We start from the raw sequence: 260,881 nt of genomic DNA, 5'->3' as shown, positions 1-260,881 counted from the left end.
TCCCGCGATCCGACCGCCCGTTTGGGCATCGTTAGGATCCGATCGTTGGGCCCTAGGGCCCACGATCGGATCAGCCCGATATTGCCCACCTCAAGGTGGGCATATCGGAGGGAGATCCGCTCGTTTGGCGACATCGCCAAACGAGCGGATCTCTCCATGTATGGCCACCTTTAGATTCACCCAAATCGTCCAAATACAACTAACAAAGGCCCAATCCCATAGCAAATTCTGGTGCATCTCTATTAAATTTGCACAAGTTGGAAGTCCCAACATGGTGATAACTGATATAGCACTAGCAGGAAAAGTCAGTTTTAGGGACAGGTAACAAGCTTCTAAGGAAATAAAAATATATTATATAAAATGCATATATATAATGCATTATATAAATATTATTTTAATTGTTCAATTATGCCCTTTGTTATACCAAGTGCTTAAAAATAGAATAGTCAGGTATGTTATTTAGTGCATTTTTAGAAACTAGAACCCACCATTCTCCAGTATATTATCAGGGGTTAAAGCGTGATGGGAGCTGTAGTCCAACAACCACAGTGGTTAAGCAAAACTGCAGAATTAAGTCTTTCAAAGTCCTCCAGGGCCAGCAGATCAATGGATGCAAGCAGATCCTCCAAGGAGATACATTAGTCAATACATTTGTTAACATTAATTCAGATAAGGTGCTAATCTATGTAGCCTAAATACTTTTTCAGATTCTGTAGCTTTCTCAGCAGCAATGTCAGCGCCTAATATACAAGCTCCCCAAATGTTACTGATGTCTGAAACAGAGCAATGATTACAATCTGATGCTTCTGGCTATTCTGTGACGCTAAACTAACCTATCAAATTTGAACAGTTTAGAAAGTTGTATACCACTATTACTGAGCTTTTGTTTTATTTTTAAAATATGCATTTATATGCATCTGTTAAAAAATATTTGGTTTAGTGAGGGTGAACTACCCATAAATTAAATTATAAAATGATAATATAATCATAGTAGTTTTAAATGTGTAATGTACAGTACATACTTTTAAAAATGTTTATCATTTTAAAAGTTGGAAAAGGTTAAGGTCCAGGGTGGCATGTTTCAAATGGTACAGTATATTGAAATCCCTATATTTGAATTACTATGGTTGGATTTGTTGTCTTAAAGGGGTGTTTCACCTTCAAACAACTAGTTGGTTTCAGATAGATCACCAGAAATAACGACTTTTTCCAATGACTTTCTATTTTCTATGTGTGACGGTTTTTCTAATATTGAAGTGTAAAGTGCAATATCTCTCCTTCTGAAGCAGCCCTGGGAGGGGGGGGGGCGTCGATCCTGTAAACTGCTCTAAATTGATACATTTAGTTGATACATTTGTTATCTTTGTCCCTGCAGAATCTCTGGGTTTCATTACAGGCAGTTGTTAGAATTGATACAATAGTTGCTAATACTCCAGAGATGCTGCTGAGAAATGTATCAAATAAATGTTGCAAAATTGTAACAGTTCAGAATCTGCACCTGAATTACTGAGCTGCCAGACTCAAACACCAGGGACAAGGGACATTAAACTTTAAACTTAGATTTTGGAAACATTTTTAAAAATAAATAATGGAAAGTCATTGAAAAAAGTCTTTATTTCTGGGGAACAATCTAAAAACAACTGAATTGAAAAAAATGTTTGGAAGGTGAACAACCCCTTTAACTGTTCTACTCCACATTGTGTGACCAACTACATCAATGCATCTAAAGTAGGATATGTTTATATTTTATAGCCAGACTGGAGATGTGAAATGACCATGGGAAATAAACTTAGGGCAAGTTAATATGACCCAAGAGTTTAAAATTAGTGGCAATAGTCTACTTTTGTCAATAGTGATTACACTATTATTTGAACACATGTTCAAAAATCATAATGTAATTAAAAAGGAACTTTGTCATATAAAATCCATAATGTGTTCAGAAGACTCTGAAATGGATATGTGAACTTGCAAAACACTTCTAAAGTAAGATTCTGGCTTAGAGAACCTGAAAATCATATGGTCATCTTTTCATCTTATTAATTGTAGGGGTCAGTGATAAGACCAGTGAAATCTAAATCTTAATCAGCTTCTATGATGTAATGAAGCTGTGTAAACCTTCCCACACATGCTGTTGTAGGTGTTTGTGTTGTAAAGACATCAAATTCATATATATTGCTTGCATGTACAAAGCAAAAAACAGAGAAATAAAGGGGGATGTTCGGACACTCAAGTTATTCTCAATAACAAAGTTATTAATTATTAATTAATGCAAAAATATCCCTGCTATATTAACTCAAATCTCTATTATTAAATAGCTCTATTATTAAAAACATCAAAACAAAAGACAATAAGGGGCAGATGTAAGAAGGGTCGAATATCGAGGGTTAATTAACCCTCGATATTCGACTAGGAACTAAAATCGTTCGACTTCGAATATCGAAGTCGAACGATTTAGCGCAAATCCTGCGATCGAACGATCGAAGGATTATTCGTTCGATCGAACGATTAAATCCTTCGAATCGAACGATTCGAAGGATTTTAATACAACGATCGAAGGAATATCCTTCGATCAAAAAATCACAGGCAAGCCTATGGGGACCTTCCCCATAGGCTAACATTGACTTCGGTAGCTTTTAGCTGCCGAAGTAGGGGGTCGAAGTTTTTCTTAAAGAGACAGTACTTCGACTATCGAATGGTCGAATAGTCGAACGATTTTTAGTTCGAATCGTTCGATTCGAAGTCGAAGTAGTAGTCGAAGGTCGAAGTAGCCCATTCGATGGTCGAAGTAGCCCAAAAAACACTTCGAAATTCGAAGTTTTTTTAATTCGAATCCTTCACTCGAGCTTTGTAAATGTGCCCCTAAGCATCTTATTCTTGTTAAATCCAGTGATATCCAACATTTCCTGAGAGCTGATGCTTTCATCATAATCACGTGCTTGTAGGGTTGCCACCTTTTCCTTTCAGGGGTTGGTGACGTCAGGGGCGGGACTGATGACGTGTCATTAAATTCAGTGTACTGTCTGGATTTTCTAATTTGGAAATCCGGACTGGCACTTTTCAAACGGACAGCCCTTCCAAAAACCGGGTTGCCTGGGAGAAATCCCGACAGGTGGCAACCCTACGTACTTGATATCTACAGGCCCCACTCAATGCATAGATACACAGAGAAATTCCACTAGGCTTGAACAATAGGTCTGGTAAACAAGCTTAGCTGGTTTGGTCATCAGTGTTACACAAAATTACGTGAGCTGCCAATTACCTCTTATGTCTCCCATAGACTCAATTTTATCCAAAAGATCCAGATTTTTAAAAATGATTTTTTTGCTCTGTAATATAAAAACAGTACCTTGTATTTGGTACCTTGTATAAAATAATATATATAATATATATAATTACATGTTTTTCTAGTAGGCTTAAGGTATGAAGATCTAATTTATGGAAAGATCCGTTATCCGAAAAATCCCAGGTCCCGAGCATTTTGGATAACAGGTCCCATAACTATAGTATGAACGTGAACACGTGTAAACAGAAAGAAGCCTTAAATAACACTGCATCCACAAACACTAATATATCACATAGAATATGATACTTCTGTAAATAAATAAAGCCTACAAGCCTACTGTATGTTGTAACAATACATAACTGTGTAGTAATAATGTATGTCAAGTATATTAGAATGCTGTATGTAATATATAGAAGTTAGTATAAAGGATTGATTATACATTTAAATAGAAAGAATTTAAGTTAGGTAACAGTGTTTCACTTTGTAATTTTCTTCACGTAATGGGAAAATGGGAAAATTATAGTAATTAAAACAAGATGGCCTAAACTTTAATTTAAATATCAGCCTTTCACTAGTAATTAAATTATTTGTATGAAAGTGTACCATCATATCCTGAGTTATGTAAATGCTAACAATGATTGTATATTATTTATGCCTGTCTTTGTTTGTTTTTGCTGTAAATGCATTTGGTGTAGACTAATTTGAGCTGGAGATGTAGGAATTGGTTATTTTTTCCCTTCAAGCTTCAGCATGCTATGTGGCCTACTTGTAAACAATACTTTTCAATATCTGGTCAAACCCTCCTATGTCCCTTATTTATGTTTTCTAAAAAATCAATTTTAAAGAAAATATTTAATTTTGTTTTTGTTTCAACCATTTTAATTAATATTTAATTAACATTAATAATAGCTTTTTACCAGACTTTTAGACCAAACATTTGGGGGGTTATTTGATAATAAATTGTCAGAAAAAAAATATGTTTATTTTCATCTCGGTAATTTCGGGATTTATAAATGTTTTCTACACCCTACGATAATTTCAGATTATTTTGGGAATTTAGTTTTGACAAAATGAGTGACAGTCATAGAAACGATGATTTCACAACGCAGAGAGTGCTAGTTTTATAATTTATAACAACCTTAAGTCACTTTAATTAATCACTGATGAAATTCAAATGATCAGATTCCTTGGCTATAGCATTAGTTTATATAAAAATCAGGCTGAAACAACCAATTCACAGTATTAGTTCCGCACCAGCCTTGTAACCCTTAGGTTAATAACAGATGGAGTTCAGCAGCAGTGGTTTAGAGCAACACATAGTAGTCAGCAGTAAGTTGTACTGGGGAGTTACTTTGACTCTCTAGAAACAGCAGTAACTTCCGGAGTACTGGGAATTTACCATAGGTTAAAAAGACAATTACTCCTTGGTATTGACTTGACACTGGGACCTTAGTAAAATGTCTTATCATCTAAGATATAATTAATACTTATTAGAAGCAAAACCAGACTGTTGGGTTTATTTGGGGGCAGATTTATCAAAGGCTGAATTTCGAATTTATGTGAATGAACTCTAATGGGAGGTTATTTATGAAAAACATGAACGTCTAATATTCATTTGAATATGGACAATCTGAAAATCTAATTTGAATCGAGTTTTCGATCATCAGGAAGGCAATTAATATCTTCAAATGGTTCAACGGACCTCTGCCATTGATTTGTACATGAACTCAACAGGTTTTAGGTGGCGAATACTCGAATTAGAACGCAGGGTCGAGGTGTGATAAATCTCAAATTCAAATTCATATTCGAGTTTGGTGGTTTAAAATTCCAATTTGTGAGTTTTGACCCAAAAAATTTTTAGAAAATTCGAATTTACCAGTCAAGTGTTAATAAATCTAACCCATAATGTTTACATAATTTTATAGTAGTCTTAAAGTATGAAGACTCAAATTACAGAAAGATCCATTATCTGAAAACCCCCAGGTCCTGAGCATTCTGAATAACAGGTACCATACCTGTATTTGTTTGAGTATGCTTGTAGTTGTGATCCAAAGATATTTGTTTATCAACAGGTATTTCTAAAAGTGTAAAATGCGACACAGCAATGCACCCTTATGTGCCACTACTTATTGTATTAAAAAGGTATTACAAGACATTAAGGGGGTTATTAATCAAGGTCCGAATTAGTCTCAATATGAAAAAACTCCAAGAAAATCTGCATTGTTTTTTTCATCTTATTTATTAATACATTTTGCTGAAAATTTTGTTTGTGGGAAAAAATCTGAAACAATCGTGAAAAATACGAATTTACATTTTTTTCCCATAATTTCCACCCGAAAACTCTGGGTTTTGTTTTTTTTTTCAATTTTACATACCCTTATAGGGTAGGGTTTCCCTTATTTTACTTTTTTTTTGTGAGGCTCTGCTTAATACATTTCTCTGATTTTGCAATTTTTTTTGGTCCCCTGAAAAATTTAAAATGGGGATTATACTGTATTCCCTTTGCATATAAGGTTTACTTCTCCACTGAGACATTAGCACTGAACCATAAATAACAAGCCATAAACATTATTGATTTATCAATTCCTCCTGAAAATGCAAAGAGAATGATATTTTCCTACATAACGTTATTGTGTATACAAAATATTTAAATAATTAATAATATAGGCTACAGCTGCTTGGTGCAGAGCTCACTCAGCATAAAATTGCTAACATGAATTAAAATGCACTGTATAGAGCCATTAACTGCTTGAGTTTGTGTTTATAATTGCTCCTTAGTCTAAAGTTGGTTCCCAATGCAGTTAGTGAGAATTGTATATAAAGTAGAATTCTTAATAAGGCTTTGTAACAAAGCTTGTAATGGGAATAACATGAGTATAATGACAGTTACTTTTTAAAACAAATGAGAATTTAAAATGTTTCCATCATTTTTAATTTTGCAACAAGGTATAGTATTCTCTGTCACCCATGCAATCACAAATGGCACAGCAAGAGTCTTCAGAGAAGCAGTTTATTTCTATTCTTCTCACATCTTGTAAAGTTTTACTATAGGTCTTTTCAGAATGAAAGGGGTCTATGTCTTAAACCAATGTTGCAGAATTTATCAGCTGTTATGTACTGGGCAGGTAAGGGGGCTGCATCATAAGACTCCTTTTGTTATAAATGAATGTAAAGCATTGTGCAGCTGCTATATAAATAAATTATGATCCCCTAAAATTGCCCCTGCCTAAATGATCCCTTTTGTTTGCACAGTACTCAGGAGTGGCTACTCATAAGACCTACACATTATACTATAGATAATGTGTGTCCACATGATCAGTCCCACATCTGTGGCTAAACCTATTGTGTAGTAGTTGAACTACAACATCTGCTGCTAAACCTTTTGTGTAGTAGTTGAACTACAACTAACTACTACTGATAAGACCCACTCATCATACTATAAGGAATGTGTGCACATGATGAGTCCTGCGTCTCTGGCTAAACATATTATGTAGTAGTTGAACTATAGCTAAGTAGATTATTAGGAGAGTGCTAAAAGCTAACTGGTGCAAGATCACAGCTAGGAAGAGACATTTCTGGTACATTTATTATAACATGTCAGGTAGATGTGGCCTGTCCCATAATTGCTCTCAGCTTTGACAGGAAGAGGGAAACAGGAACAGGAATATAAATCATAAGACAATGGCAAAACAGCAGGAATGCCCTTAACCAAAATGTCCACACAAGCAGGTTACTACAATAAGAATAGCCATATCACCTAAAAGTATCATATTTATGTTTTGCATACTTTTCTTTCTCTAGAAACATTTCTCATTTGTAAGCAGAGACGTAACTAGAGGGGGGCGGGCCCTGGCGCGGAACATGCAGCCGACCCCACCCCCCTCTGTTCGGTCACAAATACGTATATACCTTGAAAGACATTCATTCTGTGTGCTAGGGATAATTTTGTATGCAGAATGTATTTGGGACAAACGGCACCCCATAGTTCTGAGGAATTCAGAGATCTTTTCTTCAACAACATCAACAGTGCTGAGAATAACCCCTACCTGACTTTTGTTGTTTTTAACATTTTTGCAATTTCTGCTTGCCAGTATTACATTGTAACCAAACTTCAACAATTTCAGCAAGTATTGTATGACAAAAAGAATACAAAGTTTATTATAAAAAGAAGTGGCAAGATTCTGATTGGTAGTCTTGGAAAAAGTTTATCAAGCAGTGTTGCTTTAAGAATCCATCTCTATAGTAAACAGACAATAGCTCCCATCATGTAGCTACTAATATGCTGAATAATGTGGGAGATGTAGTACAGCCCATGTCATGTATATAGACAGAAGTGAAAGTTATATATAGGATTAAAATAGAAAATGGAGGATGGTGTCCAAATGACATCACAAACTCATTCCATTAAATTTTACTACAACAGATTTATATTTGCAGGGTTTTATATGAATGCTCAACAAGTTAAAAAAAGCAAACTGAGTGAAAGCCCCAAAAGTTTTGAATGCCTTTAACATAGCATTTGCCAAGCTCACTGAAGTAAATGAGTTATTTCTCTCATCTGGCAGTTAATTAAGCCATTAATGCCTACTCAAGGTATTACTGTTCTTAAGTACATCCGTGCCAAGTATTTTCCATGTCTAGCTTCCAAAAAGCTAATTTTTATCTGGCAAGTTCCCAATAATTTGTTGCTGAAGTACCTTCATGGCAACTTATGGTGTTAATTAAAAGATGTCCTTTCCATTACACTAGTAAGTCCCAAAGCTTTTTATAATCATAGTAGATTAGTGATGGGTGAATTTCACTTCACTAAAAAAATGTGTGAATTGCAAAATTCTAAACTGACGCACGTATATATTTTTACGCCGGCGTTAAAGTCAATGGGCGTCCGAATAGTGTTGACAATTTTAAAGCGATGGACTTTTCGGGTGCACGTCCAAAATTTTTTGACGCCGGCGAATTTTTGCTGGAGTTTTTTGTGAATCTATTTGCTGGCATCGAAACACAGAAATTCGCTGTGAATTCGCACCAGTTGAATTTATTTACCCATCACAATAGGATACACAAAGGTTCATAATAATCCCATTGTGCTTTTATATGCAGCCAGTCAACACCAGGGCTGCATTCTTAGGGCTCGTACATGAAAGCAGCTTTCCTTGCGCTCCGAGGCGTTCAGTTTTAAAGTGTTTAGTCGCAGGGGAGTGCAGGAAGGAACACATCTAATCCATTTTAAAGGGCCTGTACTGACATAGGTGCATGTTAACGCTGAATGCAGGTGAACCGCAGCAGAGCTGCAGCTGAACACTCTATAGAGAGCGAGGGAGTGCGAGCAATATTATCTCCCCCCCACAACTTTTCCCAAACTCCACAGTGTCTGAATTCAAGAGGATCCACCAATGATATTGCTTTCTCTGTGTCCACATGACTCCTTAGTCATTCTTCCTGTGATTGGAGCTGAACGCATTAAATATATTTTTGACAGCGCTATATAAATAAATGATGATGATGAATGATGATGATTTTTTCTAGCACCTAAAAAGCACCCAGGACTTCTGATATTTGATAACATCACATGACACCCATTAATAAACAGACGTCCCGAAAGATGTTTGGGGATAAAGGATACAGTTCCTTCCAGTGATCAACTCATGTAACTTAGCAAGAATACAGTACATGCCCCCAGTTTGGTAAAAATTACTCAACAAAAATGTCATGGCCCTTTAATGGCCTAGTCAAAATTCTGATCTCAATCTAACAATAAACCTATGGCTCCTCTGCACTCTGTAGGTGATTTTATTTTGGAATAATCCAATGGCAAATATTTTTTTTATAAAATATTTGTTTAATATAGAGAATTTATTTATATGAAAATGTGTTTTTAATATAGCCTCCTCAGAAGTATATATTAATATTCCCTAAAAACACTGAGTTAATAGGGCCCTAGTGCTTTATGCATATTGTGTTAAAATAATAATTTAATTGCATCAGCATATAATTAAATATTATAAAGTACAGGTATGACATCCATTATCTGGAAACCCATTATCCAGAAAGTTCAGAATTAAATGAAGGTCATTCCCCATGCACTACATTTTAAGCAAATAATTCAAACTTTTAAAACATATTTCCTTTTCCTTTATAATAACAAAACAGTCCTATTAGTTTTTATTAATGTTCGAATGATGTTTTTAGTAGACAAAGTAGGGAGACCCACATTACGAAAAGACCCCTTATCTGGAAAACCTTAGGAGGATTCTGGATAGCAGTCCCATTCCTGTAACAAGCTTTTACTAACATCATAGTATGTCAGTGTAAATCTAATATTGATGGCTAGTTTACTTTTCACTGATATACAGTAGATGGAGTCATATTCCATATTAGCAATTACATTTATTTTTTGTAATTATATTGCATTGTGCAAAGCTGCAAATATTATTAGCCATGGCTGTAAGTTGGATATCAGCAATATGACTGATGTAGTGTTAGTGCACAGAATTCCCATTGAATAATCTGTGAAAAAGTCTGGGTTCATGGGTTCTGGAGTTAGTGGATGCTGTTGGGGGGGGGTTTATATCACCTTTAGGGCTAATGTCACACATGAGAAAGTTCCAATCAGCTGTCAATCTCCCCATGTTCCAACAGCACTGACAGACATGCCGCCTTTCAGTGAGCACACAGGGCAGATTTAGACTAAAAATGCAAAGCACATGTGTCCCTTGTGAGCACTAATAGGTAGATGCCATGCCTGTCATGTGTGACATAATAATAAATTCTAAAATCATTGTATTCTTATCTGTTATTTGCTATGCAGTTATGGTCCCTACTGTATACAAATATTCAAATGAATGGGAGCCAAAGAAGGCAGATTTATGGTGCTGAAATGCATTGGACTGAGATGTGGCACTTGTGCCATTGGCAGACTTTATACAAAATGGCTGCATTGCAGTCAGTTTATTTATGTAAAATAAATTGAAGCTTCTAAATAGTGATGAGCGAATTTTTTTGTCAGGCATGGATTCATTGCAAATTTGCTGCGAAAGTCGTCAAGACAAAAAGTCGCCACATGAAAACATACCCATTGACTTTAATGTATTTTGAGTAAGCAATAACTTGAGAAAAAATGCTCATTGACTTTAATGTATTTTGAAAAAAAAGTTGCCAAGACAAAAAAGTCCCCGAAACAAATAAGTTGCCAAGACAAAGTCACTGCAAGAAAAAAGCACCCACTGACTTTATTGCATTTGTGTGAGAAAAAAAAGTCCCATTCCAAAATTTGTCACCTGTTGACTTTAATGTGTTTCGCAAAAGTTTCTCTGTTTTGCATATTATTCACCAAAGCAATATGGGATAGATTTGCTCATCACTACTGAAGCAAATGTACAATTTTTATCACTGCAAGATACAAAGTTGTTAAATTTGTTGTTGTTGTAATTCATACTTTAAAGGGACACTATTATCAAATAAAATGCATTTGCTTTGCTAACAAGAATAAGTTTTAGTGAAGTTAAGTAGCATTTAAGTGCATTTAATTCGCAAGGATAGACTGGATAACTAGCCCTTTTAAATGGGACCTATTATCCAGAATGCTCAGAACCTGGGGTTTTCCGGATAACGGATTTTTCTGTAATTTCTGCATTTCTGATTTAGCTTAAAGGGGCCTTTAAAACTGTTGCACTGCATTGCTCAACCACTTTTAGATGACAAATTGCATAATATATTAACATATCATTATGGATAAGACAATGTTATCATTTTATCACAAATCCCACTTAATCTCCATGTTCTTTGTTACTGCAATGTGAAACTGAAGCATGGAATATATTTTTACTAGCACTGTACAAGTATGTGCTTTATCCCAGAGTTTGATTGCAGCAAAATATAATAAAGCAAAAATGACATAATCACAATATGTACTATAACAGCAAGATGCCTGACAGCCGTTGAATTCCTTTGCATCTATAATTAACTTTTTGGTCAATAGAATTCTCCTGGTGAACTTTTTTGTCAACGTCTATAGACAATTAGGGGAAACAGAAGTGATTTATGGTTTTAATTCTAGCTTTTTACTTGCATATTTTCCTTCAGTCACATGATTCTAGCTTTCTGTCACTCAAAACGGTAAAAATAAAGTAATAATAAATTTATGATCTGAAAACCGGATCACTGGACTAACAGTAATCTTAATCACAATTTAACTGTGTAGGCAATATCATGATTTGAACATTTTACTGCATGCCATAATGTTATCTTTTAAACTTTTCTTATCTTATAAGCTTCAGAACTGTAAAGCAATAAGTGATATTGTTAATGGAACCATAGTCCATGGGAATTTTAGTACAAGTATATCAAGAACAAGGAACTGTTTTGTTATTACAGAAAAAAATGAAATAATTTTGAAAGATTTGGATTATTTGGATAAAATGGAGTCTATGGGAGATGGTCTTTCTATAATTCAGAGCTTTATGGATAACGGGTTTTTGGATAATGGATTCCATACCTGTAATGTGTTGGGGGCTTCCTTAATTTGAAAGAATTTGGGGATTTTTGTGGATAACAAACTTTGTAACTCTAGTGACTACTAGAAAAAATAAATTGTCTTGCATAAAAAATGCCATTAACTCAAGGAATGACAGCATCATTTTTGGTTTTTTATAGGTCCCTGGTAAGGTTTCACCTTGAGTATACAGTGTAGTTTTGGACTCCAGTCCTTAAGAGGGATTCTGCTGAGCTAGAGAGAGTGCACAGACTTGCAATTGGTAAAAGCGATGGATTAATAGACTATGAAAGACTGTCAAGGGTGGTATTGTTTCTTTAGAAGAGTCAAAATTGAGGGGATATGTATTCTCTTTACAAGTACAGTATATTAGACAACAATATAGACAGATGTTGGTGGATCTTTGTTTCTCATAAAAAAGATCAAAGAACCAGAGGCCACCCCTTTAGACTAGAGGAACAGAACTTTTATTTAAAGCTACAATAGTGGTTCTTCACAGTGCGAGCAGTGCAGTTGTTGAATACCCTGCGGGGTAATAAAGCACACTGTGTGTGCTTTGGCGTAGAACAATTTTTAATCATTTAAACTATCTCCAACAGTACTGAGAACTTTCTAGAGAGCTGAGGTATTACTTAACATAGTAAGCATGCTCTCTAAAGCATTAATTAGGAGTCTGTAGATTTCTAGTGAGTGTGCTAAGGTAAAACTGTAGTAGGCATGTTCTTTAAGGAACAAATTATGATTCCCTGAGGATCTTTATAGTAAGTGCTCTATGGCCCATATTTTCTGTGGTAGCAGGCACACTTCCCAAGGGCATCTTTAGGTTAACTGGCAGTTCAGATCGCGACTGTAGATTTGATGCCATTAGTTGAATGGTGCATGGTTGTAGGGCACTAATGTGATCAGGGGGAATATATTCCCTCAAGGTAGTTGATGATGAATAAATTACTAAATAGCAACATAACCATACATCGAACATTGAATGCACTAAGGACTTTTTTTTAATAAAACATTAGGAGGCCTAATTAGAATTTGAGAGGTTCAGAGTTTTTTTCTATGTCGAATAAACTCACAATTTAAAAGAACTTGAATGTTTGCTTATCTTTGAAAAAATCCAACTGTAAAAAACTAGATTAAATACAATCTTGAAAAAAAGTTGAATACCTCAATTTTAAAAATGGCTTGAATTTTGCCTAGGACAACTCCCACTGAATTTTACATTAGTAGCTTTTAGATGACGTTTTTTTACATTTGAGTTTTCAAGTTATTTTTTGCTTAATAAATAACATATATTTTAATAATAATAATAATAATAATATTAATAATAAAAATATTACATTTTGTGAGTTTTTAACTCAAAAGCCTAAGTCAAAGCACAGTCTCCATTTCACATCCAAAGAGCTCTTATACACACATAGGTACAAACTACCCCAAAGTGCACTTGTTTATGGCAAATGAGCTACTCCCATATAGCAGAAACTAGCTCTTGAGCCCAAGGCATAGTCAAAGCCATTGTTCAGTCAAATACCACACAGTGGTGACTTACTAACCAAGCATGCCCAGGGACCATCTTGCTGAAGATACTGACACTTAATAACCGTGTCTATAAACTCCTGGTCACCTTGCAGCTTTACAGGATATTCGTCTCTCCCATGGTGTGGAGTATGAGCACCTGACATAGCTCTGCAGGGCTTCCTTTTCCCTGCATTCTTGGAGGGCTTCTGTTCCTAGATGTTACTGGGGACAGGGCCAATATCATACCTAGATCACTCTGAATGTTTTAGGACTTCCCATTCTCATGCCAATTAATATGATTTTCTGAACGTATTTAAACCCATTAATAATGTTCCATTTTGCTTAAGACAAAAAATGTCTTAATGTCCTATGTATACTGATAATGGGTGAGTGCAGAGTACCTTTTGTCTTTGGTTGCAAATCAGTGCAGACCTACACATCCCTAATTTCCTGCTTACAAGATGGTTGTCTATGTAGGATTTACCTTGAAATTGGTTATAGGTTAGTCCTGTATGGCTGAGTGGTAAACTAATGACAAAGCTGGTTCAGCATAAACCTGAAGAGTGTTCAGTTTTTACATTGTTATAAGTGATTGCAGCACTTGCATGTGATTTATTTTAATTGGTTGATTAACGTGCAAGAAATACTTATATTCATGAGCTGCATGTTCATTATGGTAATGGACTCCCTCTTAGAACAGTGTACACATGTTGCATAGGCTAGTAACAAAGGCTGCTCTGCTTTTGTCTGCTGTTTTCCTGCTTCTCATAAATAATCAATATATTAAATTTAGCTTCAGCCTGATTTGATTAAAAAAGCACATTAAACTGAGCTAAAATCAACCACAGCTCAATGAAACTACTACTCAATACAAAGAGAAAAGGGATTAATACAAGGGTCTGATTGACAGATATATAGTGGTCACTATTCATCAGTTGTTGTTTAAACTCTAGCTTTGGCCTTTGTTTTATTGGAGCAAGCAAAGGCTTGGAATACCCGTGGAAATGCTTTCCCCATCCTATAATTTAAGACAATCCTATAATGCAAGCAAGTGGTCATATACTGTAGTTAGCGCCAGTACAAAATGCCACACGGACTAATTCTATGCAGGCTGAGATGTACTCTCTTGTGTATATATACGTGAAGAGAGACATACACTGTGGAATTCCCTTACTTGTTTAAGAGGTTCCAGTATGCCACTTATGCCATGTGGGAGGGTAGCTCAGGGATCTAGTAACTCTTTCCTACTCTTAGTCTGTATAAGGGGAGGGGGCACATGGTTCTTTCTCTGTCTCTTCCTGGACTCCATCCTAGCAGAAGGTCCTGGAGTAACCCAAAATTACAGAAATCAGGGAACAAGGCCCTAGTGAATGAGACATAGAAATTGTATAGTAGAACTGTTTAGCACACTCTTGGAGTTGTGAGCTAGGTCAGCTAGCAAGAGCAGAATCAACATCACAATGATTGATAGGTGGTGACAGTTCTGCAAGTATTTCAAATTACGCTCATCACAATATTATGCCTAAAGTATGTGGACAATCAGCTGAAAAGGGACTCATGCTAGTATCTACACCCTGAGGCTCTACTGTAGAGAATCTGGACCACTAATGGGTATCTCTCTACTGAAGAATTTACCAAGTCTCATCTCCTTTCAGTTACTAGTTTATGCTCCTTTGTTACAGTTATCATACCTGTGTGTGTGTGTTATATTTTCCTCTCCATACTCCATCTTCTCCATCCTCTATCCATCATGGTGATGATGATCATTTATTTACAGTGCTAACAAGTTATGTAGCACTTTCCATTGATTTATAACTAAGATTGGTCTTATAATAATTTAACAAACAAGGATTACAGAATAGAAATAGGATCAGAGGGTCCTATTTGCGAGAGCATACAATGTATCTAGGGAATACCTGCTGCTACAGTTAATGAATAATACACTGTCTCTACTAGTCAGTAGCTTGGGTGATACAAGGATTTTATTTCCACCCCAACTTCTACTGTATTCAAGGCTTTACCTTGAATACAGTGTGGCATTAGTTCCTTGGATATCATGACGTAATAAATCTAATTTATTTACCAAGCCATTAGGTACATTTTAAAAGATCAGTAAAAGTTTCATTTTACTGCCACAAATTTCTAAATAAAGTGCTTCTGCATCAAAAAAGCCCAATGTGCGCTGCAACACACTTTAAATAATCTGCTCCGGACCTTAGCCATGGGTATCAGGATTTTACAAGCAGGAGTGCTTTGTTTTAAATGAGCAGACATTCATCCCTGACATATGATGTGGCACAAATGATGATCATAATTCAAAGCATTTTCATTGCCTTGGATTACCTAATAAACAGTAAACAAAATGTTTGATGTCCCATAGCGGTAGCACAGTCAGCCCAGTTTTCCATATTTGTCAAATATATGCAAAGATAAATATACACTTCGGTTGGAGCCTGCCTGAATTGTATAGCAGATTTGTGGGTTCAAGGTATACCATTGGGGTCTCTGGATCCTCTGCAAAAAAATATATTTGAGCCCACCCCATGAGGAAATCATAACACAGACAAAACTGTGGCTCACCTGCATATTGTGTGCGACCCATGATGCATTTTTTGCCTGGCCCGAGCATCAGGGGGTGCTCAGAATGCATTTAATGATATTAGCTGTCTTTGCCTCAAAAAACTTTTAAAAGTGCTTCTGTTTTATGCTAAGTTATAATGTTCCCTATATGTCCCCAGGGGTGCTTCGCCAATGAGGCAAGTTGAGGCTGTCGCCTCAGGCGGCAGCGCCCCACTAGGTACCAGGGGCAGCAAAAATGCTGCTCCTGGTACTTTAAGAGCGAATTTCCCGGGGAAGGGGGGTCAGCAGCAACTGCTGTTGCCTCAGGCGGCGGAGGGGCCAGGATCGCCCCTGTATGTCCCTATATGTCCCCTTTGATGGATGCTAGACTGCAGGTAAACATGATAAATACCTCTGCAAACCATAAATACCTTTCTGTCAACATTTCAATGTTCAATGTACTTTTTCAGCAGGGGAAGATGAAGATGTAATAGTCATCAACACATTTAACATTTATTTGTTAGGGATGACATGCAGTGTTGTGCACCCAAACCCTTGTAAAATGAATTAGCAGTATTTTATAAGCCTTGTGTAAATCCTCTAAAATGCTTCTGTGTTTGCATGAATAGAACATTAAGACTATAAACTATAATTATAAACTATCACTATGGTGATTTCCCAGCTTTGGCCATACATGTTTGGATAATCACACCGAAAAATAAGTGGACAACAGACTTCACTTCTATTTCTATATATATACTATTTCTGCTGAAGGTTGGTGTCATTGTTGTTCTCCAGTGCAGTCAAGTTATCTGCTCTTGTTCATGTAAAAAAAAACGTTTGCTTGTCTGCAGAACGGGTTACGAGGGAAGGTCGTTGTGAAAAATGAAAAGATAATGTAGTCTGTACTTTAATTGCTTAAGGCACATTTGGCATCTGGCATCATATCATTCTGATGAAAATATTTTTTTGTAAAGAAACAACTAAGATATTGAAACAAGCTGATTCCAGACTGAGCAAGAGATTTGGAATGCAAAGCTGCCAAATGCTCAGTAAAATATATGAGGGAAAAATGTTAAGGTCTGTATCACTTCAAAGAACAATTTAATCTCAAAGACTAGTAAAATGATAAAAATGATTTCTGAGCCCCCACTTTGGGTGGATTTGTACACTATGCCAGTACCCAATTAACTCTCCGGTATTGTTCTCTATCACTTCATGTCAGTCTGACTTTCCACTGAGAATCTGTCTCCCTGGTGTTTGTTTTATTTAGGAGGGATTTACGAGGGGATATAAAACCTTCATAAAACACCCCTTTAGCATTTCTCACATCTCCATTGCCTTTAGACATAGATGGAACATACATGGGAAGGAACCAATGCAGAAATGTGTTGGGTTCCCCCAAATGAAAAATACTTTCTACTGTGGTTGATTGTACCTTAGAAGAGGCTATGCCCCAGCACAAATGCATCATTCTTACCAATGGTACAATTGTACAGAAGTGAGACCCAAACCATTATGCTGTACATCTCATTTCTCTTGGCTTCCAGTACTACAAATAATGAGACACGTGCAGGGACATTTGTAGCAGGCTACTGTCCTCTTCGTGGCTGCTCCTGCCATGAGACAAGGTGAGAACCTTGCCTCAGACGGCATGGAGTGGCCAGTTACCAGTGGCGGCAAACAGCCGCTTCTGGTAACTTCAAGAGCTGAATTTCCATTTTTTAATATAAATTTGGCTCTGTTAGGGCAGCACTAGAGATGCGGCCCCCCTGGACCCACTCCAACGCTAAAAGTTGAAAGTGGGGAGCGGGAGGGGGGTTGCCACCTGCTGCCTTAGATAGCATTAACTCCTGAAACGTTGCAGGTCCTCTTTAATATCATACCATCGAATTATCTATATTAAACTAACATGTTTCTAAAGGACTCTGTGTGCTTTGTTTGTGTCAAACACCTGAAGAAGATACTCCAGCATCCAGAAAGCAAACAATCTAATAACATTTAGCAATATAAATGATACTAAAAACTTCCTCCCTTTCATTCCATTTTGCAGCCAGTAGTGGAGCCATTAAAATGAATGCAGCCCACAAGTGGGAATTGACTACATGTAATATGGGTAAATGGTCCAATACTGGTCTTTGCTCACACTCAGTCTTGTGTTCAGCTTCTTTTCTATATCATTAAATGTATCACCACAAGACCATTTAAAGGAGAACTAAACCTTACAAGTGAATATGGCTAGAAATGCTATATTGTATCTGTTGAGCTAATTCAACCAGCCCAAAGTTTCAGCACCTCTATAGAAGTAATGATTCACTCCTTGAAAATTGTCACAGGAGTTTTCTATCTAGGATTTAGTTACGAGTGTCTGCAATAAACACATGCTCAGTGTGCTTTGAGCAGCTGTTGAGAAGCTTAGCTTAGGGGTCATTGCAAATCATCAACCAGAAAGCTAGGTTTGTCTGTCATATAGGCTGATGCTACAGGACTTTTTATTACATTCTAATACTAATTGTTCAGGTTGTCCAGAGTTTCCATTTACCAATAATTATCATCATATATTGTGATTCTTATGTTATATATTCATTATTTTATTATTAAGTGACAGCAACACAGAGCATTTGCAGTGAATCAGCAGAACAAAGGCATATTTGGATGCACAGATCTTCCCTGCTAAAGGGCTGTAGTTGCCTTGTGCAGTTATAGAAACCCAAAACATACCGTACAATGCCAGAATTGCCCTTACAATTTATTAAATACCCCCCTCTGTTTAACAGAGCTGAGTAGCTGTCTATGCATTTATGTTTACTTATAAGGATGCAGCTTCATACAGTAATTGTTTTCAGAGTTATATGGGTGAGCAGGGATAGCCAAACACACATACATTTAGAGAAAGGTTTTTAAAATATCTCAGTTGTAAATAACTAGGCATTTAAGAAATATGCAGAAGTGAAATGAGACTGACTAATAAGGCAGCTATACCTATTTCCCTTGTCTTGCATTATGTTAGTGGGTTTGTTTATAATTATGTGATTATATAAATCTATATATAAGTTCCAGTAATTAGGACCTTCTGTTGCATTTGTGCATCATTATTTGTACTTTTGCCATCTATTTTACAATTCTACTACAGATACTGCTTGATGCTTTATAAATGAATAACAATCTTGATAATAATAATTGTGATATATATATATATATATATATATATATATATATATATATATATAAAAGCATAAAGAAAAACCGCACCAACAGGTCTTTATACAAAAATAAAAAAAACTTTTATTGATCAACAGCAGTCGAGCCGAAACGTTGATCAATAAAAGTTTTTCTTATTTTTGTATAAAGACCTGTTGGTGCGGTTTTTCTTTATGCTTATTGCTATTGATATTTATAACCAGCACACAGGCATTGCTTTTTGATTATCCGTGTGCACTATGCCTAAATTTATTATTTATCTTTTTTAACCATCTAAAAAACGTTCCTGGTGTGCACCTCACTTTTTTGTTTTTTGTATACTGCTAATGAGAGTAGCACCTGGGTCATTATTTTTGTGAAGGTGTGCTGAACATTCATGGACTATGTGTGGATAAGCGTCTTTTGCAAGACTACTAGTTCAAGCACCCTCTTTTTTGTTACCTATTTTCGGCAATTGTTTTTGGCTTTTTCGCTATAGACTGAACATTCTACTGACTCTACAAGCTCCACAATGGATGAATATATTGATCGAGCATTCCTGTCCAATGATTATGCAGAAACATGGCACATTTCCGAGGCCGATGCAGACAGAGTTCTATGGCAACAATCGCATACTGAACTACCCTGTAAATCTAGCGAGGCTGATATAGCGGCAGAGTGGGAACGATTAAAATGCAGAGAAGTGGATTTGGATCTCCACGGCATGTTCCTGTCGGATTATTATAGACTTAAAAGGATACCGAGAGGCTTTAGGATCCGGAATATACCCGCTATCGGCAGATCTAATCCCGAGTTCTGCAAAAAGTGGATCGGGGTATTGAACAAGTGTTCCTTGGATCTAATGATCCTTGTGATCGAGGAAGTGTCAAGTGACATTATTAAAGTCAGGAAATCGCTGACTACTTACGAGACGGAACATCAAATAGTGTGGTCAGGGGAAGCATCTAACGCTGCACCATCCAAGGCGCGCGCCTCTTTGGAGCAGTACAAGCAGGATTTGGTGCGCTTCAAAAAGGAGAAACTACGCCGCGTGAATGAGGATTATACCAATTGCCGTGTGTATAGGTGGCTCAGTGGCAGACGTGATCCGGATCAGCAGACTGGCCGCTTCCGGCGGGCTCCTAGATACAAACTGAAGAAACCGCTTAATACAGTTGATATTAGTTCAGGCGACTCAGACGGCGATGATCTGTCCGCGGAAAGACCCCGTGGACAGGAGGGAAACGCTGCAGTATCGACTAATGTGGAATCGCCTCCTGCTTCAATCCCCTCAACTCCCTCATCTCCTTTTTTAGGGGAGCGCCCTCCAGGGAAGGACAAACCACCGATAGGACGTACAAGAAGTACCCAACGCGGAGGGGGCAGAGGAGGAAGGGGACACAGACATTAGAGGTACCGATTTTCAATTTATCACAGCATACACTGTCTGCCTCTGAGTTAAGACTTTTACAAAAGGGTCTGTCATTCGTGCCGACTTGTAATATGGATTCTTTGGACTGGGACATTGATTTTTTCAAACTCTGCAGGGGTCTCTGTTTGAGGGATCACTTCAGAGATAGTCCTGGCATGATTGGGGAACCTAACAAATTGAAATTAAAAAGTCTCTTCACCCCCCCGTGTGTACATCCAACTATCAAACTGTTTAAACATGCTGTAGAACAGGGTATGGAAGCTAATACCGAAATCCCACGGGTTAGACAGAATATTACTAAGGGTGAACGGGCTGCTATTAAAACTCTTCAAGAGGATACAAACTTAATAATACGTCCAGCTGACAAAGGCGGGGGCATTGTGCTCTTGAACTACTCAGAGTACAGAGATGAAATATTAGATCAATTGGGCACTAAAGAGGTGTACAAACAACTGTTGGGTGATCCAATAAAATCCTTTAAGTCCCAAGTGGATGGGGTACTTGACCAGGCTTTTGAGGATAACATTATTGATTTAACCTTAAAGGAATACCTGAAACAGGAATTCCCCATTTGTCCTATATTGTATACCTTACCAAAGGTTCACAAAAGCCTGATTAAACCCCCTGGCCGCCCTATTGTCTCAAGTAGGGGGTCCCTATTACACCCAATAGGTATATATGTGGATGTTATATTACAGCCTGTGGTACAGAATACCCCTACATACTTGAGAGACACTCCTCATTTACTGGAATGTCTGAGATCTTTGGTGATTCCTGTTGGAAAAAAGTGTTGGCTGACCAGTTTAGACGTAGTTAGCCTTTATACCTGTATCCCACATGGGGCTGGGATTGAAGCGGTGAGGCGCTCATTGGAGGAACATGAGAATTATATAGGCCCTCCTATCCCGTTTATACTTGAGCTGCTAAGACTAGCATTGACCATGAATTACTTTCGGTTCCAGTCTGACTACTTTTTACAAGTGTCTGGCACGGCGATGGGGGCGGCCATGGCGCCCTCATATGCCAATTTGTTCATGCATCAATTCGAGCAACACTACATTGTGCCCAAGTATGGGGACCGGATTCTCTTCTTCCGTCGCTACATAGATGATGTCATTATTGTCTGGAGTGGCACGGAGGAAGAGTTTCAGTTGATGGTCTGTGAATTGAATGCTTTAGACAGCCCTGTAAAATTCACACACGAGATACACTCTGAGACAATACATTTTTTAGACATTGAAATTTCGAAGCATGAAGATCATATTGAATATACGCTATTTCGTAAGTCCACTGATAAAAATGTCCTACTCCACTTTAATAGTTGTCACCCAGGCCATATGAAAAAGTCATTGCCTATTTCACAATTCTGTAGGGTGCTTCGAAACAACTCAAATCCAGAAGTGGCTGAGCAGCAACTAAGCGGCATGAGGTCTCGGTTTCTTGACCGTGGCTATCCAGCGTCTGTCTTGGAGCAGGCACTGACATTAGCCAGACAGCGGGTAAGCATACCACGAGCACAGATAAATACCCCTCCTAAATTTATCTATAGTACTAAGTACACTACCGGGTCTCACAAAACCAAGAATTTGGTAAGTAAACACTGGAGTATTATCCAGGCAGATGCGGGTTTGAAAAGTGTAGTTCCAAAGGACCTGATGACCTGTTATCGACGAGGCACTAACCTTAAAGATCTTTTGGTTAAAACAGATCCTGTAGGTTGTTACCAGAAGGGACAAAATACTTGGCTACGCAATGATTTACCGGGGTGCTTTAGATGCCCGAACTGTACCTCTTGCAGATTTATGACCCCGGGTAACAGTTTTCTGCATCCACAAACAGGTAAACGGTTCTTGATTAAACACCATATAACTTGTACAACCACTCATATAATATACCTAATAACATGTCCATGCGGACTATCTTATGTCGGGAAAACCGACAAGACATTACGTCTACGCATGGATGGACATCGCTCAGCCATTAGAACGGCGTTTCGTGATGGCTACACTAATAAACCGGTGGCGAATCACTTCCTGGCAGTCGGACATAGGTTGCCTACATTTCGATATATAGCCATCGACCATATCCCCCCTCCTAGGAGAGGGGGTGATAGGTCGAAAATTCTACTACAGAGGGAAGTGTTCTGGATAAGAAAGTTGAATACCCTGGCACCGGCGGGGTTAAACGAGCACTGTTCCCTCCTATGTTTCTTGGAACAACGCTGAAGTGAGTCGGGTAGGATGTTTAATATATATAGGAGTGTTTATTGTATCTATTTACATTTTGTCACAGTGTTGATACTTGAAACATTACCTGGGAATTTGTTACAATGATTAATTCAGGAATAGGTTATTTAATGGCTTTTGCAATAAGGAATGTTTAGGTCTCAATTTAGTCCATTGATGGAGTTCATGTGTGTTTTACAACCCCCCCGAGGGAGGGGAGGGTTTTTTTTTAATCACATGGGGTATGTGGCAGCACGGGGTTGGGTGAGTGTAAATGTTTTTAGCTATTTATTCATTGAGCTGTTTTAATGTTGCATGTATGGTCCTGAGAAAGGTCTTAGACACAGACCGAAACGTTGACCTTTTTAAATGCATTAAATAAATAAAATTTAACTTTTTTAACCATCTAAAAAACGTTCCTGGTGTGCACCTCACTTTTTTTGTTTTTGTATACTGCTAATGAGAGTAGCACCTGGGTCATTATTTTTGTCAAGGTGTGCTGAACATTCATGGACTATGTATATATATATATATATATATATATATATATATATACTATATATATATATATATATATATATATATATATATATATATATATATACTGTACTAACATGTGACTGTAGGGTCCTCTACGGGTTAATCTGCCCTGCAGCTTTAAAGGAATTGTTCAGTGTAAAAATAAAAATTGGGTAAATAGACAGGCTGTGCAAAATATACACTTGCCTCGTGTATAGTAATAAACCTTGTTCCTGTTTTATTAAGAACCTCCTGGCGCCCAAGTCTTTTGTTATTGCACAGTAGCCTGTGGGAGTTGTAGTTACACTACACCACACCTTTAATCTTCCATATAGCGAAGGCCCTAGCCTGAAGTGTTAGAGTCACGTGTAACCCATGCTCTATTGCACTAGCTGGTGAATTAACCCCGTATGGCCCAAATAGCTGTTACATGACCATGATTCGTGTGTATTCTACTGACATGAAATGACTCAGATATATCCATTAATGTCTATTATAACACAATACATGTTGGGTTTGGGATCAAGACTCACACAAAGATAAAAGCAAGTCTTCCATAAAACTCAGTATTTACTTCAAAGCTATTTGTCCACAGCTGAATTACAGATATAAAAGTATTCCCCACAGGTGCCACCCACGTTTGTCATGATAGAAACTGCAAACTACCAGGCAACTTAAGTTTCCACAGAGTAACTTGGAAATATAGAACCTGCAATTCTGGTATGATAGTATGGGTCAGCACAGTCAATTCTACAATTACAGCATGTAAAGGGTTAATCTTGCAAAATTGTTTTCTATGTATTATAATAACTTACACCAGCTTTAAGCATGTAACCATTTTATTAAATGAAAACCCTAATGGAAAATCAGAAGCTTCAGTAATTTGGAAGAAAGCTTCCATTTACAAAAAAACTAAAAATGAGGGTATGCTTAAAAAAATCAAAACATTAAAGAAACCTTATAGAGTTGTTTTGTCTTTAATATTGATATATGCAGACAGTAAAAGTTTTATTATTACAAAGAAAAGGTAATCATTTTTAAAAAGTGAATTCTCTTATGGAGATGGCTTTCCAGTGATTCAGAATATTGGATTACTGAATAGAGATCTCATACCTGGGAAATGCAATTGACTAGGTACAGGGAATCAGATCCAGAGGGGGTTCTTTAATGTCTTGTATTAGTACTGTACCTGTTTTTCATTAGTACAGATGAAAGAGTATGTACAGAGACGGAAAAGAGCACTGGAAAGGAATAATTTAATAAGACAATGTCTGGTTGCAATAATTTCATAGCAGCTTGACAATGCCCTGAACATGTGACGGCACATTCTAGTACAACTGCAGCTCACTAAGAAAAAATAATGTGACCTCTCTGCATTAAAGGGGTCAGAGAGACTTGTTCTTCACTTCCTTCAGCACGTGATAGCTGAAACCTAGAAGAATGCAGTCAGGAAGATGGTATCATTTATGCTTCTTTATTAAATCTTTCTTAAACCCTGTGATGATATTTTAACTCTTTGCACCATGGAATCCAGTGAATTCTGTTCAAGGAAAATAACCTTTCCATTACATTTGTGCCTTACGGTACGATATTCATATTATTTAAAGATACGGGTTTGGGACCTATTATCCAGAATGCTTGGGACCTGGGGTATTCTGGATAAGGAGTCTTTCCATAATTTGGAAAATATAAAACGTTTTAAAATTTAGAATTATTTGATTAAAATGGAGTCTATGGACCTTCCCATAATTTAGAGGTTTTTGAATATATGTTTTTTAGATGGGTTTACCAAAACTGCACTGTCAGCACCAATGACAAAAATATATGTAAAGACTATATGGAACCTACACATAAAGTTCCTTGAGCAGCAGAACCCCCATTTTACATTGTTTCACAGGACCAGAATTTTTTTTTTTCAATCTGGGAAAATCATGTACAAGTATGGGACATGTTACCCAGAATGTTCAGGACCTGGGGTTTTACGGATAACGGATCTTTCCATAATTTGGATCTTCATACCTTAAGTCTACTAGAAAATCATGTAAACTTTAAATAAACCGAATAGGCTGGTTTTGCTTCCTATAGGGATTAATTCTATCTTTTTTTTTTTTAACAATTATTTTTATTGAATTTTCCAATTGCATATACATCTGTGTTCATGCTCAATAAACTGTGACATAATCAAATATCAGTGTCCAACAATCATTGACATTTATTTTACACATTGCAGAGTTTGAGCTGGGTATACAATGAAGATAATAACTCAGGTATTACATGTCATTACATCAGATGTCATTTTAAGTCATGAACTTACATACATTTTTGTATTCACCAGTATATGCACTCAATATATTTTTCCCAACCTAACCCGAACTGGCTGCCAACCATAACCAAACCAAGAGGTGTATTACCTGATTAATTCTATCTTAGTTGGGATCAAGTACAAGGTACTGTTTTATAATTACAGAGAAATCAATAAATCTGACCGCATTTAGCTGGATTTAAGCAGACAGTATGTCTCTGAACACCTTAGAATTCATTCGGCTGCTTCTGTCCTGTGTCACTTCATCAATAAACACTAGTGTCCCAGTGCCACTGGCAGCCATGCACCTCCAAGCCATCAGACTGCCTCTGCCATGTTTTATAGATGATGTGGTACGCCATGCAAGTCTATGGGTGTCATTTCCACGATGAAACAAGGCGAAAAAATTCAGCCATCCCTACTTTCATGCAGTCTTCTCTTTATGGTGGATTTGACTTGGATATTGATACACCTACCTCCTGGAGAGTGTTGTTCACTTGTTTGGCTGTTGTGAAGCGATTTCTCTTCACCATGGAAATGATTATGCATCCACCACTCTTGTCTTCCGTGAACATCCAGGTCTTTTTGCATTGCTGAGTTCACCAGTCCACCAAACTGTAGATTTTGCCACTCCTAATACTGTAGCAATTTCTCGGATGGGTTATTTTTATGTTTTTGCAGCTTAAGGATGGCTTGTTTCACCTGCATGGAGAGCTCCTTTGACCGCATGTTGTCTGTTCACAGCAAAATTTTCCACAAACAAACCCCCCCCCCCTCAAATCAACTCCAGGGCTTTTATCTGCTTCATTGATAATGAAATAACGAAGGAATTGCCCACACCTGCCAATGAAATAGCCTTTGAGTCAATTGTGCAATTACTTTTGAGCCCCTGAAATGATGTCATTATATTAAAAAAAAGACTACAGTTTCTCACATTTTTATGCAAACTTTTTGTTCAACCCACTGAATTAAAGCTGAAAGTCAGCATTTCAACTGCATCTGAGCTGTCTTATTTAAAATTCATTGTGGTAATTTACAGAACCAAAATTAGAAAAAAGTTGTCTCTGCCCAAATATTTATGGACCTAACTGTATATATATATATATATATATATAAAACGTACATACAGCTAGGGTTGCCACCTTTTCTGGAAAAAAATACCGGCCTTCCTATATATTTGGTGATGCCCCTGAGGAAGTATCATATGATATGAAACGCGTTGGGCCTTTTTTTATTTATTTAATAAAAATTTGAAAAGATTAGCCCCCCCCCCTGCCTGGCTTTTGACTATTCTGACCTCTGGATCCTGACCCGTGCCTGTATACCGACTACCTCTTCTGCTAAATCCCCTCTGATTGACTTCCTGGTTTGACCCTTGCCTGCCTGACTACGTTTATTCTCTGCCTGCCCCGACCGGCCTGATCTGACTACTCTATTGCCTAACGCCTTGTACTACGACCTTCTGCCCAAAGACTTTGCATACCGTTGTGCCCCTTTTGCCTGGTCAGAACCTTTCGCCTTGCACCTCTCCTTATAAGACCTGGCGGCATCTGAGTAGCTGAGGGCTCCTCCGAGGCCAAAGGCAGCTGCTACAGGCGGAAGCACGAGCAAAGACCAGGGTGCTTGGCATCTGTTCTGACTTTAGGGTGCCAACCGTTCAGTAAGTCTCTAATCCACAGTGACGTAACTACAGAGGAAACAGAACCCCCAGTCGCAGGGGGGTCCGGAGAATAGGTGGGCCTGGACTGCAGGGTCTGCTTCCTGTATAGCTAACAAGAACACCCCCTTTCCTCAGCCACTCTCTTACCTGCGGTTGGGGTATTGGAGCAGAAGTGTGCACAGAGCAGGGGAAGTGGGCAGAGTCTGGGCGGGAAGTGAGAAGAGCTTGGGTGGGGAGTGGGCGGAGGCAGGAGGTGGGCGGAAGGATAGAGATCTAAGTGCACTGGGCCCCTCTGAAAATTGTTTTGCAGGGGGGCCTGGCGCACTTAGACCCAGATTTGTGGCGAGGCTTGGGCAGCAAAATTTTAGTGGCGGCATGGCACCCAGCCGCATCCTAAAGTGCATGGGGAACGCATAGTTCCCCAGAGCTATGTTGCATGTGTGCGGGTGCTAGGACTCTGAGGCCTCGGGGGACCATACAGTGAAATCCGGCCCTGGGCGCAGTCTGGTTATGCCACTGCTAATCCACTAACTTGGAAGTGTTTAGACTGATGGTAGGGGCAACCCCCTAGTAATTTACCACAGAGGTACCCTATAAATGTTGTTCTAGGAGGCTGATAGGGAGTTACTGTGGGAAATGTGTTATAATATTTCTATGGCACATACAACTGCCACGTCTCTTAAACCAACAGTTCTTATAAGAGATCTAAACCCCAAACAATTTACATTTTTTACAAATTCTATTTTTTTTAATGTTTTATGTTTATAGGGGTTTAGACACTTTAAGACTGCTAATATCAAGCTTTTGGCATAGCCACTCTAATAGCTTTGAGTGTAAGCGACCCTGTCTGTGCACTTTCTACTCAATTCCTGTGCAGCCAGTTATTCCTAGGTTGCTCACTTTTAGTCCAGCCAAAAGCCTAGTATTGGAAGTCTAAAACTGCCAACTGTCAAACTGTCAATATCTCAGAAACTGCTTAAAAGGAAAATTAATGGAGATTTGTGCTAAGTAAGTTTACATCATTTTATATATATATTTATATAGAAGTAGAAGTTACAGACTGACGTTTTGGCCTGGTCCCAGGCCTTTCTCAAAGTGAGGCCGAAACGTCAGTCAATAACTTCTACAATAAATAATTTTTTCCTTTTAAGAAGTCCTGAGAGTGCGGACCTTATTGCATTTTGGTTTGGATAAATACGTGGGACACTGCACCCAAGCATGTAAACCTTTTTGTAGAGAGTGCTGGCAACATGGAGGATATATATATATATATATATATATATATATATATACACTCAAATATGCTGACGCACACCAGGATTTTTCTTCAAGTGATTTATTTTATTTTATCGACGTTTCGATCCCCAGAGGGATCTTTATCAAGATAACAACACACTCAAATGTGAGAGATTATAAAGACTCACCAACAGTGACCCAACACCAAAACACCTCCCACATATTCAATTAAGCTGGTTAACCCTTCGTGAACCTTTTGAGGTAAATGGTCAGTTGTATAGGACAATCTGGAAAAGAAAGTGCATGGTGCCATAAATACATGTTGATTAATTCATAAAACGTGTAAAAGATAGTTTAAAATGTATTACAATTAGCTTTAAAACACCTCTTAAAAACATAATGTCAGATCACCATTTAAAAACATTGTAATAACAAAATTTCTGTTTGCATATAAACATCTTCCACTACTTTCATTCAATTCTCTTAATGAAGTAACAGTAAACCAATACCTTTCCATATCTAGCACTTTATAGGAAAAGATTGTATGAACAATATTCGTTCAAACCATTGGGAGCAACCGTATTTAGTGTCTTAATCCAAAAAATCTCCCTCTGTGACAACAGGCGGTTCCAATTCCCTCCCCTGTTAGGTTCAGGGACCATATCTATGCCCATGAATCTAAGTGTGGGTAATCTATGTCCCATTTTTAGGTAATGTTGTGGTAAAGGTAAGTCTGATACACCAGTCTCAAATGCCCGTTTTATAGAAGACCTATGGTTACCCATACGTTCACGAAGCGTATTCTGTGTTTTTCCCACGTATGATAGACCGCAGGGACACGTTATCATATAGATAACGTGTGTTGAGGTACAAGAAATGCGGTGCTTGATTTGTATTTCTTTTCCCGTATGGGGATGTCTAAAAGACATACCTGTTGTCATAGATCTACAGGTAGTACACCCTGCACATCTGTAGCAACCTTTTTTCAAACTGCTAATAACATTACCACTGCCTGAATAACATCTAATGGGGTCAGACTGCATCAAGAGGTCTCTCAGATTTTTCCTCTTTTATAACCCCATAGGGGTTTCTTTGTTACACTATGTGCAAGTTTTTTGTCACTTTGTAGAATCGGCCAACTGTTTTCTACAATTGATCTAATGGCATTGGAGCCCGAGGTGTAATTACTGGTTATAATAAATCGATCTTGGCTCTTTGACGCCCCATCTTGTTGTGGTATTTGTTTTTGTGTTACATGTTCTCGGGCTTTGTCGAGAGACGCAGTTAATACATTCTGACTGTATCCCCTCTGTTTAAAACGTTGAAAAGTGTCCACTATCTGTTCCTCCCCTATGGCACAATCTGAGTTATTTCTCATGGTTCTTAAAAATTGTGAGAATGGAACTGCTTTTTTAGAACTAGGGGGGTGGTAACTTGTTGCATACAACAGTGTGTTTCGATCAGTGGGTTTACGGTATAACTTATATCCCAGGCCATTATTATGCCTAAAAAGTTCAATGTCCAAAAATTGAATGCACTGTGTATTGTGTGTAACAGTAAATTTCACCGGTGTATCCAATGCATTAAGTGTCTCCACCATTTCTAAAAGGTTGCTTTCCTGACCTCGCCAAATTATAAGAACATCGTCTATATAACGTAAATACAGTAGTAACGAGTCTCCAGATTTGGGTATAATATTGCGTTGTTCAAAGGCTGACATGTAGCAGTTAGCATACGCGGGAGCCATTGCAGCGCCCATCGACGTGCCTTCCTTCTGCAGATAAAAACTTCTTTCAAATCTAAAGTAATTAAGCTTCAGAGCTAATTCTAAAAGTTGGCACATAAAGTTAATGGGTGGGCCTTTATATGTCTGAGAATTTTGTATTGCCCAATGTACCGCTTCTATTCCCTGTTGATGGGGTATAATTGTATAAAGACTGCAAACATCAAGGCTAGCTAGAACGATGGGTTCATCTGGTAATATAATCTGTGATACGATACTCAAAAGTTGTCGTGTGTCTTTAAGGTAATATGGCAAAGCTTGTACCGTGTCCTGCAAATAATAGTCCAAAAACAGTCCAATTGGATGTAGCAAACTCTCTCTTGAGGAAACAATAGGCCTGCCTGGAGGGTTACTTAGACTTTTATGGATTTTAGGCAGACAATACAGGACCGGACATATTGGATAATCCTGTAAGAGAAACTGTTTTTCCACTTCTGTGATCCAACCTTGATCCAAAGCATATTTTAACACCTGTGCAATATCCTTCTTAAAATTCATTACAGGGTTAATACTCAATTTCTCATATACTTTCTCATCATTCAATTGTCTGAGAACTTCACTTTGATAATCAATATAATTCATGATCACAATGCCTCCCCCCTTATCGGCAGGTTTAATGATAATAGAATTATCAGCCTTCAATGACCTCAAGGCCTTTCTTTCCTGTACTGTACGGTTAGGGTGTGTTTTAAATGTTTCTGCCGGTAATGAGTTAACCTGATTGTTCACAGTCTGTAAAAATACATTGATATTAGCATTAGTTGAGGTGGGATCGTATATACTTTTTTTCTTCCACTTAGCAGCTATTGTTGGATGTCCCTGCTCTCCGAATTGATCTAGCAGCTTCAGTTTCCTGCCCATTTTGTAACAGTCTATTTCCCACTTAAATTTATCAAATGGAACCGTGGGAATGAAAGAAATGCCTTTACTTAAAAGAGAAATCTCACCAGGGGTTAAGCTGTGATGCGAAAGATTGTAGATGGGGTTTATCTCGGGAACCTGGGTGGACGGCCCCTGCCGCTTCTTCCCCCTCCGAATCCGCCTCGCTCGCCTCTGTTTGCGCTCCGAGTGCTCATAGGGCTTGGGTACACGTTTTATGAATTAATCAACATGTATTTATGGCACCATGCACTTTCTTTTCCAGATTGTCCTATACAACTGACCATTTACCTCAAAAGGTTCACGAAGGGTTAATTGAATATGTGGGAGGTGTTTTGGTGTTGGGTCACTGTTGGTGAGTCTTTATAATCTCTCACATTTGAGTGTGTTGTTATCTTGATAAAGATCCCTCTGGGGATCGAAACGTCGATAAAATAAAATAAATCACTTGAAGAAAAATCCTGGTGTGCGTCAGCATATTTGAGTGGATATACAATTTCTCTGTTCAGCACCCAGGTATTCGTACTTGCAGTGTGTGCCCGAGCCTTCGCATGTGTATATACTGTATATACTTTTGCTGGGAGCACCACAAAGAAGTAACTATTCCTAAAGTGGAACTCACCCATCGATGATGGAGGACTTTATGGAGAAAAGTGGACAAAATCTTCTGTTTGCAGAAACATGGCACATCACGGAATCTGAAATAGAGAAAGTGTTATGGCATAACACACATACAGATGAGCCGTCCGTTGATTGTCCAAAAGATATCTACAACAAGTTAATACACCTTAAGAAACGTGAAGTAGACCTAGACCTACATGGGCTATTTCTCTCGGACTATTTTAGATCAAAACGAATACCGAGAGGGTTTCGGATCAAAAATACACCAACTATTGGAAGACAAAACCCAGATTTCTGTAGAAAATGGATTGGTGTACTTAACCGGTGTTCGCTAGACCTTATGGTTTTAGTCATTGAAGAAGTCGGCACTGAATTGGTTAAAGTACGCAAAAAACTTGCTGAACTAGAAACCACACACAACACACTATGTAGTGGCAGTACGTTTGCTGAGTTGGGGCATAAACTGAAAATTAATGTGGAGACTTTCAGGCAGGACTTACTTCGCTTCAAAAAGGAAAAGCTTCGTAAGGTCGAAGATGACTATCAACAGCATCGAGTGTACCGGTGGTTAGGCGGAGGTAGAGAAACCAATAGTTGGCGTGGGGGAGCTCAAAGATGGCGGAGACACCGAGGACGGGCGCTTAGCACGGTGGACAGCTCCGGTGATTCTGCAGACGAGGAGGAGCTGACGTCATCAGGACGCGACAATGCTTCAGCGCAGCCGAATGTCCAGGATATACCCGTGGAAAGTCAGCGCTCGGTCCATTTTCACAGGGAGACCCTACCAACCGATCGCGGTCCAGCCGAGGACCCAAGCCCTATGAGCACTCGGAGCGCAAACAGAGGCGAGCGAGGCGGATTCGGAGGGGGAAGAAGCGGCAGGGGCCGTCCACCCAGGTTCCCGAGATAAACCCCATCTACAATCTTTCGCATCACAGCTTAACCCCTGGTGAGATTTCTCTTTTAAGTAAAGGCATTTCTTTCATTCCCACGGTTCCATTTGATAAATTTAAGTGGGAAATAGACTGTTACAAAATGGGCAGGAAACTGAAGCTGCTAGATCAATTCGGAGAGCAGGGACATCCAACAATAGCTGCTAAGTGGAAGAAACAAAGTATATACGATCCCACCTCAACTAATGCTAATATCAATGTATTTTTACAGACTGTGAACAATCAGGTTAACTCATTACCGGCAGAAACATTTAAAACACACCCTAACCTTACAGTACAGGAAAGAAAGGCCTTGAGGTCATTGAAGGCTGATAATTCTATTATCATTAAACCTGCCGATAAGGGGGGAGGCATTGTGATCATGAATTATATTGATTATCAAAGTGAAGTTCTCAGACAATTGAATGATGAGAAAGTATATGAGAAATTGAGTATTAACCCTGTAATGAATTTTAAGAAGGATATTGCACAGGTGTTAAAATATGCTTTGGATCAAGGTTGGATCACAGAAGTGGAAAAACAGTTTCTCTTACAGGATTATCCAATATGTCCGGTCCTGTATTGTCTGCCTAAAATCCATAAAAGTCTAAGTAACCCTCCAGGCAGGCCTATTGTTTCCTCAAGAGAGAGTTTGCTACATCCAATTGGACTGTTTTTGGACTATTATTTGCAGGACACGGTACAAGCTTTGCCATATTACCTTAAAGACACACGACAACTTTTGAGTATCGTATCACAGATTATATTACCAGATGAACCCATCGTTCTAGCTAGCCTTGATGTTTGCAGTCTTTATACAATTATACCCCATCAACAGGGAATAGAAGCGGTACATTGGGCAATACAAAATTCTCAGACATATAAAGGCCCACCCATTAACTTTATGTGCCAACTTTTAGAATTAGCTCTGAAGCTTAATTACTTTAGATTTGAAAGAAGTTTTTATCTGCAGAAGGAAGGCACGTCGATGGGCGCTGCAATGGCTCCCGCGTATGCTAACTGCTACATGTCAGCCTTTGAACAACGCAATATTATACCCAAATTTGGAGACTCGTTACTACTGTATTTACGTTATATAGACGATATTCTTATAATTTGGCGAGGTCAGGAAAGCAACCTTTTAGAAATGGTGGAGACACTTAATGCATTGGATACACCGGTGAAATTTACTGTTACACACAATACACAGTGCATTCAATTTTTGGACATTGAACTTTTTAGGCATAATAATGGCCTGGGATATAAGTTATACCGTAAACCCACTGATCGAAACACACTGTTGTATGCAACAAGTTACCACCCCCCTAGTTCTAAAAAAGCAGTTCCATTCTCACAATTTTTAAGAACCATGAGAAATAACTCAGATTGTGCCATAGGGGAGGAACAGATAGTGGACACTTTTCAACGTTTTAAACAGAGGGGATACAGTCAGAATGTATTAACTGCGTCTCTCGACAAAGCCCGAGAACATGTAACACAAAAACAAATACCACAACAAGATGGGGCGTCAAAGAGCCAAGATCGATTTATTATAACCAGTAATTACACCTCGGGCTCCAATGCCATTAGATCAATTGTAGAAAACAGTTGGCCGATTCTACAAAGTGACAAAAAACTTGCACATAGTGTAACAAAGAAACCCCTATGGGGTTATAAAAGAGGAAAAAATCTGAGAGACCTCTTGATGCAGTCTGACCCCATTAGATGTTATTCAGGCAGTGGTAATGTTATTAGCAGTTTGAAAAAAGGTTGCTACAGATGTGCAGGGTGTACTACCTGTAGATCTATGACAACAGGTATGTCTTTTAGACATCCCCATACGGGAAAAGAAATACAAATCAAGCACCGCATTTCTTGTACCTCAACACACGTTATCTATATGATAACGTGTCCCTGCGGTCTATCATACGTGGGAAAAACACAGAATACGCTTCGTGAACGTATGGGTAACCATAGGTCTTCTATAAAACGGGCATTTGAGACTGGTGTATCAGACTTACCTTTACCACAACATTACCTAAAAATGGGACATAGATTACCCACACTTAGATTCATGGGCATAGATATGGTCCCTGAACCTAACAGGGTAAGGAATTGGAACCGCCTGTTGTCACAGAGGGAGATTTTTTGGATTAAGACACTAAATACGGTTGCTCCCAATGGTTTGAACGAATATTGTTCATACAATCTTTTCCTATAAAGTGCTAGATATGGAAAGGTATTGGTTTACTGTTACTTCATTAAGAGAATTGAATGAAAGTAGTGGAAGATGTTTATATGCAAACAGAAATTTTGTTATTACAATGTTTTTAAATGGTGATCTGACATTATGTTTTTAAGAGGTGTTTTAAAGCTAATTGTAATACATTTTAAACTATCTTTTACACGTTTTATGAATTAATCAACATGTATTTATGGCACCATGCACTTTCTTTTCCAGATTGTCCTATACAACTGACCATTTACCTCAAAAGGTTCACGAAGGGTTAACCAGCTTAATTGAATATGTGGGAGGTGTTTTGGTGTTGGGTCACTGTTGGTGAGTCTTTATAATCTCTCACATTTGAGTGTGTTGTTATCTTGATAAAGATCCCTCTGGGGATCGAAACGTCGATAAAATAAAATAAATCACTTGAAGAAAAATCCTGGTGTGCGTCAGCATATTTGAGTGGATATACAATTTCTCTGTTCAGCACCCAGGTATTCGTACTTGCAGTGTGTGCCCCGAGCCTTCGCATGTGTATATATATATATATATATATATATATATATATATATAAAGTAGTCCAAAAGCCGGCACAACACGTCAAACGGTCATAGTTGCCTGGGTGCAAAAGGCCCAAAAATTAAATAGATGTATGAAGAAGCTCGCACTCTCAGGACTTATCACATCAAAAAAGTGTTTATTCAAAAAACAAAACGACTAACGTTTCGGCTCGCACTCAAGCCTTTCTCAAAGTGAAACTGCACACAATCACCAACCTTTTTAAACCCAAAATGGCGGGAAGCTGGGGGTAGTGACGTCAAAGTGACGTTTGTGAGGGAGTGTATTGGACAACAGGGTAAATAAGTAAATAACAAGAACTGGAAATCAATAAAACTCAAAGGGTATGGGGTCATAGTATCAATATAAAATAACAGACAGAGCTAAACTTATATACTTTGTTACAGTAGCGTTTTTCTATTTACCGCATGTTAGCAACAATGTACATTAATTAGCATAAAGAAAGTCTTTAAACATAAAAGAGTCTTTAAACATAACTTGTTGCAGGCCTCGGTCATCCATGATATGCGCTAGGCATTAGAGTCTATTAGCCGCATAAACTGTCACGAAAGGGGAAAGGTTACTAGCCTGCTGCTGGCCATCCACGGATCAGTCTGATGGCGGCTCCGTGTTCCTCCGTGTATTCCGTCGATCGCCCTCAATACACATGTCCTGCGGCTCTCAGTAGTAGTGTTCGCTGTGGGTAATGCGTGCTGTGTCATGCGTACAAGCTAGAAACCACCGGAAAGGCAGGGTAGTTCGGGACCCGTCTCCTAGCAACCGTCACGGCACTTGACGCTGTTTCTCGGGGGTATAGCATGAGTCTGCCGCCTAGGTACAGCATATTGCAGGACGTCCACATCTAACGTGGTTGTTGTGTAAAGCGGTAAGGTGACTGTAGGAGGCGCTGTGTATAGCGTTGGGTATAAGATGGCGTTACCATGATGTCCATGCGTAGCAACCCACCTCGCCTGGTACTCTGTGGATAAAGGCACAAAAAATGAATAAAACAGAGTGGAACCCAATGTCTCCATACAACTTGGATTGTGGGGTAGAAGGATCTTGGCCATTATTAATGCCCATGATACTCTCAGGCTCAGAGTGTCCGAGTAGGCATATACCTACAGTAGGTTGCGTCTGTTTGATACATATAGAATCAATATACTGGAAGTTAGGGCAGGGTACTGTGCCTTGTAGCCACGAACAGTGAGTACACACTGGAGTAGTGGGCAAGGTCGGCCACCCTGTTGTGATCAAGTGGGGGCTCTCGACACTCGGCCTTTCCAAATTTGTTTGTGTATATTACTACGGGGGTCTGTCAGGTCAGTACAATGTGCCCAATACGAGTCTAGCTAGGCAATAAACATGGTATATCTTCCTGTGGGGTGTTGGAGCCTATTGCGTCCGGGGATGGAGAGAATAGTATAGGGCCCATACTTAAGGTCATTCAACTAAGGTGCCATCAATCAGGGGTATTGTATAATAGTTGTGGTGTCAATATCAATACTTAAGGACAAAGAAGCATATTCCCTATAGTCTTAGTATCAATACTTCAACATACAGAGTACACAACTTATAGAGCCCACAACTTTTAGAAAAAAGGAGCATAGGAGATAAGTTCATTGAGTCCACGGGGGCTCAGTGTGTCTAGACGGTGGATCCATTTGAGTTCAGCTTGCAGCAAAAGTCGTTCCCGATCACCACCTCTCGGGGGAGTGGGGACACAGGGGTGTCTCCACTTCCTTTGCTGATCACTGCCCTTATAGAAGATCTGTGATTTGCCATTCTATCCCTGAAGTTAGTGATTGTTGATCACTTTGAGAAAGGCTTGAGTGCGAGCCAAAACGCTAGTCGTTTTGTTTTTTGAATAAACACTTTTTTGATGTGATAAGTCCTGAGAGTGCGAGCTTCTTCATTCATCTATATATATATATATATATATATATATATATATATATATATATATATATATATATATATATATATATATATATATATATATATATATATATATATAAGCAAAGTATGGAGCGCACAACCAAAAGAATAGCGAGGTATGGGTGCCAGAGCAAAATTGAAAATAATTGTACAATAGCGCTGGTGTCGGCACTCCCAAAACATCAAAATCAAAGAAGCAAAAGTGCTGGTTAGAGCAGGTTTATTTTATCCAACGTTTCGGTTCTATATTAGAACCTTCCTCAGGGAACAGAAACCAAACAGTGCACAAACATGGCGCTCATTATATACACAAATTGGCGCCAAACATGGTTGCTAGGCATGCCTAGCAACCAACAAACATTGAGAAGTGTATAGAATAAAACACCCAAGTGTATAGGGAGATGTTTTCTGCTGTGACTAATATCTCAAACTAGTTGAGATTTGCCATAACCCCCACTTCGTCCAAATCTAATCAATACCCCTCAACCCTCTTGACCACTCCTGTAAATCTCTTCTCAGAAAGGGCAGGTGGGAAAACTCTCTTTCCCCTGCTATCAAATGGTGGTACTCTATTACATTGGCACTAAAATGGCCACCAGTTCCCACCCTTAGGCTTAACCACCTCCTTTCCCCTAACCCCTCCAATAGGGTCCTGCCTGTGTTAGGCCCGGGTCATGATGCCACTCCTCCTATCCTTGTTGCTATCCGTGGAATTACTTGACCCAGGCATTCACCACTGCATACAATCCCTATATCTAACAATAACCACTGAGTGACACTTCTTTATTAGAATGTTCCTGGCCACAGCTTTATTAACGTTACCACAGAATCCTCCAAACATTAACATCATGTGTATGTAATACTGTATATAACATAACATATTTTATTATACATTCATAACATCAGAATTTAACACTGACATTGTGTAAACCAATATTCCCCTGAGCCTATGTCAGTCTGCCTTTTCCTTGATCCAAGCAATATCCTCTAGCTGCAACATCCTGGCTCAGAGGATACGCTGACAGCTTCGAATCCTTTAGAGCCTCCCCTAACTGGAGCCCGCCATTAATGCTGAATATATTGCCTGCCTCTGATTTCCCCCGATGATCACTCACCTTAGGGGTTAAACCATCATGTCATGAGTATGCCTCTCCTAGCAGCACAGTTTTAGTACCCAGCAGACTGACAAGGGCCCGCCACAGCATGCAAAGCTGGACGCCTTCTACTCTACATGCGCCTCCAAGCCATCAAAATCAATTGCATCCTGATTAATCATGTTAAACCAATCATAACTTACTTCCATCAAGTGAACTCCGTCTGGGCCAAAATATATCTTTCACGGATCCTCGTGTCTTACTGCCACTCCCCCATTGACCTGGAAGAATTTGGACGCTGCCTTATTGATTTTTATCCTGGCCCTGATTATGGCCGGCCACTGAATGTGCACCCCTCCACTGTAACCTGGGTATAATCACAGACCAAATAATAACTAAGCCTGGAAAAACTGCCCAAGCCTCATAAAATCCAGTCTAATGTTCTTGATTAACTGTTTCATGGAACAATGACCCAAATCTTCCCTTCACAATGAACAAGCAGAATGTGTGGAGGGCCTGCCCAATTTGGAAAACCTTTGGCACTAACTCATCCCAAAGCAATCCCCCTGATCCCATCCAAGACAATTTCACCTGAGATCTGTGAAAGCCTAACTGATTCCCATCATGCCAAATCATTGCCCGTTTTTCAGCCCCGACGATGTATGAATGCCCAACCAGCCAGACGGCACAGGGGTTATGTTGACCTGGAAGAACATACATGCAATTAATTACCAACACCTAAAAAGCCTGTCCCTCCCCCGATTGGACCACCATAGCCTCACTCCGACTGCTTCTACCTCTCCCAACCAATTCGACCCATGCTGTCCTAACATAAGACTTGAACCGTCTGACCCCCATCTCCTTACTTCACTTGGCTCCAGGCCCCGATGAACAGCTTTGGTGGCCGCACCGATCCTGAATTAATGACTCCCATATTCCATGACTGATAGACCCAGCCCTAGCAGTGGTCTCTTAAGTAGCGATATGAACTGAAACCGGGATAGCCTAGTACCATTAGGGTGTGTCGGGTATCCCCTTATCCCGTAGGGTCTAATTGCCTTGTGATCCTGGTTGCACTTGACTAGGCAAGTGAGGCATCCTGGTGCTCTAAATAGGGGAATGTTAACCCTCTACCCTCTTTGTCCGTCTTAGAACCCCGAATCAATATCGTCAACCTTTCCGGCACTTCCCACACATCTCCGGCTTGGACACCCCATTGCCCTGTTTATTCTCATTGACCAACTCTGAAATTCGAAATGTCCCATAAAATGCCCAAGAAAATGCCAACTGAAAGAGAACCACCTCTTAAGTGTCTTGAGCTAAACCCTGAATTTGATCAAAAAGGCCCTCAGTGTTAAGGGGTCACTTTTCCCCTCTTAAACCCATTTATGGCCTGCCTTATGGCGAACTCCTTGGTGAAGTCCCTCCAGCCCCTAAGTTTAAAAAGGAAAGCCCAAGCTGCCAACTTTCTATCAAGGCAGCTGGCCAAAACACCCTTTTAAAAATCCCGGAAAGTTGTCGTGCCAACAGCTCTAGCTTTGCCCCGTCACCTCCATTATCCTCTATTTCTGACTCCAACTCAAACCATTCTACCCATATTCTCCTGTAACTGGCCCATGTCGTAGGTGCTACCGACCATTTACCCAGTCCAGCATACCTGCTAAATGAGGTTCCACACTCTGTTGGGGCATTTCTCTCCTTGCATTGCTGCTCCTTACACCAGAAGCCTGAACCTGCTCCACTGAAAATGAGAGAGTGTCAGCAATGTCATTAGTATAACCTGATACATGCTTTGCTCTAAAATGTACATTCAGCTGTAAGCAGCGCAAGACAAGGTGTTTCAGTAAACACAAAAGTGGGAGTGATGACGACATGAGTTTATTCAATTACTACTGCCATGTTGTCGATGTGAAAAAGAACAGGCCGGTTGGCTACTTGGGAACCCCAAAACTCCATCGCCACAATGATGGGAAATAGCACTAGGGAAGTTAGGTTGCGTGTAATCCTAGTCTCCCCCCATTCCTTTGGCCACTGGGTTGCACACCACCTGACTTCATAGTTTGCACCAAAATCCACGGACCCGGCAGCATCCGTGTATAGATGCAATTCATAATTTGTGCGTGTATCCACCACCCAGTATAGTCTGCCATTAAAGTCCTGGAGAATAGACTTCCAGATTGCTAAGTCTTCATTATGTCGTTTGTTTAACCGAATAAAGTGGTGGGGTTAGCGAACTCCTGTGTAGCTAATGCCAAGTTCCTTGAGAACACCCTGCCCATAGGTATGATTCTACATGCAAAGTTCAGTTTGCCTAATAAGGCCTATAACTGCTTCAGTGTCACTTTTTCTGCCGCGATGGCCTGCCCCACCTCCACCTTCAAAAGTTGTACCTTATCCCGTGGAAGCCAACACTCTCGAGTCCTAGTGTCAATTTCAATGCGCATGTTGACTGCGCACAAACTTGACCCCCCTGGGCCCACACAAAAAAAGTCATCCAGTTAATGTATTACTGCATTAACCCCCGCTCTCCTCCTAACCACCCATTCCAGCAAGGAACTCGAAGGCCTCGAAGTAGGCGCATGAAATGGTAAACAGCGGTCTGCATAGAAACCCCTATTGAAGTAACAGCCCAGGAGGTGCAGCGAGTCCCGATGTATTGGTAACAACCGGAATGCTGCCTCAACATCCAACTTTGTGCTTTGACCTGCATCCTTCACCAGGCGGACTGCTTCATCAAAAGAAGTGTAACTCACTTTGACCAACTCTCTATCAATCACATCATTCACCGACCCCCTTTTGGGTGTGATCTGGTATTTTCCCGCCTCCTTCTTAGGCACTAGTCCTAGCGGTGAAACCTGAAAGCCAGGGAGCTGTGGCTTTTCAAATGTGCCTGCTATCCATTCCAAAGTCACTTCCTTATTTAGCTTCTCCTGTACCAAGCCTGGATTGTCTTTCACTGATCTAAGGTTTTTTTAATGACAAAGCACCCCCTTCTCCCAGGGATGGGATTCTAAAGCCATATTGAAACCCCACGCCAAACAAAGTAGCCTTTTCCCTGTCTGGGTATTCACTTAGACAGGGACGCATTGCTTCTACCTTCACTGGCGTCTCCATTATACAGTATACAAAAAGCCTGCATCCAATTCCCAAATGTCCGAGGTATGGGCCTGAACCGCCTTCTGTCCTCATCTTCCTCTTTTCGGTGTTCCTTCCCTTCGTATTTATCTATGTTAAACCTCTCTAGCGGAAGGAGTGTAAAGATATCAACGTATTCCATCTTCCAGATTTTTCCCCTCATCTCTGGCCCCAGCGGCCCCTCAAAGCATAAATATGCATGCCCCTTGGCCGTATTGGACATGGGTATCATGTCCTTGTTTGTTTTTGTGGCAGTCCCCGCTATTGTGCCTTCTAGGGCAGCCTGCCCTTGTTTCCCTTTTTTCTGTTGTGATCCTGCTGTGTTATTTGACCCTGTGGTTGTATCTCCCCCGTTCCCGTGTCGGGGCTAGAATTGGGGGCCTGTTTGTCCAAATGCCCTAATAACTGCCTCATTCCTGTCATGATGAAAGCCTCCCAAGCCCCCGCTGGGTGTCCTAAACCCACTGCGGGGATCAGTGCCATTAGTTGAAAACCTGGCTTTGGTGCCGTGTTTGTGTTAATGTAAGTAGTAGCCATACCTGTACTGTTTATGCTCTGTCCTTCATTGCTGGCATTGCCTTGGCTGGATTCCGCTTCGTCCCTCTGTCTGCTCCCGGTTGCCTGTGGAGGAAGAGATGGCAGGGGGTACATACCTGGCTGCAGCGTGCTCAGCCGCCATTGGCCCCCTCACCGAGCCTGAGGACTGGGGGTCTGTTCCCCTGCCCCCCCCCTTGCCCACTGGCACCTAGCCCCTCTTCTGCAGGCTGCTGATAGTTACCCCCGTTCCTTTTGGCCTCCCCGCTCCAAAAGGATTCTTCCTCCGGTGGAAAGCCTGCTCTCTCTGCTCTGTGCCCCCCCCCCCAATGGCTGTTCCCTTGGTTGTTCCAGTCACTGTGGCCGCCTCCCCCTGGCCTGTCTCTCTGCTGCTGTTATCACTCCCGATCCGGCTCATACTTGCCTCAGCTCGTGCTGCTCCTGTTCCTTCATGCTGCTGCAGCTCCTGCCGTTTCTCTCCTCTGTCTGTGGGACCTGGCACCTGTTCTCTTCACAGCTGCAGCATGGCTGGTGCTCGGCTCCTCACCCTGTGATCCCCTCAGAGACCTCCGGTTCCCTCTGCCTCCAACTGGTGCGGGTCCCTCCCTTGTACTGCTGTCTCTCATCACTCCTGGGCTCGCTGTCGCTGTTCTCCTACACCTGGATGGAGGTGAGGGGTTCAGTCTGCTGGGGGGTCTCGATCTTCGCTGCCTGGTGAAGGCTGCTGGTGCAGGCTGTTCTGTGGGGTCTGGCACCAGTCGCCTGAACCAATCTTCACCCCTTTTCCCTGCTTCAGCCCTGGGACAGGCCAGTAATTCTTCCACTCCTGCCATGGCAAACCTGTGATTGAGCTCTGGGGAGGATTGTGCGTGTTAATAAGGAGCTGCTGAGCTATGGCACACACATCACATGCCTAGCCATTCAGTACAACGCAAGGGTTCTCCTATGGGGGCTGTCTGGCTCTTCCCCTTTTCTGCGCAAGTGATTGGCCATGCCTTGGCACCCAGGTGACTTTCAGTAGCCAGGCACTGGAATGACCCCGCTTCTACATCCATCCCCACCATCTAGAGTACCACCCAGCCGGCGAGCCAGGGAGCAGCGCTGCAGTGCGAACACAGACACATACAGAGCAGTTGGATCTCCAGGCTCTGCACTCGTTCAAGATCTGCCAGTAGCGGAAGCCGAGGGAGTAGGAGAGCGTGGAGTATCTTCATCCAGCTGCAGCCTGAAACCCAACACCGCTTGCTGATTGCCTGATCTACCAACTCAAGCTGGCACACAGGTACCATCTTGCCTTTCCCCTTCTTTTGGCATCTGCATGGAGTGGGAGGGAGGAGGTCAGTGACGGTGGCTGGCAGGGCCACTTTTTTCCACTGGGAGAAGGATCTGAGTCCTTGGGAGGGTGCAGCAGTGCCATGCTGTATTATAAGGGCAAGTGAAGGGAGCAGACCCGTGCCCTAGCCTGGCAGTGGCACTAGCTGAGACCTCAAGCTCAGTGTCATCCCATTATAACAGTCTGCTCCTGCTCTTTTTACAAATACAGTAAATGACAATGACAATTACAAGTAAATCAATCACATTTAAATGTCCTCACAGTGGCTGCAGGGAATTGGAGGCTCCCCATAGTCTTGCTGAGAAACTGCAGACCTCGCAGCAGCCAAGGATGTTATACATACTGTTCATCAGGGTTTTGAGTAAAAGAAAGTGCTGTTATATTGTTATCCTGCAACACTTGCATTGTAGAAAATTATATTTTATAAAGCTCAACTAAATTACAAAAATGTTTTATGAAAGTGCTAAGTCAAGAATGAAAAAGGGGGTAATATTGATCTATTTGGGCACAGCCTGTTACTACTGAAATTGCAGTAAATCTAAATATCTATCATCACCTGAGCACATGTCCTCAGAAAAAAAATGTCTGTCTCTCTGGATAGAGGTGGTGTCCTGGAAACCTCCTCACCCCAAACATTGTGAATTGGAAATACATTTGTACAGAAGTTGTAAAGTACTGTACTGTATTTGTTTATTACAGTACATTATAGCCATAGGTATAAATGCAGCAGCTTCCAACACCTGAGCCTCTAAGCTGCTGGGAAATGAGTCTGATATGTCACAGCATTCTCCCATATCCTCTCATTTATGTACTCTGATACTATCATTACTATTTAGGTTTAATACAATCATTACTAAAGAGGTCTAATATTCCGTGAATATATTTGGATGTACAGATATGGGGCATCTTTCCATCATGCAGAGTATCATGCTCGAAAATAAAAAATAAGAATTGATTTATCATTGGCACGGATATACGATGGCATTGTTAACATCAAGTACAGGATACTGTCTTAGTATTACAGAGTAAAAGCAAATGGAGAATGGTTCAGTAGAATGCTTTTGCTTATTCTGAACCTTAGGGATAATAGGTTGCCAGATAATAAATCCTATAACTGTGTTTTAGTAACGAGCAGTTATTTTCCTCTCCTGAATTTACATTTCCAGGTGTATCTGGCGGCGAGTGGCATATATTATATCCAAATGGTGTTTGAAGCATTTATTCAGAATGACTTTGAGCACACCAGGCATTTTGTTTACTGCTTTTTGGTACATGAAGATGTCTTCTGAATGTAGTTCAGTTATTCAAGTTTACAAGTCCCTTTGTGCTCTGTTACATTATACACACATATTTGCCAGATAAAGAATTGCTTTGACTCCTTGAGTAGAATGTAGTGAATGGCACTTGCTGATCTGGCACCCACCTTAAAGGGGTGGTTCACCTTTAAGTTAACTTTTAGTATGTTATAAAATGGCTTATTCTAATCAACTTCTAAATTGGTTGTCATTGTTTATTTTTTTATAGTTTTTAAATTATTTGCAATCTTCTTAAAACAATTTCAAACTTTCAAATGGAGGTCACTGACCCCATCTAAAAAACAAATGCTCTGTAAGGCTACAAATTCATTGTTATTGCTACTTTTTATTACTCATCTTTCTATTCAGGCCTCTCCTATTCATATTCCAGTCTCTTATTCAAATCAGTGCATGGTTGCTAGAGTAATTTTGACCCTAGAAACCAGATTGCTGTAACTGCAAATTGGAGAGCTGCAGAATAGTGATGTGCCGGCATCCGACTCCCGGGTTCCTGTTTTATACTCTCCCGTCTGCTCGATCCGCCCCTTCTGTGACGTCATCGGCGGGGCGGCACGGGTCTATAAAAGAATCCCCGAAAGCGGGTGCGGGCGGGTGTGGGTCGGTGCAGAATAAAAAGCTAAATAACTCAAAAACCACAAATAATAAAAAATGTAAACCAAGTGCAAATTGTCTCAGAATTTAAAGGTGAACAACCCCTTTAATGTCGGACACAGGTAATTCTTTGTATCCCTTCTGAGCCCACACTCCAAACTACAGGTGATGGGGAAGGGGGCAGGAGAAATATGATCTGGTGTATCATAACAAGACACTACATTTATCCCAAATCTATTAGGGACTGTAGGTCAGAACTATCCAAAAGTGTGGCCAATGTCACAGGTTAATATCCCTGAGGCTATAAGGGACAGCTATGAATAAAATTGGCAACTTTATTATTTACTGATGGATCAAAGAATGAGAAGGTTGGTGGCAGGCTCTTGTCTTTCACATGGGTCCTACACTGTTTTGTTTCCACCACAGAGTCTGTCAACACAGAAAACAGTATTTAGGGAGCTATCATTTTCTGGGAATTGAGAAAAAAAGAAGAGTGCAATTCCCTTCTGAATCAGTAACAAGGACTTGCTGTCTTATTACAATTGTAAATTGGCAAAAGGGTAATTAAGACTAATGATGTGTTCATTAAGATGTTGGTTCCTGAGTCTGTCCTTAGGCCAGTACAGCAGTGAATGTTTTCATAATATCACTCCACAACAGGCTGTTTATTATGTGGATGAATACATTTGACTAATTCACTTATGCTAATAACCAGTTAACCTTCTTACTCAGAAGTATAGGGTGATTCCTGTACATGGGATTGTATTAACTTCAGATGTTTACATGATGAAAGTTATAGTTATAAATCTGAGGGTGTTAACCCCAATTTTAGCTGCTATAGATAGTGTCTTGGTGAAACTTGGTGTCCATATACAAAAGATCTCTCTCGTGATTAAAGAGGTATATGTTCCTTTCCTTCTGTACTAGCCTTTGATCTTTGTTTATTGAGTTTACTAACATAACCTGCAATGTTTTTCCACATTCCCTATTGAGATTAAATTGTTGGCTAAGAGAACAAACAACCAGATCATCCCAATATGGCCTATCACCTCGGAGACCAAACAAAGATCCACTTACTGGCATTCATGTGTATGGCCAGCTTTGGAATTTTTGAATTTGAAGTAGTAGTAGTCAGCACGGCCTCTACTAGATCCTTTCCGGTGTATGTTCTTTTCTGGCCACCTCTCAGCAGAACTCCACACTAGAACAGAACAATTTTCACAAATTGCTGCTATTCTAGTGTGAAGTAAAGCTATGTCATTTGCTGATGATAACTTCATAGAATAAAAATGGCAGTTGCAATAGAAGTTTATAGGTAAGATATGTCTCTAGCTAAAATAAGGTTGCAGTGAACGCAACATGGTATGCAGTATTTGATTGAAACCTACCAATGTCTCTTTTGTATCAAACAAAATCCTGGCACACCATGACAATTGCAAGCTTGCAAAAGCCTGTCCTTGTTTATTTTAAGAAAAAAATATATTTTCTGCAAATAAATACAAAGGGGCTTATGCCTTGCTTGTAGGCATAACACCATTTTTTGGCGTGATGCAGTTCAAGTACTGCCTGGAGCTCCCTTCCTTCCTTTTCATGCTAGCTTCACTGGTATTATTTATGATATAATATTGCTGACCATGTGTCATATTCATATTGTGGATATAGTGGGGCATACATGGGTAGTTATTATCTTCTCAAAAGTCAAGACAGATCTAATTTTTTACATATTTTTTAAAGCTAGTTCCCAGTTGACTCTTCACCTATATCTAGCATTTAAAAATATTGATACAACAAATCAGCAGATCTGTACTTGACACTGCAGACTCCAAAAATGATTGTATAATTAACATAGCTGCGAAACATTTACCACAAGTGCTATATAACAAGTGATAACTGACACTGTTGCAATTTCCATGGCTTGTTCAAAGACGTCATTGTTTCACAGACCTAATCAAATCTTATATATTCCTCTTTTATCTAGTGTATGTGATTTACAAGGTGTACAAAATCATTAAAATACACAAATGAGACAATTTTACATTTAAACTTACTGAAATGTGTAGTGTAAATATACTGATTAAATTCAGTTTTTGAATAAAAGAACTCTTTGCAATTATGATTTTTCTTTCAGTTTACTAAGTAAGTTATCGACTTTTACTTAGGGTTTTTTTCTCCTGCTCTGTGGTGAGCTGATCCATAATGGTTCTGTAAGAGGGCACCAAAGCAAATTCATATTAAGGGACAGTGCAATGAATAAGGCTTGTGCTGAACATACCTTTTGCCTATTATTTTGATTATAAAAAAGCTATGATACTTGTTATTTCTTGAGTTGAACCTATTCCATGTTTGATTTTTGCAAGGTAGATAATTCGATTCCCATTGCTTAAATAATCTCCCTGCATAATGGACCGCTAACAAAAGAATGGGGTCATTTATTGGTAATCGAATATTTCCTATGCAGAGTAGCTCCCTGTTTGCTTAGCGTTCGCTGTCTACCATTGTTGTACTTGTGGGTTTTCACTCAGAAGCACTGACATCATTTCAAGTGACAGTTGTCTGACACAATTCCAAGAGTTTTGTTGGATAGCCAATAAGCTATTAAAGGAAAATATACCCCTGAACAATGTAGGTTTCTATAAAAATATAATACATGAAACAGCTCATATGTAAAACCCTTCTTCATGTAAATTAACCATTTTCATAATAATATACTTTTTTTGTAGTATGTGCCATTGGGTAATCATAAATAGAATATTGTCATTTTAAAAAATAAGGGCTGCCCCCTGGGATCCTAGGATCCACGGTGCACATAAACAAAACATACATGTTAGGTTACATGAGCCAGTTAACAGATAGAGTTCTGTCTTGTTCTGGTCAGGTGATTGAGGCAGCACAGAGACCATCACAAAATGGTGGCTCAAGGCAAGAGATGTAAAAGGGCAATATTTACTTAAATATGTACCAGTTTGGTAAGATTCTTTAATATGCCATTAAATTTGATACAAACTATCTGTTGCTTAAAGGAATAGTTCGGTGTGAAAATAAAAACTGGGTAAATAAATAGGCTGTGCAAAATAAAAAATGTTTCTAATATAGTTAGTTAGGAAAAAATGTAATGTATAAAGGCTGGAGTGAACAGATGTCTAATAAAACAGCCAGAATCCAACTTCCTGCTTTTCAGCTCTATAACTCTGAGTTAGTCAGCTTTCTGTTCAGTGAGTTTGTAATTGATTCTCAGCATTCAGCTCAGATTCAAAAGCGACAGAAATGACCCATGTGGCCCCCCCTCAAGTCTCTGATTGGTTACTGTCTAGTAACCAGGGTAACCAGTCTGTGTAATCTAAGAGAGCTGAAAAGCAGGAAGTAGTGCTCTGACTGACTTGTTATACATAAAATCACGACAGCCTTTATACATTACATTTTTGGCTAACTAAGTATATTCAAAACATTTTTTATTTTGCACAGCCAATCTATTTACCCAGTTTTTATTTTCACACTGAACAATTCCTTTAAGTATTCATTTTGGGGGTATAGGTTTCCTTTAAGCACACCCTTACAACTAGGGTTGCCACATTTTTAAAAATGTTTTACCGGCTGCTGGGGGTGGGGACACAAAGGGGTGGGCCGTGATGTCAAAAGGGGCGGCTGTGACATCAAAAGGGTTGGGGCCACGCCACGGACGCTAGAAGAAGTAAAAGAAAAGGTAAGTTCCAGGGCATTGGGGGCAGGCCGAGGGCTCCTTTTAATCGTATTACAAATTTACCGGCAGCTACATTGCCGGTAAATTTGTAATACCGGCCCAGGCCTTGGCAGGTATTTTACCGGCTACCCTACTTACAACAGGGGTCCGCAAACTTTTTTTTACCCATAAGGAACATTCAGAAGTAAAAAGAGTTGGGAAGCAACACAAGCAGGAAAAATGTTCCTGGGGGGTGCAAAATAAGTGCTGTGATTGGCCATTTGGTAGCCCCTATTTGGACTGGCAGCCTACAGGAGGCTCTGTTTGGCAGTACATATTATTTTTATGCAACAAAAACTTGCCTCCAAACCAGGAATTCAAAACTACGCACCTACTTTGTGGACTCTGGGAGCAACATCCAAGGGGTTGGTGAGCAACATATTGCTCACAAGTCACTGGTTGGGGATCACTACCTTACAGCTTAAAGCTTTGCTGATTGCTGAGAAATGCTTTATTCTGTTGCATATTCTGGCCAAGACCAAGAGTTCTGCAATCGACTCTTGAAAAGTTCAAGTGATTTCATTAATTTTAGTCACCTACAAATCACCACATAAAAAATGGTTCAGTACAAAGCTACATAAATCTATAACTTGTTTTTATCAAAGGACAAATATGTAGTGTGTAATATTTCTCATAATATATTAAATACTGTATATTCTTTTCACATTAGTCTCCCTTTAAGGTTTCCTAGTTGTGTGCCATCTAGCACAGACACTTTGTTGCCAACTTTCTGAACAATGCGTTTCATTGTAGAAGGTCTTGATGGTGGTCATTTACCCTTAGCTACTATATAGGTATTCACTCATCAGGTACTTTGTTGAGCAAAGTACTGGATTGAGTTTTCAGCATATATACTTTAAGATAAGTGAAAGGTATTCATGGGCAATAAATTAGGAATTTACAGATAAATAGAGATCAATTGTACAAATAATAAAATTAATTAGGGTGGGTTGTAAAAAATCCAGGGGTCTGGATTCAGTCAGGTCACAGTGTGACATGAAACCTGACCCTAAATTAAGGCCCTGTCTTAATGTGTTAAATAACTCCATACATTTAGGGGCAGATTTATCATGGGTCAAAGTGAAAAATCGAATTTTCGAGTTTTTTATGGCCAAAACTGTCAAATTCGACTAGGGAATTGTTAAAATTCGATTCAAGTTATTTAAAAATTTGAATTTGATTTTTGAAATTTATCATCACCTTTAAGAACACAAATTTGACTATTCAAGACCTTAAACCTGCCGGATTGCTGTTTTAGTTTTTGGATTAATAATTTGGAGCTGTTTGCTGCCTTTCTGAAAATCTAGTTTTTGTTGTAGAAAAAACTTTCGGGTTGATTCCATTCACCCAAATACAAAAAATTTGATTTTTTAATAAATTGCAGTTGGTCAAATTTCGAGTTCCTGGAAATTTTAAACAACTCCCATGAACTCGAAATTCGACCCTTTATAAATCTGCCCCTAAAATTCATAGATCTTCCTTTCTTGTTCAGTTTTAAAATTCCCTTTTAAAATTAAGACATTCATGACCTTTTAATTGTAGAAGTGTTGCCCCACTGGTGTATCACATGAATTGGTGTTGATTTTATGTCTGTGATGGTTCATTTGTCCTGTTTCGCCAATATGTGCTAGTGATCTGCGGGTCTGGATTTCCCCAACCCGCCCTCCCTTAGCCAGCTCCCACCAGCATCTGCGCTTCCAGGTTGCTTTTATAGACCCGACCCGCCGATGACATCACAAAAGGGGCAGGGCAAGTAGGCGCAGCTTCTATAAAAGACAAACCCGGAAGTCGGAAGCCGGCATTTGATGGTGGCAGGCAGGGAGAGCAGGAGAAGAGTGCAACCTGCACCCGCCATCCACTAAGAAGCGTGCGAGGTCGGCCGATTTTCTGTCTTTTCTTTGTATTCCAAGAGCAAAAAGATTCCTAGCTATCTGTCTATAATACCCTGTATGTTTATTCATAGATACTTTTTAAATTACTACTGCTTGGGATATTTGTTTATATGCCCAACAGCCAAGCACAATAATTTGTGCAGGAGAGTGGCCATTCATGAGGAACAGATCAATATACCAGTATAGTAGATTTAATTCAAACTCCCAGTTTTTGAGGTGAATTCTAGAGGTTATAGTAATTGTGCCTGTATTTCAATATCCAATTGGTTCCTTTTTTACGTTACCTGAATGTCTTTTTATAGATTTTAGTTCTAGTTGCAGTTTTTTAAAGTTCTTTCCTGTCTGTGTTAAGCCACATGGATTTACATTACCCCAGATCTGTCACTCAAAATTATGAGGCACTATCTCAGATAACACATATTACTTTTACTTATATGGGACAGTTAACTGTTGGTACAGTACAAGAAACTGAGAAGGGATAAAGAAAAGATGGTAGAGGGGAAATGGTTAGAGAAAGAGGTAAAAGGGGGGGAGGTGATTTTCTAAAGAGACTTATCAGCATTTAGTTGCCAGGCAATTTTCATTCAGATTTTTGTATTTTATTCTTAAATAAAGTATTTTATTTGTAAATATACAAGTTAAAAAAATACATTGAGTATATTTGCAATCACATTTTCTCACTAAGTAGCATCAAGTTTTTTTCTTAGTTTGTTTTGCATCTATTCCTTTGTGGTGGTTTTGAAGCCTTGCAAAGCAGAGGTATTAATACTTTTGTGGCCATTTAGGAGGTTCTACGGGTATGGGACCTATCCAGAATGCTGAGACCTGGGGTTTTCCGGATAACCTATCTTTCCATAATTTGGATCTTCATTCCAGAAAATCATGTAAACATTAAATAACCCAAAATAGGCTGGTTCTGATTCCAATAAGGATTAATTATATTTCATTGTGGATCAAGTACAAGGTACTGTTTTATTACTACAGAGAAAAAGGAAATCATTTTTAAAAATTTGAATTATTTGATTATAATGCAGTCTATGGGAGGCAGCCTTTCCGTAAATTCTGAACTTTCTGCATAAGGGTTTTCCGCATAACAGATCACATACCTTTATTGTAACTAACAATGTAGAGGGAAGTTTACCCATGAAGGAAAGTGGCACGTGTTTGGTCAGTCTAGGATGTTTTGTCAGGATTATTTTAGATAACCTGAATTGGTTTAATTGGCTTTTAGTTTGGGTCAGTCCCAGAAAAAATGCTATCTTAAACATCTATGCCAGAGCGATGTATTGATCTACATATAGGGGCAGATTTATTAAGGGTCTAATTGAAAATTAGATTTGTCAAAACTGTCAAATTCGACTAAGGAATCATCCAAACTCGATTTGAGTTTTTTAAAAAATTCTAATTAGCTTTTTTGAGATTTATCATACTGTGCCCCTTTAAGAATTCAAATTTGGCTATTCGATACCTAAAACCTGCCAAATTGCTGTATAAGCCAATGGGAGCGGTCCAGTGAGCAATTCGGAGATGTTTGCAGTCTTCCTGACATTCAAATTTTATTCAGAGTAAAAACTCGAATTAAGTTTTTTCTAATGGATTTAAAATTGTTCGAGTTTTTACAATTCAATTTTATTAATAAATTTCCCTAAGTCGAATTTTGAATTCAATTGAATTTAAGGGATTTTTAAAAAACTCATGTGAATTCAAAATTCGACCCTTAATAAATGTGCCTCATAGTGTGCGCTGCCACCGTGTTAGGACCAGTAAAATATCCCAATTACGTTCAGCTGCATTGTAGTATAAGTGTATTGCAGGGTTAGCACAGTATATTTTCCCCTTTGGTGAAATATAATTTATCAGAAGTGGAAAAAAACATGGTGTATCAAAGCAAATTTTCACTTTGTAGATAGGCTCTACATTATGGTGCAATTCATGAGGTTTCACATTTTTTAACATTAGTAATAAGTTCTATTCAGTTGTGATTGTTTGAAATCCTTAAAAGGTTGATGATTAGGACTTAGCTCATCTCTGTAGTCTTTTTTTTTCCATACGATTTGTTTGCTGGGCAACCTGAAGTAAAGCTGGGGCAATAAAACAACCAATACCCCATTAGATCTGTTTAAAGCATATTACATATCGTTGAAACCCACTGCTGTAGATTACCCTTGTACTACATTACACAGAATTAACATGGCTTTCCTCGCTCTGCAATGAAGTAAAGATTTTCTATTGTTCACTCTGCAACTGATCAGCATTGCAGCATTCCTGTCACTTGTTTAGTATTTTCTCTTCAAGAGATGCCATTTGCAGATCCATATAACTTCTCTAAGTCATCCCAGCAGGGCCTTGTAGTGAGGGAACAGGGGAACCGAACGTAGTCTTGTAGAATGGGAACAGTGGCGTAACTACTCGCAGGTGGGCCCTGGCACCGATGGCCCCCCTATCGAGCCCTCCCCCCTATGAATTGGGTGCAGGATGGGCACCGGGCCCCCCTATCGAGCCCTCCACCCTATGAATTGGAGCTGTAGTATTGCTGGCATGCATGCTGTAAAATCTCCCCCTGCCCAGCCGCTCACGATAACCATTATTGTGGCTCCAGGGGCCCCAAGGGATTGCGTTCGCACCCGCCCAACCACTGGTAGTTACGCCACTGAATGGGAAACAAGGAACGTAATCAAAAGCCAGGCCGGGTCGGAAACAGATCAATATGGTACAGATGCAGGAGACGTAGGGATTGTCAGGGTCACAGGCCAGGTCAAACACACAGAATCGCAGTACAAAACAGCAGAAACAGCCAAAGTCGCAAACCCGGAAGAGATTCGCATTCAGTGCAATGGAGCCAAACTAGACAGATGCGGCGGGCATCCCCGCAGAGGGTGCATCGAGTGTCTCTGCTGCACCCCCACTAGACCACCAGGCCAGTTTCTCACACTCCCCTAAGCCAGACATTGTAATGACACAGTACAGCTTAACCCTGCCACAGCTCATATAAATTATCAACACAAATTTCTCATGAATGCCCTTTTATAGATTGGAGCAGTAATGTCCTTTAACAGATGATTCTGTAATTGATCATGTATCTGAACCCCTCCATTTGTTTATCTTATAGCATATCTCCCATATCTCCCCTGTGTGACTGATTAGCATTGCAGCTTTGTGCCAACACCAGCTATAATGCTGATATCCCCTATACATGATTAAGCATCAGCCGCTTGGATTGCATGGATACCACTACCAACCACAAGGTTATTAAAGGGCACCTGTTGCCAAAATATATTATACCCAACCAAAGGTGCGGGCTAACAGAGCCCGAACTCCAGTTGTAACGATAACGGTAGTTTTTTGTTTTTTTTTTAAATTCCCCCTGCAGCCATGTTGGGCACACGCATGTGCATAATGAGCGAATGCTGCATCTTGCTCATTACGTCTGTAGCGCTATAGTAAATTGTGTGTTATTTACACCACTATTGAGCTCCACTCCCACTAAATGTGCTCCGGCTGAGACCTGTAATCTTAGGGAGTGAGCCCTCACAACTGTGTGGAGGCAGGGTGTAGTGCAACTGTAACTGGATTCAGGGTATAATAATTGGGCACCAGTGGTTCTTATAACTTAAACACAAACTGATTTATTGAACAAACACAATCTTCAGTGGAGTATACAATAGAGCATGACAGGATTTAGCATCACATTGAGTAGGCAATACTCACAGCACCATATGGTCAGTATTAGTCCCCATAGGCAAGAGGACAAGCTCAGCAGCAATAAAGGTACACTCAGCTTTCAGCCTTTTCCCTAAGTGGAACCGGAGGGGAATCTATCTACCCTGTTCCTATACACTTATTCCCTACTTCTGGGCTATTAGTACCCGGGATCTTAATCCCTCTGACTCTCCTCGTCGGAGCCTTGAGCTGCTCAGCTAAATAACCTGTCTCTCTGTTACTCCTAGAGCAACCTATAATGGTGAGTAGCCTATTCTTACTAGACCTGACCTGTCTAGTTTCCACAGGGCTCTACTTGCCTGTTCAGGTCAGAGCCAGCACAAAATGGACACTAAAAGCATGGTTTCAGAGCCTTTTATATCCTAGCACAATGCCATCTGCTGGTCACTGTGAGAAGTAGCAGGGGGCCTAGCTTAGAGCAGAAAGAGCAAACAGTACCCCTCCCAACTGTATTTTAGGACCCAAATAGGTGTCCATAACATTGAGGAACTGCCTGCACATAATATTAGGGGTGGCTATTTTACACATCCCTACATTCTCCCCCTGGTGAATTCCTTACGTCCCGGCAAGGAACATATTCAAATAACAAGCACACAAATACATTGCAACATTGCAACATTACACATGTATTATATCCATTATAGGGTTAAACATCCCCTCTGGTAGCCTCTCCATCCTGGAACCTTCTCTGCACCAGGGCTCTCTTTGGGTTTCGGAATATTAGCCACCAAGTCTTTTTCTCCAAATAAAGAGATCTTTCCCCATGTACGGTGGTATAACTCTGACACATGAGTGCTTTCCCCTGGCTCACTAGGGGTTAAGTGCACTTCCACTTTGGGGTGCACAGACCTCACTGGTTCACTCACCGCTGTCCTCCGACCGAATCTGCTCGGCAGTCTTGGACACTGACTTCCAATCTTCCTCATCACTCATGAGAGGGGTCAGCTCCTTTTCTATCAGGTCCTCAGTGAGTGGTGGATCTCTGAAGGTTGGAGTCACCGGCACAACAGGTCCTAATCGACCAAATGAAAGCTTGCCCCATTCATGGGGAGTCTTTCATGGGGACTGAAGAAGGCTCAGGAAGAACAGTATAAATGGTCACTGTTAAATCTCCAGATGCGCTAACCTCATTAACCAACACTTTGCGGGGTGTTGGATCGGCTTTGTAACTGTCTGTTTTTACAGCATTCAAATCTGTGGCTACTATCTCTTTCACCGAAGCAGACAAAGGGTCACTTACCCCCACAGGGATGGCTGCCTCCTCTGAGACTACAACTCGCGTGGGTGCCCGACATTTCTCACCAGCACCGAAAGTTCCGTGAGCTGCTGACACTTTCTTGGGCAACAGGTTTTCCTCATCCGAGGTAACTGGAGCTGAATCATCATGGGGAATCGCCTCTGCATTCACCCCAAACTCCTGCAGCACTCTGTCCATAGACTCCCCTTTGCTTAGTAATGGGAGTATTTGACACGTAGGGGCAACAACAGCTTGTTGGGCTCCACCGTCTCCGTCCGGAGGAATCGGTACAGCCACCATCATATGGTTTTCTTGGGAATGCACTAACCCCTTCTCTCCGATTTCAACTAGGGAAATGGCATCCGACAACGACAAGGAAACATCACAACATTCCATTGCCAACTTTGGCGGTAGCAGGTTCATCACTGCAACTGCGGGAGATAATCTATCACCCTCGGGTGTAATATCAATAGGCAGGGGAACCTCTTTGATTTCTGGCGGGCCAATCGGGACACTCTCGGGTGCGGGGGTCGCAGTCGCTGACACCCCCGGGGTACTCGCTATCTCATGGTACACTAGTGCCCGGGTTCCACTCACCAAGCCTTCCACGGTTTCTCGCTCCAAGGGAAGCTGGTCGGCATGGTGGAAAGGCCCCATCCACAGTTGCATCTACATTGCGAACATTCTTGCTCGGGGTTCTCCAAAGCGTCCGGTGTCTCCATATCACACCGCCCGCAAAACGGAATCATCGGACCCCGCGTACTGGAAACAAAAGTCCTTTGCCAGACATAATGCTTCTCTGGCTCGGCAAGAACAGGCAAACCAATGGCATCCATCATCGCCTTTAACACGGCAGGCTCTGCAGCCAACTCCGCCATCTTCTCCGGAGACACGTCCATCTTCAACGTAGTCACCACTACCCTCAAAATGGCGGATGTGATCTCACTCAGGTCAGGGCGTTCCTTCACGGCTCTCGCGGTATCTTTGAGTGCAGGTTTCGCGCCAACAGCCACTTCTCTGGACACTCCCCCTGGTGGAACACTTTTAGCGGGGAATTGTTCATGCAATGTATTAACACAGATAGCCTCCATCCCAGAGCAATTTAGCACATTCAGTGTACACAACTCAGTCTCTGTTGGAGGTGGATTCTCCACACAACCCTCACCTCTCTTGTCAGCTAAGGAGGGGGAAATCACAGTAACCGGAATGCTCTCCTCTTGTAATGATGCTACCGGGCCTTCTGGCTCACATGGTAGCTCCGCAACAGGGACCCCAGATACTTTCAGGCAGTCCTTGCAGTTTAGGTAATCTGTTAACCCTGTACTGGCCAATGCTGGAGTACAGGCAATCGCCACTTCAGCGCTCTCTTCCTTCACAGGGGGCTGAACTGGCAGTTTAGCATAAACACATGCACACCCCTCTATCATCCCCACAGGGTAAATCCTAGGTGGTCCCTCATCATCATCGGGGAGGTCATTAGCCACCTGCCATAGTAACTGGACACAGTCTCGAACTTCAGACTGAGCTTGGGCTATGAATCTGTATCCATCAAAACTTGGAAACAGACTTAAGGGGCAAGCGGCCAAATATCTTGGGGCGCTTGGGTGAACCTCATATAGGACCACGGCTCGCTTAGGATCAACACCCTCCATCACGGCCCATTTATACACTTCCTCAGAAGTTATCACACCGGGGAGGGTTGAAAAAGGTTGGCTGACGACTTCACTATCAGCGACCTGACATTTGTCCGCTACGGTTGAAAACATTCCCTGCTTAGGATAGATGAGAGGGCAATCCTCGGGTGGCAGACCCCAGGGATGAATTCTGCATGGTCTGGGGCGGTCACTGAACTCACAGGACACCCAATAAAGCATACTAGAATATCCTTTCTTGCAACTTGTAGAAGATCATCTCCTAGGCCAAATGCTAACCATCGTAGGTTAACATACATTGCGTTGTGCCCTTATGGCCCATTCCAAAACCTCCTCAGGGGTCATCGTAAGATGCAACAACGCAGGATCAACTCTGGGCGCTCCTTCCCATACTTTGCCAGATTGTCGGGTTGGTCCCCATTCGACCATTGGGTTACCAAAAACAATAGAACATCCCTGTCGTCGAACTCTTACTGGGCAAACAACAGCAGTGCCCGTGAATTCTGGTATCTCTATGGAGGACTTATAGTATAGTACAGAGTAACCGGGAATTTCGGAGGGTTCTAAATCAAACAATCTACACCCCATTAACTCAGAGTAGCGGTGCAACTCTTCAGTCACCCCATGGTGATCATAGACTTCAGGCACAATATCCACTGCTAATGCTCGCTTTGGATCAATGCCTTGGGCAGTAGCCCAGACTGCCACATGCTGATACTGTATTATAGTCATTTTTAATATCACTGCTCAAATACTCTTTGTGCCAGAATACTTTAGGCGGGAGGAAAGAACCACAGAATTCTCCCGCTGCTAGTCTGGCCTTTTTCCGCACCTGCAGCGCCTGTCACACTAGGCTGCAGTGCGGTATTACAGTTTAACCCCTCGAGCCCCACGTACTGGGCGCCAAAATGTAGCGCTATAGTAAATTGTGTGTTATTTACACCACTATTGAGCTCCACTCCCACTAAATGTGCTCCGGCTGAGACCTGTAATCTTAGGGAGTGAGCCCTCGCAACGGTGTGGAGGCAGGGTGTAGTGCAACTGTAACTGGATTCAGGGTATAATAATTGGGCGCCAGTGGTTCTTATAACTTAAACACGAACTGATTTATTGAACATACACAATCTTCAGTGGAGTATACAATAGAGCATGACAGGATTTAGCATCACATTGAATAGGCAATACTCACAGCACCATATGGTCAGTATTAGTCCCCACAGGCAAGAGTACAAGCTCAGCAGCAATAAAGGTACACCCAGCTTTCAGCCTTTTCACTAAGTGGAACCTGAGGGGAATCTATCTACCCTGTTCCTATACACTTAGTCCCTATTTCTGGGCTATTAGTACCCGGGATCTTAATCCCTCTGACTCTCCTCGTCGGAGCCTTGAGCTGCTCAGCTAAATAACCTGTCTATCTGTTACTCCTAGAGCAACCTATAATGGTGAGTAGCCTATTCTTACTAGACCTGACCTGTCTAGGTTCCACAGGGCTCTACCTGCCTGTTTAGGTCAGAGCCAGCACAAAATGGACACTGAAAGCATGGCATCAGAGCCTTTTATATCCTAGCACAATGCCATCTGCTGGTCACTGTGAGAAGTAGCAGTGGGCCTAGCTTAGAGCAGAAAGAGCAAACAGTACCCCTTCCAACTGTATTTTAGGACCCAAATAGGTGTCCATAACATTGAGGAACTGCCTGCACATAATATTAGGGGTGGCTATTTTACACATCCCTACACGTGCATGCGCTTGACATCAGAAGTGTGCTATGTGCATGCACTCCTACACGGTGCAAGGTGCAATTTAAAAAAACAAAAAAACTGTTACCCCCAACGGAGTACGGGCTCTATTAGACTGCACCTTTGTTTGGGAATAATTTATTTTGGCAACAGGTGCCCTTTAGGTAAATTATCTCTTTGCATCCATAGTTAAGGTCTACAAATGTCCTTAAGCCTATAGCAGCACAGCAACCAACAATTTATTGAACATGGGTTTAACAAAATGCACTAGGCAGATATAACATTGGAAAAATACCTGCCGGACTGAGGCCTTGATGATAGACCTGCCTGCTTAGTATACAATGATCCTCAAGCTATATTTCCAGTTATCATACTCTATTGTCATAGTAATTTTATAGGGTAAATAAAATGTTCTCCCTATGAAGCAAAGAAAGTGAGCCTGTTAGTGTAGGCGTTTACTTTTGCCTTGATCCGCTCACACTCTTGCCTTCTGAGAGACTCTGAGAGATTCTGCCAGTACAAGGTTGCATCATATGGATTATATTGGTTATTGTTACTAAGTGCTTAGTTTCGTGGATACTTTGAGGATGTCAGAATACCATTAGTGATATTCCTGGGGCTGTCTGGCAGACACCCTCAGGATGGCAACAATGCTGAAAACACAGGAACCATTTTCTCATAACAAACAAATGTGTGATGAGGGTTCATACTTTGCATAGAACAACCACAAAAAATTACGAGTTTTCCTCCAAAAAATAAAGCAAAAGGTAGTAAGAATTACAGGTACATTTATTAGGACATTACAAGTGGAGGCCTAACAAATTGCCATTAAATTTTTCCAACAAGATGCATCCTTTTGAAATATAATAACTATTATATATATATATAGTCCCAAATCTAAGGTGCGCACCGTTGACTAGGTTATTGCCTGGGTGCCAGCATAAAGGATTTATAGAACATAAAGCAGGATGCAGCACTCACTGGGACTTGATGCAAAAACAAAAAATCTTTATTGGACTCAAAGTTTAGATGCCCCACAGGGATCTTCGTTAGGAGAGAGACAAAGATGTTTTTTGCAGTTGTTCTTTATACATGCACCTATAGACTGGGATGAAGTGCGAGTATATCCCCCCCTTCATGATTTTTGTTTTTTTCTATTGGACTTACTACACTTTGGTAGTGTTTAAATTGGCTTTCAGCACTATTCATCATTAATTCTCAAACCTGGCATCTAAAATCCTACAAAATACATTCCTTTCATATAAATAATCAATATATTCTAAAATGGAATCAATAATGGCCAACTTGACAGATACTTGGGGAAATATCTGAAATTATATGTTTAGCAGATGCTGAAAATATAATTCAAGTTTTTCAAATTATTAGCTTTTTCTCTGTAAAAGCAAAATAGCACATTGTGCTTGATGTTAACTAAGCAGCATAAATCCATGTTAGTAGCAAAACAAAACTACTAAGTTTATTTAATGCTAAAATCTTTTTCAAAGTACAGAAAAAAACCTTACCTGGAAAACTCCAGTTTCCAAGGACATAAAACAAGTAATATCACTTATGGCAACCATTTTCTAAAATAGTAAAGTTGTAAGATGCAAATACAGGTATTGGACCTATTATCCGGAATCATCGGGACCTGGGGCTTTCCGGATAATGGGTCTTTCTGTAATTAGGATCTTCACACCTTAAGACTACTAGTAAATCGTGTAAACATTAAATAAACCCAATAGGCTGGTTTTACTTCCAATAAGGATTAATTATATCTTAGTTGGGATCAAGTACAAGCAACTGTTTTCTTACTACAGAGAAAAAGGAAATCATTTTTAAAATTTTGGATTATTTGATTATAATGAAGTCTATGGGAGACAGCCTTTCCGTAATTCGGAACTTTCTGGATAACGGGTTTCTGGATAACAGATCCCATACCTGAATTTGTACTGAATCTTATGCTATTGCTTTACAAGACATTATAATGATCCCTCTCCATATCATGGAAGCCCATGAAAGTAACTTACCAGCAAATATCATTTTATTAAATAATCTTTTTCTGTAATAATACCTTATACTTGATCATAGCTAACCAGGATGAATCTGCATGGCTGACAAAACAATCCTATTGGGATTATTTCATGATTAAATGTTCTTAGCAGACTACTGCTTAGTAGAAGGTGGTTCATCTTTAAATTAAATTTGTGTGTAAGATTAAAACTCACCATGTGATAACTACGCCCCTTAGTATAATGAAGATAGTAATATTTTGAGTCGATTCGTAATTGGTCATTATTTTTTATTATTTAGGTTTTTGTCCGACTGCCATCTGGTAGTCAGGGTCTTATTTATCCTAGCAATATGGTTGCCACCTTTGCCGGCAGCTAAAACCAAACAAAGGGGGCAGGGCAGATCACATTGGTGGTGGGGCAGTGATGTTGGGGTGGGCATGAGGACATCAGAGGCATGCACAATAACGTTGTTGGAGTAATGATGCTGTGACGGGAATTGCATCCCTGAAATGCATCTGGCTGGATTTTTGTCCAGTTTTTGAATGGACAGTCCTTTGAAAATTCAAAAACACACAGGTAGCAACCCAATCTCTATTTATATTATGCCTGATAAGTAAGCCCACTCCTTTAATTACATGTATAGGATCTATTATACAGAAATCAGTTATCCAGAAAGCTATGGAATACAGCAATGCATGATTAATTAGCTTTTTTTGTTTCTGTAATAATGAGACATTAACTGTACTTGATAATAACTAAGCCATGTTAAGATGAGTATCTTAGTATTCAGATGTTTATCCTTTATTGGTCAGATTATTGTTCAGGTTTTATAAGACTGAAAACCAAACAGAAAGTTCAGACCTGAACAAGTCTTAGAAAAACCAAAGAGTTTGGGTCAAAACCGAACAGGTGCCAACCCTACCTAGCAACCAGGTCGTTATCTGAATGAGAGACTGGAAAAAGAATATGCAAAAGACTGAATGGTAAAATATAACAATACAATTTGTAGCCAGGGTCAGTGACCCTCATCTGAAAGTTAGAAAGAGGCAAAAAAGGAACGCAAATAATTAAAAGCTATAAAAATTAAATAATGTAGACCAACTGCTAAGTTGCTATGAAAGTGACATTCTATACCATACTAAAAAAAGGTATGGTGATCCTTTCTCTCATCTCCAAATCCCCAGGTCCCAAGCATTTTAGATAACAGATCCTATATCTGTAGTAAAAATAAAAATAGTTGTGATTGTTTAGATTTCCAGTGCTGTTCCTCATCTGTATTGCTGAAATAGAGAATTTTACTTACCTACTTGACGTAAATTCCTTTTCTTCTAGTCCCGACATGTCAGTAGACATGGGGCATTGCCCCTCCCAGACCTGGAGGTAGGACCTATAACATAGCCAATCAAAATGAATCATGACCTATAAGACCACATGACTTCCTCCTCACCCCAGTTATACTTTTGCCATAGCAGTACAGAAACCAAAATAAATAATTGGGATGGGAAACCCTGTACTGACATGTCGGGACTAGAAGAAAAGGAATTTACGTCAAGTAGGTAAGTAAAATTCTCTATTTCTTCTACGTCCCTCCATGTCAGTACACATGGGATCTACCAAGCCATGCACCGAAAGGGGTGGGAATAACCAACATAATGCAAAAAAACAAACTGATGCGAAGGAGGCCCTGAGAAAAGGCCAGCATCACATCCATCCAACAGGGGAGCTGATAAAATGTATATCACCTGAAAAGGGTAGATAAAAGGCACAAGAACAACATGTCCTAGGACATGGTAAACGATTAACAAGAGCTACAAAATCAACCACAAAATTACAGAGACCGGTACTTGAGGATCAAGCATTGCAGATTAAGAATAAACATATTCTGTTTAAAAAGGTTCCCTCAGTGACTAGAGGGATACCTGCAATATGGTTATCTGACAAAACCCCACCTGGGGAAGAACAAAAATCCTGCAACTGTTAAAACAAAAAAGGTGCCTTAGGACAAAACCAGAATGATGGCAATAGCCATCTCAGAACTAAAACACCCTAGAAACCACCAGGAAATCAATCAGATCAGAAACTAAACACAACTTGAATGCATCTATCACTAGTGCTGGAGAAATACACGATCCTCAGCAATAGCAAGTGGCCCTAAAAAGACTTGGCCCACATTAGCCTGGTCCTGCATCTTAATGGAAGCAGCTCAAACCAGTGCTGACCGGAGTCACCTCTACACCAGAGATCAGTCCAAGATCCACTAACTCCATGCTAATAATACCTAATGAAGATTTAACTAAATGAACAACTCTGGGTTATCATAAATCAGCATATCATTGTAACCAATGTAGAGCCATGCTGGTACAGCCCAGTAGCTCCATCAACCACCAAATCTAAACTGGGTATACAACAGCACAAGGATAAGCTGCTGAACCAACCAATGTAACTTAAAGCCATCTACCAGTAAGCTATGCTGTTGCCCCAGCCAACTGCTACACAAGCAAGCAATGGGACCTAAGCCAGTTACAGTTCTAGAAAACACCCACAAAAGCCGAGGCCACTACAGCTCAAGCTGCACAATGCTACAGTTTATGCAAAAACTGAACCAAACCTGTGACCATACATAGAAGCTACTGAACCAGCCAACAGCTGGGATCACAATCCAAAATCAGGCATGCCAGAAGCTTATAGCCTACAAAAACTGGTACCAACCAGCAATGATGCACAATCCACTGGCAGAGAGCCAGCCACCATACATGCAACCAGTGGTGGACCAGCCAGCTATTATGTATTCCAACAGATGTGAAAGGCCATTGTCACACTAGCAGGCCAAGATGCCTGTCAGCTGAAGTGTTTGCAAAAAACCAAAGTGGAATTCGAATACACAAGCAATAGTAAATAAGCCAGCTATTGTGAATGCCTCCCTTAGGGACAAGGTAACCAACTGCACTGGCACCTGACACAAAATTTCCATACATGCAACAATGGAGCACGTCAGTTGTTGAACTTGCAAAACCCTGGTCCACAAGCCAGCCTTATTGATAATAAGCAGTGGCATACAAGACCAAAAACAATGCATCTAAGGCAGAAGAAAAGGTTAGCTGTAAGCCAACATATGACCAACATCAGCTGCTGAATACCAATCAGCAACAAAATTAGCTATGGGCTGTGAAACTCAGAGCAAACACCAGCTGATGGTACAACCCATGCTAGATCCAACCAAATAGTCAATCATTCCTACTGCTGGTGTAACCAGAACCATACCTGCAAGGATTGCAGACAAGACAAAACCAATGGCTGTTGTCCTGCCAAGGATTGCCGCAAGGCAAACAGACATGCCCACCAAGAGCCACAGCAAGAATAATAACCATGCCTATCAGCCGCCACAGCCTGGCTGGTGACCTATGCACCATAGGTCACAGCCAAGACTGGCAGCCACAAGCCCACAAGGACTATAATAAAAACTAGCGGCCTCCTTAGCCAGGGGCCACAGAAAAGGCCAACAGCCCAAGAACCCTGGTAAAAGGCACGCAAGCACCTAAGTTAAGGGCCATGAAAACAGGCCCGCAGCCATAATAACCCAGGTAAAAGGACAACCAAACAAATGTGCCAAGGGTAAAAGACCACCTGAGCCAAAGGCTCATGCAACAGGCCAGCAGACCCAGGAGCCGAGGACCATGGTAAAAAGCCATGGACCAAAACAAGGGCTCTAACCCAAGCCAAGGGCCATAATGAAAGCCAGAGGCCACACAAATCCGGCTCCCTGGCGAGATGCCCGAGGCCACACAAAGGGCCATAGACTACAAGCTGGCTTCAAGCATGTTAAGGTGCCAATAGACATAACAGTAAGTGCCCTTTAATCTACCAACAATTAAAGAAGGGAAACCTACAGTCACAAAAACTCAGTAGATGTAGTATAACTACAACTGAGCTCCCAACAAAAGCCACCAGATGGGAATAGAATATCTAAGAGAAGGCCTACATCACACAAAAAGACACCATATAACTCGGAACACTGCCTGTGTGGAAACATCATAGGAAAAAATGGGGTACAATGCTGCTACAGCAGAACAAACCCCTAGCCGGTCCTGGAAATACCAGGTGTAATAAGAGCACACTTGCCTACTGTGTCTGCGCAGAGAACTCGGGCTCACAAACCTAAGACCTCAGATGACAACTATACAAGAAGTCAGAGGAAAACAGGCACCTAACCAGATAATATGCGCTAGACAGTAGGAATAATCCAGTCAGATCCTTGGTGGCAGACTGCTTCTAAGGAGCAGACTCAGGGGCGTAACTAAAGAGGAAGCAGACCCTGCGGCTGCAGGTGGGCCCAAAAGGTATAGGGACCCATGAGGCCCAAATAAAGAGCAATTTCAATACGTATTGGTAAAAAAGCACAACCTCCGGATATGTTAGGGGCCCTAAAATGAATTTGCTGTGGGGCCCAATGACATCAGGTTACAGCACTGAGCAGACTCAATGTAAGGAAGGAAGGTGCTACCATACTGCTTCAGCAGTGCAAGCCTCCAGCCAACCCTGCAAGCACCCAGTGTAATAAAAGGCAAATATATCCTCTGTGTCTGCACAGAGGACAATAGAAACAACAGTAGCAAACTGAGGAGTATCTGCACATTACCTGATAGCAATGAAAAGTCCGCAGGTTGGAAGCTTCAGCTAGAACTCGGATAGGTTTCAGCGGAGGGACATAATTAGCTTATTAACATGCAGATTTAGTACCTTGTGAAACTGCATTTTGCACAGAGGACTCCAGCTCGCAACATACGACTTCATATAATATGGAACACAGGCAGCTTACCAGATAGCTCAGACTTGCCAGCAGGAATATCCAGTCCAGTGGAACACTGCTTGTTAAGAGCAGACTCATAAGAAAGGAAGGAGGTGCCATACTGCTTGAGCACATGAGCCAATATAACCACTGTGTTAGCCAAGAGGATGCAGGTTCACCCATACAAAACTTAAAATATTAAACAGCAATAGCAAAGGGGCCAAAGGAACACCTGCACCTTACCATATAGTGACTAGTTAACTTGATGGAAACTCCAGCCAAAGCCCCGATAGCTTTCAGCTGAGGGACATATTAAGCATATTAACATGCAGACTTCCCAGTGAAATTAATGTTTCAAATACACAATGGATACTGAGAAATCAAAATCTCTGGATTCAGGTACCACACTGCTTAGGCAGAGATTCACCAGCCAGTACTTAAAGTGTAGCAAGAGCCAATACTGTATTTTGCACAGAGGATGCCAGCTCACAACATAAGACTTTAGATAATACAAGAAGTCAGGGGAACACAGGCACCTTACCAGATAGCTCAGGCTTGTCAGCAGGAATATCCAGGTGGAACACTGCTTGTTAAGAGCAGACTCATAAGAAGGAAGGAGGTGCCATATTGCTTGATCAGTGCAACCTCTAACCCTTCCTGGAGGTGCCTTAGTAACATGAGCCAATATAACTTCTGTGTCTGCACAGAGGATGCAGGTTCACTCACACAAGGCTTAAAATATTAAATAGCAATAGCAACGGGGCGAAGGCACACCTGCACCTTATCAGAGTGGCTAATTAGCTGGATGGAAACTCCAGCCAAAGCCCCAATAACATAATTAGCCAATTAGCATGCAGACTTCCCAGTGCACTACACACAGTAGATAATGAAGAATCATACTCACCAGCTTCAGGCAGTTATAACTAGCCCATATGCATACCCACGGCCCTTTTGCAGAAGTTCTGTAGAGTTCTTTAAAGTCTCACATAACTCAAAAGAAAAGGGGAGTCCAAAAAGCTCACAGGTAACAATGTGGGAAGCCCACACCTGTGTCTGTTCCCAAAAAAGCACTAGATTGAATCTTGTGCCTCGCTGGGCATATAGCAGGGGGGCTGTTTTAGCACAGGGCTAGGACCATGGGTATGCCCACACCTGCACTTCTTCCCAATAGGCGATAATTTACAGATTATGCGTCTTGAGGCATCAGGTAAATTCTTCTCCATTACCTGGGAATCATCCCTCTGTGTCCACACAGAGGTAAAAAATAAGCAAAAATAAATAAATAAATAAAAATACAGAAGAAAAAACAAAAGGTTCACAGGCAATAATGTGGGAAGCCCACAACTGTGTCTCTTCCCAAAAAGCACTAGATTGAATCTTGTGCCTCGCTGGGCATATAGCAGGGGGGCTATTTTAGCACAGGGCTAGGACCATGGATATGCCCACACCTGCATTTCTTCCCAATAAGCGATAATTTACAGATTATGCGTCTTGAGGCATCAGGTAAAATCTTCTCCATTACCTGGGAATCATCCCTCTGTGTCTACACAGAGGTAAAAAATAAATAAATAAATAAACAAAAAGAAAATACAAAAGAAAAACAAAAAACAAAAACTGTGTTTGATTTATCTCAAAATTCAACAAAAAATAAAAAGTGAGGAGGGAGATCCTACCTCCCTGTCCAGTAGGACAAAAAATAACTGTGGTGAGGAGGAAGTCATGTGGTCTTATAGGTCATGATTCATTTTGATTGGCTATGTTATAGGTCCTACCTCCAGGTCTGGGAGGGGCAATGCCCCATGTGTACTGACATGGAGGGACGTAGAAGAAAGGTACATTTCCATGAGTTGTGCTTTGAATAAAATACAGGTACAACTCTTTGAAAGAAGTACTTTTAAACCAACTATAGGCATTCTTTTGAAATTAGATCAAGAAACTTTATGCTTTAAGCACTGTCAACAGAACATTTTTACCACCTTTCTTAAACAGAACAATATATTTTTGCTTTCCTGTCATTTTCCTGGTTTACTACACCAACTATCCCCAGTTATTGTTCTGTAAACTGTACAATGACTTTCGCAGACTTCCACAGAGTGGAAGCATTCATCTTTTAATAGGGATATAACTGGTGGCTGTGGCATGTTATCATTTTATCCTTTCTGCAGAATTATCTGAAAAGGAAATTAATGTAAAATTTTCTGGATGGCAGTGATATTTGTTGTGAGGTTTTAGAAAGGCGCAGCAGCATATGCATTCTTTTATATAAAATCAGCCCGTTCCCAGTGCTAATTGACCCCTCCAGTGCCTTTCAGTTCCCTCACAACAAAGAGAAGTAATTGATGAGCATTTTCACCTGCTGAAACATGATTGAACCGCTTTTATAGTTTTTTCCCCCAAAAAAAAACAATTTTCTGGATGGCAGTGATATTTGTTGTGAGTTTTTAGAAAGGCGCAGCAGCATATGCATTCTTTTATATAAAATCAGCCCGTTCCCAGTGCTAATTGACCCCTCCAGTGCCTTTCAGTTCCCTCACAACAAAGAGAAGTAATTGATGAGCATTTTCACCTGCTGAAACATGATTGAACCGCTTTTATAGTTTTTTCCCCCAAAAGTCAAAGTAACAGTTGGTAGGTGCTGTGTGGAATAAGCCAGTTAATTGTGCTGTTTTTTTAAGTGGACAGAAAAGTTGTAAGCATTTTGAGGCAACTGGTATATACAGTAGCAGTTTATTAATGTGTAAGCTGTAGGGATGTAGCGAACGTCGGAAAAAAAGTTCGCGAACATATTCGCGAACTTGCGTCAAAAATGCGAACGGTTCGCGAACCCCATAGACTTCAATGGGAAGGCGAATTTTAAAAGCTAAAAAAGACATTTCTGGCCAGAAAAATGATTTTAAAGTTGTTTAAAGGGTGCAACGACCTGGACAGTGGCATGCCAGAAGGGGATCAAGGGCAAAAATGTATCTGAAAAATACATTGTTGACACAGCGCTGCGTTTTGTGCTGTAAAGGGCAGAAATCACACTACATTTCTAAACCTGTGTAATAAACTGCTTTAAAACGTCCGGCGTCTACATGCCAATCAAGTCGTGTAAAGGTTACAGCCTGTTCACACGCAAAGACGAAACGCGGCGCTTACTGCAACGCAAAAAAACGCAAAGAGCTTTAATGAATGATACCGTCAAGTGAGCAAATAATAGTTGTTAATTACTAGTTGAGCTTGTCACCTCCAGGATGTTCGTCCTGTTGGTGGCAATATTTCTGTAGTGGTGTGTTTAGCAGTCACCGTGCTTGTGCGCACGTGCACGGTCAGGCAGAGGTAATTCAATGTACAGTGAAGTGAACCAAAAAACACTGATTCTGCAGTGTGGGCCCAGTTTTGGTCTACTTTATTGATCACCTGCGGTGACCATAAAAGATGTGATTTTGCCACTGTTGCAGAACCCTGAAAAATTAGGCATGTGTACTTTCCTGAAAAATTATGTTTTTTTTGTCGCAGCCACTGAAGCACAGAGGCCAGAAAAAATATGCCATATGAATGCTAAAAATATAAAAAAAATTTGTCGCAGCCACTGAAGCACAGAGGCCAGAAAAAATATGCCATATGAATGCTAAAAATATAATTTTTTTTTGTCGCAGCCACTGAAGCACAGAGGCCAGAAAAAATATGCCATATAAATGCTGAAAATATGAATTTTTTTTGGTCGCAGCCACTGAAGCACAGAGGCCAGAAAAAATATGCCATATAAATGCTGAAAATATTCTTTTTTTTTTGTCGCAGCCACTGCAGCACAGAGGCCAGAAAAAATATGCCATATAAATGCTGAAAATATAAAAAAAATTTGTCGCAGCCACTGAAGCACAGAGGCCAGAAAAAATATGCCATATAAATGCTGAAAATATTCATTTTTTTTTGTCGCAGCCACTGAAGCACAGAGGCCAGAAAAAATATGCCATATAAATGCTGAAAATATGAATTTTTTTGGTTGCAGCCACTGAAGCACAGAGGCCAGAAAAACTCAGGATTTACCTGGATTCAAATGAAACCAGTAGGGTTTGCACCCTAGTTTGTAACGGTGGCGGAGGGAGGAGGACGCTAAAGGACAGCTGTGTGTGGAGTCATGAGGCGTGCAGAGAAGGACAGCTGCATGGGGAGTCAGAACAAGTCTTCCGGCGTGCAGTAACCCTCCGCGATCCACGCCTCGTTCATTTTAATAAAGGTCAGGTAATCCACACTTTTGTGACCTAGGCGAGTTCTCTTCTCAGTTACAATCCCTCCTGCTGCACTGAAGGTTCTTTCTGAGAGGACACTTGAGGCGGGGCAAGACAAGAGGTTCATGGCAAATTGTGACAGCTCTGGCCACAGATCAAGCCTGCGCACCCAGTAGTCCAAGGGTTCATCGCTCCTCAGAGTGTCGATATCTGCATTTAATGCCAGGTAGTCCGCTACCTGCCGGTCGAGGCGTTCTTTGAGGGTGGATCCCGAAGGGTTATGGCGCTGCCTTGGACTGAAAAACATTTGCATGTCTGACGTTACAGAGTGGCCAAAGTGCTTTGTCCTTGCAGGTGCGCTCGTGGCAGGATTACTGGCACCTCTGCCCCTGGAATGTTGATGAGTTCCTGAAGTGACATCACCCTTAAAAGCATTGTACAACATGTTTTGCAGGCTGGTTTGTAAATGCAGCATCCTTTCGGACTTGTGGTACGTTGGTAACATTTCTGCCACTTTATGCTTGTACCGAGGGTCTAGTAGCGTTGCGACCCAGTACAGGTCCTTCTCCTTAAGCCTCTTGATACGGGGGTCCTTCAACAGGCATGACAGCATGAAAGACCCCATTCTCACAAGGTTGGATGCAGAGGTATCCATCTCCGCTTCCTCGTTATCAAGGACTACATCATCCACGGTCTCCTCCCCCCAGCCATGTACAAGACCAGGGGTCCCCAAAAGGTCACCACAAGCCCCCTGGGAAGCCTGCTCCTGTTGGTCCTCCTCCTCCACAAAGCCACCTTCCTCCTCTGACTCCACTTCTGACACCTCTCCCTGCGTTGCAGCAGGTGCCTGGGCTCGTTCTGGTGATTCCGACCAGAAATAGTGTGCTTCCTGCTCCTCGTCACGCTGGTCTACAGCCTCATCTGTCACTCGTCGCACGGCATGCTCCAGGAAGAAAGCAAAGGGTATTAGGTCGCTGATGGTGCCTTCGGTGCGACTGACCATGTTTGTAACCTCTTCAAAAGGGCGCATGAGCCTGCAGGCATCGCGCATAAGCACCCAGTAACGTGGGAAAAAAATCCCCAGCTCTGCAGATCCAGTCCTACCACCCAGTTCAAACAGGTATTCATTGACGGCTCTTTGTTGTTGCAGCAGACGTTCCAACATGAGGAGCGTTGAATTCCAGCGAGTCTGGCTGTCGCAAATTAAACGCCTGACTGGCATGTTGTACCGCTGCTGAATGTCAGCAAGGCGTGCCATGGCTGTGTAGGAACGTCTGAAATGGGCCGACACCTTCCTGGACTGCCTGAGAACGTCCTGGAATCCTGGGTACTTCGAGACAAAACGTTGGACTATTAAATTCAGAACATGTGCCATGCAGGGCACATGTGTTAAATTGCCCAGTCTCAGTGCTGCCAACAGATTGCTTCCGTTGTCACACACCACTTTTCCGATCTTCAGTTGGTGTGGGGTCAGCCCACCGATCGGCCTGTGACTGCAGAGATGACAGGAGTACAGATCCGGTATGGTTTCTGCTTTCCAGGCACGTCATCCCCAAGACAGCATGACAACGGCGTACCTGGCACGTCGAATAGCCTAGGGGGAGCTGGGGGTGCACAGGTGTGGAGGAGGAGGACCCAGCAGCAGAGGAGGAAGAAGAGGAAGAAGACAAGGTAGAGAGCGAAGGAGGAGTAGAGGTGGTGGCAGAACTGCGTGCAATCCGTGGCGGTGACACCAACTCCACTGTTGTTGTTGAGCCACACATTCCCTGCTTCCCAGCCATTACCAAGTTCACCCAGTGGGCAGTGTAGGTGACATACCTGCCCTGACCATGCTTGGAGGACCATGCGTCAGTAGTCATATGGACCTTTGGCCCAACACTAAGTGACAGAGATGCGGTGACTTGGCTCTGCACATGGTGGTACAGGTGTGGTATTCCCTTTTTTGAAAAAAAATTGCGGCTGGGTACCTTCCACTGCGGTGTCCCAATTGCTACAAATTTGCGGAAGGCCTCAGAGTCCACCAGCTGGTATGGTAAAAGCTGGCGGGCTAAGAGTGCAGACAAGCCAGCTGTCAGACGCCGGGCAAGGGGGTGACTCGCAGACATTGGCTTCTTACGCTCAAACATGGCCCTCATAGAAACTTGGCTGGGGGCAGATGACTGGGAATGGGAACTGGTGGTCAAGGTGGAAGGCGGAGTGGAGGGTGGTTCAGACGGGTCAAGGACAGCAGAGGTAGAGCAGTAAGATGCTGGACCAGAAGGAGGGTGGCTTTTAGTTTGTCTGTTGCCTTTGAGGTGTTGCTCCCAAAGTGCTTTGTGCTTGCCGTTCATGTGCCTTCGCATAGAAGTTGTACCTATGTGGCTGTTGGGCTTCCCAAGACTCAGTTTCTGACTGCACTCATTGCAAATTACAACGCTTTTGTCAGAGGCACACACATTAAAAAAATCCCACACTGCTGACCTTTTTGAAGCTGGCAATCTGGCGGTAACAGTAGAAGTTGGCGGCGTTGGCGGCAATGGCGGGTGCGTTGGCTGGCTGACCACAGGTGCCGATACATGTTGTTGCCCTACTGTTCCCTGCGAGCTGTCCTCCCTGCTTCTTCTAAGTCTTATTCTACTCCTGCCTCTCTGACTCTCCGTCTCTCCATCTGAACTATCCTCCTCTTGCTCTCTTCTACTGGGCACCCACAAAACATCAATCTCCTCATCATCATTCTCCTCAGATGCATCAATTTCTTCTAACAGCTCACAGAAGGAAGCAGCAGCGGGGACCTCCTCATCACTCATTATGTCCATCTCTGTTGTGTTCTCTGCCAGAATTAAATCTGGTGTAACGTCCTCATCTCCTTCATCTTCTTCTGCCAATAATGGTTGCGCATCACTCAGTTCAAGAAACTCATGTGAAAATAACTCCTCTGACTCCAGTGAAGAAGGGGCGCCGGTGGTGGAGGAAGTGTTACGTGGGGTGCCCATAGCTGTGGAGGATGAGGATGTTGTGGTAAAGTTAGAAACGGTAGAGGATGGGGTGTGCTGTGTAAGCCAGTCAACTACCTCTTCAGCATTTTGGGAGTTCAGGGTCATTGCCTTTTTAAAACTGGGCAATTTCCTAGGGCCACAGGATAGCATAGCAGCTCGGCCCCTAGTGCCTCTGCATGGCGGCCTGCCTTTGCCTGGCATTATTTTTAAAACAACAACAACAACTGTTGGTGTTTCTGGAGACGGTATTATTATTGATATTTAGACAGATTGTGAAAAAGCTCACACAGCTAGATGGCAGTTGTTTGAAAATGAAGAACACACTGGGCAAACAAATTGAAACAATGCCTGCAAGGTCAACGTATACACTACAGCAGTGGATACGGAATATATTATTGCTGCTTGAAAAACGTCACTCGGGTGGTGTTTCTGGAGACGGTATTATTATTGATATTTAGACAGAATGTGAAAAAGCTCACACAGCTAGATGGCAGTGGTTTGAAGAACACACTGGGCAAACAATGCCTACAAGGTCAACGTATACACTACTACAGCAGTGGATACGGAATATATTATTGCTGCTTGAAAAACGTCACTTGGGTGGTGGTTCTGGAGACGGTATTATTATTGATATTTAGACAGAATGTGAAAAAGCTCACACAGCTAGATGGCAGTTGTTTGAAAATGAAGAACACACTGGGCAAACAAATTGAAACAATGCCTGCAAGGTCAACGTATACACTACAGCAGTGGATACGGAATATATTATTGCTGCTTGAAAAACGTCACTCAGGTGGTGTTTCTGGAGACGGTATTATTATTGATATTTCGACAGAATGTGAAAAAGCTCACACAGCTAGATGGCAGTGGTTTGAAGAACACACTGGGCAAACAATGCCTACAAGGTCAACGTATACACTACTACAGCAGTGGATACGGAATATATTATTGCTGCTTGAAAAACGTCACTCGGGTGGTGGTTCTGGAGACGGTATTATTATTGATATTTAGACAGAATGTGAAAAAGCTCACACAGCTCGGTGGCAGTTGTTTGAAAATGAAGAACACACTGGGCAAACAAATTGAAACAATGCCTGCAAGGTCAACGTATACACTACAGCAGTGGATACGGAATATATTATTGCTGCTTGAAAAACGTCACTCGGGTGGTGTTTCTGGAGACGGTATTATTATTGATATTTAGACAGAATGTGAAAAAGCTCACACAGCTAGATGGCAGTGGTTTGAAGAACACACTGGGCAAACAATGCCTACAAGGTCAACGTATACACTACTACAGCAGTGGATACGGAATATATTATTGCTGCTTGAAAAACGTCACTCGGGTGGTGGTTCTGGAGACGGTATTATTATTGATATTTAGACAGAATGTGAAAAAGCTCACACAGCTAGATGGCAGTTGTTTGAAAATGAAGAACACACTGGGCAAACAAATTGAAACAATGCCTGCAAGGTCAACGTATACACTACAGCAGTGGATACGGAATATATTATTGCAGCTTGAAAAACGTCACTCGGGTGGTGTTTCTGGAGACGGTATTATTATTGATATTTAGACAGAATGTGAAAAAGCTCACACAGCTAGATGGCAGTGGTTTGAAGAACACACTGGGCAAACAATGCCTACAAGGTCAACGTATACACTACTACAGCAGTGGATACGGAATATATTATTGCTGCTTGAAAAACGTCACTCGGGTGGTGGTTCTGGAGACAGTATTATTATTGATATTTAGACAGAATGTGAAAAAGCTCACACAGCTCGGTGGCAGTTGTTTGAAAATGAAGAACACACTGGGCAAACAAATTGAAACAATGCCTGCAAGGTCAACGTATACACTACAGCAGTGGATACGGAATATATTATTGCTGCTTGAAAAACGTCACTCGGGTGGTGTTTCTGGAGACGGTATTATTATTGATATTTCGACAGAATGTGAAAAAGCTCACACAGCTAGATGGCAGTGGTTTGAAGAACACACTGGGCAAACAATGCCTACAAGGTCAACGTATACACTACTACAGCAGTGGATACGGAATATATTATTGCTGCTTGAAAAACGTCACTCGGGTGGTGGTTCTGGAGACGGTATTATTATTGATATTTAGACAGAATGTGAAAAAGCTCACACAGCTAGATGGCAGTTGTTTGAAAATGAAGAACACACTGGGCAAACAAATTGAAACAATGCCTGCAAGGTCAACGTATACACTACAGCAGTGGATACGGAATATATTATTGCTGCTTGAAAAACGTCACTCAGGTGGTGTTTCTGGAGACGGTATTATTATTGATATTTAGACAGAATGTGAAAAAGCTCACACAGCTAGATGGCAGTGGTTTGAAGAACACACTGGGCAAACAATGCCTACAAGGTCAACGTATACACTACTACAGCAGTGGATACGGAATATATTATTGCTGCTTGAAAACGTCACGCGGGTGGTGGTTCTGGAGACGGTATTATTATTGATATTTAGACAGAATGTGAAAAAGCTCACACAGCTAGATGGCAGTGGTTTGAAGAACACACTGGGCAAACAATGCCTACAAGGTCAACGTATACACTACTACAGCAGTGGATACGGAATATATTATTGCTGCTTGAAAAACGTCACTCGGGTGGTGTTTCTGGAGACGCTATTATTATTGATATTTAGACAGAATGTGAAAAAGCTCACACAGCTAGATGGCAGTTGTTTGAAGAACACACTGGGCAAATAATGCCTGCAAGTGCACTACTATTGGTGCACTACTATGAAGAAGAGCAAACAGCACTGGACACGTTAAAGAACAGTAAGATAAGTAAAATAAAAAAAAAAAAATATGTATATTAAAAAAAAAAAATTACTCGGGTTGGTGCTGCTGAACTACTAGGAGCAGCACAGTAGCACACCAGTCCCACTCCCCAACACAGCTAGACTAATAGCACTGGGCTCTTATAGTAGCAAAGTAAAAAAACAAAAAAGAAAATAAAAGCAGTCCTTACAAGGACTATTGGGTTATTACAGCAGTCAGCAGATGAGATCAGAAGAGATCAGTGCCCAGCCACAGCAGCTACATACAGAGCACTGCAGTAGAAGGTAGATTACTAGCCAGCAAAGCTACCTAACCTAAAATGTCCCTCAAATCCCTGCAGAGTTCTGTCCCTCCAATACAGAGCAGTATCAAGTAGATTACTAGCCAGCAAACTTACTATCAACTGTCCCTCAAATCACTAACAGCTCTCTCCCTACACTAGCTCTTCCAAGCACACACAGGCAGAATGAAAAAACGCTGCAGGGCTTCAGTTTATATATGGAAGGGGAGTGGTCCAGGGGGTGTGGGGGTGGTCCAGGAGGGAGAGCTTCCTGATTGGCTGCCATGTATCTGCTGGTCTGGGGTGAGAGGTCAAAAAAAAAGCGCCAGCTAAGGCGAACCCAAAATGGCGAACGTCGCGCGACGTCGATGTTCGCGCGAACAAGTTCGCCGGCGAACAGTCCGCGACATCCCTAGTAAGCTGCTATAATGCAAATGAAATGATCATCCAGCAAAGGTGAAATGTGCATAATGTACACTTGTACCGGCTGCCTATCCTACAAGCTTGTCACGACATGAAAGCAACGCAAGGGTAGCAGTTTAAAGGGGCAGTTTCAAAGGTTCAAGATTTGTGCCAGACATACTTTTTACTTAAACCATATATTTCTTGTTATTTTCTTGAGCTAAACAGGACAAACAAGGAGAAAATCTGACCATGCCTCAAATATGTTCCAGAAAAGGAAATGTACTATATATAAAATGATGACTTCCCCTATCCATACCATATTGACATCGTCAGATAATACACTAACCATCATCTTGGCATTTTCAATCTATGATAGAATGGGCTTGTTAGATTCCATTAACTGTCACACAATCTGCTTCTAGATAAACTCTAGAAAAAACAACATGAAGGAAATATTATTATAGTTTGGCATATATTATGTATTTGTTTTGCCCTCATAGAATGCAATTTTATATCTTGCAATTTCAGTATGCACGGAGTATGACATCTTTCAAATGGACTATTTATCTTAGTGTGGTATTTATTATACAGTATAGCAGCATTTAATACATATAATATATGTACAGTACTTTCCCTTTTCCTTGTCATCAGGCATATTAAAGCACTGTTTCATAATTGTGGTATTAGTGAATGTGTTCTGTATAGATTGGTTAAAATAGCTCTATGATTATCTACTAATCATTTCAGATCTGTGTTTACATAGTAACATAGTAAGTTATGTTAAAGTCCATCAAGTTCAACCTTTTAACTTTTTTTTTTTTTAACCTGCCTAACTGCCAGTTGATCCAGAGGAAGGCAAAAAAAAAACCCATCTGAGGCCGCTCCAATTTGCCTCAGAGGGGGAAAAAATTCCCTCCTGACAATCGGACTAGTCCGTGGATCAACTTGTACTATGAGCTATATTACATAACCCTGTATTCCCTCCCTTGCTACAAAGCCATACAACCTCTTCTTAAAGCTATCTAATGTATCAGCCTGTACCACTGATTCAGGAAGAGAATTCCACATCTTCACAGCTCTCACTGTAAAAAACCCCTTCCGAATATTTAGGCGGAAACTCTTTTCTTCTAATCGGAATGGGTGACCTTATGTCAGCTGGAAATAACTACTAGTAAATAAAGCATTAGAGAGAATATTATATGATACCCTTATATATTTATACATAGTTATCAGATATCACCCCTTAAACGCCTCTTCTCCAGCGTGAACATCCCCAATTTGGCCAGTCTTTCTTCATAGCTAAGATTGTCCATACCTTTTACCAGCTTAGTTGCCCTTCTCTGGACCTTCTCTAATACAATAATGTACAGCATATTACCAGTGCTCTATAAAGTCGAAGAATGACCGCTTCCTGCCGTGAATCAATGCCCCTTTTAATAAAGCTCAATACCTTATTTGATGCTTGATGCTGCTGACTGACATTGCTTGCTTCAGCCAAGTTTTTCATCTACAAGGACTCCAAGGTCCTTTTCCATAATGGATTTGCCTAGTGCAGTCCCATTAAGGGTATAAGTGGCTTGGATATTTTTACATCCCAGGTGCATGACTTAAAATTTATCAACACTGAATCTCATTTGCCACTTAGCTGCCCAGATTGCCAGTTTGTCAAGATCCTGTTGTAAGGATGCCACATCCTGGATGGAATTAATTGGGCTGTATAGTTTTGTGTCGTGCAAACACTGATACATTACTTACTCCCCTAAGTCATTAATAAACAAGCTAAATAAAAGTGGACCCAATACTGAGCCCTGAGGGACCCCACTAAGAACCTTACTCCAAGTAGAGAATGTACCATTAACAACCACCCTCTGTACCCGATCCTGTAGCCAGTTTCCTATCCATGTGCAAACGACTTCATAAAGGCCAACCGACCTTAGTTTAAAAAACAGTCGTTTGTGGGGCACGGTATCAAATGCTTTGGCAAAATCCAAATTGATCACATCTACTGCCCCCCACTGTCCAGCATCTTACTTACCTCATCATAAAAAGCAAACAAATTAGTCTGACATGAATTATCTCTCATAAAGCCATGCTGATTGCTGCTCATTTGCGTATGATGTTTGTGTATGATGTATATACTGCACTTTTGTTACACTTTGTTCTGCAGTAACTCAGCTGTTTTCTAGTTTATTCTGAACTGGAAAGATTGAGGTTCTCTCTATCACATCTGGCTAAACTGATATATTGTATTTGACATTGTGCTCTGGAGCTCAGTGCGCCAGGTTATTAAGCTGTTGTTCTGTATGCTGCATCGGTGACCAATAAAAAGAAAGGTCAGTTAATCAAAGGTCATTTTGTAGATGATTGATGTCCAATATGTCTCTAAATTAGTAAAGATATTTCAACATGCGTCTGGCACACAATGGTTAGTACAGAAGACAGGTAACCTTTATTATACAATGTATTTAAAAAGTCAATGAAAACCATGATACGTGTTCCAATAATACACTGTAGATAGCAGTAAGGTGCTAACTGTACAATTCTGTTTTATCTAGTTAAAGAAGCAAAATTCCTGAAACCATAGTTCCCAAAATGCATTGGGGCTTGTAATGCAAAGTAAATTTGCCACCCACCATAGGAGATACACAGAAAAAAATGAAACTTAAATTTAAAAAAAAATGTTTCATATCTAAAAACAGTTGAAATGAGAAATTATTTGGGAACTATTTAATTCAGTTAAAATGAGCAAACACACAAAGAAAATTAAATGAGGGTAGGAAACAATACTATACTTTGTGGAAGATGGAGACAGAACATAACTGCAAGTAGGATCAGCATTCTATTAATTTCCTTTTACTGAGGATGGTGGTGGAGAGGATGTGCTACAGATCTATTTTGATTTTTAGGGGAGAATAGTTGAATGCTCAGAAAAAAAATAGGATATCTATACTATACTAACCCCAGTATATATATATTCTCCTAACCCCATTCTGAATTGTGATAGGAAAGTTTTGATTAATTGCAAAAAATCCTAATAGATTCTGGTTTCCCTGGTTCATAAAAATGTTTATCTCTATGCACCTACATCATAAAAGTAATTTTGATATTAGAGTCAATGTATATACAGCTTAATTGTCAGAATGTGTTTACAGTTATGGGTGCACCAAATCCACAATGTTTGAATTTGGGCAAAATACTTAAACCACTAGCCTTTAAAGAAACAACCACTGGGACTTATCTAACCTCACAAACTCACTGGACTGCTTATATATTCCAATTTATCTGTACCCACTGCACTTTACTTTACATTACTATACTGCATACTGACTCACTCACTGCAGCTGTTATTGTACTCTGTCATTCTATACTATATTGTAAAGGAAAAAAATCCAGATGTGTCTTACTGCCCTATGCTACACAAGAAATTCCTATGTACTTTTAGTACAAATGGCAATTCAATTGCGATTTTTCTACAAATCTCAAAAAATTGTGGTTTTACTATGTTTCCAAAAAACTCTAATAATTATTGATTTATTAAGTGTTAAAACCATGAAAACCTCTAAGGCAAAACTTTGCCAAGTAAAAATTGCTGAAGCGCTATAGAAGTTTATGGAGGCTGCGCTGATCGGATCTTTTAGGGGCATTTTAATTATGCTGTGTATAATGAAATTCAAGTATAAAACAGTATAAAAAGCTGTGTAAAATAAATGGCGAAGTTATCATGGTGTGTGTAATTATATGCCAGATTTGACGCTGTTATTTTGCATTGCTTACAGTGGAAGTCACATTAGAAAAAAACGCATAAAAATGTTAAGCCGTTTTTAGACAGCAAAGCACGGTAATAAGTGGTGTATTTATTTTTACATAGCATAATAAATATTCACCTTATGTTTTTTTGGGTTTTTTCTCTCATTATCAACTAAATACAGAGTTGCTTTAGAACGTGAAAAATTAAACTTTACACTTCAATTTTAGAAAAACAGTCACAAATAGAAAATAGAAAGTAATTGGAAAAGTCTTTATTTTTTGGTGAACTACTGTTTCTAAAACCAACTGAACTGAAAAAAGGTTAAACAAAACTACATCTATCTTTAAAATTTGATGGAAACATTTTCTTTACTTTATAAATAGGTCATTCCAAAACCAACTGAAAAATTGCTGCTTGGACATGGTATAAATGGGACCCTTTATAAAACACTGCAATTCGATACTGTCTTGTACTTCTGTGTAGTATCGATCCTTCCTTTTATCTCTTACATATGCTTTCTCGGTAAAGGTCTCTTTGCCTGTTTGTGAAATTCTTTATATATCCTTCATTGAGAGTCAGTCATATCCTTAGGTTTTTCTTCAAGCTGAAAGTCTTTACTTGAAAAGTATTTAGGACATGATCAGTAGTTGATTCAGTTTTCAACACAAGTGAAAATGAGCAAGAAAGGGTTTTATCTCAAGGTTATTAGAACAAGCATTCCACTTCCTTAAAAGCTGCTGTTTCAATATAACACATTATTTTAAGCCACACTTATCACTTGGTGCTAATACAACATTAATCCTATCACTATCTCATAATGAGATGAATGAAAAGGTAGGAAATGTGTGGAGTTATAGCATGATTGTAGGTAGGATTATTGGTGAGAAGGACTTGTTATTTATCTAGTAATTTTCATTTTGTATAAATTCCAAAGTACCCAAACTTTCAGAAAAGTATTCTTCAACTATTCTACAGAGTTATACTCCAGTAGTGTCACATTATTTATGTTTTGTCTTCTTAGATTCTGTAATTTTTCAACTTTTCCAACCTGTTTAGGTCAGCCCATTCTGTTTATAAACCTCTTCCTGTCTTCTTTCCAGCACTCCTGGGCCAGGGTCCTATGGGTCAATGGGACCCTAGCTTTATAAAGTAGCTGGTCTATATATACAGATGCGAAAGGACTCACCAATCAGAACCAGGCACCATCTAATCATATAATAAAGAAGAATATACTGTAAATTGCCGTGTTCTAGAAAAATAATGCTTAATGCTTCCATATCTAATAGCAGAACCATAGAGACAGATTTACCCATATTAGATGGGGATCAGTTCTGTATTTAAGTCCAATGATTATGTTGGCCCCCAGCTTGTAAAATGGATGTCACATGTACAGCTGTGAGTGACGTCACTTCCGGATACGTGCACCCGCACTTCTTTCCATGCTGCGCTACAATACGATACATGCACTACATGCATCGCAGGGACTGGGAAGATTTTTAATTTTTCTTATGAAAAGTTTAATCTAGTCACCTGATGGCCACCCCTAAAGTTGCTGCCCTAGGCACAGGCCCTTTGGTGCCTATTTATATAAATACAGCACTGGTTAGGACCACTTGAAGATTCTCTTGCATTCATTGGACATATTATTCAGGAGAGCTAGAGAAATGATTTGTTGTCTTTAAAACATTGCATGTGTTAATGGAGATTTAATCCCAGTCATAATGTATAACTGTGCCCCATAATTCTCTATGGAAGCTGTAGAAAGACTCAAGAAAATGCAAGCAATGACAATTCTACCAACCAAAACGTATATATGCAAGAAAATTCAACAGTTAGTATTCTGTTTATCAGCACTACTGTATGTCAGGCATCTTGTTGTTATCTTACATAGAGTGATTATTATGGCATTTTACTTCACTGTATTGCTATGTAAACATGGAGATGAAGGACATACATTGTTTAGTGCTAGTAAAGATGTGCTGAATATTTTCAATTGTGCGCTTGCTTTTGGCAGCACATATAGTAACATTGGAACAATACAGAGAAGATTAGCATGGCCCCCTGAGCAAGGATGACACAAAAATTCTTACAACTCAAGTTACAGGAACAAAGAACTTATATGTTAATGTTTTGCACAAATTAACTTCAAAACTCTCTTTATTACATATCTATTAAAATCTACACTGTCCCCATGCAATTAATCAAATGCATTTCAAGCTTACTAAACCCTTAGTGATTTCATTTTCCATTTCTGCCACTATTTGAACAAAGATATTCATCTTTTGGTCTTCTCCTTCTGGTTTGTTTTCAAATGGAAATGGAAATACAGAGAACACCGAGCCATGTGTATACAGATTAGGTGGGATTCTTATTGGAATTTTGGTTTGCATTTCATGCTGGAGTATACAAGGATTTGTGATCCAGCAAAATTTGATTAAAGTACAGTTTGTTGGAGCAACCATGCTTACTTCCCCTTTTAGGGGGGGTTCAGTATAAAAATAGAAACTGGGTAAATAGATAGGCTGTGCAAAATAAAACATGTTTCTAATATAGTTAGTTAGCCAAAAATGAATGTATAAAGACTGGAGTGAGTGGATGTGTAACATAACCGAATAAAACATGTTTCTAATATAGTTAGTTAGCCAAAAATGAATGTATAAAGACTGGAGTGAGTGTATGTGTAACATAACCGAACAGGAAACGAAGAATTGAGGAAACGGCACACAGAATAGAATGCAAAAGGGGATATACCCCTATGGATTTATTGTGTCAAACAGCACAACGTTTCGGGGGCAGGCCCCTTCGTCAGGTGATATGGCAAGCTAATTACAAACAGCCCTTAAATAGCCTAACAGCCCTCCCACCACCAGAAAAAAAGGGTCAAAAAACTTTACTCAAAAAAAACATTATTTTGTTCTTACGAAAAAGAAAAATTATGGCTCCAAAAAACATTATTTGAAACAATTGTCCATTGAGAGAAATGTCCAATCACAATGATAATCCAAAATTGGTAAATTAATAAGAAGAAAAAACGAAATACAAAAAAATGAAACGAACAAATCAAGGAATGAGGCACATAAGGAGATTATACTTTCCCTACTGGGGTATTACCTTTCCCTTGGAGAATAATCATGCACAGTAGTTTATCTGAAAGGTAACCTATAACTTTGACAACCACTTTCGCTACTTTTTAAATCTGTAAATTGCCACTGTGTTTAGAATCATCCAGTTTTCACCACCTAAAACTTATGTAACTATCTGCTATGGTGGTTAGAATTGTTTCAGTTTGCAGGAGATTGATAACTTACTTTGTATCTTTTTACCTTTCAGATAAACTACTGTGCATGATTATTCTCCAAGGGAAAGGTAATACCCCAGTAGGGAAAGTATAATCTCCTTATGTGCCTCATTCCTTGATTTGTTCGTTTCATTTTTTTGTATTTCGTTTTTTCTTATTATTAATTTACCAATTTTGGATTATCATTGTGATTGGACATTTCTCTCAATGGACAATTGTTTCAAATAATGTTTTTTGGAGCCATAATTTTTCTTTTTCGTAAGAACAAAATAATGTTTTTTTTGAGTAAAGTTTTTTGACCCTTTTTTTCTGGTGGTGGGAGGGCCGTTAGGCTATTTAAGGGCTGTTTGTAATTAGCTTGCCATATCACCTGACGAAGGGGCCTGCCCCCGAAACGTTGTGCTGTTTGACACAATAAATCCATAGGGGTATATCCCCTTTTGCATTCTATTCTGTGTGCCGTTTCCTCAATTCCTCGTTTCCTGTGAACCCAGGGGAGTGCCGTCTCCCTAGAGGACTGAGCACCAGATTATTGAATACGAGAAGGCCTGGGAGTGCATACAATTTCTACTTTGACATAACCGAACAGAACACTACTTCCTGCTTTGCAGCTCTCTTGGTTTCCACTGATTGGTTACCAGGTAGTAACCAATCAGAGACTTGAGGGGAGGGCACATGGGTCATAACTATTTGCTTTTGAATCTGAGCTGGATGCTGAGGATCAATTAAAAACTCACTGAACAGTTATGTCCCCTGTGGCCCCCTTAAAGTCGCTGACTAACTCAGTGTTATATATATATGCAAAGCAGGAAGTATTGTTCTTTTCTGTTATGTTAGACATTCAGTCACTCCAGCCTTTATACATTACATTTTTGACTAACTAATTATATTTGAAACATTTTTTATTTTGCACAGGCTATCTCATTACCTAGTTTTTATTTTCACACTGAGCTGTTCCTTTAATGTATGTATATTTTTTTTGTATGTATGTATATTTTTATTTGTAAAGCGCTCCTTGAGGGCAAAGCACTGTACAACAAAACAATAAATTAGTAGTAACAAACAAGGGGTCATTGGAATAAAAAGTAACAAAGTGCATTATTAGAATACAATTTACAAAAATATAAAATATAATTACAATGCAGATTTAGTGTTCAGTGTCAAGGAAACAAAAGGCTAGAGGACCCTACCCCGTGGGGCTTACAGTCTAAATGGGAGGGTAACATACAGACACAATTCAGAGGGGTATTAAGGTGCTGTGGGTTACAGTTTGTTACACTGTTATAGAATTGCCAGTTCAGGTGTTATCCAGGTGCTCCCAGAGATAGTCTTTGAGTTTTGTTTTAAAAACATTGAGGGAGGATTCTCTCCTGAGAGATTCAGGAATGGCATTCCAAATATAAGGAGTCGCAAGAGAGAAGGGTTTGATACGGGAAACAGCAGTAGTAGTGGGGGGTACAACCAAGCGGTTGCTCTGAGAGGAGCGGAGGTTTCGGGCAGGAACATATAGAGAGACAAGAGATGAGATGTAGTTAGGTGCAGAGGAATGAAGGGCTTTGAATCTATTTAATAATAGATTCAAATTCCAAATGACAGTGCTATGTGAGCCATCCTGCTGGTATCTAATGTATTAAATTATAAATTTTTGTAAGCTCTTGTGAGCAAGGTCCTTAAATACCTACACTGTGTCATGATGAGGCTCATGTTTGTTAATTTTCTATAAGTCTCCTGTTTGTAAAATATTAATGTAATACATTGTTCATGGTTTTGGTTTGCCAACATTAATCTGTAATAAAACAGAAGGAGGGGTCCTAGGCTCAGTACTGACAGCCGCACAGAACATGAGCAGTGAATCAGCTTGTTCAACATTCATTGAATAAGTATTTGCCTATTGTTTTAATCATGTAACATCTATTGTTCTTTTTGTTACAGTATTTCTAAAACTAAACAGGGAAACTGAAGCTAATCCATGTTAGTTATTGCAAGGTACATAATTCACTTACTAGTATACAACCCCTCCCTACTCCTTCTGTTGTGACTGTTTTGCAAATATGCAGGGGGATTGTTTGCACACTGGTAATCTAAATGGAAACATTTTAGCTTCTCTGCTATTTGACTGCATTACATTACAGGTAAGGCATTATACAATAGTCTAAATAACTAAAATATGGCTTGGCATTGCACTGTCATGCTGGAATTTCACTGAAGGATCCTCTTTTATCTTTATTGATGTTAAAGGACATGGCAAGTCTATTAAAGAAAATTAACTCATTGATCTGCATAACCATTTTGTTGATTAAACGTTTAGAAAAAACGCAGAGCAAGTCTAAAAAAAACCCATAGGTCACCTCTCCCTCACCAAGACCATAGCTTGCACAGTAGCACCTATTAGAAAGCTGCACATGTGAAATTGCTGCGTTCATAAGCAAGCATTTCCTTAAACGAACGGAACAGCAGGGAAGCACAGCTTGACTCTTGAGAGGGCAGAGAAAATTTTATGCATGACCAATAGGTTGTTGGCGGCATCTTAGTATCGTCAGGAAAGAAATGATGGGAACTCCGTTGGAGTGCTATATTGTCAAGTCAACAGATGTGAACACAGACTAAATATCTAATTTTTCCCTAAATAAATGTAGCAATTTGGTATTTTATTATATGCTGAAAACTAGTGTTGATGGTTTTCCTTGTCCTTTAATGGACACTGGACGTTGAAAGGTAGAGAATGCAGTGTGAGAGATTTAAGATAGTTCTTACTAAGCTTTACTCTGTCTTTATTTGTGGTCTCTGTCATTCATTTAGTCTGAGTTGTTTTAGAAGCTTAGCCATATTTACAGAGCTATTTCATGCTTTATTGAGAGCCTATTTTCTCATTTATATGGCTATTTGTCTTATGAAGGCATTTTTAGATCTTTTTTACGTAACTAGAATGGCCTATGATTGCTTTACAGCCTGAACAGCAGGCTGTTATATCTGAGTCATTTATAGTGCAATTGGTTTGTTCCATAAATGCTAAAGCATTACTTGAGAGATCTGCTCTACTGTACCCAATGTGAAATATAAAACACATTCTGTTTCTATGACTTCCCATGAAGCCAGCATTTTCCCTATAAAGATAATACAATCACACTGTGACTCTAACAGTGCAGACATTTTTGCCAATTATAAAAGCTCACATTAATTATCTAGTTAGCTTCTTAAAGAATGTACTTATTAGTATAAGACTAATAGTGAAAATCTGTTGAACTGTGATTGATTTTAACTGCTTTGGATGTAGGATAAAGCAAAATATGGGAAGGAAACTGGATCTTTCTGGCCTGACAGAGGATGAAGCTGAACATGTCCTTCAAGTAGTCCAGCGAGACTTCAGTCTGCGGAAAAAAGAAGAGGAGAGGTTGAGGTAAGGCAGTGACTTTTTATTTTCCTGAGAATTGTACTCATAACTGTTTATTTATGAAAAGGTTAAATAGTAATTTGCATGAAAGGCCATTTTTCTTTATTGTAAAATCGAAACACACGGTAGACTGAAATAGCGCACGTTTCTATACAAAATCCATACAATATAGGTGGATATCAAGAGGGCTACTGTAGAATTCTCCTATTCTCCTTATATAACAATTATCAGTAGGATATGAAAATAAATTAGTCCATAGATAAAGCAGAGTCATTTTACAGCACATATTTACCCACTAATTGCTGGAATTATGATATGACTACTGCAGTACATTCTGTACAGTAGGCAATCATACACCATAATATAAAGCTAACCTGCAGAGGGCTCTGCTAGTCTGGGGGCTTTGCTTAATGAGACATTACCATTGCTTCTCCTCACAGCTTAACTCATGAAATGTCACAATGTTTGGTATTGTTTGTTATTACCTCTCCAGATTTTAACAATGACAAATATAAGAATAACATAGAATAAACAAACTCCAAACAAACATTTCTAGCAGTGGCGTAACTAGATGTTACTGGACCCCACAGCAAGTTATTTTTCAGGCCCCCAAAATGTCTAGAAGTTGACCAATATGTATTGAAATTGTAGATGAATTTAGGACCTCCTGGGGCCCCCTGAAGCCATAGGGTCTGCTTCCTCTCTGATTTCTAATATATATATATATATATATATATATATATATATATCATAGAATTCTTAATGAATCAAATGAAAATTGAGCATAGGACTGGCCAGATATGGGATGACTCTGACGTAGTTGACCAGCTTAAATATATTGCAATATATGGACAAACAATCCCTGTTTTGTTTAAAGGGTAAGGCATTTTTCAGTAGCAGTATACACAAAATGTCTCTGTCTTAAATATATTGATAATGGGTTGAGTGCAGAGGAATCTTGTATTTGTCTATATATATATATATATATATATATATATATTTTTTTTTTTTTTTTTTAATTATTTTTTTTTTTTTTTCAAATATGTAACAAATTTGACTAGAAGGAGAAAACGGCCTTTCATTGCAGAAACACCAAGTTATATCTTTAGTAATAAGTCAAATCTGCTGGACTTGCAGTATTTATTTTTTCTCTCTTGAAGATGTTTTGCTAGTAATCTGACTGGCTTCCTCAATTCAGAATGAATTATTATTGACTTACTATTATTACTATAGATATACCATGACCTGGATGAATGAGAACCTTCACAGTCCCCAAGTAGTGATGGGCGAATTTGGTGAAACGTTGCCTCGTTTTTGGTGCAGGCGGCGGGTTTTTTTAGACGCCGGTGCAAATTTTTTTTGACGCCAGCAAAATTTCGCGGGCGTTTCGCGAATTTATTCGCTGGCAGCGAATTGTGCAAATTCGCCGCAAATTCGCACCTGGCAAATAAATTCGCCCATCACTACCCCCAAGTTCACCTAACAAAACAGCCTATCAATATAGTCAAAGATAAGCTGCCACAGACTTGGTTAGGCATATGAAGCCCACCACCATCCCGCTAGCTTAGGATGTAGGGCGTAAGTGTCTGTTTAGAATTAAAAAATCACATTTTTTTCTCATTATTTTATTAAAACATCTTTAACTAAACTTCCATCCACAATTTTACCTTATTTATCAATAAATTAATTAACTCGAAAGTATCTGGTGTGGTAAAAGACTCAATAAAATCGTGAAAAAAAACTAATCGTGCAATTTTTTGGGGATTTGAAGCCTAAAAACTAAAAAAAATTCGGATTATCGTCTGAAAAATTTTTTGTATTATTGTACAAAACCCAGTGAAGATCATGATTTCTTCCAGTTGTAAAAGGGACATCTGGTATTGTCTTCTCGGCAGGTTTGAGATGGAATATTTGTTTTATTCTGACTTTTAGCAGCCATGAAAAAATGGAAAAAAATTAGGACTTAAGTAAATAAACCCCACAGTGTCCAACTGGGGTGTATGGGGTCCACCTGAGCTGAAACCTCAGGGCTCCCCATCCTATTCAGAGGGGGGCAGGGTTATCTCCTGGTGTTCTGCCAGCTCAGTCTGGCCCATGTGGAACTCAAAATGCAGTAAAATTTAGACAGCACACTGGTTTACAGCCTTCTGGAAAAAAGATTAGAGAATGTTTTACTCCTCTATAAACGTGCCTACTTGTAACTATTTCCATATTATACTTGGCAACTCAGACTGCTTTGAATGCAGTATTGTACAGGACACAAAAACTGGATATAGTATACAAAGCAATGGACCCAATACTGTATATAATACTTAATTCTAGGCACAGCCTTACATAGTTACATAGTTAAGTTGGATTGAAAAAAGGCCATTCCAACTGATCCCCAGTGCACATACATAAATACACTGTTAAAACGCAATTTTTTTGGAAAAAAATATGATGAACTTGTATTGGAAAGGTAACTAAAAGGTATTATTATGTAACAGAATGGCCATTTCTAAGCAACTTTTAAATTGGTTTTCATTATTTATTTTTTATAGTTAAAGTTATTTGCCTTTTTCTTCGGATTCTTTGCAGCTTTCAAAGGTGAACAACCCTTTTAACTAGAGATTGTAAACTCAGGCACAGTAGCAATAACACAGACAATTTCCCCTAATTGCAGAGATAATATCCATCATTATGTTGTAAATAAAGAATAGCTAAAGATCATATCTGTATTTAATATCGTAGCCAGTCTTACTATTGCATTTTGGAAGAAAGATGGTATTTATGTTACTTTATTATTTTGTAAACCTACAGTCAGATAGAAGCCAGAATCCTTGGCATTATAGAGTGGAAGATTGCAGTATCCTCAATAAGTCTTCACCAAAACCTCAAACAGTCAACCAATAAGACAAAATCTAGGAGGAAGCACAAATCTTGTGAAGATTTGAGATAAGAATCATTTAAAGAAAAAAAATTCAAGGGGAACTCAAGAACCTATTTTCTGTACCCTTTTATGTTAGCAATAACATAAGGGTCATACATAAAAATGAATGAATGAATGAATGAATCATTTTAGAGGCATTGACTATGGCAAAAGATGGAGCTAGTTTGGCTTCAATACAAGCTGACAGAGTCAGTGATGCAAACACAGTATAACATTGTCTGTGCTATTTACACACATTTAAAACAGTTTAGCTCAAAAACTGCTCAATAGTGTTATTTTCACTAAAGGAATAATTTGTCCTTGGGAGGCATGGGATTGTAAAAAGTAAAGTAATGCTACGTCTAGTTTTTATACACATATATGTAATTGTACCAACATTCCCCTTCTTTTGAGAACATCTTTCTTGCTAACACTAATGTCCTGACTCCTTCCCAACACTACTTACCAAAGTAGTAATGACCCATAACTCTTGCTGGGCTACTGTGAAGGTTTAAATCTATAAAGCAGGCTGTAGTGTCTCATTTGCTCTGTACAAATGCTCTGGTGGAAGAATACTTGTTTTTTTATATATCTGGCAGCTTAAATTGATTAGTGTGCACTGCTGGTGGGGGATGCAGAAAAAAATATGACAGCCTCATATGTCTATGAGTCAGAAACTGAAAAGGAGACCAAGAAAACAGCTTTTGTTTTCGTAACCTTCTACCTAAATAGATAATTAGTCTACCATTTTCCAGCAATTGACAAATGCCACCCATCTTACAAATGTCAGGCTGATTGAAGTCTCATTTTGGAAATCACAGTGTTTTTGATTTTTCAGCTGTTAGAAACAATGTCTTCATTTGAAACTCTAAATGCATGACTCATGTTCTTAAGTGTAAGGGAGATGTTGTACTACTGTATCTTAGTACTTTATAATATAAAAGTGTAATATTAAAGTGTTTCTTTGCACTCACTGTAATATAAGGACTACCTTTTTTTGTTACCTGCTGACAGTCAGTCCAGCTGGGGATACCCTGCTTTGATATTGGGTAAAGTATTTTGGTATGCAATATAGTGTAGTGAATGTAATGGAATTCTGTAACAATGTTAATGGAATAGTAACACCAAAAATGAAGGTATTTAAAAAGGGATGACAATATCATGTACTGTTGCCCTCCACTGCTAAAATTGGCATGTTTGTTTCAGAAACTCAAGCTGCTGTTTAGCCAAGGGGCAGCCATTCAAGCACAGGATACACCATAGATAACAGAAAAGGTCTGAAGAATCCCACTGTATACTAATCAGAGCTTTTCTGTAATCTGCTATGTATCCTGTGTTACATAGTTACATAGTTACATAGTTACATAGTTAAATTGGGTTGAAAAAAGACAAAGTCCATCAAGTTCAACCCCTCCAAATGAAAACCCAGCATCCATACACACACCCCTCCCTACTTTTAATTAAAATTCTATATACCCATACCTATATTAACTATAGAGTTTAGTATCACAATAGCCTTTAATATTATGTCTGTCCAAAAAATCATCCAAGCCATTCTTAAAGGCATTAACTGAATCAGCCATCACAACATCACCCGGCAATGCATTCCACAACCTCACTGTCCTGACTGTGAAGAACCCTCTACGTTGCTTCAAATGAAAGTTCTTTTCTTCTAGTCTAAAGGGGTGGCCTCTGGTACGGTGATCCACTTTATGGGTAAAAAGGTCCCCTGCCATTTGTCTATAATGTCCTCTAATGTACTTGTAAAGTGTAATCATGTCCCCTCGCAAGCGCCTTTTTTCCAGAGAAAACAACCCCAACCTTGACAGTCTACCCTCATAATTTAAGTCTTCCGTCCCTCTAACCAATTTAGTTGCACGTCTCTGCACTCTCTCCAGCTCATTTATATCCCTCTTAAGGACTGGAGTCCAAAACTGAACTGCATACTCCAGATGAGGCCTTACCAGGGACCTATAAAGAGGCATAATTATGTTTTCATCCCTTGAGTTAATGCCCTTTTTTATGCAAGACGGAACTTTATTTGCTTTAGTAGCCACAGAATGACACTGCCCAGAATTGGACAACGTGTTATCTACAAATACCCCTAGATCCTTTTCATTTAAGGAAACTCCCAACACATTGCCATTTAGTGTATAACTTGCATTTATATTATTTTTGCCAAAGTGCATAACCTTGCATTTATCAACATTGAACCTCATTTTCCAGTTTGCTGCCCAGTTTTCCAGTTTAGACAGATCACTTTGCAAAGTGGCAGCATCCTGCATGGAACCTATAGTTCTGCACAATTTAGTATCATCTGCAAAAATAGAAACAGTACTTTCAATGCCCACCTCAGGTCATTAATAAACAAGTTGAAAAGCAAGGGACCTAGTACAGAGCCCTGCGGTACTCCACTAACAACACTGGTCCAATTAGAAAATGTTCCATTTACCACCACTCTTTGTAGTCTATCTTTTAGCCAGTTCTCTATCCAGGTACAAATACTATGTTCCAGGCCAACATTCCTTAATTTAACCAGTAACCTTTTGTGTGGCACTGTATCAAATGCTTTAGCAAAGTCTAAGTAAATCACATCCACTGCCATCAAAGAATCTAGGTCTCTACTTACATTCTCGTAAAAAGAAATTAAGGTAGTCTGGCAAGATCTATTACGCATAAAACCATGCTGGCACAAACTCATAGTATTATGATTTGCTATGAAGTCCAGTATCTTATCCTTTATTAACCCTTCGAAAAGCTTTCCTAATACTGACGTCAGACTAACTGGCCTATAGTTTTGAGGCTGAGAACGGGATCCTTTTTTGAATAGAGGCACCACATTAGCAATTCGCCAGTCTCTCGGCACAATGCCAGATCTCAATGAATCCTGAAAAATTAAGTAAAGAGGTTTGGCAATCACAGAGCTAAACTCGCTAATTACCCTGGGATGAATACCATCTGGCCCTGGACCTTTGTTAATCTTAACATGTTCAAGTCTCTTTTGAATTTCTTCATGTGTGAACCATGCATCATTAGTTGTATTACTAGAATTGGGAGTGTTAAGAAGGAAACCTTCACTTACTGGTTCTTCATTTATGTAGACAGATGAAAAATACGAGTTCAGAATCTGCGCTTTTATTTTGTTTTCATCAACCAGCTGACCCCCCTCTGATAGTAAGGGTCCCACCCCTTCCTGCTTCATTTTTTTACTATTGACATATTTAAAAAATAATTTTGGATTTTTTTACTGCTTGCTGCAATATCCTTTTCTATAGCAATTTTAGCTTGCCTTATAGCTTCTTTGCATGATTTATTGGCCTCCTTGTACCTTATAAATGTTTCGGCTGTACCAGCTAACTTGAAAGCCTTAAAAGCACGTCTTTTCTTACCCACCTCAACACCAACGCTTCTATTGAACCAAAAAGGTTTTGCTTTTGAACGACGTTCCTTGCTTACAAGTGGAATATACTGACAAGTATATTTATTAAGCAGCATTTTAAAGACTTCCCATTTTTGTTCAGTGTTTAACCCTGTGAAAAGCATTTCCCACTTAATATGTTGCAGAGATGCCCTTATACTGTCAAAGTTTGCACGTCTGAAATTTAGTGTTTTAGTTACTCCCTTATAGAATTGCTTCTGCAACAGAATCTCAAAGGAGACCATGTTATGATCACTATTCCCTAAATGCTCACCCACACAAATGTTAGAGATGAGTTCAGTATTGTTAGTTATTACAAGGTCCAAAAGAGAGTTATTCCTAGTAGGTTCTTGAACGAGCTGGAATAAAAAGTTGTCATTCAGCATATTTACAAACCTACTAGCTTTTTCTGTCTTAGCAACCCCATTACCCCAGTCAATGTCTGGATAATTGAAGTCACCCATAGCAACAACTTGACCCAGCTGTGAAGCCGCTTGTATCTGCAAGAGTAGCTGGGCTTCATACTCGACACTTATACGAGGTGGTTTATAGCATACACCAATGATAATTCTTTTTGATACCTTTTGCCCAGTCGAAATCTCTACCCAGAGTGATTCTACACCCTCACCAGTGCCAGCTATTTTTATTTCTTTAGCGCATGGCTTTAATTCAGGCTTTACATACAAACCCACTCCTCCACCCTTTTTAATCCCTCTGTCCCTCCTAAAAAGGGTGTAACCATTTAAATTCACAATCCAGTCACATGTTTCATCCCACCAGGTCTCAGTGATACCAATTATATCATAATTTTTAGAGCATGCAATTAATTCTAGGTCTCCCATTTTACCTGACAAACTCCGTGCATTTGCCAGCATACAGCGGAGGTTACTACTTTTACTTTTGAAATGTGCATTACTTAGTGAAGAATTATACGTTAAGTTAGTATTATTCTGTTTTCCTTGTAACAGAGGGACCTCCTTAGCTGGTAAACTGTATGCCCCCCTCACTCCACCCCCATGACCCCTTACTAACCCCACTGCCCCGTCTACACTAGCTTCCCCATAATCCTTTATCTCACCCACCCCCCCCTTGCCTAGTTTAAACACTCCTCCAACCTCTTAGCCATTCTTTCCCCTAGCACCGCGGACCCCCTTCCATTGAGGTGCAAACCGTCACGGCTGTATAGGCTATTGTTTCTCATTTTCAGCTTTTAATGGCTGCCCCCATGGATACACAGCAGCTTTTATATGTAAACTATAGTAGTGTTTCTGAAGCAAATACACAAGTTGTACCACTACAGAGAAACACTACATTATATTGTCATTCAAAAAAAAAAAAAACATTATTTTTTTTGTTGTTACTGTTCCTTTAATTTTGTTTGAAAAAGTCCATAAAGTTTAACCCCTCCAAATGACCCCCAATGTACAGTGTCGGACTGGCCCACTGGGATACTAGGAAAACTCCAGACAGGCCCAGGCTTCAGTGGGCCCTCTTGATTCTAATCATTTGGCCAATTTCATGGTCATTCCCTATTTCTTTATGAGAAAAAAGAGACTTAATATTGGAGGAACAGAGTATAGTAAGTAGAAATAAAAGACGTGGGGAATAAAGAGGTTGATTGAGGTGAGGAGGAATAATATTTTGTAAAGTGGGCCCACGGTCTAAGGTTCCCTGGCATTCCAGTCCGACACTGCCAATGTGTGTGTGTGTGTATATATATACTTGTATATATACAGTATATATATATATATATATATATATATATATATATATATATATATATATATATATATATATATATATATATATATATTCAAAATGGACCAGCACACCGTTTATCTTCAATCAAAAAAAGTGTTTATTCTTCATACACTGTGCATCCAACGTTTCGGCCTGCATTCAGGCCTTTATCAAGGATCCTTGATAAAGGCCTGAATGCAGGCCGAAACGTTGGATGCACAGTGTATGAAGAATAAACACTTTTTTTAAACGGTGTGCTGGTCCATTTTGAAAATATACAATACACATTGACTAAGCACCCGGCTTAAGACTTTGAGATTGGAGTGCAAGTGTCCATATTGGTATATATATATATATATATATATATATATATATATATATATATATATATATATATATATATATATATATATATATATATATATATATATATATATATAAAACAAGGGAAAGTTGTGCTCACCACTATTTTTTAAAACCATTAAGCGGGGGTGCAATGAGGGTGTGACCACAAAATACATATAGTCAACTACAAGAGGTCCTCTGCACTCAACCCATTATCAATATATTTAAGACAGAGACATTTTGTGCATACTGCTACTAAAAATACCTTACCCTTTAAACAACACAGGGATTGTTTGTCCATATATTGCAATATATTTAAACTGGCCAACCACGTCAAAGTCATCCCATATCTGGCCAGTCCTACGCTTAATTTTCATCTGATTCATTAAGAATTCAATTGCTTAATTATACATTTTACAAAGGGACTAAGTTTTACCTGCAACTTACTAGCTGCTTTCAAAGTAAAACTCCCAAACTTGCCTGCCCTTTTATTAGACACCAGTGGGATCACCTGACTATAGCTGGGAAGGGTGGGAGCTACAACATGGAGCTGGTCACTGCTCCTGTATAACTATAACAAACAAGGGAAAGTTGTGCTCACCACTATTTTTTAAAACCATTAAGCGGGGGTGCAATGAGGGTGACCACAAAATACATATAGTCAACTACAAGAGGTCCTCTGCACTCAACCCATTATCAATATATTTAAGACAGAGACATTTTGTGCATACTGCTACTAAAAAATGCCTTACCCTTTAAACAACACAGGGATTGTTTGTCCATATATATATATATATATATATATATATATATTCCATAACCTTGCATTTCTGAACATTTAACCATTATTTGCCAAATTGCTGCCCAGTTCCCTAATTTAGGTCAGAGATAGACCTTACAATACCCATCTCAAGGCCATAAAATAAACAAAGGCAGTAAACATTTAACCATTATTTGCCAAATTGCTGCCTAGTTCCCTAATTTAGGTCAGATATAGACCTTACAATACCCATCTCAAGGCCATAAAATAAACAAAGGCAGTAAACAATTGTTGTGCAACAGTTCTGCTATCTGATAAATCTTTAACATCATCTCTGTTTACGTCTTGTAAATAAGAGTCCTAATACGATATAATATACAGTATATACAAATGCAGTTTTAAACTTTAGACACAAGTCTGGATATCTAAATGAATAAGTAGTGGAACCCCAAATGCAGTAATTACTAATTATGTTTTTTTGTTAGGTTGAAGTTAACTTTTATTATGTTATTGGGTAGAAAAGAAAGTAGTATGAGCAGAGTAATGTATTGCAACACCAGATTGATGCACCCCAGGTGTTTTAAGCAAAAGGTCTCACCAACTCCCTGTGGGAGTAAAAGAGAATAAATCCTGTGAGGCAGAGCAGGTGCAGGGAAGCAGTCCAGCAGCTTTAAGCCACACTGTGCTTGGAATGAGTAGAGAAAGACTTCCTCAAATCTTGAGAAGATCCACTGCAGGCTGATGGGAAATCCACAACGTACATCCACTGTACATGATGGCAACTCACTACAGAGTCCTATCTATCCTACAGAGATCACTTCCCTAGCAATTACTCAGGCCTGTTGCATTAGTCACATTCACTGTGATGGCTCAATGGAAAGGACTAACTCAATCCCTGTGCTATGATTGTGGAGTTCCCGACATGGGTAAATATATTCTACAGGTGAAATCCCTAGCTCCCTATTCAAACAGATCAGCAGGAACACTGACAGTAGAGAAGGAGTAATCCCATGATGGTTCTTAGTATCACTGTGTGGAGTCCATGCTTCCCTTCTTCCCTTTGTTCTGAAAAATATCTGCCTCACTTTCATATCTGTTTGGTTCCTTCAGAGAGGACTCAATGTCAGAAGCAAATCCCTCTTACTGATTGGACAGGCTTTGACTGGTTGCTCCACTGATTACTTCACTCCAGTAAAAGCAGCCATGTTTTTGATTGTCTTCTTAAAGTATTCATTTTCTTAAACAGAAAGCCACAAGTATGGGGTTTAACGCTTAAACAAAATTTGGCATGTGTCATTAACCATTGTGACAGTCCAGAAACATAAATATGGGTCAGATGAAGGAATAGACAAAACTGATCATTTCTGCTCAGTGTAGCAGTATATGGACCATAATATTCTAAACAATGGCCCCATCCTTGTCCAATATGGAGCTCAGTAAGAAGTCATAAATAAAAACCACAGGCAGATTCAAAGCTTATTCCTAATGCACCACTAGTATATCTGCATTGTATGTTGTACATACCCCTCAGTTTTTCATGGGAGTTATATTCTTCTGTACTAATATCCTACAAGCAGAAACAGATAACATCCAGAAATATATAGACACACACTAACTAAATACTAGCATGCAGACCCAAATCAGTAACTGCCTCCAAACAGCCTCTGCCTGGATGAACAACGCCACCTCAAACTAAACTTAGCTATAACTGAGCTATTAGTATTTTCATCAAACCTGGCTCTTCTTCCCCTTTTACCATTACCAGAGATATCATAACCATTAACCCTGCTGGTTTGGCTTTCTGCCTAAGGGTAATCCTTGACTATTCCCTATCCTTCGTTAAACATATTAATGCCACTGCCAAAACCTGTCACTTTTCTCTCCATAACATTGCCTTTATGGGTGAGAATGCATAAAAAAGCAGGAATAAAATGTTTTTTTGTGAAATGACTAGCCAAAATAGGTTGTTTTTGAAAGAAATAGCAGTAGCACAGTAGACAGTTCTCTAGGTAGTCTCGTACTCTGCTCTGGGATGCTATAACTTTACTATATATTTCCTGTATTAAGCACAATGCAGCAGGAACTGCAATTCTTAGCTGATGAGAATCCAATTTTTGAAGGGAGACAATTTCCATATGGAATCAGAATCCAGCTAGTTGGAAGGAAATCAACACTCATCTAGTTTCCAAGGTTACAACAAAGAAATTCAATTCCTGGTTGTATAGGGCCAAAGTTGCAGATTGTAGGATTGGCATGTACATGAGCCCCATTGAAAAGCTCTAGGACTAATAAGACTTACTACTCACGTTGTGATCGACACGGTATACATGAGGTCTAAAATTTCACATATGTACGCACTCTATTTATGGCTTTCTCTGCTATATATATTTATATGTATACTTATACATGACAGGTGGCTACGGGTTACATGCATTTCAGGGAACAATCCGGAATAATTACTACTTGGGGAAATAATCCACTTGTCCAGTATGTACCAAGAATGCTTTCCCGAAACCAATTTAACCACCTTTGCAAGCGGTGCTCTAAGAACCCTCGCAGACCCTGATAAAAGACGATGAGTAGAAGGCTTTGCAGGATAAACATAAAGAACACAGTTTCTAAAGAAAGTGACATTCTTTGCTACTTCATTTTGCATATGTAAGCCTAGATAGAAGCAAGGGTGCTTAGCTAAATACTAAAAATGGTAAAAAGCAATTTAATACATTGTGGGTTGCTTAACATTAGCATTGGCTCCCTGGGGTTTTACCCTGTCCTTGTCCATTAAGTTAGATTGTACACTCTATTATTCCTTATGTATGAACTACCCAAATGGAACTTACTAGTTATTGGCAACATCTAATGCTTTTAGAGAATAATAGACATGTATTGCTACAGTTAGATTTCTTTTTTTCAGAACACAGGCAACTGGAAGGCCACTGAAGTGAACTATTCAGTCTTCAGTAATATTGCTACTGTAGGAACTTTGAAGCTTATTCTGTTTGCATTTTTTATTTTGTGCAGTATGTAGGCTGCTTTACACTCTGGGAGACTGGCAATGTTCCTTAGACAAAAAGGGGAAGTCAGACACCCTGCTGATTCACAGCTTGTTCCAAAGCATTTTACTTCAAAGGAAAAAACAACTTCCTTTTCATTAACTTCATCAATCTTCAGATGATAAGGTTTAGATTTATGTAGTGAGAACTTTTCTTATTCCTGCTATAGCGTTTCTCTGGAACCTAGTTTTACAGATACACTGACGATTTTGTCTATGATTTTCTTGTTCCTTTGTTTAACACAGTGATCCCCAACCAGTATGTCACGGTCGGCACCCAACACCAGAACAAACACCAGGCACCCTGGTCTCGGCTTGTGCTTCACCAGTAGTCTTTGGGCCTCGGGAGGAGCCCTCGGCTTACTTGGCTACCACCTGGACTTAAACGAGAGGTGCAAGATGAGGGTTCTGGATAGGCAGAGGGGCACGACTGTAGAGCAAAGTCTTTGGACAGAAGGTCGTAGTACAAGGCGTTAGGCAAAACAGTAGTCAGATCAGGCCGGGTCGAGGCAGGCAGAGAATAAACGTAGTCAGGCAAGCAAGGGTCAAACCAGGAGGATTAAGCAGAAGAGGTAGTCGGTATTCACGCAAGGGTCAGGATCCAGAAGTCAGAATAGTCAAAAGCCAGGCAGGGGTCACAACAGGAATCAAACAGGTTCAAAACAGGATTTAGCAAAAGCTCAGGAAGCACCAGGAACAAACTCCTATCACGGGCAAGGTCCTGTAGCTGTAATGAGCCTTAAATGCTTTCAAATTTGGCGCCATTGCACGCTGGTGCCCTAAGGATCCAAGATGACGCTGGACAAGGAGCGGCGTGGCGGGCGTCCCCGCCGCACCACTGGACCACCAGGGCAAGTTTTATTTTTCATTACACAGTAGCTCATGAACAACGTGTTGCTCTTCGACCCCTTGGATGTTGCTCCCATTGGCCTCTAAGCAGGTGCTTCTATTTGAACTCCTGGCTTGTGGGCAAGCTTTCGTTGCATAAACAACATGTATAATGCCAAATAGAGCCTCCTGTTGGCTAGACGTCTACATGTCTATGATATATATATATATATATCACTGTACAGGTGGCACTAAGTTGCTCCTATGTGCAGTAAATGTTCCTGTTCATGAGAATAAACAATTTCCCCAGTCCTCTCCATGTCAATCACTCTCGGGATAGGCCCCTCCCTCTCCTAATTACAGAACCCACCCATAATTAATTAATAAATACTCACCCTCAGGCGCTCCCCCTGCGTCTTTTTTTGGGTTCTCTCTTTCTCCTAGCTCCTTGCAGGAGCTTGTTGTTATTTTTACCAGTGGTGTAGCAGGGGCTGCCGACAGCGTCCCAGAGACTGAGTTTTTTGGTCCAGGTAGACCTTTTTCTCCCGGTGCAGAAAACCTCATGTTGCGGTTCATTCAGTTTCTGCGTCTCCCTGCCTTTCTGCCTCATCCGGCCCACGTGAGCGTCCGGCGGCTTGGGTTCCCCCGCGCCCAATCTAGTTTTTGGAAGAGCAGGGGGGATGGCGGCAGGCAGGATCATTACTGAGCGCAAACGAGCATGCGGTTTGGTGGAGAGACGGGCTGGAGAGGAGCCGCCAAACGCTTCCAGCGGCGGAAGTAGCAGTGGCCGCATTGACACTCAGCCTCGCGAGACTTCAGCCTCGCGAGACTTTTTACACCAGGAAGTCGACCGGCCGTCCTCAGGTTAGGACAGGCCCGCACCGGCAGCAGTTGGAGGCGCCTTAGGGGGCGGGGCTTCCTAGGCTTATAAGGAAGCAGGAAGCAGTGGGCTGCTTCTGCTTAGGGAACTGTATTGCAACGCTGCTCTTGCTCAGTGCTGAACTTCACCTTGGTAAGTAGGGGAACATTTTCCAGGGGACTGGGTTTTTGAAACTGCCTTTGCATATATTGTGCATGCCAATTTACTGGTTATCTTTTTGGGCAGAATTTCTTCCAGTTCCTGGGCTGTTCCAGCCGCCATCCCCAAAAAGACTACACCCTGGTTGAGGTAAATAAATAAATAAAAAAAAAAAAAAAAGTATTGTCTACCAGGATTTAAGCAGGGGCTTTGCAAATCACATGTCCGTTAAGGGATGCTTAGCAGTTCCCAGGACTTCTAATTTATACTCTCTTTCCCTGGCAGTGCAATGAGACCGTCCAGATCAAGAGAAAGATCCAAAGAACAGTCCCTTCCCAGAGAAGATGATGTTCAGACACAGGCTCAATGCCTTGGTTGCTCCGAAGCACCTCTTCCGGACAAGAAGTTATGCCAAGCATGCCTAAATGCTGCGGCAGGACAGTCTTCTTCTACCAACTCAGAGATTTTGAATTGGATCAAGGAGACAGTAGCCAAGGAGGTGCAAGCAGCATCTAGAGAAATGGGGGGACCTTCGAGGAACCTCATTGTCGCAGAGGAAGAGGAGGTGCGTACTGGTTCGGTGCTGGATTCAGAGACGGAGGAAGAGGATGAACAACAGTCTTCCTTCGATTTTGCCCTAGTACAACCTCTCATAAAGGCAGTAAGGGTATCCTTATCCCTACAACAAGAGGAACAAGCATCTTCATCCTCCTTTCTTCCTAGAGCAAAGGGCTTAGCTCAAGTATTTCCACTACACCAAGAAGTACTGGAGTTGGTGAAGTCTGAATGGGAATCGGTGTCTAAACGCAGCTCGACTCAGGCTCGATTTGGTAAATTATATCCTTTCAAGGAGGAAGATATGAAGGATATTTCTACTCTCCCCAAGGTGGATGCTCCAGTCCTTAATCTATCAAAGAATACAGTTTTACCCATTGAGGATCAAGCAACCTTGAGAGATACAATGGACAGACGTTTGGAAACAGACCTAAAGAGGGCTTTCTTAGTAGCAGGGGAATCCCTTAAACCAGCAATGGCAGGTTTATCAGTAGTTAAGGCTTTGGAAGTCTGGGTATCCAATATTGAATCAGCATTGAGAGAGGGTCGTGAAAGGATGGAAATCATAGAAGGATTGAAAGAACTCAAACTAGGGTCATCGTTCCTAATGAATGCCTTTGTGGATCAGATACGGCTTTCCTCCAGAGCTCTATCCCTCTCGGTTTCGGCTAGAAGAGCCTTGTGGCTCAGATCCTGGGAGGCGGATACTTCTTCCAAGTTGGCTTTATGCTCCTTACCTTTTCAGGGGCAATCGCTTTTCGGGAAAAAGCTGGAGGACCTTATTTCTAAGGCATCAGGTGGCAAGAGTCAACGCTTACCACAGAAGGCAAAGAGGAAATATCCTATTAAGCAATCAACCAGAGGCAGAGGCTCATTTAGATCCAGATCTCCTTCATATGATCAGCGGTCATTTCGTTACAGAGGAGATATGTCAAGATCAGGTAACTGGAGAGGGGGGTCAATCAGGCTTCTTTAGAGTGGCCAGAGGAAGGTCCTCCAACATTCCTAAGAAACAATTCTGAAGGTGGTGCTCCCTTGGGGCAAGCAGTAGGAGCAAGATTGATGCTGTTTCGAGACGCCTGGGAAAAATCTATAGAAGACAAATGGATACTGAGTATTATTCGAGAGGGATATCGGTTGGAATTCAACTACGTCCCTCATGCATTCTTTCAAACTTCACCTCTTCCACCATGTCCAATAAAAAGAGAAGTTCTTCGGTCATGTCTGTCGACTTTGATAACTCAAAAAGTAGTCTCCCCAGTCCAAGAGGAGGAAAGGGGACTAGGAAACTATTCAATTTTCTTCATAGTTCAGAAACACACGGGCGAAGGGCGTCCTATCCTAGACCTAAACAGGGTCAATCGGGCACTAAGAGTTCAGCGATTCAGAATGGAATCTCTAGATTCAGTCAGAGGGGCCATGACACCAGGAGATTGGATGTGTTCTCTGGACATCAGAGATGCATACCACCACATTCCAGTTCGCAAGGAAGATCAACGGTTTCTGCGATTCAAAATAGACAAGGATCACTACCAATTTCGCTGTTTACCTTTCGGACTATCCACAGCTCCGAGAGTATTCTCGAAGGTTATGGTAACCTTGGTAGCCCAGCTGAGATGGCAGGGCATAAGAATTTTTCATTACTTGGACGATCTCATAATCCTGGCTTCCTCCCAGGCTCAATCAATCGGTCACAGGGACCAAACTGTGAATTTCCTGAAATCTCACGGCTGGACCCTGAATTTACGGAAGAGTCAACTGCTTCCGTCTCAGAGGTTACAATATTTGGGAGCGATTCTAGACTCCAGGAAAGGAATAATTGCCTTATCCAGAGAAAGACAAGAATCTCTCAGGACAGCAGTCCACTCCATTCTGAGTTACAATCGGGTTTCGGCAAGGAGTTGCCTAAGAACCTTGGGGATAATGTCATCAACCATAGGTCTGGTGCCTTGGTCTCATTGGAGGATGAGACAGCTACAGTATGTGTTCATCCAGCAATGGGATGGACAGAACAAAGATCAGCTTATAGAGATTTTCTCTTCGCTAATTCCAGACTTGAAGTGGTGGTTAATTCCCCAGCACCTATCTCAGGGAGCAGAACTGTTTCCAAGACCCTGGGTAATTTTATCCACAGACGCCTCAGGAAGAGGATGGGGGGCGCAGCTAGGTGCTCAAGTAGCTCAAGGATTATGGCCAGCTCCTTGCTCAGAAGAGCCATCAAATGTCTTGGAACTAAGGGCAATTTTTCAGGCTTGTCTATATTTCCAGGATCAACTCAAGGGAACAAGACTAAAAGTAAGATGCGACAACATCACAGCAGTATCTTACATCAGAAGACAAGGAGGAACAAGAAGTTCTTTACTACTGGCAGAGGTGGAACCAATCTTCCAATGGGCAGAAGCAAGGCTAGTGGATCTCACGGCAGTATATCTCCCCGGAAAGCTAAATACAGCGGCAGATTTCCTCAGCAGATATGCAGTAGGAAGACACGATTGGAGTCTAAACCAAAGAATCTTCAGGACTCTAGTTCGGATTTGGGGACAGCCGGTTATAGATCTCATGGCCTCATCCAACAATGCCAAATGTCCCCTTTTCTTCTCGAGGGAGCAGGATCCGAGGGCTATAGCTGTGGATGCACTGACTCAGAAGTGGAATCACCAATTAGGTTACATCTTTCCTCCTCTACCTCTGATTCAGATAGTGCTTCAGAAAATCAAGCAGGACCAAGCGGAAGTAATATGCATCGCTCCTGCTTGGCCACGGAGACCATGGTTCACAGACCTATTACTGCTTTCAAAGGATCAACCATGGAAACTTCCAGTCTCAGGGGATTTATTAATCCAGGGTCCATTCAGCCACCCAGATCCGGGCTCGCTGGCTCTAACAGCATGGCGCTTGAGTGGCAGAATTTAGAGTCTCAAGGCCTTTCACAGAGTGTAATACAAACATTACTAAAATCTAGAAAAACTTCCACTAATGCGAGATACTCCAGGATATGGGACACATTCTCCAGCAAACAGAATACTCCAAGAACCTCACCAGTTTCGGTTACGGAGGTATTGGATTTCTTGCAGTCAGGAATGGAGAAGGAATTGTCTATAAGCACACTTAGAACACAAGTTTCAGCCATTTCAGCAATTTCAGGGATCAGATGGTCACAACATCCCTTGGTTTCAAGATTTTTCAAAGCAGCAATTAGGATTTTACCAGCAAGAAGACCAAGGTGCCCGCCTTGGGATCTTCCCAGGGTCCTCAAAATGTTGTCTTCTCCTCCATTTGACGCTACGGAATCACTTTCATTATGGCTTCTTACTGTCAAGGTGGTCTTTCTAGTTGCTATCACATCAGCAAAAAGAGTGGGAGAACTGCAAGCACTCACTTATTCCCAGAACAGTCCAACCTTTTTTCCGGATAAAGTGGTCTTGAGTTTTAATTCAACTTTCAAGCCGAAGGTAGTGTCACCGTTTCATCTCAGAGATGAGTTGGTTTTACCAGCTTTTCCAGAGGAATCTGAATCTCCAGACCTAAAAGCTTTAGATGTGGCAAAGAATATCAGAATCTACTGCAGAGAAACCGAGTCTATCCGAAAATCGGATAGGCTCTTTATTATGCCATTTGGCTCAAGAAAGGGGCATCAGGCATCATCCAGGTCCATATCCCGATGGATCAAATGGGTAATCAAAAGAGCTTACTCATCATCAGATCTTCCGGAGCCATCTAAGGTCATTGCTCACTCAACCAGGGGTCAAGCAGCATCTTGGGTGGCCGAAGCTGGAGTTCCATTGGAGGTGATTTGCAGAGCAGCCTCTTGGTCCACGCCAAGCACCTTCATTTCTCATTACAAACTGGACTTATCGTCCTCTGATTACTCTCTCTTTGGCTCTAGAATTCTTAAATCTGCTTCTTCTATGAATTAAATTTATATTTTGCATCAGAACTGCGTAAAGGAGTATCATTTTCCCACCCAGGGACATCGAGCTTGCTACGTCCCGAGAGTGATTGACATGGAGAGGACTGGGGAAAAGGGAAAATTGTATCATACTTACCGTAATTTTCCTTTCCTGGTCCTCTCCATGTCAAGATCTCCCTACCCATGGTGTCTTAATGAGGATTCGAACTTATTACTAGACGCAGGGGGAGCGCCTGAGGGTGAGTATTTATTAATTAATTATGGGTGGGTTCTGTAATTAGGAGAGGGAGGGGCCTATCCCGAGAGTGATTGACATGGAGAGGACCAGGAAAGGAAAATTACGGTAAGTATGATACAATTTTCCCTTTTCTCTTCTACTCACAAGAATTCCTAATAAATACAATAAAAAAGAATGATTCTGAGTATTTTGTTGGTGTGACTTTACTCTAGATATGTCACAATTGTACATCTCTAGTGTGCCAGAATCCCCTCTATAAGTAGCATGAAGTTCCATATATAACTGAACTGGTGAAGTGTGTGGGAGACTTACTTGCAAACTCGATACTGTTCATCTACCCATGGTGGGTGGATACTGCTGTAACTTTTATACATTTTCATTTACTGGAATTTATACTCAATTACACCTGAACATCTAAAAACAATACAGCTAATCTCCTATGGCTCATTTTCATGACAAGTTTCCTATGTTTATTGAGCATGCATTATCCTTAGCTACACTGAAGATTCCAATTTTCTTGTCAGTTTCTGTCATTATGCGTCTTATACTTCACAGTACAGTTTTCAGAAGTTACTTGGTGGCAATATACACAATATTTACGGTTACAGAGTTGTTGAATCAATTCCCTAAGGTATTTATATACACTTGTAAAAAAGACTGGCTCTTCATTGGGGATGTATTATGGAACATTCAATCTATATTGAATCTATACTGACAGGGACATGTTCTGTAGATGCCTAAAGCTGTACTATTGGGCAACACCACACATCTTGGTGGAAGCATGCGATCACATTTCACATGTTCTGCATATGATTGCTTCATAAATTTTAAATTGGGCAGTGTGATTAACACGTGATAAGTTTTAAATCCTGTTGTTGTGTTACACTTTATATTTCAGCTTTTAGCTCTAGATTCAAATACTATTATTTCCAGCTCATATAGCCATGTTCATTATGGTAGGATTAGGGGGTGCGGCAACCAATCCCACGTGCATGTGCATAAAGAATGAGCTGGGCCACAAGCTGTTATATGCATACATTTGCACCAATATGGCCACCCTCACCAGGCCATCCTTTGGGACAGGATGCAGAACACTTGGGAGGGGGTGTTTTCTTGAAGATACACTATTGAATACTACTGTATATTCTAGCCACGTCATTGATGTGATAGGTACGCTTTAAAATAAAAATCACTGTGACAGAATATGAAAATATAAGCATGCTTTCATCAGAGAGTCATGGCATGTTTTCTGCATCTTAATGTTTTCCCTTTATAATACAGTTGTAATTAGGAATGCACTGAATCCAGGATTCAATTGGAGATTCAGTTTGTATTCAGCCTTTTTCAGCAGGATTCGGGTTTGGCTAAATCTAAGTGCATGGCCAAACCTAGGGGTATATTTATCAAAAAGTAAATTTAGAGATCACCACAGTCATATACGTAGAGTGAAATTCTACCACTCTCCATTCATTTCTAGGGGATTTGGAAAGGCGTATTTATCAAAGGATGAACTTTCAAAAACTCTTAAAAACTTTTAAAAATCCCATAGAAATGAATGGAGAGTGGTGGAATTTCACTCTAGAGGACTGTGGGGATCTCTAACTTCACTTTTTGATTAATATACCCCCTAATCTCTTCTTTGCCCTGACAGCAACGTTGTCTACTTTCTGGGCACAGAGTGCAGTAACAGCTTAATGTACTAGACGAAAAAACCTTGGGTAGCACTAGAGACCACAATTGTATGGCACTTGCCACTCCTGCAGTTGCAATAGCCCTTAGTAAATATTTCTTATAATATTTTAAACATTAGTAAAGGAGAACTATCGCTAAAATGACTTTTTAATATAATCTTATTCTCATAGAAGTAAGGAATTTTCTTAATATAATCATTAAACATTCTGTACTATATTTGTTATATATGTTGTGCATTAAAGGACAACTAAAGCTTAACTAAAGAAGTAGGCTAGAAATGGTGTACATTATGTTTTGGGTTTCTGTACCAGCCCAAGGCAACCACAGCCCTTTAGCAGTAAAAATCTGTGCCTCCAAAGATGCCCCAGTAGCTCCCCTTCTTTTTATCTGCTGATTTACTGCAAATGCTGTGTGCTGCTGTCACTTACTGAATTTAGGGACAAATAAATGTCACAGTATAGGGCTGATTAGTAATTAATACAGATAATTACTACATGTCAGCATAGAAACCAGGGCAACTAGCATCAGAATTTAATAATTGCCTTGTAGCATCAGCTTATATTACAGACCAACCTCATTTTCTGCTTGATTATTAGTGATGACCCCTAAGCTTAGCTTCTCAGCAGAAGCTCAGAGCCCATTGAGAATGTGAGTTTCTCAGACATTTTCCAAGATGGTGACCCCCTGTGACAAGTTTGAAGCCCTGGATCATTGCTGCTATTAAGAAGCGGAAATTTTATTTTGGTGAAATAAATTCAGTATATAAAATATTACATTTTTAGCCACATTAATTTTTAGAGTTTAATTCTCCTTTAAACTGCTAAAAAATGCTTTCTCCTTGAAACAAACAGGCATTGTCCATATATTGCAATGTATTCAAGCTGACCGACTATATCAAAGTCATCCCTGTGTTGGACCAGTCTTACACTCGCTTTCATCTAATTCATTAAAAATTTTACTATTTCTTTAGGCAATATCTCTAGGGACTACATTTAACCTGCAATTTGCTTTCTATGGTTAAAACTCCCATGTAATTGTCCTTTATATAGCACACCATAGTTATCACTTGACTGAGGTTTGAATGATGGGAGCTACAACATGGAACATCTGGGATGCAATAACTCTATGGGGGTTATTTATCAAGCGCCGAATATCCGAACCTCAAATATTTTGTCATTTTCGGAGCAAAAAAAAACGCAAAATCTGAAACCCAGGCATTTAAAAGCTCTTGAGGTCCTGTATAAGTCAATGGGGAAGGTCCCAGTGTCTGTGCTGATGTCCGTACCGATTTCCGATGATTACAGGATTTGACGCAAAAAACTACGAAAACTCAGAAAAAAACGTAGTTTTTGCGGAAAACTTTGAACAATCCAGAATTTTCTGGGAAAGCTACGAAGTTTTCGGAGTTTTGCCCGACCCTACTTTTTCAGGCTTCTTTCTTCATAAATAAGGTCCATTTGTGAATTCGGACTTGGTTGGAGTTGGATATTAGAAATACTGAGATAAATTCGGACCTTGATGAATAACACCCATAAAGTTATACTTGCTACATAAAGAGATAACACAGCACAGATTCTATTCTTTAAAGCCGACAACTTAGGAACCAAATTCTTTTCAAATGATTAGCATAAAATCACACTATGCTGAAATTCATATCTGGTAAAAACTGTCAATATGTGTTTTATTGGCTGACACAAAAAAAGCAGAGTCGTACTTTTTACATAAAGCAAATACTGTAGACAGCCAAGAAATGTTTATGCCAAATGATTTTGTTTGGTTTAGTTGGTTCTGTATGGTGGGATTTTACTATCAAATGCATTAATTAGTTGTAAGTCTGACCAAAAGAGCCATTACCCCAAACAAATTTTATACTGACACCATCCTGTTGAAAATTGTATGGTAGCTATTGATTGGTGAATGAATATAAAGTTAAACTCAATATAAAGTTACTAGAAAAGAACTTGGCAAACAACTGATAAACATCCATTAATTTGTTCAAGTAGTCTTGGGAAATTTTCAGATACTGTTAGGCGCTCTTTATGGTGACGATGCAAATAAGAATAACATAGTTATTGTGTTTTTAAGTAACTTGACTTCTGCCTACACAAACCCACGTTTTCCTGAGAAGAAAAAAAATATTATTTAATTAGAATAATGTACTTTCTTTCGCGTATTCTTTTTGGATATGTTACATGAAGGCTAAAATTGACATTGCCTTATTGATAATCCCCATATGCAGTCCAAGCTGCTACAGTGCATGTTTCTTTCTAATTCACATTGACTTCTTTTTTACATTAGTATTAAAGCAGAATGCCTTCATGTGGCAAAGTGACTATTGACTGTGCTGTGTATTGAAGACTCAATCAATTTAGCTATCTAGTAATGAATAATTCTACAGACCAAGAAATGGTGTGAAACCAAAAACCAGTATTTGTTATGCTAATTAAGTCAAATTGTGTTTTCATTTATGTAATTATTGATTTCATCATTTCACATACATCAGCTTGATCAGTTTATTGCAGTATAGTCATATGATAGTGAAGCTGTAAAACAATTAGAGCATTCATTGGCTTCTTGCTCATGGTTTAATTGTAAGGTTCTAAGACTGCAGAGTTTTCTTGATTGGGTGTGTGAATTTCGTGAAGCTAAAATTTTCAATGTTATAATAAAAAGCAAAAATGTGCCGTCACATGCAAGTGTGTACTTATGGCATAATGCTTTCTGTCAAGTGATGTAAATCGTTCATAAAACTGGGTGGCTAACTAAAGCAATACACATTCAGTAGCTGAGTCACTTTTTATCCCGTGATAAATACATTCCATATAGTAGTGCTGTGGCAACCTGCTGTTTGGGAGCTTTTAATACCCACAGGATTCCAGTTTCAATGCAATTCAAATTTGTTATTAACTAGGCTTCCTGCTGACTTTCTCTTATTCCATCTGCTAAGCCGTCTTATGAGACTGTAAGATATTTGTGGCAGCCTGTATATGAATAAGAATAAATGTTAGGGGAGGTATGGGATCTTTTATCCAGCAGCCAACTGTATCTAAAAACTCAAATGAGAGGAAAGCCGTGTCAGGGCCTAGCAGCTCTTGTGTAGGAGTCAGGACCTAAGAGGAAGCTGTAGCACAGACTGACAGGAAAAGTCCAATACATGGTACATAAAGGGTTAAGATGCTCTAAGTCAAAGTCCAGACAAGAGGGTAAGGGCAGGTAGCATATCTGCGTAGTCAGAATGAAGCAGAAGGGTCAGGAACGAAGAATCAAGTCAGGAGAATAATTATAACACACCCAGGAGCTCACTGAAGTAGGACCTACATTCATGCATTGAACCCTCTGTGTCTAATTATCTTGAATTTTCATTGCCAAAGCACAATGTCATTATGTCATGCAGTAGCGCATCACTAAGTGATGCTCTCCTGACAGGCCATTACTTACAGTTCATTCTAAAGAAAAACAATATATAGTATATTAATACAGTATATTATAGGTCCTGTAATGTATAGATTTCTTGTCAGCCAAAGTAAGTTTGTACAGGTCATATGCTCATAGACAGCTAAGCATGAAAGGACATGCTCCTACTGACCTTTGTTTCTTTTGCTTATGAGGTAAAATGCATGTTGAGTCAGATTTGCTGTAGACTGAATGCCAAATGCAACAATTGGAAAACTCTTAATATGCTTAATTGAGACCAAACAATAATTGTCTTCCTGTTGCTGCTGTAGCAAAGATTATTTTCATCCATACTGAAGAAGCCATCATCAAGTATATTCTCTGACAGTTTACTGTATTCTTCAATAAAGGCATCTTCCATTACTATTTATAACATGAGGGCTAATGAGAGTGATTTGCAGTCCTGCGGGAGTTTGATTCCATTAGTTGCTAACCTGGATTATATTATGTTAAAGGAAATTTTAGCTCAGCACATTTTGAAGAAGACGTTCCTTCTGTGGAATTCTCTGTGGTACTGCATTTCATGTTTCACACAATCACAGCTTTCTGGCTTGCATTATAGATATGTGTGTTGTTGTCTGAAGCAGCAGTTTTTTCATCATAAATAAAAAAGTACATATAATAAACAACAAAACACCTTATAGTGCATCTGTATGAGAGAAACTTTATAGTAAATAGTACATAGCACATAAATGCAGGGGACCTTCGTCAATTACTTTGGTTTATAAGTATCTGCTGCAGCAGTCAAGCATATCTGCATGGCTGGTAACACAGGGTTTAAAAGCCTTCCTGCAAAGCCTGCTTCTCCTGCCTGCTAACCTGGTCACTGAACTCATTTGTGAGAAGAAGAAGCAGCTTCCACAATTTTGCACAGATCTATTTAATTGTCAGCCAAGTTCAGTATTTTCTGATTATAGCGGTCATTCGCACTCTATCTGTCAGGGAGCCGGGAGCTCCCCCCAGGGAGATAGTCAGGATCTAGGAGGAAGCCCTCTTGAGGGATCAAAGTCGCGGTGTCCAAAGGGTAAATCAAACTGATAATCGGAGTTCAGGCAAGAGTTCAAGGGCAGGCAGATTAGAAGCAAGATCCAAAGTCCAGTCAAAAGGTCAGGATAACAAACAGGAACAAGATTCAGTATAATAAACTGCTCACAGGGAACCCAGAATAAACACATGAAATGTATCCCATTCTTGGGCACCAATCTGGCCTCCTGGGCGCCTTTAAATAGGGGAATATTGTCGCCACAATGAGATCATGACGCTGGCCAGCATCAATGCTCTGGCGTCAATGCGCAAGCGTTCCTGAGCCGACGCAGAGGTGACGGCGTCCCAGCGCCCACGTGGGCTGACTGGGTGCCACGCTGCTACGCTCTCCCAGCGGACCTGACACTATCGCCAGGTGACTTTTCGCTCTGGCAAATGGACATTACTCCTTAAATTCACTATAATGCGGATTTTACTGAACGCTAGCTCTTTCGCCAGAGTTGCCATCCCAACCTCAGACCAGGCGAAGTGTTATAAAGCAGCTAGATCTACCCCAATCTTCTGTCACATACATCATATCCTGTGTGCTGAAAATGCATTAGAGTTCAAAAAACTCTAGTGACTTTTCCTTTTTTTAAGAGGGATTTGCTGCTTACTTTTTTGGGTAAGCGGTTTTCTCCACACATTTTATTACATATGGAACATTAATTTTACAGTGGGCTCATGTGTAGGGCATTATATTAACTCTCTTGTGTTTATTAAGGTTCCCTGGATATGTGTATTATAAACCAGTAACTTAAACCATTTGCAGCAACATTTATAATAAAGACGTCCATACAACTTTATATTTCCCACCTTATGCAAATTGACCTAAGCCCAAGATCACTAGCGAAGTTTCGCTAGGCACAAATGAATACTAGCGCATCTTCGCTATGCATTTTAGTGAATTAGCGTATTCGTTGAGTATTTGTGCCTGGCGAGGTGGTGTGGTGGGTGCAAAGCTGACGTTGGCGAAAATTCTCTCAATAGTGAATCTGCCCCAAAGTCATGCAGAATGCTTATTTAAAGGAACATGTTAGAAATTCTGTTTTATATGAAGAAGGTAGCAGATAATATATGACGATGATCCTTATCTAAGCAGGAGTCAGATGATAAATGATGGTTAGGTCAAAACTCAGCTACAATATCCAGAATATTAAAGGCAAAATTTTGGGAAGGTTGTTTAGAATCAGCAAATTGTTGAGACCTGACAAGTCAATAGGATAGTAGTAGGTACATGTGTATGTTACAAAGCGTCTCAGTATCTCGTGTTCTGTCCTAATCAGCCATTACTTCCATCATGTACCCAGTGTAAACAATCTATTAATATATTGATTTTTAATTGATTGTTTTTTCCTTTGTAATAATAAGGCAGTAGCTGATATTTGTATGTTTACATGTGTGAATATATATATATATATATATATATATATATATATACCCCTACATTTAGCAACATACAGCAACACTATTTCCCATATTGTGCTATTTAAACAAACAGTTCTATTTGCTTTTTTTTCTATAATAATACAGACAACATGGTACTTCAGTTAGCTATGCTCGCAAAAAATCATTTTGATATTTGATTTTAGAAAACCCCATGTCCCAGGCAAACTGGATGATAGGTCCATATGCTGTAAACTAGAAAAGAGATGCAAGGAAGTTTCAGTCAATATTTAAATCCTTATAATGCCAGTATTATCAGGGTGCAGCGCTTGGCTTTGTTTTCATGGACTGTGATAAGGTACTACAGAAAGAAACACATCGTGTAATGTTGTTTTTCTTGCTAATATACCGGCTGTATCTCTGCAAAATGTATTCTGTCCCAACTTGGCTTAATCCATTCATTTCAGCAGGCACAGATCTGCATATATGATTTGAAGCATATGCATTGTGAAACATTTAACAGATGGGGATTATTTTGTACTTTAGTCTTTTTGCTATAGGATTTTCTCCATGTTAAAGGTGAAGTTCATCTTAGAGCTGGCTTTAAGTATCTTGTAAGCATTAATATTCCAAATCAGTTTTCAGCTGGTTATCTGATTTAAAATGCAACCTAGTTGCTGTCGGTGAGCAGTGAGGAACAACCAGATAGCAGAACAATTCTAGCGCTGGGTTTATTTGGTTATTTATGTATTAGTACTGGAGCATGGGCACTGGAAGCCGATCTGGTTCTTACATCAGCACCAGACATCCAGGGACCAGAAGTGAAGCGGTGAAACAAGTCTTTCAATTGGGAAGCAGGGCCATTTTCATTTGTCTGGTTATTGCTCCTTAATTGCCTTTACTTTTTCTCCATTGTAAACAATCACAGCTTGACCACTCTTCTGGATTCCAATTCTGTACTGTGTAACAGACTGGTTTTGACCCTGGCCTGTTCCATGACTACGCTCCAGGTTCCTTATCCTATATCAGGCAGCAATATAGCAAGGTCAAAAACAGGCAAAGGTCAGGAACAGAAAATCAGACAAGAATCACACCCAGGAACTATGAAACATAACCCAACATTGGGCAATGAGTCAGTGCAGAGCAGGGGGTTTATATTCATCTTAATGGCTTACACAGATCACCGTTGGCTAGATTGACAACAAGTAAAACAAGCCGAGCCTACTTGCAATTACATGGAAAGCAATTAGAGTGAACCAGGACCTTAAGGGACGAGCTCCACGGGCAATTTCGGCGCGATCGGACACGATGCGCAAAAACGCAGGCATCAAGTTGGATGTGACGGAAAGAAGGTAAGCAACAGGAATGTCGGATAGTGTTGTAGCGTTCGTCTGACACGACACAACTGTCGGATGCACATGCTGCACGCTGCAACTGCATCTGACGGTCGTGTCACATCGGATTAAGGCTGCAACTTCATCCGACATTGCCATCTCTTACCTTATTTCCGTCGCATCCGACTTGACACCTGTGTTTTTGCGCAGCGAGTTGGATCACACCGAAATCGCCCTTGGAGTTCCTCCCTAACTGTCTGCTCACATAGCACAGTGGAAATGCAGACAGCCAAGAAACACCAGGTCCCTGATTAATCTTCAAGCAGGATATCACAACAATACTGTACATATCTTATCTTCAGATGTAGATTATTAAGAGTTTTACAATGCATATTTTGAATGAAATGGCAAAAGTAGGACATGCATGTCATTGAATTGTTTCAACGTAATACTATATTTTTGGAATGTTTTGCCCCATATGTTCATTTGCTGCCACTTAATTCAGAAGGAGAGATCCTAAAGTTGGCAAAACAATGTAGTATTCAGGCAGTGTTGGACAGATTTCAGATGAAATCTGCATATGTGAAAGTAATTTTTCATTTTACACAGTACCTGCATGGAAATACAGAACTCTGGCATTCTATTCCACATTTTATTCAGATTTTCTCCCATTCTTGCAACCTTTAAATTAAATCTTAAAACACATTTCTTTAGAAAACCTTTTGCTCAATTAGCCCAACATTATTTTATAGTCGCTGATGCCTAAAGGACATGATTTCTTGCCCTTTGGCAGACACAGGCCTGCGGTAAGGACAGGTCTGCCTTGTGCCACTGACATGCTCTATGCACCATATGCCGGATATTTTATCCACAGAGGGGTGCAGAGCACAGCCAGACCCTGAACAGAAGGGGAATCCCAATAGGTATCTCTTAGCACTAAAGAATATACCAGCATTTATTATTGATAATGGTCCAGCAATATGAAGGCTTCTTAAAGGAACATTAACATCAAAAAAGAAAGTGTTTTAAAGTAATGAAAATATAATGTACTGTTGTGTTGCAGTGGTAAAACCAGTGTTGGTAGACATGAAACGTGTCAGGCCTGTTTTCTTAATTATGGAAATAAAATGTAAGCTTTTTTAACTCTTTTACAACTTGACTCAGATTCTACTACTTCGTGGGTCCAGGCTTGTGCCAGTCTTTTGAAGTTTCTCTTATACTGTATAAGATTGTGCACAACTTTTACCAGTTGTAGCCCAGATGGAGGGCTTTTAAATCAAATTTACTTTTGGGGAGTAAAGACTGAGGAATTTGGGAACTATTTGCATGGCCAGGTCTCTGTGTTAACCAACAAAGGATTTGAAGCATCGGTCGCAACATATATACAAGTGGATTGAAAGTGTAGCTTCTTAACTGAAATTAGAGACACATAAAAAAATTAATTGGTGCAGAGAAAATTAAATTAGCCTATGTATTTGAGACTAATGCGGAACTCCCCTGAGTTGTTTTTAATTGTTCAATTGATAAATTGATTGTAAATATATTTATGAAATGGTTTCTAATATGGAGAATGAATTTATGATATGTGGGGAATGAATGGTGAATTAGTGAAATTGTGAAATGTATTTTGTCATTTGAGCTGGGTGTGGACAGCAGGTGATTGGCCGAGGTGGCAATTAATATTAAGTGTGGTAGTTAAGAGGCACTGTTGAGACAACTTTCTATACTATACGAATAGTCTCAGCACCCCTCCAATAGGTGCGTATACACAAGTTAAAATGTATAATTTTAGCGGTCTCAAAAAAAATTAATTCATATTATACATACTATACCTGAGCTGTAGGTAGACAGGGTGATTGATTTATTGGGGGTTTTTAAGGGGTTTGTACAGTTAATGCTGGTTACTATCACTTATACATTTCTTCAATTGCTTAATAAGCACCTTTATGCCTATCGTGCAGCCCCCCACTACTCTCCACAAAGCATTACTATTGGACTCGGCATTCTACCTGCTCCTTCGGCATGAACCCTGCACAACTAAGTTTTAATTGTGGCTTCTGCATCTTACCTACTTGTTCTCCAGAACTACCACTGCATCACAAATTCCTACCATATCCTGCAAACCTCACTGACACAGGCTTGGCTGTCCTAGTTTGACTCCATAATCCCTTTCTTGGCAGCTTTTCAGCACTCTTAGTATATTCTCAGTTTATTCTTGCTGCCCAATTCTAATACCTAGCATTGCACTCCATGGCAATTTTTAACATTTTGATTGTTGGCCTGTATGGAAGGTGGTGTGCTCCCCCTGAAGCACATGCATTATGATCGGTTATTTAGACCTAGACAGAAAATGTATATACTGTATGCGTGCTAATCATCTCATCAGATATGAAGCTGGCAGTGAACATTTATTTGCCTTATGATAACACACAGGGTTAACTTGCTGCATTAATCTTTTGTTCTTTACATAAGCTGAAAAGTAGGCTGTATAGACTAGATGTGTGGCCATGGCAAATTGAAGTTGTTAGTAAGATGGCAATCTGTGTTCTTTGGAGACACAGTAACAGGTTTGCCAAAACACATTTATTGTCATTTAGAGAAGAACTAGGAAATACTGTACATATGCTGAGTAACCCAACACATATTACACTTTAGAGCAAAAGCATTTTCATATTTCAAATATACAGTAGGTCACCTTGAGCTCTTGAGCCACACTTTAGTTCTTGAGACACTCCAGTGCTTCTTTAGCTTGTTTGGGATTACTATCCTGCTGCAAGATCAACTTTCTCTGGGAAACAGGCAATGCTTTTCTACAATGTAAAAGCTTGGCTCATACCGTAATAATATGCAACATGTGGTTCCTGGCCTTTTTTAAAGACTTTCAGTTCTTTTTAATGTTAACATGATGTCCAGTCGCTGATGATTGACAGCAGCCCCACATCATGTGTCTACCACCACCAAACTTCTCTGTTGTATGGGCCAAGCATAAAAAAACTTGGCATTAAAGCAGCTTGTATGAGATTGTATTTCAAAAGAAGCCATTACTCTAAATAAACCAGAAAGCATGACAGTGACCCAAATGACTGGCACCATGAATACGTATTCATGGAGTAACCTGGAGCAGTTAAAATTTATTGCATAATCCAAAAAAGCTCTTTAAATTGCTTGGCAAGCCTATTTATTGTTCACACCTTGAAGGTGCACAAATTAGCCTATGTTTTAATGAACAATAGGGTTTGTAGTGGTTCCCTGGATGCTCCGTCACTGACATCCTACTTGTAATATTATGTATAGCCTATTTATTGTTACATGAAATCAGTCACTTTAACTGGTTATTTGCAAATTTTCTCATCCCTCATTACAAAAGTGAACAGGCTTTCAGCAAGGATATAAGAAGTGTGCAGAAAAAGTGCTCCATAATCTGGTACAAATACAATTATTTTTTTTGTATTTTAGTTTAAAACATGTCTTTTTTAGGACTATATCTCCTTTTCATTATAAGGAAACAATGTAATTCCTGTTATTCTGATAAGTGGTTTTATATTTAAATGAAAGGATTTAACCAGGATTAGAATTTACTTGAATACAATCCTATTTTCTGTGCAAGTAAATAATGCCACAGCTGTCTTTTTATTTTGAATAAATGTTCCCATTATTTTTGAAAGGCAAATAGCTGGAAACCTAGGACCTCCAATTGTTTACAATTACATCCATCCCTGCCTTGAACACATAAATATAGATCACACAAGCAGATAAACAACAGAATAGACTGGATTGCTATTTGATAATATTCTTGCATCTACAATTAAGCAGTAAGCCACTGGTTCTTGGTATGCTGGTGTCTAATAAAAGTTTGGGAGTTTTACTTTGAAAGCAGCTAGTAAGTTGCAGGTAAAACTTAGTCCCTTTGTAAAATGTATAATTAACCCTTTAAGTGCCACCCCACGTAGAATCTACGTTCTGTGGGGATGGCACTTGAAATGCCACAGAACGTAGATTCTACGTTCTGCAGCATTTCAGGGTTAGGGAACGGAGGAGCGGCTTTTCAAGCCGCTTGCTCCGTTCCTCTTCGTTCCCCAGCCCCCAGGCAACGAGCAGGGGCCGGGAACGAGTGGCCCCTGAGGCGCGATCGCCCAGGGGCCCTAAATGCAGCAGCAGACACGTGCACACTGCGTGTCCTGCTGCTGCTTTCACTTCCTGAGCCGAAGCTCCGCCCCCTCTCAACGGATCTTCCTGGGTGATGCAGCATTTTCTTCCTCCAGCCCTGCACAACGATCTGGACCTGCTTCCCCCAGGTTAGTGCCCATCCACACACAGAAACACACACAAACACACAAACACACACTTATTTTCCCATTACACACTTACATTCACACTTACACACAATCACATACATTTTTGGGGGATCAGGGGGGTCACACACATTCACAGCACCCCCACACGCTTGCACACACACACAACATGCAATTGGTCAGTTGTACACACACACATACACACTTGCACTGTTGTGTATTTTTTTTTTTTTTTCTTATCGCATCGTCTGTTTTTTTTGCTGAAAAAACTGTTTTATTGCCATTGCGAATAGCGTATTCGCTAATTGCACTGCGCAATACCTTTTGTATGTTATTTTGGTGATTATACTGCAATTTGGGTGATTTTGGTGCATTTTTAGACATTTTATTGCATGTTTTGCCATTTTATTACATTTTCAGCTTTGCAAAGGTGTTGTTCCCCTTTTTCTGTCTGTAAAACCTATTTGGCCATGCTAAAATTATCAAAAATTGATTCTGACTGCTGATTACAGTAGGCGAAAAAAAAAAAAGCATTGATTTTTGCGGTTTTGTTGGATTTTAGGGATTTTTGTTACTTCATTTTGACCTTGGAAATTTTGTCTGCTATATAACCATTTGGAGGTCTCTGTGTACAAAGTAGTTTGGTAAATCTTTTCATATCAGGCATCAAACTGTTCAGTACACTCCTTGCTTTCATATTTAGGATGACTTTTGCTGGTACGTTACAAAATGTGGGGTATATAATGGGGTAAAATGCAAGCTTTGTGACTATTTTCAGAATTTCCATAAAAAGCGTTATGTTTAGCATTGCTTTGCGGTTTTGTAGTTTGCAGTAGAAAATTGTAATTACCTGCTTTAGATTCATCTGAATGTGTACTTTCAGAAAATATATGGGTTTCTAGGGTCTCCATACTGTTAGGGGGTCTTATGGTGCATAATGCACATACCAGGTGTTGTATTGTAGCAGTCAGAGTGTCATATGTGAAAATTCATATGTACTATTTTCATTTGGGCGTCTCTGTATGCCACCTAGTTTGGTAAATCTTTTCATATCAGGCATCACACTGTTCAGTACACTCCTGGCTTTCATATTGAGGATGACTTTTGCTGGTACGTTACAAAATGTGGGGTATATAATGGGGTAAAATGCAAGCTTTGTGACTATTTTCAGAAATTCCATAAAAAGCGTTATGTTTAGCATTGCTTTGTGGTTTTGTAGTTTGCAGTAGAAAGATGTAATTACTTGCTTTAGATTCGTCTGAATGTGTGCTTTCAGAAAATATATGGTTTTCTAGGGTCTCTATACTGTTAGGGGGTCTTATGGTGCATAATGCACATACCAGGTGCTTGTATTGTAGCAGTCAGAGTGTCATATGTGAAAATTCATATGTACTATTTTCATTTGGGCGTCTCTGTATGCCACCTAGTTTGGTAAATCTTTTCATATCAGGCATCACACTGTTCAGTACACTCCTGGCTTTCATATTGAGGATGACTTTTGCTGGTACGTTACAAAATGTGGGGTATATAATGGGGTAAAATGCAAGCTTTGTGACTATTTTCAGAAATTCCATAAAAAGCGTTATGTTTAGCATTGCTTTGTGGTTTTGTAGTTTGCAGTAGAAAGATGTAATTACTTGCTTTAGATTCGTCTGAATGTGTGCTTTCAGAAAATATATGGTTTTCTAGGGTCTCTATACTGTTAGGGGGTCTTATGGTGCATAATGCACATACCAGGTGCTTGTATTGTAGCAGTCAGAGTGTCATATGTGAAAATTCATATGTACTATTTTCATTTGGGAGATTTTTGTGGGGTAAAAACACAGAAATATATATTTACCCCCCAAAACCATATATTTTTTGGAAAGTACACATTCTACCGAATCTAAAATGAGTACCCATGCCTTTCTGCTCCAAACTACTGAGTCGCAAGGCCTTCCCAAAATTGTCGGTTTTGGTGAAATATCTGAAAATTGCCTCAAAGCTTCAACTTCCTAGCACCATATCACCCATGTATCATTACGTACCAAGAAAAAGCACCCTAAATATGATTGCCAGGGTTCCTCCAAACAGTTTGGTGGCCATTGTTCATAGGTTTACCAAAGTATCTTGCATTTAGAGGCCCCAAAATGAAGTTAGCGCATATAAATAGTCCTGTAGGTAACTTCAGCTAAATCAACACATTGACTGCATTTTTTGTGGGGTAAAAACACAGAAATATATGTTTACCCCCCAAAACCATATATTTTTGGAAAGTACACATTCTACCGAATCTAAAATGGGTACCCATGCCTTTCTGCTCCAAACTACTGAGTCGCAAGGCCTTCCCAAAATTGTCGGTTTTGGTGAAATATCTAAAAATTGCCTCAAAGCTTCAAATTCCCAGCACCATATCACCCATGTATCATTACGTACCAAGAAAAAGCACCCTAAATATGATTGCCAGGGTTCCTCCAAACAGTTTGGTGGCCATTGTTCATAGGTTTACCAAAGTATCTTGCATTTAGAGGCCCCAAAATGAAGTTAGCGCATATAAATAGTCCTGTAGGTAACTTCAGCTAATGAAAAATCAACACATTGACTGCATTTTTTGTGGGGTAAAAACACAGAAATATATGTTTACCCCCCAAAACCATATATTTTTGGAAAGTACACATCCTACCGAATCTAAAATGGGTACCCATGCCTTTCTGCTCCAAACTACTGAGTCGCAAGGCCTTCCCAAAATTGTCGGTTTTGGTGAAATATCTAAAAATTGCCTCAAAGCTTCAAATTCCCAGCACCATATCACCCATGTATCATTACGTACCAAGAAAAAGCACCCTAAATATGATTGCCAGGGTTCCTCCAAACAGTTTGGTGGCCATTGTTCATAGGTTTACCAAAGAATCTGGCATTTAGAGGCCCCAAAATGAAGTTAGTGCATATAAATAGTCCTGTGGGTAACTTCAGCTAATAACTTCATTTCGGGGACTCTAAATGCCAGATTCTTTGGTAAACCTATGAACAATGGCCACCAAACTGTTTGGAGGAACCCTGGCAATCATATTTAGGGTGCTTTTTCTTGGTACGTAATGATACATGGGTGATATGGTGCTGGGAAGTTGAAGCTTTGAGACAATTTTCAGATATTTCACCAAAACCGTCGATTTTGGGAAGGCCTTGCGACTCAGTAGTTTGGAGCAGAAAGGCATGGGTACTCATTTTAGATTCGGTAGAATGTGTACTTTCCAAAAATATATGGTTTTGGGGGGTAAACATATATTTCTGTGTTTTTACCCCACAAAAAAATGCAGTCAATGTGTTGATTTTTCATTAGCTGAAGTTACATACAGGACTATTTATATGCGCTAACTTCATTTTGGGGCCTCTAAATGCAAGATACTTTGGTGAACCTATGAACAATGGCCACCAAACTGTTTGGAGGAACCCTGGCAATCATATTTAGGGTGCTTTTTCTTGGTACGTAATGATACATGGGTGATATGGTGCTGGGAAGTTGAAGCTTTGAGACAATTTTCAGATATTTCACCAAAACCGTCGATTTTGGGAAGGCCTTGCGACTCAGTAGTTTGGAGCAGAAAGGCATGGGTACTCATTTTAGATTCGGTAGAATGTGTACTTTCCAAAAATATATGGTTTTGGGGGGTAAACATATATTTCTGTGTTTTTACCCCACAAAAAATGCAGTCAATGTGTTGATTTTTCATTAGCTGAAGTTACATACAGGACTATTTATATGTGCTAACTTCATTTTGGGGCCTCTAAATGCCAGATACTTTGGTAAACCTATGAACAATGGCCACCAAACTGTTTGGAGGAACCCTGGCAATCATATTTAGGGTGTTTTTTCTTGGTACGTAATGATACATGGGTGATATGGTGCTGGGAAGTTGAAGCTTTGAGGCAATTTTCAGATATTTCACCAAAACCATCGATTTTGGGAAGGCCTTGCGACTCAGTAGTTTGGAGCAGAAAGGCATGGGTACTCATTTTAGATTCGGTAGAATGTGTACTTTCCAAAAATATATGGTTTTGGGGGGTAAACATATATTTCTGTGTTTTTACCCCACAAAAATGTGGTCAATGTGTTGATTTTTCATTAGCTGAAGTTACCTACAGGACTATTTGTATGCACTAACTTGATTTTGGGGCCTCTAAATGCCAGATACTTTGGTAAACCTATGAACAATGGACACCAAACTGTTTGGAGGAACCCTGACAATCATATTTAGGGTGCTTTTTCTTGATACGTAATGATACATGGGTGATATGGTGCTAGGAAGTTGAAGCTTTGAGGCAATTTTCAGATATTTCACCAAAACCGACAATTTTGGGAAGGTCTTGCGACTCAGTAGTTTGGAGCAGAAAGGCATGGGTACCCATTTTAGATTCGGTAGAATGTGTCCTTTCCAAAAATATATGGTTTTGGGGGGTAAACATATATTTCAGTGTTTTTACCCCACAAAAAATGCAGTCAATGTGTTGAATTTTCATTAGCTGAAGTTACCCACAGGACTATTTGTATGCACTAACTTCATTTGGGGGCCTCTAAATGCCAGATACTTTGGTAAACCTATGAACAATGGCCACCAAACTGTTTGGAGGAACCCTGACAATCATATTTAGGGTGCTTTTTCTTGATACGTAATGATACATGGGTGATATGGTGCTAGGAAGTTGAAGCTTTGATGCAATTTTCAGATATTTCACCAAAACCGACAATTTTGGGAAGGCCTTGCGACTCAGTAGTTTGGAGCAGAAAGGCATGGGTACTCATTTTAGATTCGGTAGAATGTGTCCTTTCCAAAAATATATGGTTTTGGGGTGTAAACGTATATTTCTGTGTTTTTACCCCACAAAAAATGCAGTCAATGTGTTTATTTTTTATTAGCTGAAGTTACCCACAGGACTATTTGTATGCGCTAACTTCATTTTGGGGCCTCTAAATGCCAGATACTTTGGTAAACCTATGAACAATGGCCACCAAACTGTTTGGAGGAACCCTGGCAATCATATTTAGGGTGCTTTTTCTTGGTACGTAATGATACATGGGTGATATGGTGCTGGGAAGTTGAAGCTTTTAGGAAATTTTCAGATATTTCACCAAAACTGACAATTTTGGGAAAGCCTTGCGACTCAGTAGTTTGGAGCAGAAAGGCATGGGTACCCATTTTAGATTCGGTAGAATGTTTACTTTCTAAAAATATATGGTTTTGGGGGGTAAACGTATATTTCTGTGTTTTTACCCCACAAAAAATGCAGTCAATGTGTTGATTTTTCATTAGCTCAAGTTACTCACAGGACTATTTGTATGTGCTAACTTCATTTTGGGGCCTCTAAATGCCAGATACTTTGGTAAACCTATGAACAATGGCTACCAAACTGTTTGGAGGAACCCTGGCAATCATATTTAGGGTGCTTTTTCTTGGTATGTAATGATACATGGGTGATATGGTGCTGGGAAGTTGAAGCTTTTAGGAAATTTTCAGATATTTCACCAAAACTGACAATTTTGGGAAAGCCTTGCGACTCAGTAGTTTGGAGCAGAAAGGCATGGGTACTCATTTTAGATTCGGTAGAATGTGTACTTTCCAAAAATATATGGTTTTGGGGGGTAAACGTATATTTCGGTGTTTTTACCCCACAAAAAATGCAGTCAGTGTGTTGATTTTTCAGTAGCTGAAGTAAAGTCCTGGACAATTTGGATGTGCTAACTTCATATTGGGGTCTCTAAATGCCAGGTACTTTGGTAATCCTATGCACAATGGGGATCAAACTGTTCAGTGGACCCCTGGCAATCATATTCAGGGTGTTTTTTCTTGGTATCTAATATAGTGTGTGATATGCGGAGCAGCAAAATAAAACCTTTGAAGTGATTTTTCAAAATTTTGATACATTTTGATAAAAAACGCTACGTTCAGACAAGCTTTGATGTTTGGTAGTTAGGAGTAGAGAGACACAGTTACCCATTTTGGAATCGGCAGAATGTGTACTTTCCAAAAATATATGGTCTTCTGGGGTAAACATACTGTTTCAGGATTTTGTGGCCTTGGAATCAAAAGTATGCCGTTTTCTGCCTTCTGCTTTCAAAATTCGGTAATATACTGCCGGTAGTTTTTGCTGTACAGATGTCCTAAATCTTCCTAAAACTATACATATTTGGTATTGGCATGTTCAAGAGACATGAGGCTTTCCAAATCAGTTGGATTTTCATGCGTAAAATGAAATATTTTTCAGGTATAAGTTCATATATTGTGAAAAATAGGAATTTTTCATTTTTTTTTTGTATTTAGCACTATAAATCTTTTTGCAGAGGTGGAAATACAAGAAAACTCAGGCAGATTTAGAAAGCTCAGTTTCTCCCGAAAAAAACAATGTATAGTTTTCCTAGCTGAACTATAGGTTTCCCCTCAGAAAATGCCCCTAAAGTGAGAGAGCACAGAATGTTTCAAAAACGTCTGGCATTTCGCGTAACCAAATTGGTCAATTCTGCTGGCACTTAAAGGGTTAAGCAATTGAATTCTTAATGAATCAGATGAAAATTGAGCATAGGACTGGCCAGATATGGGATGACTCTGACGTAGTTGGCCAGCTTAAATATATTGCAATATATGGACTAACAATCCCTGTTTTGTTTAAAGGGTAAGGCATTTTTCAGTAGCAGTATGCACAAAATGTCTATGTCTTAAATATATTGATAATGGGTTGAGTGCAGAGGACCTCTTGTATTTGTCTTGGTATTCTGGGACATTTTTACAGAACACTTCTATGGCATTTAATCATTTGCAATTAATGTAACAGTGATGATGACTCTAGCCCTCTGTAGCAATATGCATAATTGGTAAAATATATATGTCCACTGTTTAAGTAGCTCTAATTGATTACTTTCTATATGAGTCTTTACAGAATGAAAACAGTGTATCATTGGGGTGTCAGTGTTTAGATAGCACAAAAATAATTCAGTCAGTAGAACACATACTACTGTACTAATGCATGAGCTTTTACTGTATATCATGTAATAAAAATATTTGTTCTGTATATCAACTAACTTGTAATTTCAGCAAGTTGATTACATACTTATCCCCCCATCCTCTGTTATTTTGGGTTTCTAGCAGAATCCACACTTTAAAGAGATATTGACACCAGAAAATATTTTTTTATATCTATTATAACATTATCTTTGAATGCTATTTATAATTTTGCCATAAAAGTATTTGCCTGATGCTTTTACATTACCTTTCTTACCCCCATGTTCCTCTATGAGTGGGCTACCATATTTGTGCAGCAGGAGTCCATTAGCATTAGAAACTCTAACTGACAGACTGAGATGGGACAGTCAGGTTGGTAAAACAGTCAGGTTTATGAACTTCAAGTAATAATTACTTACAAAAGCAGAACGATCAGCAAAAAACGATCAACATGACCTATATGTAACTTTTAGGGGGTTACTTATCAAATCCGCTAAGGTATTTTACTCTTATTTACTATTACATTTTCCCAAAAATTTGCTTTTCGTGAATTTCCGTTTTTTTCATCCGATTTTCACGATTTTTCAGATTTTGCACCCGAAAACTTTGAGGTATTGCACGAAACCCAGCACACATCAAAAAATCATTGCGACTTCTCCTATTGGCTTATATGCAACCTCGACAGGTCTGAGATGCCAGATTTTCTGATTCCACTTTTCCATCCTCGGGGTTTGATAAATTCCAAAAGATTCATGATTTTTAAAGAAAATCACAAATTTTTAGTGATTATTGCATTCGGAGTTTAGTAAATAACCTCTTAATGTAGATTAATATTTTGAAAAGAAACTTTTTGGTGTCAGTATCACTTTAAGTTGTTTTCTACCTGCAGGACTAGTGAAGAAAATAATGATCTGGTCAGGGCACAACTTCATCCTCTCACATGTTTCATAAAATCTAATCCTGACATGGTCAAATGTTTGTATCAATATATTTACAATGCCCATATAACATTGTATGCAAAAGGGAGTCTTGAACAATCATATACACAAAAGTCACAAAAATCCTCACAAGCATCTTGAAAGTACCATGAAGGGCTTTAATAGTGAACAGACTAAGGGATATTATGATAACTACCAATACTCTGTAGGACTCTCAAATACAGGCCCAATGTTATAGCTCCTTCTAGTAGAGATAACCTTCTAGTGTTGAGATTGATCTGGAGGTTAATAGGAGGGGGAATAACTTTGGGCCTCTTGGTTTGGATAAGGCTACATGTACACCTTTCCATCCATCCATCTTGTTTCTCACAGGCCAATAATACATTTCAGACTTTAAAGAAAATTCCTGCTGCTCTACAATGTCAGTACAAGTATGAATGATGCAGATCAGTTCTGTCAAGTGTCATTTATCTGGAGCCCATTCATATATTCCAGTGAGCATTATAAAAAACAAATAAAAAATAACAGCAAAAGATTCTGTCAAATAATTTATTTGTGGAATATACTAAGCATGGTTCCACAGGTTTTATACATAGTCTGATTAAAGGAGAACTAAACCCTAAAAATGAATATGGCAAAAAATGACATATTTTATATACTGAACTTATTAAATCATCCTAAAGTTTCAGCTTTTCAATAGCAGCAATGATCTAGGCCATCAAACTTGTCACAGGGGGTCACCATCTTGGAAAGTGTCTGCAACACTCTCATGCTCAGTGGGCTCTGAGCAGCTGCTGAGAAGCTAAGCTTAAGGGTTGTTGCTAATTATCAAGCACTACATGAAGTGTGTCCGTAATATAAGCTGATGCTACAAGGCTGATTATTAATTTCTAATGCTAGGTGCACTGTTTTCTGTGCTGCCATGTAGTTATTATCTGCATTAATTACTAATTAGCCTTCTATTGTGACTTTTATATTCTATGCATACTGTATATTTTGAGTCGGTCCATAAGCTCAGGTAATTGACAGCAGCACAGAGCATGTGTAGTGAATCAGCAGAACAAAAGATGGAGAGCGATTGGGGCATCTTTGAAGGCACAGATCATCCCTGATAAATGGCAGTGGTTGCTTTGGGCTGGTACAGAAGCCCAAACATAATTTACGACATTCCTAGCCTACTTCGTTGTTAAGCTTTTGTTCTCCTTTAAAGGCTTGGATAAACTTGAAATGTTGCTTGTGGCTCTACACTGAGGGGGTTATTTATCAACCCCCCTTTCAGATTTTTTAACCAAACTAGAATCCACGATTTGCCCATATTTATCAATCAAAAAAACTAAAAAAAAATACACAGAAATTTGCGTTTTTGAGGAAAAACCAGTGTCAAACCCTGAAAACTGAACATTTCAGTCTTTATTTATCAAAATTCGAATTTTTCTGAGTATTTAAATAAAAAAAAAAGTCAGCCCAAACTAAAATCAACTGTTGGACCTTATTTATTATTAAAAAAGCACAAACGGATTGGGGACTACCTCGATACGATCGAATGAAACCCCGAATCATATGATTTTTTTTCAGAGGTTTTTCTGAATAGCTTGATTTTCTCTGACTTTTTCCCGAAAAGCCAGATTTTTTTCAGATCTTTGCCTGAAAAGTCCAAAATAGACGGATTTTCAGGCTAATTTCAGTGCAGACCACAGAAACTAATAGGATAGGGACCTCTCTCAATGACTTATATACAACCTCACGAATACCGCAACTTTTTCGAATTTGATGCCCGAATACCACAACATTTTCGAATTTGATGCCCGAATGCCACAATTTTGGAAACACAACGCAACTCAGGATATCTTCGGGACATCTGCCATTGACTTCTACATGAACTTGGCAGATTTCAGTTGGAATTTATTTGGACTTTTAACACCAGGGCCTTCCGCTGAAATACTGTGCACAATAACCGTTAACATTTTGATCCATGTTCTCTAGAAGCTGCGCAAATGGAACCTTTATGTGACAGCTGGGTATTAACAAAGGAAACAGTTTGTTAAGTGACTAATTGGGCAGGCAATAGACAAACTGCTGTGTGGGATTCTCACAAATGCATGAGGAACTTAATCACATGAAGTCATTAATTAGGGAAGCAAAAGAAGCAGAACAAAATATAGTTCCATAATTGTATAGTTATAGACTACAGCTGTAGAACTACACTCCCACATATATTGCTTTTGGAGCTTAGTACAATACAGGCAGCGCATACACAAACCTGTCTAATGCAATCATTTAAGTGTGAAGCTGTGACTCATTCAGCTGTTGATTCTTAAAGCTTGGCAATCTAAGTGCTAACAGGGACTTATGATTCTGCTGCTGACTGATCAGGCCTGGATTTCCCTCTTGGGTGCCCCTAGGCCGCATGGTCCTAGCGCCCGCCTAGAATGCGGCTAGGCAGCATGTTGTCCCTAAAATCTTGCTGCCCTAGGTCTGGGCCTTTGTGGCCTCCCCACAAATCCTAGCCTGTGACTGATGCATTATCCAAGGTACCTGTTATACAAAGACTCCAATTTAACTAAATCTAATTTTTAAAATGATTTCTATTTTCTCTGTACTAATGAAACCGTACCTTGTACTTGATAGTAACGAAGCTTAGTTACAATAATCAGCGAATAATTTCACATTACCACAGAAAAGCCTATTTTTCAGTAAACATCAGATTTGCTCTGTAAATAGGAAATTTTTTCAAATTTTCCTGACATTTTCCTATCAGTCCCAGATTTTAGGGGATTTTTTAATGATTTTGCCAATTTGTTACTTTTTTATACTGGCTTTTTCATTAGAAAGTGTTTTTTACCATATTGAGTAGTCAGCCAAATGATTGAAAGTAAAAACACACAATAATATATATACATTGATAACTCCTTTACTGCATTTTCCTACACTTCTCTGTGTCTGTGATTGCAAGCCTCTGTATTACACATACCCAAATGTACTTGGGCAAATCTGATGGACATCAGCTTGGAACTTAGATACTTTTCAATTAAAACACAATTATGAAGCAATTATTTGAACCTATTGAGCATAAAATCTTGTCTATGGATGCCCATATATTAGTATAAATAGTATCAGTTAGTAAAGAAGGCATATTCCTGTAGAGTTAACTAGTATTGATTCTCACAAAACTTTTTTACAGTCTTTCTTGTTTTTATCCTAGCCTTGTGATTCATGCTCTTCATGCTAAATTCTCCGCTCGCTAATCCAGATGGTATGATATATCACAAAGAATGGTTTATACTGTGATCTCAACTGTCAAATCATGGGATTAACATTTCTCTGGATAATAAATTTGGGCCATTGAGAAATTATTAAGAGAAATTATGAGAAATTATTAATTTTTTAAATTACAGAATGTCCTTTAATGTTATATATTTCTAAGAATAATACAAGGGGTATCTTTATTAATATCTGCAAGATCTCAGAAGCCAGATTGCTGGGTAACTTGCTGCTGATATATAAATAAATGATAATTATAGTGATTGCATTTCCAACTCTTAGAATATAAATCATTGGAGCTTCAGCTCTGCTGAAACTCACTTCCAGCATCTTCAACTGTAATTAGCTGGAATGCCACTGATTAAACTCTTTTTGCCCCTATGAACATTTAACGTTACATGTCCAGTGAACGGTAGCGTCCTTAAACATTTTAAAGATATAATATCACCAGAAATAAACTTGCCTTGCTACAGGAAAACTATGCGAACAAGCATGCAAGCTTTGAAGCATTGCAATAATGGAATTCATTTCTAACATACAGGGTTTGCAGTAGCATACTCCAGGAGTACTATCGGGGTAGTTAGTAGAGCAGCCATAGACTTCAACGAAGTGGCTAGTAAGTGTTAGTACTCAAAGGGCTCAGGCATAGAATAGGCTCTGGAATAGAGAAGTAAAACACCCATGTGAGCTTCATCTAGTGCTGAGTTTAGTCTTTCTGGGTTTTGTGAACAGCACACAGCTGCTATTTGCGTGAATCACAACTGAAGTGAGAGTTTTACCAATTTATGATTTTTGTACCATCTGAATCATTGCCCACCAATTGATTGTGTAACAGCTGCCAATATAAAGTTTAATTTGTTTTTAAAGAGTCACTAGTCACCAAGTTATTTCAGATATTTATTTTGTGGTGTGATACAGCGAAGTTAAACCTTCCTATAGCAGTAAAGCAAAGTGAAAAGAAAATTGCTTTTATGCCCCAGGATAATATTGTGTGGGAGTCATTATTGGTGCTTAAGCCCCTTAATTGCAAGGGGACCAAGACTATCGCTCTACACCTAAAATAGTCCTCAAAATACAGCCAGCACTGGGTATCCCGCCTTCATAGCTGCAATTGAAATCTGCACACAAAAGGTGGGTGAATTGACTCCCACGCAATATTATCCTGCGACATAAAAACCATTTTAGTTTCCACTGGGGTCTCACATGTAGATACATATTTCACAATAGCCCTAAACAGTTGGGAAAACCCTTCACATGATTTTTGTCATGTTTTTGTGATGTTTTTAACAGATGATGAATTATTATGAATTAACTCATATCTCTGATGATGATTAATTAATGAGTTGAGTTTTGCAGTAGGTAGATTGAATTATTTTGGAAATGTTACTAATAAAAAGAATTTTTCAATGAATTTTAATATTTGTCATGAAATGAATGGTGTGGGAAATAAATGCACTGAGCAATATTAAAGAGATACTGACACCAGAAATTAAGCCTTTATAACAACGATCATAACATTGTGTTTGAATGCTAATTCAATTTTGCCATAAAAATATTTGCCCAATGCTTTTACATTAACTTTCTGATCCCCGTGTTCCTCTATGAGGTGTTTGCCATATTTGTGCAGCAGGAGTCCATTAGCATTAGGAACTCTAACTGATAGGGTGAGATGGGACAGTCAGGTTGGCAAAACAGTCAGGTTTAGGAACTTCAAAGAACTATTACTTACAAAAGCAGATCTTTCAATGAAAAACAAGCAAGATGAGCTATAGGTAACTTTTTGTACTTAATGTACATTCATATCATAATTTTTTAAGTAATAAATTAATGAATGAATTTTGAAGCAATCATTACCGATTGTGAGTTATGAGGTACTTTTTTAATAAATTGTCTAGAAAGTTATCCAAGCCACTATTAATTAAGTCATTAATAAAATCTGCCATTGCAGCCTCACCCAGCAGGGTATTCCACAACCTTGCTGCTTCAAATCAAAGTTTGGTTCCTCAAGTTTAAAGGGATGGCCTCTGATTCTTTGATCTTTTCTATGGGAAAAAGGTCCTCAGCTATCTATTTTGACACAGAGAAAACAACCCCAACCTTGACAGTATACCCTTTTTAATTAAAGTCTTCCATCCATGTCTATGCACTCATTATCCTTCTATCAATTACAGTTTAATCAAAGCTCCATCACTAAAATAAGACACTAAATATATATATAATATAATCAATTAAACATTCTATGCTGTTTATGAAATAATCAAATTTGTCTTCAGTATCTCACTCTCAGTAATCTGTCACTCTCAATGCTCTCTTCATGCAGAGGTCTGGGTCAGATTTTGATTGACAGATATGTCTAATACATCTTTTAGGGGGACTTCCTTCCCTAGCAGATGTTTTAAAACTAACTCAAATAATCAAGTCGAGGACAAACTAAAGGTAACAAAGCATCTGACTTTGGCACACTCCTTGCATGCAGCAAAACAGGCTTTCCATCAGAATCAGTTATTTTAAAAATGTGAGCTCTAACACATCTTCTAGACAAACAAAGGGTGCAACCCCCCAGAAGACTTATTACCTAACATTTTTATTTTTGCAATAGATTTTTTTTTAAGATCTGGTGCTCAAAGCTGCACTGCATACTCGAGATGAGGCCTTACCAAGCAACTATAAAGAGGCAACATGATGCTTTCATCCCTTGAGTTAATGCCCTTTTTATGTAAGATAGTATTCTATTTTCTTTAGTAGTCACTAAATTACACTGCCTAGAAATACACAGTTTGTTATATATAAAAATCCTAATTTTTTTCTCAATAAAGGAGGTCCCCACAACACCATTTAGTGTATAATTGATATTTATGTTATTACTTAAGTGCATAACATTGCATTTACGAATATTGACTCTCATTTGACAATTTTCTGCCCAGTGTCCTGTTAAGCAATTTTCATATTGTAAAATGTAAATATGTCTTTTCCGCATTGGAAATACAGCTGTGCCTGCATAAATTATTAAACAATATGTATGTTTCGACTATGATTTACGTATGTGCTCTAGATATGTTTTTGTAGTGAGGCATGGCTAGCTGTAAATTCTGAATTTACTGTAGTTCTAGCAAATTGTTGTATATATTGCACAGTGTTTTCTACATTAATGTTAAGGCCCCCTTGCCCTGCTCCAAGTACAAAATAGGTAAAGGGGGAAAATTGTGGTGAGCTTAAAGGGATGCAATTTAATTTACACACAATAACTGCAGCCCTGCGACATGCAATTATTAGTGTCCCTGAATTTTCAAGCGATCTGGTAAGGTAACCATATCTTTGGTACCATCAGATGACTAGCCTCTGAATTGGTTGGGCACACAGTTGGCAATTTAGCTTCAAAAGGAGAATTAAGCATAAAGAATATGTTACTTATATATTGCAGCAATAAAGCAATTATGAAAAGATGTCTACAAATGATGATTCTTCATGTAAGTTCTGCAAACAAAAAAGTTCTCTTTACTCCCCTGTGGCTCTTACTTATATTTCCCCGACTTTGTGACAACAGAATTTGATGAACGCTTGGATACATTTTATTTTATAACTTTTGACAGCTGTGTTTGTCAGAGATTATAGCAATACACTATATTTCACAGGCCAACAACTCTAAAGCCTTCATAACCAAATATTATTGGTATTTCCAAACACCTTTTTGTGACACTAACATTTGTGCAATGGTATAATAAACTTCTCTTGAAACAGAAAGACATGAGAAAAAGAACCTTATTTCCATAGAAAAGGTCATTTACATCACTAGCACAGATTTTGAATTAAAATTACATTTCTCACAAGAATAAGTCCGTTATAAGGTCTTTATGTTATATAACATACTCCCTAGTGCTTTACAGCGATGATGTATTAGCTACATCGATCCCTGCCCAATAAAGCAATTCTGAATACAATATGTGATTACTTATTGAGTACATTGAGGATTCATTTTGCTTAGCATTCATTTAATTTCTTATCATTGGATCATCAGATTTTATTATGGGATCTGGAGGGGCCCCACCCATAACAGTTTTTTTAGGGGTTAGGGTTGCTTTTAAATGCATTTGGGTTGAGTTAATAAATGTAATGTATTAACCATTTGAAAGTACACTCGCACAGTGATTTGAGTTTACAAGGACAATAATTATTAATAATTATTGGCTGAATTTTAATTTACTGTTAGCTGTTATTTTTACAGAAATAAATATAAATCATTATCCCTGTTGAGTACATGTGGCTCTAGTGAGTTTATCTTTTTAACCCACCATACTTCTCTTTGTTTCAATCTCAATTCACGGTTTCCTCCATATTTGAGAGGTGGAACTCCTTCCAATACCATAACTTTCAATTGGTCTGCACTATGCCCCAAATCCAAAAAATGCTTTGATACAGAGAGTTTTGCATTTCCTAAATTGATGGAGGATTTATGTTTTGATATGCGTGACTTTACCATCTGGGTTGTCTCTCCAATGTATATCAGCCCACATGGGCAAGTCAACACATATACCACATATTTAGAGATACAACAGTAGTGTCCACGTAATTGAACAGTGAATTCTGTATCAGGATGCACAAATTCCTTGCCCTTAATCACATTGTGCTATTGTGCACAACCAGTGCAAGTATACATCCCGGGAAGTACGTGAGCCCAAAAATGTATCCCTTTGTTTCTGCTCTTTCTTAAATGTAGCCGTAGTTACCATACTACCAATGGTCCTACCCCTTTGATAGGATTGTAATGGGGGTGATGTAAATTCCTTAATATGGGGATATGCTCTCTGTATAAAATATACCAGTGCCGACGTAAAATTGTCCCAATTTTTTTACTACAGCTATTTAATTGTGAACAGTATTCGTTGCTTCTTATTTCTTTGTTTAGATCTATCATCTTTTTTTGCTGTGTCTTTTGCTTGTTTTAATACATATTCTGGGTAACCCCTTTTATAGAATTTTTTGACACATAGATTCCTTCTGTTGCTCCATCTTTTGTTTATCACTAACAATACTCTCTACTATATATATATATATATATATATATATATATATATATATATATATATATATATTACACAAAAGCCATTAATATTTTGTAAATTATATTCTTATAAACTGAGTTTAGTGATGCACGATGCAGAAAGCTGAGTGCTTTTATACAGGTCATGGAACTCCAAGGTTTCTTCAATATCCTCATATTTTCCAACAAGCTCCATTTATAACTGATGACATCAGCCGTTTATAAGGCTATAATTACAGGATATTCATGTTTTTTGTGTATTATTTTCCCATTTGCTCCAAGCTTTGACCAGGTCTTTTTCATACAAGTTTGTATGTTTGTATGATTGACAAAGTTTCACTGTATCAGTGATACATTGCAAAAAAACTACTAAAGAAAATACAACAAAACAGAACGTATCTGCTCTTCAGTGAATCTTCTTTATTACTAAGGAAATATTCTGACTGTGACTATTGTTTTCCTGCTTAAAGTGAGCTATTCCATGTTCATTTAAATATGGAACAATTGTGTAAAAATAAATAGATACTGTATTAAGTGCACTGAAATATCCTTTTAACCGTCCTGATAATGAAAATGTCCTAATGGTATGAAAATAATAGCGATGTCTGCAATTATTAAGTTATTGGCCAAGGCATCCTTGAGGGATTTGTTAGTGCTGAATGCTGAATGATTTGATACCTCTTCAATCAGTTTCATTCTCATTAGCGCTGTGCATTATTCTGCAGCTCCTGCCTAGTCTCTGCTTTATGCACTGTTATTCTGCAGACATTATAAACAACAGAGGAGGAGAAACCATTCAGCCATAGTCTATTTCTGTTGATTGCACAGTATAAATTAAACAAATGCATTAGCTGACTTTAAACTTGTGTAAGGCTTTAAGGAAGGTATGTGACTGAATAAACAGATACTTTGTTTTTAAATGCCAAATTAGATACGTCTGCATTCTCCACATCTAATATGTCTAACTGGTGGCATTCCTATAGAAGCCAACCCAGTTAAATGAAAAAGTCTGTATTGTACACACAGAAACAAAGTTTAACCCAGGGCATCTATTTAGGAATCCTGTATCATGTGTGTTGTGTGCTTATGTTATAAAGGAACCACCATTCTGTAGACTGTAGAGTGTCGCATAAACTGTCACTAAAATGCAGAATGTAATCATGAAAAGCACTTGTCTCTAAGGTGGTTATTTACTAAAACTTTAGGGGGTTATTAATTACAATCTGAATTTTCCTGATATTTAAAATAAAAAAAAACCCTATCAAACTAGAATCCACAATTTGCCCGTATTTATCAATGAAAAGCTCCGAAAATATCAGATCGAGGACACCGTTTTTCGGATTGTCGTGCGAAAAACCCAAATTTTTCATGTCTGATGCCTAAATAACACAAAAAATGTGTGTTTCTTTTAACAGGAAAACTATTGTCAACCCTGAAAACGGGTTAAAACATCTGCAAATAATTAAGGGGACATTTACATGAATTAGGCAGATTTTTAGATTGGATTTGGACTTGGAACAGCTTTGGGACATAATAAATCGTGAAAAAAGTATTTACCACAACTTTCTCAGATTTTCAGCGTCATTTATTAATGAAATAATTTAAAAAATTTGCTGCGGGAAAAGACTCCTTGGTGTGGGACCACAAATTATTTGGATTATCATATAAAACCCAGCGCAGCTCATCATATCTTCTAATTGTAAAAGGGACATCTGCCATTGACTTCTACATGACCTCGGCAGGTTTTTTGGATTCTGAATTTTAGCAGCATCAGGGTATAATAAATCTTGTCGATTAGGTGTGAACGCTGCCCTTAGTCCAAATGAAAAATCTTTTAGCTGCACCAAAGTGTTTTTATGTGGATCCGAACAGGTCCGCAAAATTGTAGAAATGAAGTAGTTGGGTTTGGTGCGCTCAGTGGATATTACGTCCCAATTTATCTAACTAAAAATAAGGATGTATATAGTGTATTACATATACATTTTTTCAAAGACAGGATCAAAATATAAAAGTGCATAATTAAATGTGAAAAGTAAACACAAAATGTCTGTAAAGTAAAAACATTTATTTTTTTTTTGCAATAGAAAACTGGTATGATTCATACACAATTAGTGGGATAAATGCCTTGGTACTAACAGGTATAATAGCACAAATATGACTAATGGCATTAATGCAATAAATATATTTTTTCATAAAGTCCTTTTGTCAACCATATCCTTTTGTTTGTTGTCCACCCTCCCTCCTCCCCCCTGGCCTACCCGTCCCGCTGGGCAAATGCTTGTTACTTACCCTTCTGTGCAGGGCCAGTCCAGGGAGTTCACAGACGACATCTTCTTCCACGCGATCTTCTTCCTGCTGTGAACGGCGTTTTATCACATGCACATTAGGATCATTTCGCCGGTACGGATCTACTGCGCATGCGCCAAAAGTCACGCGCATGCGCAGTAGATTGTACCGGCGAAATGATCCTACTGCGCATGCGCCGTTCAAAGCAGGAAGAAAATCGCGTGGAAGAAGATGTCGTCGGTGAACTCCCTGGACTGGACCTGCGCAGAAGAGTAACAAGTTAGGGGCATTTGCCCAGCGGGACGGGTAGGCCAGGGGGGAGGAGGGAGGGTGGGCAACAAACGGGAGGGGGGGTGGGGGGTTTGCGCCGACTAGGTTTCCTTCCCCTTTAAGATGGTATCTGCTAATCGGATCTACTCACAAGGTACCTGTAACAGATAGCTGCACTAGTGTAATACGGCCGGAATTCTCTGAGAAGCGGTTCTATCCAGCGATCGCAGAAATTGACGAGCACCATCCGCAGGAGAAGAAGGCACTCTCCCTCCATAGAAACGCTTTCCCTTACCTGCTATTCGGTGAGTACAACCGCTTTTAAGCACTTCCTGACAATTCCAGGCGTATTACACTAGTGCAGCTATCTGTTACAGGTACTCTGAGGACTGACTACATTACCTGACCAGAATCAGAGATTTTCGTTGCAATCCATACATCGAAACCTTGTGAGTAGATCCGATTAGCAGATACCATCTTAAAGCAAACTGTAATACACTATATACATCCTTATTTTTATTTAGATAAATTGGGACGTAATATCCACTGAGCGCACCAAACCCAACTACTTCATTTATAATAAATCTTGAACAATGTTTTTTTCCACAAAAAAAATTGTGTTTTCCCCTTTAAACCCCCAACTTTCACTGAGCACTATTTTTTGTTGTTGTTATTTTTGTTTATTATTGTAGATGGAACCATACTGGTATTATTTCTCACATTCTAGTATTGCTGTCTCTTTACAAATGTGCCCCAATGCTTTCAGTATTGAAATAATATTTTTTTAGAACGCATTCTTCACTTTTTTTAAGATACAGTTTTTATGTAACTTTAAACCATTTTGGTGCACACATAGTGATACTGGAATTGTAGGAAAGCATTGAGGTTATATAATGTCTACACTACATCAACAGGGAACAGTACAGACAAGGGGGTTCATTTATCAACACTGGGCAAATTTGCACCTTGGCAATAACCAATCAGTGATTAGATTTTTTCAGCCAGCTGCAAGGAGAACAATGAAAGCAAACATCTGTTTGGTTGCCATGGGTAACTGCCCAGGTACAAATGTGCCCAGTGTTTATAAATGACCCCCAAGGTACTTTGCCCATATGTACCATAGAATTATTTATAACCAGTTGTCCCAGAATTATATTACACCTTGAAAAGAAACATTAAAAAACACTTTGCTTGATAATCTCTAATCTGTTTAAAAATCATATACATGGTTACAAAATGATCATCCTGTTTTCAAAGATGTTTACTACAGAAGACCACTGGGGCCAGCAAAAAAAACAAATTCTGATAAATCATGACTTTTAAAGTTTACCATCCTGAAGTATTTTCCCAATATGAATTCTGTCCTGCAGAATTAACTTCTGGCTGATTTTCATTTTATTAATTTTAATATGAATGCTATTGGTTTAAAGAAAAATCATGTTCATTTTTCAAATAAGTGTATTTTAAATGATTGAATGTATTGACATTGAATCTAATTTGGGCTTCATGAGATTAAGAATATATAAGAATATATGAAGATTGCTTTTTTGGTAGCTGGTATAGTGTGAAATTACAGTGTAAAATTAGATGATTATTTTTATATTTGTTTTTTTAGGTAAAGTTCTAATATTTTCTTTACTTTCTTTCCAGTGAACTAAAGCAGAAGCTGGATGAAGAAGGCGACAAATGCTCCATTTTATCCAAGCAGCAGAAGTTTAATGAGCACTGCTGCATCCGATGCTGTTCCCCGTTTACATTTCTTATCAATTCCAAGAGACAGTGTTTGGATTGCAAGTTTAACATCTGTAAAAACTGCAGCTCTTACCAAAAGAAAGAGAAGGCGTGGATTTGCAATGTCTGCCAGCAAACAAGGTAGGGTTCCATGTCATAAACATTGTTTCTGATGCTGTATACTGAAGCTTTCACAGGTTAAAAAAAGGTGAAATGTTTCCCCATGTCTTGTAACCCACAGCAACTGATTGATTTCTATGGGTTATTGACCAGTAGAAAAGGTTATATTACATTAGCCCCCAAGTGCTTAAATGATTACAACAGGTGTGAAACTTATATAACACTAATGTTACTTTCATTTCTGATATTCAGTTAGCATACATTGTTATTTGTATAATACAGTATGTGTATCACATCAAGAACAACAAATATTTGTGTCTGTGCCTGATTTTTGAATCTAACACAAGGAACAGAGCACACCTTGCCCTTGCCATAGTGCCCCAACACTTGTGCCCATTGTAAAATAACCATTATTTTGTCTACCCAATGTATATAAATACAATACTTACTGGCATAAAGAGTAATATTTTTCTAAAATGTATTCTTACCCTATAGATATGTAGAGTGAGAGGCTATTAATTGCCTTTCATGGTTTGGGAATTGTAATAAAGGGCATAAATTTGGCAATGCTTCAAAGTGGTTGCGATGGGTTGCTAGATAAGCTGCAAAGTTAAGGCATTCTACCAAATAGCTTAGAACCTCCATACAATATACCCTAAAATAAACCTTTGTATATAATAGGGAAATTAGTAATTGTAAGAAGGTAAAGAAAGTACCCCGTTTGACCTTTAATAATTGATTTTCCAAATTATAATCAGTCTATAATACTTATAGTTGAGGAATCTCCACTTATCACCAACTAAACCCTCAATCCAATAACCCAATAAAGACGGTACTACTCAGATTAATTGCTTAGAATAGATTATTTATAACCATAAAAACACAATTAATTAAAAATCCAATCAATTGTATTTCATCAATTAATTAATAAGGTGATATGAATTCTAAAGTGCTGTGCATAATTTATAAATGTATAAATCCCTGCCTTGACCTTGTGGTTATTAAAGTAGACAACCAAGGTACCAAATTTTGTTTCATGTAATTAGTAATTGGTTATGTAATAAAAGGAACTAATTACCTAGGTTCGGTAACCCATAACAACCAATAAGCAGGAAGTATTTGCTGGTAACCTGTTTAAAAACGTAGGCAAAATTTGTGCCTTTTATCAAATATTTATGTATAAAATATATTATATGTTCATAATCTGAAAATGCAGAGTAAGCTTCTAAGGAAGATTATGGAATATGTTTTATCATACACTTCATTGATTTTGGTTATTAAGTAAATTGTTTATGCCCCAACTTTATAAACCTAAACTATATCCACGATGATGGAGCTGTATAGGTTTCAATGCAGAGCCCTTTTATTGAACTCATAGCAGCTTTCACTCTGTCATTAATATTATATCTGTTAGGGGTCTTCAATGTCCAGGTATTCAATCTGTACAGTTTATTTGTTCAGAGGCTTTTCATTATTCATTATTATGTGAATGAACATTCAACACTGGTAAATCAGAAACCCAAAGTGCCTAACAAATAGGCCCAGGTTAGATTTGACTCTTTGTTTAGACACAAAGAGACCGGTCGTTCCTCCCCCTGCCAGGTGCTCAGTCTCCAGTGTCCCCACTGTATCCAATGACAGAAAACTCGACATAGGCAGCACTTCTGGACAGTTTAATAAAGCAGGTTTTTTCCAGCAACCTGCTATATTAAACTGTCCAGAAGTGCAGTCTATGTCAGGTTTTCTGTCTTTGTTTAGCCATATGGGAGAATTCTGTCAGTTCATGTCATTTTTCCAGCGAAGCTTCATGTAAGAACTGCCTTCAGTCAATGTCATTTATTTCAACGTTTTCATCTTTATTGCAAAATTTATTTAAATGTTTTCATCTTTATTGCAAATAGATGAAAAGCAGCAGGGCAGCGTGAAAATCTAAAAGGAAACTAACTTAATTGACCCTTTATATGTTTCAGGGGGGCAATGATCAATCAAACGGGCTTTGTCTAACAAATGCTTATGCAATAACCAGATTATCATTATTCACTTTATATCGTTAAGCACTCATAAGGTCATGTAACCACTATTCTAAAGGAAAACTCACTTAAAGGGAACCTTTAACAAGACATAAAAAGCTGTTTAATAAAAGTCCTCTTCAAATAAAACATTAGACACAAATCATTTTTTTAATTAAAACATCCCTACTTGTTATAAAGTCTTTAAAGGTCTCAGCTGTCAATCATATATTGCCTGCCCCTTGTCTGTGCTTTAGAGGCATAGAGGAGGGGCAGGCAATTACTTTCATTTTCTATTCTGCACTTCCTAAATTTCACTGCACTCCCCACATTCCTCCTCCCTTATCGTCCAATGGTATAGCCAATGAATGGGCATGAGCATCAGGTGCCCCATTCTGGCACATAAACAAAATGTTGGCATGATGCAAAACTTGGCTTCATAACAGTGTCTACAAAATGGCACCTGCCTGCTTGCTGTGATTGTGAATTCCAAGAAAAAAACAAGATTTAAATAAGTGTAAGTGTAAGTGAAGTTTATTTTGCTTGACTAAACTAGGAATTTGAATTATTTCTTAGCGTTTTTCGTCTGATCAACGCCCCGCCGACAAAATGCATGCAACATACATGGTAACAAGCACATGGCCGACTTCCGGATGAAGACGCTGCTTTCTGCGTCGACATCCGACAGATGTAATATAGTTTTTACCTGCGAATTTTCATTCGGTCCAGTTAGAATTTTGAAGCCTGCATCTCAATCCGACGTGTCGCATGCGCATTGTCGGCCGGCGTCGATCCAACGAAAAACACTCGAGGAGTTCTACCCTAAAAAAAGGGCAGCTGGGCCCTTAAGATGACAGGTACCCTTTAATTGACCTTTATACAGTATGTGCCAGCTGGGTAGACACCAGTTAACTGGCTTTCTGTTTTGTTTTACCAGTGCTTGTGCAATAACAAAATTTAGACCAGCCAAAACAGTCAGGGGCATTACAAATTGTCTGTTGCTGCCTAGTTTTAATATTCTAACATAATTACTAATATAAAGAAGTTAGAATAAGAAACCAACTTTAAAAAAGTAATCCCTTTGGCTCAGGGCCGGAACTAGGGGTGGGCAGAGTAGGCACGTGCCTAGGGCGCAAAGCTTGGGGGGGCACCAGCAGGGCCAGAACTAGGGGTTAGGGATGTAGCGAACCGCCGATAATGTGTTCGCGAACGCCGTTCGCGAACACCGGCAAAAAATGCGAACAGTTCGCGAACAGTTCGCGAACTTCGAACATCCGAAAATCATTCGATTCGAACGATCGAAGGATTTTAATCGTTCGATCGAACGATTTTCGTTCGAATCGAACGAAAATCGTTCGATTTTAGCGACCGAATGGTCGAATGGTCGAACGATTTTGACGCGAACGCCTATTGGCGAACGTCGCGCGACGTTCGCGAACTTGCGGCGGACGCGAACAGCCGATGTTCGCGCGAACAAGTTCGCCGCAGAACAGTCCGCGACATCCCTACTAGGGGTAGGCAGAAGAGGCACGTGCCTAGGGCACAAAGGTGGAGGGGTGCCAGGCACATACCTCTTCTTCTGCCCTAGCTCAGACCCTTGCATCCTTCACAGCTAGCAGTTTCTTCTCTGCAGCGCGTACCTGCGCTCTTCCTCGCACATGCGCTTGTGCTCGGGCGTTGAGCACTATGCGAGCCTAGCATCCTCATCGTGCACTTGTGCGCTTTCGCGCATGCGCACGTACCGGCTTCCGCGCAAGTGCACGTTCGCGCTTCCGCGCATGTGCAAAAACGCTTGGGATGGGGAAGACGTTGTCAGCTGGGTTGCCTAGCACACCCAGCCAGCTTGGCCTGGCACTGGGCACCAGGCTCGTAACTGCTCTGTCGCCTACCCCGTGTCTCCCCGACTGCTGCTGCTAGTTTGTGCATAAGTGAGCTTCTGTGTTTCATGCTCAAGCGCAGTTTAGCGCATGCACTCAGCCGGCGACGTGGCCCGGCTCTGCTTTGGCTAATGCTTAGCAGTTCTAGCCCCTCTGGGAAAGCAATAGTGAGCAGTTATGAGAGAGATCATGTGCAATAATGTTTGTAATGCTATGCAATAAATGTAAGTGTAAACAGACATTATAAAATCATTAAAGGAGTGGTTCACCTTTAAAGTAACTTGCAGTATGTCACAGCTTCCATCTAAAAACAAAGGTTTGTAAAAGGATACAAATTAATTGTTATTACTACTTTTTATTACGTGTTTCTATTTAGTCCCTGTCCATTCATATTCCAGTCTCTTATTCAAAACAATGCATGGTTGTTAGGGTTTTGCACCCTAGCAACCAGATTGCTGAAATTGCAAACTGGAGAGCTGCTGAATAAAAAGCTAAATAACAAATACACTACAAATAATAAACAAATGAAACCCAGTTGCATATTGTCTTAAAAGATAACTGAAAGATGCACAGCCCCTTTAAAGGTTATCTAAAGGGTGCTGAACTGCACTGCTCAGCCACACTTACTGTTTGCAGAAACCTTCAACATAATATCAGGGTTAAGGCACACTGGGAACTGTAGTCCAGCAACATCAAGGTTGTATGCTGAATGCAATCTTGCACAATACAAATGGCAACTAGTGATGGGCGAATTTATTCGCCAGGCGCGAATTCGCGGCGAATTTGCGCGATTCGCCACCAGCGAATAAATTCGCAAAATGCCCGCGAATTTGCAGCAAAAATTCGTCAAAAACGGGCGCCGGCGTCGAAAAAACGGGCGCCGGCGTCAAAAACGAGACGCCAGCGCCATTTTGTGAATTTTTCGCCGTTTCGGGAATTTCGGGCGAAATTCGCTAATTTTTCGGCGAAGCGGCGCAAATTCGCCCATCACTAATGGCAACGACCCAATTAAAATGCAAGGAAATCCTCCAGTGTGAATCCTACCTGATCTCTGTAAACCTGTTCTTTGTTCCTTCAACTAGAGCTGGATGTTCTAGTGACATGGGTGCAGAATAAAGCAAAATTACCTGTGTTTATTATATAGTAGTGCTGTATTAACCCAATGAAGCCACAATGATATCCAAATGTAACATAACAACAAGATGCCTGATATGGTACTGGTAATAAGCATTTTCACTGGTTAATTCTTTTGCATCTCTAATTAAGTTTTGGGTCAGTAGAATTCCATATGTCCCGTTTTCTGTGGGACAGTCCTGATTTTGACAGCTCAACTGCAGTCCCGGGTTCCTTACCTTAATGTCCCGAGTTTCTTTTCGATCTCCTGCACGGACATCAAAAAAAGATACAAAGTTTCTCAAATTTAATTAAAGGGGATCTACACACAAACATAACTTAAGCTGTAGAAAAATAAACATAATTTCAAACAACTTTGCAATATACATGATTTCAAAAATATGCAGACTTTTCATGAATTTTAATGGTTTGGAACAGTTCCCTAAGTCTAGCCCCCTGCTCTCCTGCTAATCTGTCTGATTAAAGCACTGCGTATCTTGACAGCGCTATATAAATAAATGATGATGATGATGATGATGACTTTCAATAAGGAATGGAATGTCACAGTGCAATGCATTGTGGGTTATGTAGTTCCTGCATGCTTTCTGTAAGCTGTGGAGAAGTTGTTACAATTTGTAACATCAGTGTTTAGTTCCTCTTTCCTTGCCAGGATTTCAAATAATGCAGAAAGAGAAGAACTGTTAAAAAGCTGGATTTCAGCATAGAAAATGGCATTTATTCATACTTTTTGAAGAAACAGGAAACGTTGATGGGTATATTAGGGGTTTCTGTGTTATGTGTGCTTCTTTATCAAATTTTGGTTAGCAAGCTGGAGTTCCCCATTAAACTAAGAGGCTTTTTGGCAGAGAGCACAGAACACTTGGCGCCTTCACTTCGATACATTTGTAGCTAATTTTAAGATAAGCAAAGATACAATTGTAACTATTTAAGATAAACAAGTCTCTTGGGGATACTCTCAGCTCACAGAGCAATTTCACCTTTATTAGCAAAATTAAAAATGGCCCTAAAACTGTGTTCTAACTTTCATAACCTGACAAATTTTGTAAAAAGTTCCAAAAAAAATTTCTAATTTCTCTAGCTTTTGTGAGGTATTTTCTCCATATGCCCTTCAATAATCTACAAGATACCTCCAGTAGAAAGCAGGGAGTTAATACTCCCCTGTGATCCCATGGGATTGGTGCGAGTGGGGTTAAGTAGGTAGCGCAGGCAGGTAGGCTACTTGGCTGCGGGTCTGCTTCTGTGCTGCCAGAAGATTTCTCATTGGTTGTTCAGCTGCAGCAAGGAAGCCGAGGGGTTAAATTTCCTCAGCAGCACAGGCTTACTCTCTTTCCTCATCGAGCGAGTAAAGGAAGAGCGGGCTCCATTTGCCCACCCATCCGCCTACCCAGTATAAAAATTTATTTTAAAAAAAAGAACCTTATTAAATGTATTTGTAACAGGGAAAAGCTAGAAAAACATAGATAAAAGGACCAATTAAAGACATCAGAACTATCCTAGCTCGGGGTGTTTTGGGGAAAGTTCCTTGTCTAGGAACAAACTATCATGTTGTCAGGGGGTGCAGTAAGTCCCAAGGAGACCAGACGTTCTCGAAATTTGGTAGATGGGAGCTGTGTAAGGCTGCTAAGTATTCCATTCGTCGTATGTCCTGGGTTGCGATTTTTTCCAGTTGCGACTGATCACCCGTTTCGAAGCAGTCAGTATTAGGTTGGCTAATTTCTGACCATGTTTCTTAAGTTTTGGAAGTGGAGATCCTAGTAAGAAGGTCAATGGGTTTAGCTGCAGATTGAGGCCAAACAGAGGTTCTAGTAAAGCTAGCACTGCTTTCCAATAGTCCTCCATGAGAGGGCATGTCCAGAAGACGTGATACAGGGTCCTCATTCCCCCTCATTGTCTCCAGCACTCTGGTGACACTGCTGGGTAGATTGAGTGGAGCTTGCTCAGTGTCATGTACCATTGCATGAGGATCTTATAATTGGTTTCTTTATGAGTTACACACATTGAGGCCTTCTTAAGATTCTCCCATATAGAGGACCATTTTGTGAGGGGTATTTCGTCCCCAAGGGCTTGTTCCCAGGCCAGCATATACCCATGCTTAATGAAAGATGATTCAGAGTGGATATTGAGAATCCCATCCATAGATATCAAATATAAGTCCTTTCCTAGACCCTCTGGTTTCCATAATAGTATCCAATGATTTGAGCTCTGAGGGGGCCTGGGGACCCACCATTTCCAGAGCGAAGTGCTTAATTTGGATATATTGGTGGTACAAAGAGTTGATTAGCTCATATTTGGCCTGAAGTTCCTAAAAAGAGTACAGTTTGCAGATGGTAAAAGTCCTTTAGCTGGATTAAATTTGCCTGTCTCCATTGCTGCGTGTATGAGCCTGTAAACCCTGGGGGGAAACACGGATTACCCCATAGAGGACTTGGCCTATATGGTTCTTGGGTTATGTTGAACTGCGTCTTGGCATAGTTCCATAGTGACAAAGTTAGTTTTACTGAATTTGATGGGTTATCCTTGGTTTTCAGTAGCTTTCTTGAGTCCCATACAAAAGAGGATATAGAGTATGGAGAGACCGTATAATTTTCCAGAGTTACCTATTTTCCACAATGCACCCTGGCCGACCATGCCACTGCCTGTCTCAGATGCGCCGCGAGGTAGTACTTAGTTATGTCTGGGGCCCCTAGCCCCCCCCCCCCCCACAATGTTGGGAAGGTTAGTACCCTCTTAGAGATTCTATGTGATTTAATAGCCCATATAAATATGACTATTTTCGCCTGGACTGCTTTCAATACTTTGAATGGGATTCGGACTGGAAGAGTCTCAAAGTGATACAGCAATCTAGGGAGAGTTACCATTTTCACCATGGCAATTCTACCCAACCAGGAAAGTGTACGAGAATTTGATTTATCTAGGTATTTGTGGGTCTGTGCAAAAAGTGGAGTATAGTTTTCTTTGTATAAGGTTGCGTGGTTTGGGGTCAGGCGGATCCCCAAGTATTTGATATAGTCCGTTTTCCAATTATAATTAAAGTTCAGCTTCAGAAGCTTTAGTTGTATGTGGGGAATATTTACAGGGAGAGATTCAGATTTATCTTGGTTAATCTTGTGATTGGAGAGTTTACCATACGTATCTAATATAGCATGCAGATTGGGAAGGGATGTCATTGGTCGGGTAAGGGTAAGAAGTACATCGTCCACAAATAGTGATATTTTGTGGGCTTTGCTGTTGGGCCCCCGAGCTCGGATCAAGAACAATATATATAACTTTCATTGTGATAACTGATGAATCAAACAGTAAAGTTGAGGTAAAAAAAATGATTTAAGTTGAAGAAAAAGTGGAGCTGTATCAATCAAATTGCGTTGCTCCAAGTGAAGGACCACTGGCCCTTCGGTGGGGGGGGGGGTCATGGGTATGCAGCCCAGCCTGGATGGGAACCGCAGCACTCTTCTTAAATTTACTCACTACTGAGCTGGCCATATAACTTAAAGTGAACAAAGGCATAGTTACGTCTCTGCTGTCTCTGTTAGCCGTTTCTGGTCTATGTGTCTTTATTACTTACCTTGGTTCAAATGGGTCCTTGCAAATTACCAACCCCATGTGTATAGTCACTTTTACTCATATCCCAGCCATTTGTGACTACATCATTCCTTTATGGTGAAAATGTCCCTACTGCAATTGTATGCTGAAATACACTGACTAATATTTATAAAATTTGGCATATTTTTCTAACAATAGTGAGTGAGTGTACTTACAAAATGATTTGTGAAAATTTGCCTGGCGAACTGAGGGGAACTTTGTTGAAGTTAGACAAGGAGAAAAATTCATTGTATAGTAAATATGCCCCATTGTCATGTTATTATAAAAGCAGAGAATGAGAGAAAAATGGAACACACTGGTAGGGCAATTGTGGCTGCATATTCAGGCATCTTTGTAAAGAGTTGTAAGCTCTAGTAATTCTGGCTTTCACTAATTCAGTGTGAGGCTATAGACTTCCTGCTGCAACACCAATAAAAATCAGGACCACCTTAAGCTTAGTCAAGCATTAGTCAAGGCCAAATGGAGGGGCAGAAAACTTCAGATTTATAAGGCAGTAGTTGAATGCCATGTTATAACTCCGCCCCTTGACATTATAGACCCATCCCAAAATTCACCTGCTCACCCTTACCTGTTGTCATCAGCCCCACCTCCTGCCCAGATTCCCAAGCCTCAAATGGTGGCAACTCTACCAAAGTAGTGCCAGAAGTAGAGCTGTGCATTCATCAAACACAGAAGTAACTCAATGGCTTCTTGGTATGAGCATGGAAACACGCCAATGCAACAATGTGTATATTAACTAACGGATATATTTGTGTAAAACTAAATTTGCAGAAAAAACTGTAAAAAGCTGTGTAAAATATATGGCGAAGGTATGTGTAATTTTACACCGTGGGAACACCAAATTTGATGCCATTATTTTACATTGCTTCCGGCACACATAAGAAAAAACATGTAAAAAAATTACACCATTTTTTACAAGGCAAAGCCTGGCTCTGTGTTGTGTATTATCCATCTGTTTTTTATACAGCATAATAAATATGTCCCGTAGGCCAAAAATCTGTTAAAAAAATACATTTTTATTAATCAAAGTTAAAAATGTGGATTCCTCTGAGTGCCAGATAGCCCTGTTTTTTCTGTTATATGATTCAGTTTTCCACTCCCTGTGGCTGAGGGTCTGCGGCTGCTGTACCTGGACCACATGATCAACGTGGTGAGCTATTCACATTTGTGATTTATACTATTATTCTGGATCACCTTTTTCCCTTTGCAATGATATCCCATAGCTCATCACATTCTGCTGACCCATTACCTCCTAACTAACACTTTTATTATACTGACAATATGTTTTTATAACATGTGTACTAACAATCCCCACCCCTATAGATTATAAGACCTTGCAGGCAGGTGATTCATTAACTAATATATCAATACTGAAATTTTGTAAATGATGTATCCTTATGCACAGTGCTGCAGAAAATGTTGGTGCTTTATAAATATATGTAGTAATAATAATAATAATAATAATAGTTCTGAATGACAACATTAGCTGCAAGTCTCTTTGTACTTAGTACAAGTGGAATGGTTGTGAGTAGCTCACAGTCAGAGATAGATCACAGCCTGGAAATATACACACATACTTTATAACAATATTTACTGAGAAAGCATGAACTCTTCTTTACTGTTCTTTATATATGAATATCTATACATTTTAGTATTGTTTCTTCTCGGTAACCAGTCATAAAGGCAAAAATAGTGCCACGCTTACACTAAATCGATGGTTTAAGCGTCAGGTGCACAGTTGTGTTCCTCTCTTTCCACAATATAACAAGTAAATCCAGCAGCACTCCGATAAATGAATCAAATATTTATTCATGCCAATATTTATGGCACAAATAAATATTTGATTCATCTATCAGAGTGCTGCTGGATTTACTTGTTATTTTCTCGGTAACCAGTCATATTCACCTAAGTTTTTCAAATTCATTATAGCAAAGTCTATTTAAACCAGAACTATTTTTTCTTTTCAGATTTTATGGCAATCTATGCAATTTATTGATTAAAAACACAAGTCAGTAAGATCAGTTGACATTCAGTTATGTTTTAATTAAATTAGCATTAAAAAATTAGAAATAGGTTAATCTGTACTTAGATCCTTATTTATCTATATAGTTGTAATCATTCATATAAGTGGCAGGTGGGATTAAGTGCTTCAATAGAGCAGTGAAATAAAATGTCATCCTTACATTCCAGTGAAGCATTTGCTCCAGTAGAGAAATCATTATTAAAAAAAAGGTACTGTAGATAGAAGCTCACTTGGATTTACTAATCAATAGCTTTTGTAAAACTCCTATATTGAACAAGTGAATACCTTGTTTTACTTGGTAATAAAAGCCATCAAAATGTTCAGTTTCCTTGCATCAGTGTTGGCTTCATGTACACCTTTACAAAGGCTAATATCTAATTAGCATGTTGACTGCTTGAGACATAGGTATGTAATCCCTTTATGGCACATGGGATGTTTTGCTGCCAGCATTAAATTGTGTGTGGCAAAATAAATTTACCTTTTCCATCACCTGCAATTTAAACCATATTTTTGCATGAAAGATATTTACTAAAGCATAGCAATACCCACTATAAGGGTTCCAGAACATATATAACTGTTATTGTGGAGGAGAGTGAAAACAGAATAACTAGAGCTTGCATATGCCTCTTGGTCTAGAATGAACATTGGGGTTGTAAACCTTCCATAAAACTGTACCTCTGCATACCCTAGTTATCTAAATGTTCAAAAAAATAATTACTGTTACAAGAGATTTTTCCATGGAGCATGGTGCTTACCAGCATGGTGTGCCTCATTTATGAATTGCTCTTCAGAACACAGCACTGGTGGGATCATGGCAGAACTGTCTTTATCTCTTTCCATGGGGAAGGCAGTAAATAGAGCACTCCTTTATAAACCTACACCCCTCTCATGAATACAGTACTGCTGAATACTGACAACCCTGTATTCATGAATTAAAGGAAAACTATACCCCCCAAACAATGTAGGTCTCTATTAAAAGATACTGAGTAAAACAGCTCATGTGTAAAACCCTGCTTCATGTAAATGAACCATTATCATAATAATATACTTTTTTAGTAGTATGTGCCATTGGGTAATCATAAATAGAAAATTGCCATTTTAAAAAATAAGGGCCGCCCCCTGAGATCGTAAGAGTTCTGCCTTTTGCTTCCTCACTTCTTCCTGTTACAGTTAGTGTTGTAGTATTTCTGGTCAGGTGATCTCTGAGGCAGCACAGATAGAGTCACGAAATGGTGGTTCAAGGCAAGAGATGTAAAAGATGCGACGGAGAATAAGGTAAACAATATCAATGTTGGCTGCAGATGCTTTGTCTGCATCCGACAGTCGTGTCGCGGCAACAAGATCCGACATTTGTATTTCTTACCTTATTTTCCATGCATCCGACTTGACGCCTGCATTTTGGCGCAGCGTGTTGGATCCGCTGAAAATGCATTGAAATCGGCCGTGTAGTTCTACCCTTAGTCCTAACTCAATTCCTTTCTATAAATCAAAAATGTAGTCTTATCTGAAATTTTCCTTTTTTTTAGTCCGAAAGGCAGCACATCACAATTGGGTAATAGATTCCATTTCCCCTGATAGGACAGAATAATAAACAAGCTTAATTAACCCCTATAAGAGTCACCTCCTCCCCCCAGGCATCAGTGTTCATTTTCAAGCTCTTAAATAAAAACACACCACTACTTTAAATTTATCGGGAGGGATTATTGTGCTGCCTTTCGGACTAAAGAAAAGGAAAATTTCAGGTAAGACTAATTTTTTGATTTTCTTTACATCTTACAGGCAGCACATCACAATTGGGATTTAGCAAGTAGTGATGGGCGAATTTGCGAAAAATTCGTGATTCGACGCCGGCGCCCGTTTTCCGACGCGAATTTTTACCGCAAATTTTCGCGGGCGTTTCGCGAATTTATTCGCTCGGCGCGAATCGTGCAAATTTGCCACGAATTCGCGCCTGCCGAATAAATTCGCCCATCACTATTAGCAAGCTAAACACAGGGAGGGATCATTATTTCTCTGCCAAGGCCGATACCCAAACTGTACTGCTAAAGGCGGCTTCTTGAGAGGCTGCTATGTCAAGCTTGTAGAACTTTGCAAAAGTATGTACATTACTCCAAGAGGCTGCTCTGCAGATATCTCAAATATGCACTTGTGATCTTTCTGCCCAAGAAGTGGACACTATCCTTGAATATGCTTTTAACTCTGCTGGAGGTTTCCTCCCTGCCAAAACCCGCATCCATAAATGTAGTACAGTTAGTTGATATACTTAGCTATTGAGCATAGTCAAGATAACCTACAGAGTACACCGTAGGATAGAAACACAGAAAAAGCCACAAACACAGTACAAATACTTCAGAAATTGGCATGTGATAGTAGCTGGATTAACCTAGAGAGATACTAAGTACGGTAGTTGTAGAAGGAAATAAAAAGACCTGAAGCACTATGTTAATATGGTGCATAAACCAAAAAATTCAGACAATCCATCATGAAACTATTTTCACCGCTGTAATGTCATAGCAATGAACTTCCGAAAATGTTTACTTTTAACATTTACATAGCTATTGTAATAGTGCTCATGTCTGCAGAAATTGCAATGTGGTAAACAAATTGTATTTCTGGAGTGCCCTTTGTATTCATCTGCTTAAATGCTGTCAACTGTAAAGATTGCAATATGTTAATATATTGAATTGCACAGTACAAATAATTCAGCACCTTGAATGGTTATACGATAACTTTGGTTGCAACCTAACTTGTAGTATAGTAAAAGTGAACTGCAGTCGTGCACATAAGATCCGTATATTGAATGTATGACCTTATGGACAGGTTACATGCAGATGTCATAGTAAGGCAACAAGTGAAGTAAAGGGTGCCCTTAGTATAATGCAAGGGTGTGTTAGTAAAACTGAATGGTTATATCATGATAAAACTGATGTTTGCAGACCTATATAGTTGTATGAACTACAGGACTTCAACTGGCCTCCATATTCACAATGACTATCCTGCTAGTACTGGTTAAATGCAGACATTCCAATATGGTAATATAGAGAACTGTAGGCGAGTATTTAGTACAACACTCTGAAAGGCTATACAATGATAGCTTTGATCATATCATTACATAAATTGTAAATAAGTAATAATGAAACACAGAAGTGCACTTAATATCCATATACTGAATGGCTATTCTGCTATTACTGGTAAAATGCAGACGTGACGATATGGTATTATAGCGAACTATGGAAGCACAACACACTGAATGGCTATACAATGATAACTTTGATTACCAATAGCATATAGTTACATAAATTGTAATATAGTAATAATATCTGCAGAAATGCACGTAATCCAAATGCTGATGGACTATTCTGCTAATCCGGTTTGATACCGGCGTGTAGCGCTGAACCACATCCAGACACATTCTTCTTCTCTCTGCAGGTCCTCACCCTCTCTCCCAGCAGTCAGGTTACTAGTGAGGACTCTGCATTGCCTAAGGGAGTTTTTCCTGCCTCCCCGAAGTGACCCACGCTGGCGTGGTCACTTCTACGGCCTTCAAGCTCTCAAGCCTGGATCTTCAGCCTTCCGGCCATCTTCTACGTCCTATCCTGGAAGGACAGAAAAAAAAAACACTGATGCCTGGGGGGAGGAGGTGACTATTATAGGGGTTAATTAAGCTTGTTTATTATTCTGTCCTATCAGGGGAAATGGAATCTATTACCCAATTGTGATGTGCTGCCTGTAGGACGTAAAGAAATTTTATTTTTCCATTGCTCTCTCCTTTACTAAGTACTTTGCCTGAAGTTAATATGCAGATGAATGGACCACCTACCTAGTTATGATTTAGTTATAATATGGCATCATAATACAAGGCTGATTAGTAATTAATTCAGACTCACATTACATTGTAGACCAAGAACCAGTGAAATTTGCGTCAGAATTTAATAATCAACCTTGTAGCATCAGCTTGTATGACCACGTGAACATTGTTTTCATCTTGATGATTTCCCTTAGCACAGCTGCTCGGGCTTTTATCATGACTGTTATATGGTATATAAATAATGGCATTTCGAACCATATATTGTTCCTAACTGTACTGATGCCGTATAGCTATGTAAAATACATGGTACAACAGCCTGTTAATAAACAAGTTGCATCCAGATGCTCTCTGCCTAACCCTTTGTATATATGTGGTCAAATGAGTCTCTACTCACATATACATATATACAATATATATAAATATATATAGCAAGCCCAAAAGACTCTACTAACAGCCGTGCCCCTTTGCCAGCCAGAACATCTTGCCTTGTACCGTTAGTTAAGTCCAGGTGGCACCAAAGTAAGCTGAGGGCTCCTCCCGAAGCCCAAAGTTGGTCACACTCAGGGTGCCCACCCCAATATGGACCCCTTTCCAAAGCATGTGCCTCAGCCCCCCATGCACATGTGCGTATGGGCATGGCTCACGCGCCCCCCACGCGTGCATGAAGCTGCAGATTCAGATGGCCTAAAACTAGGGGAAGGTGAGTTGAAGAGGTATGTGTCAGGCACCTTCTTCCCTACACACAAAATGTTGCACCCTAGGCACATGCCACTTCTGCATACCCCTATTTCCAACCCTATTTTCCACACAACATCGCAAGGGCCCAGCTAAATGAGTCTGAATGTAACCAATGCATGCACTTGTGGGTGTGGGGTTTGTTGGCACCCTGCGGCCTGGGGGCACCCAAGAAGGAAATCTGGGCCGGGGTTTGCCATCAGTTTTGAACTAAACGAAAAGTTTGTTTTCTCTGGGGCCTGTTGGATTTAAAAACGGTCTGTCTGGGTTTCAGCATTGTGAAATCTGAACAAAAATCTGGCCAATACCTGCCCTTACATGTCAACACCCCACAGATCACCAATCTGCCCCACCATCACGACTCTGCCCTTTTGTCCAGTTTTGCCAAGGCCAGAGGTAGCATCCCTACTCAGAACACAATGACAATTTACATAATGAGAGATAAATTCTCCATCAACATAAGGCTGCTGTAGCTCTTTGGGCATCCTGCAAGATATGGTTATGTCAAAAGCTTTCATTTAAATTTTGTAAGATTTTTCTTAAATTCTTGCCGGCAAATCCATCATCATATTTTAGATACCACAAAATTTCCATTTATAGTAAAATAATTGCCATTTTCAAATAAAGGCTGGTGTTTGTCATTCAAATATATGCTTTTTGAATACTCAATATGTATGGAGTTGCAAAATATACGTGCCAATTAAGCCGTTGTTTGAATTTCATGGAGAATGTTGAAAGCAAGCTTCAATTCGGCTTAATATATACATTTTCAGAGTACAAATGCATTTCAATATCTTTATTTGCTGCATTGAAGTTTGAAAGAAAGTCAATTACTGGTTTATAAAAATACCTTATCCTGTTATTTTTGTACATGTTATTATCATTTATTGTATGTGCAGAATGTCCCTTCTATGCATATTTAAATGTATAGCTTGGGCCTCTCGTGTTTTACGTTTGTTTTCATAACAAATTAATGCATATTGCAAAATTGCTTAAAATTCCATTTTTGTAAAATATGCAAAAAACTGAGGTTAATGTTCAGTAGCCTGTATGTGATCCCTGTATGTCCCTTTATGCAGATGTCCAGTGGTCAAATGCAAGTTGGACATTATGATGTCTATGTCACATGCTGTTGAATGGTGTCAGGCCGGACCAGGGTGCCAAAACATTCAAAGTTGTACCATATGACCAGATGGCTGTAAATTTAATGTGATGGGTTTGGAAGTAGGCCACTATTGCTGTTAGTTAAAACTAAAATAAGAGAGGAAATGTTGCTGGGACAGCCTTGGTGATTCATTAATAATAAGACAAAAATAAAATGTAGAATGGCCCTGCCATTGTGAAAGTAGAAGAAGTTTTAGTCATAATACCCAGATGTAAACTGGTAAATCATATGAAATAGTTCTACAGCATGCTTTTTATATACGCTATCTTTAATATTTATATCTAATAAAAATTCACAGTAATATATTTACAGAGGAGCTATATATTCTGTGCCTCAAGCTTCTGTTTTGCATGCACAGATTGGGTATTAGACATTAAATGTTTTTTTAATTATGTTTCTTCTAGGTTGTATGTCACATATTGATTATATGGATCTGTGCTTGCCATGTCTTACTGCATGGGTTTCATTTTCAGTGTTGTATCAAACACAGAATAATGAAAACACAAAATATATCCATATTTTTTACTTAAGTATCCTGTGTTTTTATAAAAGTTCACCCCTGTTGTATATGCTGGTACACCCCTAGTGGAAAGACTTTACAAGTTCCCAAGTGGTTCCAGGATCATATAGTAAAGGCTATAGTAAAACGGAGTGGCGCCGTTACTCATACTATCAGCACCCAGGAAGAGGAGTACTACTCCCCCCATATACTTAGGGGCCCATGCACAGATCACTTGGTCTAAAGTAGTGACTGCACTGCACACTGTACCTTGCACCTTATAACAAATCCAGGGCAAGGTATAGAACACTGCGCTGTTAGGCACAAAAAAGTAGTCCCATTAGTAACACTATATGGTGCTCACTAGCTTATGCATCTAAATAATATCAAGCTAGGGGGTATGGAGCATGATGGAGTCTACTAAATCCCACCTACCAACTCTTTTCTCTTAATTTGGTGAGCCTAAAGAGTGGTGAATACAGCACAATACTAGTTTTTTGTACTTTGTGCTTGTCCCATAATAACAAATGCAATAGTGTCTTGTTTATGTTACACAGAGTGCTGTTTATTTGACATTTGAAGAAAGCTGATTTTTCATTCAAGAGCTAAACTTATAAACATAGGATGGTCACCACTAAAATTTCTATTGCATTTTGCATTGCAGAAGGGATAGGGTTATAAAGCTAAATATACAATTTTGCCTAACAAAATGTAATATAGATGTGTTAAAAACATCAATGGTGGGGGGCGTGGTTTGGCTATGGCCGCGAGCAGACGTTAGCTGTTTGAGCTCCGTGCACAGAGTCAGCATTGAGCTTGCTTTTGGACCTGTATTTCGCTATGGGCAAGAATAAAAGAGGTCGGAAGAGCCCTGATGACCTGGAGATTGCTCAGACAACTCGTTTGACGAGATTTTTTCAAAGACGGTCTGTTTCTTGCTCAGATGTCCGCGAGGATTCACCCGACGAGGCGCCATCTTTGACATTGACGCACATGGCAAAGAACTTGCCTGACTCCCCAGAGGACCCCGAGACGAGCACTGACTGTCTAGCAGAATCGGATATGGCGGCAGGTATAGTGCCCTTACCTTCTGTTGCTCCTGTAACTGCCGTTGACCCCGTCATTGCCGTACCTACAGCGGCCTCCCCGCATTGGGAGAGTGGGGAGGATTGGCAACTGTCTCTATCTCCCCCTCCTGCAATAACTTCCGTTATTCCTATATCGGATAAAGGGGACATTTTGGCCTCTAGGCCCGAATCAGCCTCCGAACCTATATTTCCCCAGTCACTGCAAACTGCGTCACAGCAGTCACCTCAAAATGGCGGTCTAGGGCAGCGCATGCCGCGCACTAACAATGATAACGCTACCACGCAGATGGATTGGGAATTAAGGGCACATATTCTCTCATTACCGTCTCGGAGTGATATTGAGACGCTTGTTCATGATACTGAATCTGCATTAAAGATAGAGATTGCCGCCCTGCATGGTAAATTGTCTGACGTCGGGGAAAAATATTCTCAATTGGAGACGTCAGTTCTCACTAACTCAGAGCACATCGCTCAAATGGATGTAACGATCACTCAATATGAGGCCCGCTTTTGCCATCTGCAGACTCTTTTGGATGATCAGGAAAACCGATCTAGACGGAATAATATTAGGGTCAAAGGCCTTCCTGAGTCGGTAGGCCAACAAGAACTTTCTACTGCAATAACTGCCCTGTTTAATATGCTTTTGGGCGAACCGCCTGAGAAATCTATTGTACTGGACAGAGTTCATAGAGAGTTGAGGCCGAAAGATCTTTTATCTGATTCTCCACGTGATGTTATTTGTAGAGTCCACTTTTATAAGGTGAAAGAGGCCATCATGATGAAAGCCAGAAACAAAAACGAGATCGATTTTGCTAATGCCAAAGTGAGGCTATTCCAAGATCTTTCCAGGAATACCCTACGTCAGAGGAGAGCTCTTAAACCTGTGTTGGATCTTCTTCAAGAACGGGACATACGCTATAAATGGGGATTCCCTTTTGCCTTGTCCGTTTTGAGAAATGGTAAGCCGATCACTATCAGGGCTCCTAGGGATGTCCCCACTTTCCTGCAACACCTGGACCTTCCACAGATTTCGGTCCCGAATTGGCACTCCTGGGAATGGCTCATGTCTACCGCTGATCAACGGAGCAACCCTGCTACTTCAAAGAATCGCCCAGTCAGAGACCATACACCGCGAAGTGGCCCCAGTACTCCGACCAAGAAAAGAGTGGTAACTACCTGAAAGCGTTATGTGACTCTTTGTTCCATTTGAACGAACTTCCTATTTTTTCAAGTACCATGCTTGTCTGACACTCTAAGGGTCCAGAAGCATTACATATTAATGTTGCGTTTTACTTATGTTACTCTGTTGCACTAGCCCGGCTAGGTTGCTGCTACATTTATATAACCATCTTAATGTCTCAGTCCATACTATACCCTACTCCCCCACATAGGGTATTTGAACCATCCGAGATTTATGTAAGGTTTGCCTTTACTAATTGCTTTTTTACTGATGGTTTGGTTCATTTTTTCAAACAGTTAAAATGTTTTGGGAAAACATTGTTTTTGATGTTAATGCCTATTCTTCTTTTTCAGTCACTTGGTCACTGCTCTGTCTACATGAATGCATATCTATCTAAATATGTCTGACGTTAAGATTTGCTCCTACAATGTCCGTGGCTTTAATTCTCCAACAAAGAGGTCGCAAATATTGACAGGTTTGCATAAACAAAAAGTTATGATAACAATGTTACAGGAAACCCACTTCAAGTCGGGTCACAGGCCACAATTTACAAATAGGTATTATCAAACATGGTTTTTCAGCGATAACCCTGAATCTAAAAGTAAAGGGGTGGCAATTGCTTTCCATAAAAATCTTAATTTGTCGGTTATAGATTCGATCGTGGATCCTAGGGGACGGTACCTTTGCATTAAAGTTAATATCTCAGGCCAGATTTTGACGCTGATTAATGCTTATGCGCCAAATCACAGCCAGCATAATTTTGTGGAGAGTTTATTGACCCGACTTGATGGTTTTTCTGAGGGGGTACTTGTCATGGGTGGTGACTTCAATGTCTCTCTAGATCCTAGGGTTGATACATCGACTGGGACATCTTGTGTACCCTTTAGCACAATTAAAAATATAAAATCTCAACTCTACACTAACCGGTTGATGGATGCATGGCGAATTTGCCACCCCACTGATAGGGACTACTCCTATTTTTCGCAGGTGCACCAGACTTATAGCAGGATTGATTATTTGTTTGTGTCGCACTTTGCTCTGGATTGGGTGGTGGACTGCAGTATAGGCATTCAGTTGCTCTCGGATCATGCACCCATATTTCTTACTGTCGTTATCCCCTCATTAGAGCGTAAGGCATGGTCATGGAGGTTAAATGAATCCTTGCTTAGAGACACGGATTGTGTAAATGAGATCAAGGCTGAAATTGCCTGTTTTAGGGACATACATAAAACTGATACTACCCACCCGGTGACAAAATGGGAAGCTCTTAAAGCGGTCCTCCGAGGCATCTTTATAAAACATGGCACTAGACTGAAAAGAGCTAGGTCTAAACGTATATCTGATTTATGTACTAGCATATCGAAATTGGAATTGTTGCATAAATCCTCTTTATCTGACAATGTTCAAAGGGAGCTTATTAATGCTAGGGAATTATTAAAAGCTGAATTACATAAGAAGTCGATTTATGGTTGGCAGAAATCTAAATGTTATTTTTATGAACATGGCAATAAACCTGGGAAAGCTCTAGCACGTGCTCTTAAGCAGAAAATGAACACCTCCTTTATTTCAGCTATAAAAACCCGTAATGACAAGGTGGTGTTCAAAACGCAGGAAATTGCCACTGCTCTACAAAAATACTATTCGGATTTATATAACATTCAGAACCCTCTACAGCATACGGATAAACAATTTGTAGTCAAATTGAAGGATTATATTCAGCGAACTGCGCTCCCTTGTCTTAAGCAGACTGATATTGATGCCTTGGAGGACCCGATAACTATGACTGAATTGTTACAAACTTTGAAACATGTCAAATCAGGGAAAGCTCCGGGCCCAGATGGGCTAACTGCCCTTTTTTATAAGACGGTACAGGATGATATTTCGGATCTCTTACTCTCTGCTTTCAATAATTTTGATTCTCCTCTTAGAACCCCCATGACTATGCTGGATGCTCATATCTCTCTGATTCATAAACCTGGAAGGACCCTTTGGCATGTTCGAGTTACCGGCCTATATCACTTTTAAATGTAGATACTAAGCTCTATGCCAAGATACTCGCAGAGCGACTTCAGATTCACCTTCCATATCTTATTCACTCGGATCAGGTTGGTTTTGTTCCGGGCCGAGAAGCCAAGGACAATACTTTGAAAGTTATTACAATCATGGATATTGCGCAGCGTCAGGGGGTCCCTATATTGGCTCTGTCTACTGATGCTGAGAAAGCGTTTGACAGAGTCAATTGGACCTTCCTGCAAGAAACTTTGTCTCAAATCGGATTAGGGCCCAAGGCTAAACAACGAATTATGGCACTCTATTCGACCCCCCAAGCTAGAATCAGGGTAAATGGGACACTGTCGGACCCAGTGAAAATACACAATGGGACGCGTCAGGGATGCCCCCTGTCCCCGTTATTATACGCTTTAGTTATGGAACACTTGGCTGTAGCAATTAGAAGTAACCCAAACATTACTGGTATCGCTATAAAAGGGAAAGCACATAAATTGGCTTTGTACGCAGATGACCTGTTGACCTTTATATCCAATCCGATTGTATCTCTTCCAGTATTGATGTTAGAATTTAAGACCTATGGGGATTTTAGTAACTTTAAAATTAATATGGATAAGTCTGAGGCATTGAATGTTTCTTTACCAGCCAATATGCAACGTGTGCTGCAGTCCAACTACCCATTCCGCTGGAGGGCGACATCAATAAAATATTTGGGTGTCAATGTCTCGGCAGATCTAGATAAACTTTACCAACTTAACCATGAACCCTTGCTTACCCAAATCAAAAAAGATCTTATACATTGGAGACCTCTTCACATCTCTTGGTTTGGGCGTATGAATACAATAAAAATGAATGTCTTGCCGAGAATTCTTTATTGTTTCCAAACCATACCCATCCGACCTCCTAAATGTTTTTTTGATAGATTGCAATCTGCTTTTATTGATTTTATATGGGAGGGCAAGAAACCCAGGATCAGTAAAAATATTTTAGAACGACATAAATCGCGTGGAGGCTTAAGTCTTCCCTGTTTGAGAAAGTATTTAAGGGCTACTGTACTTAATAGGATTCTAGAGTGGTTCCACCACCATGGGACTAAACAATGGATTCAGATCGAACAATCATTAGTGGATAGACCGTTACAGGCCTTATGGTGGTTAAATCCCTTTTTGCGCCCTGATGTTAGCACACTTCCCAAAATATGTAGGGATACTCTCTTGCAAGCTGATCAATTCCTTAAAGTATCACCATCTCTTATTGCACGTAATGGTCCTCTTTCCCCTATAATAGGAAACCCTGATTTTCCTCCAGGTATGACCCGAGGCCTCTTCTTGGGGAGGAGATATAATGAGAGTCTTTATTGTTCTCAAGTTCTACAGAACCAGCAGCTTATCCCTTTGCCGACCCTATGCCCTCTAGAAGCTGACACTTTCCTTTTGCGATTAAAATATACACAGCTCCAACATTGGCTAAAGAAGCGGTTGAGTTCTTGGCCTCGCAATTTGTTATCTTCCCCTTTTGAAATGTTATGTTCTCAAGACTCACCAGTGCAGCATGCAATATCTGTGTTATACAATTTACCTGAGCCTGGATCGGATAATGTATTACCTAAATATACGGTTAAGTGGGAAAATGAGTTGCAAACACCATTTACGAGGCAGCAGTGGGAAAATAGTTTTTTGTTGACACATAAATTCTCCATTGCGTGCAAAACTCAGGAAACTAATTATAAAATATTATCCAGGTGGTACAGATGTCCGGATATTCTGCATGCAATTTACCCTACTGTTTCAAATCTTTGTTGGAGGTGCAATAGGGAGACTGGTTCTCCTACACATATTTGGTGGTCTTGCACCAGCCTACAGCCGTTTTGGGCCTCTGTATTTCATATAATGGGTAAATTAACCGGATTAGATTGGCAGCCAACACCGGCTGTGGGTTTGCTGTCTATCCTACCAGGTTCTGCTACGAAATATAAAAAATCGTTAATTGGTTTTTGCTTAGGTGCAGCTAGATCTGTTATCCCCCGCCACTGGAAATCTATTACTCCCCCGACCATAGCTGAATGGATCTGTGAAATGGGTAATATCATGCGGATGGAGGAGTTACTCAGTTATTTCCACATGACGCAAGAGGCCTTTGTAGGCACATGGTCTCCTTGGGTACTTTACCTGGAGCAAAATCGCTGAAAATAGCCACACATGGACTAGGAGCTTGCTTGATTTTATGGACTGTCTTATTTTGTGTCTACTTTGCTATGCTGTTCGTAGATGACATCTTGTTGATGGATGGGCGAGTGACCAAGTGACTTTTCCTTCTCCCTCTCCTTTTCTCTTCTTTCATTCTTTCCTTTCTCCATTTTTTCTTTTTCCTTTTGTTATTATGTTTTTTTGGTTTGATTGATGGCTTATTACAGAAGCTTATTCGTACTGACGGAAATGTGCTCTCACTGGAATTTGCTTTAGACATGCTGAACCTGATGTATGTATTGTTTCCTCATGTGTTATCATACTGCATTTCCATGTACTTATATGCTCTGCAATGATTTCTTTGCTTTTTTGAAAAATAAAGAATATACAAAAAAAACATCAATGGTGTTAAACGGATGGTTCACCTAATTCACTTTTTCGTATGTTGTAGATATTCATATTATAAGGCTATTTTCAATTATTTTTCATTTTAAATGGTTGTTATTTAGCATTCGATTCAGCAGTTCTCCAGTGTGGAATTTCAGCGGCAATCTGGTTGCTAGATCCCAGTTTACCCTAACAACCAGGCAGTGGTTTAAATGAGAGACTAGAAGATGGAAATAAAAATAATGACAACTTTGTAGTTTCACAATATTACAAGCAATATTATATAACAATATTATATTACAATATTACAAGCAATATTATTTTGGCTGCTAGGTTCAGTGACCCTCGTCTAACAGCTAGAAAGAGGTAGAAAAAGCAGACAAATAATTCAAAAGCTATAAAAAATCAGGGATCGAATACAGGATTTGGTCAGGATTCAGCCTTTTTCAGCAGGATTCAGATGAATCCAAATGCCTGCCTGTAACGAAGCTGTATACTAAAAATCATGACTTTTTGTTTTACAACATGGAAGTTAAAAAACTGTGCGCTTCACTTTTGCCCCTCATTTCCCTAATTGACATAAAGACAAAGCTGCGGTTGGCGGCGAAACGGTAGTTGAGGTTGGTGCAGCGTTCTGGTAGAAGGGGCCCCTCTCTAATGATTTGCGCTGGCATTGAAGCATGGACACTGAACTTACTCACTCACCCTAAACTGGCTCAATGGTGAAACTTTAGGAACACGGTCTGTATACTCATTTGTGTTATTTTGGATCGGACAGGACAGTGACATTTCAAGATTCCATCAGTCTTGCTGTGTATATTACGGCTACAAGAAAATCCTTTATGCAGCATTGCGATTGCTAAATCACTAAGGATGTTGTTACACTTTTATATATGGATTCCTAATACCATCTGCCATTACCTTTAACATACAGACCTCACTGCCAATCCACATTATACAAATCTCATATCCTGTCCCTGACGAACACCTTGGGACTGTGTCTTCTGGAGGAGATCCAGCACCAGTATCATTGGGATAATCTCAAATACATACAACGTTTTGGAGAGTGCCCATGTTCTATGCTTCGTTGCACATTATACCATCTATTGTTTTAACACATTGCTTAATCAGCTACGTGGCAACTAATTGATGGACATAACTAGGGGCATAGATGTATGCTTAATGATTTGAACGTTCATATTTCCCATAGACTATTTGTCTGTCTCACAAGATGTCCTTATTATTTATACTATTTGTTCCTCCTATCCGATTTATTCAAATCGGGTTGTGTGGTCAAATGATCTAAGGAGAGGGATCACTCCTCCCATGCGTTGCACCTTTGTTTTTAAATTTGCTTTTAATTGATATTTGGGGCATGGTTGTGAATAAATATTGCCTTTTTAAAATTGCTTGGATTATTTCATCTCTTACTCAGTGATAGAGTCCCGGAGGTTAAGTCCCCTTTTCAGGCCCAGATATTTATATATATATTTATTTACCTTATCAATACCATGGTCCCCAACTAAAAATGAATATAACAGTTTCTCTATAAATAGATTAAACATTCAATTTCTTATTACTTGCCAGTCAGGGATTTAATGTTTAATGTTTTGCCTTTAAAACAGCCCTGACATTTTAATATCTAATTTAATAAATGAATTAGTAAATAAGTAGCATATAGTTGTGTGCTAGCAGTTATTGGGGAAAAATCATCACTGTTGCTATGGAAACACTTCCTTAACCCTGCAGTTTTTTTCAGCTTCCTAAAGAATATTTGCAAATTTTTGAATTTTTGCTGACAAGACACATTTTAAAATATCACACGACATTTGGATTTCCAAATGTATTTTCTAAAGATTCAACATTTTTAATTATGATTCAGTCGTTAACACAGGCACATCCCTTACTTTGATATACATACTACACAAAGTAGGTGACAATGGTTAAGAGAAAATAAGGGTTGTACTGATTAGCAGGCTGTATGTGAGTTGTGTGTTATGTGTGTGTTTGGCTGTTTATGGTTATTGAATCCCTTAGCTGCTGTGAGATAAAATACCTCCCAGCATGCTTGCGCTAAAGCCAGGGTTACCAGCACACAGCAGATACATCATTAGCGGCTGTGGTCTTAATCCCCCTCCTTCTATCCATTAAAGGCAGCCTTTATAAATACCCCCACAAGGAAACAGAGGACGCTTTTGCAGAGAACATTCTTCTTCAGCTTCCTTCCCTGGGAAATGTATGCTTATATAGAAGGACATTGCTTCAGGTAACGTACTCAATGGTGACATAGAAGAATGCCAGTATCATAGTATGTGCTGTTTTCTCTCAATGAACTATTAAGCAGTCAATTTTGCTATAGTTGTATGCAGTATTAATACACTATTGTGCTATTGTTTCTCTATCAGTATTAAGGCTAGGCAAAACATTTCTTCCACATACTGATTAGAATTGTAAGTGTAAATGTGTGTTTGACATCTTGACTTTAAAAACCATTACAGTAATTTGCAAATTGTCTTGTTAAGGAGAGTGATTTGTGCATGATGATATAACTTAGCATTAATCTGAATGGTAAAACAGTAGATTGTCTGAAAAGGTTAAAAAGACCAAGCACTGTTCATCTAGAGAATGGAAATTATGGCAGAAAATCATGTGAATGTCTCTGATATAGAAGATAAAAGAAATATTGTGGAGCCAGGACCATGATAGGAATTGCTGTGCTATTGCTTTGCTTCTCTGCACACTGGGAAATAAACCTGTATCTGTTGTATACTTGTACATTGTAGTTTGCTTCTTCATTCATTTTAAAAGCAGAAAATATGTCCAGAAAGATTTCAAGGTGTAAGTTGCCAGGATAAAGGTATTTAGTATGCAGGTGGAGGCTGTTTGTGCCTCTGTGTGGGCTGATTGAGCCTCTGTAAATGCCAGGGCCTATTTTAATTCTCAGTCCGGACCTGGTTGTTACACAGGACCCCCAACAGCATCTTAAATAGTAGTGGCTAAAGGTAAATGCAACTTGCCTTCTACCCTAAATCCCACCTTTCTGGAGGCATGTGATTAGCAGAGAAATATTCCCAATGTGAAAAATTATGCCTTTGCATGATTTTAATTCAGCTTTTGCAAGCCCTGGAAATGTAATAACCTTATTAAAGGAAAAGGAAAGGCTAAAATTGAGTTAGCTTTATCAGAAATGTCTACATAAATACACTAGTAAACCCTCAAAGTAATGCTGCTCTGAGTCCTCTGTCAAAAGAAACACCACATCTCTTTCCTTCTATTGTGTACACATGGGCTTCTGTATCAGACTTCCTGTTTTCAGCATAAACCTCCAGGGCAGGGCTTGAGCATGCTCAGTTTGCTCCTCTCCCCCTCCCTCCTCCCATCCCTGCTGTAATCTGAGCTCTGAGCTGTAAATTAGTAGGGAGAGACTCAGGCAGGAAGTGATGGCACACCAAGTTTATATGGCAGCTTCTATCCGAAACAAACAGAGACAGTGTCTAAAGCTGGTAACTCAGGTATGGTAAAGCATTCTGCAGAATAAATATAGCGTTTTAGCTTGCACTATTGTGGCTAATCTGTTGACAATAAACTGTCTTGGAGCTTTCCTTCTCCTTTAAGAAAGTAAAATCACACATTTGTGCAGTGTACATCAAAAGTTTTTTTTGTGTCAAAACAATATACCATCTTTAATTGCGCCTGCACAATGCAATAAAATTATTAATTACATTATAAAATTAAAATTTTTGTTACTATTTATACAAGGCTTTTTTCCATTTACCCCCTTTATACTTCAGCAGAACTAAACCATAAAAATAAATATGGCTAAAAATGTTATATATATACTGAACGTATTGCACTGGCCCAAAGTTTCAGCATCTCAATAGCAGCCATGATCCAGGACTTCGAACTTGTCACAAGGGGTCACCATCTTGCAAAGTGTCTGTGACACTCATATGTTCAGTGGGCTCTGAGCAGCTGTTGATAAGCTATGCTTAGGTGTTGTCACAAATTCAAGCAGAAAATGAGGTTGGCCTATAATATAAGCTGATGCTATAAAGATGATTAATACATTTGGATGCTAGTTGCTCTGGTTTCTGTGCTGCAATGTAGTAATTATGTGTATTAATTACTAATCAGTCTTATATTGTGACATTTATATTCTATGCAAACTGTATATTTTGAGTCTGTCCCAAAGCTCAGTATATGACAGTGGCACAGAGCATGTGCAGTGAATCGGCAGAAAAGAAGATGAGGAGCTACTAGGGCATCTTTGGAGGCAGATCTTCCTTGCTAAAGGGCTGTGGTTGCCATGGGCTGGTACAGAAGCCCAAATCATAATGTACACCATTTCTAGCCTACTTCTTAAGTGTTCCACACAATATGCACGCACAAGCTCATGAACTATCTTGGGAAAAAAGATTTCCAGCTTAACAACTGAAGACAATTGTACCTCCTGTCTTTTGCTTAAACATGTAGAGCAATCACAGACTGGGCCATACTAAACATCAATTTGTGACTGATACATAGGCTATTGCGACCCAGTATATATTAGTATTTGTTCCTGCTGAGTTTCATGTATAATGCATAATCGAGAATTGAGCTAAACTGGTGCAGGAGTTGCTTTTGACCCCTCAGTAGATAAGTAATACTGGAAGTGTCCTATCTAAGAATAGCCTGTTTTTTGTACTAGGTTTCATCTATACAAAAATAATGGGGTGACAAAACACACGTATTACAAGTGATGATATTTTTATTTAGTGTTTTTTGTTATCAGAGTTTATTTGGTCTACAGAATTATTATATAGCCTTATTTACAAACGCAAATGCTTGATTGGATCTTGAGATTAAGCCTAAATGCCCTTTATAGATGCAGGTACAGCCTCAGACTGCTCTATTGAACTGCATGCAAATGCATTAATGCAAGGGAGCTCTGGAATAAGCACCAGCCTGGACCTACCTAAAATATCAGGATTGATTGGTTTGCCTTATGTGCATTTCCTACTTGGCCCAGGGCTGTATGATCCCTTTAATATGAAGGTTTTTCTTTTAATGCTGATATAATATACTTGGCAGAAAACAAATTTGCATAGCAAAATAGAACTGCTTATGCTACATTTAATACTCCATGTTATGTTAAAAATATTTGGTGATCTCTCCATCACTTTAAGGCTAGATGCTAAAAGGATTCTTCAGTGAGAATACTGTCTGGCTAACATTATACACCATTCAGTGTGCAATAGGTCTGGACTTGGATAAGTATGTTGTACTAATGGTGTGTAGTGATGGGCGAATTTATTCACCGCCAGCGAATAAATCCGTGAAACGTCCGCGAAAATTCGCCCGAAAAAATTCAAAAACGAGACGCCAGCGCAGTTTCGCGAATTTCGTGTGAAATTCGTGAATTCGCCCATCACTAATGTTGTGTTTACATGCATTAATAATAATGGGATACATGGATAGTAATACATTCATGGAAAAGTTAAAAATAGAGTACATTAGTTCTTCAGTTGAAAATAAATGCAAATTATAGAGAGTAACTGTAATTCCAAAGCTCTTCTATTTTTTAACTAATGGCTCAGCAGAGCTGCTTCATTATATCTCTGTTGCTAAAACAGCAAATATAGATGGAAAACCAGTGTATCTATAAGTTATAAAATGTACAATCATAGTAGATTTTTCATGACCTGACTCATAGTAGGGATATACTTCAGCAACAAATCCCCATTTTAGTCTTCAATCAACCCTTCAGTATTTACCATGGGTAGTATATACATGTTCTCGCATTATCCCTCACTTCTTCCCATTTCTTTCTGATCCTTTAATTTATCATTCTCAGCGCTTGCAAATGAATGTGTTTATTCGATTTTTGCTCCTTTCCGTTGTTATACAGAACCCCCTACTATGAGGCGCGCTCAGCGCAACTCGCCGCTGGAAGAGTGGCGCTTAAAATTGTTTTTATTTTGTGGAATCCCATGTGGGGAGAGGGGATCTGGCCCAGTTTTTTTCCCAGTGTCCTGCCGGGCCAGTCCAACACTGTCTTGGGGAGAGCATTTTAAACATTTACAGATCTTACTGTCTCAACACTGTCTCATTTTAAGATGAAACTTCCTTTCTTGTATCTAAGGATGGTGCATAGCCTCTGAAGGGAACTACTGGTGATCATAAAGTACAAACTTCTTAATATGACAAGTATTAAACACTGGTGTTCTCATTCAGTATACAACTCATTGCCTGTTGTTAGGTCCTATTTGTAAAGTTCCTAGGTGCCTTGCCTTTGTGTATTCTATCTAATATTACTGGTTTGACCCTTGCTTTGCCTGTGACTATTCTGATCCTCTCCAATCCTGACCTTTGCCTGCCTGATTACTCCGACCTCTCCGATTCTGATCGTAGCCTGCTTGTGACTACTCTGACCTCTCCAATTCGACCTTTGTCTGTCCACTGACTATTCTACATTCTCCTATCCTGATTCTGGCCTGTCTGACGGTTCTCTGCCTGTTTCTGGTGTGTTCTTCCTTCCAGTATCCTGGTGAGACGATCGTGCCAATTTGCTCATCCAGAACTGTTAGCTTTGCTCCTCTCTCAAATAAGACCTGGCGGCATCCGATTAGCCGAAGGCTCCTCCCGAGGTGAAAGGCGACGGTTAGAGGCAGAAGTGAGAGCCGAGACCAGGGAGCATAGCTTGGGTTCTGGCTATAGGGTGCTCAGTGTCGGACTGGCCCGGCGGGAAACCGGGAAAAAACCCGGTGGGCCCCGACCCTCGTGGGCCCCCGCCGGGCCAGAACCCTTCTCTAGATATTTTCAATTGCGAAAATGCGAGCTGGCGATCATGTGCGCCGAACGGCGCTATTGCGCGTGCGCGCCGAACGGCGCTGTTACGCATGCGCGCCGAGCAGCGGTGTTGCTGGGCCGACGCATTTTAGTAGGGGGGCGGGGGCCGGAGGGGGGCCCCTGGACAGCAGTCCCGGTGGGCCCCGGGCCCCCCAGTCCGACCCTGAGGGTGCTGAACGTGACAGCTAGTCTGCACTTCTGGAGCTGACTCTTGAGACAATGTAGAAGAAGCCTGCTGCTTGAGCTAACTTTTAGGGGGTTATCTAATAAACTCCAGTCAGGCTTTTTGGGGCAAAACTTTTTTAACTCTAATTTTTTGAAATTTATTAAAGCCCGATGCATCAAAAAGCCTGAATTTGAAAATCCGCCATCTCAGACCTGCCGAGGTTGTGTATAAATCAATGGCAGAGGTCCCTATCCTATTTTGACGTTTCTGTGGTCTGCGCTGGAATTAGTCCAAATATCCGACCTCTTTGAGGTTTTCAGGCTAAAATCCGATAAAACAAGTGTTTCTGGAAATGCTGGTTAATTCATGGATTTTAGTTTGGTCTGATTTTTTTTATTTAATTAATCAGAAAGATTCAGATTTTGGTAAATAACCCTCTTAATGTAATAAGCAACTTTTCAACTTTTATTAATTATTTACTTTGTATAGTTTTTGAATTATTTGCTGTTATCTTATGATTCTTTCCAGCTTTTGAATGGGGGTCACTGGCCCCATCTAAAAACAAATGCTCTGTAAGGCTGCACATGTAGAAGGTAATTCAATTCGATTGTTTCTGGTCAGACTTTGAAACCTTGATTTTGGCATATTTGTAAACCATTCAATTTTAACAACATTTCAGCTTGCACAATGTTGGACAATTACCATATTTTCAGGGTGATGGCATGTGGTACAATTTTTTGAACATCTTCATTAGAATATTCAAGCGGTTTTCGATTTATTGATTTTAAAAATCCGAGTTAGAAAATATGGCAAAACCTCTAATTCAAATTTTGATAAATTCGCTCCTTAGTCTTGGGTTTACAATAATGTATTAGTAATATTAGTATGCCCTGAAGGGCTCATTAGTCCAATGGGTTGAGTATCCCAGCTGTTTTACTATTATGGCATACGTTCTATTTTGGAAACATAACAGCTGGCAACACTGACTGTGCATTTCAATATCATTTTCTACCATGTAGTGACCAATGTCAGTTAGATCTATTAAGATTGTTATACAACATAAATCTAACTTTGCAGTTAATCTTTGTGGAAGTGCTCATCTCTGCTTGTTTATCTACAATAGCTTTGGCATAATAATGTACCAGTAGAAATAACATGTCCTTCTCCCCATGTGCTTTAGTGGGACAACTAATTCTGTGTGACATTCAAACTTTTGTCATTATTTACCTTAGGCTACTGAGGACACAATCTCTGGAATGGTATTATAATAATGTGAAAAGTCGGTTTAAGCGATTTGGAAGTGCCAAGGTCCTCAAGAATTTATACAAAAAGCATAGGCTTGAGAGCGGGGCTTGTGCAGATATTGTAGGTAAGCGGTACACTTATTTAATTGATGATAAGAAGTTAATTCTCTTGCTCTGAAAGAACACTACAAATGTACAATTTTATAAAATACATAGAGGTTTGCTCTAATGTGAAAGAATAGTTTGAACACAAAGAGCAATGTTTCATGACTTGGTTGTGAACTACAGGCAAGTAAGTGTCAATGTTGAAAGGAGCCAATATCATACAGATTCCTTGTTGTGTGTTTTTAGCAAGGCTGCCCTCTCTGTAAAGACATGTTGCATTGACTCGCCATGATCTTGGCTCCCTTCCACATTTTCATGCTTATCTATATAGCTCATGTTTTATGGATACAAAGAAACTGTTAGATACAGTAATTAAAGTTTAAATATAGTTTTTAAGACCAGCTGGTGCTTTTTCTATGCACAGGGTAAGTATAAAATGGGAAGTAAAGTTCCAGTGGTGCAGTATTTATAAATGTTTCAGGTTAGTTGTAGTTTTATACAGCTCTCACGGTTTTTATCTATATGCACTAGCTAACTCAGTATTAGTTTTATCTTTTATTTATCTGTTGGTGACATGTTTTGCACCATTTCATTCACATCTGTTCCAGTGGAGGCTACAGTCTCAACCAACACATACATGAACTTTCTAGGGTCAGTTTCATCAGAAACAAACGGAACTGTTTATCTTTAGCCTGCTGGGGGAGCCCAGGAAAGCACTAATAGAACACAAACTAAATGTAGATAGATTCTGGATCAGAACCTTACCCAGGTGCCCTGTGTAACAATGGAACAATAATAGCCACTGCACTAATATGATTTCAAGAATATGTAATTATATACACACACATTTCCATATAATACAATCATAAGATAGACATTATGCATACAATGGAACTGGAATGCAAGATACTGCAATCTACCTTAGACATAGAAGTTCACACTGTGATCCTTGCACTTTTATGTACCTCTAGCCACTGACTTATGTGGTACAGGATATCATCAAGCAATTACAGTCATCACTGTGGTAGAAATTGTATAGACAATAGTAGACTGGAGTTTCCCAATATCCTTCTGTAAAACACTTGCATTACCTATAACTAAACTGAATTTTAAATTGAATATAGAGGGTGGCTTTATTGTCCTGCACATTATATTTCTATGGTAACAGGGTAGATAGAGTCAATACTATTAACTATTGGTATTTAATTCTAGATCCAGGAGTTATTTATGAATGCTGTTAAGCCTATACCTAATAAGCTGTTATTGAAGTCTACCGGATGATTTATAGGATTAGTCAATGCACAGTAAAGGTGGTCTGACTTTGAAAGATTTTAGCATAACATGCATAGATACCAATAGTAAGGAGCCTGTACTTTCAATGAATGTATTCAAGGCTGCTCACTCTCTTTTAAAATGTATATTTTGATGGTAGCAGGCACTCTATGTATATTTATAGGTATGATCACCTATACCCATGTACCATTATAGCCATACACTAAACATGGAAGAATTAAATCCATGGAGAAAGGCTACAAAGGCTTTTTTTAATTAATTTTGAACATAATCATGAGAAAAACTTGAAAATTTTAAATTTGTGCGTTTACAAGTTCAAAAAAAATTGATAACCTTGAGTTTTGGGAATTTATAAACTAGAAACCTCATATTAAAAAAAAATAGTTTCAATTTTCCCTAGGACAACTCCTATTGACTTCTTTATCCAGAATTTTTGGGACCTGGGGTTTTCCAGAAAACTGATATTTCTGTAATTTAGATCTTCATTTCTTAAGTCTACTGAAAATCATGTAAACATTAAATAAGGCCAATAGGCTGATTTTACTTCCAATAAGGATTGATTTTATCTTAGTTTGGATCAAGCTCAAGGTACTGTTTTATTAATACAGAGAAAAAAAATTGTTGAAACATTAACGGATCCAATACCTATATTATTTCTTGGCCATATTTTTAAAGGGCCATCTAGAAACCTAATAACCAATAAATATCTATCTCCTGGTTTACTCTGTTCATTTTCCCTCCTTACTCTGCACTTCCTGAACATTTTTATTTGACCTGACATACTATTTATGTCTATCAAGTACAAGTAAAAAATGTTTTCATTGTTAGGTTGAATGCTGCTATGTGTAATATTGTTATAACACAAATAATCTATATATGTAAATGTATTCATTATTCATCTTAGAGGGGAATTTTATTGATGAAAGCATTGAAAATGAAGGGAGCATTTGTGGAAGCGACTCAACATTCTACAGACAAACAGAAGGTAATGGTTTCCTACAAGTTCTAAAAATGATTGGTTCAATACCACATACTTTACTGGTGTGAGGGATTTCAAGGCTAATGTATTAGGGTTAGAGCACAAAGACAATTTGAATCCCATCAAAAGTATTGTTGCTAAACCTTAAGAAATTTAAACTGGTGGCTTCCCAAAGAAATAACAAGGAGCGGACTGAACTTTTGCAGCTGTATCTCAAACAACTAGGCCTGGGGGCTTTAAGGTGGCAATGTCCTTGGACCCATTATATCCAACGTTAACAGACTGCATTTGACAATTTTACTAGATTTCCTTCTTAGAATCCTTACACCAAATTTATTGCAGTCTTTTTTTAAGCTATAAAAGATGTTGATAGAATGTCCATATATAGTTTTGTACAAATTGGACAATATAAGCAGTAGAATTTACTGTATACTGAGACCAATTCAGATATTCCTGATATGTGACATTGAATAATATTTCTTGCATTCCTAATATTCTAGGTTTGCTGATACCTTGATTTATATGACAAGGTGTCTCTTTTCATTCTGCAAATTATATATCATTATGAAAAACTGTTATGTCAAACATTGTAATTTTTTTAACATTGTTATGATTTGAAACATAAAAATAGGCACATTCTGCAAAGTGTCAACTAACACATCTGCTATTCTAATTACTGAATGGTAAATATCCAAACTGGATTACAATTAGTGATGGGCGAATTTATTCGCCAGGCGCAAATTCGCGGCGAATTTGCGCGATTCGCGCCGAGCGAATAAATTCGCGAAACGCCCGTGAAAATTCGCGCTAAAAATTCGCCAAAAACCAAAAACCAAAATTCGCCAAAAACGGACGCCGGCGTCGGAAAAACGGGCGCCGGCGTCAAAAACGGGCGCCGGCGTCAAAAACGAGACGCCGGCGCCGTTTCGCGAATTTTTCGCCGTTTCGCGAATTTCGAGCGAAATTCGCAAATTTTTCGGCGAAGCGAAACGGCGCAAATTCGCCCATCACTAATTACAATTCATTCAGAATATATCATTATAACTACACAATACGATACCTTGTAACTGCAGTGAAATGGCTGGAAATTACCATGTGTGTATGGATAGGATGCAAGAAGATATACAGAAATGTGTATCTGAATAACAAAACAGACAAGTGGGTAATATTAGAAAAATGGAATAAAAGTCATAAACAGAAAAATAATAAGAATTCTCATTTTGCAATGTAATATTTTTGTGAGACAGTTATTGCATTTCAAATGTTAATTTGTTAATTGAACTACGAATAAGAATAAAAATTTGCTTAGTAGTAGGGATGCACCGAATCCACTATTTTGGATTTGGCCGAACCCCCGAATCCTTCACGAAGGATTCGGCCGAATACCGAACCGAATCCTAATTTGCATATGCAAATTAGGGGTGGGAAAGGGAAAACATTGTTTACTTCCTTGTTTTGTGACAAAAAGTCACGCGATTTCCCTCCCTTCGGATTCGGTTCTGTCGGGTAGAAGGATTTGGCCGAATCTGAATCCTGCTGAAAAAGGCAGAATTCTGGCCGAATCCCGAACCGAATCCTGGATTTGGTGCATCCCTACTTAGTAGTAGTGTTCTTCCTTAGATAGCTATTGCATTGTGAATATCAATTGTGCATAGTGCACTTTTAAGGGGCTCTTGATGGCAAGGTCTTTTGGAGCAAAAGTAACTGTTTCAGTTTTATTACATACGCTGCACACTGGTGCAAAGATAAAATTCCAATGGGGGAATGTAATGTTTTGTTAACACAAAAAAGTTCACAAACACCTTAGCAACTAAGATTTTCATTGTTTGTGTCCGTTATAACCAATTTGAGATATCAACGACTTCCTCGCAAAGTTTGCTTTTGTGAACATGTGCCGTCTGTGTACAATGGTGTCCGCAGAAGGGCGCCCCACCCTGACTTCTCCATTTAATTCCAAGAAATTGTATGTGAATTTCATTTCCCAACAACACAGAGGGGCACATTTACTATGGGTCGAATATCGAGTGTTAATTAACCCTCGATATTTGAGCATCGAAGTTAAATCCTTCGACTTCAAGAATTCAAATTCTTAAAGGCTTTTAACTATTCCCTAGTCGAATTTCACTAAAATAAACTTGAAGATTCGAAATTCAAATTTGAAATTCGAATTTTTAACTTCAACCCTTGATAAATCTAAACCTAACCTTTGCTTAGCAATAACAAGCAATGCTATATTCGTCAGCGAATGATTTTACACTGCGAGCAGTGCTAAACATTTGCAAAAACAGCATTTTAAATAACGTTTGAGATTTTAATTACATTATCCCCCTACAATGTTTTTTCCACTGCCAGATGTGGTTTGTAAAAGCTAAATAAAGTTTGCAGAAAGAAAAAAATGTTAGGGTGAGGGAATAAAAGTTTGCATTGCAAATATTTCTTCCATTAGCCACTTTTACTGTATTACATTCCCCCTTAAATCTGTCTGGTTGCAATAACCTATAGTAACCAATCAGAAGGTTACTGCATCTGGGCAAAGATTGCATCTGGGCAAATAGTTTCTTGTCATGGCAGAAATGAGGGTACAACATACTGTATGCAACATCTAAGACTAAGAACAAGTTACAGGGGCACTGGATGTCTATTATTTCACCTACAGAATCAGTGATACTTTTACCTTTGGTTTTTTCATGGCACTGCTTGACATTAATATCTCTGTATCATATAAGAGGCTTTATTTTGGCATTTAATTAAATGGGATGTCAACCAAAAGATACAATTTTGCCTACAAGAAATATCATTCTAAGCAACATATCAATATACAGAATATTCATTACACATTTTTACAGGTTTTAAGGTTATTTGTAAATATAATTGCTATACAGTAGATAGCAGTATGTGTCCCTTATCTATTATCTATCCCAGTGGCTTTGATTTTAAAACAAATTAAAGAAGCAGTCAGTCCATGGTTTTGTATGTCTACCTGTAAAATAATAACAGGTAAATAAGAAATGTAGAGTAAACAACTTCCAACAAACCATTAGACTATGACAACTATAAGGGATAATATATGAGCACTTACCACTGAACATTTCTCAAGCTAAAGAGGATAGATATACAGTATGTTAGTTGTCAACCCCATAATTGCTGCTTGGCCTTCTTAGCCATGTTATGCAGGAAAGGTAGTTGTATCCATATGTTGGAACATAATCTGGGCATTTTTAAGGAGAGACTGTGTTATCCTGCCAACTCAGTACTTAACTGTAAATATAGCATAAGCCCTTATGATTGTTATGACTATAGGAGGTAACTTAAAGGCTTGCTCATGCATGGAGTTTGCTTGTTATTATAGAGGTGCCTTGTGTATAGTATTAGAATTCATTGTTGTGATTCTCTGTAAAAATCCATTTATCCTTTGTAAGCCATTCTATAAACAAATCATTGTGTGACAATATTATATGATAGGTAAATATTGACCTCTGTTATATGTGCTATATGTTTTCATTTAGGCCACAGTATGATGGACACTCTCTCGGTGGCCTTGCGTGTTGCTGAAGAAGCTGTAGAAGAAGCCATTGACAAAGCTGACTCATACAGAGACAACTTGGTAAGGTTAAATTGTTTTATTTGATCATTTATACAAAATAAATAATAAAAGAACTGCATAATTATAGCACTGAGATTTATATATAGAAAGTAAGGCAAAATACTCTTGATGGTTCTGATAATTGCTGTTAATGTTCTTTTTTTATTCATCAAATAAGTTACATAATGGCCCTTGGTATGTTGTACAGGCATTCAACAAAAATACATGTTTATCTATATACACATGCATCAACTTTATTCAGCCGGCTGTGCCCATCTGTCCCTCCTCGCAGAGAATCATACCAATGATCTGTGGCCAACTTACCCTTGCACCATCTGTGGTCTGCCTCCCGACCTAACAGAACTCTACCGGCGGCTGTCAACAGCGCGGTTCCGCCTGCGTTGCCATGGTAACCAGATCCTGGGTATAGGGCGCTCTTTCTCTTAGATTTGCTCGAGCCTCCCTTCTTTGCACCTGCGCTCCCAAATGCCCATGGGCCAATGGACAGATGGGCACAGCGGGCTGTAGCATCTCTTAACCCAGGGTAAGTCATTTTTAACACTTGCTACCCCCACAGGGTATGAGTAGGCACCTTGTGCCTGCTTTAAACACATGGACACTTTGTATAATTCACTATTGGACACTTCACCTGATGCACTGGAATATACTCGTGATTGTTTGATGTACAGATATATTATTTGGCAACGATATGACACTCGCAGGGTTAATTTTGATGGTGGCACACACTGATGACGTCATACCTCATGGTTCTGACACAATTTTGTTCACTTTAAAAGGAGTAACACTGTATGTTTTGTTTCACATCCTGAAGACGGCCCTAGTAAAGGAGCCGAAAACGTTGAAATAAACCACTTACATTTTTCTTACTTATAAAGTTCCTGGAGTGTGGTTATTGGATATTTGTGTGTATATATATATATATATATATATATATATATATATATATATAATACCACGGGAAGCCGGCACTCTCGAAAAATGGTTCATGTGCCTGGGTTCTGTCAGGGTACCTGGGGTTCCTGGGGTGCGGCGGGGTCGTCCGCCAGCGAGGACGCCCGCCGCACGTCCTCTTCTCTGGCGTCGGCTTCTCTCTAGGGCTCGCGCGGCGCGCCTCCTGGAAATTTAAAGGCGCAGGCGCACTGACGTCATACGTCAGCGCGCAAAGGTGCGAAATTCAAATGGTATTTAAAGCCCAGGGTGGCTGCTTGTAATTGCCCGTGATAGGATTAGTTCCTGGTGCTTTTGAGCTTGTTTATTCTGATTCTGTCTGATTCCTGTTTTGACCCCTGCCTGGCTATTTTGACTATTCTGAATTCTGGATCCTGACCTTGCCTGCTTACGACTACTCTACTGTTTAACCCTTCGATTGATCACCCGGTTTTGACCCTTTTGCCTGTTTGACGTTTCTTGCTATCTGCCTGCCTCGACCCAGCCTGTCTGACGATTCTCTTGCCTGCTCCATTTGTACCGTGACCTTCGGCCCAAAAGACTCTGCTACCTGCCGTGCCCCTCTGCTAGCCAGAACATCTCGCCTTGTACCCCTCGTTAAGTCCAGGTGGCACCCAAGTAAGCTGAGGGCTCCTCCCGAAGCCCAACGGTGGTCACACTACTGGTGAAGCCGAGCCGAGACCAGGGTACTTGGCACCTGTTCTGGTATTGGGTGCCGGCCGTGACATTATCACGGGCCATGGAGGACGAAAGTCACGATGAAGCTGCTGCCGCTGCTGCTCCTCCAACTACCACCGAAGTGCTTCTTACTACATTGTTACAGCGCTTGCAGGATCATGAACAGAAGCAAAATTACCTCCTACAGGGTTTTCACAACCTAACCCGACAGCTGGATGGTACGCAAACTTCGCAGCAGCAATCTGTTCCTGTTCCAACACCTCCTGTGGTGTCCTCTGCCAATTGGGGTAACTCATCGAAACCCCATGAACCAAAAATTGTGTTCCCCGAAAGATTCAGTGGGGATCGCACTAAATTTTTTGTTTTCAAAGAGGCATGTAAGCTGTACCTTAGTTTCTTTCCTCATTCTTTCCCATCTGATGAGGAGAAAGTAAGGTTCATAATGACCCTGCTTTTGGGTGACCCCCAAATTTGGGCCCTCAGGCCTCCTCTGACCCTGCTCGTTATTCCCTAGATGCTTTCTTTAACAGCATGGCAATTCTTTACGATGACCCGGATCGTGCATCATCTGCCGATACCGCGATTCGTAAGTTGCGCCAAGGGAAAAGGGATGCGGAGGTGTATTGCACCGAATTCCGCCGGTGGGCAGTGGAGACTGGGTGGAATGATTTGGCTCTAAGGAGTCAATTTCGTTTGGGGTTATCTGATTCTGTAAAAGATAGTTTGGTTAATTTTCCCCTACCTTCTAACCTGGATGACCTCATGTCCTTCGCCATCCAGGTAGATAGAAGGCAAAGGGAGAGAAGGGGTGAGAGGAGTACAAGCTTCTCGGGGGTTACTAATTTAAGATATAATGTAGTAACCAATGTCAAATCTTCTAACCCCTCTGTGTCTCTACCTCAGGAGGAGCCTATGCAATTAGGCGTATCCCACCTGACTCCTGAGGAAAAGGCACGCAGGCGTTCCCTGGGTCTTTCCATATACTGTGGTGAAAAGGGTCATTTTCTGAACCAATGTTCTAAGAGGCCGGGAAACTCCGAAGCCAAAATGGAGAAGGGGAGCTCCATTTGGGTGCAGGAGTTTCCTCTTCCCAATCTGCCTCCAAGGTTTTGATTCCGGTTAAACTAACCTGGCCTACGGGCTCTGTCAAGGTGTCCGCATTTGTGGATTCTGGGGCGGAGGGAAACTTTCTGGATGCTGCTTTTGCAGCCAAATACAAAATTCCCTTGGTTTGTCTAACTACCCCCATGAGAATATGGGCAGTGGATAAAAGACCTTTAGGGTCAGGTGTGGTTTCAAAACAAACTGTTTTTCTTTCTATGTGTACTGACAATCTGCACTGTGAGGAGATAGCTTTTTACCTCATTGAGGGTGCTTCCTCTCCCCTAATTTTAGGATTACCATGGCTCCAGAGGCATAACCCTCTGATTGACTGGGTCTCAAAGGGGGTTGTTCAATGGGGTCCCAAGTGTGGTGGGGTATGCTTTCCTTCAGTGGTGGCAACTACTTCTCTTGAGGGGTTACCTGCCGCATACGCAGAGTATGCTGATGTATTTTCAAAAAAAAGCTGCTGAAACTCTACCTCCACACCGGCAGTATGACTGCCCAATTGACCTTATTCCTGGTTCCACTCCTCCTCGTGGTAGAACCTACCCTCTTTCTTTGCCCGAAGCCCAGGCAATGAAGGAGTATATAAGGGAAAACCTAGAAAGGGGTTTCATCAGACCTTCTAGTTCCCCTGCGGGGGCGGGCTTCTTTTTCGTTGGGAAAAAGATGGTGGTCTTCGCCCCTGTATTGATTATAGGGGGCTCAATAAGATTACCATAAAAAATTGCTATCCTCTCCCTCTAATTTCTGAACTTTTTGATCAAGTTAAAAATGCAAAAGTCTTTACCAAGCTCGATCTTAGGGGGGCTTATAACTTGATTCGAATCAGGGAGGGTGATGAGTGGAAGACTGCATTTAACACCAGGGATGGCCACTACGAGTATCTTGTTATGCCTTTTGGTCTCTGTAACGCCCCCGCAGTGTTCCAGGAGTTTGTCAATGACATCTTCCGGGACCTGCTGGGGATCTTCGTAGTGGTCTACCTAGACGATATTCTTATTTATTCCTCCAACATGAAGGAACATCAAAATCATGTTTGTGAAGTCTTACAAAGGCTAAGGGGGAATAATCTTTATGCGAAACTAGAGAAATGTACTTTTGGGGTTTCTTCTGTTCAGTTTTTGGGGTTTAACATTTCCAGCAAGGGTCTAGAAATGGATCCAGGCAAAGTGAGAGCAGTCCTGGATTGGACCCAACCCCTTTCGTTACGTGCAACCCAAAGATTTCTTGGTTTTGCTAATTATTATCGGCAGTTTATCAAAAAATTTTCCCTCATTGTGGCCCCCATCACTAATCTGACTAAAAAGGGTGCTGACCCCAGCATGTGGCCCCCTGAGGCCGTTCAAGCATTTGAATTCCTCAAAAAGGAATTCAGTTCAGCCCCCATTCTCAGACACCCCGATACGGCACTACCTTTTGTTGTTGAGGTTGATGCCTCTGAGGTAGGAGCTGGGGCAGTCCTTTCTCAAAGGCACCCGACTACCAACAAATTACATCCCTGTGCCTTTTTCTCCAGGAAATTTTCATCTGCTGAGGTGAATTACGATATAGGTAACAGGGAGTTGTTGGCAGTTAAGTGGGCCTTTGAGGAATGGCGACATCTCCTGGAGGGTGCAAAACATCTGGTGACGGTCTATACTGACCACAAAAATCTATTGTATATAGAGTCTGCTAAACGCCTTAATCCAAGGCAGGCTAGGTGGGCTCTATTTTTCACAAGGTTTAATTTTTCTTTGACTTTTAGGCCTGGGACTAAAAACACCAAGGCGGATGCACTCTCTAGGAGTTTCGAATCCATTTCTTCTGACTCTAGTGAGTGTACTCCCATTATTCCCAGGGAAGTTATCATTGCAACCCTTGAATTTGACCTTTCTTCTCTATTGCTCCCTCTTCAAGCATCTGCTCCTATGGATACCCCTTCGGGGAGATGGTTTGTACCACAGGAGTTAAGGGAGCAAGTATTGAGAGAGGTTCATGATTCTAAGATGGCAGGGCATCCTGGCATTTCTAAAACGGTGTCCTTGTTATCCCGTCATGTTTGGTGGCCATCGTTCAAACTGGATGCGAAGGCCTTTGTTAATTCCTGCCCAGTCTGCCAAAGGTCCAAGGTTTCTCGAAAATCTTCCCAGGGTTTGTTAATTCCTTTACCCATTCCAGTAAAACCTTGGTCCCATCTTTCGATGGACTTCATTGTTGATTTGCCCCCTTCACAGGGGAAAACTGTGATCTGGGTGGTGGTGGATAGGTTTAGCAAGATGAGCCATTTTGTTCCCCTTCCACACCTCCCTTCTGCTAAAACCTTGGCTGATTTGTTTGTTAATCACATTTTTAAGTTATATGGTTTTCCTGAAAATATTGTTTCTGACAGGGGGGTTTAGTTTGTCTCAAAGTTTTGGCGTGCTTTCTGTTCTTTGGTGGGGATTGAGTTATCTTTTTCCACTGCTTATCATCCCCAAACCAACGGCCAAACTGAGAGGGTGAATCAGTCACTGGAACAATACCTCAGGTGTTATGTGTCTAACAACCAGTCCACTTGGGCAGAACTATTACCTTGGGCAGAGTTCGCATACAATAATGCTACTCATTCTTCCTCTGGGGAATCCCCTTTCTTTATTGTCAATGGTCTGCACCCCAAAGCTTTTTCGTTCTCTGGGTCGGGTTCCCCTGTACCATCTGCCAATTCCTCTGTTGAGTTATTTTCTAAGGTCTGGTCTCAAGTGCATGAATCTCTGTCTGCAGCTACATCAGCTCAAAAAAGGGCTGCTGACAGATCCCGTAGAGAGGCACCCCAGTATAAAGTGGGAGATTTGGTATGGTTATCTACCAAGAATATCAAGTTGAAGGTGCCCTCTCTCAAACTGGGTCCTAAATTAATTGGTCCATATCCCATCACTGCTATAATTAACCCTTCCTCTGTTCGTCTAAAGTTACCTGGTAATTTTAAAATTTCTGATTCCTTTCATGTCTCCCTTCTCAAACCAGCTTCACAAATCCGCCAGTCATCTGTTCCTCCCCCAGTACTGGTTGAGGGTCAACCTGAATTTAAGATCCAAGAGTTCCTTGACTCTCGCCTGGTTAGGGGTAAGCTTCAGTATTTGATTAAATGGAAGGGCTATGGCCCCGAGGAGAACTCTTGGGTCTCAGTTGGGGACATCAAGGCTGACCGTCTCAGGAAGCAATTCCATCAAAAGTTTCCTGAGAAGCCTGGGGGTCCGGTGTCCGCCCTGGAGAGGGGGGTAATGTCAGGGTACCTGGGGTTCCTGGGGTGCGGCGGGGTCGTCCGCCAGCGAGGACGCCCGCCGCACGTCCTCTTCTCTAGCCGCTCCAGCGTGTCTTTGCTGGCGTCGGCTTCTCTCTAGGGCGCGCGCGGTGCGCCTCCTGGAAATTTAAAGGCGCAGGCGCGCTGACGTCATACGTCAGCGCGCAAAGGCGCGAAATTCAAATGGTATTTAAAGCCCAGGGTGGCTGCTTGTAATTGCCCGTGATAGGATTAGTTCCTGGTGCTTTTGAGCTTGTTTATTCTGATTCTGTCTGATTCCTGTTTTGATCCCTGCCTGGCTATTTTGACTATTCTGAATTCTGGATCCTGACCTTGCCTGCTTACGACTACTCTACTGTTTAACCCTTCGATTGATCACCCGGTTTTGACCCTTTTGCCTGTTTGACGTTTCTTGCTATCTGCCTGCCTCGACCCAGCCTGTCTGACGATTCTCTTGCCTGCTCCATTTGTACCGTGACCTTCGGCCCAAAAGACTCTGCTACCTGCCGTGCCCCTCTGCTAGCCAGAACATCTCGCCTTGTACCCCTCGTTAAGTCCAGGTGGCACCCAAGTAAGCTGAGGGCTCCTCCCGAAGCCCAACGGTGGTCACACTACTGGTGAAGCCGAGCCGAGACCAGGGTACTTGGCACCTGTTCTGGTATTGGGTGCCGGCCGTGACAGGTTCAGTATCAGTATCAATGACTTTATCCACTTCAATTCCAAAGAGATCCGCACTCACAGGACTTTTTCAAATTAAATAAATTATTTTATTGCAGAGCTACAGTCTAATGTTTCGCCCTACCCTAAGGCCTTTCTCAAAGTGTCTTATTCAACAACAAGGAAGCATTATATACATGATCTGGTGGGAAAATCTCGATGACAATTCCATATGGTAATCAGCAACACCAGATAATTGCTTTTAACATATACCTCATGTATACATCCTGAATCCCTTATCATATAATAAAAACTTTGCATCATAATAACCCTTTCTATAATTCATCTGAATATACACAAATCACTATTAGCTAAATTAAAAACACATTTAAAAACAAATCATATTGTAACCCATATCCACTTTCAATAATTCTGTATCATCATCTTGTATACTAAATAACAGAAATAGTATTACTTAAGTTACTTATGTATCAATCTGAGGCTGTATCAATTTTCACACGGATCTATTCCTCTGTTTTCTGTTTCAATTGACTGCCCCGTACACCATGATTGCCTTATCCCATGGTCTGTGTATAATGTCCCCTTTAAACCCCACACTAAATCGGCATGGCTTTAATCTCAGTATTTCATCATCCTCGCCATCCTAAAACCATCCCCCTTGATCTATCGTTGCTTAATAATCATGTCATGCGGATCTATACAGTTCACTCCTCCCTTGTACATATCCCATATGTAGCACCAGTGTGTCCCTGCAACTGCCCCTTGAATCATTCATATTGTGTGCATCTCAAATAGACATTAATACACTTAAATAAATAAACTGATAATAGTAAAACACCACCTTAATGTGACACCCGTGTTATATCTTAGTGATGTGATTAGACACTAGATTTTACTTAAAAACTATGTATCCCCCTAGTTCATTAAATTATTACTAAATTCATATTGAATATGTAAAAAATATATATCTATAAATCAATCCATGATGTGTTCAAAATCAAAATTCAATAAAAAAAAATCATATTTTGATAGCACCACCTTTAACCCAGCATCTAAATGTGTGTGTCCCTGTAACTACAACAAACAAGGGAAAGTTGTGCTCACCACTATTTTTTTAAAACCATTAGGCGGGGGTGCAATTAGGGTGTGACCACAAAATACATATAGTCAACTACAAGAGGTCCTCTGCACTCAACCCATTATCAATATACTTAAGACAGCGACATTTTGTGCATACTGCTACTAAAAAATGCCTTACCCTTTAAACAACACAGGGATTGTTTGTCCATATATTGCAATATATTTAAGATGGTCAACTACGTCAAAGTCATCCCATATCTGGCCAGTCCTACTATTTTTTAGTAGCAGTATGCACAAAATGTCGCTGTCTTAAATATATTGATAATGGGTTGAGTGCAGAGGACCTCTTGTAGTTGACTATATGTCCCTGTAACTAGACCAAAAAATCATTCATACTGTGTCTCAAATATATATTAATACCCTTAAATAAACTAATAGGGAAACACCACTTAATTATGACCCTTGTGTTACATCTTAGTGATGTGAATAGACACTAGATTACACTTATATATATATATCTCACTAGTTCTTAAATAATTATTGAATTCATATTGAGTATATAAAAAGACAGACACATATGTATATTAACCAATGTCATATATATATATACAACACACAAATATTTAAGGAACACTGCACATTCTATTCCAAATTAAAACATGAATAGTGATGGGCGAATTTATTCGCCAGGCGCGAATTTGCGGCGAATTTGCGCGATTCGCGGCAGGCGAATAAATTCGCGAAATGGCCGCGAAAATTCGCCGAAAAAATTTGCCGGCGTCAAAAAAATTTTTTCCGAAAAACGGACGCCGGTGTCAAAAAACGGGCGCCGGCGTCGAAAGAACGGGCGCCGGCGTCAAAAACGAGACGCCAGCGCCGTTTCGCAAATTTTTCGCCGTTTCGCGAATTTCGCGCGAAATTTGCGAATTTTTCGGCAAAGCGAAACGGCGCAAATTCGCCCATCACTAAACATGAAGAAAAATTTATTAAATTGGTGTTATTCCTTTACAGAACGTGAAGAAAAACGAATAATTAGGCTGTTCCAAAAAATAGCAGTGTCTGCATTCTTCTTTACAATCTTAAACATTCACTGTATAAACTGAAAAAGATTTTGCTTTCCTTTGAATCATTGAACTAATATTTAGCTTTATAACCACTGTTTCTGAGAACTGCTGCACATCTGTGTTGCATGGAGTTGATCAACTTCTGGCACCTGTTACATTCCACAATTCTTCTGCATTTCTTGGTTTTGCCTTAGAAACAGCATGTTTTTTTGCTGTCACCCTACAAGTTTTCAATTGGATTAAGGTCCAGGTATTGGGCTGGCTGCTCCATAACATCAATCTTGTTGGTCTGGAACCAAGATGTTACTCATTTATTGGTGTGTTTGAGGTTGTTGTGGTTGAATCACGCATTTCAAGAACATGTCCTCTTTGGCATAAGGCAATATGATCTCTTCAAGTATTTTGATGTATTGAAACTGATCCATGATCCATGGTATGTGATAAATAAGCCCAACACCATAGTATGAGAAACTACCCCATATCATGATGCTTGTTTCACCATGCTTCACTGTCTTCACAGTGTACTGTGGCTTGAATTCAGTGTTTGGGGGTCATCTGACAAACTGTCTGTGGCCCCTAGACCAAAAAAGAATAGTCTTACTTTCATCTGCAAAATGTTGTGCCATTTCTCTTCAGGTCAGTAAATGTGTTCTTTATTTGTAACATTAGACCTTCTTTGATCTACCTGGAGTCTTTGCCATTTTTTTCTATTCTTTTATCCATTCGAAAGATAGTTTTCCAGTTTCTTCCACATCTCCATTTTAAAGCATTCAGGATCATTTAGCTGAGAAGCTTATCATTTCCTGCACTTCTTTATATGTTTTCCCCACTCTAATCTACTTTTTAATCAAAGTACGCTGTTCTTCTGAATAATGTCTGGAACGACCCATTTTGCTCAAAGAGAAATGCACTATAGCCAGCATGCACAACATTTATAAGGGCCATAATTGACACCTGTTTTTTTACAGAATGAATGACCTCACTAATTGAATATCACACTGCTACTATTTGGAACAAGCTATTATTATTTTGAACACTGCTATTATTTGGAACAAGCCTCAGTTACTGATTTAATTACACAAAATAAGCAGCGTGCATGTCATGTTGGGTCTGTTGGATTTCTATTACTCTACTACACCTACTAGTAAATTATTTGCCCTGTAGAAAAATTATTTCTAACAAAAACAGTGATGGAACAGGTTAGTGATACCAGACTGCTGTTATTCTGAACACAACTGTATATAGATAGGTAGATGGACCAGTAATCCACCAGAAAGTATTTGGTATGCATTTAAATATAATCTACCGTTACCCTTCACTGCAAAACTTGGATATTTGCTTTAAAAATGCTGCTATGTAGATATCCAAATAAGCTGCTGTGTAGCCATGGAAACAGCTATTCACACTAATTAAGCGAAAGGGTACATGTTTTACGTATGAGATGAGCATGTAGAATACAATGTTTTTAATTGTAAAATAGGTTAAACAGTTAAAATGTAAACAAATGTCATGTCTCTACAGCAGGGTTAGATAAAAAGCTCTCACTAGTGATGAGCAAATCTGTCCCGTTTTGTGTCGCTGCAGTTTCACACAAAAATTTTGCATATGGAGAAATGATAAATTTCGCCGCAAATCGATGGCTGGTGAAAAAATTCACTCATCAATAGCTCTCACATATAAAGTGTGGTATACGTTACAGAGAAGTGGTTTATTTGTAGCTGGTATATGTACATATGTATAAACTATAGATGTAAAAAAAGAAATTCATTTTGGCATCCTGGTTAATGTTGTCTGCACCTGAAGGCCCCTTTTAATAAGGGAGCTGGGTACATCATCAGCCTTTTCATCAACTATATATCATCTTATTCTGCCTGAACTATTTACTTGTTGTTTGTTTGTGGTATCTCTTTTATTTTAAATTCCTTACATCTTCTTAGTATTCTTATACCAGCATTTTTTACAAGAAATATTTAAATACAGTCTGGGTATTTAACCTTTTGGTACCACTGTCTGCAAATAACAGATCCAGTAGATTTTCCTTCTTAACCTATCTTGAACCAGTCATACTCCTCTGTTTTCAAATAATTTTTTGATAATTTAGTTTGACACATCTTGTACAAAGAGTGGTGGTAAATGGAACATTTTCTATTTGGACCAGTGTTGTTAGTGGAGTACCACATGGCTCTGTACTTGGGCCTTTGCTTTTCAAATTGTTTATTAATGACCTGGAGTTGGGCACTGAAAGTACTGTTTCTATTTTTGCTGATGATACTAAATTGTGCAGAACTACTGTATAAGTTCCATGCAGGATGCTGTCACTTTTCAGAGTATAAGTTGTATAAGTTGTCACTTTGCAGAGTATAAATTGTATACATTGGAAAACTGGGCAGCTAACTGGACAATGAGGTTCAATGTTGATAAATGCACTTTGGCAAAAATAATATAAATGCGAGTTATACACTACATGGCAATGTGTTGAGAGTTTTCTTAACTAAGAAGGATATAGGGGTTTTTGTTGGTAAAAAGTTGTCTAATTCCAGGCAGTGCATTTGGTGGCCACTAAAGCGAATAAATTTGTCTTGTGTAAAAAAGGGCATAAAACATAATTTTGCCATTTATAGGTCCCTGGTAAGGCATCACCTGGAGTATGCAGTGCAGTTTTGGGCTTCAGTCCTCAAGATGGATACACTGTAAATGAGCTGGAGAAAGTGCAGAGACGTGCAACTGAACTGGTTGAAGGGATGGAAGACTTAAATTATGAGGGTAGACTGTCAAGTTTGGGGTTGTTTTCTCTGGATAAAAGACCCTTGCGAGGGGACATGATTACACTTTAGAAGTATATTAGAGGATATTATAGACAGATCTTAGGAGATTTGTTTTCCATAAAATGGCTCACTGCACCAGAGGCCACCTCTTCAGGCTATAGGAAAAAAACTTATATTTGAAGCAGTGTAGGTGGTTCTTCACCAGATGTTTACTGATTCTGTTAATGCCCATCATCATCATCATCATTTATTTATATAGCGCTGTCAAGATACGCAGTGCTTATAAGAGTGCCCATAAGAGTAGCTTGGATGATTTCTTGGACAAGCATAATATACAAGGCTATTGTTATAATAAAATCTACAATTAGTAAAGATAGTGGTATATATAGTTTATATGAGTCTATGGAGGGGTTGGTGTGAATATTTGTGCATGTGGACAATGTGTTTTATTTGGATCGGTTGAACTTGATGAACTTTGGTCTTTTTTCAACCAGATTTAACTAAGTAACTAGTATTATAATACCAACATTTCTTACAAGAAACATTTAAATGCAGTCTAGATATTTAACCTTTTCGTACCATTGTCTGCAAGTAACAGATCTATTAGATTCCCTTAAATAATCCATCTTGGCCAAGTCACACGCCCTCATAAAGGCTGTATTGATAATTGGGTTAGACACAAATTTTAATTTCATTTTAGTCAATTCTTACTCATCCTTTTTTTTTGCTGCTTTAACCATCCACCAAATGTGAAACTGGCATATCCTATGTCACAGTACTGCATCTAAGGATTTTGGGGACATGCAGTGGTCAGGAGGGAAGTGTAAACGTTAGAGATGTGCCAAATACACTATTTTGGGATTCGGCTGAATAATTCATGAAAGATTGGGACGAATACCGAACATAATCCGAGCCATAAATTGCATATTCAAATTATGGTTAGGAAGCGGTAAAAAGAACAGGGTGCTGCAAGTACTGTTAACAAGTCTATAACTTTTTTGTTTGTGCAACACAAAGCCACTTGATTTTTAGCAATTGGATTTGATTCCCAAACTGAATCCTAAATCCATTAAACCAAGGGAAGGGGAAAATGTCTTTCTAAGCAGCATTCCATTGTCTATTAATTGCACATGTACAGTGCCTTTAATTTTGTATACTGCTGCTGGTTGATTGAAATGCTTCCCATAGGATTTCTGGGCAGTTGAATAGGCATTTATCATATGTTTTTAGGCTTCTGTATTGGGTATTAGGTTTTGAAATATAGAAATGTGATTCTTATTGTCTGTAACATAAGCATCAATAACTAATCTCAGAAGGAAACAGCTGTAAGTCACTAGAGTTTCATAAGGGCTAGTTTACAAAACAGCAGCAATTGCTTTGCACAATCCTGGGCAGGGTCGGACTGGCCCACCGGGGTACAGAGAAAATACTATACACTAGAATACTATAAACTATTATTCCATCTATTTAGCTTCCTAGAAATAGGGAATGGCCATGAAATAGGCCAAATATTTAACAGCATGAGGGACCACTGACACCTGGGCCCACCGGGGTTTTCCTGGTATCCCGGTGGGCCAGTCAGACACTGTGCAGCAGAAGGAGTCACGTTAAGAGAACATGCATTAAAGGTTAGTAGAAGAGAAACAGTTAGGGATGCACCGAATCCAGGATTCTGTTCGGGATTCGGCCAGGATTCGGCCTTTTTCAGCGGGATTCGGATTCGGGGATTCGGCCGAATCCCAAATAGTGGATTCAGTGCATCCCTAGAAACAGTACAAGAGAAACTTCACTAGCCAAAAAACAAAATGTAGAAGAAATTAAAATTGCAGAGGAAGACACTGATCCTGGGGCACATTATCACCATTCTGTTAGGGTTCAGTGATGCTCCATGCAATTGCATTCGGCCCCAGCAATGCTCATTTATAAACTCTGGACATATTTGACCTTTGCAGTAACCCATAGCAACCCATAGCCAGCTGTACGTAGAACACAGAACTCTACAGCAGTACAATAAAAACAAATAAATACAACAGTTCAGTAGGGATGTAGCGAACGTCGGAAAAAAAGTTCGCGAACATATTCGCGAACTTGCGCAAAAATGCGAGCGGTTCGCGAACGGTTCGCGAACCCCATAGACTTCAATGGGAAGGCGAACTTTAACATCTAGAAAAGACATTTCTGGCCAGAAAAATGATTTTAAAGTTGTTTAAAGGGTGCAACGACCTGGACAGTGGCATGCCAGAGGGGGATCAAGGGCAAAAATGTATCTGAAAAATCTGCCTGTGTGTGCTTGGAAGAGATAGTGTAGGGGGAGAGCTGTTAGTGATTTCAGGGACAGATGATAGTAAGCTTGCTGGCTAGTAATCTGCTTGATACTGCTCTGTATTGGAGGGACAGAAGTCTGCAGGGATTTGAGGGACATTTTAGCTTAGGTAGCTTTGCTGGCTAGTAATTTACTGTTATCTTTAAACAACTGCCATACGTTGACCTTGTAGGCATTGTTTGCCCAGTTTTTTTGGACGCAGCCACTGAAGCACAGTTGCCAGAAAAAATATGCCATATAAATGCTGAAAATAGTAATTTTTCGCCATACGTTGACCTTGTAGACATTGTTTGCCCAGTTTTTTTGGACGCAGCCACTGAAGCACAGTTGCCAGAAAAATTATGCCATATAAATGCTGAAAATATAAATTTTTTGGTTGCAGCCACTGAAGCACAGAGGCCAGAAAAATTATGCCATATAAATGCAGAAAATATGCATTTTTTTGGTCGCAGCCACTGAAGCACAGTTGCCAGAAAAAATATGCCATATAAATGCTGAAAATAGTCATTTTTTGCCATATACGTTGAGTCAACGTATGGCAAAAAATTACTATTTTCAGCATTTATATGGCATATTTTTTCTGGCCTCTGTGCTTCAGTGGCTGCGGCCAAAAAAACTGGGCAAACAATGCCTACAAGGTCAACGTCGTTGACCTTGTAGGCATTGTTTGCCCAGTTTTTTTGGCCGCAGCCACTGAAGCACAGAGGCCAGAAAAAATATGCCATATAAATGCTGAAAATAGTAATTTTTTTGGTCGCAGCCACTGAAGCACAGTTGCCAGAAAAATTATGCCATATAAATGCTGAAAATATAAATTTTTTTGGTTGCAGCCACTGAAGCACAGAGGCCAGAAAAATTATGCCATATAAATGCTGAAAATATAAATTTTTTTGGTTGCAGCCACTGAAGCACAGAGGCCAGAAAAATTATGCCATATAAATGCAGAAAATATGCATTTTTTTGGTCGCAGCCACTGAAGCACAGTTGCCAGAAAAATTATGCCATATAAATGCAGAAAATATGCATTTTTTTGGACGCAGCCACTGAAGCACAGTTGCCAGAAAAAATATGCCATATAAATGCTGAAAATAGTCATTTTTTGCCATACGTTGACCTTGTAGACATTGTTTGCCCAGTTTTTTTGGTTGCAGCCACTGAAGCACAGAGGCCAGAAAAAATTAAACCAGTAGGGTTTGCACCCTAGTTTGTAACGGTGGCGGAGGGAGGAGGAGGACGCTAAAGGACAGCTGTGTGTGGAGTCATGAGGCTTGAAGAGAAGGACAGCTGCATAGAAGTCAGAACAAGTCTTCCGGCGTGCAGTAACCCTCCGAGATCCACCCCTCATTCATTTTAATAAAGGTCAGGTAATCGACACTTTTGTGACCTAGGCGAGTTCTCTTCTCAGTTACAATCCCTCCTGCTGCACTGAAGGTCCTTTCTGAGAGCACACTTGAGGCTGGGCAAGACAAGAGGTTCATGGCAAATTGTGACAGCTCTGGCCACAGATCAAGCCTGCGCACCCAGTAGTCCAGGGGTTCATCGCTCCTCAGAGTGTCGATATCTGCAGTTAATGCCAGGTAGTCCGCTACCTGCCGGTCGAGGCGTTCTTTGAGGGTGGATCCAGAAGGGTTGTGGCGCTGCCTTGGACAGAAAAACATTTGCATGTCTGACGTTACAGACTGGCCAAAGGGCTTTGTCCTTGCAGGTGTGCTCGTGGCAGGATTACTGGCACCTCTGCCCCTGGAATGTTGATGAGTTCCTGAAGTGACATCACCCTTAAAAGCATTGTACAACATGTTTTGCAGGCTGGTTTGTAAATGCCGCATCTTTTCGGACTTGTGGTATGTTGGTAACATTTCTGACACTTTATGCTTGTACCGAGGGTCTAGTAGCGTTGCGACCCGGTACAGGTCCTTCTCCTTAAGCCTCTTGATACGGGGGTCCTTCAACAGGCATGACAGCATGAAAGACCCCATTCTCACAAGGTTGGATGCAGAGCTATCCATCTCCGCTTCCTCATTATCAAGGACTGCATCATCCACGGTCTCCTCCCCCCAGCCACGTACAAGACCAGGGGTCCCCAAAAGGTCACCACTAGCCCCCTGGGAAGCCTGCTCCTGTTGGTCCTCCTCCTCCTCCTCCACAAAGCCACCTTCCTCCTCTGACTCCACTTCTGGCACCTCTCCCTGCGTTGCAGCAGGTGCCTGGGTTCGTTCTGGTGATTCCGACCAGAAATCGTGCGCTTCCAGCTCCTCGTCACGCTGGTCTACAGCCTCATCTGTCACTCGTCGCACGGCACGCTCCAGGAAGAAAGCGAAGGGTATTAGGTCGCTGATGGTGCCTTCGGTGCGACTGACCATATTTGTCACCTCTTCAAAAGGTCGCATGAGCCTGCAGGCATCGCGCATAAGCACCCAGTAACGGGGGAAAAAAATCCCCAGCTGTGCAGATCCAGTCCTACCACCCAGTTCAAAAAGGTACTCGTTGACGGCCCTTTGTTGTTGCAGCAGACGTTCCAACATAAGGAGCGTTGAATTCCAGCGAGTCTGGCTGTCAGAAATCAAACGCCTGACTGGCATGTTGTAGCGCTGCTGAATGTCAGCAAGGCGTGCCATGGCTGTGTAGGAACGTCTGAAATGGGCCGACACCTTTCTGGACTGGGTGAGAACGTCCTGGAATCCTGGGTACTTGGAGACAAAACGTTGGACTATTAAATTTAACACATGTGCCATGCAGGGCACATGTGTTAAATTGCCTAGTCTCAACGCTGCCAACAGATTGCTTCCATTGTCACACACCACTTTTCCGATCTGCAGTTGGTGTGGGGTCAGCCACCGATCGGCCTGTGACTGCAGAGATGACAGGAGTACAGATCCGGTATGGTTTTTGCTTTCCAGGCACGTCATCCCCAAGACAGCGTGACAACGGCGTACCTGGCACGTCGAATAGCCTAGGGGGAGCTGGGGGTGCACAGGTGTGGAGGAGGAGAAGGAGGACCCAGCAGCAGAGTAAGAAGAAGAAGAAGACGAGGTAGAGAGCGATGGAGGAGTAGAGGTGGTGGCAGAACCGCGTGCAATCCGTGGTGGTGACACCAACTCCACTGTTGTTGTTGAGCTACCCATTCCCTGCTTCCCAGCCATTACCAAGTTCACCCAGTGGGCAGTGTAGGTGACATACCTGCCCTGACCATGCTTGGAGGACCATGCGTCAGTAGTCATATGGACCTTTGGCCCAACACTAAGTGACAGAGATGCGGTAACTTGGCTCTGCACATGTTGGTACAGGTGTGGTATTCCCTTTTTAGAAAAAAAATTGCAGCTGGGTACCTTCCACTGCGGTGTCCCAATTGCTACAAATTTGCGGAAGGCCTCAGAGTCCACCAGCTGGTATGGTAAAAGCTGGCGGGCTAAGAGTGCAGACAAGCCAGCTGTCAGACGCCGGGCAAGGGGGTGACAGTCAGACATTGGCTTCTTACGCTCAAACATGGCCTTCACAGAAACTTGGCTGGTGGCAGATGACTGGGAATGGGAACAGGTGGTCAAGGTGGAAGGCGGAGTGGAGGGTGGTTCAGACGGGTCAAGGAGAGCAGAGGTAGAGCAGTAAGATGCTGGACCAGAAGGAGTGTGGCTTTTAGTTTGCCTGTTGCCTTTGAGGTGTTGCTCCCAAAGTGCTTTGTGCTTGCCGCTCATGTGCCTTCGCATAGAAGTTGTACCTATGTGGCTGTTGGGCTTACCAAGGCTCAGTTTCTGACTGCACTCATTGCAAATTACAATGCTTTTGTCAGAGGCACACACATTAAAAAAATCCCACACTGCTGACTTTTTGGAAGTGTGCGATCTGGCGGTAACAGTAGAAGTTGGCGGAGTTGGCGGTATTGGCGGCAATGGCGGGTGCGTTGGCCGGCTGAACACAGGTGCCGATACATGTTGTTGCCCTACTGATCCCTGCGGGCTGTCCTCCCTGCTTCTTCTAAGTCTTATTCTCCTACTGCCTCTCTGACTCTCCGTCTCTCCATCTGAACTACCCTCCTCTTGCTCTCTTCTACTAGGCACCCACAAAACATCAATCTCCTCATCATCATTCTCCTCAGATGCATCAATTTCTTCTGACACATCACAGAAGGAAGCAGCAGCGGGGACCTCCTCCTCATCACTCATTATGTCCATCTCTATCGTGTTCTCTGCCAGAATTAAATCTGGTGTAAGGTCCTCATCTCCTTCATCTTCTTCTGGCAATAATGGTTGCGCATTACTCAGTTCAAGAAACTCATGGGAAAATAACTCCTCTGACCCCAGTGAAGAAGGGGCACCGGTGGTGGAGGAAGTGTTACGTGGGGTGGCCATAGCAGTGGAGGATGAGGAGGATGTTGTGGTAAAGTTAGAAACGGTAGAGGATGGGGTGTGCTGTGTAAGCCAGTCAACTACCTCTTCAGCATTTTGGGAGTTCAGGGTCATTGGCTTTTTAAAACTGGGCAATTTGCTAGGGCCACAGGATTGCATAGCAGCACGGCCCCTAGCACGGCCTCTGCGTGGCGGCCTGCCTTTGCCTGGCATTATTTTTAAAAAAACAACAACAACAACAAAAACTCAGTTGGTTTTTCTGGAAACGATAATACACACAGCTAGATGGCGGGTTGAAGAAAACAGTGTGCAAATAATGCCTACAAGGTCAACGTATACACTACTACAGCGGTGGATACGGATTACGTAAAATATATTATGGCTGCTTGAAAAAAGTCACTCCGGTGTTTTTTCTGGAGACGGTAATATTATGGATATTTAGACAGAATGTGAACAAGGTCACACAGCTAGATGGCGGGTTGAAGAAAACAGTGTGCAAATAATGCCTACAAGGTCAACGTATACACTACTACAGCGGTGGATACGGATTACGTAAAATATATGAATGCTGCTTGAAAAAAAGTAACTCAAGTGGTTTTTCTAGAGACGATAATATTATGGATATTTAGACAGAATGTGAACAAGGTCACACAGCTAGATGGCGGGTTGAAGAAAACAGTGTGCAAATAATGCCTACAAGGTCAACGTATACACTACTACAGCGGTGGATACGGATTACGTAAAATATATGAATGCTGCTTGAAAAAAAGTAACTCAAGTGGTTTTTCTAGAGACGATAATATTATGGATATTTAGACAGAATGTGAACAAGGTCACACAGCTAGATGGCGGGTTGAAGAAAACAGTGTGCAAATAATGCCTACAAGGTCAACGTATACACTACTACAGCGGTGGATACGGATTACGGAAAATATATGAATGCTGCTTGAAAAAAAGTAACTCAAGTGGTTTTTCTAGAGACGGTAATATTATGGATATTTAGACAGAATGTGAACAATGTCACACAGCTAGATGGCGGGTTGAAGAAAACAGTGTGCAAATAATGCCTACAAGGTCAACGTATACACTACTACAGCGGTGGATACGGATTACGTAAAATATATTATGGCTGCTTGAAAAAAGTCACTCCGGTGTTTTTTCTGGAGACGGTAATATTATGGATATTTAGACAGAATGTGAACAAGGTCACACAGCTAGATGGCGGGTTGAAGAAAACAGTGTGCAAATAATGCCTACAAGGTCAACGTATACACTACTACAGCGGTGGATACGGATTACGTAAAATATATTATGGCTGCTTGAAAAAAGTCACTCCGGTGTTTTTTCTGGAGACGGTAATATTATGGATATTTAGACAGAATGTGAACAAGGTCACACAGCTAGATGGCGGGTTGAAGAAAACAGTGTGCAAATAATGCCTACAAGGTCAACGTATACACTACTACAGCGGTGGATACGGATTACGTAAAATATATTATGGCTGCTTGAAAAAAGTCACTCCGGTGTTTTTTCTGGAGACGGTAATATTATGGATATTTAGACAGAATGTGAACAAGGTCACACAGCTAGATGGCGGGTTGAAGAAAACAGTGTGCAAATAATGCCTACAAGGTCAACGTATACACTACTACAGCGGTGGATACGGATTACGTAAAATATATTATGGCTGCTTGAAAAAAGTCACTCCGGTGTTTTTTCTGGAGACGGTAATATTATGGATATTTAGACAGAATGTGAACAAGGTCACACAGCTAGATGGCGGGTTGAAGAAAACAGTGTGCAAATAATGCCTACAGGGCAAATAATGCCTAAAAGGTCAACTTATACACTACTACAGCGGTAGTAAAATAAAAAAAAGTAAAATAAAAAAAAAATGAATATTAAAAAAAAAAATTAAAGTTGGTGCTGCTGAACTACTAGGAGCAGCAGATTAGCACACCAGTCCCACTCCCCAACACTGCTAGACTAATAGCACTGGGCTCTTATAGTAGTAGTAGTAGTAGTAGTAAAACAACAAAAAAATAAATAAAAGCAGTCCTTACAAGGACTACTGTTATTGCAGCAGTCAGCAGATGAGATCAGAAGCAGGACAGCTGCCCACTGCAGCTACATACAGAGCACTGCAGTAGAAGGTAGATTACTAGCCAGCAAAGCTACCTAAGCTTAAATGTCCCTCAAACCCCTGCAGACTTCTGTCCCTCCAATAACAGAGCAGTATCAAAACGATTACTAGCCAGCAAACTTTCAACTGTCCCTGAAATCACTAACAGGCAGCAGCTCTCTCCCTACACTATCTCTTCAGCACACACAGGCAGAGTGAAAAAACGCTGCAGGGCTTCGGTTTTTATAGGGAAGGGGAGTGGTCCAGGGGAGAGCTTCCTGATTGGCTGCCATGTACCTGCTGGTCTGGGGTGAGAGGGCAAAAAAAAGCGCCAACAATGGCGAACCCAAAATGGCGAACGTCGCGCGACGTTCGCGAACTTCCGGCGAGCGCGAACACCCGATGTTCGCGCGAACAAGTTCGCCGGCGAACAGTTCGCGACATCTCTACAGTTCAGTTGTGTTAAATATTAAGTGCCAGTTTCAATTCCATGAGAAAATGTTATTTCATTTTTTATCATGGGAAAACTTGGGAGAAATTCAATATAAAGAAAAAAAAGCTTTTCTCCGTATTCAGTTTTCCCCATAGACTTCTACAGAGTTTTCATGTGACAAGCAGTGAGATAAATTGCACCTGGCTATACTGGAAAATCTGGAATTGGATTAGGAGATAAGATTTTCCTTGTTAAATTGAATTTGGCCCTAAGTGCTAAGTGTTAACAAGACAAGAGGAAGAACGACCCTGCACTGTAGATGTTAGAAGCAATTATAATTTCTATCACTCAGCAAATGATTCCTCCCGCCACACAAAGTTTGGACATATTGTACTCACTCACAAGCCTATTGGGTTAAATTATTTTTAAGAACAAAGTATTGATCGAAATTATGGAAAGATCCTTTATAATGCACATAAGACTGAAATTATGAACATTAATGCTTTATTGTCAAAATCCCTTCTCAGAAAGTTGAATCTTAATTTACCTAAACCATAGCTTATAAATACCTAGGGCTTTTCATTCCCAAAGACTTAAAAAAAATCTTTATTCTGGTCATTAAGAAAACATTTGCTCTTTGCCAAAAATGGATGAATGTCCCTTTGAATCTTAAAGGAAAGGTTGCACTTTTCCTAAGTTGATTTATCCTGTAACCAATTTACCGATCCTGCTTAAACATGGTGATATTAAGGCTCTGGATAGAGGTTTAAACTCTTTTATATGTGTGGTAAGAAACCCGAAATTGCCTTAAAGTGATACTGACACTAAATAACTACTTTTTAAAATATGAATGTACATTCAAAGTTACCTATAGGTCATGTTGATCGTTTTCGTTGATCGTTGATGTTAGTTGAAGTTCCTAAACCTGACTGTTTTGCCAACCTGACCGTCCCATCTCAGGCTGTCAGTTAGAGATTCTAATGCTAACGGACTCCTGCTGCACAAATATGGCAGCCCCCTCATACAGGAACATGGGGCATCAGAAAGGTAATGTAAAATCATTGTGCAAATACTTTATGGCATAGTTATACGTTGCTTTCAAAGGCAATATTATGATAGATGTAAAAATTAGTTTAATTTCTGGTGTCAGTATCTCTTTAACCAAATTACGAGCTCCTTGTGCATTAGGAGGTCTGAAGTTATCTAATTTTAGATCCTTTAATCTAGCTGCAATTTCTAGATATCTCATCAAGTGGGTCTTGGGTGGTGATAAATTCACAAATTCTTCTTTGTTTTCCCCATAACCCATACTCACATATTGGAGATTCTTCATATGAAATGAAAAGACATTCCTCTTGAATGTAAATTTAACCCGTTGTTTAGGGACTCAATTTTTACTTGGAAACTTTTATTTTCCAGTCATGGTTTCAATCACACGTTAACAGCTTTTATGCCTATCAAACTCCTTTGGAATAAATCTAAACCTGGTTATATCTCTCTCACCACTAAACGTCAACTGTTATTAATTAAAGACTTTGTCGACCCTGTTAATGCGAATCTCCTCACTTGGGCAGGTCTAAAAAATCAAACTGATCTGAAAATATTTGACCACTTGTTATTTAAATTTATATTAAAAGTGCTTTTCTCTCAGTCTCCAACAAAAATCTGTTTGCTCTCCAGAAACATTGGGTAGCTGAGGTGATATCGAATCTGAGTGACAACTTAGAGCTCTTAAATATTAACTATTTAACTTGTCAATTTTGTGATCCCACCTCTGACCATAAATGCCCCCTTTCGGATACAATGTTAAAATGGTCAAATTACCTTTTATGTGACATCACCCCCACCCAATTAACCTCGTCAATTGCTACATTTAATAAATGTTTTTCTTCTGAGATATGGAGAGTTCAACACTTTAAACTTATATGGAAAGCTTTATCGTTCCTATAAGGGTTTGGGTCAGTTATTGTTTTGTTCCCAAATGCAAACAGGAAAATGTGAACCTTTTCCATTATCTTTGGAGCTGTCCCCTCATTACCCCAGTTTGACAAAATTTAAGAGACTTTATTTGTTCTAAGTTGAAAATAACTGGTTTATGTCCTTTTAAAAAGGTGCTCCTTCTATTACTTTGGTTAAACACTGTATTTCTAATCCAAATATGATTTCGAACTTAAAGGAACAGTTCAGTGTGAAAATATAAACTGGGTAACCAGTCAGTGTAAACCAAGAGAGCTGAAAAGCAGGAAGTAGTGTTCTGACTGACATGTTATACATCAAATCACTCCAGCCTTTATACATTACATTTTTGGCTAACTAACTATATTAGAAACATGTTTTATTTTGCGCAGCCTATCTATTTACCCAGTTTTTTTTTTACACTGAACAATTCCTTTAATTTTACACTTTGTGGCGGCTTCTAAAAAGGCCCTATTTTTAGTTTTGGATTTTAGAGTTTTCCCCCTCAATAAAAGATATTTTAACACAATTAAAACAGCTACAGTATGCTGGCAAGAGGCCATAAAAACTAGATCAGAAGAACGACATCATAAACTTAGGTTTACTGATGATTGGTCTCTTTATTTTGATCAAGTTGACCCTAGGCATAAATCTAAAATTATTTGTTACTGGTTTAACTATTTTTATTGGGCAGCAAGATCCTTTATCCTGATAACTTCAGACCCAAATGTTCAAATTTTGAACTAAATGTGTTATGCATCATCATAAAACATTCTGGATTTCGTAAATTCACCACGCAAGAGTTTTTTTTTTTTATTGGTTTATATTTATATAGTTGTTATATAATCTTGTGTTGTCAGCTGCATGACATTTAGATTTATTTATTCAAGCTAAATATAATCTGCTACATTTTAAATCGTTTATGCTTTTGTAAAACCCAATAAAAATATTGAAGAAAGATCCTTTATCCTGATAACGCCAGGCCCAAATGTTCAAATTTTGAACTAAATGTGTTAAAGTGGGTGCTTTGCTGGGCTACTTTTAAATGTTTATTTCGATAGGTGTAATTATTGATGAATTGTTATCTGATTTTAACCGGTTTTACAATGGGGGGCACATTTATCAAGGGTCGAATTTTGAATTCTGCAAATAACTCCAAAGTGGTTACTGGACCTCTCCCCCATTGACGTATACAGTAATTCGCCAGGTTTTAGGTGGCGAATAGTCGAATACGAATTCTTAAAGGCCAGAGTATGATAAATCTCGAAAATTTAATTTCACTTTTTAAAAAAAAATTTGAATCAACTTTGGATAATTCCCTATTCGAATTAACCATAAAAATGTTTAAAAAAAATTGTATTCGAATTTTCATTTTGACCCTATGTGTTTCCATGGCAACCTCAGTCTAAAAGAATCACAGAGTCATCTGTAACCTTTGTGGGAAGAAGTTTCCAGAAATGTAGCACTGAATTGGAAAAAAATAGACAAGACGTCAGTACAGAAACCAGCATTTGCACTCCATGTATACCCACTGTAACACCTCTGTATATAATATTATTGTACATCATGTATATCAATCCTTCCTTTTACTCTGTTTAGTTTTGCTAAATGCCCCAAACACATAGAATATTTCCCCTACAGATATTAAAACCAAGCTTGTCATCCTAGAAACTAGTCCTAACAACCTGCCACTGTACAGAATTACCTGGCATTGTCTATTTCTGTGTCACACATTGTATAAAATGATGACTAATAAACACATTTACAATCTTCCCTAAGGACAAACAGAATGAGGCCTGTTATTTGAGAAAGCATAAAGAAGAACTGATTGAAGAACTTGCAACAACCATTGTTCAAAAGGTATACTTTTTTTTCTCTGGTGACTTTAAAGGGGACTTCCATACCTTATTTTGTGATTTAATTGTTAATTTAACATTTGCTACACCTTTAAATTCTGTCATGTAGCATTATTTTTGTTATTCAAATGTAATGAATTTACATATTTTTCTTTCCCATTAAAAAAACAACAAATGTAAGGACCCATAGGGTTTACAGCACCTATGGATTTAAAGAAACAGTAACATAAAAAATGAAAGTGTATTAAGGTAATTAAAATATAATGTATCATTGTCTGCACTGGTAAAAGTTGTGTGTTTGCTTCAAAAACACCACTATAGTTTATATTAACAAAGCTGCTGTTTAGCTATGGGGGTAACTATTCAAAATAGGGCTAAATGGCACAGGTTACATAGACGATAACAGATAAGCTCATTAAAACACATTTGTATTCTACATTCTTATCTGTTTTCTGCTATGTAAGCTGTTCCTTTTTCCTTTATTAGTTTGAATGGCTGCCCCCATGGATGCACATAAGTTTATTTATTGCATATAACAATTGCAGTTTTTCTTGAAGGGATTATGTTATGATTTTATGGAGCAATTTTTATTTCTAAATTACAAATAATCCACTCTACAATATAAAATGTAATTCCTGAACCAGCAAGTGTATTTTTTTTCGTTGTTATATTGGTGTGTAGGCGCCATCCCAGGTCATTTTGTTTGGTCATATGCTTTTAGAAAGAGACAGCACTTTAGGATGGAACTGCTTTCTGGCAGGCTGTTATTTCTCCTACTCAAAGTAACTGAATGTGATGCAGTGGGAACTGGATTTTACTATTGAGTGCTGTTCTTAGATCTACCAGGCAGTTGTTATCTTGTGTTAGGGAGTTGCTATCTGGTTACTTTCCCATTGTTCTGTTGTTAGGCAGCTGGGGCTGAAAGGGAGGGGGTGATATCACTCCAACTTGCAGTACAGCACAGAGTGAGTGAAGTTTATCAGAGCATGTCACATGACCGGGGGCAGCTGGGAAACTGACAATATGTCTAGCCCCATGTCAGATTTCAAAAATAAATATAAAAAAATATGTTTGCTTTTTTGAGAAATCGATTTCAGTTAAGGATTTTGCTGGAGCATGACAGTATACCTTTAAGCAAACACAAAACTTTTTCCAGTGCAGAGCAACAGTACATTATATTTTAATTACTTTGAAACACTTAAATTTTTTGGTGTTACTGTTACTAAGTAGAAGGGTTAGTATATAAGTTAATTCATAAACATATTGACAAAGCTATGTTGACTGCTTCCTGTCACATTTTAATATAGTGTTGGGAAAAGGGTGGCACTTCTACTTTGGCCTCCACCTGATGCATAGGGTGGATGGTGCTGGGAAGACTTGAAGGAAGTAGGGCCCTTGGTGAAGTTTGGGATACAGGAACTCCATAAATGAGGTGTTAGTGATGGGTTTAGCTATGTAAGAGTACATTCTAGGAATGTAAGATAGAAAGACACGTTAGGAAGAGCAGCTTGTGCTCCAATAAGAATTGATTGCTGGAGGTAGCTCTCCCTTCGGAAAGATTGGCCAGTAGTAAAGGGACCACATTGCTGTAATGGAATTCAGGTTATATTTACTACCGAAACCATTTCTGCTGTAAGGGATCTGGGCCATTATGTCCTGAGAGTGTGTCTAAAAACCGTTCAGGTGGATCTCAACAGGAATGCTACACATCTATGCTCTGTAAGATAACTACCTCAAAGAATTTGTAAATAACTCTTTTTGTTGTGTTTGCAATAACCTCTGTCACACTCTTTATTTTTTCTATATTGCAGCAAGAGAGGTGTAATTGCACATGAAATAATCATATTGTAGATTTAGTTAATCCTTTTATCAATGATGTTTAAAGTGGATAAAATGGTTCTGTCACGAATATAGATTATCAAAAGGAAGAAAAGCAAAAGTGAACAAGCTGAAGCCCTGTATGAATGGCAACAGTCAAGAGGCAGTGTCATAACATCACCCGCCACATCTGATCAAAGCATACTGAATCTTCAGGATAGCAATCGAGGACCGGATGCATTATGGGTAACAGTACAGATATAACTTTATAACCTTTTCCTATACAGGTATGGTATCCATTATCCAGAAACCCATTATACAAAAAGCTCCGAATTACAGGAAGGCCGTCTCCTATAGAATACATTTTATTCAAATATGGAAAATACTTTTTCTCTGTAATAATAAAACAGTACTTGGAACTTGATCCAAACTAATATATAATTAATCCTTATTGGATACAAAACAATCATTTTGGGTTTATTTAATTTATAAATTATTTTTGAGTAGACACAGTATGGTGATCCAAATTACAGAAAGATTCATTATCCGGTAAACTCCAGGTTTCTGGATAACACGCCCCATACCTGTATAACTTAACATCTGACACAAGTTTTCCTCATTTCATCAACTGTCAGATTCAAAGGAAGATTTTTTTCAGCTGTTTCTTTTAGGCTTGAAGTTTCATAAAAATGGGAAGGTAAATGCATAAAGATGAGAGGTAGAGGTACCCACAGAATACCCGCAAAGTGATCAGATTTCAGGCAAAAAGTCCCCGTTTACTTGGGCATGCGGCCAGTCTGGTACCCAACCAAGGTGCGGGCTTGATCCCTCACTCTTGTGGTTCTTCCAGTTTTACATTTTTTTTGGGGGAAGAGTCTGCACCGGAGTGACATGACTTGCGTGCCCCCCGGGTCAGAAGGTTAGTTGACCTATTGCTGGTTGTGTAGCGGGAACTTGCGGGTCAAATTGGCGGTTTTGGGTTGAGGGTATGGGTCGGGTTTCAAAAAATGGACCCATGCAGGACTCTAGTGCAATATAGTGGCTTTATTCTTTTACTCACATTTTTCTTTCAGCAACTTCCATCGGAACTTATAAAGGTGGAAAATCTGGTGTTCACATAGTATAAAATATCACACACCTTGATAAGATCGCCATTTATTTTACACAGCTTATTACACTATTTTCCCTGCGAATTACAGTTTAAACAGCATAATAAATAGGCCCCATAATATCATAAAACCTGTCAGCCTAGGTTTTCTCCTGTGCTGTGATCTATTCAGAAGAAAAAAAAGTAGAAAGTAGTAGCAAGATGTGGTCTATCAGTGTCAAATAGAAGGGAGGGGATTGCCCTTGGAAGTTCATATAAGGAAGCCTAGTCAGCCCCAGTTTCTTCAGTCAAAAGTAGGAGGTACTTATCATGCTTGACAAAGGGGCGTGACCCCGAAACGTTGCATTCTGCACAATAAACGAGCAGGTATATTCTGCAACTTGAATGCATGTGTGCCAATCTTTTCCTGTTCTATTCTCAGAAATACATCACTGGCAAAAATGCCTGTTGTGACATTATCCTAATGACATCACCATTTAATGGTGAAAGAAAAATCATACATATATATATACTGTATGTATGTATATATATATATCCATGTTCATCTGGGTGGCACACTGTTTCTCATCAATTAACCGGGTGCACGGTAAAAAATATACATACACTGTTCCAATGACCAGCAACTCCAGGGGTTTCAGTGAAAATATTGTATTTAAATATATGCAGTTACAGCCAACGTGACGTTTCGGTCCACTCAGGGACCTTTCTCAAGGCAACTCCACCCTATACCCCTAAGGGTATAAGTAGCCAATAGTGATTAATCAATTAAGGAAATTACATCATCAGAAAGTGACATGTGCTATATATAGTACTAAAATTACGAATTACAATACCTAAAAAATGTTAAAAATTACCTAAACATGTCATATTTAAATCTGTGATAAATAAAGCAGTGTTATAAAATGTAATAACAGTTACCCAAAAAGTTGTAATTCAATATATAGTGCTAAAATTGAGTTATATACAATTTAGTATATCGTGCTACATTACGTGCAATATCATATAAGACGTATAATACAACTTAAGACATCTATCTCACTGTATGTATCTATCCGGGGCTAAATCACTATCCATTACACTAAATTGTAAATTTCTAAACTGATATATCTCAGAATCATATAACAATAATATAATCCAAATTCAATCCAACAAGTAAAAGGTTATTATAAAGGAATATTAATGGAAAGATCCAAATACACCCAGAAATTCCTCAAAGTTCCATAATCGCCTTCCAGTCAATAGAAGGAACCAAATGTATCCAGGATTCCTCCATGTCCAAGTTCCATGAGTACAACAATTATTTCTCAGTCAGGAAGCAGTTTAATTGGAACGCCTTATTAAGACCCCTAGGGGCCACACAATCCAGCTCCAGAGTGTGTGTGTGTGTGTGTGTATACATACACCGTATATACTCAAGCATAAGCCGAGTTTAAAGCCTACCTCGGCTTATACTCGGGTCAGCGGGCAGTAGTTGAGATTGCAGTCACTTTTAATCATTCCTATACCAACAGTTCACTTGGGGGCAAATTCACTAAGATTCGTAGTTGCGCCAGGCGCAACTTCGCCGCACTTCGCCAGGCGTTGTTTTCGCCACCACTCCGCAAATTCACTAAAATCCGAAGTTGCGCACAGGGGTAGCGTAAGATTGCGAAGTTGCGCTAGCATTGATTCGCTAAGCAAAGCGAAGTTACGCTAGCGATGGTTAATTTGCATATGGCGCCAAATTCAAATTTCAATGGAGGAATACGTACAATCACTACAAATGCCTGGGAAACCTTCAAAACATCAAATAAAATTTTTTTTTTGCCCTACACATGTGCCCACTGTATAGTTAAGTTGCCATGAGTTAGGAAATGTAGGGGGGAAGGAGGGGAGTCCCAAAAAATTTTTCGATCTTTTTCAGCCTATCACCCATAATATAGAAAAAACGCCAGCGTTTTTTGGGACTTAGAAAAAATGTGAACTTTTTTTGAAGCAATCCCTATCTACTCTATTGCGCTTCGCCTGGTCTGAGGTGGCAAAGGAAGTCTAGCGTAAAAGGTAGTGTTCAGTACACTACGCGCGTTAGTGAATTTGTGTAGTTACATCCGTAGCCAAAATTCGCCTGGCGTAAGGGTGTGAAGTAACACTAGCGAATTTACGCCAGTGTTCGGCGCTTTGGCGCTTAGTGAATTTGCCCCTTGGGGAGAGACTGCAATATCCCACTATGCCCTCTGTTGGTTATATGAAAGAATAACAGTGCACCCTCTGTTGGTTATATAAAAGAATAACAGTGACTGCAATATCACACAGCACCATCTGTTGGTTATATCAAAGAATAACAGTGACTGTAATATCACACAGCACCCTCTGTTGGTGATATGAAAGAATAACAGTGCGCCCTCTGTTGGTTATATGAAAGAATAACAGTGCACCCTCTGTTGGTTATATGAAAGAGTAACAGTGACTGCAATATCACACAGCACCCTCTGTTGGTTATATGAAAGAATAACAGTGCGCCCTCTCTTGGTTATATGAAAGAATAACAGTGACTGCAATATCACACAGAGCCCTCTGTTGGTTGTATGAAGGATTAACAGTGATGACAATATCACACAGCGCCCTCTGTTGGTTGTATGAAGGATTAACAGTGATGACAATATCACACAGCACCCTCTGCACATGGTAGTGGGGACAGTGGGACAATGCACACAGTAATCCGTTTGGCAATTCTCTGTCACCATCAACTTTGCAAAGAAGTCCGGTTGATCGCTGGGGAGGGGTCTATTTGGCGGAATGTGCACTGCTGGGAGACAGGGCTGTAGTTGTGTCTAGGCTTATACTAGAGTCAATAAGTTTTCCCAGTTTTCGTAGGTAAAATTAGGTACCTCAGCTTATACTCGGATCGGCTTATACTCGAGTATATACGGTATATATATATATATATATATATATAGATATATATATATATATATATATCTACAGTCACAGACAAGTAACTACACACTGCATAAAAACACTCTCTCACAGATATATTTATTTCTATATAGCTTTTTGTTTCAGAATTCCATGCCACAGATGAATTCCTGAGCCTCATATTAAATACTACAAATCCGAATGCCACTTTCTCATTTGTCTAAGAGAGTAAATCACAATTATAGTCACTGCAGAAGCACTGATGCCGCAGGATAGCAATTTATCAGTCACTGATGTATTACAGTACAGTTATTCAACATCAAGGAAGCTGAGCCATATTTACTGAAAAACAGATTACAGGTAAACACTTTTGGGCAAAACAATCGAAATTTCATTTATTTCCCAATAAATAATTTTTTAAGCCTTTAAGGGACACCATATTTCATGTCAGTGGTGACAAGAACTGCAATCACCTTCTTAGTCCTTTGCAGTTTAGCTGAGCCATATTGCCACCTGCTGGCCTTTCTTAGTCTCTGAGTTGACATGTGAATGTTGGATATTTCAGTGAGTCAAATGCCAGCAGAGGTCTTAAACCTGTAAATTTTAGGGACCTATATTTTTTCTGTTTTATTTTGTAACCCTTGTATTTATTGTGAAACCCCACTTATAAAATGATAGTACAGTACTGTGTAACTTTCTGCTGATATATAAATAAATGATGACGATTGCAAACAGTCAAAGGTTTCTACTCACTAGACTAGTGGTTTCCAGACTGAAATACCAACCTTAAAGGGATACTGTCATAGGAAAAATATTTTTTTCAAAATGCATCAGTTAATAATGCTGCTCCAGCAGACTTCTACACTGAAATCCATTTCTCAAAAGAGCAAACATAATTTTTTTATATTTAATTTTGAAATCTGACATGGGGCTCAACATATTGTCAATTTCTCAGGTGAGCCTAGTCATGTGACTTGTGCTTTGATAAACTTCAGTCACTCTTTACTGCTGCACTGCAAGTTGGAGTGATATCACCCCCTCCCTCTCCCCCCAGCAGTTTAACAACAGAGCAATGGGAAGGTAACCAGATATCAGTTCTAATCTAAGAACAACACTCAGTAATAAAATCCAGGTCCCACTGCAACACATTCAGTTACATTGAGTAGGAGAAACAATAGCCTGCCAGAAAGCAGTTCCATCCTAAAGTGCTGGCTCTTTCTGAAAGCACATGACCAGGCAAAATTACCTGAGATGGCTGCTTACACACCAATATTACAACTAAAAAATACACTTGCTGGTTCGGGAACAAAATGTTATATTGTAGAGTGAATTATTTGCAGTGTAAACAGTATAATTTAGAAATAAAAACACATCATAAAAGGCATGTCAGAATCCCTTAAATTATTTGTTATGAATTAAAGGGGTGGCTTAAACTAGAAAAATACTAACTCCACTGCATTAGACCATCAATACTCGGCTATCTTTAATGCCATGTCTTTCCCGGCATAGGCAGAGAATAATGAAGATTTAGGAAGGCTTAGCCTCACCAAAGAGGTTCCAACTGCTATATGCACACATATATAATTATTCATTCTTTAATGCAAAGCCTTCTACTGGTAGCCTCTCCAAACAAAAATGTCACCCCTAGCCCTGCCTTGTAGTTATGTTTTACACTTGTGCAGGGTGAACCACTCTGGAAAGGTGTGGCTTTTTTCTATAATACAGTCTACCTGTGGCCAGTACTTGGCTTTCCAGCACAAAGAAGCAACATGCAAAGTGCAAAAACAGGTATTTTTTGTACTTTGCCCATTGTCCTGCTGCTTGCACCCTGAAGCACAGCTTTTGGTTTTTTGAATGGTGGTATAACCAGGAAGCATTATGGAAAGAAACACAGGCAGAGTTAAGGAAACTTGCACTTTGGTAAAAAAAGAAAAAAACATAGAGTTAATACAAAGGCGAGAACCTTGTTCTACTTCCAACAGGTCTGCCTTTTATTAACTGAACCCTACCCTCTTGCTGGTTCCTATATATATATATATATATATATATATATATATATATATATATATATATATATATATATATATATATATATATACACATACATATATATATATATATATATATATATATATATATTGTATTGGGCTGTGTATTACTAGTAATTATTTTGTGTACCAGAAAACAATGGTAAGACTGTATTTACAATCGCTGTATCTTAAATTTCAGAGGTCTCATTCTGCATTTTCCCTGATGAGTGAAGATACCCCAAGCAACAATGCTGACATGAAATCCGCCCGACAGGAAACGATTTGCCAACATCCGAGAAATTTCAGTAAAAAAGCAAAAGAAAGGAGGCCTTCTACACTTCCAAGCTGGAAAAGTGTTGACAGCCTATATGACTCAAGTAAACTATATGAATTGTTATTATTGTTACAAATGTTACTGATACAGCTGAATTCTGTATGAAGGACGGCTTGTCCTAAACTTTTGTGTTCTTGCAGGGGGAAATGCAGCCAGTGTCCACCCTCCTTCCTTTTACTTGTACCCTAACTTGTGCAATGCTGCACAATAGACCCTGTACTTACCACCTGCCCCTTGAGCTACAATTTTTGTTGACTGCTCAGAAGCATACAATAAGTTCAGATTGTCTGTAATAGACAACACAAAAAAGGCTTTGCAGAAATTTTGAAAGCAAGCAAAAGTAAGCAAATCTTCTCAAAGGCTAGAAATTTGGAGCCATTTTCCCATTGCACGTATGGAGAAGCAGTTGATTATGATTTTTATAATAATACAGAACTTGTATGCAGTGCTTTTAAGCAAGGCATATGAAATGTTCACTATAATGGGAAAAAACACGTGACCTAATTACATTCTTCATTAGTTGTGCCTTAGCAATATTCTCCCAAAAGGTCACTCGGCCCACCTCTCAGCCCAACAGTTCTACAAATAACATCTCCTCTCACATGCTACATTTTGACATTTAGAAGGAAATTAAAGCAAACTGAAATTAATAAATAATGTAGAAAATGCATCTGTCATCCTCACGCTCAGGAAAATCTGAATATGCATTCCTTGTTTTGCACAATGTTTTGTTACAATGGTTTATTTTGACTTAAAAGAATATTTATTTTTCATAAAAACATTTAGAGGTATCACCACTAGTGGTTGGTAGCCAATAGTCACTTAACAGAGGCATATAGAACTTGCACTAGTCAAGTTTTCATATGCCTATATAGATATCATCCCATATGTATTGTAAAAGCGTTTTTATGGCCTTTTTTTTAAAGAACTAAAGTTGTTCTCAACAACAGAACCAGATCATTTCCCCTGTGACAGTCTGCACCAGTGTGCCAACTCTTCCAAATCCAATCCTTTTTATTTGCTTTGAGCTTTGTATGAGTTTAATGCAGGCTAAAAGACAGAAATGGGGCACTGACATGGGTACATACCAGCAAACATTTCTATGGAATATTCCTAAAAAAGCATTTATACTAAGGGGCATATTTATTTACATCACCTGTAATATTGTCCATAGCAACCAATCAGATATTTGCTTTTGCTATCTAACTTGTAGGTGACTATTTATAATTGCTGATTGGTTGCTATGGGCATCATCACCAATGAGGTTTATCTCCAATGTTAATAAATATGCTTCAAATGGTGATGTATATATATAAACAATATTAGGGAAAGTTATTGGCAGGTGCCTTTGATTTTCCCATGTGATGTATTTGTTTCCCCCTTGCTACAGATTTTCTTATATATATTCTTTTAATGGACAACAAAAGAGAAGGTCACATGTAGACCAAGTGCTTAAGTACAGTCACTGGTGTAACTAGATAGTAATGGGCCCCACAACTAATTATTTTTCAGGCCCTCAAAATGTCTAGAGGTTGACTTGTTTTACCAATATTTATTTAATTTCTATATGAATTAGAGGCTCATGGGGCCCCTATACCTCCTGCCCCCCCCTGCAGCTGCAGGGTCTGCTTCTTCTGTAGTTACACCCCTGAGTACAGTATGAGTGTTTTGGAAATGAAAAGAAATGCCTTCCTTGCTGCAGAATACCATTTTTTTTCTACAACTACAGTATGTTTGTTTTTACAAAAGTACTCCTAGGTCCTATCTTTACTGCATTAAAGATATAAATAATCTTCATATATTTATGGTAAGGTTACAACCTTAGATGTATCTCATCTGCCACTCAAATAAAATTTAAAAGCACATTCCAGAACATTTTTGGTGAACCCCTTATATTATTGGGTGTAGGACCCAGAGTGCTGACTGTCAAAGATGTCCTTCGTTAATCAATAAAGAGATTTGAACTCCAAGTGGGTCCTCTTTATTTACTGAAGATCCAGTCAAGCATGTAGGTTAAAAAAGCCCAACAACACAAGAATTCAAAACACCCCCCCCTCACTGCAATTCCTGAAGGGGAAATGACAATGCGTTTATTAAATACTGTGCATATTAAAATACAAAAGTAAAAACATCCTACACAAATTAAGAATGCAGCTACATACTGATGGTTCAATTGGATTAAAGGGTAAACTGCTTATATTAATAAAGAGCATAGATTAAAATGTGTACTTTACACCACTTACAGGGGAACTGCCCACTTTGAACCCCCCTAATGAGGGATGATGGGTGACAACTTGTGGCATATAGCAGTGTATTGGTTGAAGTTTCCTTACGGTATACTTCTGTATACAAAATGGCATCTCTTAGTAAGAATGTTACTTTTTAATTAATATGTAAGATGCACATTAAAGGGGCTGTTCACCTTTTGATTAACTTGTATTATGATGTAGAGAATGATATTCTGAGACAATTTGCAATTGGTTTTCATTTTCTATTATTTGTGGGTTTTGAGTTATTTAGCTTTTTATTCAGAAGCTCTCCAGTTTGCAGTTTCAGCAATCTGGTTGCTAGGGTCCAAATTACCCTAGCAAGCATGCATTGATTTGAATAAAGACTGGAATATGAATAGGAGAGCTTTGAATAGAAAGATGAGTAATAGAATGTAGCATTAAAAATAATTTTGTATCTTTACAGAACACTTGTTTAGATGGGGTTAGTAACCCCCATTTGAAAGCTGGAAAGAGTCTGGAAAAAATAATTAAAAAATGATAAAAAATTAAGGCCAACCTTAATAAATATTGTACAGGATAGATTCATAGCTCTTGTGTATTATAATAGATGTCATTTATATTTTGTGAATGATCTCACTAACTAAGGATAACCTTTTTTTCTGGGATCTAGTGAATATCTATTGCTGAAGTAGATATTAAATTGAAAAAAATATGCTATCAGCCTTTCCATTTTGGGGGTGTTCCATTCTCCCATGGAAAGACCCCTATAATATCATATATATTAAGCTTAAGGTTTAGCCTGGTGTAGCTACGAAGAGGTTCAATAAACTAATGTGCTTTTATTACACAGGTCCCTCACCAGTTCTACAGCGGTCTGATGGAAATTGGGTAGCCCTTCAAAGCATTACATTGTCTCCTCCACGAATGCTTGCTCAGCCAAAGAGTCAAGTCCTCAAGGCCTTTGAAAATGAGTCCAGAGTTATGTCAGCATATGATGAGATGGCCTCAGATAGTGATGAGGAAGTTGACTGGAGCTTAGCCCTCAGTTCATACAGTCGAAGACAGTTGTCAGATGATTCCTGCTATGCAGACTCCCAGTGCAACCCTGAATGGGTGTGCAATAATGATTACTATCAGCCGGTGACATCCCCATCATCTGGCCTATACACCAACACTGAAACTGTGTATTCTGATCCAGAGACCTCATCACTGAACTCATTGAAAGAAACAAGGCAATGTTCCAAGTCACTATGGCCAAACAGAAAAGTCCCTTATAATCAGATGCAAAAGGACCATGGCTATGGAAAGATGGATATTAACTTTAACCCTCAGTCTAATAGTATGGACTATTCAGACAGTAGTGAAGCAGAGAAAACCCATTTTGATGTAGAAAAAAAGTCCAGGAGGTGGAAAAAGAACAAAACAGATTTCATGAAGGGGCAGAAAAGATCTCTAAGCACAAATAAGGTATAGTATTTATTGCTGATGTTAATTGTTATAAACACAAAATAAAATAATGATGTGATCTGATATATTTATCTGCTTTAATAATTTCTTTTTAAATAGTAAAAGCTGCGTTTATTGGTTTCCAGCCAATTTTTTTGCACTTCACACCCTTCTTTCTACTTACACCTAAATTAGTCTGGACCGTCTTCTGTCTTGCAAATTCTTCAGTTTCATTTAAAGGTCACCTTTACATTACAAACCAAAAAGCCCCAGTTTGAAAATTCAATGCGAGGTGCAGAGCACAGTGTCAGGATGCACTCTGCCCTTACTGACTGTCTGAATGACGTGCAAATGAGGAAAGGTAAAGATGGCAGTAGAAAATGCGCCTATCTACCTTCCACTGGCCTTTTTTCACTGCAGTTAACAAAACTGTTTGGTTGTCCAGGTCACTAATCCTGACAAACTAAAATCAGATTGAGTATAAGGCTTCAGTTTTAATAATATTTTTTTGCTTATATTACTATTCAGGCCCTTTGCTATTCTTCCATTCTGAATGATTGTAAAAACTCTAAACCTGATAGCTGCACAACAAAAAAATCTCCTTGTCAATTGAAGACTATTTGAAAGTGACTTAGAATACTCTTGTCTACATGACAATAAAGGAGAGCTCAAGGAGAGTTAGTGCATTTTCTTATGATATGTGAGGGGGTGTAGAGAAGTGAATGTATACACTGGATTATGCTAAACACAAGCTTTATACACCTGAAGTAAAAAGTCTGACGTACAGTATATAATAACATTTTGACTTTTTGCACAAGTTTTCTATCTTGTAAAGGCACATTTACATAACAACCTACAATGCAGGTTTTCCCCCCCTAGAATTCCAGTGTCAATTAGGCTGTGGGCAGGGTGATACCCACTGCAATTATTGTGTGTGATGTGTCAAAATGAACACAGTTGCGGCTAGCATTTCCAGAGAGAGAGAGAGGGTTGCACCATTACCAGGGCTCTAGTTAAAAATGGCATTAGCATGTGATTCTTTTGGCACATGTCTGCTGCCCCTATTTATGATAGGGAACCACATACATAGGGTAGAGATCACAGAGTCTTCTGTGTTTATATAGTAAGGAAGTTTGCCATGTCTTTTATCCACAAAGCAGCACATTTTCACCATATTTATAGCAGAATAACAGGGGGTTGAAATTCAAGTGCAGCTAATTCTTTAAAATGCATACTATTGCAATTCTGAATTAAATGTAGTAGCACTTTAAATTGTTGGTGTTCATAGCTTGTCACTTTTGGTGCTTGTTGTCTACTCCTGATATTTTAGATGCAGGTGTGCTGTATGCAAGCACACTGGGTACCCTGGATACGTCAAAAAGCACACAATGTGTGATTCACAAGAGGGGGGAGGGAGGGACAAGCAGTGCTGAGTGCAACTATGCAGAAACACAAGGAGTGCCTTTTGATACAAGTACTTATAATGAATGGGATTTTTCACTCAACTGACTGCAGCTATATTTAGTAATTGTGTGACCTCCCTAAGCATGTTGTCTCAGTATTGTGAACAATCTAAAAACAACTAAACTGAAAAAAGTGTTTGGAAGGTGAACAACCCCTTTTAGCAGTTCTTATTGGATCCAACAGAAAGCATTTTCAGGCTATTTTCTCTGCATTCTTGAGTGAATAATGTATACAGTTGACAAAATATCTGGTCTTTCATGGAGCTGTTATATCATTATAATGATTCATATTAATTTAAACCAAAGAAATCTGGTCATTAGCTGCCCTATAACATATTGGTTTTTAACTTTTTTGTTTTTTCCCAGTTATAAAATATGATTTTAGACTGCACAGCAGGGCTTTTTCCAGTGGTGTTTGGCTCCATCCAATGGTGATGTCTAAAATGATTTACATACATTTTCTTTTAGTATAACATCCACTAGGACAATTTTTGGTCATGGTTTCCTCATTTTCTTAATTGGAATAATTATAACAATCCTGTTTTGCCTCAAATGTAATGTACACTTTACATTTTGCATTTGGTTCTTCAGATTTGAATAAAATCTGTTCACCTTGCCAGACGTGACAGTAATTCCCTATAATAAATGTTATGAGAAGAACACATCTATCAGGCTATTCCTACTTGTTAGTGAATTTGTTGTAATGTTATGGTATTATAGGATTTGTATTTTATTAACATTTTACTGTTTTTATTTTTATTCAGATATTAACAATGATCTCACTTTCCTTTGTTTTGAAAAAAGAAAAAAACTTGTTGATGCCTTATACATTCCAAACTACACATTCAAGATAATTCAAGTAGAATTCAGGTCTGCTGTGATGTTTTATAAAGATAATGAATTCATGTGTCCTATGCCAGACACTGGCAATGTTAAATGGGGAGCATTCAGTGCCTGCATCATGAGAATGGGAAGCAGCCAATCAGGGCTGCAGTGATCAGATGGCCATTGACAACACTATGCTTTCCATGATGTGGTTTTATTGCTTTGCAGAGCAAAACCTTTCCATAGCAATGGAAAGAATGTCAGTGAGAAAACATTGTTAGGGGTTTATTGAATCAGAATATTTATAGAATGCTGAAAAGGTTGATGTAGTTTTCCAATAGTTATGTTCACAAAATTTGGGTACTTCTGATGCTGATTTAGACATATATAAAATAGCATTTGTTTCCAACGCTACCTGCTTTTACTTCCTGAACTGTGGCCCATTAGCAATGCTCACCAGGTATTGCCGATGGTTCGGGTGCCCGTACACGGACCCATTACTTGGAAAAAATTAATACACCTTCATATAAAGCAGGGTTACTCACAACTCCTACAGTATTTGGATGCCCGGAAGCAGCGCTCCAAACCCGCAGCAAGCGGAGAGTCTGATTGACAGACACCATCAAATGCGCACACTCCACAGACCAAGAGTAGCATTAAAACTGGCAACTTTTATTTTCACATTTTAAAAACCTAACGTGTTTTGTTTGTAGACATAGGCATTTAAAAAAAAACGTACTCACGCCTGGATTTGTGGGAAGTTCACAGAGGCAAAGTTTTAGGGGCTGCATGCTGTCCACTTTACACAGTAATAGGGAATTGCACTGGGTATTGCTCCAGGTTTAAAATCTCCTGGCACTGCTCCTGTTTCTTCATGTAGAGAGACATGTGGGGCAGTCGCCATTAATGACGTCGTTCCTTCCAAACTCTTTGTTGCATTTCCTTACACAAAATATGGAAAATAAATAACCATCACATTCACTTAAATAGAATCAAAACTGCAGGAACATATTCGTTACAGATGTAGCAACATTTCTTTGTAACATTGTCAATAACACTTCCATCTCAATTAAAAATTGATACAGTAGCTATTTATATTTCAGTTACAAAGTGCTACAATAACTAATCTATAACATTTTAATAGTTACACATACTATATAATCAAAACTAATAATCACATCCTCAACAATGTTACTGGAGATCACCCGAATCATACAAAACAGCTCATGTCCCACTCTTCACATTTAGACCATTTGGTTCATGAGTATTTAAATTACAAATCCAGTTTTCCCATAGGTTATAATAGTTACTTACCCCTCAGAGCAGGCAAACACTTTTAGATGGAAAAAAAAAAATCAGCAGTTATTATTGGGCTGTCTCTTTTCACTTACTCCACTGTTTGGTAACTGTACTATAATGATCATCACTTAATTTGATACCCTAAATATGAAACAGTTAAAGGGACAAGCATATGAAAATATTCTTTTTCAGCCTTCACATAAGTGTTGGAGGAACAGTTTTGCAATCTGAACTGTAACACTCAACACTAGTTTCTTTATAAATAAAAGTTTAGGACCCAGTGGTTCCTAACCATTTCGGTAATATATTGAGTAAGAGTTATTAAAGTAAGGTGCTATTGTAAGTACATCAATAGTGAGGCAAGGGAGTATGACAAAGAATAAACAGTTTCACAGAGGCTCATTAACCATTCTTAATGGGAGATAGATGAATGTGAAAGTACAGGAATGCCTTAGTAAAATGAATCCCTGCTAGTTGAAGCCTCTCAGGGATGAAACAAGAAAAAAAGAGTCATTTTACAACTGTGGTCCCTTCACTAGTCTGGTGTCACTTGGCCAGTATTAAGATTATGTTACTTCTCTTTGGCAGAGCAAAATGTTGCTTTTGCTAAGATTCTTTGCTTTTCTCACAACTCTTATGAGTGTACCTTGATAAAGCTGTCTACCTATATGTATACCTTGTTCATGGGGTCCATACTCCCTTTATTTGCTAAGGGTTTTGGGTCACCTTAGGCTCAATGCTTTGGTACTGCAGCTTTCTGCTCCAGACTCCACCTCTGGTACCATGGAGAGACCAAAAAAGATGAGCCATGGGCTCTTCCCATATACACTAAGGGCATAGGCTACAGAGGACTGTAGTTTTTCACCTTTTCACAGCATTTTAATATTCCCTATCAGTTACTGAAGTGGATACCCCATATAGAGGGTAATTGATAAAAGTTCAATATATATATATATATATATATATATATATATATATATATATATATATATATATATATATATATATATATAGACAAATACAAGATTCCTCTGCACTCAACCCATTATCAATATATTTAAGACAGAGACATTTTGTGCATACTGCTACTGAAAAATGCCTTACCCTTTAAACAAAACAGGGATTGTTTGTCCATATATTGCAATATATTTAAGCTGGCCAACTGCGTCAAAGTCATCCCATATCTGGCCAGTCCTATGCTCAATTTTCATCTGATTCATTAATTCCCTCTTATAACATGTATAATTAAACCATAGAATTCTTAATGAATCAGATGAAAATTGAGCATAGGACTGGCCAGATATGGGATGACTTTGACGTAGTTGGCCAGCTTAAATATATTGCAATATATGGACAAACAATCCCTGTTTTGTTTAAAGGGTAAGGCATTTTTCAGTAGCAGTATGCACAAAATGTCTCTGTCTTAAATATATTGATAATGGGTTGAGTGCAGAGGAATCTTGTATTTGTCTATATGTATTTTGTGGTCACACCCTCATTGCACCCCCGCCTAATGATTTTAAAAACTAGTGGTGAGCACAACTTTCCCTTGTTTGTTATATATATATATATATATATATATATATATATATATATTTTTTTTTTTTTTTTTTTTTTTTTTTTTGCAGTCTTTCTGTGATATATCAGAAACCGATACAAACAGCAGAGGATCACATCACAGGACCATAACAGATAATCAAGAACAAAAACTAAAAACTAGATTATGTGAATTAACGGCAAAGATGAGTGACAAAGAAACTTCATCTGGAGAAGAGCATGATCCAGAGATGAGACTGGAAAGCAGAAACCAAGAGATGGTATCTGAGGAGAGTGGCATGTGTGTGCAAGAGGAGCTAAAAAAGGTACTTACATCTATTTTTTATAGTGGTAATTCATTTCACAAGAGTTCTGTGGCAGGAATAGGCAACTACATCCACTATCATCCACTCCCAGCAATAGCCAAAGTGTTGGAAGATGCCTGTTCCTGTTGGTTTGATTTGATCGGGTATGCTCGTAGTGATGACGACATTTTTTCGCTGCATTTCACCTCGAAAATTACGCCTATAGACTCCAATGAGTGAAAAAAACGGTTGTGCCACAAAATAAATTTGATGCTCCGAATCGGGCAACAAAATACAATTTGACGCCCATAGACTTCAATGCATGTTGGAAAATTTTTGCAGTTTTGCAAATTTTTGGTGAAGCGAAATGGGTCAGTTCACCCATTACTCATAAGGGCAGTAATTCATCAAGACTGATAATACTGTATGTACTGAATGCACAATTTAAGCAAGCAAATGAAAGTTCAACAATGTATGCGTTAGCAAACAAAATAAAGGGATAATCAGATTTTTGCACTTATGTTAGTCATGTGTCCTTGTAAAACTGAAATGTACTGTAGGCCAATTAATAACCTTCAGTTCTCTAATAGTCATATTCCACCCCACAATTTATATAAACAGATCCCTGAAAAACAAACTTTTTAAATATACCTGATTAATATACCCGATTAAATGAAGCCAAATATTTCTAAACTTTGGTAGGTTTCAACTCATTGGGTATACCCCTGGTGGTGTTTACATTTACGTTTACAAGGGGAAGGAAAGTTTCAATCACTGGGTGGTGAAAAATGTTTACCAACCCCCAGCAATTAAAGTCACTTACTTAATACCCTTGGCTGGTGCTTCTGTTAGTAGAAAACTGCACTGCCCCGGGTTCAGTAAGCACCATGGAGCAATCTGCTTCTTCTTTATTCGATGGCCCTTGCCAACCCATGCACAGTAGAGTAAGAAAGCCTTTTTTGGTTAAAGTTCAGCCTTTCACTCTACTGTGCATGCACACCCACACAAATAAAGAATACACTCCATGGTGCTGGCTGGGAAGTACCCCAGGCCAGTGCACTTTTCTGTTAATTAGAACACAGACACAGAGGGGTATATTTATCAAAGAGTGAAGTAAGAGATCTTCACAGTCCTGTGGCAGAATTTTACTCTAGAGGACTGTGGTGATCTCTAAATTCACTTTTTGATAAATATACCCCATGGTAATTATAATCACTACCTGATTTGACATCCCCCTGAGTTATTGAACCTTTCCTTCTCATTTTACAAAGGAAGCAAAGTGTTTCAAAGTTCCCACACTCAAGTTACTATTTTGTGGTGTATTTAAAATTTAGCAAGCTACTACAAATATTGTTGAAGGACACCATTAATTCAAAGGAGTGGTTCACCTTTAAGTTAACTTTTATAGAATGGCCAATTCTAAAGAGCTTTTCAATTGGCCTTCATTATCTATTTTTTATAAATTTTGAATTATTCGCCTTCTTCTTCCGATTCTTTCCAGCTATCAAATGGGGATCACTGACCCCATGTAAAAAACAAATGATCTGCAAGGCTACGCATTTATTGTTATTGCTACTTTTTATTAATCATCTTTCTATTAAGGCTCTCTCCTATGCATATCCCTTTTCATATCTCTTTTTCAGATCAATGCATGGTTGCTAGGATAATTTTGACCCTGGCAACTAGATTGTTGAAACTGCAAAATGCAGAGCTGCTGAATAAAAAGCTAAATAACTCAAAACCCGAAATTAACCAATTGCAAATTGTCTCAGAATATCACTTTCTACATCATACTAAACATTAACTCAAAGGTGAACAAGCCCTTTAAGAACATCTCTCTGTTTTAATTTTTAGTTGATTACAATTTAAAGAGAACACAAACTCAAGCCTTCCTAGGTACAGTATACTTGTATTCATTAAAAGGTTATTCAACATTTATATGAAAACCTATGAGCGAATATGGCCCCTCTAGGAGCACATTTTTAAATTCAAAGCTCTGTGTATATAGCCTTGTAGGTGTTTCATCACACATTCTGTATTTATAACATAACCTTAATACCCCCTTATTAATAATGAGACCGACCTGATACCCAATGAGTTACAATGCATGTTTGTCAGATACTAATCTCTTTGAAATAATGGTAAGAATGATACTAATGAAACAGATGTTTCTTAAATAAAAAAACTAGAAATGACATTTTCTAAACATCTAATCTGTACATTATTGTATAGTAAAGACAATAAAGATTGTACAGATGCTATTTATTCATGCATCTCGCACACTTGGTATGTCATCCTATTCTTTAGAAATGTGAAAAGTCTTCATTAAAGTCTGCTTTGTATCTTAATGGGATGGGATCTATTATCCAGAAATTTTTTATACAGGATACTCCAAAAAATGGCAATTCTATTGCCTATTGTATACTGCTTAAAGGGGAAGGAAAAGAAAAATCACAGTGGGGTTCTAAAATCTTAGGCACCTTCCCCCAGGTGGTGTTCCTGTTCGTTGAAAAAGTGTACCTACCGGGGGGTATTACTACAGCAGCAGCACCATCTTCTTCTGGGTCTTCTACTATGTTCTGCTTTGGGTCACCATGTACTGTAGAATGAAAAGCTGAACTTAGAAGCAAAAGGTCAACTTTCCACTCTGCTGTGGTATTGAAAAAAATTGGGACATGGTGCTCCTTAAGACATACCATGAATCAGTGCAGATTTCAGCAGGCAGAAGCAACAGTGCAGGGTATTGGGTTATTATTAAGTTATTAAAATCATTGGGGGGTGCCGAACATTTTGGCCCCCCTCCTCCCCCAGTAGCTCCCCATCTTCTTTTCTGCTGATTCACTGCACATGCTATGTGCTGCTGTCATGTACTGAGCATAGGGACCCACCATATAATCTAATACAAAGTATGGCAAGTAAAACCTGTCAAGGTCACATTGAAAACAAAGCACAGAATACACTGTATCCACTGTATAAAGTCTGAAGAATCCCATTGTATACTACAGATCTTATCTGCACTCTGCTGTGTATCCTGTGTCTTTTCTCCTTTTCAGCTTTGAATGGCTGCCCCCATGGCTACACAACAGATTGTTTATATAAACTATAATTGTGTTTCTATAGCAACCACGCCAGTTTTACTAGCACAGGGTAACAGGATATTATATTGTCATTCCTTTAGAACACTTTTATTTTTGGTGTTACTGTTCTTTTAATTGAGAAAGATTTGGGGATTTTTGAGGATAACAAGCTGTATAACATTAGGAAGCATCATGCATTGGCCACTAAAGCAAATAAAGTACTGTCTTGCATAAAAAGGGCATTTACTTGAGGGTTGAAAACATCTTTATAGCCCCTTGATAAGGTCTCAATCAATCAGTGGAAGAAAATAATCTGTACAAATCTATTAATCAAATTGTAATGGTGGAAATGAGGTGCTCCGGAGTCTGTTAATCAGGTATCTAATAAACAGAAGAAATAAACTCTTTATGTGGGGTCCACTAGAACTCTGTATTTCTACATAATATGCTCTTCTCTGACCAGAAAAAGGTCTATCAGTGTAATTTGATTATCAAACATCTTCTAGATTTTCCACCTTCCCGTGAGCAGTCGAGCAGCACCTCCTGGGGACAACAGACGACAAAACTAGCTGTCTATTATGTTTTACAACCTTGGGTTACAGCATCGCATTCTCTGGAATCACAAGATTTACATTTCAGCATAGAGTAGTGCTATATTCAGGGGGCACAAGTGTCATGACAGTGCTATTTTTAATATAATGAAATAAACGTCATGTCTTAATGTTTCATCTCTGCCACTGGGGAGAATATTATAAGGGAGTTCCAGTGTGCCCCATACTGTATAAAGATTTTTTTTCCTCTTCTTGATAGATTCTCACAGTGAGGGCAGTGAAGTTGTGGAATGCCCTGCCTGTGATGTTATGATGGCTGATTCTATTCATGCTTGGATGACTGCTTGAACAAGAATAATATCCATGGTTATTGTGATCTACAATTAATTTAATATAGGTTTTGGTATATATAGTTTATAAATTTGAGCTTATAGACAGGTCTGCTTATGTCTGTGATACACACTGGGGCTCATTTAATGGAGGATGAACTTGATGGACTTTTGTCCAACCCAAATTAAATATAATTAGTGTACCTTTATCGTACAAGTGTAGGATCTATTGTCCAAAACTCCATTATCCATAAATCTGCTTCTCCCATAGTGTTCTATATAATCAGGATATACATATATAGGTATATCCAGATGGCAAAACAATGGCATTTGTTTTTTTATGGGTTGAATATCTTTAGTAGCCTTAAGGCTTGGTGCTCTACATTATGCCATAGCATTCTTGATAACAGATTGCATCAGTGAGATATGTCTATGAAGATTCTCATTTATCCAGATAATGATATACAGTATCTAGTAGAATTAAGTCAAAGGCAACTGGGCATTTTGAGTTTTTATTGAAAATGTTTCACCACTCATTGAGTGTCTTCTGCAGTTCAACTGAAGTGGTAGGGAATTCCCCAGCATTTAAACCCTTGAGTGTAGTAAAGTCACAGACATGCAATCACAATGTTTCCATTGAACTTTAGTACGGTGTTGGCTGAAACTCACAGATGTGTGAAAGTGTGATCCGGTCACAATGGCAGCATGATTTTCATTGAGGCAGGTGTTAATCTTTCAATGTACATGACTGGAAATGTTGTGAAGCTGCTGGGATAAGAATGTAACAGCGGCATTGTATGTTGATGACAAACGGTGTTGCAGACCCCCTCCTCTGTTCAGGGATGTTTTTTTCACTGCATAAATGGCCTCTTTCACCACTCTTTCAAACCACTTGTCCTCTCGATCTGTGCATAATGGCCTTATGCATATAGAGTGCTCCAATCTATACATTTGGGAGACAAAGCAACATAGAAGGGCTAACTCCTCAGGACTAGACTCAGCAGTCTATTTACATCTCAAGGAAAAAGGCCATTCCTTTGAGTACAACATTATGCACAGATCGAGAGGACAGGTGGTTTGAAAGAGTGGTGAAAGAGTTTTTCAAGAAAAACTCTAAATTTCCAGTTGCCTTTGACTTTATTCTGCTAGATACTGTGCATCAGTGAGATGAATTGTGTACGCTTCTGAATTCAGAATAAGCAGGCTTATTTTTTTGACACACTATCTTTATGGCTGTTGCCTTGGCCTTTGAAGGGACAAGTGTTTCCCTGTAAAGCAGCAAAAATAGCTTCAATAGTAGACAGGGAGTTGAGGGTAAGGTTGGGAAGTTTTATGTACCTATTTATTCTGTTGTGACCCACTTCAGAGCTCTGCTTGTTGAAACATTAGCAGAACATGCAAATGGTTCAGGAGTTGTGTCTTGATCAGTCTGTCACAGTTTCTCAACCACTGTGGAAAATTCATGTGCTTCTGTAGTGAACCACATTGTTCATATAAAGAATGTTAACTGATCAATTAACATTTCAGGCTTGCATTGTGCAGAAAGTAACAGTTGTTGATGCATGCAAAGTGCACCTGTGTATTTCCCTCTGCATGTACTGTACTTTATGGGCTTTTAACACCAGGATTAAGGACATCTTTTCTAATTGTGTACTTCTAATTCTCTCTTTTAACTGCTTTCTGAAAACTAGGAAAAACGCCAGGCTTTAGAGCTTCATTTAAAACAACAGTTTTTATCCTCTGTACTTCAACAGGTGAGGCTACTCTTTTGTTGATCCATCATAATTTCAGTTCATTTAGCGTTCCTGATTATAGAAAGAAAGTGCATTTTTAAAATCCCAAATTTTTCACATCTGTTTAAAATTATTTAATCAACAAATTAAAATAATTCTCTGTAGTTCGGTAAGTGGGAAGAAAAATAGGTTGCTTTTTCAGACGTTTAAGGAACACACAGTAAAAAAAGGATATCAAGGATTCTGGTTGTCAGCTTCCTCTGCCGGTACATCGTCTGTTTGTTCTCCCATAGACTTAAAGCAAGGATTCAAAGTTTCAAAGGAAAACCAGTGCTCACTGCACGAGGTCAGATCCATGAAAAACAGAGAGAAAGAATAAAAGAGAAAAGAGAGATTTCCGCCAATATGGTGTAGTATTTTCCAAATGTGTACACACACCTTTTTGTGATTAGCATATACACTAAATAAATAGATAAGTAAAAGTGTCCCTTGTATCCACTCCAACGTATTATCCTAGACTTTATCTCATACGGATTTGTATAGAGGGGTACTCACGAACGTTTAAAGGATATTATGCAGAAAAGAGGCGTAGATATCAGCAGCGGATTTTACATGCGGCTCCAAAGCTTCATCCCACTATGGAAATTCACTGACATAGCGTAAAATTGTAAACATCTTTAATAAACAAATGTTAAAAAATGCACTCACAATGTTCCAGTAATAAAATCGCATAAAATATTTTGTCTCCCACAATCACCGCTTCAGCGTCCCCAGGAGTCTACAAGCTGTTGATATTTCGGTGCGAAAATTCGCCAGCGTCTTTTCCCACTGCGTGTAAACCTCAGGTGCTTAGTGATGGCGTATTAGCCTTGACGCGTTTTGTCCTTCGACTTTTTCAAAAGGCTTCAAATTGTAATTTGCGCATGCGTTTTTACGTCCTGGCGATAGTTCCGGTGGCGTTTTTTCTCCTCCCTTGTTCTTTGTACTATCTAGCTGCTGGGTTGTCATATATGCATCTCTATTGTTCTTTAACTCCTTCTGACCAATCTGTTGCCATGGAGTCCCAATCCATAGCAACCATCATAATTTCAACAATTTTCTCAAAAATTTCATTTACAATATTATATAAATATATTAACTTACAAAGTTACCCATTAATAAATATAGTCAAAAAAAACCTTTTTTTTTATATATATAAAAAAACTTTTTTCTTTAAAAATCTTTCCCTAAAAATGTTCCTATGCAAACATATAAAAAAAGGTTTTTTTCTTTTAAATCATGATGAATATTGGTTTCCCCAGTTATACCTATATTAATAATAACAATAATTTACTCTAATAAAATATTGTTGGATTTTCTCCTAAAATCAATTAAATATTCCAGCATTATATATTGTGGGGGGGGGGGATTTTGGTTCACAGAAAGGCCCTCAAGTTAATATCTATATTTAGACCTTTTGGGGTAAATGTTTCTAAATTATAGATCCATCTGCTCTCGCTTTGCAGAGTTATATTAACCAAATCACCTCCTCTCCACTTTCTCTTAACCTCTTCTATACCCCAGTATGTTAGATATGCTGGATCCCCCAATGTTTCTTAATACACTGAAAGAAAAAAAGACAAGAAAGAAACAAAACAGGAAATAGTGTTCTCCACTACATATAACCCCTTAGCAGGGGATATAAGTAGAATTATTAAGAAACATTGGGGGATCTTACAATGTGATATAGGATTAAAAAAGATCATTCCAGACGAACCGAAAGAGCAAACAATTTAAAACAAATTCTGACAAATAATCATTGTCCAGATAAAGATAAACAACTAGATATTAGTGGACACCCATGGGCAGGCTTTTTTCCATGCTCCCTATGTACAGCATGTAAATATGGCAAAAAAAGAAAAACATTTATTTCAGAAGTGAACAAAAGAGAATTTAAGATTAAACAATGTATTAAGTGCACAACTAAGAATGTAATATATTGTTTACAATGTTCCTTTGGCCTACAGTATGTGGGAAAAACCAACAGAATGTTGAAAGACAGAATCAGAGAACATGTGAACAATATAAAAAAAGGTAATGAAAAACACAGCGTCTCAAAACATTTTAAAGAAGTCCACAATAAAAATCCAGCATATCTAACATACTGGGGTATAGAAGAGGTTAAGAGAAAGTGGAGAGGAGGTGATTTGGTTAATATAACTCTGCAAAGCGAGAGCAGATGGATCTATAATTTAGAAACATTTACCCCAAAAGGTCTAAATATAGATATTAACTTGAGGGCCTTTCTGTGAACCAAAATCCCCCCCCCCCCCACAATATATAATGCTGGAATATTTAATTGATTTTAGGAGAAAATCCAACAATATTTTATTAGAGTAAATTATTGTTATTATTAATATAGGTATAGCTGGGGAAACCAATATTCATCATGATGTAAAAGAAAAAAACCTTTTTTTATATGTTTGCATAGGAGCATTTTTAAGGAAAGATTTTTAACATTGTTTTTTTTATTGGAAACCCAGCATAAACAAACAAGTTATTTCACTTTTGTAACAATACAGTCTTGTCATTCAATGTTGCATATAGACATTTGTCCAATAAAGTGTTGATTTATACAAGAAAGTGCACATTGTCATTTCTTTAAGCGTATTTAAAGCATGTTGAGCTTTAAGATGTGTTAGGATGAGGTGGTGGTGTTCACATCTCTATAGCCACCACTACATCTAAATGAATAGGTGCTGGATATTCCCTTTTTTTTTTTATTAACTAACAAAAACAAAACGAACAATAAGATTATTTAGAGTTAAACATGCCCCTTTTTTTTTTTTTTTCCCTTCGATGTATTGAGCGTGGGATATCCATAGTCGCCCAAGAGTTGAGGAGTCCTGGGAGGCAGCTGCGATCTTGTTATGCAGGAGTCATTGTTGCTAAGACTAACGGGTTGGTGCCACGTAGGCATTCTAAGTCATACCACGGGGTGTATCGAAAAGTAGAGATTGTAAGTTGTCTAATGTCAGACGAAAGGCTTAAGATATAGGAGGTCCAGGTGTTGAAAAACTTATCTGTATCTATATTTGGTTCAAATGTTTGCTTGGTTAATGATTGCCAGTATTTGTATACGTCTAACCAAAGTGTATTGATAACTGGGCAAGACCATATACAATGCAGTAGTGTGGCATCTGTTCCAGAGCATCTCAGACATGCTGGGTTTTGTAATATGCCCATTTTGTATCTCTTTAGGGGGGTCAGGTAGGATTGGTGTAGTATTTGTAGGGCCATGATCTGGTATTGGCTAGAAGGTATTGTTCTCATAGAGTGAGAATGAAGTTTAACAACATCTGTTGCGGTGATAGTCGATATAGCTTCTGACCATTTCCCAAAGGGGGTATCATTTAACAAGGGATCTGGGGTCACCCTAATGAGTTTGTGGATAGAAGATGTAGAGTGTATGGTATTAGATCCTTTCCATATATGATTTAGAGGATTAGACATATCTTGGTCTGTCATCCTGTGGAGGACATCTCTTGCATAGTGAGACGCTTGAAGGTAATAGAAATATTGGCCACGGAGGGAAGGGAACTTGGCGGAGGCTTCTGGGTGTGTCATAACAGTTAAGTTTTTGGTTAATATGTCTCTGACACAGTAAATGCCTTCTTTGTGCCAGTTGTTAAAGACATTTGTTAGTAAGCCACTTGGGAAATTTTTATTATGAGTCCATGGTAGATATAATGAAAGAGATTGCGTGGCTTTCCATCTGTATTTTGTATGTGTTTATAAATAAAGGATTGTTTTTTTGTGTTTGTGTGAGTTCCAGAGGTGAGATGTGAATCAGAGAGTTCAGGTATGTAGTTCCCATGATTTTAGACTCTAAGGGGCAGATGTATGAAGGGTCGAATATCGAGGGTTAATTAACCCTCGATATTCGACTAGGAACTAAAATCGTTCGACTTTGAATATCGAAGTCGATCGATTTAGCGCAAATCCTGCGATCGAACGATCGAAGGATTATTCGTTCGATCGAACGATTAAATCCTTCGAATCGAACGATTCGAAGGATTTTAATCCAACGATCGAACGAATATCCTTCGATCAAAAAATCTCAGGCAAGCCTATGGGGACCTTCCCCATAGGCTAACATTGACTTTGGTAGCTTTTAGCTGCCGAAGTAGGGGGTCGAAGTTTTTCTTAAAGAGACAGTACTTCGACTATCGAATGGTCGAATAGTCGAACGATTTTTAGTTCGAATCGTTCGATTCGAAGTCGAAGTAGTAGTCGAAGGTCGAAGTAGCCCATTCGATGGTCGAAGTAGCCCAAAAAACACTTCGAAATTCGAAGTTTTTTTTATTCGAATCCTTCACTCGAGCTTTGTAAATGTGCCCCTAAGTGTGTATTGCTATACATGTCTGTATCATAGATCCAGTCTCCAATGTGACGTAGCAAAGATGCTTCATTATAGTCTCTCACATTTGGGAAGTTTACGCCTCCATTTATTTTAGGATGTTCAAGTTTGAGTAAGGCTATCCTTGGTCTTTCCCCCCCCCAAATAAACTTTCTGAATAGTTTGTTTATTAGCTTTTGATCTGATTGTTTTAAGTAATAAGGTAACATCTGGATTTTGTATAAAAGCTTAGGAAAGTATACCATTTTAATAAGGTATGCCCTTCCCAAAAAAGAGAGACTTAGTGTTTTCCAATTTGCTAGGTCATTCTGGATGTCGGATATGGTTTGACTTATGTTTAGTTTGTAAGTGTCCGTATGGTGGTTCGTAAATTTGATGCATAGATAGGTGATGTGGTGTTGTGCTTTTTTGAAGGGGATGTCTAGTGTCCAGTCTGTGGGTATGGTATGTTTTAGTTTGATGGCTTCTGATTTATCATAGTTTATTTTTAGACCAGAGAAAGTGGCATATCTATTAATAGTTTCCATGACGACAGGAATATCTTGGTTCGGTTTATTTATAAATAGGAAAATATCATCTGCGAATGCTATTATTTTATGATGTGTTTGTCCAATAGTAAGACCTTGATATTTGTGGTTTTGAGCTAAGTGTCTAAGCAATGGGTCCAGCTCTATGTTGAAAAAGAGAGGGGATAGGGGACAACCTTGTCTGGTCCCTTTACGTATGGGGAATCTATCAGAGTTTATGTTATTCACTGTGAGAAAAGCTGACGGGGAGGTGTATAGGTTATGGAATAGTTTTAATAATTGATGACCAAAGTGTTGAAATTTAAGTAGTCTAAGAAGGTGGGCATGGTATATCTGATCAAATGCTTTTTCTGCATCTAGATTTACTAATATTCCGTGTTTACGTTTCTCCATGTTATGTATATATATAGATGCCAGAATTTGGCGAGTGGCTTTCACAGAATGTCTGCCTTTTGTGAAGCCTAGTTGGATTGGAGACAAGATTCTAGGTAATATTAGTTGTAATCTATCTGCCATTATTTTTGAGAGTAGTTTTAAGTCTTGATTTAAGAGGGAGATAGGTCGATAAGATTGTGGGTTAGTGGGGTCTCTATCTTTTTTGGGGAGGAGAATTATACGGGCCTCATTTGCTTCTGGCCACAATGGGAGGCCTTGAAGCGTGTTGTTGAAGAGGGTCTGGAGTGTTTGCGTAACATCAGGTGCTAGGATTTTGTAAAATTCAGCGCTAAGGCCGTCTGGACCAGGGATTTGCCTAATTTTAGGGTTTTAATAGTCTGTAAAATTTCACTTTCCGTGATTGGTGCATCTAGTATGTTCCTTTCCTCTATTGTAAGTTTGGGTAAATTTGCTTCTCGCAAAAAAGCGAGTCCCTCTTCGGGATTGTCAGTTTCTGTGGCATAAAAATTTTGAAAGTATTGAGCCATTGTTTCGGTAATTTGTGTGGGAGATGTAATCCATTTTTGATTTTATGAATATATGTTTGTGGGGTTTTTTGTTTGATGATTCTCGCTAACAATTTACCTGTTTTGTTTCCCCATCTAAAGTATTTATTACGTATGTGGTCTATGTTTAGTTGTGCTCTTTCTGTTAACAGAACATCAAAAAGTTTTTTGATTTTGTTATATTCCTCTTGCGATTCTTTTGTTTTGGAGGTTTTAAATTCAGTATACGTTTGTGTAAGTTTCTGTTGTAGGGTTTTATATTTGGCATTATATTGTTTTTTTCGATGTGCCAAATATGTGGTGATCTGCCCCCGTAATACCGGTTTGGCTGCTGCCCACAAGAGATTTGGATCGTCCCAATGGGTGAGGTTGTCATCCACATAGTTGGCCCAGATAGTTTTTAAGTGTTGTTTGAAGTCATCATTGTTGTTGAGGTGGGCAGGGAAGCGCCAGTCAAATGATCTGGGTTGGGGTTTTGGGTGCTGTATGTGCATTATTACTGGGGCGTGGTCTGAAATGATTATGTCTTTTATTTCAGATAATTGTATTGTGTGAAGGAGTGATTGAGAGATGAAGATATGATCTATGCGAGAGAATGTCCTATGGACTCCAGAATAGAATGTATATTCTCTAGCTGTTGGGTGCATATATCGAAAGGAGTCTTGTAATTGTAAGTGAGTGCATAGTGTCTTAAGGTACTTAGCTCTGTCAGTTGTTGGTTTGGAGAGGGTGCCAGAGTTATCTAGGTATCTATCCCAGGTCACATTCATATCTCCCGCCATGATCACATGTGCTGCCTCCCAGGAATCCAGTCTTTGTAGTAGTTCTGTAAAGAAAGTTTGATTAGTATCATTGGGGGCATACACATTTGCTATGATGTAACGAATATGTGAGATTTCTATTAGTAGTAGCAAGTATCTGCCTTGTTTATCTTTGAATGTTTTGATAATCTGTAGATTAAGCGATTTGTTAAGTAGGGTAGCAACTCCCCTTGACTTTTTTGTATAGGAGGCCTCTACACAATGATTTAACCAATTAGCTTTGAGGCCGCTACTCTCTCCCGCCCTCCAGTGTGTTTCCTGCAGTAATACAATATGAGGATTTTCTCTTTTCAACCTGTCTAAGACTTTTCTCGTTTTTAAGGGTGAATTAAGACCTCCCACATTCCACGTTAGGATTTTAATATCATTTATAGTCGAGATAGATTGTGTCATGGCGTTAGCCTATACCAGTTTTCCTGTGTGTATAAGGAAAGATTTTTAAAGAAAAAAGTTTTTATATATATAAAAAAAAGTTTTTTTTGACTATATTTATTAATGGGTAACTTTGTAAGTTAATATATTTATATAATATTGTAAATGAAATTTTTGAGAAAATTGTTGAAATTATGATGGTTGCTATGGATTGGGACTCCATGGCAACAGATTGGTCAGAAGGAGTTAAAGAACAATAGAGATGCATATATGACAACCCAGCAGCTAGATAGTACAAAGAACAAGGGAGGAGAAAAAACGCCACCGGAACTATCGCCAGGACGTAAAAACGCACGCGCAAATTACAATTTGAAGCCTTTTGAAAAAGTCGAAGGACAAAACGCGTCAAGGCTAATACGCCATCACTAAGCGCCTGAGGTTTACACGTGGTGGGAAAAGACGCCGGCGAATTTTCGCACCGAAATATCAACAGCTTGTAGACTCTTGGGGACGCTGAAGCGGTGATTGTGGGAGACAAAATATTTTATGTGATTTTATTACTGGAACATTGTGAGTGCATTTTTTAACATTTGTTTATTAAAGATGTTTACAATTTTACGCTATGTCAGTGAATTTCCATAGTGGGATGAAGCTTTGGAGCCGCATGTAAAATCCGCTGCTGATATCTACGCCTCTTTTCTGCATAATATCCCTTAAACGTTCGTGAGTACCCCTCTATACAAATCCGTATGAGAAAAAGTCTAGGATAATACGTTGGAGTGGATACAAGGGACACTTTTACTTATCTATTTATTTAGTGTATATGCTTATCACATAAAGGTGTGTGTACACATTTGGAAAATACTACACCATATTGGCGGAAATCTCTCTTTTCTCTTTTATTCTTTTTCTCTGTTTTTCGTGGATCTGACCTCGTGCTGTGAGCGCTGGTTTTCCTTTGAAACTTTGAATCTTTGTTTAAGGAACACAACCTGGCTCAGGTTTTACATATACGAACCATAGTGTTCCTCTTTCCCCCTCCTCTCCTGTTGCGTCTGCATGGTGTTGGTTAAAAAGTTCAGCACCTCTCCCACTCTGTATTCAGAATTGATACCAAACACACAATGGTTAGTGTATGGGGTGAACCCCTGCATGTTTATTTGTTGATGCAAATAAACGTGCAGGTTTAAGTAACCACTGGATGGAGTGATCCACCAGTCATTGGCAAACATTTTTTAAGCCTTTTTTAAGTCAGTCATGCTGGTTTTAAGTCAGCCATTTCTTCTGAAGATATTAACAGATTACTAATATCAGTTCTATTTTTAGAGGTTTAAGTCAATTCTGATGAGCCCAGATGTATAAAGTAAAAAGTCAAGGGGTGCTATCAAAGCAGTATGCAAGGGCTGTGTGCCAAGCTAGAACAAATTTGTCTATTACCTATAGGGACAGTTGTTAGTGGTTCCAAGACGAATGTTTAAATAAGAATAGTGAACATGGTGTAAGATAATAATGATGCAATAAGTGATTTAGCTTTAGGGTAGATGGCTTTATTACTGTAGGCTACATATAGCCAACTGTTAGCTATTTTATTGATGTCCATAGGGACATCTATATGGTCACCAGGCTTTGAGGTACATGGAAATACTAGCCATACTGAAAAATTATGGATTTTTGTCCAAATTACTCAATATCGTCCGGCCAAGTTCAAGAATTAAAGTTGACAAACTTTCTGCAACACTTTTCTATTTGTGCCCCCAGCTTCCCCAAACGTAATTACTGATGTCATGAGGAGTCTGCAATGAGAACCTCGCATCAAGACTACTGTACATCAGTCATCTTGCTTTTATCTAAAAGCTTTTTTTTTTTATAAATTATATTTATTATTAAACAAAAGAAGGGTAGATTTGTTGAATCACCTCCAGGAAACATTGCATGAGCAAATAATAAAGAGCTATGCATTAGATGCATTAGTCTGCATTAGAAATATAGAAAAAAAGATTCATTCTGGTGGACTGGTCTGAGTTCTAGTTTAACTTTTCTAAATATGCCCCTTTACTGCCAGTCTTCTTTGATCTTAGGGCACCAAGTGAGGCCAGACAAGATATGAAGCATAATACATTAGAGAAAAGCCTGGAAACGTCAATTCGATGGCACTGGGAGTCAGTTCCCTGAGGGCTAACAAGGAGTTATGAGCTATTATTATAATCAATTCTAAAAATGGGTCTCAATAGGTTGGACTCATCTGTTCAATATTTTTTATCAATAAGTTCAAATAAATGAAAGACTATTATGTTAATACTTACATCCTCTCCATATTGGAATCAAATTAAGTTGAAACCTTTTATAGATGCATAATTCTGTTTTTTGTTTAAAATGTGTTGAGTATTTGAATGTGAATTACCTTCAAGTATCATATAATGTATGACTGGTGCTGAACAGCCAATTAGAACATATAATGGAGTATTTTTTGGTGTGAAGATTTCCTTGCTGGACTACACCCCAAAATACTCCAACATACTGTATTACCAGGAAGGTAAACTCACAAAAATCACGTAAAAGTTAAACTGGAATAAAATATATTTTGGCATTAACATCAGGAGGTTGATGTTATATTGGAATAAATGTGCTATTTTACATTTTAAAGGAACAGTTCAGTGTAAAAATAAAATCTGGCTAAATAGATAGAATAGGCTGTGCAAAAAATAATAAAAACTAATATAGTTAGTTAGCCTAAAATGTAATGTATAAAGGCTGGAGTGACTGGATGTCTCACATAACAGAACAGAATCCAACTTCCTGCTTTGCAGCTCTCTAACTCTGAGTTAGTCAGTGACTTGAAGGGAGGCCACATGGGACATAACTGTTCAGTGAGTTTGCAATTGATCCTCAGCATTCAGCTCAGATTCCAAAGCAACAGTTATGACCCATGTGGCCCTCGCTCAAGTCACTGATTGTTACTGCATGGTAACCAATCAGTGGAAACCAAGAAAACTGCAAAGCAGGAAGTAGTGTTCTGGCTATTATGTTAGAAATCCAGTCACTCCAGCCTTTGTAGATGGCATTTTTGGCTAACTAACTATATTAGAAACATTTTTTATTTTGCGCAGCCTATCCATTTACCCAGTTTTTACTCTGAACAATTCCTTTAAACCTTTACAAAAAATGTTGATGTAGGGTGGCAAAAAAATAGATTAATGTGTTATCCAGTGATTTTCTGGTGTAAAGAAATACTATAAACTTTGTCTTAATATTATTTTTGTGAACCAACCCCTAATTACAGGAGATGTAGTCCAGCAACAACAGGGGTGTATTTTTAAAGCAATATTGCACAACTATTACCCAGTCCTCCAGAACCAGGGCTTCATTAAAATACAAAATAGTGTTTCAGTGTGATTCCCAAATAATCTGTGTAAATATGGCTTCATGTTATTTGTAGCAATGAACAATAAGTCCTTCCTCCCGGTGATTTACTATAATTTCATGAACTCAAAATTACCCTTTAATCATTGTAAGTAAAGGCAACATTGCTGGCAAAGTGCTGTAAGCAGCATTATCATTGTTAATAGTCTGTGTCATTTTTAACTATGTTTTTGGTCAAGTTCTGTAAAGGATAAGAGGAGCAGTAGGTTTAGGGTTTAGGTCTCCATTGCTGCTTTCCACAGCTACCCTTGGCTAGTTGAAATAAACATTGTCAATTTGACATTAATGCTCGCTGTTAATATATGAAACAGCCAGAATGGGAAATCCTCTTGACCATAAGTGCAAAAAGGGGGCTCATTAGTAAACAAACACCATATAATCTTCTGTGTGTGTGTATCTGTAAATGCCAGTGACAGAAAGTCCATTGCTTTTATTATAGTATTTTCCTTTGTTCTTTGAAATAGACGTTTCAAAGTTAATGTGATAATCTGCAGGAAAATTGATTCTTCAAGTGACCTTAAAAATTTCATACCGATGCCTTGCATTTTACTGATTGTAAATGTAAGTAGTCCCATGAGTGTAAAAATGAGAAGGATAATAGCTCCGAAATCTAGCTAACTGGAACAGGCATAGCTGTACATTTTGTCATAGCCAGAAATTTTTATCATTAGTCTTTAGAAATGTAATCATTATAAAGAATATGGAGAACGTGGGCAAGCAATGCCCTTGCATTACCAATAAAAAACATAGTTCTGTTCCTCCTGATTGCTACTGTTGTGCAAGGGACAGGCTCACAGGGGTTAAGTTGAATGTGGATCCATGTTTGCTATGTCTGATAATACTGCTATTATGTATTTAGGAAGGTACCAAATACAGAATCTGGTTGATTGCCAGAAGTTTTTGTGTGATTCTGATTCAGCTGAAGTAATTCTGAACCATAGAACTCATGTGAAAGGACTGGACAGTTGAATGTCCCAGTTCTCTTTCACATTTTCACATAATGCAAACTTTTTTGGATATGATATACAGTAATATACAGTACAGTAAATTGACAGTATTGATTAAAGGAAAACTATACCCCCAAAATGAACACTTAAGCAACAGATAGTGCATATCATATTAAGTGGCATATTAAAGAATCTTACCAAATTGGAATATATATTTAAGTAAATATTGCCCTTTTACATCTCTTGCCTTGAGCCAACATTTCATGATGGTCTCTGTGCTGCCTCAGAGATCATCTGACCAGAAATACTACAACTCTAACTGTAACAGGAAGAAGTGTGGAAGCAAAATACACAACTCTGTCTGTTAATTGGCTCATGTGACCTAACATGTATGGTTTGTTGTTATGTATGTGAGTACAGTGAATCCTACGATCCAAGGGGGCGGTCCTTATTTTTTAAAATTTCAATTTTCTATTTATGATTACCCAATGGCACATACTACTAGAAAAGTATATTATTATGAAAATGGTTTATTTACATGAAGCAGGATTTTACATATGAGCTGTTTTATGCAATATCTTTTTATAGAGACCTACGTTGTTTTGGGGGTATAGTTTTCCTTTAAGTGTAGATATATCAATCATACAAATGATATAGAAATACTGATTAATACAGGAGGTAGGGAAGACCCTGCTAATTATGGCTTACAATATCTAACAACATTATTGATGTTGTGCTTCAGAATTGATTCCATTTGCATACAAATTAAGTAAAAAAAAATTGCCTAATATTTGCTAAAATATACACTAATATGTACCCATATTGGTACAATGCATGCACGTGGTGGTGCATGCTACTTTATTGGACTTTAAACAACAGCAATAGAATTCTGGGCAAAAAACTTGCATTTGTATTAATAAATAAGCCTTCTTTGGAATTTATACATTTCTTCAATTGTTTCCTAAAAATAACATTCAGAATTTTGAGACTGGGAAGAAAAACTAATTGCATAGCAAGTAAGAAATAGTTACAGCAACTCATTATGATGTTTTTAATATCAATTAATTTTGTAGCAAGAAATATTGAATTTGGATGACTTAATAAAGGCGCTTGTTTTGAAGGACCCTAAGAAAAATATGGAACACTTGGGTATTCATTAGCAACATGAAGGAGTATGGGCTCACAAAATCCTATCTGTATTGATAAGGAGCATTGATTTCCAGGCCCTTCACTGTAATGTGTACCATGGTTGTATTTCTAATTGGCACTTGTGAGTGTAAAAAGCACTCAGGACCCTAAGGGCTTCAAATAACTCTGTTTGAAGAGATTGAGCAACTTTTACCACTGTCTTAATGACTCATTGGCTTTCAAGCAGGGTCAAAATCTAAGTTTATAATTTTCTGGCTTGCTTTTGTTCTCACGTACAATGTATAGTCTAACCACCACAAAATAGCTATATAATATATATATATATATATATATATATATATATATATATATATATATATATATATATATATATATATATATATATATATATATATATATATTATGCATATGCATATGCACACATACCTTCCACCAGAGTTAATTTATGTTGAAGGAATTTTTTTAGACATAATAATTGTGAAGTAGTGCATCACTTGTGATATGTTAATGCACATGTCATCAGAAACTGTTTTAGCATACAGTGTATTATGTTCAAGTGATTTGTGTGCAGGTACAACATGCAAAGTAAAGCTACCTCAAGGTACTTGTTCATTCTATGCTTCAGCGCCATTTCTGCTATGATGTACAGTAAGTTGATATACTTGCGGAGGCATTTCAGTAGCTTTAAGAGCTTAATTCAACATTTTTAGCTAGAAACACACCTCTGTTAGGGTAGGCAAGAGGCCTAGAAACATGTCTGCAGGGATCCCTTGTATTCATATACCCTGTACTGGCATGCAAATCATCACAAGTTGTAGACAGCATGTGTAGGTGGAAGTATCTTGTGAATAATATTTAAATGCATCCATTTGTGTTGTACAAGTTCTTAGATGGAAGTGGCACGCCTTACAGATTTATCATTGATGAGTCATTTTCCATTAAGTGGACCCCTAGCACAGGGAAATATTGTATTGAACAGTGTTGCTTAAGAAGAGTAGTTAATACAAAGTTGTTGTCCAGCAACATTTGGGTGAAACAGACATTAAGACATACACAAGTTAGGGAGCATCAAAGGATGCAGCCCTCATCAGGGCCCTGTTCTTACTGCCTAAGTAGATAAGGTCAGGGCTTGCTGTACCTCCTAATGGTGTGTTCTGCTCTTGGTACAAGTGTTTCAGTCCAGTGTAAGGAGCAGAGCATAGCTTACCGCAGGGTGCAACTGCTTCTTAAGTGAACGCTAAGGGGCATATTTACTAAGGGTCGAATTTAAAAAACTTCGAAATACGACTATCGAATTTGATACTTCAATAGTCGAAGTATTTTTTCAATCGAAAACAGACGTTTTTGATCGAAGTAAAAATCTTAACGATTTTACAAAAAAATTATTATTTTATAATAGGAGGTCCCCATAAGCTAAACAGCAATTCAGCAGGTTTAAGGTGGCGAAGTGTCGAATTCGAAGTTTTTAAAGAGACAGTACTTCGATTTTCGAAGTCAAAGGTTTTTCAATTCAAATCTCATTTTGACCTATTCGATGGTTGAAGTACCCAAAAATTACTTTGAAATTCAACGTTTTTGAATTCGAAAATTCACTTTGACCCTTAGTAAACAGGCCCCTAAGGGTTGCGCACTTGTGTACAATAAGTGACTCTTAAAGACAAATGGCTAGGGTTCAGAACAAGAAACATTTTGCTGTTCATTGTACTTATAGGTCATATGTAATAACATAATTTATTGTTTCACTTTAGACTTCTGATCTTTATCATGTACAGTATAAGTCATAATATTAATGTGTTTAGTGCCATACCATATAGAATCTGTAGCACCCATATAAAAACCATCATTCCAATGTCATAGATTCTACATTTTGGCTTCTTGATCTATAGGATGTGTTCATTTGACAACAAGTCCGAGATCCTCAAACAGTAGCCCAATAGCAACATGTTGCTCAACAAATTCTTGTATGTTGCTCCCAGTGGCCTAAAACCAGGTGCTTTAGTTCCTGGCTTGGAGGCAAGTTTTGGTTGCGTAAAACCAGGTGTACTGCCAAGTAGAGCCTCATGTAGGCTGCCATTTCACAGGGGCTACCAAATAGCCAATCACAGCCCTTATTTGGCATCCCCAGGAACTCTTTTCATGCTTATGCTGCTCCCCAACACTGCTTACATTTGATTGGGGCTCATGGGTAGAAAAAGGTTGGGGATCCTCCCTACTAAAGAGTCCTTGGAATTATTATATTATAATAAGTGAGATTATTTCCTTCCTGTGCTTGCTATGTTACAGGGCATGCTCTGAGCAAAGTGTGATGTTCTTATGTCGAAAATGGCAGAATATTAGAAACATCTTAATGTTAGGAGTAAATGGGAGGGCCAAAAATAACCCATATGCTCAGGACTTGACAAATGCTAATAGTAATAAAGTTGTTGGGTAGGGTAAAGAACTGTTTTTTTGAGGTAGTAGGTGATGTAGAAAGATGAAGGAGGCAAGTTAAATTATTGGAATGTTGTTTGGGATTGCGGGACTGTTAGGATATGTGAGAAAGATATGGGAAATAGTAATAGGAAGACAGAACTCCCCTAATGTCTTGTAAGTAGTCTTCTTAGTATCAAGTGTTTGTGCTAGAACAGTGATTCCCAACAAGTGGCTCGTGAGCAACATGTTGCTCTCCGACCCCTTGGATGTTGCTCCCAGTGGCTTCCAAGCAAGTGCTTCTTTTTGAATTCCTGGCTTAAAGGCAAGTTTTAATTGCATAAAAACCAGATATACTGCCAATCAGAGCCTCCTGTTGGCTTTAAGTCCACATATGAGCTACTTATATCCAAGCACAATCCTTATTTGGAAGCCCCAGGAACTTTTTGCATGATTATGTCGCTCTCAAACATTATTTTAAACTTGAATGTGGCTCACAAGTAATAAAGGTTGAGGACCCCTGTGCTAGAATGTCCAGGTGAGTAGAGGCTGCTGATTAAAATTGAAGGAAAGAACTTTTTGGAGACAGTGGATCCAATTGTATCATATTCAGATACAATTCTTTATTCAATGTAATACAATGCAGTGCTGTACTATTTTACTTTGAACCACAATACACAGTACAAGCGGTACTATAAGAGTAGTATGCACATAGGCAAATTGGGGTAGTGATGTATCCTGCAACATCTGGCAGTAAAGTAAAATCTTGATGCATACTCACTCCTTTTGACTCTCATCTCATGGGCTTACTGGCATTTCATTGTGACCATATACTGTACACAAGCCAAATAACTGCCAAATTAGTCAAGTTGACTGGTGGTATAAGGCGTGTACGAACAGATTTAGAATACTGTTAGCATCTACACAGTGCAGAAATAAGGCAAAGTCAGCAAATTATAATGGAGACTTTTTTCACCTCCATGTATTTGGTTAATTTTCTAATGCTCTGCTATTTTATCCCCATGTGCTCTTGCACATAAACAGAAGTACTCTGCTGTGTCTCTCTGCAACATATCAACAGAGGTCCTTAAAGTTATCAATGCCACTGAAGAAATGATAGCAGGATCCTTGGGTCCGTGGGAATCCCCAGCAAATACGCCTGATCGTGGGTCTTTTCCTATAGGTGCTGATCCAGTAAGAGTAGATGAACAACTCACCAAACTGGAAGAAAATGTAAGACTGGAATTATTTTATTTTTGAAATAGAGCCTAGGGAATTCATGATATAATAATTAATAACATTAATTACATCCCATTTCTAAAAGCTATCTTTACTGCTTTAATTTCAATCTCTTTGAGACTTGACGCAAACAATACAAAAGCTTCTGTTTTCATCTGCCTTTATTTGTATTCAAGAATGAAATTTGTTTATGTAAAGGATAGTGGTGCAGTTTTTTAGTCAAAGTTTCCTTTTTCTCACAGTACCTGGTTCCATTCTTAACCACTGTAGCATGCTGAAATTCTTGGTAATGGTTTGCAAATTCATTGCACAAGGCTAGCGTGCATCAGCTGCCATAAGCAAAGGGAGCCCTAGAATAATTTCCTGATTGTAGGTAGTAAACTTTACTTGTAAAGTACAATATTTAACTTGCAATTTTTCTCATGAGCCATTTGCATTAGGATTTATTTATGGGTCCAAGTCTAGATACTATTTTAGAAGATTTGGGGTTTTTACCGAGTATATGGTGACTGTATACACTCACTTTAATGCATCAAGTTATCTTGTCTTTCTACTCAAATTTGCTGTGTCTGACACTGTAGGGTGAATTTATAGGCCTTGGTTTCAGTTATGAACTGTTATAGTAGTATGTGGTATAACCACAAGATAGCTGATAGAAACATGTTCTTTGTGAAATCATGAGCACATCTTTTTGCTCTTATTCTTCTAGCCTCTCTATTTGGGTAATCTTAATCCTTGTATTAAATATTTACAATATTCATTTATTGTGTCTCTGCACATTATGGTAAGTGGCTGGTGACTGTGTCACAGGGGATTTGGTAACTTGGTCAAGGTACACATAAGCCAGTAAAATAGGAAGGATGATAATTCTGCTCTGTGCTATATCTTTTTTTGAGTTGACCAAAAGACAGCAAAGACCCAATTGGTCAGAAAATGGTCAGAAGGTGTTGGTGTTATATACAGTATATATATAGTTCACAAATGTTAAACCATAAATATATTATGCCTGGTGGCCATGGAAAATTGAGTTGTTTTGGGGGGGGGGGGTAATCCTTCTTACCTCAGGAATGCATCCTGACAATGAAATGTTGAATATTCTTTATTGAGTGATTTCTCTGTACTGGCATTGCTTATGAGCCTCCATATTACTATATTTTCAGCTAAAGCCATAGGGGCATTGGTCATATTTCCTAAGAGTTTTTACTTTTATACATTATAAGAATAATTACCCATGCATGTCTCTATTACTGTGTTTTTGTGCCTGTCTCTGCACACATATACAGTATCAGCTATTTTTAAATATCATTGGCTTTCATTTATAGCATGGGGTATAAACAGGGGCGTAACTACAGAGGAAGCAGACCCAGCGGTTGCAGGGGGGCCCAGGCAGTATAGGGGCCCCATGAGGACCTAATTCATATACAATTTCAATAAATATTGGTCAAACAGGTCAATCTCTAGCCATTTTGGGGGCTGAAAAATAATTTGCTGTGGGGCCCAGTAATATCTAGTTACGCCACTGGGTATAAAAGTGTTCTGTCAAATAGGTATGTATGGTTCTCTTTTCAGTCCTGCATCAATAAATTAGAAAATTCAACAGCTACTTGCAAAACCTGCATTATGCAGTAAAAAATTAATATGGTACAATAGTTTGAGTGTGTTAACAGGTTCCCCCAACCCCGAAGAGGAGACAACAGAGTTTTTATGTTAAAAAAGGCAGAAGTACAATGGATGCATAGATTAAAGTCCTTAAACCCTATGTGGTTAAATAGGGATTTTGCCATACCTTAGTTGTACCCACTGATGTTGTCTATTAGACCAATGTAAGAATTTATATTCATATTTTAATGGGTTTACTATACTTATTAATATGCTGTGAATACATATAAACACACAGAGGGGCATATATATCAAGGGTCGAATTTCAAATTGAAAAAATTTCGAAATTCGATTTCAAAAAGACCAACCGAAATTAAGTCAAAGTTTTTTTTTGGTCGTATAGGTCCATAGCGCATTCTATCTAATTCGATTCAAAGTTTTTGCCAAAAAAAACTTTGATTTTTCAAAGTCCACCAATTGACTCCAAATAGGTTCTAGGAGGTCCCCCATAGGCTAAAACAGCAATATGGTAGGTTTTAGATGGCGAATGGTTGAAGTCGACAGTACATGATAAATTTCGATATCCGAATTTTAGAATTTTTTTCAAATTCGAATCGAATTTGGACTATTCCCTAGTAGAAGTGCACAATAGCTCGGGCGGAGGGTGACGTCATTCCATTATACATGGTGGTGTAAGGCTTAAGGGAGTCTCTGGGTAATGTGGTCCACGCACCAAATGGAGATTCACTTGAGAAAGGGAGCAGTGAGCACCCGAACCGTCATAAGATCTCCATATGGATGAGTATTCATGTTAAAGTCTGCTTTCTATATACTTTATATAAAGAAAATAAATGCTACGTTTTAAACTTTTACTGATATGGTGTGCAACTTCATGGACTTAATATATTATTGTGGATTGACTCACTACGTTTAAAATATTGCACCCAGCATTATTCAACTGTTTTGCTAAGCTAAGCCAGTGACAGCTCAACCCACAGTCCTGTGTTTCTGCTGGAAAGTCCTGTTGTTCTCTACGCTGAACAGCTAAAAAAGATACAGTGTTTCTAACTTAATTAGCTTTTGGCAGAGAGAGAACAGCCACGAGGTACAGATAAGGTACTTTTGTAACAATTTTGAGATAAGCAAATAAGTAATTGTAACAATTTAGAGGAGAGAAGTTAGACTCACAGCTTAAAGAGCAATTCACCTTCATTAGCAAAACTGTAATAACTGGAAAAAAAAACACAGAAATATATTCAAACTTTCATAACCTGCCAAATGTAAAATGTTCTAAAATGAACATGGTAATTAGGGCTTGTGGGCCAAAAAATGGACATGGTGAAAAAAAAATTTGTGCAGCAAATTTTTTTTCCCTCTTTTTATTTCCAGAATGTTGGGAGGTTTGCCTTGTGCTTCATCCAAACTAAGATATAATTAATCCGTATTGGAAGCAAAACCAGCCTATTGGGTTTATTTAATGTTTACTTGATTTTCTAGTAGACTTAAGGTATGAAGATCCAAATTATGGAAAGATCCATTATCTGGAAATCCCCAGGTCCCGAGCATTCTGCATAACAGGTCCCATACCTGTATATACATAAAAGAAAATGATGGTAAATTTCCATTCTGGAGCAAAACAGTTTTGCACAGGCAGCTTTAACAATACAGGGTGTGGGCAAAAATAGTCAGTTTATCTGCTTAGGGAAGTATGTTTTCCCATCAATTGTACTGGATGATAACTAAGATGAATTAATGCATATTCGTGGCAAAACAATCATATTGGGTTTATTTAGCGGGAAATCTGTCATTGACTTTTACATGTTATGACAAGTTCTCACAGCGTAAGTGTCAGGACAGCAAAGTCTCTTAAAGAAACATGGCTTTTATTTCAGCCGGCAGCAACAGGTACAAAATAAAGGCAGTTTTCTTTCCAAACAACAAAAACAAAATTGTTTTTGGCAGCGTTATAAATTCAATAATAACAAAAAGGCAGTAAGATTACAGACCTTCCACACACTGGGGCTCATTTATCAACACTGGGCAAATTTGCCCATGGGCAGTTATCTATAGCAACCAATCAGTGATTAGCTTTTTGAAACCAGCTGCAAGTAGAATAATGAATGCAGCAATCTGGTTGCCATGGGTTACTGCCCATGGGCAAATTTGCCCAGTGTTGATAAATGAGCCCCAGTCTGACTGTGAGTGCACAGGCACATAGGATCCTAAACAATCTTTGTTTGTCTCTCCCATTCAGAGATCTCTAGAGACTGACCAGCCTGAGTTTTAAAGGAATAGTTCAGTGTGAAAATAAAAACTGTGTAAATAGATAGGCTGTGCAAAATAAAAATTGTTTCTAATATAGTTAGTTAGCCAAAAATGTAATATATAAAGGCTGGAGTGGACAGATGTCTAATAAAACAGCCAGAATCCAACTTCCTGCTTTTCAGCTCTATAACTCTGAGTTAGTCAGCGACTTGAAGGGGGGCCACATGGAACATTTCTGTTCAGTGAGTTTGTAATTGACCCTCATCATTCAGCTCAGATTCAAAAGCAACAGATATGACCCATTTGGCCCCCCCTCAAGTCTCTGATTCGTTACTGCCTGGTAACCAGGGTAACCAGTCAGTGTAAACCAAGAGAGCTGAAAAGCAGGAAGTTGGGTTCTGGCTGACAAGTTATATATCAAATCACTCCAGCCTTTATACATTACATTTTTGGCTAACTAACTATATTAGAAACATTTTTTATTTTGCACAGCCTATCTATTTACCCAGTTTTTATTTTTACACTGAACAATTCCTTTAAGGCTAATCAGACCCAGCTGGTCAGTCAGTAGCACGTCACTCTGCTACACACGTTCTCAGCAGGTCTGAGTTGGAGTACTTTTTTTCATCTGACTTTAATAAATCCCGAAAAAATCAAGTTTTTTTTTTGTTTTGTTTTTTAAAAGTCTGACCAAAATAATTCGGACTTTAGTAAATAACCCCCTTAATGTTTAGATTATTTTTACCAGATTAAGGTATTGTTATCCAAATGACAGAAAAACACTTTATCTGGAAAACTCCTGGTCCCAGGCAGTCTGGATAATAGGTACCATACCTAGTTTCATACCTAGTACTTCTCCAAAGTTAGGAATGACAGTCTTTTTTCTTTTTAAAATAAGACATTTGTTTCCTCACTAAACATCATTCAGGATAGTTTCTAAGGACTTGAAAGCAGACTTATTAATATCAGATAGAGCAGTATCATGTAACTCTGTAAGTTCATTGATTTTCTAGAGGTCACTATATAAAGATATGGAAATGTATTACTTTGATGCTGACTTTCAGGAATTTGAACTCTGAGAACAACACATAGAATTAAGTGCCTCAAAACATGAACATTTTAAAATAGATCTAGGTCTGCTTATAGAATGCCAGAATGCCATTAGCAGTAAAATCTAATAATCTTATCTTAAAATATGGAAAGTGATGCTTTGGATCATTGTCAATAGAAGTCATGCAAATGAGGTTAATTTATGAACACAAGTGCATCTGAAAAAGCACAAAAATGGATGCAAAACTCCATTCACAGAGAGATATATATATCTTTACATGCTCCTGGCAGAAAGTGCCACTGTGCTCACCAAGCATGCTCTAATCAACTCCAAGTATGTACAATAGAACCCATGCATTGCCTGCAGCCTGGATGTGGCGGCATTTCAAGGGTTTTCTTATCAGCTTGCACCCATAGACACAATTGATGAGCACCAAGTGAAGTGGACACCATTAACAGTACATTATTGAAAACCTAGTTATGCTGTGAGCAAAATGTGCCAAAATATGCACTCCATTCCCAAAAGTGAAGCTAAGTAGTATCCATTTTAGTACATAAGGTGCAGGTTGCTACAAATGCTAGTTTCTAGGGCACTAGCTATTCTGTTGGTGGAGTGGGGGGACTCTGCATTGTGAATTTGAATCTGAATTTTTCACTGTGATTACTGAAAACGATTTCCAATTATCTGTCAGAATAAAATCTAGTTATGTGACCTCTGAATTAAATTTAAGTTTAGCTTAACAACACAGAACTGATATAAAAAGGAAGAGAAAAATACCTATTACTCATTCAAGAGAGAGGTTTTTGCCTGCAAATGATATTTAATGTTAATGGCCTGAATACAAGTTATACAAGTATTTAAAGCATTTTTTCTTTGGTTTTGAGTGTAGTATCATCATTATTTTCTGCTTGCACAAGGAAACATTTATCCTGGAACAAATACGTCTCTCTGCTAACTCTAGCTCTTTGTACAAGCCTAAAATTATTTTCATCTGAAAAATAGAGATGGGCTGGGGAGGTACATAGGTGTAACCCTTCCTGTCCAGTAACTTGCATGTCAACAGTATACATTACTAATGGTTTGTAAAGCAGCCCCCTAGTTCAGTTCTAGCTTGTAGTCAGTATTGTTTTTTTTGTACCAATACCAGAGATAGCTTTTATATTGTATTCTGTTAGTTGTATGCAGTGAAATACAGTTTGAAGCTAAGCACAACTTTAGGTTACGTAAGAGTGTGGTCAGCAGCTGTAGTAAATAAAAAAACATCTTTACTAACTGATACTTTTGATGTATATTTTGCAGGTTTACCTCACAGCTGGCACAGTGTATGGATTAGAGGGGCAGCTCAGTGAGATTGAAGGCTCAGCACGCAATATTAGCAGCTCTACAACTCCGTTGGAACTTGCTGACCTTGAAGATCAAGTTGCTACAGCAGCAGCACAAGTTCATCATGCTGAGCGTCAGGTGACTTACTGGCGAGTTAAACATGGAGTAGCTTCACTGTCACCTGTTTGTCCTGTTTAGCTCAAGATATAAAAAATCCCTTACATTTTCATGATTAAAACAATTTGGAAAACGTATCTTTAGAACAAGCCCTAGTCATTGACCACAGAATATACATCTATATTCATTTGTTCTCAGTTTTTGTTTTTCATTTGTCACTGTTTCGTTTTTCAGTTTAGTTTAAGGTGCTACACAGATATTCACAATATATATACTTTTTTTAATACAACTTTCTTTTCAGATTTCTGATATTGAGAGTCGTATTTCAGCCCTTACCGTTGCAGGCCTAAATGTTGCCCCTTGTGTGAGGCTAACCAGAAGAAGGGAACAGAAAAGCAGTAGTCAGGAAGTAAGTGTGATTGTATTTACATACAGTATTTTCAAAGGATAAAGGGGTGGTTCACCTTTAAGTTAACCTTTTGTATATTATAGAATGGTCAATTCTAAGAAACTTTTCAATTTGTCCTTATTATTTTTTTTTTTTTAGTTTTTTAACTATTTGCCTTCTTCTTCTGACTCTTCCAAGCTTTCACTGATCTAAAAACAAATGCGCTGTAAGGCTATACATGTATTGTTATTGCTACTTTTTATTACTCATCTTTTTATTCAGGCCTCTTCTAGTTTATATTGCAGTGTCCTATTCTAATCAGTGCATGGTTGCTAGGGTTGCAACCAGGTTGCTGAAACTGCAAACTGGAGAGCTGCAGAATAAAAAGCTAAATAACTCAAAAACCACAAATAATAAAAAATTAAAACCAATTGCAAATTGTCTAAGAATATCACTCTCTACATCATACTAAAGGTTAATGCAATTGTGAACAGACCCTTTACAGCTTGCTAAAAACTGTAGTTCATCAAGAGCAGGGATAAATTCTTAAATAAATATGTATAAATATTTCCAATTTCTCCAGAATCTCCCCTGCTTTGTGTATACCTGGTTCCTGGTTTCTTGACTCCTGTGATTGCCATGAGAAGTGTTAACACATTTTTTCTAGCAACAAAATGCTAAATGGTACAAAGCCTCCTCTCCTTGTTACTTCATGCCAAAATACAATGTCATTAAAGGTTTACATCCCCTTTAAATGTAAACAGGCTGTACCACTGAGGAATGCCAAAATAACTAATATTGTTATCAGTGAGGAATATTGGTTTCTGCTTTTTACAGCTGTGTATTTATTGGCATCTATAATATAATATAATCATTGGTTGTTATATGCCAATTTTCACATTGATACAATGGGATATCCAACTAACAATATCATTTGTCTAACAATTCACTGTTATGATATACACTGGCTCATGTATTAGACCAGTCTACGTAGCAACAAACTGCAAATGAGTAGGCATGGTAAGAGAATCTTGGAATCAACCTTCTCAAGGCCAGTGGTAATTCTAGATCTCCTTTGTGCTGTGGCTGATTCAACCAAAGGTAGTATCTTCACAATACATAAGAACTGTGCAACCACCATCATATATGGCATGCTTCATGATTATACTAATTTGGGTTTTAATGACCTAGGATGTGTTACACTGTAACAAACAGCAATGAAAATGTATTTCTGATCAACAAAATCAGTGACAAAGTTGTATGTAGTTGGTCAGTTTAAAAAGAAAAATAGACCTTAAAAACAAATATGACTAGAAATGCAGTATTTTAAATTGTGGCACAGTGGATGGGAAAACCTTAGAAGGAAGTTAAAATGAAAACGTGTAAATGGTTAGATGGACTAAATGCCCTCATTGGGGCTAAACATTTGCTGTAAAGAACAAGATCTGTGTAGCCTGCCAGTGGAACAGGCTATTCTGGCTAATGAACATATACACTATTATAAGTGACTTATCTCTTGAAAACTGCATTGTAAATTAAACAGATGAATTTCTGTTTGTAGTTACCTAGATGTTGCTGCTTTTATACTATTAGTTATTGCTAAGGCTAATATTTTGAGAGAATTCCCACAGAAGTAATGACGGAGGGCTTTACATGAATTTACCATCTTGGAATTTGTTATGAGTGTCAGTGTCACTCACATGATCTTTGCAGCTGTTGAAAAGATAAGCTGAGGGGTCATTGCATATCATCAAGCAGTAAATAAGAATCACCTGTAATATAAACTATTGCTACAGGGATGATAGGGATGATTATTAAACTTGGAATCAAACACATGAGATATCATGTAATGAGAATTTGAATAAATTACTCAGAATTAACATTTATATTCTAGTCAGTCCCTAAGCTCAGATAACTGCCAGCAGCACAGAGGATGAGCACAGAAGAAGATGTGGAGCTACAGTACTAAGAGAATATATAAAGGCACAGATTTTCACTGCTTAAAGGGTTGTGGTTGATTTGGGCTGGTACAGGACTCTAAAACGTAATGTGAAGCACTTCTAGCCTTCTTCTTTGTTAAGCTTTAGTCCTCCTTTAAATACCAGGTACATTTGCAGGTCAAAACCATTAACTATTAAAGGAGAAGGAAACTTTTAAAAAGAAACCTACGGTATCTCTTTCTGTTCGCTATTACCCCACTCATCAAACGCTTAATCTATAAATTAAAACCCGAGCGAGCGCAGGAGCTTTAAAGTTCCCTTTGATTGGTGGGTGAGTATATGCAGGAAGGGGCAAAGATGTCAGGGATGACAAACGGGTAGATGATGTGACCCGAATGTTATCTCTTTACATGGAAGCCAGAAGATCCTAATGAGTTTACGCTGGGCACCTCTGAGATTAATTGTGCATGCAGGTGCCCTGAACAGATGGATTTAAAGACTGCATCAGGGATATAATTTTCACATCAGCTTGCCACTTGTTTTAAAAAGGATTACAGCTCAAGAATTCATGAAAAATTGAATGAGGAAATGCCTGCTGGTAAGAATGCATACATTTAATGGGCAATAATTAGATTTATTTATTTTAGCCTTTCCTTCTCCTTTAATGGGAATTACATATATAGAAGCTATGAAATTATGCTCTGTGTTGGTTTCTAAATGCCCTTCCTAGATCACTTGACTGTTTCTTAGAGATAAATGTTTATTAACAGAATCGTCGTGTGCCATTAGTATAAATACAAGGGAGCATATAATCATAATGGAGCTCTTTCTGTGGTCATTGGACATGGAGGTATTTCAAGATGCCTAGAACAATCTGAGAAAGTGAGAGTTTGTACTGTAAAAATGATAAGAATAGATACATCTTTTTTTCTTTTCTGTCTCTGTGAGTCTACAATAATATTATCATTTATGCAGAATGTACACTAAAGCCTTTACTTTCACTGTGTGCCTCTAAATGTGGATGACTCTGGAAACAGAGCCATAATGCCTGCATTTTTATAATGTACCCTTTTGTTTTATTTTAATAACCATTTTTAATTTCCATAGGTACAAACAATAGACACCTCTAGACAACAAAGGAGAAAACTACCAGCAACTCCCTTGCAAGGTCTGTAGGCAACTAGCCTGCTGTTTATAAATCTTTTTTTATTTAGGATAAATAAAGATCCCATTAAATGATTGGCATGATGATTCAGCTTGATATTTTAGCCATTGTAACAGAATAAAGTAGAAATATTTAAACATTTAATGGAGATGCAACATTTAATGGAGAACTAAACCCCCCACGGTGATATGTTCCCCACTGGCCCCCCCTCCGCTGTCCCACCTCCCTGCCTCCCCCTGCTAAGTGTTACCCCAGAATTGTGTCCCCTGTAGGATTACTGACCGCAAATGCAGAGTGAGTGCAGCGGAGCTCACAGGCGCCAGCTTCAGTAATCCTCGTAAAGTGAGCGGCGTATCGGCACATGCGCAGTTGGAGCAGTTTTACATTTCGCTACAATGCTGGAAGTGATAGAAATTGCCAAAACGCCGGAAGAAGACCCGAAGATTACTGAAGCGTCGTAAGATGCTGTCCGTGAGCTCCGCTGCGCTCCCTCTACATTTGCGGTCAGTAATGCAACAGGGGACACAATTATGGGGTAACACTTAGCAGGGGGAAGGCAGGGAGGGCAGCAGGGAAGGGGGGCCAGTGGGGACTTATCAACATGGGAGGTTTAGTTCTCCTTTAAGTTGATAGTATCTCTCTAATGCTACTTCTCTGTATTCCAATTGGTTTTCAAGTGATTACTTTGTCTGAAGTATGTACTACCAAAACTCTTTCCTGTCTGACATCTGGATAGTGGGACAGGCTATAGAAATTAGTTCTATAATTTACCTTAATGTGCTTTATTACAGTTGAAATCAATATAGAAGTACAAAATGCTTAATTTTAATAGCAGTGTTCTGAGGTCAATTTCCAATGCTATCTGCTGTCCACATGGACCTCTTGCCTGCAGTAGTTTAAAACGTACACAAAAATATTATCACTTTGGGCATATATGCAGCAGGCATTCAAAGTCTTGCTTGGTGCTCATTCTGAAATGCTGTTAGCCCTGGTAACAGGAGCTAGGTAGAGGATTAAGCTGTGTGGGGATTGTTTAAATTGCAATTTTGACCTCCTTCTATCACAGCAATCCCTCCATTGCACATGCTTTTATGAAAGGTCTTTTTTTGTATTGTTGTGGAACTTAAAGAACCGGAGACCACTTGAAGTTAAAAGAGTTTAATTTACACAAGCTCTGTGGATTCTGAACTCATAAAGAGACAGATTCCCGAACAAAGAAATCACAGAGTTTTTATAAACTTGGGAACTTATGGTGTTACCATTACGAGTGCATAGAGATATCTCTTTACAGCACAGAAAAACAAAGAACTGCCCATGTAACCAATGGGATGGTTCTTTCTCAATGTCAAGGTGATGTGACCAGGCTAGCTTGAGAACAGAAGCCATCCAAGTCGGGGGGGGGGCTCCCAGGGGACTCTGCATACACAGAATTTTATTATTTATTGAATTTTCAACAGTTAAATGGTGAAAGGGAGGTTTTTACATATAGAACGGTGTACATTTATGTTCTTTCTAGAAAAATCTATGCAGGGTCCAGTTTGAAATCACTGATCTTGAAGTATGTACCAGGCTTTTACTAATTTAAGGGTCTGCTTTCCAAAGCAAATATGCCATTAGGTTCTACAACTGCAGATTGTTAAAGGAGAAGGAAAAGCTTTGTGCACTTGGGGGTGCCAAATATTAGGCACCCCCAAGTGATTGTATTGACTTACCTGAAACCCGGGCCGGTTCTCCTATCAGCAGAAAACTGCACAGGCCGTGGGTTATACCAGTAACCACTATCGATCTTCTTCCATCTTCCTCTGTCTTTGCATGGCTGCGCATGCACAGTAGAACGAAATGCCAAACTTTAACTAAAAAGTCGGCTATTTCATTTGGTGCAGTTTTCTGCTGATAGGAGCACCGGCCAGGGGTTTCATGTAGGTCAATACAATCACTTGGGGGTGCCTAACATTTGTCACCCCCAAGTGCACAAAGCCTTTCCTTCTCCTTTCTTAAATAAGACCCAGTTGTTTTAGTGCTCATTACTTAATAATTAACAGTAACAAATCAGTACAGATTCTAAATTGTCATGGTTTTGTTTTCATTTGTTCAGTACATATTATTCATATTATTACAGTGTTGTATATTTTTCTTTATGCATGGAAAGATGAAGAAGCTGAAGGCTCAGTAGTGGCTGCTACGAGGACATTTAATCATAACTTTGTGCTGCAAGGATCTTTGACACAACGTACAAAGGATTGGAAAAACACTCCAAAGGATGTTATGGTAATGAAAAGTGATAGCATAAATTCAAACTTGGTTAAATCAAGGAATGTCACAAACACTGTCAGAAAATGTCCCACATAAAGCAAGACACAAAGGTGAGTGTCTGCTCAGACACTTGCTATCAAATTAATTTGTTCACAAATGTGCCTTTACTGGCTAAACAGTTTTCAATCTGCCAGTCACACTATTGCTTTCTTTCAACTTCATGCAATTGATATTGTCTTGTATTTGTTGTAGAATGCATTCCTACATTAAAGGGGTGGTTCACCTTTCAGTTAACTTGTATGTTATAGAATGGCAAATTCTAAGCATCTTTTCAATTGGTCTTCATTATTTCATTTCTATAGTTTTTGAATTATTTGCCTTCTTCTAAATCTTTCCAGCTTTCACTGGCCACATGTAAAAAATAAATGCTACACAATTATTGTTATTGCTACATTCGATTACTCATCTTTCTATTCAGGCCTCTCCTATTCATATTCCATATACACAAATAATAAGAAATGATGACCAGTTGCAAATTCTCTCAAAATATCAGCCTACAGCATACTCATAGTTAATTTAAAGGTGAACAACCCCTTTAACACAGGTGTCCATTTTCATCCAAGATTTTAAAGGGGAATTATCGCGAAAATAAAAATTTAATATAAGCTTCAACTTACTGAAATGAGGAACTTTCTACATACAATCAGTTAAATATTCTGCATCATTTCTGAAATAATCAAGTTTATGTTCACTATCCCTCTCTCAGCATCCGTTTCTATTCATGCTGTCTTCAGTTGCAGCAGTTGGGTGTCAGATATTCATTGACAGTTAGATCCAATATATCTTATAGGGGGGGCTTCCTTTCCTAGCAGATGATTTAGAGCTTATTCAAATAATTGATTCCAGTACAAACAACATCTAACAAAATAACTGCATTTGCACAAATCCTGCATGGGGAGAGACAGGATTTCTGGTGATTTTAATAGAGTTCTAATACATTTTCTAGGCAAAATAAGCCTCCCTATAAGATATATTGGATCTAACTGTCAATGAATATCTGACACCAACTCCACAGGGAATGAAGAGAAACAGATGCAGAGAGAGGAATACAGAATATTTATTTGATTGTATTTAGAAAGTTTCTTATTTCAGTATGCTGAAGCTTATTTAAAATTTTCATTTTCACAATACTTCCCCTTTAAGGATCCAGGAGTCTGAACCCTGGAACATATGTGAACACACTAAAACGTCTTCTTGGAAACCCTATCTTCTAGTAGAGTAGTAATTAAAAAAAGCCTAGAGTAGTGAGTCACTTTATTGAATATTTATTCCAAAAATACATATATGCTAGATAATAAGAGAACGTAAGAAAATAATCATATTACCACATGATTTCAGGTAGGGAAAAGTGGAAAGGCCACCTTCCATTGACTCCATATCAATCAAATAATTACATTTATTACCAATCCTTTTCTTTTTCTTTGTAATAATAAAACATTACCTTGTACTTGATCCCAGCTGAGATATAAAAGGATACAAAAGGATTGTTTTGCCTCCTATAATCCTTACTGGAGGCATAACAATATTTTTGGTTTATTTAACGTTTAAATTATTTCTTAAGGTGATCCAAATTAGAGCAAGGTCCCTTATCCAAAAACCTGAACATTTTGGATAGCAGGTCCAATGCCTGTACTAATCAGTTTAGCAAGATACTGGGGCTATCACTGGGCAAATTTGCCTTAGTGCAGTAATCCATACTGCAAGTAGAGTAAAGAAGGCATCTCTTACAATGCACAGTGTTCATATAGGTACATGAGCCCTACTGTTCCCCTAGGATGGTGATCAGTTGCAATAATATGCTGAAATTCATCGTTTAATTGCATCATAATAAAGGCTACCCAAATCCTTGCCGGAATGTGTTATGCTATAAACTTATAGATATTTTTCTTTGTATATTTTCAGGAACCAACTAAAGGCTCCATCATAATGTATTGAAGACACATTGAACCTGCCAAATTAATGATGCCTAAATTTGAACACAAGAGTGCCTTTATTATCTGTCATTATTGTTCATATAACTATGTGGATTGTCATGTGAAGCTCAGTAACGGGGCTTTATTGAGATACCTCACTGGAATCGTCAACATTGTGTTCTGCTAAAAAAAAAACCCTCTGCCTTAAATATTTAGCAGATGCAGTGAATTGTTACTGAGTTTCAAATGAATGGCTCTTGGTATAAAGGTGCACTTTTTATTTCTGTCAAAGTAGCACGGTAATGTGTCAAAAACGGTTTTCTATCCTTGTATCCAATGTATTCATGCCAAAATTCGTAAGAACAAATCTTTTAGTGGAAATGTATTTCCAGAATGTCAGGAGGAATACTATATTACCGTGCAATGTTTTTGTAACAATTTTAAATATTGTTTGTATATACTGTAAATAGAATTATAGTAACAAAAAGTTACATTTTATAAAAAATTTTCTTATGTAAACCCATTCTAACGCTAAGAACAGAAAAAAAGTGTATCATTTTAATAGATGATGTCCTCTTGATGTTTTAATCAAGTTAAAAAAAAAAAATATATATATATACTGTATATTGTTGCCCAAAACCCTACCTTTCTCTTCTGAAAATAGTCCAGACATTGTACATTTCGTAAAACAGAAGTTTTTTCCTGCCAACAGTGTTGTCCTGCGTTTCTGGGTTTAAGCCTAAGCTATGGGACAAACCTGTTGTTTAGCAATGCGTCATTCCCTAAACACAGATAACCTGACCAGATCGCTGTTGTTGCAGTTAAATTACACATTTTAGAATTATAAACCACTAAATTCAGTATGCTCAAATACAATAGTTAAGATAAATCTTGAGTTCTACATCTTACTAGTGATGAGCGAATCTGTCTCCTTTCGCTTTGCTGAGAAATCTGCAAAATTGCTGTAAAATTTCAGAAACTGCGAAAAACTCTTTTGTCTCTGGGACTTTTTTGTCTTGGCGACTTTTGTCCAAATGCAGTAAAGTCAATGGGCGTTTTTTCTTGCGATAACTATTGAGTCTCAGCGAGTTTTTTGTCTTTGTGATTTTTTTTTTGTGGCAATTTTTTTGCCGTAAGTTAGTGAAATTTACAGATGGTGACATGTGGAATTTTGCCGCGAACCCATGCCTGGCAAAAAGATTCTCTCGCTACATCTTATCCAGAAAAAAAAACTATTTAGACGTAGTGATGGATGAATCGGACCCATTTTGCTTCACCAAACATTTGTGAAACAGCAACAAATTCGCCAAATATATTGAAGTCTATGGGCGACAAATTTTTTTGACACGCGACAATTTTTTTCACTCATTGGAGTCTATGTGCGTCATTTTGAAACATGCCAAAAAATTTCACTCATCACTAGTTAGACATATAGATATAGACATATAACTAACTGTACCAGGCTACAGTTACAGTAGCTCTTTAACAATGTTCATTATTGTCTTTAATTATGGCCCCAAAGATCCAAATGCTGGAGCATGTCCAAAGCAGCATGTCCAAAGAGAACACTGCATGTTCTGTATGACCAATACAAGGAAGACTGCTAATGATCAGAAACAAGGGGCAATACCAGAGGCATACAGCTTTAATGTCATAGGGCGGCTCTATATCTTGTCATGTTAGTTAAACTTATGAATAAGATACTTCATTTTAATATACATTATTGAATAGTAAACTAGGTGAAGGTCTTCTTGATGCCTTCACATTAAAAGTAAAGTTGTACAAGTAAATTTGCCATAATAGACCATTCACTAGCAGGAAACATAAACAGTATCGAAATTTCCTTGCTATGCTTGAGTGCTGGCAAAACATGTCCTGTTCCCATTGCTGATTCAAATGTTCATGTGTTTTTAAAACAGAGTATTGTCACTGTATAAACCATCATTCTAAGAATGAAAAATTCCTCCCGTTTATGTTACTGTGGGAAGTATTATATATATATAGTGTATTTCTGGGCCCGGAGTCGATTCTTTTTTTTGTTGTGATGATTTTTCTAACAAACCGAGAATGATGGATGTTTACCTAACTGTTGACTTGTGGATTGCAAAGTTGTATACATTCTGAACTGAAGAAATAATACATTCTCCCTTTGTTGATGTCTTTCAAGCAGTTATGAGAGTTTAATGTGATGTCAAATGATTCTCATGCAAGCATGAATCGCAGCTATGATGTACTATGTAAGCACTGCAAAAAAATACATACCGTGTATATCAGATTTTAATTTTTTTAGCAGATTTATTTGAGCTAAATATATGTAAAATAATTTATTGGCCAGACATATATATATATATATATTTATAGAACAGCAAAAAGCCGCACTCATAGAACTATAAATGCAAAGCAAAAAGTGTTTAATTCAACGTTTTTCAACCGTCGGCTCATGTTCTGGAGCTGAAACGTTGAATTAAACACTTTTTGCTAATATTTACTTATATTTACTATATATATATATATATATATATATATATATATATATATATATCACTAATATTTATTTGTATATATATCACTAACGTTTATTTATATATTGCACTCATTTTTATTTTGTCATTAAGTAATTTTCATCCTTAGTTTAATATTTATAGCAAGATTAAAAAAAAAAAAAAAAGATTATATCAAGAGTATATAGCAAAGCATTGTTGTATTTGGTTTAAAAAGCTTAAATGTTCTTTCATGGAACCATTTCCTCAGTTTTTCTAAAAGAATATTGACCGAGATGAAGAAGGTTAATATGGTTTGGTGTATCTAAATGCATGTTAGCTCAATTATTCTGGAAAATAAAAAGCCTTGATTACAGAAACAAATTTAAGAAAGTAAAAGCTATAAAACGTAATATTTGTCTGTTCTGTTACTTATTCTGTTTTTTATTTTTGAATTGTTTCAATAAGCTTTCTCATTGGAACGTGTAATATCATGCCTTCATCAACATATAGGGGAAGATACATTCTTGGTCTTTACTGAACAGTCCATTCTGATTGACCAGTACTATCAACGGAATTTATTTATACAAAGATAAAGAATGAATCGGGTCAGTTTATTCTAAGTAGATTGCCTTTGATCGATATTTATCCCTTAGATGGAACTAGCCTACTGAGTTGATTGGCCAGTTGGATACATTCAATTAAACCATTATATTGTGATAATCAGTTGTAAAGCAAATGTCCTCTCATTCCCATACCACAGAATTCTTTTGCTCAAATCCATAATGTGGTCCACAAATGTGGTCACAGTATGACTTTCAAAAAGGTTAAAAACATAGAGAATTTTTTTTTTAAAAACATCTAATTTAAGCGTTTTAAAAATAACCATAGACCAAGTGCACTAAGTAAACTTTTTAACTTAGTTCTCCACAAAGCTAGTTCGCACACACAACAACAGTTGGTACACACCAAATGAAAATGATGTTTGTGACGTACAGCTGACTATACAGCAGTATTCTTTCATTTTAAAGTTTGCAAGTGATATTTTTTCTTTATATTGAAACATAAAAGTTGTGAGTTTGCTTCATGTATACTACTATATAAATACAGTAAGCTGCTGTGTCACCATGGGGGCTGCCATTCAAGCTGTAAAAAAAGGAGGAAAGGCACAGGTTACTTAGTAGAACACAGCTCAGTAGAATACAGTAGTGTTTTACAGAGCTTATCTGTTATCTGCTATGTAACCTGTGCCATTTAGCCCTATTTAAATTTGAATAGCTGACGGCAGTTTTGTTTATATAAACTATACATCAGTTGTGTTTCTGAAGCAAACACAAATTATACCAGTGCAGGGTAACACTAAACAATATTCTAATTATTTTGAAACATTTACATTTTTGGGTGTAACTGCTCCTTTGTCCTCAAAAGAAGCACTGCATTTCTTTCCTTCTATTGTGTAACATGGGCTTCTGTATCAGACTTCCTGCCTTCAGCTTAAACCTCTTTGCCCTGGGCATGAGCATGCTCAGTTTGCTCCTCTCCCCCCCCCCTTCTCTGCTGTAATCTGAGCCCAGAGCTATAAGTGAGCAGGGAAAGACTCAGGCAGGAAGTGATGTCACACCAAGCTAATACTGCAGCTGCTATGATAAACAAACAGAGAGCTTCTAGAGCTTTTTACTCAGCTATGGTAAAACATTCTACAAAATAAATATAGCATTGTAGCTTGCACTATTGCAGCTAATCTATTGGCAATACAATGCCTCCATAGCTTTCCTTCTTTAAAGGGAGTCTGTCATGGAAAAACATGTTTTTTTCAATTAGTGAGTGTACAAGAATAGGCGCTTACAGCAGAGATTAACTGCTCAAAAAGTATTTATTCGCCACACAACATGTTTCGAGCCTATGAGGCCAACATCAGTTAATAGCGCTGCGCCTGCAAAATTCTGCACTGAAATCCATTTTTCAAAAGAGCAAACAGATTTGTTTTACATTTAATTTTGAAATCTGACATGAAGCTAGACATGTAGTTAGTTTCCCAGGTGCCCTCAATCATGTGACTTGTGCTCTGATAAACTTCAATCACTCTTTACTGCTTCACTGCAAGTTGGAGTGATATCACCCCCTCCCTTTCCCCCAGCAGCCTTTTAACAGAACAGTAGGAAGGTGACCAAACAGCTTACTGGTAGATGAGATGACAATAGCACTCAATATTAAAAATCCATGCCCCTCTGTAAATCCTCCAGTTAAATTGATTAGGAAAAACAACAGTTTATTTGAAAGCAGTTTCATTATGAAGTGCCGGCTCTTTCTGAAAGCCATGGATCAGGCAAAATGACCTGAGATGGCGCCTACACACCAATTTTACAACAAAAAAATACACTTCTTGGTTCAGGAATAAAATTGTATATGGTTGAGTGAATTATTTGTAATGTAAACTGTGTAGTGATGGGTGAGTTCGCGAAACGGTGCCGGCGTCTCGTTTTTGATGCCGGTGTCAGTTTTTTTACACTGGTGTCCGTTTTTGACTCCGGCGTCCGTTTTTTTCGCCGTGAATTCGTGCCTGGCGAATAAATTCACCCATCACTAAAACTGTGCCATTTAGAAATTAAAGCTACACAATACAAATAATGAGAGTATGATTGTCTAACCCATAAACCATGGATTTTGTTGATATTTTGAATTGTAAATTGAAATTTTGGTTGGAACTGATGGTGGTATATGTTAATAGAAAATATTGGTGCATGTTCATACTTTTTTTTGTAATCTTAATTTTGCTTCTGTAACCA

At 39.0% G+C, this 260,881-nt stretch overlaps 1 protein-coding gene and 1 pseudogene across 2 annotated transcripts; both read left to right on the top strand.

Annotated features, from left to right (window-relative positions):
• The first annotated feature begins 43,273 nt into the window (after positions 1–43,273).
• Positions 43,274–256,207, top strand: myrip.S (myosin VIIA and Rab interacting protein S homeolog). Of its 2 annotated transcripts, XM_041567557.1 has the most exons (18): positions 43,274–43,385; positions 87,128–87,250; positions 139,611–139,832; positions 171,736–171,872; positions 174,050–174,130; positions 177,631–177,728; positions 202,261–202,341; positions 204,252–204,401; positions 210,388–210,565; positions 213,604–214,220; positions 219,415–219,648; positions 225,276–225,338; positions 241,347–241,535; positions 247,756–247,917; positions 248,198–248,305; positions 251,332–251,392; positions 253,539–253,657; positions 255,605–256,207. In XM_041567557.1, the coding sequence occupies exons 2-18, from the start codon at positions 87,141–87,143 to the stop codon at positions 255,635–255,637; spliced, it is 2,643 nt and encodes an 880-aa protein (XP_041423491.1). In that variant the 5' UTR covers positions 43,274–43,385; positions 87,128–87,140; the 3' UTR covers positions 255,638–256,207. The 2 variants fall into 2 exon arrangements, with proteins under 2 accessions (XP_041423491.1, XP_041423492.1); XM_041567558.1 differs by lacking the exon at positions 225,276–225,338.
• Positions 82,557–82,656, top strand: LOC121395293 (annotated as a pseudogene).
• Positions 256,208–260,881: the final 4,674 nt, after the last annotated feature.

This window comes from Xenopus laevis, chromosome 6S, assembly GCF_017654675.1.
Source record: "Xenopus laevis strain J_2021 chromosome 6S, Xenopus_laevis_v10.1, whole genome shotgun sequence".
Lineage (NCBI taxonomy): Eukaryota > Metazoa > Chordata > Amphibia > Anura > Pipidae > Xenopus > Xenopus laevis.
The sequence above is the reverse complement of the archived record's forward strand: the minus strand, read 5'-3'. Positions and strand labels throughout refer to the sequence as shown.

Bases quoted from the DNA above. Each gene is read 5' to 3' on its own strand.
- myrip.S (XM_041567557.1), top strand. From the start codon at position 87,141: ATGGGAAGGAAACTGGATCTTTCTGGCCTGACAGAGGATGAAGCTGAA. The intron at 87,251-139,610 runs GTAAGGCAGTGA...CTTTCTTTCCAG, and splicing joins AAAGAAGAGGAGAGGTTGAG to TGAACTAAAGCAGAAGCTGG. The intron at 214,221-219,414 runs GTATAGTATTTA...TTTTTTTTGCAG, and splicing joins GATCTCTAAGCACAAATAAG to TCTTTCTGTGATATATCAGA.